The sequence below is a fragment of the Equus przewalskii genome, chromosome 11 (genome assembly GCF_037783145.1).
Source record: "Equus przewalskii isolate Varuska chromosome 11, EquPr2, whole genome shotgun sequence".
NCBI classification, from domain to species: domain Eukaryota; kingdom Metazoa; phylum Chordata; class Mammalia; order Perissodactyla; family Equidae; genus Equus; species Equus przewalskii.
In genome coordinates this window covers 3,057,251-3,345,608 of record NC_091841.1, presented here as the reverse complement: position 1 = coordinate 3,345,608, position 288,358 = coordinate 3,057,251, and the positions used below count along the sequence as shown (strand labels likewise).

Below are 288,358 nucleotides of genomic sequence, written 5' to 3'. Positions count from 1 at the left end.
TAGATGGGTGTGATGCTGTCAACTAGACTGGGCCACAGACTGCCCAGATATTTGGTCGAACATTATTCCGGGTGCATCTGTGAGGGTGTTTCTGGATGACATTAATATTCAAATCAGTAGACAGCAAAGCAGACTGCCCTCCCTAGTGTGAGCAACGCAATGAGTTGGAGGCCTGAATAGAACAAAAAGGTTGACCCTCGGGTGAGTAAGAGGTAACTGCCTCCTGCCTGACTGCCTTGAGCTGGGACATCATATTTTTTCTGCCTTTGGATTCAGACTGAAGCATCGCTCTTCCTGGATATCAAGTCTGCCAGCACTTGGACTGGAACTACACCACCAGCTTTCCTGGGTCTCCAGCCCGCCAACTACAGATCTTAGAACTTGGCAGCCTCCATAACTGTGTGAGCCAATTCCTTATAATAAATCCCTCTCCATAGGTAGGTAGGTAGATAGGTAGATAGATAGATAGATAGATAGATAGATAGATAGATAGATAGATATAGATAGAAAGATAGATAGATGATAGATATAAATATATAGATAAATATAGATAGATATTTCTATTCTTTTTCTCTAGAGAATCGTAATTAATACATATAGGCATTTAGCACAGGCTAGATGAGACGCAGTAAAAGAATATTAACAAACCAAACTAAAGCACAAGACTAAAACAAATAAATTTTTTAGCAGAACAAAACATAGAGACATGAAATACATGTAAAAGACTTAACATACACGTAGTTAGATTCCTAGAAATATAGGACAGATTAAGACAGAAGCACTATTTGGAAAATTAATGACCAAGAATTTTTGAAATCTGATGAAAGACATTAACTCACAGATGCAGAAGGTTGGTGAAACTGAACCAGTATAAGCACAAAGAAAATCACAACTGTGCATCCAAGAGTCTAACTGTTAAAAACTAAGAAAATAGGGGTGAGCCCACTGGTGCAGTGGTTAAGCACACATTCCACTTTGGCGGCCCGGGGTTCGCCGGTTCAGATCCCGGGTGTGGACATGGCACTGCTCGGCAAGCCATGCTGTGGTAAGCGTCCCACATATAAAGTAGAGGAAGATGGGCATGGATGTTAGCTCAGGGCCAGTCTTCCTCAGCAAAAAGAGGAGGATTGGCAGTAGTTAGCTCAGGGCTAATCTTCCTTAAAAAAAAAAACACTAAGAAAATAAAGAGAAAAACCTTAAAATCAGCCAGGGAAGGGCAAAGAAACGTTTTCTTCAGGGGAACAGCTAAAATGACAGCTGACTTCTAAAAAGAGTGCCAAAAGAAAAAAACACTGCTAAAACTAGAATTCTATACTTGGTAAAATTATTCTTTAAAAATAAAGGCAAAAGAAAGACATTCTCAGACAGACAAAAGGATTGACTCAAATAGATTTTTACTGTAGGAACTATTAAAAGAATTTCCTCAAGCTAAAGGAAAATAATTCCAGATGAAAGCATGGAAGTCCAAGAAAGAATGAACAGCACCAGAAAAGGTAAATATAGAGAAATATAGAAGATTATTGACTGTTCCAGGCAATGATAATGATAATGATATTTTGTGGAATTTATAACTTACGTAGAAGTAAAATATATGACAAAAATAGCAAATAAAAAGTGAGTTATTAAAAATAACTTTAAATCATAATCGCTGTAATTGAGGCCAAGGAAGAAAATTTTTTTCTCCTAAAATGTCACTTCAAAATATTCTTATTTAGGGGCCGGCCCAGTGGCACAGCGGTTAAGTGCGCACATTCCGCTTCGGCAGCCCAGGGTTCACCAGTTCGGATCCCGGGTGCAGACATGGCACGGCTTGGCACACCATGCTGTGGTAGGCGTCCCACGTATAAAGTAGAGGAAGATGGGCACAGATGGTAGCTCAGGGCCAGTCTTCCTCAGCAAAAAGAGGAGAATTGGCAGCAGTTAGCTCAGGGCTAATCTTCCTCAAAAAAAAAAAAATATATATATATATATATGTGTGTATACATATATATATCTCCTTATTTATAAACTCTTGCAGCCAAGCTTTTCTGACTGACCATCAATTTGGTCATTTCTTGTATCTTTGACTTGTTATCATAAAGTCTTTCTAAAATGAGATAAAAATGGATCAAGTAAATTTCTCCTAGGAACAGATATTACCGTCGGAAATCGATGTTTTAGATTGCGGGTTTTTATGCCTTCCTTCCCACATGAAGCCATCATTTCACTGGCCTCCACACTGACGCACGCTGAGAGGAATGGCCCTGTGACGTCTGTATGGAGACTAGCTCACAGCAAACCTCGGCACAGTCTTCCGAAAAGTTGTTGTGCTTTTATTCGACTAACAACGTGAATTATGTATCTTATCACGTTAACTTCATTCCTTTATTCACTAGAAAGCTCAGACCCGAATTTGTGGTTCTTCCCAGACCATGTAGAAAGGTACATACCCTGCAGTTTATGCACTACATTCATCCTTGATTACACCTCAGTTTTTCTCATGTTTAATTTCCCTTCACTAATATTTTTCTCCCCTACTTTTATATGTAACCCTAGTAACTTGGATTTTTTTTTTTAAGATTGGCACCTGAGCTAACATCTGTTGCTAATATTTTTTTTCTTTCTTTTTCTTCTCCCCAAAGCCCCCCAGTACATAGTTGCATATTCTAGTTGTAGGTCCTTCTGGTTGTGGCATGTGGGACGCTACCTCAGCACGCCCTGATGAGCGGTGCCATGTCTGCGCGCAGGATCCAAACCTGCGACACCGTGGGCCACAGAAACAGAGTGTGCAAACTTCACCACTCAGCCATGGGGCCAGCCCTGTAGACTGGATATTTTTGTATGTCACCTCAAATCTTTTTTAGAAGAAGGGAGGAAATAAATACATGTATATGTACATATAGACATACATACACATTTACTCATTCTGGGTTCTTTTCAAACATTTTCTCATCTAATCATCACAAGCAAAGAAGGAAATGCTGATGTCCATTTTACACAGGAGAAAACAGAATCAATGACTAACCTCAAATTATAAAATAGTGAAGCTAGAATTCTCCTCTTTACTCTGAAGCCTGTAATTTTTCTTTTATGCCACACTGTCTCTCATCTGCCTTTTGTACCACTCATTTATTCATTCACTGAATGCATATTTATTGACTACATACTATGTGCCAGACTGTGGATGGAGAAGTGAATGAATCATTCAAAGTGCCACCTCTCATGCCTCTTGCAGGCCCTGTCCTACAGCATTAGGTTTCTTTCAAAGAATGACTGATTTGGTAAATTAGATTCTAAGTGCGTAAGAGACAGGCACTACTGAGTGCGGCTCGGTATCATCCCCGACAGCCATCCCACAGTATCACAGGTCCTCTTAGCGCTGTAGCTACTGGGCTTAGCTACATTCCCCCAGCCAACTTTAGAGTAAATAAATCTACAAAAACAATGAGAATCAGCACGGCATGGCAATTAACAGAAGGTTTTTCTAAGTAATCAAAAAAATTATTAGAATAATAGCAGGATGTTATGAGACAACATTGAGTTTTAGTTTTTTATACATTGAGAGGGAAAGAAAAGACTCAAGGCCTAACTGAATTGTGTCGAATTATATGAACAGAAGGTAATTTTAGAACCAATACTTGTCAAGTATGTCAATCTGCTGTGGCTTTTGGGAACCCAGATTCCCTTCATAACTCAATGTCTTGCAATTACCCCCTCAGAAAGAGTGTGAATGCACCCCGAACAATGGCTGAGTATGGGCTTGAGGGGTTAATGGGATGCTGTCAGCAAAGAGAAATGGTCTCACTTCAGCCCGTTACTCAAACGCTGCATACCAACCCCTTGTTTCCGAATGTAGCGTGTGGCTAAGGGACACAACAATTTACTGAACAAAGAGCCTTCTGAGGTTATATAAGAAGGGAAACTGGAGGTTTTCCTCAGGGATCAGGGAACAATACTCACAACTCACATCTCTGTGTTTTACCCTGAAGAATCCAAAGCCAGTGGAGATGCGCCATTCAACACACGAGCCCTCACACTCATTGTCCTCTGTAGGACCCTTTTCATCACTCTTCAAGATGTAAGAACTAATCATTTCCGGGGAGAGACGGTGAGTTCTTCGAGCCTTCCAGGAAGTCTCTTTTCTGAACGGAAAGGGATAATTTTCTAGTACTCACAGACATTAAGGATGCACTGTCCTACTTTCAGAATTCACCTTTTGACCCCTCAAAACATAGGGAGAGCTGGTTTCATTAAAAGATCAAGTGCTTTTGTGTCAGACGCCTTGGCTTGAGCCTTCCCAGCTTTCATTTTCATATCTGCGATATAGAGATGTTAGCAAACCCTTCCTCACAGGGTCATTGTGAGGATCCAGTAAGATCTCCTTTGTAGGCTGTCTGCCAATAATAGGTGTTCAAAACGATTTGTTCCGAGTTCTTTCTCTTCTTATTAAAATCCCTATTAATAAGCAAATAAGGAAACAGGAAACTATGTGACATAAGATAGGTCTCACTGGGGTAGATCAAACTCTGAGATAACCAAGAAAGAAACAAAACATGTTTATGTTCCTACCTTAAAGGACAAGTCTGAGGATAAAATGATATGTTATATGATAAAGCATATGATTAAACTGTAGTCCTATGTAAATGGAAATAGTGAAGCTATCTTAGCTACTGGCATAACCCACCAAGACGCGGTTTTGCAGATTTTCTTTTTTGAAAGATTATTAGGTGTCAGTAACTGTTTACATTCTTCCTCCGTTATCTCACCTTTGTTCTTCTCAATGATCCCAAAAGTGAACATTATCCCATTCACATAATAGACAAAACTGCAGTCTGATGCAATGTGATGTGCCAGTGTCCCCACAGCCACTAAACAGCAGCGCCTGAATTCTATCCCAAGCTTCTGTAAGTTTCTACCATCTCCACATGTCCCCACACAGCCACCCAGATACAGAGATGACAAGGAATGGGAGAGTAGCAGGGAAATTTTTGGAGAGTTTCAAATAAAGTCTTGAGCCAAAGCAGGCTTCCTGTACAAACCTCATCACTCAGGAGCTCAAAGACATCTAAGCCCCATGAGGAAAAGGAGATGTGTGCCTCCCACAGTGAGAGGGAGAGGTTCTGACGAATGCTGCAGTTATCGGTGGAGTTCTGATTTGGGAGGTAACTGGCTGCCACTTGCTCATTGTTGATGCAGAAGGTCACTCTTCTCACTCTTCAGAAACTCAGGGAGACAAGGAGATTCAGAGCCCTAACCTCTCCCCAGTCGTCTCCTCTCACAGAGCCACCCGCAAAGCCCCCCAGGCTTCTCTAATTACCGCAGAGTATCTACAGCAGTGAGAAAATTTCATCGAAGAGGAGAGAGAACTTATGCATCGGAGGGAAACCCTGGAGGCCCACTGGCCACAAAACACACGATAAGCAGAAAGGAGTGTCTGGGGTCCCCAGCAATTTAATTATTTTTCTCCTGCGTTAAGTGACTATTGAAAGAATTTGGCTCTTCATGAAACTTCCCAGGGAAACAAAACCAAAAGCATTCTTAGAATATTGTTGGTTTTGCTAGTCCAAGTTAACCGGGCTAATTTCAGTCTTTCCTTTCAATTTCCCTTTCTCCCTGCTCCCATTTCATTCTGCAAAGGGCAAGAAATGTCTCTCAGGACACAGCCTCAAGTCTGCAATATGACTACGCCTTCGCTCCTCAGTGCTGCTGTCAGAGTGACATTGTGAATACAAGATGGAGAGAAAAAAAATCGCCATTGCTTTGCACAAAACAAGCCAGTGCTTAATCTAATGCAAACATAATTACTTTTACTTAAACAAAAGGGGAAAACAAATAAAACGAAAAAAACTCAATGTTTACCACATAGGCTGTCTACTCAGAAGTGAAAAATTATGTGGGCATCAGATAGGCAGCATGCTCCTGCTCTCAGCTGCTGCTCTTTAGAAATATCTGAAACACATTTCAAGAGATGGTTAAAAACAGGATTTCTGATTCCAGCTATTCACTTCTTATCTTCAACAGTTACTGTTTTAGGTTCCCAGCATTGCTCATTTCTTTCATTTGAACATTAATAGAAGGTTGGTACTCTGGGAAAAGGCATTAAAGTTGGGTGTCAGGAAGAGGAACATTTAAAAATTTTTTCCATTGACCTTTGCCAGGGATTGATCCCTTTGATATTCCCAAACAGAGAATGAAACAGAAGGAATATTCATTTGTTCATTCAAGAAATATTTACAGCAAATCTGCTCTGTGACAGATGCTGTACTGGGTGAGCAATGCAGAAATGAGGACTGTCCTGCTGGAATAGACAGTCTAGTGGAAAGAAAAAACATGCAACAACTAATGATGCAAATAAGTACAGAACTGTACAAGCTGCTACGAGAGGACACAACAAGGAAGCCTGGCTGTTAGCAGGAGGTGAAGGAGAGAGGTCAGAAACAGCCTTTCTAAGGAACTTTCATCTACTGAGCCCTTAAAGACAAGAAGGAGTTAGCCAGGCAAATGGATAGAGTTACTGAGAGAACTATAAGGAGAGACACGCAATTCTGAAACAGGGAGAAGCCCAGAGGAAGGAAGACTTCCCACACTCGTGAGAAATGAAAGGTCAGTGTGTTAGTTTCCTAGGGCTGTTAGAACAAGTTACCACAATGTTAGTGGCTTAAAACAATGGAAATTCTCTTACAGCTCTGGAAGCCAGAAGTCCTGGACCAGAGTGTTGGCAGGGCTATGCTCCCTTGGGAGGCTGGAGGGGAGAATCCTTCCTTGCCTGTCACTGTTTCTAGAGGCTCCAGACGTTCCTTGGCTCAGGACTGTGTAACTCCAGTCTTGTTCCCATCTTCACGTGGTTGCCTCTTCTGTCTCTTATAAGGACACTTGTCATTGGATGGGGGCCCACCTGGTTAAAGCAGTAGGATCTCATCTTGAGAGCATTAATTACATCTGTAAAGAACTTTTCTCCAAATAAGGTCACATTCACAGGTACTGGTGACTAGGATGTGGACATATCTTTTGGAGACCACAATTCAACACGCTGCAGTCAGTGCTGCTGGAAAGGAGAAGGGTAGTGTAAGACGGAGCTGGAGAGATGGGCAAAGGCCAGGTTGTGCAAGCCTTGGAGCCTTGCTGAGTATATCAGTTTTCTGTTGCTGCATTAACAAATTACCACAGACTTTAGTGGCTTAAAATAATGCCTACTTATCATCTCAGAGGCCTGTGGGTCAGACGTCTGGACATAGCATAATTCAGCTGGGTCCTCAGCCCAGGACATCACAAGACCGAAAACAAGGTGTCCACTAAGGTGAAGCCCCTAAGGAAGACTTAATTTCCAGGTTCATTCAGGTTTTGGGCAGAATTCAGTTCTTCACAGTATCTTGACACATGGGCCCTTTCAGGTTCAAGGCAACAACAGCATATCAAGTCTTCATATTTCAAAAGTCTGACTTGCCCTTCCACCACCATCCTGAGAAAGAGCGCTGCTTCAAGGTCTCAGGTGATTGCACTTGGCTCACCAGGGTAGTCCAAGATAAATTGCTATTTTAAGGTCAGCTGACTATAATCTTAATTACACTTACAATGTCCTTTGTGCCATGTAACATGATGTACTCATGGGAGTAACACCAGGGGGTAGAGTTCATAGGGACTGAAATTCTGCCTGCCATACGGAGTATTTATAAGGCTATGTAATGAAACCTCTAACACGGCCTCAACCGAACAGGTTTCTGCTGCTATGTCCCAAGGAAAGGGAGGGGAGGCACCAAAGTTTTGCCCTTTTAAGTTGCAATTTCATGATTGCAATTTCCCCCCTCCTTCCCACTCTCTTCCTGGAACCCTGGCTCAGCCACTTTATAGCTGTGTGACTTCGAAAAGATTACCTAAATTTTCTGAGCTTCAGTCTTCCTTTCTGTAAAATGGGGATAAACAGCACAAACTCAAAGAGTTGTTTTGAAGGCTGAGAATTTAAGATAACATCTGGCAGACAATAAAATTTCCACCAATGCACACAGAATTAGAAGTGGTACAGTCAAGAGCCCTGACCCAGAGCTTGCAAATCTAACTATGGCTGCCGCTAGTTGGCAGAACCATCTACGGATCCCCTCTTCCATTCTCTGACTAGAATTCAGCTGGATCCTTGCCCAGCCTTGCTTTCTATTGTTCTGGTTCGTTTACCATTTCACAGGCTGTCTTCCTCTTAGTGTCCATGTTCTAAAGATCCTATTCCCAGTGACTCTTTCATAACTCAACACACCCCTCCACTCCCCACAAACTATTTTCCAGGCTCCAGACTCTGGATTGGAAGTAGACTCTGATCTCGGTCAGCCCATGTTGGATGTGGCCTTGACTCCTCTTCCAGCAGATGCCAACCCTCCCCTCACTGGGTAGGAAATGGTGGAAAAGATTAACAAAGAGAAGTGGAATCTTTCTCTCCAAAGATCATCAAAACCAGTCTAAATTACCAGGGGCAATCCCAGCAGGGAGGTCAGAAGCTGGGAACCTTCAGCAGATTTCAGGAAAATTTATCTAAGCAGCTAAGTTTAGATAAATAACCAATACAAACTAGGAATAATCATTGACCACCCAGGGACAACCACCTGTAAAACATTTTCTCTTGTTAGAGTAATCAAAAGAATGCAAAGTTAGCCTGCATCTGGCTTGTCTGCAATAACATGACCCAATGGAATGCTTTCTTGGCTCAGACCAACCTGTGATTTCTCTCCAGTGGCCTGGGGACTATGAATAGCAACTGCAGTCATCTATTCTCTCTGTGTTAAGATGCAGGCCAGCCTGCAGAGGACTATGCTTAAAACAGCACAGACTGATGAATTGTCACTATATAAACTCAGCCCAGGATTAACCTGGTTGAGTGAAAGTGGATTTGAATATTTCTCTCCAGATGAGTTAGAAGCAAGCTCTCCATCCAACCACATGTATGTCACTAAGAAAAATGCCACTTTCTTTTGTGAAGTCAATAGCTAAAGTCAAGTGAGAAAATAGCCACTTTAGACAGCTTTGGTGTTTTGCAATATAGCCCTGCGCTCAGCCATTTCCAGTTTTGGCCCTCCTGAAGTCAGGATCCAGGACAAGAAATCCTATTGAACTTTGGGCCCATCTTACGCTGACCAATTTCAGTTGAATGACTGAGTACATCAGTAGTGTGTCTGCTTTCAATTTCATGACACTCTTGCTGCATCTCAGAATTCACTGATAACAAAAATATCAAATTCACCTTCTTCTTGCCCTTCCCAAGCCATCAAAGTACTTGGTGAGTTTCTATGGTGAATTGAATTTATCAGTAGGTAGCACTGAACTCTTATGGGACTGGGAGACCCCGATCTCCTGGGACTACTTTATCAATTCATACTGGATACTTCGGTTCAGGGCAGCAAGTCTGTGGAAGCCAGCAGGAAATCCAGAAGATGTAACCACTGTGCTCGACAACCCTCTCTGCTGAGTGCGTCTCCAGTGCTGCAGATTTGGTGCGGGGAGAGGATCCTAGATTCATAACGCATTTCCACATCATTGTTAGCTGAGGTCCGTGCAAAGCAACCAGATTGCATAAGGGGAAAAGGACCTGAAATCCAGTCTGTGTCCATTGCTTTGAAGGTACTGGTCTTTGGTTTTACTTCAGATTTTAATTTGAGCAATGAATAAAGAGATGATAGGGCTTCGACGGAGGTAAAAATTGAGGAGAGTAGGATTCTTTTGTTCTTTAAAAGATGAAGGCTAAAGAGAAAAGACACTGGAATCTTCAAAAATCTTGGAAGTCTCAGATAGAGTGAGGATCTAAAGCATAGGGAGGGACACAGAGTTTTTATATTGTTTTTTGTTAATGTGGCAAAATCTGTTTTATTTATAAATGTTAAATCTAAGTTAAGAATAGTGGTAATGCTCTACAGAACTAAAAGAGGCATTTACCTTATAATAATTCACTTTTTCTTCTTTCCTTTCTCAAATAGATTTAATTCCTTACGAAAACCAGTGTGTCATTTTATTTTTATCTTATGCTCTATTGAACATATTTTTAGTAATAATTCACTATTTAAAATGTATATTTCCGAATGGAAAACAATTCACTGGGTTTGAAAGAAAACCAACTTATTTATAGTGGAAGAAATCTCCCTTTTAATTATGGCAGAAGTTTCCCTATGCAAACCTAAGTGCCCATCAACAGATGAATGGATAAAGAAGATGTGGTATATACATACAATGGAATACTACTCAGCTGCAAAAGAGAACAAAATCATTCCATTTGCAATAACATGGATGGACCTTGAGGGAATTATGTTAAGTGAAATAAGCCAGATAGAGAAGGATAATCTCTGTATGACTCCACTCATATGAGGAATTTAAAAATGTGGGCAAAGAGAACAGATTAGTGGCTACCAGGGGAAAGGTGGGGTGGGGGGTGGGCACAAAGGGTGAAGTGGTGCACCTACAACACGAATGACAAACATTAATGTACAACTGAAACTTCACAAGATTGTAACCTATCATTAACTCAATAAAAAACAAAAGTTTCCCTTTGCAAACATGTTAAACACTTTCCAAAAAGTCCTTGAATCTTTCTTTAATCTAGAACTGTTTTAGGTTTACAGAATTATAGCGAATATAGTGAGAGATTTCTCATATACCCATACCCAGTTTCCCATGTTATTAACATCCTATATCAGTATGGTACATTTATCATAACTAATGAACAAATACTGATAACATCAACTTAAAGTACATATTTTATTCAAATTTCTTCAATTTTTTCCCCTTAATCTCTTTTCTCTGTTCCAGAACCCCATGTATGAAACTACATTACCTTTAATTGTCATGTCCTTGGGTTTCTCTTTGCTATGAGAATTGCTCAGACTTTCCTTGTTTTTGATGACCTTGACAGTTTTGAGGTGTACTAGTCAGGTATTTTATAGAGTGTCTCTCAATGGAGATTCTTCTAAGGTTTTTCTCGTGATCAGAGTGGATTAATACGTTTTGGGAGGAAGTCCATTCACATCACGTCTTATTAAGGGTACATGCTATCCATATGATATTATCTTCTATTACCTGGCTTGAGGTACTGTTTGTCAGGGTCCTCCTTCTTTCCTCCTTTGCACCCTGTACTCTTTGGAAGAAGGGCACTATGCACAGCCCACACACTTCAGGAGGATGCAATTAATGCTCCATTTCCTTAATGGCAGAATACCTATATAAATTATTCGGAATTCTTCTATACAGCTAATTTGTCTATTCTCTCCCCAATTTATTTATTTATTCAACCACTTATTTATAACAGTGTGGACTTTTGGATATTTATTTTATACTTTGAGTTATAATCTGATCCTAGTATGTTTACTTTGTGAATCAAATTGTTCCAGCTTTGGCCATTGGGCGCTCTTTCATCGGCTCCTGTGTCTCATTGACATAATCCATCATGTGGGATTGTTTTTGTCTGTTTCTTTCTTTGAGCACTTCTTTACTTTCTAGCACTACAAGATGGTCCAGGTTGATCCTGTATATTTCCTACTCCAGTCCTAGAATCAGCCATTTCTCCAAGGAGATCTGGTTCTTTTTATTGGAGGAAGGGTCCCCAAAGAAGAATACATGAAAACACAGCTCAAGTCGGTGGAGATTGATATGTAATAAAAATATTTTATAGTTTAAAAATACTTGAGAATTTTCAGGTAGATATGAATTCCTTTGATCCTCACAGCCACCCTAAGAGGCAAACAGGGTGGATGGTATTACCTTACCTTGCTAATGAAGACACTGAGGCCTTGAGACTTCCTGCAATAACCCACAGCCACAGAGTTAGTAAGTGGCAGGCAAATCCATAATCTAGGTTTCTAGCTCATAATACAGTGCTAAGGGGTCATTCCAGGATATACAGGTGAAAAAATATAGGTTCTTAAGGGAGGTGGCCAAACTTCTATTTGGTAAACTGCCAACAAGTTTTTAAGGAACCTGGAAATATTCAGAGAAAATTCCTAACCTCTGATGTCATAGGAAACAGATAAGATTTTCCTTGACATACTCCCTGGTCAACAACAAAATATTGGACTGTCTGTAACCCAGAGCTGAGTTATTGTGTCATTTCAATGGATAGTTTCAGTAGAAGACCTCACTTCTAACAAAGCAATGGAACCCTTTCACACTATAGTGTGAACTAAACATCCAAGTTCTCACCCTCCAACAGCTGAAGAAATTCAGCTTCTATGTAAAAACTTAAAAATCAGTCCATTTTTAGCATGTACTGTTTTTGTTAATTCTAAAACTATCCACATGAAGAAATAGGCAGGAGAATTGACATGGAAGTGAATTTGAAACTTTGATTATATTGATGTTATTAGCCATGTTGAAATTTGTAAAATTGGGCCGGCCCGGTGGCACAGCGGTTAAGTTCGCACGTTCCGCTTCTCGGTGGCCCAGGGTTCGCTGGCTCAGATCCCGGGTGCAGACATGGCACCACTTGCCATGCCATGCTGTGGTAGGCGTACCACATATAAAGTAGAGGAAGATGGGCACAGATGTTAGCTCAGGGCCAGGCTTCCTCAGCAAAAAGAGGAGGACTGGCAGTAGTGAGCTGAGGGCTAATCTTCCTCAAAAAAAAAAGAAGAAATTTGTAAAATCAACTGCCCTGAATCCTGGAAAATGAAGTAGTTTATTTCTATAAAATATCAGTAAAGCCAAGAGCTTATGGAAGGAGAAACACCAAAAGTGTAAGCTCTTCTATGTCTTAGTGAATTCTGTGACATGAAAAAAGTACTAGCAGAAGTGAAGAAAGATGTGAAAACTACCCAAACAAGTCCTGAGGCTCAAAGGGCAATGTCCAACGCTTATTTATTAAACTTCCCCTTTCATATAAAACCCATACAATATCACATAGCCACTCCCTCCTTGATGTTCCTGTTTGTATACCAGCCCCATCCTCAGACTATGAATTCACAGAAAAGTACCATAGTGAACACTCCAAAAACGCCTAGAGGATGAATGACTTCCCATCCCTACCCTGCCGTGGGATCAGAGACTTTCCTAATTAGCCCAAACCAAATTAATGACCTCTCTCTTCAACAATGGCGGTAGTTATGTTGGACATACTCATTTGATATTCATTATGTAGTGCTTTATATTTTTACTCTATCATGCATATGTACTTTATTTCCCCATTGGATTGTAAATCCTTTGAGGGCTAAAATGAGAACCTACAGCTTCCTTACCTATAAAATGAGAAGGATCATATCTATTCTGCATGGCTACCATAAGATAATGCATGTGAAAATACATAGCACAGTAATTAACATGGAGAAAATGGTTATTGGCTTTCATTTACTCTCCATTTTTACTATTCTGTATTCCCCACGGTTCCTATTACAGTGCCTTGCACATAGTAGGTGCTCAAGAAACACCTGCTGATGCACTGTGAGTGCTGCAAGTTCCAGGAAAAGCTAACGTAGGCCAAAAATTAAAGGGCAAGGTTGAAGAATCAGTGGCTAACTTGAGGAAATGAGTTCTATTCTTGACATTGGCTCTGGCAAACGCATTGACTATCACACTATTACCATTGCTCAAAAAATTTTAAGACAAATTGTTAATGCAGAATAGTAATATGGTGCCTTAAACGTCACCAGAAAGATAGCATTTTCAATAACAGATGTTACGAGGAGAAAGCTGGAATTCTGTCCAAATAGAAACGGAAATGCTGCTCCTTCTCAAGGTTAGGGTGGTTGGGGTCATTAAGTAGAGTTTGGATTTTATTTGACAAGCAAGGATGGTAAGAGATAGTCTCAAGACCATCCACTGATCAACGAGCTGCCAAGTGCTGACATTATATTCTACAGCGGGTAACGTAGCTGGAGCTGGCTGTCTTCACTTTCTCTCATGTTGTCTCCCTCAATGGGGAAAACCTTCTTGCTCAGTGGTGTTTGACAGGCGGTCCTACCACTGGAGAAGGTAGTGGGCCTGGATGGGAAATTAGGGTTTCATAACAATAACGAAGGAATGACAATCAAATTTACTCCATCAATATATTGCAATTTTGTATCTTCCCTAAAACTGCTATACATGAGTAAATATACAACTTTGTATTCCTCTCAACCTACTATAAGTGAATAATATGAGAAAGGAATTCTCATAACATATAAATGACAATCCCAGAAAAATCATGCTATTTGTTTCTAAAAGAATCCTTCCTCTTTGAAAAAGTGATTGTTGAGGCTTCAGATAAGAAAGGTTGAGGGCCACTGTTCTAGACAACACCCAGAGAGGAGAAATAATGAAGTGAAGGGTGGTATGAGGGGAGAAAATTTAAAATGAAAGCAAACGCACAAAATCTGTGAGATGTATTTAAATCGCAGAACCAAACTGGCTCTCCAGAGGGAGCTGCTTCTCATCTTCGGAGCTGACACAGGCCTTTTGAAACCTCCGTGGCTTTGACCTTTCATTATTACCAAACACAGTCACCTGCCGTCACCCCTCACCCAAGCCTCTCGGCGGAGGTGCCAGAGACGATGCCCTCGGCCACTCTGCAATAGAGTGAGGCCTTTGCTGCTCTCGCTTCGAAACCAGCCAGATTGTGAGATGTGAGTCTTGCAAGAAAAGGTTTTCCTCTGGGCGCCAGCATTTTCCGTGAGAGATGTAATACATCAAAGCGGAGAGGAGATGCAATCATGCAAGGAACGATTTCAAAAACTTTAATGAACCGTTTAAAATAAACTCATCTGAAGGTAATTTAACAACACCACTTTTACAATTAAAAATACTATTTCAGCATGCAAATGCAGAACATTAGTCCCATGTCGGGATGGAAAATGAACTGAAACTGAGGGGCTTTTGAAACATGAATGTCATCTCAGTAATTTCTCATCACTCCACGGTACTCTTAGACAGCCTAATGAAAGAATGAATTGATTTAAACAACATTTTGTTGGAGCAATGGGGTTTGAGGAATTAAATTAACTCGATGCTGAGTTGTAAGCCAGGCTTGGAATTGGCATTATATTGTTATTAAAATTAATTTCAATCCTCTCCTAAGTTTTATTTGGGTATTTTTTTCTATTTATTCCTGAAATACCAACCAAGGGTTTCAGCAATTAGCAGGATACTTCATCAGTTCTCTTCGATGTCTTAGCATTTGCTTGAAGATGTGTATGTTAAGGCAAAATTATGTTCTCTGGGAAAACAAATTGGATTCCCACTGCTGCCCCCAGGAATTACAGCAGGAGCTGAGTCTTCCTTTGAAGGGTAAAAGGAATAACAAGCTGGCACGTGGACTAAGCCAACACTGCAATTCTCAGTCTTTTCCTTTGGTATGAAACAGCTGACAAAAGACATTCCCATAACACATCTGTGGCTGCACCAGGTTACAGATCTCAGCATTGGTAAGACAAGCTGCAGGTTATGGCAGTTCTCAATGTACCGGCTGCAACATATGAGAAGTTCCTCTCCCACAAAAGAAAGTATATCAGAATGGTAGTAAGTGAAAGTGACATTATTATAGAGATAACCTTACATAAACTCAGATTTTTTTAAAGTAAGTCATTAATTTGGTAACTTAGCTGTTACAAAAAAAATAGGTTAAAAAATACTAAGTATTAACGTGTCAGGTAATATCTTATTGACATGCACATTTTTCTGCTGCAAAGTATGGCTCTTTTTATAAATTTAACTCTAGGTTTTTAACACTAGCTGCAGGAGAGAACACTAAAATCAGATGCTCTTTTAATAAAAACAATATTAAAATTGGTAATAATTTTTCCCATGACTGAGCAGTGTTGAGTAGCATGTTCCAGGCATAGAGTTTGCATTTTCTCTATTAATTCTCACACAAACTTTCCAAGATAATATCCCCCATTTTAAGGAGAAACAAACTAGGATTCAGACTTGCCCAAGATTCTACAGCTGGCAAGTGATAGAACTAGGATGTAGTCAAATGTCTGTGCACCATGACTTGATAGTCAAACGTCACAAATGTCTATGTCCATGATCCTGTGAAAGAAAAAACTTGAGCCAGAAATATAGTGCTTTCATTTTTTTCTCTCGTGCAAGACCTCATGATCCGAACAAGCACGTTCTTTTTCCAAGAGCTCTCCTGCGAGGCCACACACATATTCCCACCAGGATGCGTTTGCTCAACACTTGCCTCTAGAGGAAAGATCTTCAAATTCAATTTACGAGTCACGTGAGAAAATGTTCCATTTCCTGCCAATCTTTCAATGATTATACAAATGTAATTTACAAATGCTATCTCCATCTTGCTCACCCACCAAATCTCTGTAGAAATTTTTCAGCAAGGACTTACAACATGTTTTTAGCAAAGACAGTATCTTTAAAACATGCACATAACATCTGAGGAGACTATTTTGAAGGGCACAACAGATGTTCAAAATTTTAAATTCTAATATATCCTTTTTTTATAGTCTTTGCTTTTAGAGCAGTTTCAGGTTTACAAAATCTCGAGCAGAAGGTACAGAAAATTCCCATAAACCATCTTTCCTCAACGGTTTCCCTGTAATTAACATCTGCATTAGTGTTACACATTTGTTACAGCTGATGAACCAATATTGATACATTATTATCGTTAAATAAAGTGCATAGTTTACATTAGGGTTCATTCTTAACATCGTACAGTTCTGTGAGTTTTGACAAATGTATAATGTCTTCATTAGAGTATGATACAGAATAATTTCACTGCCCTAAAAATCCCATGTGCCCCAATTATTCATCCCTCCCTCCCCGCCCTCAAGCCCCTGGCAACTACGGATCACAAATGTCACAAACGTCTGTGTCCACGATCCTGTGAAAGAAAAAATTCCTGTGATTTGACTGTCTGCATAGTTTTGCGTTTGCCAGAGCGCCATATAATTGGAATCATACGGCATGAAGCCTTTTCAGACTGGCTTCTTTCACTTGGCAATCTTCATTTAAGCTTACTCCATGTCTTTTCATGGCTTTGGTATATCTATTTTTAATTTAGCAACATGCTACAAGAAAACGTACAAAGATATCTATCTTCCATTTTGCATCTACGTTTCAAAAAAAGGCATATGGGGAAAGATTGGAAGAGGGTTGGCTAAAACACATTAAGATGGTGGGATTCTGGCGTGCGGTTGCTTAGGTCTATTTCCAGGTTCAGGTTTTCGAAATTTTATAAAGAGATATCTCTTAAAGTATCATTCAGGAAAGCAAAGAAGAATATCATATCTCTTTATTGTTCTTTTCCACTGATTTGACACTCTAGTTAAATGCTTTTCTCTCCCACTTCATGTTTGGTTTTTTTGAGCTGAGAGTTAAAACTCTGCATCCTTTGACTGGGAGAGAAGGAAAGGAAAGAAGGGGAAGAGAATTAAAAAGGCAAAGGAAAGAAACACATTTTGGACGAGTCGATGATATTCCAGATAAGTCCGTGAGTATTCACAGCCCCCTTGTGGCTTTACAAACACTCTAGCCGAAGAAGGCAAACTTCATGGCATGAATTAAATGCAACTTAGTCCTGCTGTGCAGCGTCTCCTGCTCCATGGAAATCATACTTCTCAGCCAAAACCAGGGAAAGCGTATTCTCGTTACAGCCGCGGTGCACTGAGCCCTTCTCCACATCAGACGCCATGCAAAGCACTTTGTGTACATTATGCAGTCTTCACAGCGGGACTATGAGACAGACATTCACAAATGAGGAAACTCGGGCTTAGAGAGGTTGAACGGGAAAGCTGAATTCAAACCCAGATCTGACTCAAAAGCCTGTTCATATCTACTAAATATTGTCACAGGTTACCATATATAAAACCCATACACATTCTTGTCCCCAGGTTTATTTTCTCCTCCATAGCCAAGAGTTATCATGGAGGGAGCAGGGAGAATGTCTGAGCCAAAGACCAGCATTTAGACCCTGCACAGAGATTTCCCACGCTAATGGGAGAAAGAAGTAAGTAATGCATTTTAAAAGGCATTGAGTGGATACCCTTCAGATCCAAGGTCTCCTACCCGGGGCAGCGTGAAGTGGTCTAAGGACAGTTAAGCCCAGATTTAAATCCCACCTCCACTTCTCCATTTCCATGTGACTGCTCTTATCTGCAGTTGTGGCATCTACAAATTGGGGATCAAGTGAAGGGATTACTGAATCAAGATCCCCTCAACTATTCCTTTAAGGTAAAACTGTGATGAGGCTCTTTATTGGGCAGAGATGGAAATGTGAGGCTCAAAATATCTGTGAGTGGCATTCCTGCCTCTGTTCCTGACTCCACCACTAGGTGGAGTGACCTTGGGCAAGTTTCTTAACCTCTGTCTCTACTGCCTCATGTACAAAATGTGGATAATAATGGTGTCTGGCCCTGGAGGTTGTTATGAGGCTTAAAACGGGTAACTATGTAGTAAGAGTAATAAGTTATTAATCTTCAGGTTGGTTTTAATGAGGCTGTTTCTCCAAGGATTCAGGGAAGGGCGGTTTAATAATCAACATAAGAGATAGTAACTCAGAGGCTGTTTCTATGATGTTAGTGAAGGTCATTCTATTAAAATGCTGCCATAGCTGCAAGGACAGGAGAGTTTCAGGCAATGATCAGGTATTCTAGAGTGAAGGTCAAGGTCAAGGTCGTAGTGAGGAGGAGGGTATGTGACCCACTGTGCATTTATAGTGCATATCCAAAGCTGCATCATTTAGGAGTGGTACTTACTGGAAAGGACACTGGCTTCGGCATAAGATAACACTCAGACCAAATCCTGGTTTCACCAGTAACCTGTGAATTTTTTGAGAAACTTATTGAACTTGTTCTGAGTCTCTGATTCCTCATCTACAGAATAGATATAATAAGACACCCCTGGTGGAGTTGTTTTGAAGATCAAATTAAGAGAACTAACACATGTCAATCACCTAGAAAACGACCAGATGGCCTTAAATGGGCATTTATTAGCTTTTCTGCTTCTTTGAGGGGGCTAGCTCTGCCAAGAGGTGACGATAAAAGACATACAAAGATCTACAAATCATCCCCGCCAGGAAAATTAAATCGCCACACTCTATTCTCTGCTCAGTTCCTCCTTAACAAGCTGGAACATTGCGAGTAACCTCGAGTCATGCATTTAAGAAAGACGCAGCAAGGAACTGGCTAGCCATTTACTTTGATCCAGTGTGGTCTTTCCTGTGCCATCATAACAATCAGTCTTCTCAGCCTTTCTTTTCTGATTGGGATACAGTTCTTCTGAACAAATTTCCCTTATTCTACTTTTCCCGCACATCTGTAGGTCAGTGGCACCCAGAGAACAGGGAAGCACTGAATTTGCTTTTCATATATGGAACCAACACTGGATTGACCCTCCTTTCTGCATCAGGGGAAAACTTCCCCTTGGCTCAGGAAACTCAACTCAGCTCCTAACAAGCTAACATTTTAATTGGACCCAGTTTTTTGACAATTTGAAACTGAAGGTGAAAGCAATCCCAGTGTCTGTGAGAATCACCTGTGGCAGCCTCTCTGCTGAAGCCCAGGCGGGTGACACTGATCCTTTCACAGGTTTCTCAGCACCTTCTTTCAGCACTGAGTCCTGAATTCATCTCCTTAATATTGTATCAAAATCCCTCGATCCAAGACCAGTTTTCCCACAATGCCAAGAACTGCTGCTTGCTGTCGTGTATCATCTTCCTCCCTCAGACTGATACCTTAGAGGGAAAGTCTTCTAACAGACTAACTTGAATTTCTCTCAAACTCCATAAAAGTTAGCTATTCAACCTCACACATCCATTAGGATGGCTACTATCAAAAAGACAAAATGACAAGTGCTAGTGAGGATTCGGAGAAATCCAAACTCTTGTGCATTGGTGGGAATGTAAAATGGTGCAGCCACTACAGTAAATAGTACGGAGATTCTCTAAAAAGTTAAAATTAGAACTACCATATGATCCAGCAATTTCACTTCTGCATATATACCCAAAAGAATTTAAAGTAGGGTCTCAAAAAGATACGTGTGCACTCATGTTCACAGCAGCATTATTGACAATCGCCAAAAGATGGAAGCAATCCAAGTGTTCATCAATGGATGAATGGATGAACAAAATATCATACACATATGCAACGGAATATCATTCAGTCCTAAAAGGAAGGGAAATTCTGACACATGCCACAACATAGATGAACCTTTAGGAATTTGTGATAAGTTAAATAAGCCAGTCACAAAAGGACAAAGACTGTATGGTTCCACTTATATGAGGTACCTAGAGTCGTCAAATTCACAGAGTCAGAAAGTAGAATGGTGGTTTCCAGGAACCGGGGAAGGGGGGAATAGGAGGTTGTTGTTTAATGGTTGCAGATTTTCAGTTTCAATGAAGAGTTCTGGAGATTATCTATACAATAATGTTAATGTACTTAAGGCTACTAAGCTGTACAGTTAAAATGGTTGAAATGGTAAATCTTATGTGTATTTTGCCCTGATTAAAAAGTTTTTAAAAGTAAGCTATTCAACTTGCCAGCTGATCGCTTTTCCCCTGTGCTAATCATAGATATTGCTGTCCCACCCAATGCCCCTTGTCCACAGCTCGCCCTGTGGGCATTCCCACCAGGCTAGGCAGCTGGAACCACAGTGAGTTTGACCCACGGGTCCCTGCAAGAAAAATAAATTGCCACGGAAGATAGAATAAAAATTGTGAAAGAATTCATGCCATTTGTGAGGTTAAAGTATATTTAAAAATGAGAACAGCATCAGAAACTCAAAGAAAAAAAAAAAGAAACATGAACTAGTGCTCACAAAAGGAATTAAGGGAGAATGAAGAAGGGCTTTGCAGACACACTGAGAAAGAGAGAGGCTCAAGAGAAAATGAGCTTCCTAATGAAGGAGGAGGCATGCTCAATTAATTATGCCTTTGAAATATCGACCCCATTCCTTAAAGCTATCGCAGCCCTGAAAAGAAAGAAGAGACATTTGTACAAGTGAGAAGTAATGGAGCCTGCGAGGAATTAGCCGTCCATCAAGACCAATAAAGGGGGTGTTTAGAGAAGCGGAACAAATGCACATCAACAGGTCCCAGTGCCTTACTTACTGGCAATTTATTGCATCAGCACTTGGAATTTCTCTTCTAAAAAGAAATAGAAACACCTTCTGAAAGATCAGGGGAATAGAAATGTAGACTATACAACTCAAAGTAGAAAGGCCCTTGAAACTGCAGACTTCTAAGTATGACGGCTCTTGTAACAGAGACAAAATATATACATATCAGGACCCTTATTAAAATGAACAGTACACTGACCCTCAGGGTTTTCTTTTTAATTCAATTGATAAAATAAGAGCATTCATCGTTGAAACTCTTATTAAATCCCCTCTTTATTACTTATTAACTGAACAACCTGGGTAATTCACTTTCTGAGTTTAATTTTTTGTGTTCAATTTTCTCCTCTTTATTTTTACTTAAAGAGTTTTTCTGAAGATTGAATATATATAAAGTATGGAAGGTGTTGAACAGAGTCCCTGGTGTACTGGAAACCTTAATCACGTTGGTCACTTTTATTATTATTCCATTTGAATTGACAGATTGTCCCCATCTCCTCCTTGAGTCCCCACTTCCTGTTGCTGCGTTTGCTCTTTGAATCTGTTTCTCTGAAAAGTCACCCTACTCACCTGGCACCATGGCTGAGCGTGGGCATATGTTGAGTTGACATCTGAAGGCACTGGTTCAAATCACGGTTTCTTCACCTGCTAACTGTGTGACTTGAGCAAGTCATTTGACTTCTCCGTGTCTGTGTTTCCTCAACTACAAAATGGGAAAAGTGAGAACTATCTTTCAGGGCTATTCTGAGGACTAAATGAGATTATGCGTATAAAGGATTTAGCATAGTGCCTGATCAACTGCAAACACTTATGAAAGGGTAGTTATTGTTGTTCTAATAACAATATTGTCTCTTGATTTTAGAAAAGGGAAGCTCTTCTTTTGTGAAATGAGGCTGGCCTACTACTCAAAGTAAGGGAGTAATTTGAGGGGCCAGCCCGGTGGCACAGTGGTTAAGTTCACACGTTCTGCTTCTCAGCGGCCTGGGGTTCGATGGTTCAGATCCCAGGTGCAGACTTGGCACCACTCATCAAGCCATGCTGTGGTAGGCATTCCACATATAAAGTGTAGGGGATGGGCACGGATGTTAGCTCAGGGCCAGTCTTCCTCATCAAAAAAGAGGAGGACTGGCAATAGTTAGCTCAGGGCTAATCTTCCTCCAAAAAAAAAACGGGAGTAATTTGAAAGAGCAAAACTATATCCTCTGGTCTAATGTCTTTGTTGAAATCTCACCTAGTAATTTATGCCTTCTTTTTGAAACTACAAGTAGAAATAAAAATTGCTTTTAAAAATAGAAAATGTGGGGTGGTGAATCATTCACAACTTAGAATAATATAGTTTAAATTCAAATGTTTTGCTCTTAACAGCTATTAAAATCAGTACAGAGAAAAGGGGGACTTTAAGAAAAGGGAGAGGAAAAAGTCATCATGAAAGATGAGGTGGCTGCTTTGGAAAACAGGCCCAGGTCTGAGATTGTGGTGGAGGATTCCAGAGAGCACAAAGCAGCAAGGGGTCAGAATATGAAAGAAAAGAAACACAGAGGGGAAAAAACAGGGGTACCCCTCACTTATCCATCCATCCATCCAATTATTCAACGAGGTATCTTTTAGCATCTGCTACAAGCAACGTCTAAGTGCCTAGCAAAAGACATAATGAGACACCACTCCTATGCTCAAGGAGTATAGCATAGTGGGATAAATAAGCTTATAATCAGCACAGTGCAGTCCATAAGTGCTGTAATCTCAGGACATATTCATTGTTTTGAGAACACAGAATGACTGGGCGATGATGAGGGGAAAGGTGGAAGGATAGGAATAAAGTCACTAAATGGGTCCTGGAGAAAGTGTCATATGAGCTATCTCCATCAGTTCTCAATAGAGGATCAACTGGAAGGGGCATTTGTCAGGCAGAGGGAATGAGGCATGAAAAAGCATGAACTACTGGAGACCTGCAGGTAATTCTGTATGAATCCGGCATAGGCCAATTAAGAGAGAGAGGGAAAGGAGAAGGAAGCATGCCAAATAAATAGACAGGTACCAAATTGGACTCACGAATGGTTTTTGAGCAAACAAGTGATACAATCGTATTTGCCTTTTAGAAAGAAGATTCTAAATATATTGGATATTACTGGTTAGAAGGGGGTCAAGACTGAAGTAAGAGAGATCAGTATGGAGGCTGTTAAAGTGTATCACGAGATGACAACAATCTGAACCAAGGCAGTGGTAGCGGTAAGGGAGGATCAATCAATGTATTTCAGGAAATAGACTTGATAGGATTTTCTGAACACTTGTTTGCAGGAGTGTAGAATGACACTGAGGGTTCTGGTTTGGGTGATCGACTGAATGACTGTAACGTTAAAGTCAGGAAGACTGAAGGAAGAACATAGTCACAGGGTAAGTCTCACAAATGTGCAAAGAGCCAGCTTCCTAGAGGAAAACAATTGGCCTTAATTCATTTGAGAGAACGCTGGCAATAAAAGGACCATAATAATTGCAAAGGATTATTTTTATTATTTTCACTTGACATAGTAATAATCTGAAAGTCCACATCCTTCAACATTCCAGCTGCTTCCTGTCACTGAAGATGGACAGTGGAGCACAGAAACAGCATCAGTACACAAACAAGAGGGCTATAAACTTTAACGAGCTTTAAAAATTAGCTGAATAAGTGTTAACTCCTCTGAGCAGCTGGAACATTCCCTCCTGGGGTTTGCTAAGCATTAATAATGTATTTCTGCCCAGTAAACCCAAGGAAGTTGAGCTGGGAGAAGACCCTGTCTCAGATTATCCCGGTGAATATTTCGCCCAATAAGGCTGGCCAGAATCTAAAGAGACAAGTCAGGAGGTACTAATGTGCTACCCCAGACCAAGAAATCCTGTATAGTGGGCAACAGAGAACCAAGGATACCATGAAAAGACCTCTAAAATCTCTGGGGATCTACAGGAAGAGACCAGAATACCTACACACCAAAAGGCAGCACTAAACTGGAATTCCAAGGCTGTGGTTTGATAAGCCATCGGGCTGTCTTCCAACCATTCCCCACACATCTATCTGACCACCTGCGATTGTCTGGCAAAAGAATAGAGTAAGAAGCTGCCATTTATTGAGGGTTTACTATATACATAGACCTACGCTAATTGCTAGATATTAGATCTAATCTAATTAGATATTAATCTAATATCTCAATTAATCCTCATAACCACCACCCTGGGACATGAATACCATGATTTCCAGTCCCATTTTAGAGATGAGGAAAGGAAGGCTCAAAGAGAAGCCACGCCCCCAAGGTCTTCCGGCTAGTGGCACAGCCAAGATTCAAGCAGGCATCTCTTTGCTGCCAAAGCCCGTTCTCTTAACCACTAAGTTATAATGTCTTTATACCAATATCATTCCGGGCCCAATTTTTAAGTTTGTCAGGAAAACCCTAAAATATGTGCCAACTTTGTTCAGAAACTGTAATAAATCTCATTCAACTTTTCTTTTGGGTCCAAAGACCTGGCCATTCATGAAGCCCACCCAGAGACGACCTGTCAATAAACACGTAGCCCCCAGTTCAGGCTTAGGCTTTGGTATTTGAACTAGAAAGACAGACGGATAAATATTATTACCTGGAGTCCTACAAGTCCCTGATATTATATCTTTCTCTAATATTTCCTCTGGGCTTCTCTCAGCAGTGATGTGTTTTTTTAGCATTCCTCTACGTTTCACCACTTTAATCTGTTCTGAATAGAACAATATTCTTAGTAGGTCAACAGTGCCAGTTCCTTTTACAGCCAAGGTTTTGAACCATGATACTAAATAATATAAGTGATATTCTATTTGATGGCTGTTTTACACGTTCTGCAGCCTCTGGTGGGATGAGACACTTGGGCTTCCCCTGTAAATTTCACCAGCTCCCCAATCCGCTGCAGCTATCGAATTCTCCCCTGGAAAATTTAAATCTCTGCTTAAAACATTAACTTCTTCTTCATTTAATTTTTTATTGCTAAGGGTTTACAGCTGACTTTACGGGCCCTGGGATGATTAATTTTTAATACCTTTCTTTCTTTCTTCTTTGATCAACTTTCTCCATTTTCCATTTGAATGCAATTGTACCTTTCTAAAAGGCATTTGTCACTTGCTGGTTTGCATATTTCAGGCAACCAGAGGTGGCTGCTGCAGAGTGGAGGCAGGCATTCCTGCAGAGAACAACCGAGAGATAGACAGTAACTCTGTGCCTTTCATGTGACTCCTGTTGATAGCACAGTCTCCAGCATTAGCAAATCTTCCAGCACTCGGTTTTGTCAGGCAATGAATTCCGAGAGGGTTATTGTACTGAATCCTGTCATTGTCACGCACGAGTTATGGACTGAGTCACATCTTTCAAACTTCTGAACCATCGTTAGGGAAAACAAAACACGTTAAAAAATACCTTAAAAACAATTCATACTTCTCCCACCCACCTACCAAAAAGCAAAGCCGAAAGAAACTGAAGATTTGTTTTCCAAGTCAAAAAGTCCCCGGCTTTTTATATTCACACAATACACAGCCATTTAAAGGTTGTAGAACGTTTAATGACGTGCAAAAAATGTTCACTACGTATTTGGTGGGGAAAAGCAGGTTACAAAACAGAGGGTATAGCATAAATATTTTTTTAAATGGTATATTTATGCATAAAAATCCTGGGGAAATTAATAATGGTTCTCTGTAGGGATGATAGAAATAAATGTTTATTTTTGTTCTTTTTGCTTCTCTGTGCTTCTCTCTGCTATGTACGTATATGAAAACTTAGAAATATATATATATATTGCTTTTGTAGTTAAAAAAATTAGATAATTTAAAATAGAAGTTCTTTGCATTTAGGGTAATAATTAAAATTAAATGAACTAGAGACCAAAATTCTTGAAAGTATAAAGGAGAAATGGGAGATGTCAAAATATATTAATAAAAATATTTATCAATGTATTGGGGCACTGATAGAAGCATTATATTCCTAATTCTTTAGGTTGTAAATATTTTATCCACATTTTACAAGGATGAAAACTGGGGCTCAGAAAAATTGCATAAATTACCCAAGTTTGCATAGATTAGGTTCAAGGTAGATAAGCCCCAAATCCTTGTGACTTCAAAATGTGTGCTGCTGTCACTGTGCCACGCTGCCTCGATTGAAGTGCTTTCTACACACATCTAAGCTACCACATAAATTCCGTTTTTTTATAGAGGAGAAATATCTTCTCCCAGCCCCAGTGCTAAATCAAGAGCATATTTCTAAACTCTTTTTCAACCTTGCTTTTTAAAAATATGTTTGCATGTGTAAAATAATATATTAATCCTTTCCGTCACAATTTATGAGCGTGTTACAGCCTATGATGAATTTTCACATCCATTAGTCTCCCTAACTATTTGATTTATTCACTATGTAACTATAATATCATCAAATTATATTTAAAATATTTAACAACCTGTGTAGAAAAATAAATATATAAATCAAACATGAAAACCTCTGTTCTTATTTTGTCTCTAAACAAACTAAACCATATATATTTATAGAACTGGTTACCAAGTGACATAAGTTGTAACAAAAGTTGTTTACCTGATCCACGATGTCTCCCAACATTATAAATTACTAGCGTCACCCTTCATGGGTGAGGCCGTCGCTAGATGACATTCAGCCCCTGTCTGAGCCACAGTCTGACACAAAACCACAAGCAAACTCTTCTAAATTGCTGATCATTAGGTCATTTGCAGTCTAAAGTCCTGAACTTCTCTTACCAGCAAAGTATTGCTTATGGTTCTGAATCCTCTCTCAGTTTTTGCTGAGGTAACAGCAAATACATTCAAATTTTTTACTAGTTCTTATAATGTCTAAATATTTTCTGTATTCAATGGCTCTATAATCAACTAAGTCACAGGAATCATTTGGCGGCCTCTCATAATTCATTAGGTCAAATCTAAGCCTTCTGGCTTCTGTGCTTGAATCTTGACTGTGCTACACTTGTTTTTAATAGCTGGAGTTTTCTCATTTGTAAAATGGGGATTATGATGGTTACTGCAGTACTTCAAGTCACTATACATGATGCCTGGCATAGAAGCCCCATGTAAACATTAGCTCTCGCTTTTATAAAAATGAATACAGTTGGTGACCATGATGCGTGGTACTCCATGGATTTTCAAAAACTGAGCTCACTAAATGGAAATGCAGTCCATCTCTCTTGGTGCCATCCATCCCGAAAGTGTCCCTCTTATCTCTGAGCGCTCCACGCGCAGGGAAGCCTGCAGCGTCTGGCCATTGGTACAAAGTCCACTCTTTCCGTCACATGCACAAAAACACACACATCATTTTTCCTGTCTCTTCAAGGCTATCAGATCCAAAATCCCATAGATGTTGCGGTTCCTATAGGCAAAAACACAAGGGTGACTCCAGAATAGGGCACCCTCTGCTTCAATGGACCACAGCGTCAGCTGGGATCTGGCACAAGGGGGCATTTGCTTGTCAGGGTGTAGGCACATCTGCCAAGGATTCTATCTCCCCTACCAAGGTCTTTCTCCAGGGGACAGGAGCAAGCAGGCTGGCTGGCAGGCACAAGGCACCCTCAGTGGTCTCCACCCTAGAGCTGGGGCTAAGACTGTGGCCCTGGGAGGTGTTTATGGGAGAGCTCCAGAGCCAGGACTTTAGGGTGTGGGGAGTGGCTCAGGTACCAATCAAGGATCACTGGAGCAGGGTTCAGAGATGTCCTTCTGTGCCAGGCATTAACCCTTTAGATGACAGAATGCAGGAATATCCAGGAAATCCCAGGGATGAACAGAAAGATCAGTCTGGGTGGCAGGAGAAACACTTGAGAGAAGCAGCAGTTACTTACCAGCTAATATGAAAGTGCTTCACATTCCACCTGCCGTATGACCACACTGGTGTGTGCTGGCCAAACCCAAGCCAGCTCCCTGAAACCCATACCCTTCAAGTGCAGAACCTTCCAATTGTACCCTTCCGATCACAACTTCAGAGCAATTGCCCACCATGCAGATGTCCCTGCATGTGAACATGAGAAATCCAGTGGTAACACGAAAAACGAGATGCAGATTTTCCACAATAAAGAAGAAATGAAACTGAATCCAATCTGAGTCTTATCAGTCTATTGAAGATGACTTTTAATGAATGCCGTGTTGTTAAGGAGACTTTCCACTATGGTTTTCAGCGGGGAGGGGCTCCAAGAAGGGGACTAAGAATGATTTCCAAACCTCTCTTGACTCTCTCCTGATGGGGGCCAGCTACCTGCTGGGGCACACTTGCCAGTGTCTCCAGAGTCTTCCATCACGCCCTTTGACTCCCCAGTCCACCAAGACAGTGCTCAGCTGCATTCTGCCATTCTTCCATTCATCAGTGCAAACTGGGTGCCTACTATGTGCCTGGCATGGTGGTAGACAAAGGTGTAAGTAATCATAAGAAAAAGAAAAAGAAAATAAATATAAAACAGGAACTTACGCAACATGCCTTGGGAAGGAAGAAGATAGTTTCAGGGAGAATGTCTTTTTGCTAGGACTTTATTTCAGTAGAAAGTTCCATTAGAATAGTTCTTGAGAGCTCAGGCTTCAAATGCAAACAATCCTGGGATGGGAGTATTTACCACCAGGACAGGGTATCTGTGTAATAGAGATAGAGCACTTATTTGAAGGAGGAAACTGGGCTGCAGTTGGACAAGAGAGGATGAGCATGTTTTAAAGTAGAGCTTTTATGTCTCCCTGACTCCACTCTTGCTCCCTTCCAATCCAGTAGAAGTTGCGATCTTTCCAAAGGACATACCCTAGCACGTCACTTCTCTGCTGAAATGCCCCCTCCACTTGCCCAGAGCCCACTGGGAGCCCAGCTTTGGCTTGCAAGGCTCTCTTCTGGTCCTAGACCACATGCACTAAAACCTGCAGCTGGCATCTAGGTTCCTTGCTCTCCCCACCTACATTCCAGCTACCCCAGGGTCCCCCAGAACACTAGGATCATTCGTGCCTTTGCGGAAGTTATTTCCATTGCCTGAGATGATCTTCTCCCGCCCCTTCACTTTTTTCCCATAGGTTGAAAGCATTCAAGTCAAGATCCAGATTAAATATGACCTCTTGGTTGAAGAACCTTCCCCAGGTCCCTCAGGGAGAGCTCACACTGCTTGTTCTGCAGTACCAGCACCCAGGGTACTTAGCTCCATTATAACTTCTGACTTTGTCTCCCCCTTGAGGACGGAAATTGCATGTTTTCATTTCTGAACCCTAATCCCTAACTCAGGGATCCACAAACATTTTCTGTAAAGGGCCAGATAGTAGATATTCTAGGCTTTGCAGATAATATGAGCTCTGTCTCAACTACTCAATTCTGCCATTATGGGGCAAAATGGGTCATAAATAATAGTAAATGAATAGGCATGGCTGTGTTCCAATAAAACTTTATTTAGTTGGCCAACCCATAGGCCCTAACAGAATGTCCAGCACGCAATAGATACAGGTGGGTGCTGGGTGAGGCAGGATTCCTCTGCCCTTTATTTTGAAGGGAGAGCAGTATCCAGCTCTGCTGATGGATAAAGCCTTTATCATCCCCCGTACTAACTGAAATACAAAGCTCGAAGTGTACTGGAGGGGGTGCAAATTTGCCTAAGAGCAAAAAGGCCTTCTGGGAAGTAAAGTATCAAGATCTTTTGAAACTTCTTCAAGGTTCAAAGTTACTGAAACACCAAAACATGTTGGGGGGGAGGGGAATACCACGTGTCCCTGATCAAGACCCATTGTAAAGAAAGTTCTAACAAGCCCCCTGAGATAAAAATCGCCATAAGTGTGAGGGAAGACACTGTTTCTGGATTTGCCAAAAGACTCGTCCCAAACCATGGAGTCCAGCACCACATGCATTTATAACCCTCAAGAGATGCGTTGAACTAATTGAAAAATCTGGCTAGAAAAACTGCTGTTCAACTGAGTCAGTGTGGCATGGGGGACCTATATGTAAGCATTACTCTAGGCAGGCTTTATTTCTAATCCCTTCTAGCCTATGTCACAAGTCAGCTTCCCCTCAATCACTGTGGACTAGACCTTGCAGGAGGCAGCTTTCTAGGATGCACCAGCTATCAGTAAAGAACAGGCCTTTGGAGAAAGAGACAGAACCTGGGCTCACCATCTGGAATCAGTTAGCATCCAGGCCTCTTGTACTCACCGTGAGAAGAGCGTCTCGGAGGGAAAGTCTGTGCTCACTCTGAGCAGATGGAGTCTGAGTATTGCATATTGATGCATCCCTGGCAAATGACATTTACTTGTCCAGCAACTAGGAATGAAGCCTCCATCTAGTTACAAATTTATCAGTGAATTTTTTGTATGAAAGTATGAATGAATAAATGAATGAATGAATGATGGAACGCATGCACTGTACAGAAACCTATGTCTGAAACAGAATTCCACATCTTTGGCTTCAAAAGGCTTTAAACGAATACACCTGAGAGCTTGCCCTGCCTGATTCTGACGCGTGCCTTGTGTGATTTGTGCATCACACTGTGAAGTACACGACAATCAGGTTACATGAGAGTTGACACAGCTAACAGCTCTTAAAAATTTCTTTTTTGCCCTTGATGAGCACAAGTTCACAGCCCACAGGTCCGTGCAATCCAAAAATCACTACAAAAATACTTTTGGCATAGCATCCAGTACTTTCCTCCAAAGCTGTCAGAACCAAAAGCACTGACCGTGTCACACTCCGTTACCGTGCGTCTATCAGGTAGAACCCAATTGTTTGGCTCACTGGCCGCTAAATCTGTCAGTGGGTCTTCACAGGGTCCCCCAGCCACCCCACCTCTTCACTCCTCCAGGCTTCAACACCCGAAAGAACTTGAGCAAGCTCTGTCGAGAGAAATCACATAAATACTAAAAAGACTTGAGGGCTGATCAGAACAGACATTTGATATTATAGGATTTGTAAATCAATTTAGGAACCGTGTGATATACAGTATAGGAATCAAGAGGCAATAACCCTTTTATGGGGGAAGATCATAAGCCCAGCAAACGCTCTACCCCTACTACTCTAGTGCCAAAAAATGATGCTGTCACAGGCCCTGTACAACAAAGTTAATGCATATCCAACTTTACTATTTTACTAATTTTACTCTTAGTGTTGTCTTATTAATAGCTACCCTCCAAAAAAGAATTTCATTTTTCATGACATTTCCAATATGGACATTTACACAGCTGAGTAGAAGTAACTTTCTCTCAGCAGGCCAGCAAAGATTTGAGCTTCAATTTTGACATTCATTCTTCACCCCTAAATTCCTGAAACCAGCATTTCCAGGGGCCTCAGCATGTACTCTTAATCACTGGTCTCTTTATCCCCATCAGATATTTTTGCTGTTTGAACACTCATCTATTTTTCCAGCAAGTCATAGGAAATGCTACTCTGTGACACAGCAGTCCCTGAGTTCACAGGACGAATGTCTCTTTACACGAGGAGTGCTGGCTCGACCGGGGTCTCTGCTGCATGCGGAATCATGCCTCACTGGCAGAGGGCTGCTAGCGTTCAGCAATATTTCCCCTTGCTTCTAGTGTTTTGACAGCTTCAGTATCTATCAGCATAAGTGTATACGTAAGACAGACATTCACAGAAGCTGTTTGACCTTGAGCAAGCCAAGGCAACACTAGGAGGGTCCGTCACAGCAATCAGGACACTGATCCCCGTCAGCCCACCTAACAGGATGTGGGTAGTAACGAATGAGAAAAGGGATCTAAATGCATTTTGTAAACTGTGCAAAGAAAGCAGAATAATATCGTAGATAGGGTGGTGGCTCTGGAGCCCAACAACCCAGGTTAGATTCCCCACTCCCTGTTGTATAACCAGACACTATTTACTTCATCTCTCTGAGCCTCAGTTTCCTCACCTGTACAAGAGGACAATAATAATTATCTTACACGGTTCTTGTAGGCAAGTATGTTGCTTCATGCCTAGTAGGTACATAATACATGAATATATACATATATTTTTTTAAGTGGGGTTTAAGGAGAAAATAGATACAAACATGTGTGCTCAAACCTCCATATTTAACGAAAAGTCTCTTACATTCTTTTCCTAAGCTTGCCTTCATGATTTACTCATTTCTGGCTAGCGAAAATGGGGTGACGTTGCTTCCTCCTTTACTGAGGATATTAAGACCTCCTGGGGCTCCACGGTACCCTGTGATGCCTTTGTGTGAAATTGAAAGGCCGCCTCCTCTGGGCAGACAGAGCCCTGCGGGGGAAGAGCTGGATTTCAGTTCCCACTAGCCACCTCAACCAGGGCCCTTGTGCAAGACACACCAGGGCAATCCTACAAAGCAATTCTGGGGACTATTGTCTTGTATAACGCCCTACGAAATCTCAGGGCAAGAGGCAAGCCAGGACCTTCAAAAAGATTAGAAAAATAAACTGCTTCTTACCGCCACAAAGTAACCCCTGAGTTTGCCTAGTTAATTTATCAAACAGTTAGCAGATGTCCACAGTCTTTTCTGGAAGGCCGGTTCTCATTTCAAGTGAGCTCTCACTTTGGCCATTTCCCAGTGAAGAATTCTGCAGGTCTCGTCTGACATTCTAAAGAGCAGCCAGATGCCCTAGCCAATCTTGTTTGAGTGCCTTAAAATAAATAATGCCTTACTTATTTTTTCTCTTTTTTTTATTTTATTGCAGTAACATTGGATTATAACATTATATAGCTTTCAGATGTACATCATAATATATTTCGAATTCTGTGTACATTACATCATGTTCACCACCCAAAAACTAATTATAGTCCATCACCTCACATTCGAGCCTAATCACCCCTTTTGCCCTCCCCCCGGCCCCCTTCCCCTATGGTAACCACCAATCCAATCTCCATTGCTATGTGTTTGTTTGTTGTTGTTTTTATCTTCTACTTATGAGTGAGATCACATGGTATTTGACTTGCTCCCTCTGACTTATTTCACTTCGCATAATACCCTCAAGGTCCATCCATGTTGTCACAAATGGCCAGATTTCATCATTTCTTATGGCTGAGTAGTATCCCATTCTGTATAAAGACCACATCTTCTTTATCCATTCGCCCCTTGATGGGCACCTAGGTTGCTTCCAAGTCTTGGCTATTGTGAATAATGCTGCAATGAACATAGGGGTGCATGTATCTTTATGCATTTGTGTTTTCAAGGTCTTTGGATAAATACCCAGCAGTGGGATAGCTGGATCATATGGTAGATCTATTCTTAATTTTCTGAGGAAACTCCATACTAATTTCCATAGTGGCTGCACCAGTTTGCACTCCCACCAGCAGTGTACGAGGGTTCCCTTCTCTCCACACCCTCTCCAACACTTGTTGTTTCCTGTCTTGTTAATTACAGCCATTCTGACCAGAGTGAGGTGATATCTCATTGTAGTTTTCATTTGCATTTCCCTGATAGCTAATGATGTTGAGCATCTTTTCATATGCCTGTTGGCCATGTGTATATCTTCTTTGGAGAAATCTCTGTTCAGATCTTTTGCCCACTTTTTAATTGGGTTGTTGGTTCTCTTGTTGCTGAGATGTATGAGTTCTTTGTATATTTTAGATATTAACCGCTTATCTGATATATGGTTTTCAAATATCTTCTCCCAATTGTTAGGTTGTCTTTTTGTTTTGTTGATGGTTTCCTTTGCTGTGCAGAAGCTTTTTAGTTTGATGTAGTCCCATTTGTTCATTTTGTCTTTTGTTTCCCCTGCCCAGTCAGACATGGTACTTGAAAATATGCTGCTAAGGCTGATGTCAAAGAGCGTACTGCCTATGTTTTCTTCTAGAAGTTTCATGGTTTTGGGTCTTACATTCAAGTCTTTAATCCATTTTGAGTTGATTTTTGCACGTGGTGTAAGGGAATGGTCTACTTTCATTCTTTTGCATGTGGCTGTCCAGTTTTCCCAACACCATTTATTGAAGAGACTCTCCTTTCTCCATTGCATGCTCTCTGCTCCCTTGTTGAATATTAGCTGTCCATAAATGTGTGGGTTTATTTCTGGGATCTGAATTCTCTTCTATTGATCTGTGTGTTTCTTTTGGTGCCAGTACCATGCTGATTTGGTTACTACGGCTTTGTAATATATTTTGAAATGAGGGAGTGTGATAACTCCAGTTTGGTTCTTTTTTCTCAGGAATCCTTTAGGTATTCGGGGTCTTTTGTTGTTCCATATAAATTTTAGGATTCTTTGTTCTATTTCTGTGAAAAATGTTGTTGGAACTTTGATATGGATTGCGTTGAATCTATGGATTGCTTTAGGAAGTATGGACATTTTAACTATGCTAATTCTTCCAATCCAAGAGCATGGAATATCTTTCCATTTCTTTGTGTCTTCTTCGATTTCTGTCAACGTTTTATAGTTTTCAGTGTACAGATCTTTCACCTCTTTGCTTAAGTTCATTCCTAGGTATTTTATTCTTTTTGTTGCAATTGTAAATACGACTGTATTCTTGATTTCTCTTTCTGCTACTTCGTTCTTAGTATATAGAAACACAACCGATTTTTGCATGTTGATTTTGTATCCTGTGACTTGACTGTATTCATTTATTATTTCTAAAAGATTTTTAGTGGATTCTTCAGGGTTTTCGATATATAAAACCATGTCATCTGCAAAGAGTGACAGTTGAACTACTTATTTTCCAATATGGATCCCTTTTGTTTATTTTTCTTGCCTGATTGCTCTGGCTAGGACTTCCAATACTATGTTAAATAAGAGTGGTGACAGTGGGCATCCTTGTCTGGTTCCTGTTCTTAGACGGATCGTTTTCAGTTTTTCTCCATTGAGAATGATATTTGCTGTTGGTTTGTCATATATGGCCTTTATTATGTTGAGGTATTTTCCTTCTATGCCCATTTTATTTAGAGTTTTTATCATAAATGGATGCTGCATCCTGTCAAATGCTTTCTCTGCATCTATTGGGATGATGATGTGATTTTTATTATTCATTTTGTTAATGTGGTGGATCACATTGATAGCTTTGGGGATGTTGAACCATCCCTGCATCCCTGGAATGAAACCCACTTGATCATGATGTATGGTCTTTTTAATGTATTGTTGTATTCGATTTGCTAGCATTTTGTTGATGAGTTTTGCATTGATGTTCATCAGTGATATTGGCCTGTATTTTCTTTTTTCGTGTCGTCCTTGTCTGGTTTTGGTATCAGAATAATGTTGGCTTCATAGGATGAGTTAGGAAGCCTCCCCTCCTCTTCAGTTTTTCGGAAGAGTTTGAGAAGGATGGGTATTAAGTCTTCTTTGAGTGTTTGGTAGAATTCACCAGGGAAGCCATCTGGTTCTGTACTTTTATTTTTTGGGAGGTTTTTGATTGCTGTTTCGATCTCCTTACTGGTGATCGGTCTATTCGAATTCTCCACTCCTTCTTGGTCCAGTTTTGGAAGAATTTATCCATTTCTTCTAGATTATCCAATTTGTCGGCATATAGCTTTTCATAGTATTCTATTATCTTTTGCATTTCTGAGGTGTCCATTATAATCTCTCCTTTTTTCATGTCTGATTTTATTTATTTGAGCCTTCTCTCTTTTTTTCTTGGTGAGTCTAACTAAGCGTTTGTCAATTTTGTTTACCTTTTCAGAGAACCAGCTCTTGGTTTCATTAATTTTTTGTATTTTTTTTAGTCTCTATTTCATTTATTTCTGCTCTGATTTTTATTATTCCCTTCCTTCTGCTGATTTTGGGATTTGTTTGTTCTTCTTTTTCTAGTACCTTTAGATGCACTGTTAGAGTCTTTATTTGAGATTTTTCTTCTTTGTTGAGGTAGGCGTGAATTGCTATAACCTTTCCTTTTAGAACCACTTTTGCTGTATCCCACAGATTTTGGCATGTTGTATTTTCATTTTCATTTGTCTCCAGGAATTTTTTCATTTCTCCTTTGATTTCTTCATTGACTCAATCGTTGTTCCGTAGCATTTTCTTTAATTTTCTTTAGTGCGGCTGAGTGGGGCTGGCCCTAGTCATGGAGCACTCAATTGTTTCAGGCTTTGGAAGTTAGAGCTGATCCTTTTTATGGTTATTTGTGAAGCACAGGTCTTCTGCACTGATAAGCCTCACCCCACGCAGGACCACACACACCGTCAACACAGTTCCGGTCTGTGCACACTTCTCAACCCCTGGAGCATAACCCGACGCCACATTGCAGAGGCCCCCACCTCTCCACCAATGCACCCCACAGTTCACCTGGTCCTCACACAGGCCCTGCCCCACAGAGGTGGACACACTTGCCTACCTGTAGAGGATCAAGGCACCCAGCCAATGCAGGCGGACAAGTAGCCTGAGGACTTGCTGTTGGGTGGGGCTGGTCCCTAGGGTGGGTTGCCTGCCCTGGCTGAACTGGATTAAATCTGCACTCTAGTGGGTGTGGCAGACCCCTGGGCTAACAGGCCAGAGGAAGAACCTCAATGGTGTCTCCTGAGGTCTGTGTCAGCACACCTGGACCAGGTCAGAACAATGGCCCCCACCAACATCTCGGTTTCTGGAGAGGTCCCTCCTCTCACCGAGATGCCCCCAGAGCCAACCAAGTGAGTCTCTTTTCACCAAAGGACTGTCAGCCTTCTCTCTGGTGATTTTAGTTTGCTTAGACGGGTGAGTTTGTGCACGGGCCCTTTAACACCCTAGTCTTTTCGGCTTTCATCTGATAGCTTTTCTAGGGGTATTCCCTGCTGCAGTTAATAGCCAGCAAAGCCAGATAGTAAGACCCTCGTCTCAGTTGGGCTAAGTCTGAAGGATGCTTATAGCAGTATCAGCCTCCACTCCAGACCTCACTCCTCCAGGGAGGGCTGCGTAGCTTAGGGTGGCTCCTGCCTGGCTGACTGAGAAACTCTGCTGCTCCCAAAGGTGGCTTTTTTCCTCTCCAACAGGAATTTCTGCCTCTTCTGCCTTAGTCAGGACTGTCCCTTGTTGTGGAGGTTCTTTTTATCCAGTTTTCAGTTTTCAATCCAGGGTAATTTTTCCAAAAATAGTTGTAACCTGGTTGTGTTCATGGGAGGAGATGACTTCAGAGTCTGCTTACGCCGCCATCTTGACGAGATCTGTAATGCCTTATTTTTTTAGAGGTATTAGTTCATTGCTTCCCTGGTGGAGGGTAAAACATAAGCCATATTGAGGACCAAAAGGAGAGAAAGGATAAAGAGGGTCTAGATATCAAGGCCCTCAACATACTGAGACAACTCACTTTTCTTGCTTAGCTCAAAAAGACTATGCCACCACCTCAAGCACTTGGTCACAAATGTGGTCCTAGGCTCTTAAGATGTAAATAATAAATGTATATTCAACTATTAATAGTAATAAGAAGAATAAATGCCACTTGTTTCTACATACGCAATGGCAGTTACCAGTATTTTCATAACCATTTCTCATATAATTCTCCCAATAACCCTATGAAAAGGAAGAGCAGCAATATTATCCCCCATGCTGTTAAAAGACTAAGGCTGAGAGAGGAAGAATGACTTGCTCACCACGACACATCTATCATTAGCAGATTTAGCTAAAGACTTCTGACTCTAAATCCTGTGCTTTTGGGCTATACTGTGATAGTCCAGTCATATTTTAGATTCGTTAAAGTGTGCTAGCGAGTCTCCGAAAATGCCCTTTTACATTTGTTTAATAAACAGTAAGAGAGCCTGGAGCTCACACCCAGAACCTACTCATTACTCTTCTCTGCTTGTGGATAGTTGCCCCAGCCCTTCTCGTCATACATCCACTGAAAAGAAGTAAAGTCCAAACCAGTGATCAAACAAAGGCTTTGCACATCTCCTTTCAGGCATGACACCTGTGTATCAAAGCATTCTCCCAGGGCAATGTATCCACCGCTGAGCTGAGAGGGTGCTGCACCAAGAGGAGCAGTGTTGAACCACATGCTTTCTTTTGAAGAGGGCCAGGGCATTAATCATACCAGGCCAATGGACAGACAGGGCAGGGTTTACCACTTCCTTTGAAGACGTCAGAAAGATCTGAAGTGCTGCAAACAGCATCACTTAAGGGCTCTTCAAAGCCTCCCAAATGCTAGCCATCTTACACCACCATTTGAAACGGGAAACATCTCATTAGGGGACCCTACTGTCAACTTGATGAAGCAGAACATGTAATTCATCTTTGGAGCCAATCATGCTGACCGCCATCTTGATTTAGCTTCTTTTTGAATCAGTTTCCCTATCACATTCATAATGAATTACACTAAATAGCTCATAGTGTCCTGGCAAAGCCAGTGTCCATGAGACGGTACTTACTCAGCAGCCGGGATCTGCACATGCTGGAAGGCCACTTCAGTGTCACTCTGAGGAAGGCTACTGTGATTGCCCCCATTTTGCAGATGGACAGTTTGACAGCAAGCAATTAGTTATGATTACCTAACTAGTTTGAATATCCATTCTAGCTAACTTTGTCCAAGATCTAGCCAAGTGACCTTGGTCAGTCACCTAATCTCTCTGAAACTATTTATTCATCGATTATATTAAGAGATTGGGTTTGATAATCTCTAAAGTAATTTCCAAAAACATTATTTTTGATGTTCTGACTCTTCTCAACTCACAACTTGGAAAAGTGCTGGATACAAATCCAAGTGGCGAAAACCACGGAAACGCAATCTTGACCAGCATGAGCCAACGGAAACTTTCTACAACGATGACATGTTCCATGACTCATGAGCCAGTACGGTGGCTACTAGCCGCCCATTGCTAGTGAGTTCTGGAAATGTGGTTCATGAGACTAATAGAACCTGAACTGTTTAATTTGATTTGATTTTTACTAACTCAAATTAAAAATTAAATAGCCACATGCTGCCATTGTCTACAAAATTGGATAGCACAGGTCTAGACAAAGACATGCATTTCCATGGTAAGTGAAATTTTGAGAGGCCTGGCAATGAGGAGGAAGAGGAAACAGGAATTCTTGAAATATAAAGAACTACTTTTTTTTATATTTTTGATATCATTCAAAAATTTCCATCATAGAAACCCTGGGCCAGGTGGCAGATTCCCACTTCATCTCTTTCATATAAGGCTATCTTTTAATCCCCCACAAGGAAGCTACACATAATAGTTTCCTGGGTGGGATATCATACAAACAGAATCACCATATAATACGTCATCCAAATTGTGACACTTTTGACAGTGGAAGGTGTCACTATGAATAATGATGAGAGAAAAACAGGTATTTACCAGGACTATCCAAGGCAAACCTGGACATAGTCACCTAAATTCAGGAGGTCCTGCAATCGCAGATTCTCTGGCAGCAAGGGCCCTAGCAGTCAAAGTTAGGGCTTATATCAGGATACATGCTGCAAAACATTTTACAAAATGCAGCATGCAACGCCTGGGATGCTTCCTAAAAATACAGACTCATCAGTCCCAGCTTAGACTTAATAATCAACATCTCTAGAGGTGGAATTACTAAATTACTGAGCAATTCTGAATTACTGAGTAATCTGAATTACTGCAAATTGAGTTTCAGTAAAATCTGAATGACTTGGTAATTCTTACATACGAACCAAAATCTAGAGAAAGATGGTGTCTAGATATTCTAGCCAATGAAGCAAAATTTAACGCCACCAAGAGATGGGGGATGGGCACTATCGTTTCCAGTTTGTATTAATGGCACCAGTTGTATACTGTCTTTGACAAGTATTGTTTTTGAACTCTGTGTTGGAGTGCGTATGCTCAAAAACGTTCTAAGGAAGGGAGGTCAACACACTGTGTCCTCTCTGATCCTTGATGTCTCCAGATCCTTCTAACTTCAGCCTTCCTGAGACTGACCCCCTCAGGGATGCTGAAAAAACAAACATGATCTATTCTACCCTATCTTTCTAGCATTGGAGTAGACAGAGAGACTAAAACAAGCAAACCAATGAACAATCCAGACTGAGGTAAGTGCTATGAAGAAAATTCAACAGCCGGATGAGACGCTAGAATGTAAGACACATGAAGGCAGGGATTGCGATTTCTCCTGTTCGCTACTTTGTTTCCAATGCCTAGGACAGCACCTGAAATATAGCAGACACTCAATAAATAGTTGTTCTATGAACAGATATAATGGAGGGGCAGGAAAGAACCACTTTAGGTAAAGTAAATGGGCCTCTCTGAGGAAGTAACCTTTCAACTAAGATTTTTATACGAAAAGGAGGCAGGCTGGGAAGACCATCACAAAGAACTTTCTTGGCAGAGTAAACAGCAAGTACAAAGGCCCTGAGGTTACAGCAAGCTTGTCCTGTTCAATAAATAGAACAAAGTCCTGTGGCTCAGCATAGTACTAGGTGACCATGGTACTAGGTGAGGTCAGTGGGATAGCCTGGGACCAGGCCATATAGGGCCTTGTGGGAAGCCAATGGTTTCAAAGCAGGGAAGTCATATGATCTGGTTTATGATTTGCAAGTTTATTTAACTACTCTGTAGAGAATGACCTGTGGGAGCACAAGAGTGGAACTAGGTACACCACTTGTCAAGCGGTTGTAAGACCGCAGATGCGAGATTGTGGAGACATCAACTAGGGCATCAAGCAGAGGAGATGGACAAAAGTGGGCAGGTAATGGATATATTTTGGAGGCAGAGCTAGCAGGAGTGGCTGATGGCTTGGATATGGCTGATAAGGCAAAGACAGAAGTACAGATTGGTGAGGTCTGAGGTTCTGGCTGGACAGTGAGTGTTTTCCAAACCACGTTTCAATGAGATCCGATCTTTCACATGTTCATGTGCTCTAGAGACCTGAATCCACACACACCTGGGTTAAAGGTGCCCCCTCCCCTCAACCCCACCTCCAGGAAAAGATTGAACCTTCATCTTGAGTACAGAAGGGTCCATACTGTCAAAACCATAGGGGCACTTGCCTGGTTTGAAAATCTGTAGGCTCAGCTGAAAAGCCATTCATCTCCCTTAAAATGAGTTATGGCAACAAAGTCTAACAGGCCTCCCCCATGGGGATATTCTCGCCCCTTAGCCAACTTGGGGAAATGGAGTTTTAGTCATTAAAGTACCAGAAAGTAGCAAACGGGGAGCTGGTCAGAATCCCCAAGACAGAGGTATCGGACGGTCTAGATGGGCTCCAGGAAACAGCACTGAGATCAAACAGAGAGGTGCCCAAAGCCACGGTCAAGACTGGGAACCAAGAATCTGTAACTAAAGAAACGGTCAAAGTGAAAGGTTTCTGAGATATGAGGAGTAATCACAGGGGATCCAGTGGACTTTACCAGATGGCATAAATTCTTCCTGGGACCTCCTGGCTTTAGGCCATGCCTCAAAGGCACACAGAACACCTGGTGACCGTCACCTTAGCAACAAACAGCGTCGGGGAAGATGAAAGTGTTTGCTATAAATACCAAATTAATTACAGAAAAATGACTCTGTTTTTGCATTGCTCATTTCATCACATAATAGTGTTTAAGGCAACACTTCTTCCAACAAAAACAAATAAAATTAGATACTGCCAATATGTCACCTTTGTGTATGAAAAAGACTCAGCTGAATCTTGAAGGACGTTCCCACTGATTGCCTATTGTCGTAGCTGAGATTGGAGGCACAGAAAGCATGGCTTCTGATTGTTACAGCCATGACAAGAAAGGCCTCCAGTCACATCTTATTAATTTACTGTGGAACAGAATGTCACATTGACATTTCAAATTACCCTGTTGCTTTGTTCACAGGATTATTTTGAGCTTAAACTCATTGAGCTTCTAGCCTGGCTCTTTATACGAACTAAGGACTCTAATCTCCTGATGTCTCGACCTGCACACAAGACTAGATTTTACTATTTATAAAAATGATTAACAGCCCAATCTTCAGGGTCAAACAGGCGTGGGTCTCCTTGGGCAAAAGATTTATCCTCTCTGTGACTTAGTTGCCTCATTTGTGGTAAGGAAAAGAATCATACCTGCCTTATATGCTTCTTATGAAGATTGAATACAATAACATACGAAAGACATTTACACTCTCCCAACAAAAGGCAAAGCATAGTAAAATATTAACGACAACAGTAGCAGCTAACGTTTTTATCACTGCCTGATCGTCAGGCCTTTATCTACATAATTTAAATATATTTATTGACTTAATTCTCATGGCAAGTCCCTAAATTAGACCCTATAATTATTATCCCCACCATGCAGCTGAGGAAGCTGGGCACCTGAAGCGTAGATCATTTGTCAGGAGCCCAGCTCAGGCACGCTGCTTTGTGTCTATCTAGATTTCTTGACACACCCACCTGTCCAAGTTGAGATCTCCAGCCCAAACTGCACCCTGAAATCCAAGCTCACATAAGCAATATCCAACTGCTCCCTCATCTCCCCCTCGGTGGCTAACAGTCTCTCAAATTTAATAGGTTCAAACTCAACACGGTGTTCCACGAGCTCCTCATCCTCTCCCTGAAACCTGCTCTGGCCACCATATTCCCCACGTCAGTTTATGGCTGCTCCCTGCTTCCAGAAGCTAGCAGTCACTGTGTGTGCCTCTCTTTCTCTCAAGCCACACGTCTACTCCAATTACTGGCTCTACTTAAAGTATATCCAGAAGTCAACTGCTTCGCACCTCCTCCTCTGGACCACCCCGGCCCGAGCCAGCATCATCTCTTGCCAGGATCGCTGTAGCCTCCTGACACGTCATTCCAAATCTTGTGCCCTCATGACCCTTCATTAAATACTCAACCCAGCAGCCAGAGACATCTCAATACCTTCCAATGGGGAGTCATCCAGTGACTCCCCATCCCACTGAGGGTAAAAGTCTAAATTTTTTACAAGGCCCTACATAATGTGATCCCTGCTATCCTCTCTGACCTTGCCCTCTACTCTTTTCTCTCTCTCCCTTACTCTGTTCCAGCCACACGGCACCTGCTGTTTCTGGAACACACCAGGAACACTGCTACCTCAGGGCCTTTGCACTTACTATTCCTTCTTCCTTGAATGCTGTTCTACCAGATATTGACATGGTGCCTTCTTTTACTTCCTGGTCTCTACTTACTGAGACCTTTCCCTCCATCTTCCTGGGATCCTATCCTCCTCCCTTGCTTTATTTTTCTCCATCTTTTTTGTCATCGTCTAACATACTATGTATTTTGCTTATTTGTTTTGTTTATTGTCTGTCTTCCCCAGTAGAATGTAACTTCAATGAGGGCAGGGACTTTTGTCTGTTTTGCTCATTGCTGTATTCCTCATGCCTAGACCATGCCTGGCACACAGAGGATGCTCAATATATATCTGATAAGTAAATGATTGAGTAAGCACCCCTTCCGTTAGGAGCCAAAACCATGCAGCGACATGCTGTATAAAACGATGAACTCCAGAATGGCTTCCTTGTCCATAGTCTCTCCCGAAGTTTTGTGCCTTTCTTCATGTCCAATCTTGGAGACTCATTTCTGCAAACTGTCTTATTAATCTACAAATACTCATAAGAAGGAGGATAGTAATAAGCTATTATCAGTCAATAGTCCCTTAATTAAAATTTGTCTGTGGAATCTTCCTGCCTTGTGAATTACCTGAGAACACGTTCATATAGAAGTGAAGCAGAAGATGACTAGGGAGACGGACGTGCCAAGGGAATGACCGACGTCGATAACCTGATGTTGGGCGTGTGGGATGCGGCAGAGGAGGGGTCAGGAGGACCGACATGGGAAGGAGGACACCACAAGGAGAGAGGAATTTCTCTTCCTACGGATTTGCCTCCAGCTGCTCCAGAATCTTCAGGAAGAGAACTTAAGCCACTGGGACCACCTCTCGGGCTCAAATGAGCACCTTGGCCTTTTATTTTTTCCTTCCTCTTTACTCCTTTGCTTGACTGCAAGATCCAAGAGTTAGTATTCTCTCCTTTTCTCTGCCAGCCTACCAACACCTACCTCAGTTCTCAGGTTTCTCTATCACCCACAACCGGAAACGGAACAAAAGCAATGTCTCCAGCTCCCCGTAATGCAGCCTTCTGTAGCTTGAGTCCTTTGGCAGCCTGGCTCAGGCAGGACAGATGCTCTCAGCTGACTCTTATCAGAGTCACTTAGAGAGTTAGAAAAAATAGCGACTAGCTTTTTACTTGTTCTGTGGTGGGGCCAAAGAATTGGAGAATTGCCCAGGTGATTTGAAGGTACAGCCAGGGTTGAAAGTTTCAAGGGTGGAGTCTGCAGGGCCTACATAGAGAAGGCCTGGGTTCAAGGCCCTGGCCCAGCTCTCACCAGGTGGCAAAGTCACGTCATCTTTCTGAATTGGATCCCAGATCATAAAAATAACCACTCATTTTTTGGGATCATTGTAGAGATTAAATAAAATATTATGTGAAAGTGTTTATGAAGGGCTGCACTACTATTGGATAGTTATTCAGTGGGCCAGAGGGAGAAATTAGAGAACACTTGAATCAAGAAAACGCAGAGGGATCCAGGGGATTCCACACCAGACATCTGTTTCCCTACCTACCGGCTATGACGACACAGGGAGAGAATGTCCACAAAAGGGCAGGAAATGCAGATCCCTGCCAGTGGGCTGTTCCACCGCAGGTTTCAACAGAATTGATCTTTCAGTCAACAAAGCAATCTAAACCACTATACAAAACATAGACAATGCTGATATTCTTGTTTTTTATTTTTTATTGCAGTAATATTGGATTATAACATTATATAACTTTCAGGTGTACATCGCAATATATTTCAAATTCTGTGTAGATTACATCATGGTCACCAGCCAAAGACTAATTGCAATCCATAACCACATGCACGTGCCTAATTCTTAACAAAAAAATAAAAATTATTCATAATCCAACCACCCATTGATCACCATTATTACCAACTTGATATTATTCCAAACTTTAATGCATAAAGACGCACAAATATGCAAGGAAAAGAGCATATCATATAGATTGTTCTGTAACATCCTTTGTTCACTTAATATGACATACATATCTTTTAACATCAATGAATACAGCTCTTTGCATCATTGTCTAAAGGCCTCATAGTAATCAGTCTCTGAGGATTTAGCACTTAAACTATTGCAAATTTTCCATCTCTTATAGACAATTCTGCAGTATATCCTTGTACATATTTCACTATTCAGTTGTCCAGTTATTTTCGTAAATTCCAAGTAGAAAAATTGCCAAACACAAAGTGAGAAAAATAAGTAAAAATTTTAATAGGGTTTTTTATTACAAGAAAAATACAGGACTTTTAGAAATTCAAGCAACATATGGTAGCTGCTCAGGAAAATCTATGTCCTCTTATTCTACCTGGGCTTGCAGCCAGACAAAATTTCCCAGCCTCTCTTGAAGCTGGGTGTGACCACAGGACTAAGTTTTAGCCAATAGAATGTGTGCTCAGTGGTAGATGCCACATGCCAGCCTGGCCCATTAAAACTTCTCATGAAATTCTCCTTTGTCTCTTATCCCCTTTGCTGGTGGACTTTGCTTTGGAAGCTAAGTGTTGAAGGTGGCAGAGCCTCCATCAGCCTGGAGCCCTAAATGACCATGACAAACATAGCCCACCCCCTGCTAAACTGGAACAAGATTAGACTATTTACTTAAGCAAGAAAAACCTTCTATTGTGTTAGGACCATTATACACCTTGGGATCTATTTGTAACAGAAATTAGACCTCCTTAATGAATACACACATGCATACGTTAAAGTGGCATCTGCCATATCAAAACTGTAACGTGTGTGGCATTGGCTTCTCTGCCAAGACCATACGGTAGAGAAACTTTCAACAGAGGCTCAAAAGATGAAGATCCAGGATATATAGTGGTGAGACATTTGGTAAAACCTCTCTCTTGTAAGGCAGGCCCAGCACCTTCCATGCTTGTATTTGCGGGGGAAGTGGTTTGAAAACAAATATTAGAATATGTTGACTATTACTTGTTGCATTTAGGGAGGATTTACAAGAAACAGATGAACTCAAGAAAGAATTGGTTGATTTGCAAGCAGAAATGAAAGAGAATGGAGAAATCTAGAAAATCAGATTTCACAGAAGTGCTTCTGAACCACAAACAATGGGAAATAGGACTAAATATAGGCGTTGAAGGATCCATTAATTTGTATTGTTAAACAGAGTTATTTGACACTGTTGCAAACATTATACTAAGTATGTTTCCATTCCACCTAAGTTCTTAGTTTCCAACGGCCGCCAGAGAGCCCCCAGTAAGTCAAAGGAGAGAAGAGCTGGGTTAGGGAAGTGAGATGAGGCATGAGAATTACATCTTGGGAAAGAATTCGGGGTATGGTTACTCTCACATGGAAGTGACTGGAAGCAAATAGATCAGAAACCTGACAAATTTTTGAGGAAGTGATGCTACCAAAGAAACTTGTGCATAAACTAAAAAAGCTTTGACTATTCAAGCCCTGAAAGCAGTCTCAGACCCCCACATTGACTCAGGCAGAGAGCAAACTGAGAAAGGCCCACCCTTAACACCAACTTCACATATGGCCATGGGGGATAACAGACAAGGAAGATGCACCCAGAACCAGGAACCAGGGTCATTCAGTATAACGGAGTTCCTCCAAGGGGGCAGAATCAAGATTTATGTAAGGAACTTTCCGTACTGCCAGTGAAGGGGGCTTTCACAATGCCAGCCCAGCAGGGTTTCATTATTGCCTTGAATCAGTTATTGCCACATGACTCCCACACTTCTCCTTCCTGATGGGAGTCATTACTGTAGTTACCCCATCCCAGCTTCAATATCAGATCATGTGTGTGTGTGTGTTTGTTGTCACCAAAGGGAGGAGAAGATAATTTGTCTTCTGTTTTTTTAATTGCAGTAACATTGGTTTGTAACATTATATAAATTTCAGGTGTACATCATTATATTTCGATTTCTGTGTAGATGACATCATGTTCACCACCCAAAGACTAATTACCATCCATTACCACACACATGTGCCTAATCATCCCTATTGTCCTCTAGAGGGGGGGGGGGGGTAACCCTCTAGTAACCACCAATCCAAACGCTGTCTCTATGTTTGTTCTTGTTTTTATCTTCCATTTACAAGGGAAATCATATAGTTTGTCTCCCTCTGACTTATTTCACTTAGCATAATGCCCTCAAGGTCCATCTGTGTTATCACAAATGGCAAGATTTTATCCTTTTTATGGCTGAGTAGTATTCCATTGTGTATATATACCACATCTTCTTTATCCATCCGTTCCTTAATGGGCACCTAGATTGCTTCCAAGTCTTGGCTATTGTGAATAATGCTGCGATGAACAGATGGGTGCATGCATCTTTATGCATTTGTGTTTTCATGTTCTTTGGATAAATACCCAGCAGTGGAATAGCTGGATCACATGGTACTTCTATTCTTAATTTTTTGAGGAACCTCCATACCGTTTTCCATAGTGGTTGTACCAGTTTGCACTGGCACCAGCAGTGTATGAGGGTTCCCTTCCCTCCACATCCTCTCCAACACTTATTGTTTCCTGTCTTAATTACAGCCATTCTGACAGGCATAAGGTGACATCTCACTGTAGTTTTGAGTTGTATTTCCCTGATAGTGATGTTGAGCATCTTTTCATATGCCTGTTGGCCATCTGTATATCTTCTTTGGGGAAATGTCTGTTCAGATCTTTTGCCCAGTTTTTATTTGGGTTGTTAGATTTTGGGGGTTGAAATGCATGAGTTCTTTACATATTTTGGATATTAACACCTGATCAGATATACGGTTTGCAAATATCTTCTCCCAGTTGTTAGGTTGTCTTTTCATTTTGTTGATGGTTTCCTTTGCTGTGCAGAAGTTTCTTAGTTTGATGTAGTCCCATAAACAAAAATTAACTCAAAATGGAGTAAAGAGTTGAATATAAGACCTGAAACCATGAAAATTCTAGAATTTGTCTTCTTCAGACATAGGTCACCAGACCGTTAGCAACCACATCGGGATATGATTCAGAAGACAGTACATCACCCTGGGACCCTGCCTTTGAATCTCAGACAGCATTTGGGTGGAACATTGAGTTATCTCCCATAGGGAAGAGGGTAAGTATGTTCTCTATGTGGACAGAAGGGAGAACCTAGATATTTGGTGACCAGAAAGCCTGACGATGGTAGAAACTGCTAGCTGTTCACCAAAACCTTTGTCCTGCCCTTCTTCCTGGGAACACAGCCAGACTCTTTTTCCCAGCCTTCCTTGCAATTAGATGCAGCCACATAACTCAGTTTTAGCAAACTGAATGTGAGCAGAAGTGCCATTTCCAGGCGTAGCTCATTAAACACACACATACACACACTCACACACACACTCCCACCACCACTCCCACCACCACACCTCCAGTGAATAATCTTCTATGCTCATTTCCCTTCTGCCACTTGGCTATCAATGCCCAGAGGATTGGATGCGACATCAGTACCAGGAAAGTCTTGTAAGCTACATGTTGCAAACTGATTCCTGAATGATCGTGTGAAGCTGAGCTCCTTATCCTCCCCATTGTCCGGAGCTGCTCAGTTTGGTTACACAAAGGAAAATTAAATTTCTATGTTATTTGATCCATCAACTGTATTTGGTCTATTTGTTAGAGCAGATAGCCTACCCTGACTAATATAATTCAAAGCATACAAATTATGAAAATGGTAGCCCATCTACTCTGCCTAATCACAGTTCTTGGGGTGATCGACTGCACCTCTGTGCACCCTTCTGAAACTTTTTCTGTGATTGTATGTGTACATACATACATTAAAATATTTGTGTATGCATACATTATGTTACAAAAATGGGATCACACTGTGCACATTGTTCTAAGATACTTTTAAAGAGTTTGAGTATCAATTTTAACAGGGCATACATTAATGTGGCTGGACAGCACTCTATGCCTTTACTAAAATAACAATTATCCATTTTTGACCTTCAAAAGCTACAACCTATAAAACTGTGTATTCGTTTCAAAAATGCTTTGTGTGACAGCCAGCAAATGAGGTATCCAGAAAAGAGAGTATTTAACACTGCCCAGAAAAGTGTAGAAATAGCAACTTCTACCCCAGTGGTTGAAAGTGAAATCAACAGTAAAACTCCACATGTGATTAAAGAAAATAGAAAATCCTCCATCTGGTCGTCTAGGCTTTTTCTTCTGAGGGTATTTTTTTCCCGGTAAGCGCAGGAGCTCAGTATAGACAACAGCACTAAGACTCTGCATTTAATAGCATCTTAGAAGTGCAGGTGCTGGTGAGCAATTGATCTGTCGCCCAGCGTTTTTCCGAACTGTTCATCCTTCTTATTTATACATATTCTCAGACATTTCTTACAAAAACACTGAACACAGAGCTAATACACGGTAACTATTTCGATTTCCAGAAGGTGCTTGCCCTGGAATTCTTAGAGTAATGTCGTATTACCGATGACATCTCTGATGGAGCTCAAGAACATTACCACCCTCCAGTTTGCAAAGGTCGAATCTATTTTTGCTCAATCACTATAGGACATTTTCCTCTAAGTTCAGCACAGCTCATTGCCCTTCAGAGACCTCTTCACTGACCAGTCCGCCTCACCTCCTGTATACTGACCAGTCCGCCTCACCTCCTGTGTACTGGTCAGTCCCTCTCACCCTCATGTGTACTGGTCAGCCCCTCTCATCCCCCTGTGCACTGGTCAGTCCCTCTCACGCTCCTGTGTACTGGTCAGCCCCTCTCACCCCCCTGTGCACTGGTCAGTCCCTCTCACGCTCCTGTGTACTGGTCAGTCCCTCTCATCCCCCTGTGCACTGGTCAGTCCCTCTCATCCCCCTGTGCACTGGTCAGCCCCTCTCATCCCCCTGTGCACCGGTCAGCCCCTCTCATCCCCCTGTGCACTGGTCAGTCCCTCTCACACTCCTGTGTACTGGTCAGTCCCTCTCACCCCCCTGTGCACTGGTCAGTCTCTTTCTGACTAGCCACCCCCTCTCGCCCTGCTGCGCATTGGTCTGAGTGGAATGCCCCTCTTCTGTGTTCCCACAGCATTTTGCACGTGCCACTATCCAATAAGTCAAATTCATTATTGTCATCATCATCATCATGTTTATGGCGAGCCTATGAGTCAGACACTGTATAAAGTACTTTATATACATTGTCTCATTCACATCTAATATTGTATTTTATAATGAGGCAACTGAGACAGTTTAGTAAACAGCTAATGTCAGAGCCAAGAATTAAAGCCAAGCAGCCTAACCCAGGAGACCGTATTCTAAAGAGTCAGTCATAACAGTGGGATTTCTTGACTCTTCTTGCTTTTTCAACAAACGTTTATTGATCACCTATTACGGACCAGGCTCACTTTCACAGTACATTATGAGCACCTTGTAGTAAGGGACTATGTTTTTTTATCTTAGAATTTCCAGTCGTTGGTACCATTCCTGAAAGACAGTTGCTGCTCAATAAATTTGTGATGCATCACCCAATGTAAAGACATATAAGCATATTCTCTGCCTTGCCCCTATAGTCTAACAGGAAGACAAGAAAAACCCCTCTGAGACAAAAGGAAGGGGCTGACGTTTCCCTGCCACTAGACATATATTAAACAGAGGCTGGACCCCTGCAAGTTAATAGTCTTGATCCTTTTAAAATAGAACTAGAAGTACAATTACAAAGTCTATAACTCAGTATGTTCTAGAGTCTTCTGCATTCTAATGGTTTGGTCCTTTCTAATCCTATACTCTATGTTTTTCAAGTCCTTTAAAGATCCAGAGAAAATAGATATCATTCCAGGTTCAAATTGAGGCAGAAAAATTCATGGAGCAGGTGGGGGTTCAGATGGATTTTTGGAGAATGAGTAGGATTTGAATCCAAGTTTAAAATTGGGCACTTTCCAGGCTAAGGAAACAACGATGGGTCCATGGAAACAGGAACAGTTATGGTGTCATAGAATTTAGTGTGGAGACTAGCCCAACTAAAATAAAGAATAGAAATCTATAATACTGGAAACTCGATGAGATGGTATATAGAAAGATAGATAGATAGACAGACAGACAGGTAGACAGACAAAGTGGGTTCTGATCCATAAAGGGACTTACCAAGAGTAAAGTTGGAATTAAGGAGTTATTTTAGGTTTATGAAGAAAATGAGATTATAAAAGTATATATTAAGCCTACTGGCTTGGTAACTGTTTGAAGTTCCAAGGAAAGCTCCCTTCTTAACCTTTTCTATGCCGATTGTCTTTCTTGGGCTGGAGATAGGCAACCTCAAGATGATTGTAATTCAGTGAAAAGCCAGTGGAGAAACTGGCCACATAAGTTAGGTTGCAACCACAAGAACACTCCTCATATGACTGGGTCTTTAGATTTTTCTTTCTTGGCAAAGAACCAAAGTCATCCATGGAGGTTTCTCTTTACCTTAGGAAGACGCTCCATAGTGAGTAAACCACCTTGCTGGCTTTCTTTTGCCAGTCACTGCTATCCCCACTCCTTGGTCTGAAAGAGCATTTCCTAGAAACTTAATCCAGAATTGCCCCCCACAATAGAGCACTCCACCTCTTGTTCCTCAGTGAATATCTTGAACAGCTCTGCACACACTCACTCATGCCCACGCACATCCCAAAAACCACAATGGCTGCCTACAAGGCTAGTGGCTTTCTCCAGTGGTTCACACCTGCCTACAGAAGGAAGCAAAAATCCTCCATTTAGCTTTCAGGAACTTGTTAAAGTTGCCCATTACTCTCTGGCTCAGTCTTACCTCACAATCAGGACTCTGCCCCGTAGGCTTTCTTCACCCGCCAAGCTAATCAGCCTACTGTAGCCCTATATCCGCCCTTTACCTCTTCTGTCTTCCCCCTGCTCTGAATTTAATCCTCACGTCCTGACCTCTACTGTCTTACCATTCTTCACAGCCAGTTTTCTTCAGCTTCCTAAACCCACAGCAATCTCTACTTCCTTTGAACTCTTTAAAGAAACTATTGTTTCTACCAATTTCTTGGACAGTTAATTTTAAACTCTTATGTCATTCCTTAACTGTTCTTGTGAGCATGTCCTTTCCTATCAGCTGCAGTCCATGAGGTAAAGACCTTGCTGAAAGCTTTTGTATCCTTCACAGTCCCAAGCACCTATAGGTGCTCAATAAATACTTGCCAAGGTGAAGTTATGATTACTAATTATTCATCTGGACATTTGATGAAATGGCAGTAGAGGAACAGATCTGAAACGGGTAATTCATCATTTCTTCCATTGTGTCACATTGCAGAATTTTAATTCGAGTGACTCTCAGCATCACATATGGCTCAGAAAATCAGGACGCAGCTTTAGCTCAAGGTTTGATTTGCCTGAGCCTGAATGTAGATGGCTATATTATTCTAAAGTAACCATGCACTGCACCTCAAAATAACTTCGTTTTTGCACTCTGCTCATTAATGCTTACATAGTAGCTGGGAAGACACATCAGACCAGCACCAATCTGACAGTCCATTTCTCACTGCCATTTCCATCATCTATTGCAAAACAGACAATAATTTGCTAAACTGAATTTTCTCTCTCACTGAAATAAGCCCAGTATGGCAGAGTTTCTCTAAAAACGCCTGTGCTTCCTTAAACCCAACAGAATATAGCACATCCATACTCATTACTGGGAAAGGCAAAATGAAGATAGGTGCCATTTTTTTAAGAAAACTGAAATGCAGTAAACTACCTAAACCATAAAAATAAAAAAAATCAGGAATTGCCTCTTAAAATTACAAAAGAATTGCTTGCTTTACAAAAGAATATGCTACAGGGTCCTATAAATACATCAAGTTCCTGGCATTCGTGAACTTAACAATCCTTGTTTCAATCGCTATGCTCACAATCACACAATGACAGGCGGTGATCTGTCCTATTGTAGAGGCACAAGAGTGAGTCACACATGCTCAAATGATTCTTCTCTGCGACATGGTTTCACTCAATGTCAGAAACAACTCTGTCAGGTAAGTATTACAACACCCCCACAAAACAGATGAGAACAACATGCAAAATACTTTCATGGCATTCACAAATGTGGGCATTCTTGTTTCGTGCCAGTCTAATTCTGAGGAGTGAAGTATCTTGGACACAACTTTCTTTAAGGATCTTTTTCTTCTGTTGGGCTTTGAATCTGTGATGATTTTTCAAGTTTCCTGCTCCTCTATCCAAGATGAGATTGATACCAACACAGCAGGGGTCTCATTTTCTTTTGTTCATGAACAAAGTTCATTCATCTCTGTAAAGCTGCCATCTGATTCTCTAAGATTCACAAGCAAAATCTGCGTGTAATGGTGGGGAGAGAGTGTCAGTGAAGTCAACGGAAGAATGCAAAGGGAGATGAGCACCTCATTTCCGGATCAGTCCTGTCCTGACCCCTGACAAAGGTCAAAGCTTACCATCCCAAAGCCAAAGACCTACCAGCGGCCCTCAGATCTGTCTGAGAAATGCAACAGGGATACATTCCTTCCATTGGCCAAAGCCTGAGCAAATAATCTAAATTGGGCATTAACCGAAATGAAAAAAAGAAAAATGAAGCAAGAGGACAGAAAGAAGGAAGAAAGAAAGTGTTAAAGTTAAGGTCAAGTAATTCATCTTTCTAACTTCCCAAAAGTCTTTCCAAAGTCTTTTTATTTCTTCATATTTTTGAGAAGGACACTGTAGTATGTCGGGAGTATCTTAGTGGCATCCCTCTTCCTAACCCCACCCACCCATCCAGGATCTAGAGTCTGAGAAATACAATGGAAGAGTAAAGATGGAGTTTGACACATCCCTTTCAGTAGTGGTGCAGATACATCAAAGAATGCAACTTGGTGTGAGAGCCAAACGGTCCTGGTAACTCCCCACTCAGGTCCGTGTTCAGACTTGAGACAGCACACACAGAAGAGTATGAGTGTGCAAGGCCCACCTACCTGCCCTAGACATTGCTTCCTGTTGAGAAGGAGCACAGGGCTCACACTCCAGACGTTGCCTAAATTCTCTCCAATGAAGAAAACTGCTGCCTTCCAGCCAGGCCCCTCGCTCCACCTCTGCAGGAGGGAATGGGGCGGGGGAGGCAAGTGACCACAGCATGTGCTTTGGGAAAATCGCTTTCACGGCAATCGAGAGCAGAGAAGGGCATTCTCTTCCAACAGATGGGACCTGTCACCCATCAGCACACTCACCAGCCCAAAGAGCAGCCCTCTCAGCCCCTCGACAGCTGCTCTCCTCCTACAGAAAGAGCATGTAGAACCCGACCCCATGACTTCACAAGCAGTACCTCCACTTGAGGCCATGTAAGCCACACTCACTTACACACCCAGTAGCTTCTGGGAAAGGAGAAAAATAGAGGAGCTGTGAAAATCAGAAAAAATGAGGACCTCAGAATCTACTTCTACTTAAAGGGACTATTAAACTTTCCACATTGGACTGAATAAATTCCCTTTATCTCATGCAAAATGTGAGCCTCATATGGGATATTATTAGTCAGTAAAGTCACAAAAGAAATGCATTTTTTCTGCACTTCTAAGTGTGGAGAGGAGAAATTTGCAACTACCAGCTACAGCTTACAAAACCAACCACGTTATGAAACAAGGCAATAAAAATGAAAGAAGACCAATGAAATTAAAATGAATAAAGAAGCAGATATAACTAGCCTCCTGAGATAGTTAATACTGAAATTGATCACCAAACCTTGCTTCTAGTTTCCCAGAAACTGAGTCAAAGGATTCTTAGCATCTGAAAAAAACTTCACACATATGCAGTTTGGTCAGCCGATTCATGGTTGACGACTCCTCCGTCTATTAATTTGCAGTTGCACTTTGAAAGCTGTGATTTCTTAATCTAGACATTTAAAGGAAATAAAATTTGTAGACCTAGGTTTCATAGGGTAAAATCTACTTCTTGACATTAAATCAGAAATCTCTGGAAGCTGAATTAACACTCAGACTAGGGTGCAATTGAGGAAATTATCGCTTCGCAGGGTCAAATGGCGCACCAATGGAACAAGAGATGACACTGACCTCTGCTTTACTGAGCCGCCCCTTGGAGTCCTGTACCACTGAATAGCACCTTCCCGGTACTGGAATGCGCCTGTTTGTTGTTGTGCTCTGTAGAACCAAAGAAATTACCTATTAGCATGAGCTTAGAAACCAAATCGTTTAACCAATCCTGAGGGAGGAAAAGAAAGGTTAATTCTATTTGAATGAACACAAATATTGCTTCCCTAGTTTGGTCCCTATCATGCAATATTTAATGAAGCTAAGCAAAATAGAATAATTTTTAAAAGTGAGTTAACATTTCATATAAATAAAAATAATTCGTAAACTCAGATGGATTCTGTTTTGTGTTTCAGATGACTCAAGTGATGATACCAATTTACTTCCTGAATCCAGGGCGTCCTTAAAATAACCCTTGAACCTGTACGTGAACTCTGAGAATTTTTCACAAAGTACTATAGAGCTTCACTCTTCAATACAGCAGGCACTGGCCACATATGGCCATTCAAATTTAAATTAATTAAAATTAAATAAGATTACAAATTAAGTTCCTTGGTTGATCTAGCCACTCCAAGTGCTCAAGAGCCACACGTGGCTAGTGGCTACCACACTGGACAACATAGATGTTTCCATCGTTGCACAAATTCTATTGAGAGACAGTACTGCTAAAGTCTACCAGATACCTTTAAAGTACATGCTGTAATATTTATTTAATAATGAAGTAAAAGTGAATTGTATCTATTTATTATTGGTTAAAAACAGAAGAAATCATATATCGCTTGTTGTTGTTTTAATGTGAACATTATGTTCTATGTTTTATGCTTACACACACTCCTTCCGATATTCAGCAAAAATATGTCCTGGAATCCTGCCACATTGCTGGCTCTGTGTTAGGCACTGCAGATACACATGAGTTCAATCTAGTGGAGGAGAAACTCCCATAACAAATGATTACAATCCAATGAAACGGGAGCTATGACAAAGGTACAGAAATGAGAACCTCTAGGAGATGAAAATTGTGGGGAAAGGAGTGACATGTTAGCTGGACCTCAAGTAGGATTAGGGTTTCGCAAACCTTGTGAGGAAAAGGTGGAAGGTGTTCGGATGGAGGAAATAGTTCATGCAAGGGCATGGAGATATGAAAGAGTAAGATGTGTTTGAGGACAGCAAGAGGCTAGATCCTGGCGTGAAATTAGTGGGGGAAGCCTAAATGGAAGGTGATGAGACTAGAATTCTGAGTTAGAGCCAACTGGAAGCGTGCCATGCTGCTGAGGCAGCGCTTACTGTGAGGGGCTATGGAATTAATGAAGGTTTTGGCATATAGAATATTTATGCTTTGAAAAAAACGAAACTAGTCTGTTGTGAAGGACGGACTAGAGAAAATAAGAGTAATTAAATGCATATGGGATAATTTAAAGAAAAGTTGGAAATTTATACCACATGGCAACTTGCTACCAGATGCTAAATAGAAATAAAGTTCCCATATATATTCACATTTATATAGGCATAGAAACATACTTATAGTTACAAAAATTGCACAATGCTAACAAGACTAAGTAAACGTATGAGTGTGTAACCTAGACACCAATTTATTTCCAAATTCTTTGTTATGAGGGAGCCCACAGACACAGACACATACACACACACACACCATTTACTAAGTTCTTCTTCTATGTCAAGGCCTGTGTTAACTGCTATTCCTACATTATCTCATTTTACCCCTTAGCAAGTATCCCAGGGGATAGGAACTATTTTCCCCATTTTAAAGTTATGGCCCAGGCAGGTTATGTATCTCACCTAAAACCAGACAACTAGGAAGAGGCAGAATCAGACACTGAAGTCATGCATATATAATTTTTTTAAGCCTGTGCTTTTAACTTCTGCTCAATATTGCCTTCCAGGATGATATAACATTCTTGATTCATGGTTTGGGTCCAGCATTCTTGAAACAGACAATAAAATGACATAAAGTACAAAGAAAACACTCAACATAAAAAGTTTGATAAACGTTCTCCACGAGCTCCAACAAACTCATCATACCTCAATGATGGCTGAGTTTTAAAGGCGTGTGCACTTGACAAGATACTTAAACTCATGTAAACAAAGATGCTTCATTGGGAAAAAAAAGAAGAATGGGCTCCAATGACCTGAATCCAAAGTTCCCTTCTAATCTCACAGTAATATAAGAAATATCATGCAGATTCTTCTTCACACACGTTTACTTGCATCCTGTCTCGCCAAGAGGGTGAAGATGCCTTTAAAGTGACTGTCCTAGCTGCTTCCATTACCCTACCTTCGGGGACTGACTGCAAGAGCAGAAGTTCCAGCTGGAACTCTAAAGATGAAACCAGAGGTAAATCAACTGTGTAGCCAGCCCATGACGGGGAGAACAAGAGGAAGGGAGCCAGCCGCCCCATGAAAAATATTAATATCAAATGGAGGGTGCGCTGGTGGTGGAACAGGAGGTAGAGGGACATAAAGGAGTTTATGAGCAGGCTGGGCAGGGATAAGAAACTGAAATGATCTCTGTCATTTTGTTTCTCAGCTTGAAGAACTATGACAATCAACCATTTTTTCCTTCTATTGCAAAACAACTACACTGACAAATATCTTCAAAGCGTCACTGAATTATTGGCAGCACACTGATAATTATCTTGATAAGCAGTTCTTTTTCTTCAACAGCTCATCAATATGGAGGAAGAGGCTGCCCCTCTTGAGAATTCCCACTGGTTGGAGTTAATTATACTGAACAGCGGCCTGGCATCCTGGATGACATCGAGGTCATCTCTGGTGTGGATGGATTTTATGACCTCTAAGAAGTCACCAAGCCCTGCCTGCTTCTGTGTCCAGGCAACAGCCCTGACATCACATAGACCCAAAGCGCAGTCCTTCCAGTTCATTGCATTTTAGCTCCACTGTGCCGTGGGGCATGAAGATCAAGAACTCGGGTCCATGTACAGATGCAGCTTAGGAACACAAAAATTGGAGATTTCTGTTAAAGACTCTGTTAAAGATTCTGCTATAAACTCATCTGTCTTGATCACACAGCATGGCCCCTCCTTCCCTAGGTTGCAATAATCCTACGTCTCCATGAAGCTCGATGCAATTCATCAACATCAATCAATTTTAACAGAAATCTTGGGTAGAAAGGCAAACTACATCATAGAGTTGCCGTAACTGAACCCAATGCAGCCAGAGAAGACAAGCATCTTTGCCAGAGAAACGCAGTAAGGAGCAGACGGAAAATCAGCTCTGGTTTAAACCAAAAGAAGGTCATTATTGCTATTATCTGTCATAGGCTTTCCTATGTGTGTATACACACAGATACATATACATTTTTTAAATAAAACATCTTTTTTTTTAAAGATTGGCACCTGAGCTAACATCTGTTGCCAATCTTCTTTTTTCATCTTCTTCTCCTCCCCAAAGCCCCCCAGTACATAGTTGTATATTCTAGTTGTAGGTTCTTCTGGTTGTGCTATGTGGGATGCCACCTCAGCATGGCCTGATGAGTGGTGACATGTCTGTGCCCAGGATCCGAACCTGTGAAACCCTGGGCCGCCTAAACAGAGCACACAAACTTAACCACTCAGCCATGGGGCTGGCCCCTATTTTTATCTTTTAATTCTAAACATCATACATGCAACACGTACATACACCCAAACACACACCAATTTTCCTTGAAATACCAAATTCTGTTTCAGAAATGACTTGGGATTGGATTAACATCTTAGACCTAAAAGGTGTCTCCAAGATCATCGGGCTCAGCCATGTTTACTAGGATAGTAAGTTACTTTTTATACTATTTTGCAAAGTTAACCATATTGATAGAGGTCCTACTGTGTGCCACACAACAAAACAAGGCAACTGAGGACTTGGTTTAAAGGGAACATCTTAAGGTAAGTTTCCAAGGGGAAAAAAGAAAGCAGGAAAAAGAAGCCTAAGAAACAGTTTTCTGGCTTCCTGCTATAGCATTCTCTCCACTATCTCATGCCATCCTGGTCAGTTAGGAAGCAATTACTTGTAAGAAACAGAAAACCCTACCACTATAGCTCCTAACATGCTTAACCAAGTCATTTCATTTAACAAAAATTCTGGGAGTAGGTGTTAGTCCACCAGCTTAACACTGCCAAGACTGGAGTGACACTTCTTGGCCTTTTCATCATGCCTGTTGTCTCTTGCTCACAATGTGGCTGCTGCATCTCCAGGCATTATAACCCCTTTCCAATGGGAAGAAAGAGGAAGGGGAGAGGCTTTTCTGCCTGTACCTCACTGGTCAGAACTTTACCACACAGCCACCCAACCCGGTGAGACTGTGAAATGGTGTGTCTTAAACTACTCACATTGCTGCCTCAAACAAAATTAGGAATGTGAACACGAAGAACAAGGAGAGAGTTAATGCTGAGTAGGCAGTTTACACTCTTGTGACACACACTGACTGTCCAAGGAACCGCTTCCTCCTTTTGAGAGCAGACACAAGACTTCAGCTAAAAATCCAGTTGCTTATTGACCGTTAGCTAGGGTGCTGGGAAGAAGAAAAAGTAGGTGTCAGTGTCCATGCAGGCTGCGCGGCCCCCCACTCACCTCACTCAAAACCTCCCACTTCTCTCACCCCGTGGCTGTGGGTGCAGGCTACAGTCTGAGACTCCTCTGTGCCCTCCCCTCCCCCATTGCCCCCAGGGCAACAGACAAATGAGCGGCAGTTAATTGGCCTCCGGAATGAAAGGTTCTTAGCCTTTGAGTCAGTTGAGAAGCATCAATAGTAGGGGTAAGAAATGAGGAAATTTCAAAGAAAATAGTATACTATTGTATATTATTTGTTCTCTCACACACACACACACACATACACATGCACACACACAATTAAAATAGTATTTTTACCAACAAAAGTAAAAAAGTCTTGGTATAAGTTTAGGAGATTTAAACACCAGTTTGGCAGGAGAGTGACTTATTTGTCAAGTAATCATGATCTTTTTTTTTTTCTGCTTTATCTCCCCAAACCCCCCTGTACCCAGTTGTACTTCTTAGTTGCATGTCCTTCCAGTTGTGGGATGTGGGACGCCACTTCAACGTGGCCTGACGAGCGGTGCCATGTCCGCGCCCAGGATCCAAACCCTGGGCCCCCGCAGCAGAGCGCGTGAACTTAACCACTCGGCCACGGAGCTGGCCCCCAATCATGATCTTAAAAAACAAATATTGTCAACTGTTAGAATAAAACTCCTAAGGTCGTCCATCTTTTTTTAAGCTTAAAATAAAATAGGAAATAGCACAAGAAAAACGCTACTTTACTTATACGTAATTAGTCATTTGGCTCCTTTAGTCAGAGTTTATCTGTTTATAGAATGAGAAGATGGCGGCCAGTTGGCCTGGAAGGCCCATTAGAGCTTGACCCACCTGTGCAGAAATCACTCTTCACCAAGGCAGGGAGCTGGCCATCCAGTCTCTGTTTCCTGCCTCTATAATACGGTGTCATCACCTAATAAAGGAGCCAACCTGTTTCCAGGGTGACCAGTTGTCCAAGTTAACCTAGCACAGAGAGATCTTCCAGGATTCAAGATGGTCAGTGCTAAAACTGGGACAGTCCCAGGCAAAGCAAGATGAGCTGACCACCCCCTGCACCACTCCACTTACAGCATGTACCCCCTGTCCAGACCCCATTCCTACCTTGCTAGTCTTGTGTAGAGGGGACAGAACTAGGGTAGAGACCTGCAGTGTAATCAGACTCAACAACTAAAATGAATTTCTGCTTATTCAAAATGTCCTTCCACACGTTCAAAGTTTTCATTACTGTTAATTACGTGACATCTGTTTCTAAGGGGAAAATTTAGGAAAATAGCTCATAAGATGCACTTTGCTTGAAATTTTCGTTAGATTTTACCACCTGCTACAAAGCAGCAAGCCTCATTTAGACAGGCTCGATCCCCCTTTCCACGCTTGTATCCAGTAGCCGCAAGACAGATGTGTTCAATGCATTTGATTTGTTTTGGCATTTTGGGCACAAACTTAATTATGATAAACCAGTCTAGCCCTTTCTCACCTACCCTCCTCTTCAGAGTGGATCACACTGATAAAGTGTGATTTAAGTATATTTTTCAGTAATTCTAAATAATTGACCCAGGGAAATTAAAATAATATTTTCCTGTTCTACTTGTCATAACCTGTCGAGATATCTTTCAAAATGTGCTACTGCAGGGAAAAAAGAAATTTTATACACATATTATTGCTGAAATTTCCTGGCTCTTTGCCTCGCTGAAGAGCAATGCATGAAATATTTATTCAAAAATGGAAATATTAAGAATTAAATGAATTTAAACCATCCTAATTACTTTATGAGCATTTCTCCACTGCTTAAGGAAACTCCAAATTATCTTCTGTTCTGCATAGGCTGTGTTGGCCAGAACATCTTGTTGTAAAAATGAAAAACCCCTCTCAAATAACTAACTCGAATGATCTAATTCTATTTAAATAACCGTGCTCAGGATGAAGTAACTGGCTTAGCATTTCAGGAACAAAGTCAGAAGAGTTAAAGAACTTTCAGCTACATGGGACCTGGAAGATCATTCATTCTCTCACTGGACAAACATTTATTTATGGAGCCTAGAGTTTCTACCCTCATGGAACTTACATTCCAGAAGGATAGATAGACAGCCATCCCTGTGATGGTGATGATAAGTAATAGGAAGAAAACCAGCAGGGTGAAAATGACAAACATTGTTTTATCTTAAAGGAGGAGCATCTCTCAGAAAGTGACATCTGCATTGTGACCTAAAGTAACCTGAGGGAGGAGAGAGGATGCTCCCCACCATCATCATCTTTACACGTCTGCAGCAGTGCTTGTCATGGCACCCGGACCAGCCGCATCAGAATCACCTGAGAATTTGCTAAAAATGCACATTCTTAGGCCCTACGCCAGATCTACTGAATAGAAGACTCTGGCGGTGGGACCCAGCAACCTGTGTTTTAATAAGTTTTCCAAGTGATTCTGACGCATGCTCGCATTTGAGACCAACTGCTCTAACAATCTCACCCATTAAGGTCCCATTCGAAAGCTTTCTAGAGCTTCACGATTGAGAGTGGTCTTTCCCCTCCTCTAAAATCCTGCAACACCTTACAGATAACCATCCTGAGGCACTTTGACTCTCCTCTTTGTATTATGGCTGCTCATGTGCCTGAAGAATCTCCATTTGTCACCAGCCGGCTCCTTTAAAGCAGAGACTACGTGATGATTAATTTTATGTGTCAACTTGACTCGGCCATGGGGTACCCAGATACTTCGCTAAACATTATTTCTGGGTATGTCTGTGAGACTGTATCTAAACGAGATCACCATTTGAATTGGAGGACTCAGTAAGGCGGGTCGTCCTCCACAATGTGGGTGGACATTATCTAATCTGTTGAGAGCCAGAATAGAACAAAAAGGTGGAGGAAGGGGGAAGTCACTCTCTCTGCCTGACTGATGGAGCTGGCACACTGGTCTTCTCCTGCCCTTGGACTTGGACCAGGACCAATGCCATCAGTTCCCCTGGTTCTTGGCCTTTGGACTTGGAATGGGATTACAACACCTGCTTCCCTGGGTCCCCAGCTGGCAGATGGCAGATGGTGGGATTTCTCAGTCTCCATAATCACATGGGCCAATTTCTTCTAAAATGTATATTTACATTTTCTATATTAGGTTCTGTGTCTCTAATACAAACTGTTAACTATTCCGTTTTAGTATTCCTCACAGTTTGGCAAGGTCCCTGGCACAAAGGAAGGCTATAAAAATACATGAAGAGGATGATGTAGTAGACAGAATAATGGTCCCCAAAAATATCAGGTCCTCATGCTTGAAACCTATAGATGTCATCTGATAGGGAACTACGGTCTTTGCAGATGTGATTAAGTTAAGGGTCTTGAGATGGGAAGATTATCCTGTATTATTTTGGTGGACCCTAAATGTAATCACAAGTGTCTTTATAAGAGAGAAACAGAGGAAAATGTGATGCACACGGAGGAGGAGAAAGCAAACGTGACCATGGAGGCAGAAACTGGACTGACGTGGCCGCAAGCTAAGGAATGCTGGCTGTCACCAAAAGCTGGAAGACGTAAGGAACACATTCTCCCCTCGAGTTCCCAGAGGGAGCACAGTCCTCTTGACACCTTGATGTCAGCCCAGTGTCTGATTTCTGGCCTCCAGAACTGTGAAAGAATAAATTTCTGTTGTTTTAAGCCACTGAATATTTGGTAATTTGTCACAGCAGACACAGAAAACTAATACAGATAATAACAGCTAACAGTTATGATGGCTTTTTAATATGTCACCTTGGCTAAGCTACAGTCCTCAGCTATTCAGTAAAACATTAATCTAGGAACTGCTGTGAACGGCTTTTGCAGGTGTAATTAACATTCCTAATCAGTTGACAGTAAGTAAGAGAGATTATCCTGAGTGAGCCTGGCTGTATTGTTGGAAGGATTTAAAAGCTAGGCAGAGGCATTCCGCAGAGAGAGAAGAAATTCTGCCTGTAGGCAGCAGCTTCAGACCACACCCGTGTAGTGTCAGTCTGCTGAGATCTTCTCTCCCTGATAACCGTGGATGGCATCCTTGGCCCATGGCCTTGGGGTCAAGCCTGCCCATGATCTCTGCCTGCCCTGGCTAAACCCTGACTGATGTCGACAGTGAGCATGTACTCTGCAGCAGGCATTGTACACACATCATATTGCCTAATCTTCACAACAATCCTAAGAGGTAGGTATGATTATTATCCCACTTTATAGATAAGATCGTTGACACTTATAGGGGCGAACTGAATTACCCAAGGTCACATAGCTAATAGGAAGCAGAGCTGTCCTTCAAATGCAGGCAGTCTGATTCCAGAGCCTCCATCACTATACAGAATTGTCTCCCACCAAACCATGAATAAGTGCAAGATACAGTAGAAGACGCATTGCAAGGAAATTTCTAGTGCTCTTAAATGTTTCAGGCTTAATAAAGGGGAATCAGCAAACAAAAGAATTTGCTTTAGAATGAGTCCTGTTAATTTGGAACAATCAAGGCAGACTGGAGTGTATGGAAGACAGTTGTTTTCTAAGTAATTTTGAGAACCCCGGCCCACCTGGGCTCAAAGCCTCCTTCAACCGTCCCCGCTGAGTGGGGTCAGTTGACCCACCTTCCTGCCGTACTTTCTCTCTGAGACAACAACTGGAACTGGACAGACGCTTCAGACAGCAGGGGATAGACAGCCTTGGTGATAAAAGTGAGAAATTTAGGAGGCTTCCGCAGGGTTCCTATGTACTGCCCCATATTCATGAGAAATGAAAAACTTTATCAGCCTTTGCCCCAGGGTGCTAATTAAATATTCTAAGAATAAGATTTTCATATCTGGCATCTTGTAGCTGAAAATAAATTTGCTCACCACAAAAAAGAATACTCAGCCCAGTTGAGAACGCATGAAGTCGTTCTAACATTCTTCATCATAGATAATTCAGCATAGGATGGTTCTAAGTCAGTGGGAGGTGAGGATGGAAACCTCCCAAAGAACCTGAAGGACCTTATAATAAGAGAGTTGTTTCTCTATGCCAGTCCTGCCTGCGTGGTCATGATAAGTCTGGGCTTGGGAATTCATCAGAGGCGGGTTCCAGACTCAGTTCATTCAACAGATGACTTTGGTAAATTACTTACTTTCCCACGAGGAAAATAGGCTTATTGGGTTTATTAATATTATTATAATTATTATTATTATATAATGCACAATCATTTAATAAATTCAAATAATACATAGAACAAAGCAAAACAGTAAAGTTCACTTGAAATCTCACTACCCAAGGATAACTGACATTGACATTTTCTTGGGCACTAGCTAATCTCTTTCTGCCCAGCTACTCGCATCGATAAAGTGGAAACAAATGCAAATAGAGTCTGCCTCAGAGGTGGTAGGGGAGACGCATGAAATGAATCAGGTAAAACGCTTAGCACAGGGCGTAGCTAATAAGACTCGCCTGGGCTAATGTCATCAATGGTCCTGGTTTGCCACGGTCTCTCTTGGTTTTAGCACTGAAAGCCCACATCCCGGGGCACGCCTCAGTCTCTGGCAAAGCAAGATGGTTGCTCACAAAGCATATGACAAAACCTAAAGGAAGGATAACAATGAAGTACCATATTTACTGGAGTCCAGACAGTGCACGAGAGCTATTTTAACAACGAGTCATCACACGGTTTTCTTTAGATTAATTTTCGCTATCTAACATGGGGCCAGCTTGGACCAAATGAGGAAATCTCAAAGCCAGTTGTCCAACTTCAGAAAGGCATTGTCCTAGTACAGAACTGTCATTTGTCCAGAGGCAGTTTTGGGTTTCCAGCAAATTGCATTTCCTTTCTGCCTGCCTATACCTTCAAGTAGAAGGAATGAGCAGGAGAAATCTTCTGGACTCCACTGAGCTACAAGCCACTCTTGACAAGAAGAAGGGAAGCTGAGTACTTAGCAGAGGTCCCCTGTGGACCGCTGGTCCCCAGCAGTCTCAGCTGGCCAAAGAATGTTGATCTCCTGGCTTCATTACACTCCTGTCTTTGAACTGCTCATGTTTGGATGGCACTGGCTCAGCAGGACACATGTCTCATCATCACAGTGTCAGTTAGCCTTCCAAAGCTCTGCCTTGTTCTAACTCCATCAGGATTAGAAGCAGCAGAAACTAAAATGGTGTTTTCTTAGCCAGGCCTTCAGCCTACTGATCTCTGCTCACCCCTGGGAGAATGCTCATTCCTAACAAGTTATTGGGCTCTTTTTCTGTGCCCCCAGTTTAATAGATCAGTTAGTTTGGATATCCTGACAAATGTGAAGAAGATATTTCCTTTGGCTACGACTCATCCCATCCTTTCTAGTTATCAACTCGGCCCTTCTATCATCCAAACAAGGACCAGCCAACTTGCTGTGAGTTATGGCCCTTCGTTTCCCTTTCTCCTTCCATTATTTTTCACTTGGCTTCTCTCGATTACTCTTCTCTGTGTTCGCCTGGAGATCCTTAATTATCTTGCCTCTAGTGCATTCAAACCTTTGGACTAACAAGTGCTCGGAGCTGTTTTCTTCCTCCTGAGAAACCAACTGGAAAGTCACTCAGACGTGCTGCCCCAGCTATATTTCAAATAAGCACCAGAGAAGCTGAGCAAGAGCCTCCAATTTTCAAGGATCTCTGGAGTCCCAACTGAGTATCCTTGAGTTTGAGAAATACACACAGACACACTTCCAAGTGACATTACATTAACAGTTATAATAAAAATTTCTGTGTCTTTGTCCCCATCTCATCATGTAGAAACTCAGACTCTGACAAAGACCCCCAAACCCCATGAACATTTCTGGGGGGTCATTTATATGTACAAATGCAAATACCTTCAGTATTTATGGGGCTTTTTCTGGCTACACAGCCACCCAATTGCTGCTTCTGTCCCCTCTCAGCACTGCAATCTCCCAGCTGACATCATTGCCCACAACTGGAACAGCGGTATGGTAGAGTGGGACGATCAGCACTGCCAGGAGCCTCCAATTAAGTGTAACATAAAGTGGAGAGAGTATTAATGAAATGGCTTGCATATTTTCCTGTCTCTCCCTCCAGATCAGCTACAAGTCCATGGGACTGAGCTACACATAAATCAGAGGGACCAGCACCACATTCTACTCATAATCACATATCTTCCCATGACCAAGACCATATAAATGGGTCAAGCTCATTATGCACAGGAATTTGTCCCCTTAAAACAAGGTCTCAGCCCTGGTGCTCCGCATACAAACAGACCTCCATCAGCTGCCCTCATGTTCCACGCCCTTACCCTCGCTTCATCACCCCAGGTCCCAGATTCCCAAGCATGCCTAAACCCCTAAATAAGCAGAGCATCGGTGCCACTGCATCTCCACATGTGCATATTATTTTTAAATGATTCATTTCAAATCCTGAGCATAGGCCTAGACACTGGAGATTCAAGAATGAAAGAGATTCAGCACTACCCTTAAAAGGATGTGTAGTCCTGGATTGTTTTCCATCATCTCAGATTTGTGAATCCCCAAAGTGCAGCCCAGGTTACGTAAAGACATAACAAGCCCAGGAGCTGGAGGGTTGTGTTACACTGGCCAGCATGGTTGCTTCTGTGAGTTTCCCTGGAACAAAAGCCCATGTCCTGTCATAAGACCCAAGGAACCTATTAGAAGAAATTGATCCTAATGATATGCAGAATTAACACAAAAAGGAAAATGGCTGAAACAAATGGATCTTGACACCACATTAATGGCTTTTTCATAGGAGAAAATGAATTCAAGAGCAAATAATGGAAATTAATGAAGGTACCCTAGGCAAAGTCCTCCCCCTCCTCCTAAATAAGGGTTTTAGTAGAGTCTGTCCTCCCTTCAAGATGACCAAGGGTCCTACGGAGAATCCTGAGAGATGATGGACAATCTGAATGAGGAGTAGCCTCAGAAAACTCCACTGGAGCTTAGAGCTGAGTCACCTCTCAGGGGAGGTGGTAAATTTCCACAGCCTTTATAGATCAGTTGGCTGATATTTCAATACCAACCGTCGATGTCTTTAAAGGGTATTTATAGCTTTAATGGCATTAGGGTGACTGAACTCCCGAGACTCCTGAACTTTTATCTGTTAGTGAAAAGTATAAATCACTTTGACCTATGGAAGTGTTTTCCCTAGAAATTAATGCCTCCTCTTCCGTTATCTCCTCAGCCCCAGCAAGGCAGGATCAGCCCAAGCAGAAGTGAACGCCTTTCGAGGGAACAGCAAAGGTCATGCAGGGGGATGCAGGGAAGATATGATAAGAATGATTTTTATCCTTTCCTGAGCTGGAATGTGCCTGAAGCAGAAGCTGGGTCACTTCCCTGAGAGTTCATCTAAGACTTGCATACACCTAATGTTACAAAATTAAAACACCAAATTCTCCCAGAACTCTCATCTCCTACCACACTTCATTCACTTCCATAGCACACACCACTATCTAGTCTATGTGAGTGTACATTGTCCACGTTCCCCCATTAGAATGAGCTCCATGATACAGAGGTTTGTATCTGTTTTGTCCACCAATGTATCCCCAGCACCTAGTATAGTGCCTGGAACATTGTAGATTGTCAATAAATATTTATTGAATGAATGAATGATGAATGAATGAATGAATGACAAGAATCATAGAATCTCAAGATTGAAAGGGAATCCTTTCAATCAAAGCCATCTGATGACCAACATCCTTTCCTTCAGTTACTGGCTCTGATAATGACAATGGACAAGGAAGGTCACATAGGAAATAATGCAGAGATCCAACTGGGAATGTACTTGAGAAAATTGGATCGTCATGCCCCAAGGGGAATGGTAGAGGAGCACTGTTGGAACATAAGAACAGAGACACTCTGCCCCATATCTTGGTCTTCCTGATGGGTCCAGCTGGAGAGGAAGCAGAAAGAACCACAAACTCCTCAGTTGCTCAGTCAGATATTTATTGGCCACCCACCATATCCTCATAGACATTACTGATCACTTTCTGTATGTCGGGGACCTTTTTAGGTCCCTTTTTAGCATAAATAGCGAACAGGACAGAGCCAACACCTGCGCTCACGGAGCTTGAAGTCCTTTAGAGAAAACAGCCATTCAATAGTTACAATTATGTAAGTGCTATCAAGAGGAAATGTCAGGTGCCACAGGAACACAGAAAAGGGCCACCTAAGCTACCTGCAGATTCAGGGAAAGCCACCTGAAGAAGCAACACATAAACTCCTCCCTACCCTTTAATGCTTAAAATGCAAAAGCAAGTCTGAAGATAAGACTCAGGAAAGACGGAAGAGTCTGGACCAGGAGGCTGCGGAACTGGATTTTGGACCCTCAGTTTACTCTATGACCTTGAGCAAGTCACTCCACTTCTCAGAGTTTCAATTTCTCCATCGTGTTGGTACTTTTAAATTCTGATATTTTACCATCCCTAGAAGAAGTAAGATCCAGCTAGCCAGTGTCCAGAGTAGACATTAGATCAGAGGCTTGACTCTTAGCATAGGAAATATACGTGTTGGGGATGAATTACTTTGGAAGTTAATGAGAAAAGGAAACTGGAACAATATGAGAAGGGGCTTAGGAGTGGGAAGGAGGAGTGAGGGAGGTGGGGTGGGATGGAGGGTTTTGACTGAAATGACCCTGGGAAGGAATTAAAAGGCAACCAAAGCAAACCATTCTAATAATAAATATCTGTTGCGTTTAGAACTTTGATGCCTGCACTATCTCATTTAATACTCAAAAAAACCTGTGAATTATGATTGCATCTATTTTGCAATTAGGAAACTGAGATTCAAAAGCACAGAATCGGAATTTGGCAAAGCAGAATGTATATTCAGTCCTCCTGGCTCCCGAGTCCCATTAGAGGACACAGCAGGGATGCGGAGAAGCTGCTCTCTGGAGATAGCTCTGGGCAGTTCCCCATCTCAGATGGAGCAGAGGGCATCTGAGAAGGAAAAAGTCACTGCCAGAGCCTTAGCCAAAACGAGCTAATAATAGAAAGCTGCCAAAGATGGGCGGGGGAGCAGTCACCGCACAGTAGGCCACTGCTCTCTCTTCCATGCCCCTCAGTAAGATACACCCTCATAAATGCAGGAAGCTCTCCTTCACTCAGCATGACTGGGCTAGGACTGGGGGGAGCAATTCTAGCATTTGTTCATTCATTCAATGAACATTCATTGACAGTCCACTGGGTGCCAGCCCTAGTACATCAGGAAAGAGAGCCCCTCCCCTCAAGGCATGCAGAGGCTGGGTTAGCATAATGTCAGGCACACGCTGCCCCCAGGTGAGTCCTGTCTCCACTATTAGCCAATTTTGTGACTTCGAGTAGGGTTTCTTAAACTCTCTGTGCCTCTGTGTTCTCACCAGTAAAATGGAAATGATGGTAGTCTCTACTCTGCGAATGCCTGGGGATAAAGTGGATAACACACAAAAAGCCCTTTGCACAGTCCCAGCACTTTAGAAGAGCTCAATGAATGGAAACGATCATTATTGTGACATAAGATGTATCTTGAATGAAAGACAGAAGTTTGTCAAGGACACAGGTAAGGGTAAGTCCAAAAATCGTATTTATAAAGCCTCAGGGTATGAGAATGTTTGGAACATTCAAGGAACCACAAACTGAAGTTCAGGGTGCAAGTTTGGCAGCAATGGGAGATGGAGCTGAGACAGTGAGCAAGGGCCAGCTCATAAAGGACCTTAAACCCCGATAGAGAGTTTAGACTTGCTTACGCAAGAAAATAACATGATCCAATTTTCATTTCATAAATATATTATTGTCTTCTGTCACAGGTCGGGTTTCCCAGGAAGGGACTCTAAGTTGGAGATTAGTTTGTAAATGTTTTTTAAGGCGTGTCTGTGGGATCAACACCTGTGAAAAAGGGAGGATGGAAGCAGAATTGGGCACAGAGAGAAGTCAGGCTGCAATGCATTCCCACCCCTTGGGGTAATCAGGAGCCAGAATGCCCTTCAGAGTTGTCCCAAGTTGAGGTAAGAAAGCCAGGACATCATACCCTGCGTGAAACATTCATTAGCTGGGTGGGGCCCGCCTGGGTAAGGGGACTGACCTTGGGTGAGGGGATTGGCCTTAGGCACCCTCTGCAGCTAAGGCACCAAAATGCTGACAGCTGAAGGATGTTGAAAATCACACTCACAAAGCTGGGTCAATAAGTCCTTCACTGGAAGGGGATTTGAACAGAACATCTCCACATCCACCATACCTTTCCTATGAAAGCAGAAGATTAACAATAACCCACCAGGGAACCAAGCTGGAGGCCTGAGATGCCCTGTCAGGAGTGTACAGCCAGGCAAAGCAGCTTGCACATGAGTGTACGTACCACACACACACACACACACACACACACACACACACACGCCAGTGTCTAAAAATAAAGAATTCCTAGGAGAGATTCTCATCCTTTTATTCTAACTAGGTATCCCCAGCAGTTTTTCCTTTCTCCAGAGGCCTTTAGAGCCTTTCCAGCAGAGACAATTTTATTTATGGTGCTGAATGATACCTGAAAAGAAAAAGCGGCCAGCCAGGGAAAACCAGAAGCTCAGCTAGGGATCTTCAAGGCTTCTCAACATATTTCTTACTCTTTTTCCAGGCAGAAATTTCCATTTACAAACTTCTTACAGCTCAATTTGTCTTATGTTAGCTTTTCAGTATTCCCATTTTTTTTTAAGCACACACAGACTCATGACAAATCATCATTTTCTCTGATTCATGTGTTCAATTAGTGTAGATATTAACTTGAGCTGCCTGACTCGTGGCAGTGAGTAAATGGGCACCTCCAGTTCTGAAGTTCCCTCAAATTTCCAGTATTAAATTAGCCTTTCACAGGCATCAAATGGCTGGGATGGGAGCTGACTTCTTAATGTTTCTATCTGTGTGATATAGAAGCCCAGGAGTTTTTGGTTCCTTTGAGCTTGTAAACTTGCTGGAATGAACTAAATCACAAGTGACAGTTCAGGAGAGTAAGATGCGACATCAACATCAGATCTGAAATGCCGAAGACAGGAGTGAAACAAGACAAAGGGCCTACGGAATCTGCAATGGACGCTTAAGAGCTAGAAGGCATTTGGGACAATATATCCTCTTCCCTCATTTTTCAAAAGAGAAAAAACAAAACGGAGAAATGTCGAATGAATTGCCAGATGGCTCAGTCCGTCCGTTAGCGGTGGAGCTGAGACACAAATTTCTTGGCACCCAGTATGGGGACCTTTCTCTATTCCACCTCCAGAAGAGTAATGGAGCATCAGGACATTGTTGGAATTGGAAATATTTCAAGGCACATCTGGGCAGGAAGTTATCCGAAGTATATTATAATCATAGCTTCTCATTTTCATTTTATGACTCACCAATGAAATGCTGGGTTGTTTTAAAGCCATAATGGGAAGCTCCATGAAGGTTTATGTGAGGGTGGGAGAAATCAGTCACCCGCATCAAAGAGGCGATGGGGAAGCCTGCTTCCATCGCGGTCTTTGCAGACCACATCCTCACATCCTACGAAACTAGAATCAATTCTATCATCCTCTGTCACTTCACCCAGTTCATTGCTTTTCACTCTTCACAGCTTGTTGTCATTTGTTTATTAGTGTTTTTCCTTATTTATTTCCTATTTCCCTGCCCCCAGATTAAGAAGTGCAAGAGGGTGGGAAACATGTTTGTTTTTTTCATCCCTCCATCCCCAGTACATACTAAGCATAGAAACAATCATTGCTGAATGTAAGCGTGAATGAACAAATGAGTGAGCAAAGTGGACAAACTGATGATCATTAGCTACTTGATACTGTGTTTCCTCAGGTAATCATCAAGCATTTTTCCCTTCCCACCCCCTCTCCTCACTCCCTTCCCATTACCCTGTTCCATCCTTCATGTATTAGAGAGACTGAGATAGAGAATGGTCATGTTTCTATCCATGATTACACAGCTGATTAGAGACAGAACTAGAATAAAATCCTAAATTTTCTGGACTTCCATCTCTTTCCACTGGGCCATATTGCCTTTCGAGTTATTTTGAGGTCTCCTCCCTCTTACACATACATATGTGTTTAGATAGTATTTCTAAATACAAACATATTTATTTCCACCAACTAGAAAGAAGATTTCTGAAAAAAAAAGTTGTTTGCTCTGTGGGCCACTAAGTCTAATAAGCTTCTCTAAGAACAACAATAAGCCATTGGTAAGTTTGAGAAATGCTACCTACTTTATACCTATTGTGAATATTCACAAAGTACTTTAGAACCCTAAGGACTGTGTCATGAAACTAATTTACTTATATTAGATCCAAGTTCCTCAAATTTATTTGACCAAGGCAACCGTATTTTGAGTCTAGCACCCATTCACATCTCTTATAACTAACATTCCAAGGCATAGTTTGGGAAAAGCTAAGGTAGAAGCACATAGAAACGATGTTGAATGCCTGGCGGAGGTGTGACTCTCTCATAAATACTGAAGTTGTGCTAACGAGGAGCCTTGACCTTGTGAATAAACCTACCTGTCCTTTTTAAGGTGAGCTAAGCTCCAACCTGAGTGTCTTTCGAAAAGTGACAGAACAAGGGAAGAATGTCACTATGCAGCAAAGAGAAGGCAATGAAGGGTGCTGTAACTGCCATTGCTTCCTGTCTTCACCATATTCATCCTGAGCTGAATTTGAGGTTTGCCTGGATGTCTGGACATTTCCCTCTTTCCTCTCTCTTGAGGAGCACTAAACCTTTACTCATCAATCTGATTTCAAAAACAAATCATGAAAATCCCATAACCAAGTGAACTCCCATGCAGAAGTTCAACTTGTAGCATCTTGCATCTTAGAACAGGCGCATTTTTTGAAATAATATCTCCCCATCTCCAAACCTCTGGGTCCCATACCTAGAAATGCAACACAACTAATTGTTCTGCTTCATAACATACACATATTTTTGTAGCATCTCGGTCTCCTCCACCTACTAATTCTATAAGTGACCTTGGGCAAGTTAAATAACCACTCTGTGCCTCCTTTTCCTCATCTGTAACACACGTTGTGCAAAGACTAAATTAGTTATTACATGTAAAAAAGTTCTTAAGGTATTGGACACATTTATTTCTCCATAAAACAGTTATTATTTTTATAGTCGTCATCCTCATCATTATTACGCTGAGTTTTTCTGGATGATTAGTTTCTACTTTATCATTTCAGCATTCTGTTAGCCATCTGAGTGGAAATGGAGTTATTATCATTATCACCTTAAAGACTAGATCCAAGAAACCAAGGCAAAATGAAAGAAATGTGGAATCCATATATACATGATTATTTGTTAATAAGCATCAAGACACTAATTAGTAAGAGCAAAGCAAACCATTGTTTGAAACAACTATAGAAATCTGATGATCCTAATTAATAAGTTAATTTACTTACTGTTCTTTTAGATTGCCAACTTTAACCAACAAGTAAACATTTATCCTCATTATTGGCATAGAAAGTTTAAAAGAGAATGGCAGCAAGATGACTGACCATAAATTTTGTTTAAACTAATCAGAGATCACCTGTCAGCAACTCTTCAAACACAGCAGAGATCAACAAAATCCAAGAGTCTACTATGTACCATCCAATAGCAATTATACCCACCAAGAGCACTCCTAGGAGTACAAATCCTCTAAGAACACACTCATGCACATTTTGCATTTATACTGACCACCCACTGTGAACCAGCACCAAGCTAGGCATGCAGGAGAACCATGAACCAGACAGACACTGCATTGCTCTCATGAAGTTCGGAGTCTAGCGGGGGGAAAGCCAATTGGAACATGATATTTCAACAAGTGTAACGAGTTCCATGGGGCCATAGCAGCCATACTGAAATGTACTTTTTTCTGACCATTCAGTTAATAATTGTTTTGTCTCCAAGGACCATAGGAAACAAATACAAAATGCTTTTGAGAGAGGCAGAATTGTGTTTGCATGTCCTCAGAATGGTGTATCACTGTTAGCTCAGCTTCTTCCTCTCAACCAGTCCTCACTGGGGTACATAGAGGGATTGATTGGCTCCATGGGATTGACATCCATGTTCTATCTTCTCCTTCAATAAAGACTCTATAGGGTGTGATGATGCCCTTAAACAAGTATCCTAAGGTAGCATAACAATAATAAATTCTAACACATATCTTATTCCATATAACATGGTGCTTCACCAACGATGAAGGCTGCGTGGGAGGTACTTGCTCAAGGAGAAGTAATGACAAATTTCAAGACCTAAAAGGATAGTAGAATAAGGCTATGGTGACCTCATTTTCCAAACCAAAAACTCAGGACACAAAGTCTAACAAAAGATTTTTTTCACTTCTAGGAATTAGACAGTCTGAGAGATGTAGTTTAAATGCCAAAATATTGGCATTTCTAGGACACTGATAGTATATGGAAACAACAGAACAGAATGCTTGAAATCAAGACAGCCCTGGAAAAACTCAAGAAATATCAACCTAAAAGAATTTGCATAAATGACAGAGCCTTGAGATCTGTGGAGACTAAAAACAATGGAGAGGTGGGAGATGGAGAAGTTTATAAGAGTTCAAGGAGAGGACAAATGAATCCTGAATACCCTTAGCTACAGAGAGAGAGAGAAAAACCAGACTCTTTTCACTTTATAAATACCATTAACCCAAATCAATTGATTCCTCTTACCCCTCTGGTAAAAAAAAAAAAAAGTGTCAAAATATTTCAAGGTAAAGAAACAAATATACCCCTTTGATCAACTATTTAAATGGAAAACAAATCCACGTATATGTTTTCTGTTAGGCTCTTTTAGTTACAAGCAACAAAGACCCACTGAGGTTGCCTTAAAAATGGAAGGTGTTCATTTATTAGAAGATGAATATATATGGATTGTTACAACTCTCCTTCCACTTCAGCCTCAATCCTGACAGAAATCGACTTAAACTAGCAAGGTTTCCAAGTTTCAAGTTTCAGTTCTCAGGAGAGTATCTTGATCATCTCTCTTGCTTTTTCACAATGGATGGCTGCACTAACTGTGGGTTTTTGCATAACCCTGGTCTTATAAATCACGTCTTAAGCAGGACTCAGGGCTTGCCGGGCCGGCTAAGAGGGGGCTATGGGCAGACCAGCAATGTAAAAGTATCCTGCACTGCTCTTAAGAGAAAATTATGAATGCCTAACCTTCCAGGAGAATTTTGCAGCTCTTGCTCCATTCTGAGTCCACCCAGCTGTTCCAGATCACTCAACTGTTCTAGAAGTACCCACAAGTGTCTGCAGACAGCATCATCCATTCGGAATGTCATTCAGAAGATAGTAGCTGGTTATACTTCCCTTCATGCTCTGTACCTGCAATGGATAGGCTGGTGCACCTCCTCTTATATTTCCTCTCAGATCAACAGAACTCCCATAGAGGCCATGGGTCTGTCCATCCTCCTTCAGAGAGGATGACACCTGTACCAGAAGCTTTGGGTGCCCTGCTCGTTTTATCTCAACCCATTCCAGATGCCACCTGTGCTCAATTCCCATCCCATCATTTCTTGCCAATGGCATCCTGTGACTCGCTGCCAGATGGCATATCCTGGAAGTGGGATCATGCTCAGCCCTACATGGCAAGGTAGGACAGAAGCCCCAAGGAGATAATGCCTGCCGGATTGGTCCCCACCAATGAGAGAGAGAAATTGGTGGGACAATTCTGGGGTGTGTTCTACACAGTGTCAAAGGGTCCACAGTGGGATTGAGCCCCAGTTGCACACAGTGGTAATATGCTCATGAATACATCCTTTATTAGTTTTTTCCCCTCCCTGCATAATTTCCTCACTTCTTTCCCAGGCTTCCCGAAATCATCTCTCAAAGAAACTATCTGCACCCAGATCCTTGTCTCAGGGTCGGTTTTGTAAAGATAAAACAAAGGTAATAGTCAAGAGAACATTTTACCCACTATTCCCAATTTGCTAACACCAGCCCTTGACTCCAGCAGCAATACTCTCGCTGTTACATCTTGCTTTGAATGATTCTGAACATGATAATGCTCCCAAACTCACACCAACTCTATGGCTTCATGGTTTTCCCTCAACCAGTCCCTCTCCTCAAATCCTGCAGTCTCTAACTTGGATTACCTTGGCAGCAACTTTTTTCATTTAGCCTTAAAATTTCTAAGCCTCTCCCTCAAAGGATACGATATGCCTGCACGTTCTACTCCAAGAAGCTCACCGGTTTCCCCTGCCAGGTGCTTCTTCTCATGAGCCCATGTGTCATGATGTCAGCAGTACTAATTTATGTCAACTCCTCGCTAAGAACACATGGAAGACACCATCATTTAGCTATCTAATAGCCACTGCCAGCACCCTTACCCCTTGCCTTTCACCTATCATAGAAACCGAAAAGGGCGGGTACTTGCATTTACAGATCCCCTTGCAGGTAAGCGTTCCATGGAGCCCATTCTTGCCATAGACATAAGGATATTTCTGAGATAGCTTTTTTTCTCCCTAATGAAAGAAAGGAGAATGACCTTTATGCTTGCTTGCTCTCACATGCAGTTACTCTCCTTCCTTGTCCTCTGGACAGAGTTACATAAGGGCTGCAGAAGAAATCTTATAAGCATGAGAAATACGATAAGCCAAGAGAATTGTGAGATGCCAATTCAACACCTCGACATCATAGAACTAAGGAATGAACACTAGGACTGCCTCCCTCCTGGCTTCCTCTTTGGTAAACAAGTGTCCTTGGGTTGATCCACCACTGGTGGAGTTACACTTTTAGCCAAAATTATCCCAATTAACATGGGGCAAAACAAGGCAGAAGATGTGTAGGATTCTCTCTCAAGCAACAACTATTAACTACCTACTCTTTGCAAAGCGTGGTAGGAATACAGAACACATCTAAAGCCAAGTCCCTTCACAGGATTACAGGAAAGTGGGAAATTGTGATAGAGAGGCTGCCAAGCAGTGGGGTCAGCTGAATGTGCTGACCCGAGCTGCTGCAGGAGCTCCCAGGAGGGGGAGGCTGCTGTGGACCACAGTGGGAAAAGAGGCTTCCTAAGGCAAACGTAGAGGTACATAGGATCTAAGGAGATGGAGAAATTGGGGAGATAAATCCAAGCAAAGGAAGCCACTTAAGCAATGATGCTTGACATAATTTTGTAAAACAAGTTGGGAAAAGCAAGTCAACCAACGTGGCTGCAAAAAGGGGTTGTGTCCTGCGTGTCATTGAGCCTCAGGCACTATTCTTGTGAATGCCAAGCCCACAATTGTTAATATGTGCTAGCAGGGAAAGGGGGAGCTCATCTCAGAAGGCAGAGAACAGAGGCATGACCAGACTAAGGAAGTAATGATAATAAAATAATCATTTATCGAACTTTGAAAGTAGCCACTATAGTAAACATTTTGTGCAAATTATCTCATGTAATGCTCAACACAATCTTACAGATAAGAATTACATCTCTAGTTATTGTGGGTAAGAAAACTAGGGTTCAAAAATGTTTTTAAAACTCAAACTGCCAGTAAGGGACAGAATTCAATTTCAAGCTCGGGTTTCTCTAATCATGGTGCTTAGTTAGACCTGGGCTGGATGTCCTGCTTATGTGCTCCCCAGTCCTCTGTGCTTCCCTCTGTCACAGCACCTGGCACTTATTTTCTGACCTATCTCATCCACCAGACTCTACACAATGCAAAGACAGGGATGGTGGCTCCTTCACCCTGTGACCCCACCCCCTCTCCAGTACCTAGCAGAGTTCATAGACCATAGCCACATGTTTGCTGAATGAATGAAAGTCTTCGGTTTTAAGTGCTAGCTTGACATAAATAGAAATATCTCTTTAGATTTAAGGCATAACATCCTGGCAGGGTGAACGTAAAACTAAGGGATGAGTGGCTGCCTTTGGCCAGCTCAGCTGAGAAGACTCATTCATCACCACACAGCCTCTCTCCCCTCAACACGTATTCAGTGCAAGATTGAAGATGAGTGAGGACAGGAAGCCTTTGTACAGAGAGCGGACTGTAAGGCTGGTGAGCACTGTCAGGACTCATCCCAGAGCACTGTGTGCGGCTTCAAAATCCACAAGGAAGCAACCAAGAGGATGAAAAGGGCAAAAGTGGGCCAAAGAGAGTCAGTGGGGAGATGGATGTTATCAAAGGTCTGCTCTTCATCACCAGAGGCCAGCCTGATAGACAGTCAAACTGCAGCCAGGTGGATCGAGTCAAAGGAAAGGAAAGACAGTTTAGCCACAGTACTCTCCCAGAAATTCATATCATCCAAGTTGATATTGAGCACTTTCATGTCCCAAGACAATGATGACATGAAGTCTGAGAAGGCATGTTCCCTGCCCTCCTTGTGGCCCAATTCCATCAGGCGTTGGTCTCACCAAACCAACAACTACGATGCAGGGCGGATGGTGTTTTTACTAGAAGTGTGCTAAGGGAGTGCCAAAGAACGGCATCTCACCGAGCTTTCTTGAGCTCTTCCTCTGTGCCAAGCACTGGGCTAGACACAGGAGTACAAAGAAAAAGGAGTCATAGACCCACCCTCTAAGACCTCTTAACGGAGGAGTCTGATAACATAAACTATAGCTTCCACATTATGTGGCGTGTGGGCAGTGAACACCGTAGGAACAGAAAGAAGGCTCACTGAACCCAGCACTGCCCAACAGAAAACAGACAACCACAGAGGTAATTTTAAATATCCGAGTAGCCACGTTAAGGAAAGTAAACGGAGATGGGTGAAATTAATTTTATTAATATTTGTTCTAGTCCAATATCTAAAATATTATCATTTCAACATGGAATCAATATTTTTAAAAATTTGCGGTGCTTTAGTTTTTAAAATTAAGTGCAATTGAAAATTCGCTTCCTCCATCCCACAAGCCACATTTCAAGTGCTCAATAGTCACGTGTGACTAGTGGATACCAGGTAAGACAAGGTGGAGCTAGAAGAAATGACACCTGAGTTGAGTTGTGATGAATGGCCAAGAGTTATCAACACAAAGGGAGGAATGGCATTCCAGGCAGAAGGATCAGCATGTGGGAAGACAGATTTATAGCAATTAGAGCAGTGAATGTGGCAGAAGAGAAAGTCAGCGATAGCGGCAAGGGTAAGATCAACTAAATAGTGCTCTAAATGCTGAGCTAAGGAGGTAGAATTTGTTCCATGGTAGTGATGGGGGAGATATATTAGTTTCCTAGGCTTGCTATAACAAATATTCCAAAATTTCGTGGCTTAAAACAGCAGACATTTATTCTCTCACAGGTCTTGTGTGGAGGAGTGACGTGATATGATTTATGTTGAACAGGTTAAGGATGGAAACAGGGAAAACAAAGTCTATCATAGTAATCCAGTGAGAGAGAATGGTGGCTAGGACCAAGGAGGAGGCAGTCGAGATGGCGGAAAACAATCCAATTCTGAGTATATTTTCAGAGTATAACAACCATATTTCTTGAAAGATTGGAAAGCAAATGAGAGAGAAAGAGAGGAGTTAAGGATCCCTGTAAGTTTTCTGACTGAACGACAGGAGGGATGGAGTTACGACTCATGGAGACCTGGTACACAAATAAAAGAATTTGTTTTAGAAAGGAATATGAATATTTGATCAATAGTGATAGTGTTAGAGCAGAGTATATGGAAAGACGCTCATAAGGATAAAATGGGGTTGCGATTATCTCTGTTTCAATTTCCTCATTGTAAAATGGCAGTATTAGTAGGGCTGTGGGGAGGCTTAAATGAAATAATGTTGTAACATGCCTAGAATAAGTCATGTAGTAGGTGTTCAATAAATGAGTGTGAGTATGTGTGAATCAGTCAAGGCTTGGTCAGGAAAGCAGAGGCCCCCTCACTCTGTGAGAGGACATACATATGGGAGTTAGAGGTTTACCCAATCACTGGAAGAGCTTGGGGAGTGAAGGGCGGGGCAGTACCACTGATGAGCTCCGCCTGGGCACTCAAAGAGGAAAGCTGCTTCAAACATTACAGGTGGCTGCAACTGCCTCAGAAGAACACTAGCCTCTCTTCTTCTACCTCCCAAATCTCACATGAGGTGCCACTCACTGGCAGAACCACACAGGCAGAGGAGCCTGAAAGGCCATTCTTGGATTCTCTACAATCCGGTAAAGACTGTGGAAGGAGGTAGTGGTGATGCTGAGTTGGCATCAGACAACGCAGCACGATATTTACAGCCCCGTGTGCAATGAGCACACCATTTGAAGGTCCGGTCCATCCAGGGCAAGGAGAAGATGTCTTATATCTTCTCAAACGTGAAGCATGCCCCCAACTTCTAACTTGGAGCTGATATACATTTAAACGTTTTTAACTGCTCAGCTATAAACATTTGTCAGTTTAGCCCTCTTAAGTAACGGATAAGCCCAAGTGTTACTTGCAGAATGTGACACTTTGGCAATAGCTCAGACATGGCAAGTATTTTCACTTCTAGTCCAGTGTTAAAACAAGTATACGGACCAAAGCTAGCAACAGTTATTAATTATCATGAGCCCTATACCCACTTTGCATTCATCTTATCTTTACAAAGATTCAAGGAGGAAAAGAATTACACTTTTTGTATCTATGAAGTCTTCACCATTGTTTTAAATAAACACTTTTCCTATATTCCCCTCAACCACTGTCTCACCTGTAGGAGAATTTTCTGGTTTTGATGGTTCCCTCGTGTTGTGGACTTTTGACTGACGGTTATTAGGTGGCATGTACTGCCTTATGCACTTTATATGCATTTTCTAATCTGAACTTCTCAGCCACCTTAAGGAATAGGTAATGCTGTACCCATTTTTCAGATGAAGACACTGAGACTTGGAGAGTTGAAATCATTAACCAGGGATCCAACTAAGTGAGAGAGCTAGAAAACCGCTCAAAACCACTTCCGTATCCAAAGCCCTCAATTTTCACCACCACACCATACTATCTCGATCTCGGTGCCAAGAAAAGTCTGCCTGCATGCCTTTGTCATAGAGAGAGATATCTTCCCCTTTTTGACTTCACAGTCAGAAAGCTCATGCACAATTTAGTGCACAATGTCATTAATTCCAGCTTTTCCTGGTTTCTAACTTCTTTTTTTATTTCTATGATCTCTCCCATGTATAAATGTATATATTTCTGCTGACAATTATTATATATCATTACACAATGCAATAGAAGTATCTATACATGTCTTTATTTCTGTAATCACTGATTATTTCAAATCGTCATCATTTAGAACAAGAAGAGAGCATCAAAAGTGATAAGAAGGGAAAAGAGTTTCTTTTCATTTCAAGTACCATTTAACATTTAATTTATAAATTATTAATTTTGCAATTACTGTGCATATTATCCTATGCATACCTAGAGTGTTGCCTTTTAAAAAGTATTTCAGGGCCGGCCTGGTGGTACAGTGATTAAGTTCGTGCGCTCCACTTCAGCGGCCCAGGGTTCACTGGTTCGGATTCCAGGCACGGACCTGCGCACCCCTTATCAAGCCATGCTGTGGCAGGTGTCCCACATATAGAATAGAGGAAGATGAGCACAGATGTTAGCTCAGGGCCAGTCTTCCTCAGCAAAAAGAGGAGGATTGGCAGTGGATATTAGCTCAGGGTTAATCTTCCTCAAAACAATCAAACAAACAAAAAAAGTATTTCAAGAAAAAAAATACGTACACAGGCAATTCTGTGATAAATAATGCACATTGATCCGAAGTACCCATTCTGAAAACCCGTTAGATATATTGACCTGATTTTGAAAGAGAATCTGCTGTTAATGGAGCAAAGCGATTCACTAATTGCAAGAAAAACGAAAAGAGATTCAAACTAAATGAGTCTCCAGACATCCCAAGGACCAACAAAAATGATGAAAGAGTGAATGGTATGGTAAGAATCAGATTATAGTTGCTTATACTGCTGAGCTGGGGTTCTAAGAACCACTGCATGAGCCATTGTGATGGAATCGACTGGTTGGTAGGACAGCCTGCTGCCGTCGCTAGCAAGTATATCTACGGAAACTTTGCTTAGAGGGTGCCTGAGTGTGTAAGAAACAGACTCCCGATGAACTTGGGAGTGATTATATCTCCACCATCCAACCAGTTTGTTTTCTGTCTGGATTCCAGCCTTGCATTCTGGTGTGGTGTCCCTATTTTTAAAACATGCATGGTTCTCCAAGACTTCTTCCAAAACTGGGACCCTTATTTTCACTTGCTTGTCTTCTCTAATATACTGACGTCTGTCTGTGAGGCCTTGCCCTGTGACATGGGCCCTGAACAGCCTGTTTGATGCAACTCCCTTTCTTGACTTCCAAGTAATACTCAACCTTCAATTCCCCATCTCTGGGGTCCATCCTCCTGTTAACGCCTCGTTAAATTTCCTTGGACCCCCTGTTATCTCTTCCTGCTGATGCTCACTGTTTGCCTAGACTACAAACTATTATACTGTGCTCCCTCTGGACATGGCACTGTGCCCCCAACTGGAACTTCTACTGTTAGCATCTGAAACTGATCCAGGTCCTGAGGCCCTGATTCAGCCTGAGAATCAGCTCTGATAACAGACCACGTCTTTCCCTGTTTCCTTTGGTCAGCAATGACCACAGATTCCTTAAATGTGACTCTTAGAAGTTTTATAACTGATACTCGCATTTCATTTTAGGTATGCCCATGATGCATTTCTTCATCTATTTTATGCAATTTGTATCATGATCAGTTTCTAGATGAACATTTAAATTTTTTAACTGCTACACAGTTCTCTTGTGAGTCTTTTCACTATACGTGGGGAAGTGTCTTTCCTACTGACTGAAACATCCATCTGTGCCCTGGCCGGACAGGCCACATTAGCCACAGTGCATAGATTTGAACTGACTCATCAAACCCTCCAGGGGTAGGAGAGCATCTCTCCATCTGGGAGTGGAGGGAACAGTCAAATTTGCTTGGGTCCTGTATGCTTGGAGTTTGACTGTCTTCTTTTCCCTTCACAAACCTCCGTTGTAAATATTTCCCTTGAACCTGATCCCAGTCAGATCCAGTTACCCATTTCAAAACAAACATTTTATATATCCTTTCAAAAATGTGAATGTTTCCGAGTCTCTGTGTGTACATTTTACCAAAAATTTAAATGAGGCAACATACCAATTTCCAGCAAAATTGGAAAGGAAAAAAAGCCCTATGTGCTTTTGAGATGTTGCACTGATCCCTCCTTTTTATTTGAATGACTTAATCTAGAATCGTAGTCATATATTTCCTTCCTCTCCCAGGGGGTGTCAGACTCCAGCGTAACGGGCAGAGCTCAGTCGTCACTCACTAGGTAAGGCTATTTGCACCTGGCTTTTAATGCTGTAGAGTTTACTTTGTGCTGTCAATTTCTTCACTCATTTCACTCTTAGACCAACCCAGAGGGACTCTATCCTGTTAGGGGGTCCATAGAAGAATTCCCTTTTGAGGTACGGGCTCCCCAGAAAATACCACTGTAAGTAAGACTTTGCCACAGTAAACCCCATGCTGTCTCCTTACTTAGTTGCAGCTATAGGGTTTAAATTTTAAAACTGGATGACATAGCTTGATTATGACGCCAGAGCTTGAATTTCGGCACAGGTGCCATGTTGGAAACATCAGAGTATGATTAGCTTCTAGCCAGAGGAGAAAGCATTATTGAGTTACTTGCACATGAACAGAACCTGTCCTGAAAGCCTGGACAATCTTCATAAAAGCCATGACGGCAATCAAGTTAGTGCCATTAAAAGAAGTGCCCATAGCTCGTACTCTAAAGCATGCACTCTGGGCAATGCCATTGCTGTCACAACTCCTGCAACCAGCTGGGGAAACTGAAGTGTGTCCACTGATGGGGCAAAGTCAACCCAATGCCTTGGACATCTCCAAGCTACCGAGACATTGCAATTTTTTAAGGTAGATTTTGCTAAAGGAGCTACATTTTCTCTTAATTCTAACAGTATATGCCAAACGTAACTCTCCTAAAGCGGTGTTAAAATAGAGTGAAAGCCTTAATGAGTCACACAAGGCCATGAGACAGCAGCACTACCATCTTGTGCCTCATTCTGGTGGACATTTCTGCCTAAGGAGCTCTAAGCATACATTAACACTACAAAATCTGGCACAAACTCAAGGACTCACTGTGATGGGTACAAAATGGAGCTCGACTGCCTGTGTGCTTGTTAATTTGAATACATAATTTCATAATGACTATTCTAAATCAAATTGGTCTTTGGAATGGCAATTCTTCAGTGGGAACCTGCTACGGCATGAATGTTTGAGTCCCTCCAAAATTCATGTGTTGACATCCTTCCTAATGCTGAAAGCGACGGCATTGGGAGGTGGGGCCTTTAGGAGGTGCTTTGGTCATGAGGGTAGAGCCCTCATGAATGGGATTAGTGCTCTTGTAAAAAGAGGCCTCCGCAGAGTTCCCTAGCACCTTCCACCATGTGAGGACACAGTGAGACTATGAACCACATCGATGAACCAGGAGGCCCTCACCAAACACCCAATCTGCCAATGCTGTGATCCTGGACTTTCCAACCTCCAGAACTCTTAGAAATAAATGTTTGCTGTTTATAAGATACCCAGTGTGTGCATTTTGTTATAACGGACTGAAAAGACTAAGACAGAACATTAACACTATAAAATCTGGCAAAAACTCACAAATTTACTCTGTAGGGAAAAAAATAGAGCGTTATTGCTAATACACTGTTTAATTGGAATATATAATTCTATAATAAGAATTCCAAGTCAAATTGGTCTTATAATAGTGGTTCTTCACTGGGAACTTAGCCACTATGAAACTAAAGCATAGCTCTCCTTTATCTGGAAAAATGTTCCCCTCTGATAGAGAATGTGGCTTTAACGGAACACGCGTGAAACAGTAAGATAGGAAAGTGGACTGTCTATAACCAATCTGGTCATCCAAACAAATCCTGAAGATTAAAATGGAGACCTTTGCGAAAATCATATCACCCTAAACCCAGGGTCCTAATGAATCAACTTTTCAAGTGCTATTGTTCATCTCAACAAACACTTAATGAGCATTCCAAATGGCACAGCAGTCAGTGGAAAGGTTTATAAAAAAAATAACTCTTGATTCCAAATGTTGCAGGTAAGATTTCTCTGGACACAGACTGCTAGATGGAGATTTTCATGCAGGAAGTTTGCTGGAATACATTAATGGAATCAACACCTGGGAGGGAGTGAAGAAAGCAGAACTGTGCAGGGGAGAAGTTATCCTGTATGCAGTCACAACAAAGGCTACAGCTGATACCACAGGGAGCTAAGGAGCTGGGATGACCCCTTAACGTTGTCTTGAGTTGAGGCAAGGCAGCCAGGCCTTTATAAACCATACTGAACAGTCATTGGGTATGGAGGAGGTAGCAATTCCCAGAGAGGCAATTTCCAGAGGGGAAGCCATTGAAAGCTGTCAATCACCAACACTTCAACAGCTGGGGAAATAGGTACCTCCATCCTGAAAGAGGGGAGAGAGGTCTGGGTGGCACAGCACAGCATCCACTACACCAAACAACAATACAGACCAGTTTTTGTTTCTGGCATAAATGAAGGGCCAAGTTACTTTGAACCCACCCAATCCAATCCCTGAACATGAAAGCAGCTACGAGATCCTAAAATGAGTCGATTCACTTACAACTGGACAATGAAAAGTTTGCTGCAATGGTGACTAATTCTTCTTTCCTGGAGGACAAATTTCTCAAAATCATCCTCTAAAGAGGATGGAAATTAGTCCTCCAGATTCAGGACATTAGTGAAGTTTACCAAGTGTGCCATCAATGGTGCCATAGGGTAGAGTTAACCATTTCTCCTCCTCACGTTCAGGTTGCCTTTAGAAGGTGTACTCCTCCATATGGAGAGCAAATGCTTTTCTACAGCATCCTGAAATCACAGCACCTGCTCTCCATCCTGCTGGAGACCAAATGCCCAGGACAATTAACCACTAACATTTGGCCAGCATTTGTTATGTGCCTGGTATTGTTAGGAGCACTTTGCGTGCATTATCACCCAAATCATCAAACAACTATGTGAGATGGATGCCGTTATTATTACTATAATACAGAAGAGGAGGCTAATTTACAGAAAAGTTAAGTAATCTCCTAAGACCATACATACTACGTGTAGCAGAGCCCAAATTCCAAGTTATCAGACCCAAGGAAAATCCATTAAAATAGTTGTTATGGATATTCTCCATTTGCCCCTATAGACCCTGTATCTACCCTGCTCTGTGTCCCAGGAGACTGACCTCTGCGCACTCCATCAGCTAAGCTCTTTTGCCTTCTGGTTTTCAGTTGAGTTGACAAAAAGGAGTTACCAGCAAGAGATCAGAGAGTAGGAGGAGACCAAGATTAAGGCATGTAATTCCTGGTTTCCTCCCTGCTGGGCCACAGGTTGGCAGTGATTCCTTCTCCACCAAAGCTTCTTCCTACAGCTGGAGACATCACTGGGTTCCAATAAGCATACCCTCCTTTCCCCCTTCAGATCACTGTTGCTGTCTTCAAGCCACTTCTCCATCCCTTGTTCATTTCCTTTAACCCTGCCCCCAGCTTTGTAAACAGGTCCTTTATTAACCTTGCCTCATATGGCATTTGAGAATGCCATGTTTTCTGTTGGGACCCTGGTAGATTCAGGAAGGTAACTGGGTTTCCTATGCAGTGACATGCTTTCCATCAAAGAGGACATGGATCTCATGCACAGTGTCTTAAGATACAGAAGACATTGATAATTGCCCAAATCATATCTCCTCCTTTCTTCCAAGTATCCCTGGCTTCTTCTCCTTTCCAACAAGCTTCAATCTAGACAGGGTTTCTCAACTTTGGCACTACTGCTATTTTGGGTCAGAAAATCTTTCATCGTGGGAAGTCGGGGGTGTCCTACGTATTGCAGCATCCCTGGTCGCTCCCCGCTAGATGCCAATAGCAATCTCCCCAGTAGTGATGACAGAAAGTGTCTTCAGATGTTGCCAGTTTGTCCTAGGAGCAAAACTATCCCCAGTGGAAAACCATGACCTAGAATTAATGGGAAAAGAGCTTCAGGGGGTAAATACAAGAGCAACAAAAGGAAGGAGGGAGATAGGGAGGGAGAGTGGGAGGGAAGGAGGAAAAATAAATCAAGAGATATTTCAAAAAATATTATTCTGCTACATTTCTGCCACTGGTGATTAATATCCCCCACTAAAGGTAGTTCCTTTGGTTATTTGTTATTCCCTTTCAAGAAGCTAGGAGCTCTGTTCTCATGGAGAATCTGCTTCTCTATCAATTTCCCCCTTCCTCACAACCATACCCTTCCTAGACAAGTCACTTCTATTTCCTAAGCCACATTGCAGACTCAAATCAAGGGGGTTAGACAAGATCAGCTCTAAGCTTTCTCCAAGCTCTGCTAATCTACAGCTCCAAAGCAACACTTTCTCAGTTCAAAAATGATACCCCAGATGGTCATCTTTCCTCTTGTGTCTGTGGGAGCTAAAAAAATCAACCACATAAGATTAAAGTGAGTTTCTTATATACACAACCATTATCATCTCATTTTATTTCCACACTCTCTCCATCACTTTTTTTTTCAGTCTTTCCTCAAAGATTCCAGGACTTATATCTAGAACAAATACATCTTTGTCATCCTGAAAAAATGGAGGCCTGACTTGAGTTGAAGTGTAAAGCAATACCAAGAAATCTCAACAGTTTGTGCCTGACAATGACTATTTGGACCACATTCAAAGGACCATCGCAGAAATCCTTCATTAGCACCATGACATTTCCATTATTGCTGGTGTCAGGAAGGAAAGTATTGCAAGTAATTGGGAGCTGAAGTTTCAACATTTGTCAAATGCAATTACCCAGACTTTTTAGCTCCAAAGTTGATTGGAATGCTATCTTCCACTTCTCATTCACCCAACAAGTAGAAAAGGAAGCCAACGGGTAGTTCATAAAAATAGATGCAGTAATAACAATATCGTGTTTAAATTAGAGTGACATGAATGAGTCTGTAATAGTTTGAAACGATACAACCCTGAGAGAGCTAAAAGGTCTATTGAGCTAATGAGGCCAGTAGACGCGGCATTCCGACGAGAAGGAAGGAGGCGATGTACATATGAATCACAAAACAGAAGGCAATTCAAATTCCGTTTTCAAACCACGAATAAAATGTTGGCTCAAAGCACTGAGTCTGTCTGGATGAAACGCAGAGAACAGTGTTAGGTAGGGAATCTCACTCAAAGGACTACAGCTAACTTGCTCTTGAAGGCAAGGATGAAACAGATGAGAGTTTCCCCTGAGCACCATGCTAGACACTGCCGCTCTGAAAACTGGCCAACAGACTCCTAATAATCACTCTTTCAGATGCAACTTTCAGGCACATCACTTGCAAGAGAACCCCCATTTCTGCTGTATCCTAGGACTAGAAATGTTAGTGAGGTTTCCAGCTTTGTGGGTGTTTTAAAAGTTGCAAGTCAGGAACTATTTAGGACATTAAAATACAATTAGAACACATGGGTTTCCTGGGAGCCCAGTTTCTGTGACACAAGGACAAGGATTTGCCCGAGAAAAGTGCTGCTGCTATTGGCCAACAACACTGGAGATGATTCTTTTCTTCTTACCTGGGATTATGATTGGCTTCACCATAAGGAAAATCAATGCGAGCTAACATGTTAGAAACTCCAGAGCATTACAGACTCATGGGTCATGTTACTAAGACGGCAAAATACAGAGGAGGAAAATGCAAGCTTAGACAAAAGACCAGCAAGGAATGATACAAATGCAGTCAAATATTTTTTTTAAAGAACTCCATTAAATTTGAGTGTGAAAAGTCACACACTGGTAGCCCCGTAAGGCAAATTCAGAGAGCAGATGCAACCAAGTTAGCTTTGGAAAAGAGAATGTTTGGAAAAGTACATTTAAATGCCTGTATTGCAGGGGCACGCACTTTCCTCCTCCCCTCCACCTCACTGTTCCCTGACGCGCAGAGACCCACATCAGTCATTTTTGGTATTTTATTAACCCCTAAGGCATGGATGCTTACAATCCTGTGTTGGTCAGTTTTCTTAGTTGCACAAAATAAAATCTGTTCTGCTAGGTTTAAGTAGAAAGAAGTGCCTTTGTTAAAGGGTAATAGGGAGCTCAAAGAATCACTGAGATGGTGAGAGACAAGACGAAGGAGCTACTCAAGTAGGAATAGTGCAAACCACAGAATGGGCTTTCTCTACTAAAAACACCACTTGGACCCCACTTAGCAGCAGAGTCCGCAGCACTGTACACAGGAGGCTCCACCATGCTTTCCTCCAGAAATACCACTCCTGCAGCAGCTCTGTGGACAAGCCTGACTCCCCGCTACCGCCACCACCTCACTTTGCTCCCTTCCAACTCCAATGCTTCTTGGCAGAACCAGGATCCCATGCTTTCGGCCCAGCTGCAATATTTTATTCAACAACATGGATGGAAACAAATAAGGTGTATACCTACCCATTAAATTATACATTCATCAAAGGAAAATCTTTCAATCTCCTGTGACTATGTTTTTACTACGCAACTGGAAGAAAATGAAATAAATATTCCTTGTTTAATTTAATAATACCTTTTCTCAAACATTTAAGAATTAGCGTTTCACCACCCAGTTCCAAAATGTCATAGTTTAAAATATAAAGACATAACAATAATAAAACCACAAAAAATGATTAAAAGAAAATTAATCAAACAAGTACCAAGTAATAAAATCTGAAACCAAAGAGAAATATAGCAGCAAACATAGGCTAAGATAGCTGCTATAATTGATCATAAAATAGCTGTGTTCCTCAGCAGGCAAAGCAATGTTACACGTTTCTTATTGTTTATTAAAAGGACGCACATCCAGTTCACCAGAGAAATACACTAATTTCCTAGCTTTGAACTGAAAAGAATTTATCCTCACGGAAGAACACTGAACAACAACAAACTGAAGGAGTCGTTGATAATGATTTTACAAAAGCTTATAGATATACTTCTATTCATGACCATTCCTTATTTCAAAATTCAGAGAATAATTTTAAGTTGTAGTTTGTCAAGGGATTTCTACAGAGAAACAGTAATAAATTCCCGTAGGCGGCTAACTCACAGTGTGTTTTGATATCACAATAAAGCCTAGAGAATCTGGTAAAATAAGTGGTTTAACTGTCTCCAGTATTGGAACACCAGGACTTTTGTCCAGCTGTGTGTAACAGTCCAGTTCATACTGAGGTCCTTCCATGCAAGTGCCCCATGCTGCTAACTGAAAGGAGACACTTAACTTCCCAAATGTAGACAGCATCACTAGTATTTCACTAAGGAAATTAAAAATCTTAAGTTGTTATCTGACTCAGATACAGGCAATACGTTGCAAGGGTAGAAAGGGCAATATTTGTTTGGGTTTTTTGTAATAATGGGATAAAGAAGCAAACCTGCATCTAGGACTAAGAAGACCAAGTTTTAATCTTAGTTCTTTTTTCTTTTTTTTTTTTTTGAAGATTGGCACCTGAGCTGACATATGCTGCCAATCTTCTTATTTTTTTTCTTCTTCTTCTCCCCAAAGTCCCCCGAGTACATAGCTGTATATTCTAGTTGTAGGTCCTTCTGGTTGTGCTGTGTGGGACACCGCCTCAGCATGGCCTGAGGAGCAGTACCATGTCCACACCCAGAATCTGAACCAGCAAAACCCTGGGCGGCTGAAGCGGAGTGTGTGAACTTAACCGCTCAGCCATGGGGCCAGCCCCTTAATCTTAGTTCTTAACAAAGTTGTGCAACCTTGGTGACTTGTCCACCCTCCAAGCATAAAAAAAAATGGAGCAAGGCTGTGGTTGAAACTGATCTTTTAGATAGGATACTGTATTAGTTGTCTGTTGGTAACAAATTACTCCAAAACTTAGTGGCTTAGAACAGCATATTTTAATCTGATAGTTTCTATAGTTTAGGAATTTGGCACAGTTCAGGTGGCTCCTCTGGTTCTGGGTTTCTACACAGCTGCAGCCATCTCAAGGCTTAACTGAGGAAGAGTCCATTTCAATGCTCACTCATTTTGTTGTTGGCAGGATTCAGCTCCTTGGGGCCTGTTGAACTGAGGACCTCTGTTTCTCATGAGTCCTTGGCCTCCCCATAAGGTAGCTCACAACATAGGCGCTGACTTCATCAGGTGAGCAAGTGAGAGGGAAAAAATTGCTGGCAAGATGGAAGTAACAGTCATTGGTAACCTAATCTCAGAAGTGGCATTTATCACCTTTGCTGCACTATTCTATTTGTTAAAAGCAAGTAACTAGGTCCAGTTCACACCCAAGAGGGAGAGGAATACATAAGACTGTGAATACCAGCAGGCAGGGATTATTGAAAGCTGTTTCCAAAGCTGCCAACCACAGACACAGGCACAGACACAGATATAGTAGTCTGGGAGCTGAACCAAAAGGAAGTCAGTTACTGAGATACAAGTTAGAGTCATGTATTTCAAGCAAAATTAATGGGCGAAGTCTTTTCAAACAAAATACTAAAAACAGAGTGACATCAGCAACATGGCAGAGTGAGCTGTTCCCATTGTCTCTCCGCCTTTTAAACTACAACTAAATGGACATTCACTGATGAACGGAGGAAGCCCACACAGCACAACAGGGTGCCTGAGAGACACACGTAGCTATACATCTGAGGGTGGATTGATTGGCCCTCCGGGAAGTGGTGGAGATAGGTGAGTACTCCCTGCCCTCTCCTGGCAGCCCTGTGCACACACACGAACACTTTCCAGCCTGGCACAAGTGCCCCAAAAGTGGGAATGTGCTCCAGGGTGACTGTAGGAAGAGGCAGCAGCAGCCCTTAGCCTACTCACGATCACTTTCCTGGCAGGTGAGGAGCCCACTGTGCCCCTGCAGCCCCAAGAGTGGCCCTAGCTTGGTCTGGCAAGGAAGCCCCACCCACCAAGCACAGCAGCTGGCAGGACCACAAGCAGAGACTGCAGCAGATCTACACACCAATGCAAGCACACTCCAGCCCCACATGAGTGCCTATAGTACTGCTGAGCCCCTAAAGAGGGACCATGCCCCAGGGCAACTGTAGAAAGAGCCAATGGCAGCCCTTAGCCCACTTGTGGTTACTTTCCCAGTGGAAGGGGAGCCCACTGTGCCCCTGTGGCCCCAAGGAGCAACTCTGGCTCAGTCCCCACAAGGAAGCCCCACTCACTAAGTACAGTCCACACAAGCACTCGAATGCTCTCCAGGCTGGTGCAAGTGCCCATAGTACCCCCATAGCTTCCAGGAGACAGGGTAGGACCAGAAACTCTGCTCCCGCTTCCTCCTAGCAGTAACAGGTGGAATCTGCAACCTAATACCACTACAAATGCCCTGACAAAAGATTAGTTCATCAAACACCATGAGAAACGGCAGCAAAAATTCAGACAAGAAGGAAAACTACAATTCTCCAGAAACTAACCCTGAAGGCATAGAAATTTACAACCTAAATGACAGAGAATTCAAAATAGCTGTCATAAAAAAACTCAACGAGTTACAAGAGAACACAAAAAGACAGCTCAATGAGCTCTGGAATAAAATGAATCTCTTCACCAAAGAGATTGAAACTACAAAAAAAAATCAAGCAGAAATTCTAGATATGAAAATCACAATTAATGAAATAAAAAATAACCTAGAATCCTTAAGAAATAGAACTGATGTTATGTAGGAAAGAACTCGTGATTTAGAGGATGAAAATTCTACAGGTGGAGGAGGAGACAGAACTCAGATTTTTTTTTTAATAGAAGGAATTCTTTGAGAAATATCCCACTTAATTAGGAAAAGCAACATAAAGATAACAGGTATTCCAGAAGGAGAAAGGAGCAGAGTTTCTTCAAAGAAATAATAGCTGAGAACTTCCTAAACCTGGGGAAAGAACCAGATTTGCAAATAAATGAAGCTAATAAAATGCCTAGTTACATCAATGCTAAAAGGCCTTCTCCAGTAAAACTGGCAAAAGTCGACAACAAAAAAAAAATATTAAGAGCAGCAAGGAAGACGAGAATAACCTACAAAGGAGCCCCAATCAGGCTTTCAGTGGATTTCTCAGCAGAAATCCTTCAGGCTAGGAGAGAATGGAATGATATATTCAAAATACTGAAGGACAAAACTTTCAGTCCAAAATACTCTATCCAGCAAAACTATCCTTCAGATATGATGGAGAAATAAGAACTTTCCCAGATAAACAAAAGCTGAGGAAGTTCACCACCACTAGACCTCCCCTACAAGAAATAATTAAAGATGCCCTCACCAGAATCATAAAGGCAAAGGTCTACAAAGCTTTGAAAAAGGTGATAAAAAGACAGACAAAATCAGAAAACTGCAGCCCTCTGTCAGAAGAGGGAGGCAAATACTCAATTGTAAATTAAAGATAAAGGGAAAGAAAGCATCAAAAGTAACTATAAACACATCAACCTAGTCAAAAACTTACAACATTAAAAACAGAATAGTTTGTAATGACAATAACTCAAAAGGGGAAAACAAAAGGGATGGAATCTTCTTAGGATAATGGAGATAAGAGGCTATGTGAAAATGGACTATTTCATCTGTGAGATCTTTTATACAAACCTCATGGTAAGCACTAAACAAAAAATCAGAGCAGAGCCAAAATTCACAAAAAGTGAGAAAACCTGCTCGGAAAACCACCAAAATGAAATGGCAGTCAGAACTACCAAGGAAAAGAAACAATGGAAACAGAAAACAACAGATAAAATAGCAGTATCAAGCCCTGATATATCAATAATCTCTCTAAATGTAAATACATTGAATTCTCCAATAAAAAAGACAAAAGAGTAGCTGAATGGATTAAAAAACGAGACCCAACAATGGGCTGCCTCCAGGAGACACATCTCAGCTCTAAAGACAAACATAGGCTCAGAGTGAAGGAATGGAAGGTGATACTCCAAGCTAATAGCAAAAAAAAGAAAGCAGGTCTTTCCATACTTATACCAGACAAAGTAGACTTCAAGATAAAAAAAGGCAATGAGAGACAAAGAAGAGCAGTATATAATGATAAAAGGGACATTCCGACAAGAGGACATAACACTTATTAATATATACACATCTAACACAGGGGCACCAAAGTACAAAAAGCAACTATTAACAGACCTAAACTGAAAAATTAACAGCAACACAATAATAACAGGAGACCTCAACACCCCACTTACGTCAATGGACAGATCATACAAACAAAAAGTCAAGAAGGAAATAGTAGATTTAAATGAAACACTTGATCAGACGAACTTAACAGATATATAGAGAGCACTCCAACAGAAAAACAGCAGAATACACATTCTTCTCAAGTCCACACGGATCATTCTCAAAGATAGACCGTATGTTTGGAAACAAAGCAAACATCAATAAATTTAATAAGACTAAAATCTCATCAAGCATCGTTTCCAATCACAATACTGTGAAACTAGAAATCAACTACATGAAAAATACGGGGAAAGTCAGAATTATGTGAAGACTAAATAACATGCTACTGAACAACAATAGGATCAATGTAAATATCAAAGGAGAAATTTAAAAATACCTGGAGACAAATGAAAATGACAATACAACATACCACCTCTTATGGGATACAGCAAAAGCAGTCATGAGGGAAATTCATAGCAATACAGCCCCACCTCATCAAACAAGAAAAATCTCAAATAAGTAACTTTAAACTGCACCAAACAGAACCAGAAAAAGAAGAACAAACAAAGCCCAAAGTCAGCAGAAGCAGGAAATAATAAAAATCACAGAAGAAATACATGAAATAGAGACTAAAATACACTAGAAAGGATTAATGAAACTAAGAGCTGATTCTTTGAGAAGATAATAAAAATTGACAAACTGTTAGCCAGACTCACCAAGAAAGAAAACAGAGAAGGCTCAAACAAATAAAATTAGAAATGAAACAGGAGAAATTGCAATAGATACTGCAGAAATATAAAGGATTATAAGAGAATACTATGAAAAGCTATATGGCCACAAATTGGATAACCTAGAAGAAATGGAAAAATCCTTGGACATACTACTTCCCAAAACTGAATCAAACAGAAATAGAGAATCTGAATAGACCAATCACAAGTAAAGAGATTGAAGCAGTAATCAAAAACTTCCCCCAGAAAAAAGTCCAGGACCAGAGGGCTTCTCTGGAGAAGTCTACCAAACGTTCAAAGAAGATTTAATACCTATCCTCCTCAAACTATTCCAAAAAACTGAAGAAGAAGGAGCACTTCCTAAAGCATTCTATGAGGCCAACATTACCCTGATAACAAAACCAGACAAGGACAATAGAAAGAATGAAAATCACAGGCCAATATCACTGATGAACATAGATGCAAAAATCCTCAAAAAAATGTTGGCAAACCAAATGCAGGAATACATTAAATGGATCATACACCATGATCAAGTAGGATTTATTCCAGGGATACAGGGATGGTTCAATATCCACAGATCAATCAATGTGATACACCACAATAACAAAATGAGGAATAAGAATCACATGATCATTTAGATAGATTCAGAGAAAGCGTTTGACAAAATCCAACATCCATTTATGATAAAAACTCTCAATAAAATGGGTATAGAAGGAAAGGACCTCAATATAATAAAGGCCATATATGACAAAGCCTCAGCCAACATCATACTTAATGGTGAAAAACTGAAAGCCATCCCTCTGAGAACAGGAACCAGACAAGGGTGCCCATTCTCACCACTCTTATTCAACATAGTAATGGAGGTTTTGACCAGAGCAATCAGGAAAGAGAAAGAAATAAAGGAAATCCAAATTGGAAAGGAAGAAGTGAAACTCTCTCTGTTTGCAGATGACACAATCTTATACATAGAAAACCTTGCATAATCCATCAGAAGGTTATTAGAAATAATCAAAAACTACAGCAAATTTTGCAGGGTAAATAATCAACTTACAAAATCAGTTGCATTTCTATATGCTAACAATGAACTAATAGAAAGAGAAACCAAGAATATAATCCCATGTACAATCACAACAAAAAGAATAAAATATCTAGGAATAAACTTAACCAAAGAGGTGAAAGACATGTACACTGAAAACTATAAGACATTATTGAAAGAAATTGAAGAAGACATGAAGAAATGGAAAGATGTTCCAAGCTCATGGGTTGGAAGAATAAGCATAGTTAAAATGTCCGTACTACAATCTACAATCTACAGATTCAAGGCAATCCCAATCAGAATGACATTCTTCACAGAAATAGAGCAAAGAATTCTAAAATTTATATGGAACAACAAAGGACCCCCAATAGCCAAATCAATCCTGAGAAAAAAGAATAAAGCTGGAGGCATCACAATTCCTGAATTCAAAATATACTGAAAGCTATAATAAAACAGTGCCATACTGGCACAAAAACAGATGCACAGATCAGTGAAACAGAATCTAAAGCCCAGAAATAAAATGACACATCTATGGACAGTTAATCTTTGACAAAGGAGCCAAGAACATACAATAGAGAAAGGAAATGTTCTTCGATAAATGCTGCTGGCAAAACTGGACAGCCACATGCAAAAGAATGAAAGTAGACCATTATTTTGCACCATACACAAAAATTAACTCAACATGGATTAAAGGCTTGAATATAAGACCTGAAACCATTAAACTCCTAGAAGAAAATATAGGAAGTATACTATTTGACATTGGTCTTAGCAGCATCTTGTCAAATACCATATCTACGCAGGCAAGGGAAACAAAAGAAAAAAGTTAACAAATGGGACTACATCAGACTAAAAACTTCTGCAAAGCAAAGGAAACTATGGACAAAATGAAAAGACAACTCATCAACTGGGAGAAAATATTTGCAAATCATTTCTCCAACAAGGGGTTGATCTCCAACATATAAGTAACAATACAAATCAACAACACAAAAACAAACAACCCGATCAAAACATGGGCAGAGGATATGAATAGACATTTTTCCAATGAAGATATACAGACAGCCAATAGGCATATGAAACAATGTTCAACATCAATAATTATTACGGAATTGCAAATCAAAACTACAATGAGATATCACCTTACAATGGTCAGAATAGCTATAATTACGAAGAACAAAACCAACACAGGGTGGATGTGTTCTAGTTTACATGACATCTCTGTTCACATTTTTAAAGACTTAATTACCCAAAATCATTCTTCTGATGCTTGATGCAACTCTTCTTCCACAATCTTCCATCTTCTTCCATCATCCAACTGAAAAGAGAAGCTATCTCCTCACACAGCCTGTGACTATCTAGAAAAAGAACTCCATACGTTACAGCTACCAGACATTGACTGATAAAGAGAAGGACTGATAAAGAGAACACGCAATCCCTAAAAACACAGGGATTTGTACTCCAGAGTACGCACTGTTGATTCATTTAAGTTTCCTGTGCTTTTTTTGTCTTTTGATGATGAGCATCTTAGATAGCAAACTCATATTTTCTTTTGACAAGATTAGTGCCAACTCAATATCTCTGCTTCATTCAAACACAATACTGAAACTGATGACTTGAAAAATGTAGATTCTCTGTCTGTGTGAACAAGATATGCCTATGAAATGATAACTTCCTTCCTTTCTAAAGATTCCCCAACTACTTCCCTTACAACTGGCAAGAAAACATGCTGGGCTTCCCTTTCAGGAGCAACAAACCCAAAAGACAACAGCAGATGGCACATATCCTCTTGACTTCTAAAATCCATGTGCACTTTTGAATTTCTTGGCTTAGAGGCAACATTGAGAAGTGATGTTTCCATCAACAAGAGAAACAAGATAACAGAGAATGCTAGGATTAAGAGGTTGACGCTCTTGAGAGACAGTAATAGTGGCTAATTTAGCCTGAGGAAACAAAGACCAGCTTTTAGGAGCAGTCTCATCACAATCCTGTAAATAAGAATTTGGCAATTTAAAATCTAAGCAGAAAGCAGAGGCTCTCCCAACAATACACTTTTTCATGTTAACAATAATTTAGCTTGAAAGAATCCATATATTTGGAAATTCTGTCAAATAGCTCTAGAGCAGAAACTGGGTTTGGTTAGGCAATGTCTGACAGATACTAGGGAACAAATACTAGGGAAAGCAATAGGTACAATTCTTGATTCTACCTTGACTTTAAGGAAATTGATGAGAGGGATAAACCTATTTAAAATTTGTCAGATTGAGCAGATAACATGGCCCTTGGATTGATTTACCCAACATTTTTAGGTGTCCAGCATATGCTAGGTTCTGAGTTTAGGTACTAGAAGTACTAAAATGAAAAATAATAATAGCTAACTGTTTTGAGTACTCACCATATGACGCATACTGGACTAAGGGCTTATTATGTACTACATTATTTATTCTTCTAACAATCCTTGGAAATATGTGCTATTATGTCCACTTAACAGATGAGAAAACTAAGACTTAAAGAATTTTCTGGGGTCACAAAATCAGCAAGCGACAGAGCCTGAATTAGGGCTCAAATAATGTTAAGCCAAAGAGTGGCTGGATCATCTCTATTAAATCTTGCTACCAAGACAAGTTCTCGCACTCCAAGAACTTACTATTTACTGAGTGAAGGATAAATAGGATTTGCCTAGGTAGAGAGAACCACGGAAGAGAATATTAGGCAAGGATAATAATAAATGTTTCAAAATGACATTTCCAACTTTATTATGCCAATGTTTTTCACTAGGACATGGATCGAGCCCATGCTAGAACTGTGTGAACAATAAGCACATCGAAGAGCTCAGTGAAAAACACATCGATTACATGTTTTAAAGAGGCTGGTTCAATTTCTGGGCACCTAACTATTCTCCTTCCCATCAGGTATTGTGGGATGGAGTGGGCACCACCCTAGAAGTTGCTTCATCCAATATTTTTCTTCTAGAGTTTCTTACTAGAGAAACTTCCATTTGGGAAACGACAAGTTAGAATGGAAATAGCAAATAGCTGGGGGCCAAGAAGCTAAAGCCATATGTTTGAGACCTAAGTGTGGTGCCATTGGCATAGTTGATAACACTGGGAGGTCACTTGGCTTCCACAAACAGAGGCTTCCTTACCTCTAAAAGGAGAATCAGACACTCTTTCAACAAACATGTATTATGGATCTGTTAGAAGGCCCTAAAGACACACGAGTAATTAAGACGCCAACCCCTAGCAAGAAGCACTAACAGTATCTACCTCAGAGGGTTGTTATGAGGATCAAATGAGGTCAAGGGGGCGTTGTCCAGGCATTCACTGGAGATTTACTGAGCCAGGTGAGCCAGATTCACTGGAGGCAAATACTGGAGATTTACTGAGCCAGGTGACACAATAGTGAATAACAAGGAGAAGGTCCCTACGTGGATGAAGCTCACATTGTAGTCTGCAAATAGATTAATATGGGGCAACTTTACAAGGTGATGAATACTAAGATGAGAATAAAACAAAAACTGGGTAATAGTTTAAGAGTGACCCAGGGAATGGGCTGCTTTAAATGGATGGGTCAGGGAAGTTCTCCTTGAGGAAGCAGTATTTGAGCTGAGACCTGAGTGATAGAAAAGAACTGGCCATGGAAAGATCCAGAAGCATCCAGTCTAGGCAAAGCAAGCGGCAAGTGCAATGTCCCCAGGGCAGAAATGAGACTCCCAGAAACAGAAATAAAGCCAGTGGGGCTGAAGCCAAGTGAACGGGTGGAGCGGGCCAGGGAGAGGGCACAGCAGCGGGAGACATGGAACTCATCCTGCACAGCCTTGTTGCCAGGGAAAGGAGGTAGGTGTTGCACCCCATGTAATGGACGCCAGTGGAGGGCTTTCCCCAGTGGTGTGACAGGATCTGATATACACTTAAAAATTCACTCTAGGGGCTGGCCTGGTGGCTTAGCGTTTCAGTTCCTGTGTTCTGCTTAGGTGGCCCGGGGTTCCTCAGTTTGGATCCCGGCCAATGGACCTATGCACCGCTTATCAAGCCATGCTGTGGCAGGCGTCCCACATAAAATAGAGGAAGATAGGCATGGATGTTGGCTCAGGGCTGATCTTCCTCAGCAAAAAGAGGAGGATTGGCAGCGAATGTTAGCTCAGGGCTAATCTTCCCAAAGAGAAAAAAAATTCACTCTGGCTGCTGGGGAACTGGGAGGGAGTGAGTAGCCAAAAGCGCAAGCCAGGAAATAGTCCAGGATAGAAATAAGGGGCCTCAGACCAGGATGGCAGCAATGAAGATGGAGAGACATGGACAGATCCTGCTCATATTTTGTAGAGAAAGCTAAGAGAATTGCTGAGGATTTGGAAATGGGGTAGGGTGAAGGGAAAAAGGAAACAATCAAAAATAACATCTGATTTGAGGCTTTGGTAACTGGGTAGTGTGGTGCCACTTCCTGAAGTGAGGAACAGAGTTCCGCTCGTGCCATGTCAAGTTCAAGATATTCTTAAACACCTTAGAGATGTTGAAGTGGAATTGGCCACTCTTGGGCTCGGGAGAGAGGTGATGGCTGATGGTACAAATGCAGGAGCTCTATACAAAAAAGCAGGTCATGCAACTATCTTCCTATATAATTCTAATGACAAAGAGAAAAACTGAGAAGAAATGTAGAAAAAAGAGAGCATCAATTTTAGTGAGGTTCTTAGATTATGAATTCAATCAAATATATCCTAGTCACGTATCATTATTGTAATTGCTCTATAATTTAGTGCTTTTATATGTTTTTATTTATTTATACTTCTCTTAGTCCCCCCAAAAATGAATTTAAGCCTACTTTGATAAAAATGTATCATATGCTAAGAATTTTCTACATATTATAATAGCATTTCACCTATTTTATATCTCATCCATACAACAAAGTAATAATTAGCCACTTACTACTGGTTACGTATTTGTGGTTTGATCTTAAGCTTAGTCAAATAACTATTGAGGAATTAATCAATTTAAATTGAATTTATCAATTTAATTTAGAAAATTAACTTTGTGAACGATGATGCCTAACTCTTTACTTTTCAAACTGAGGTATGACTACCCCTGGGGATGTGTAGTGATGTGTTCCAGAGACACCAGAAGTCTAGGATCAATGTCTTCTGGAAGTTTTATTTTTCTTGACAATTTAGGCAGGAAAAAAAATTCCTAGTAAACACAAGTATCTTACTGAGTAGAAGGTAAAGTTCGCATCAATTAAGATAAAATATAATGCTTCCAAAAACTATAGAACTGGTAGCAGGCCACTTTGGACTATGCTCCCAGGCCCTTGGCACAAATTCTCCGTAATTTGGGGCTGAGGGGCCTCCTGCAGAAATGTCCTGCGCCCTTTCGTGGGTAGTTTCTCTCAACATTGCAGAGAGATAGGAGAAATTCATTCATATTTCTCCACATCAGATCTGCAGAAGAAAGCTTTGCAAGTTGGAAAATTCCAAGTCAAAATATCGGAAAGGACTCAAAACTCTCAGGTTATCTCACAAGTACGTCTTTACTGTCATTAGAAGAGATGAGGGGAAATGAGAGAAAAGAGCCTCTGAGTTCTGGCCCTCTCCTGTAGGCCCACCCTTGCACTTTATGATATACAAGTTTGCTCCTTGGTATAATTCAACCATTATACCATTATATTCAAAGCATTAAAACCATGATGTTCAAAGCAGCCATTGGACTTGAAAGTCAACAAAGGCCAGGCCTTTGGTGGGAGGAGAAGCCCAGACACAGGCTTCAAACATGTCGTGCTGCTCTCAGGCAGCTCATGGGCTGAGCTGTGCTTCTTCTCTTAGCCATCCTTGCTCTGGACTCCTCCCCTCTTTACACACCAGAGTAAGGGAACCAACAGCAGAGATGAAAGAGCAGTGAGTGGTAGAAGAAAGAATCCGCTTGCCTTTTTTCCATGTATTTGAAGGATGAGCCCTCAGAATCTGTTGCCTTTTTTCTACTCTGGGCTTCAGCAGGACTGGAGGGAGTGGAAATGTGCCCGGATTTTATTTCCTTTAGACAAAGTCCTACAAAGGCTATCTCATAGCCTTCCGCCATGGACTCAAAGGCAAATAGCAATGTCTTGGCCAGAAATCACAGAGTGAAAAAGGCTACAGAGATGTTACCAAAAAAAACATTTCAGGACTTTTAAATAACAGTTTCCCGCTCCCAAGTCACATTGTGGTTTTTGCTGAGTACACACTGCATGCTGAAGTCTATTTCCTGCAAAACAATGGCTCTATGAGACCATTCTTTTTGAAAGTATTACTGTTTCTTCCTTTGGACCTCAGGTGCATAGGCCTGGGCTGCTCATAATTCAATATTGTCACTGGGCAATGCGTGGTCTTCTTTTAGTTTTATTTATTCATTTGTTTCTTACTTAGAAATGAATATGTAAATGTCTATATGTATAGAGAGTTTTATCATATACATTTATATTCTTAAATAGTATATTATTTAGTTTGGTTTTTAAATACTATAGGAAGCATGCCATACTATACATGACTTCTGGAATTTGTGGTTTTACTCATCATTACATGACCAATATTCATTTAAATTATTGCATATAGCTATAGTCCATTCATTTTTACTGCTATGTAATATCGTGTTGTATAAATAAATTGTAATTTGTTTTTTCATTTTTAAATCAATGGTCATTAGGTTGTTTACAGTTTTTTTGTGATTATTAACAGAGCTGCTATAAACACTCTCTTAATAGATACTTTTTGCAGGACCATGAGTTGAAGTTCTTTAGAACAAAGTGAGACCGCTATAAGGCATCAGGTTGCTCTTTATTCCATCCCATCTTTGAATTCACCATAGCAGAGGATGCCAAATCAGCAGAGCAGAGGGTTTACTCAACCCATCTCACACTCTTCCCAAAAAAATACCTTCAGAGAGTAATTAGTCTACATGGTTCACGTTTCAAACCTGCCACACAGAGACAAATGAAAATTCAGTCTGCTTTAAGACTCAACTTACTGAAAAAAGAGGAAACGGCATCCCCAGACATGCCCCCGTAATATACGTCATGAGGTGCATTCCACAAGGTCACACACAAATTCAAAATGGATCATTGATACACACAACTCAGCAACTTGAGAGTGATGAAATGAGAGTCAATTCCTACTTAGTTCAGGGACAAATCGATGGCTCTTATTGAACAGTTTTACACAAATGATAAACACACAATGGATTTAAACACCTACATAACCCACATCCTCATAAACAAACCAGCCCCGTGAAGTAGTACCCGTATGGCCTCCACTTACAGATTAGGACACTGAGGCACAGAAGGTTGATCACATTCCCCATGGTTGCACAGCTACTACAGAGGTGAGATCCCAGCTCAGAAAATCTGACTCCAAAGCGTGTGCTGCTTACTACTCAGATACCACACGAGCAGTGTCGTCCATTGTCCTCTGCGGGTCCTAATCTCCACACCAGACTAGACTATGCCTGTGGCCATGGACAAGTCACGTACCCTCTGTAGGTCTTAGTTTTCTCATCTACAAAACAATAGAGATGGCCTGGATGGTCTTTACTATTCCTTCAAGCTGTGTTATTCTGCACATTTAAGTGGCACCAGGGGGTACGACTTCTCTCTGATCATCCATTCTTTCATTTGGACCTAACAAAATTAACCCTTGAATATTAATAATCATATCAAAACAAGGTTGTGTAATTGAATGTTGTCTTAGTCTGTTCAGGCTGCCCTAACAAGATACCACAGACTGTGTGGCTTATAAACAACAGAAACTTATTCCTCACAGTTCTGGAGGCTAGAAGTTCGAGATCAGGTAGCCAGCATGGTCAGGTGAGGGCCTTCTTCCTGGTTGCAGACTTCTTGCTGCATCCTCATGTGAGGGAAGGAGCTAGGGAGCTCTATGGGGTCTCTTTCCTAAGAACACTAATCTCATTCATGAGACTCCACTCTCACGACCTAAGCACCTCCCAAAGGCCCCACCTCCTGATGCCACCACATTGGGCTTAGGATTTCAACACTGACTTTGGGGGGGACACAGACATTTAGACCACAGAAATTTCCACGAGCACACTACAGTCACTGTTATCGCCACTCCTAATACCTAACAAACTTGACAGGAGATACCTATCACCTATGAAAGGACACCTATCAAAGGACAATACACAGTCGGGAACCAGGAGAAAAGAGCTTGGGGTGAAAACTTAATTGGGTAGCCCCTTCCTCAGTGGTGGGGGAGCAGGGTGGAAGAGTGGTTTAAGCGCCATAGCTTCCCAAGAGACCAAGAAAACTAGCCCCAGAGTTGCAACGTGTGTCTGGAGAAGCCCTTTTTTTTTTTTTTTTTAAAGATTTTATTTTTTCCTTTTTCTCCCCAAAGCCCCCCAGTACATAGTTGTATATTCTTCGTTGTGGGTCCTTCTAGTTGTGGCATATGGGACGCTGCCTCAGCGTGGTTTCATGAGCAGTGCCATGTCCGCGCCCAGGATTCGAACCAACGAAACACTGGGCTGCCTGCAGCGGAGCGCGCGAACTTAACCACTCGGCCACGGGGCCAGCCCCCTGGAGAAGCCCTTTTAACCCATCCATAGATCCTAGAAGCCATACGAATCTTGTGTTATACGGTCAGTACTTAGAACTCAATGCCATAGGCATATTAACACGGCATGGCTATTGAAAGCTCCCAGTTATGGAATCCAGAAGCAGCAAGCTGTATTTACGTGCAGGGCTGCTAATCTCTGGTCCCAGCCCTGCTCAAGTCTGTAGAAACACTTTGTCTCTGTAGACAAGTCCTTGTAAATCTCTCCTTGTCGAAGGATTTAGTTCACTGATTGTCAGCCATGAGCTACTTCATAAAACAACCCACAAAGGAATAGAGCCTTTGGCGGGGAGCTTGTTACACTAGATAACCTTTTAATGACCATATTACGTTTTAACCCGGCTCCAGAGACGGAAACTGAAAAGAAAGAAAAGATCCTTCCTTAATGCTATGCTTTGCTCATACTGTCCCTACTGAAGAAAATTAGAAAAGATGGATAGAGGTTGCTTTTGCCTCTAGAATCCCAGGGCCTTACAACATAAAATGGGCCAGTTGTTCATTGAAGTGGTGACATTTCAGGGCTAAAGAAACCATTGAAATATGCAAAGACAAAGTTTCTAAACTGAAAGTGACAGCAAATCCACATCAATGCTATTTTTAACACCTGTATCTGGCTGAGATGCTAGTTTTTAATTCTCTGTTACACTTTGCAATGATTGCCCTCATTTTAATCAATTCAAATTAATATTCAAGGGAAAGAATATTGGTTTAAAAGGGCAAATAATATGACTGAGCATATTTTTTTAATATTTTTAAGGAGATTTCACGTCTACTCTCTGCTGAAATAAGAGATTACATGGGGAAAATTCTCTCTGAGGAAAGCACAGAGAACAACTACAATTATTGACTAAATTCTTCACAGAGTTGGGTAAAGTATTTCACTTTGATATTGGTTGGAAGACAGAGTCCTTACAAAAGTCAAATCAAAGTTCTGAGAACTCTAGCAAGAATGTCTCTTAAGCTAGAGATTCGAGATTCTGTAACATGAAAGAGTTCCCCACACTAATAAGGCTGAAAATTCAGTTTTCTAGATGCAGGTCACCTTGCATGACGGATACCGACATGACATCTACAAAAGCATGGTTCTAATTATAATATAAAAATTTGTGTTCAATTTGGACCAAGTCTTATACGCAGCAGAAACCCACATCACGGACCTCCACTTGACCAACCAGCTTGTTTTGTTAAGTGGACCTCTCCATTCATCCCTAAAACACATGGCCAGATGACCTGGCTGTCTGTAACTGAAGGCTAGTGGCTCCCCTCCAGGACAGCGCTCACTGCTGCCCCCACCGGTAGAGATGGATACTCACCAGGAGTCAGCTGTGCTCATCTCCAAACTGAATTCTTTTCCTTCTAAAAGTTTCATTTTGTTTTTTTATTTCAGCTTTATTAAGGTATAATTGACACATAAAATTGTAAGCTATTTAAAGTGTACATCGTGGTGGTTTGTTAGTCATATTCATCTCCAAACCGATTTATGGCAATTTGCACCTGTTAGCATCATTGTGTAATTTAATTAAGGACAGTGTAAGTTGATGAAATGGATTAAATAAGAAAGAGCTGTTCCTATGAAAAATAAATTGAATGTTTGGAAAGATTTGATAAAGTGAAGTCACCAAAAACTTATCAATAGGTAAGATGAAGTACACTAGAAAGTAGCCTACTGGCCCCTAATGGACACCCCCGCCCCATACACACACACCAAGAAAATAACTGGGAGAGGAATCTACCAGGTTTCTGTACTCGATTTGCTTCTCAAGTATCTTGAGCAGGGGTCAGCAAACTTTTCCTCTAAAGAGTCAGTAAATATTTCAGGCTTCCCAGGCCATGGGATCTCTGTCACAACTATTCAACTCTGTTACTGTAGTGTAAAAACAGTCATAGATAATGCCTAAATGACAGATCATGGCTATGGTCCAACCAAAGTTTCCTTATGAACACTGAAATTTGAATTTCGCATCACTTTTACGTGTCACAAAATATTATTCTTTTAATTTTTTCAACCATTTAAGAAATGTAAAAGTTAGTCCTAGCTCAGGGCTGAATGAAAAGAGATGGCAAACCAGATTTGGCTCTGGCCATAGTTTGCCAACCCCTGATCTTGAGTCCTCACTCCATTTAAGAGAAGCAAAAATTGAAATTATAGGAGATGCATTTGGGGTATGATTCATGTAAGAAAGACGATGCAGAACTTCATTCCGCCAACCCTATGCAAAGGAAAGATCTCGGCCTTACATCAAAATATTGGCGGACAATTGTATACTCGAGGCTAAAATAAAATGGTTATGGTGCCTGGGTACCGCTTTTAAGATTCTCTGTTTTATCTCATTTTAATTTATTAGTTATATAATTATTAATGTCTGTTTAAGATCAGGAAGGGAGGGACCATGTCCGTCTGTCTCACTGCTGAGTTCTCAAGCACCATCAAGTGTTTTCATCATAGTTTCTATATAAGAATTTCATTCAATAAATATGTATCTAGTAGTTACTGAGAAACTCCAAGCTAGGCCCCCTTCCCCGCTCTGTGGATTCAATAGTGAATGAGACAGACATTGTCCTTGCATTCATGAACTTATAAGAGACAGATAACACACAAACAAAATTTCTTCAATCAATAAACACTCAATCACTATACGAGCCAATATTTTAAAAATCAACAGCTCATTGAGATACCTCCTCCAAAAATATCAACCAGTTACTTAACAGGAATTCTCCTTTCTCTGCCTATTGTACCATCTTAATATACCCTAAATATTAAAGCATTCAGTTGTCCTTTTTCTGATGGAGACAGTCAATACCTCAAAAGAAAGAGAAATTACTACTATACCACTACCATTTCTGAGAAGAAAGGATAGACCAAATGAAGCACAGATGTGGCTCAGGCTCCATGAGCCATTGATAATGCCCCCAAACACCCCAAGATATCCGTGCCCTGATCCCTGGAACCTGTGCAGATGTCACCTTATGTAGCAAAAGAGACTTTACAAACGTGGTTATGGTTAAAGAACTTGAAAAGGGAGGTTATCCTGGACTTTCTAGGTGGGCCCAGTCAAACCACAGGAGCCCTTAAAATTGGAGAATTTTTCTCAGCTGAAGTCAGAGATGCTGCAGAAGAAAAGGGAGAAGAGATTCAAAGCATGAGGACTCAACCTGCCTTTGGTAGTGTGAAGACGGAGGGGCCATCAACCAAGGCTTGTGAGCAGCCTCTGAAAGCCGGGGATGGCCTTCAGCTGACAGCCAGGGAGGAAGCAGGAGCTCAGTCCTCCCACAGAAAGGAACAGAATTCTGGGGGCAACCTGCAACGCAAGCGATTATCTCCTGGCGCCTCCAGAAAGGAATGCAGCCCTGTCAACACCTTGATTTTGAACTTTTGGGTCTCTAAACAAAGACCCAGTCAATCTGCCAGACTTCTGTCCTGTGAGATAACACATTTGTGAGAAACTGTGAGATAACAAATTTATGTTGTTTTAAGCCTCTAAAGTTGTGGTAATGTCCTACAGTAGTGATTTCAAACTAATACAGGCTCTAGAACGCCCTTAACATCACTGCACCTTCTGTGGAGAAAGGTATTTACGCCGAGAAAATCTATTCCCCAGTGCCAGGTAATTCATTTAGCAATCTCTCTAATGATAGTATTTTTAAATGAAACTTGTAATGCTAATTACCACCTAATTATTTCAAACAGGGTGTATTCACAGGCAGTATTTCTAGAACATGCAATACAATTAAAGTTATGAAGTCACTCGGATTATGTGAGCAAAGCGATTGGATGATAAATACCGTCTTGCTGAATCAAGATTCTCACTTAGACTAATAACGGATTAATCTGTATATAAATCACATAGCCCAATTCAACCTGTGTTTGACATTCTGTCTGCTTTCACACGGAAAATAGCGTACTTTCCCGACAGTAAGAATTGTCCATCTTATGCAATTGAAGAACCACTCATTATAATTCCCCACGCTTCCGATTATGTCTGGTCCTGTGCATGACTCTCCATTTATTGTTGAGCCTGCTTGTTTGCTTTAATATTATTTCAAGAAGATGTCCAAAAGAGGAGCAATTGTGTTCAGTGGAAGAAATAAGGGGTTTTTGTTTACTTCTCACCTGAGGATTCTTTTTGAGGAAGGCTGCAAGTCTTCATCTCTGTGAGACCTCTTGGTTTTTGTTTTTTTGTTTTACCACCATGGATAGACTCAGGGAGAACTGACACAGTCATTACTCAGAGTGCCAAGAGTTTGTAGGAGCTGTGGGGGCAGAGATGAACAGCAAACCTGGATCCGGTAGATGGAAGACATGTAGGACGCTCTGTGCAAAAGGAAACGGAAAAACAGGGAGGGCCACTCTGAAATCTAAAGCCATCTCTAAAACTCTGGAGGGGACACAGAAGCCAGCTTTAGGAAAGGACCGGTTTTCTTGTTTGTCTGTTCATTTGTGGGTGTTGGTAGGGAGAAAGGATGACCTCAATGGATTATTTCATTATATAAAGAAAACGCTCAAAGCCTGGTCCCGAAGGGAGGGGTTGAGCTGAATAGGTGCCGAAGCACGCCACATAACAATGGAAGTGGCGGGGTTCTTGCACAGCCAGGTCCCTCTGCCTGGACTATTTAGCCAGTGGTGTGCTGGAGTCAGCTCTGGCAGGCTCCCCCAAACCAAATGTTAGCATCTCTCCCCAACTCTGATCAGCACAGCCACAGCAGTAGTTTGAAATTGGCCATGGTGGGCGTACCTACATCGTGGAGATCTGCAACACCTACAAGTCAGTGCTCTTGTTCTCGGAGAGCCTGTGGTTAACCTGAACTCCACTGTCACCCCAGAAATCTTGCTTTGTCCTGTCCCTGCTTTATCTAGGCGTCATCTCAGAAAAGCTTCCTAACCACCCGACCTAAAGTAGCACATACACCATCCTTTATTCTAGTCCTTCTCAAACGCGGCTGCACGATAGAAACACCTGGGAGTTTAAACTCTAAAGCCTCCCTCCAGGCCAATCAGGCCAGGAGCTGCGGGCGGTGCCAGGCGTGGGGATTCTTCAAAGCTCCTCCATTGATCCTAATGTGATGCCGAGGTTGAGAATCATCGCTCTATCCCCTTCTCCAGCTTGATCTTTGTCATGATTACCACTATCGGCAATGATATGTTTATGTGTCGCTTGCCTCCTAGAAGAATGTAGGTTGCATGGGGACAAGGATATTGTCTCATCGTTCAACACTGAATCCCTTGAATCTAGAATCACTCCTGACACATAGGCGTCAATGGATCAATATTTGAGGAAGAAAGAGCGGGCGAGGGGAGGCAGGGAGGTACAAGAAGGGAGCTAGTCTGGTTGAGCTAGCAGCCCTGGAAGGGCCTTGGGTTGTTAACCAATCCATTTCTTCTTCAGGAAATTAGAGGAAAGGGAGATTCTGACCCAAAGGAGAAACTGGGCTTAGCAACATAGGAGCAGGCTGGGGGCCTGGGGAAAAACACGGCAGTCAGAGACACCACCCAAAGAGAAAAACTAACGATCTTTGTGTGAAATGATACCTGACAACCAATTTTAAGTTCTCGTGTCCTGTTATTGCACAACCAGCTTTGTGTTGGGATGCTTTGGGATAAAGCCACGCAGGGAGAACCGAGAGGCCGTGTTGTTCAACTGGGGCGGATGCCATTCAGCTCACAGTTGACGTGAAAAGCGCCCCTAGGAGTCATGAAGTGCTTCACTGCGTGGGTCCACCAGCAGCCGGGGGAGAAGAGAACCGCCTGGAAGGCGTACTGTGGAATGGACAGAGTGATCAGAGAGGGGCTCAGAGGAAAAGTCCAGGGTAAGAGGCTACAAACAGCAAGCATACGTGAGCGCCTCCCAGGAATCTTCAGAAACGGTTGTGAAGGAGCTTAGACTTCTTGCAGTCAAAGGAAACAGAGTGCTTTTACTTGGATGATAAGGGCAAGGGTGTCTCCAAAAGGATGAAGTCCTTGGGTCCCACCTGCTTGTTGTGAGCAAAGCTGGGTACACACACAAACACAAGGTGAGCAAGGCTGCACGTAGGTGTGCACTGGGTGTGTTTGCAGCCAACTCATGTGAAGAGAGAAGGTGCCCCAGCAACCGGAGGGGTCCAGTATAGAATGGTAAGATCTTAAAGGACTGGAGGTAGGCCAGCTGGAAGCAATGAAGATGAGATCTTTGAATGGAAAAAATGAAATTTAAATTGCGTCATCACCAACCTAGAAAGGAAAGGCTCCTGTTGCTATGCCAGGAAGAAACTACCAAATTCTATATGGTGCTGATGGTTCCCAGGTTGTCAATAAATCTGTTCACATGTCCTGAGAGCCAGAGACCCACCCAGGCCAGTGTCTGTAGGGACCTGGTCAGTATCAGGTGGCAACTTGGTATAAAGAGCTTAGAACCACAAGTGAAGACTTGTTGTCAGAGTGGGAGCACATCACTGGACATTTGGGCCTCATTTTTCCCATGTCTACCATTTCACACGGTTGTTGTGAGACATCAAGTGAACCTCACTTGTGAACAGGAGATGCCCATTGGGAGCACACCGCGTGGCCACTAGGGGGAAGTGAAGGAAGCTGGAGCCTTCAGGGCACGCTGCACTAGCTGCCTGCGGACCAAAGGCAGGAAGCGAGAACAGGCCTGGCCACAGCCCGAGGGAGCAAGAAAACTTCCATGAGTCATGACAAATAAAGCAGAATCGTGGGAGTGTGGATTTTCTGAGCCCTGATCTTGTTTGCACACCTGCCTCCTTCTGAACAGAACCCCATTTTGGCCCTTTCCCCAGACAACCCTGGAAGGAAGAGCAATTTTATCACACACTTGAACTGACGATCCAGTAAATAGATAGTGGCTTGAAGGTGCTCCGTGGAGCGGGAAGCAGAGGGCGGGTGCCTGAGAAAGCTAAGCAGGCCGCAGTGATGGAGTGCGCGATAGGACTGGCTGACATGACCAGATGGGACCACACAGACAGAATGCCAGCTCGAGGGTGCCATGGGTGTTGTCCCATAGTGCTACCTGAAGGGCAGAGGGACCCCAGCAGAAAGCCGGAGGTGAATGCTAGATTTCTAGGGACTGCAGAAGGACGCACCAGTGGAGGAGGGAATGTGTGCTCCCCAGTCAAAAGAACTATGGAGCAAAGTCTCCAGGATGAGACTCCCTGAAACAAACTTCACTATTGCCCTAGAGAGAAAAAATCAGCTGTAAGTAGCCGCCATACCAGTGAGTGAGAAACCAGCTTAAGACAGATCTTTCCTCTCCCTTCGCACTCTTCTCTCTCACCACTCTGAACTTGGGAAGAGTCGGCAGCCTGCTGGCAAGCTGGGAAGAAAGGAGAAGTGGAATGTAGAAACACAGAAAAGAAGCCCCCTATACTCCGGCCCCTGCCAGCTGCCAGCCAGAGGCAAGCCCCAAATGAAGAAAGGGAGAGAACTTGACATTAAATCTTCATTATTTAACATCTTAGAGTTGACGTTCTAATTTCTGTGTTCGAGCATTAGTTGCAACTTAAGCAACCTGAGAACTTTCTAGTTCCTAAGAGGGATCAGAAAAGTCACAGGCACAAGGAGGCAGGGGAAGTCTCCCCTACTGAATAACTTCAAAGGGATTCTGGGAGACCAAAAAGTTATAAAAAGTAAGGTCGTACCTGTGTTACATCATCATTTGTCTTGTTCAAAAGACCAGGTACATAAAATTTGGGGAAGCCTGTGCCCTCCCCCACAATTTTTTTCTGCAAAACAGGAAAGGGAATGAAATATATTGAAGGGAATTATATTCTCCCTACTGACAAAAAGAATTGTGGCTTTGGGAAGAGATTATAACTATGTCTTAGTGCAAAGTGGCAAGGCTAGGAGTGATCCAAAAGTGATCTTGGAAAGCTGAATATTTCAAATCCTTTGCCAGCACTATAGAATCAGAGGCACATTCCTAATGATCCTGAATTTACTTACCAAAAGAAGAATGTGGCTCTTCAGAATCGCTAAGATTTATGTGCAAGAAAAAAGTAGTAACATGTCAAGTGAAAAAGACCCCCCTGCCCAGATCACACTAAGGAAATAGCCAGAATTAATTGCTCAAGAGCTGGAGAATTTGGCATAAATGTATAGACAATGAGAAAATTCTCCCAGTTGGATTTGGAAGAAATTTTCAAATGTGATTAAAACCAGTGATCAAAACTGGAGTGGGAAGGCCTCCTCCTCTTTCAAGGGATAGAGAACAGCAGGACATGTTTTTCACAATAATATAGAGAAAGCTCTCAAGGGAAGACTAAAGCCAGAGGCTTCAAAGAGAAAAATCTATATCCCCTGCTGCAATGTACCTAGTGAAGTGAAGAACCAGGAGAGACAAAAATGGCAAAATTGGAGCTGGAATAGTGAAAATCAAAGAGCAAGTGAGCGGTTTGTGTAGACAGAGTGATAAAAAGAAGGAAGGCTCACAAACCTAAGTCACCACCCACAGGGTCTTAAAATCAGCAAGATGGAAGGACGAGAGGGAGGGTGGGAGCGGGTGAGGAAAACAGTCACAGGTGGGGATGGAACTCAAAGGGAAGACAGGCAAGCTTTGAGACGAGAAATGTAACCTGCGAGGAACTCAAGAGGACAGAGATCAATGAGGCAGCTTCCTGCCATCAAGATGCTTTTAATCTGGAGGTGCAGATCTATATACAATTACCTTTCAGAAAAGGCAGGACCTGATAGTTAAGACAGGAACACAAAGTAAGAAAACATGAATTGAAAAGTAGCCTTTGAAATTAACCTTAAGATATATATGGTTTGGGTTGGAGCAGAATTTAAACAGGAACACTTTGGTGAAAGTTTTCTGGAGGTGGGAGCAAAAGAACAGTGAGAGCTCTAACATAGCTTAAGCTAATTCCAAACACAAGAGAAAAAACGTTTCTTCAGCCAGTTAGTAATTAACGAGTAGATGATAAAGTAGAGTAATCCCATTTTTTAATAGGAACTGAGTTCCTGGGTTAAGTGGACTAGTTTCTGAAATCTAACAGTGCTTTGAAATCATCCGCCAAGATCATTAAAAATAGAAATTCCTGCAGCCCATCCAAAGAGATTCTAACTCAATAATTTGGGGGTAGGTCCTGATGCAAACAATTAATGAGCCTGAGTGTGTGGGAACTATGGCAGATTTTTGAGGGAAGCTGGGTAAATTTTTGACTGTACTTCTGAATGGGTAAAAGGGAAAATGACAAATGCAACAAAACAAGAATATATTACTGTGGTAAATTAGATCATTGTTCTCAATTCTTCATAGCCTCTTGTAATAAGACCTCACAGTGCCCAAGAGTGGGCAGAGTATATTTCCCCACTCTGATGATGTTGGGTCTGGCCAAAGGAATCAGATGAACTGGTTGAACTGGATGAAATGACATTGCCCAGTTCCAAATCAAGGCCTTAAGAGGTTGTTCTGTACTCTCTCTTCAGCACCTGCCACTGATCATGAGAAGAATATGGCAGCTGCTTCATTCAGGAAGACTGTAGAGACACGTGGAGCAAACCTAAACCCAAGCTGGAGCCAACCAGCGGCCTGAGCAGAAGTGTCCCAGCTGACCTGCCGGGCCATGAATGAGAAAAATTAGTGCTTATTGTCATAAGTCACTAAGTTTTGGAATGGTTTGTCACTCAGCATTGTTGCAGCAATAGCTGACTAATATATTAATCAAATTAAATTAAATCCGAGCCTGTGCCGTCTCCTGAGCTAAATTCCCATCCCAAGTTATGCAGTTACTCTATTCACTATAGCTCCCCGATATCCTGGAGAATCAAAAGGCAGTCTAAAGACAACCCTTCGATAGCAACAATATCAACAAACAAAAGTTCAGATACTACCACTGCCCATTATCAAATCTACAGGAAGAGAGTTAAATTCAAAACTTAAATTCTTCATTTAAGTTTCAAATTTAACCATAAGAACTTCTGAAGGTGAATTTACTCAATCTCAAATTTTCATGAGTCCAAATTACATTCCTACATTAAATAGAACACAACTCAATCCCAGGCCCAAGAACAGCTGCAAAATGACAATGACGTACCCAAACCAGTGTGTGGAGCACTCTGACCCCATGCTGCTGTTAACAAGGACCAGAACAGTCTTGGGGTGTCTAAGGGCAGGAGAGAAGACGGGGTCATGTCTTGGTTTCAACTTTATCAGGATACCAGGTAGTCTACCATAGTCTTTAGATTTCTACATTTGACCCTACACTCAAGTATGAGAAAACTTTCATTAAGACGTTAATCATAAGATGTTGATTATAACCCTATAGTCACCACACATGGGGGCAGGGTTGTCTTCTCAGACAATAACATTTCAGATATTCATGTCTTCTTGCAAAATTTAAGAATTTTCAATGATGTCGGCCCCAATCACCGTATTTTCCAGTAGAGATGCTTTACTAACTGACTCCGCAGGTAGAAGTCCTCTTGTTTCTGGTCCTCTCTGAGCCCTGTGTCTGGAGCACCTCAATGCTAAATGGAGAGTGAGCTCTGTCAGGTGAGTTAGCCTTAAGGATAGACACTTTTAGCCCTGTGCCAGAGGCTTTGGAATCGTTTGAGCCAATGAAACTTGCCTCCTCATCCCCACTTTATTTTTCTGCTGGAGAATCACCTTCAACAGGTTCCTGAAATAAAGCTGTTAGAGATGGTTCTAGAAGCCTGTGTCCCTACAGTTCAGTGAGAACCAAATCTCTGCCATCATTCCTTTCAAAAGCCTAGCCTTTGCTTGGCTTGTTATTGTTGAGGACTTGAGCACCATTTCAAAGGCAGCAGAACTATTTTCATCTGTCACATCTTTTCTTGCAGCAGTGGCATATGCCTCTGGAATATTTCCTCTTTTATTTCCCTATTCCTCTGAGAAAATTGAGCTGTGTTTTTAATAGCTTGTCTTGCTTCTTAAGTTGCTTGCTTTCCTTCTTTGTTGAGCGTGGGACAACCATTCTCCCCAAAGAGAAACATCTTCCAAGTCTAAGGTACTGTACTCTTACCCAGTTCTTTTCCACTGGTTTAGGGGGTTTGGGACTTTTCTGCACTTATTATTACCTGCTTCACTTGCATTTAAAGCGTTAAGATACTTAATTCATTTGGGGTACTAGATAATGTATACTTCATTAGTAAACAGCAACCAAGGGGTCGAGTCCCACAGAAAGGAGCAGAAAATGGAAAAGGCAGAAGTGATGAAAACTTAAGAATTTGGAGATATTGATATGCTATATGTGTGGAAGTGTTTTTGGCTTTGAGGGTGAGAATAGAATATTTAACAACTGTATATATTTTAAAAACATTTGAGAATCCAATACGATAATATATGTAACAGTGCTTTGGAAAGTATAAAGTTTCATGTCAGAATAAGAGGCTCTCATTAGTAAGCTTCACCATTTTATAAGATGCCACTAATGAATGTTTTTAAGGAAAGAGGTGGGCGGAAGTGCGACACTGTGGAAACTTTCTGGGTGAGAGAGGTTGTCGTTCCCCTTAAGGCTGCTGAGAGTAAAGTAGTGTTCATTTTAATGTCTATGGCTTTGGCGAACACAGGTACTTTGTCAAAGACAACACAAGGTTTTTCCACTCCGAAAGGGAAATGTCACCTGGTTCCTAAATTCTGGCCTGAATTTAGACAACAAAGAGCTGCCTCCTGGGTCCAGGATAGAGAAGAATAATGGTAGAGATCAGGGCTGTCAGAGCTCCAGGCCAAGTGAGATCCACCAGGGGCATCAAAATAAGGAGCCTCCTGGTCACTGCCAAGAATAAATCAGACCGTCTGACTCCAAGGCTCCCAGGACACATGTGGTAGGGGTAGCAGTGGAAGTGATACGGGAGACATTCATCATCCTCCTCTTGGGTACCATCAGATTTGGGTTTAGATCATCCTCGCTAATCTGCACAGCCAAAGCACAGTGTGAACCCCGGCAAAGACTAACACAGACCCTGTTAGAGCAAATCCTCGGGCGGCTCTGCTGTCCCTGCTTTTTTTGATGGATGAAGTGACTACTTGCCAAGGGATGAGATGTCCAGAATGAACACCGGCAGGCCCTGGAGTGCTTGGAGATGATCCAGGGAGAACAAGTGCCTATCTCCAGAACTGCAAAGCCAGGGTCTGGTAGAAAAGCATGGTTAGCCTCCAGCCATCTTGGTGGAAGGAAATCACAAAGTGTGTCACAAAACGGCAAAGAGGCTGCCTGGGGGCAGCAAATCCTTCGGTCAGAACTACTGTCCAGGGATCAGAAGCTCTGGTATTAAGAACCTTAATTCTCCTTGTGATTGGGGAAAGGTGACTGAGCTGTGTCCAGACCCCACTACGCCTAAGCTGCCTGGCTGGAGAGCCCGTGTTCCCCGACAAGAGCACCGCAGAACAATGGGACATCTGCCTTGGGAAAATCACCATCAGGACTCCTTTATGAGATAGCTCTACCTCTCCATTTCTCTTTCCTGGGGCTGTATACCTCTCATCCAGGGCCCAGCCACCCGGCAAAGACTGGATAAGCTTCACAGAATTCTGACCTGGAAGTGGACACAGAAGCTCTCAAATGCATCTGAGAAACTGAAGAAGAGGGATTTTTTTAGTATTCACCAAAAAACTCATTCCAGGGGCTTTTTCCAAGCTCTTCCCTTGTGCTATAGGACATGATAAATGAAGAGAAAAGGCATTTTTCTAGCAACGCAAAAGCAACATAATGCAGTAGATTAGAAAAACCGGGATTCTAGTCCTGGCTCCAACATTTAGTAGGTGAGTACCCTTAGCTAAATGTCTTAACTCTCTGAGCCCCTGGAAAACAAGGATAGTAACATTTACCCTGCCCTTTTCCTACCTCGACAGTCTGCTGTAAAAACATGGAAATCTTATTTAAATGGAAAACTCTATGGGCAAGAAGTTTGGTTTTCTTTAATTTGAAACACACAAAAGCATTAATGTTAGTATGACTATATGTCTTCGTACACCACAGCAAATTAGAACAACTCCAATGAGTATAAAATGTGAGAACTGGATTGGACAAGAGCCTGCCTCAAAACTCACGGCTCTGAAGGTAGTTGCTGTCACTACATAGTGGCATAAGTGCTCACGGAATCACTGACATTTATTGCAGAAATGGAGCTGAGAAGTTCTTTAGTAGAAACAGTATAACGTAGTAGAGGAGAGAGTGGATTTTGGAGTCAGACGGCCCAGGTTCAGGTCTTGGCTCTGCCGCTTACCACCTTGAGCAAATGACTTAGTCTTGCTAAATCTCAGCTCCTTGACTCTAAACTTTCAATGGATGATTGGACCTAGCTCATGAGGTTATTTTGGAGATGAACCAAGTTAATGTGTTTAAAGTTCTTAGAATGCTGTGCTTACACTTAATAAATGCTCGATAAATGATAGTTATCGTTGTTTTATGGAAGCCAATTCTGAGGTTCAGGGAAACCAAGTGGTTTGTGTAAACAAGAACTTGAACCCAGATCTGGTTCTTTCTCCAGGAGGCCAGAACCAGGCCAAAAAAGGTGAACGAGGAAGTCTTGTATCTAATCCCTTTAGTGAGTCTGGCTTCTCCTCTTCTCCACCCTCCAAGAAACACTCCTCTGCTCAGAAGAGAGGTTTCTCTCTTCCCGTTATCCTCCAGCAACCCTGTAAGTCTAGAGCCAATCCTCTCTCACTGGGTTTTAAAGCATCAAGACGCTGGGAATCCAATAGTTCTGACTTGGATGCTAACCAAGGGCTCCAATTTATTGCTACAACACTGTTTCCCTTATGAGGTGTCCTTTGGCATGGATACCCAAAGAAGGGCATACTCCTATTAAAATCCCCCCACAGGGATATTTCTCTCTAATGAACCGTTGCACCTAGAGTCGGCATAACGTGTGTGGCAACATCACTGTTTCCTAGTACATCCTTTATATTGTTATCTCACCCTATTGTTTAGGTTTTTGGAATTTGTCTTGTGCTTGTCTCACTGCACCAGCCAAATCTCAAATTCCTTGAAGCAAAATGTGTCATATTGTTATCCGCGTCAAGGGTCTTGGTGGTGGTGTTCAGCCAAAGCATCTAGCATTTCTTTACCTTTATCAGTCACTCAACTAAAATCACACACACACGCACAAGAACAAAGTAAAGCACCTGACACTGCCTACATACAGTCTTTGCCCTCATGAGCTTCCCACACTGTAGAAGAGATTTGCATGAAAAAGAATTATATCAGAGTCATAAGTAGGTTTCTATTACCAGTACTGACACCCAGTAGCTATAACACCTTCGAGTCCCAGAGGGTAACAGTGAATGGTTAACTCAAAAAAGTTAGGAAATTATGTTAACCACAAAATACTCACTCCACAGGAAGAGATGCGTAATGCCCAAACCTACTGCAAAAAGGAACTTTCCTAAAACTTTTCTCTCTTCTCCAGTCTTCTCCCACCGCTAATTCCCATCACCTGGACAACCCTCATAACAAAGGGACAACAGAGACGTTTCCTATGACTGTACTACCCACAGGTCTCTTCCCACCATGAGGTATTCAATTATTTACAACATCCCAAAATCGTCCTTGGTCAGACTCCTCAGCGACCAATCTGCTTTGAAGATGTCAATTTGCCTAAATTTTATATTTTCAGCAGGCTCGTGGAAACACATAAGGAAAGATGCAGCAAATGTAAACGCTATCGTAAAACAATTACTTAGGATATCCGAAGAAAGAAAAAGAAAGATATTATGCACATATATGATTGTTCACAGCTATTCTCTCTTGAGAGCGATGATATTGGATCCCTCTTTGAGAATGTGGCTTGAATGGGAAATTTTTACACAGTTCACACTCTGAGGCCTCCAGCCTACAAATGCACTTCAGCATTTCAGACCCTGTCTCTACTTGATCCTTTGCTGGTTGCTGCCTAGAATGCTGAACCGAGGATTCTCGTAACAAGATCAGGTTCAGCAGGAGAGTGCTGTGATAGATTAGCATTGTCTGCCGTGGACAAAGAAGATGGCAGTGTCAGCGTGGATGCCAGGGCTCTGCTCTGGAATAGATGTTCCAAACTAGAAATATCAACAAAGTGCCACAGAGAGTCTGAGGGGGGTCATTAAAAAATATTTCCAAAGGTGATTATATTTGAGCTAGTCCTTAAAGAGGGATTGGATTTCAGTGTGTGGTAAGAGGGGCAATCTGGGCAGCTGGAATGGACTAGCGTGAGTGAAAACATGGAGGCAGAGAAATCAGGGACTTTTGCACCTTTAAGAAACAATGCTGGTCTATTGCAGGTGATGGGGCCAAGAGATGCTGCTGGCTCAGGGTCCAGGCCACTGATGTCCAGTAGAAACATAATGTGAGCCACATGTGGAATTGAAACTTTTCTAGTTGCCACATTTTTTGACAAGTAAAACTTTTTAAATTAATTGATTTTCTTTCAAAAGTATTCCATTGTGGACAAATCATTAGAGAATTCATAGCAAATTCAAAAAGCTTTAAATGACTGAAAGTGACGTAGCAGCTGAATTATGCCAGCTTGCATGGCAGATACAAGAGGAACCATAAGCTATGTGATAACAACAGTATCATAAAATGAAAAGAAATAAAAAGATATCCCCAGTGCTCTGGCTCCAGCTGGACTTGCCGATAACAGGAGAGGAGATAAGAAGGAAAGGGGAGGGTGTTGATGCTGTGAGCTTGCTCATAGGGAATGCCAACAATTGCCTGCCTGGCCCTGCTTATATGCAGGAGAAATATGGGATTCATTTCTTCTGAGAGAATCTGAGTTGTTCCTTGCAAGATAACAACATCAAAGAAATTTGTAGTTGTCTAGCTGGATTACATCTGTGTTATCTTTATTTAGGGTTTAGTATTTTTTTTAAGTAGATCTCTTTACATTACTACAGGACCTTTACAATGAGAATTATTATGACTTCCTTGTCCCTTCTCCTCATTACCGTCTCTTGTACAAAAATGCACCAGACTTGAAACCTCATGAGGAAGTCAGCCAAACTTTAGTTTGGAGATTATCAGGGAGTTAAAATGCCACAAACAGGCAGCATGACGCTGTGGAAAGACCACAAGCTTCAGAGTTCGTCCAAGTTGAGCCTGCGCCCTGGTTCTGCCATTTGTTAGCTGTGAAAACCTGCGCAGTTTCTTGGGCCTCACTCAGTTCCAGCTTCCTGATTTCCAAAGTGGGTCGGCTAATGCCCGTCTTTGGGAGTTCTTGTGAGGATTAAGTGAGATAATATATGCAAAGCCCCTACACAGGAGAACGCCAAAGGCTCTCAATAATGAGTAGTTCATTCTCGCAATTAATGAATATTTATTAGGCATTTACTACCTGCTAAGCATGCTCTGGGTGCTGCTGAAACAGCCATGAAAAACATACAGACTAGCAAATATTCTTGTTTTACCATCAACAATAATGATTTCCATTAGTATAAACTCTCAATATGCCGAAAAGATAATGTGAGAGTTACCACATCTGACCTAAAATTGATATAGAATCTTTGAAGCTAGATGTTTTCCTTAGAGGTTATCCAGTTTTGCTTTTTTATTTTGCCTATGAGAAAACTTAGCTCCAAAAATAAAATTGCACTGAAGTCTGGAAATACGGAGGTGAGTAAGTGCTGTCCTCACCTAGCTGACAATTTTAGTGGAGGATAGAGACACATAAAGACACCAGCAGGTGTTTAACAGAGTAATATCAGACTTTCACTAAAGGCAGCCGTTGGTTATGATTAAATATGAAAATACACGTGGAGTCCTCAGACCAGAGATGGTGGGAGTGGTGGTCATGGGAGTGGTGACCATAACGTAAAAGAAGAGCATGTAACAGGAGTGGAAGTGGTAGCACCAGTATAGATCACTTGAAATGGGATCCAAGTCTATGACGATTATTATCTACTTTGGCTGGAAACGTTCCAGCAAACGTGGGTCTCTGCAGCTGGGTGTGAAGTAGAAAATATGGAATCCTGGACAATCCTGAAACCACCTTGGGATAGCAATGGGAGCCAGCCTCAGGATGAAATGACCCTCAGAAGTCAGAGTAGCAAGACCTACTGAAACCAAGTCCTTGGTGACAATCAGTGAATTACTGGATCTAACCCCCACCACCACACTGTGTGTATTTTTGGTAAATCCTAGTACCTACTTCCCAATGCCCAGGTCTGGATCTTTCCTTGGCCAGAATAAGGGTCATTACCTAAACCCAGACAATCAGACACTCTCTCCTGGGACTCTGAATCTTGAAACAGTGTTGCAATGGCGAAAGGAATGCTTACAGTGCATTAATTACAGTAGTAACTATATATCACCTAGTCAATTCTAAGTATAAGCTTCCTGCTTCTTGCCCTCCAGATATCCTTTAGTTCTTGCTCATCCCAAATTCAACCCTCAAGTCCATCATCAATGTTGAGTACTCCCATGCCCTTCCAGTAAGTTCTCTCTTGTTTCAATCATCCGGAATTTGTTTCTGTTGCTTGTAGCCAAGAGCTCTACTTGGAGAAGGCCTTCTCATTGTGTGACCTTGGTCGATCCTCAGAATTACCCTTAGAAGTAGACTTTATTGTCTCACTTTCACCAATGAAGAAACTGAAAATTAAATGGATTAAGTAATTTTCCCTGGAGGAGTTAGAATTTAAACCCATAGTTTTTTATTCCAAAGATTCATACCATTTCCACTACACCTCTGGAAAAGGAATGTCCAGCAGTGGCGGGCAGGAGGGCAGAAGCAATAGATTTCCCTTACGGCTCCATGAATCTGTGATATTGAAGTATTTTTCTCTAACTATTTGTTGAGAAAGAGTTTCACGTCATCCAAAATCCTCTGATTCTATATCAAGGCTTCTACCTTGCATCCATCTTATGAGAACTGAGAAAGCCGTAGTAGACAAACAGGAGAAAGGTCATGTAAAGATTCAAATTCAGTGATAAAGCCTCTGAGGATGAAGGAGTAAACCTCAGAGGTCCAAGCATATTCATCTTTAGAAAATAAATAAACACACTCTCGTCAGTAGACATGCTCAGGAATGGAGGGGGATGGTGGGCATGAAGAGTCCAATGTATTTGGACCTTCTGGTCAAGTGACTGTCAAGGAAAATTATTTTTTATTCCAATCCTTAATGATTTTTTCCTTCAAGAGTTTTTCTTTCTTTTTCTTATTTTGCAGAAATAGTTTTGAATTTTTCTCCATTTTGAATCCTATAATACCACACCAGCATCACAACAAATATTAATTCTTCTTTCCTACTATTGTGGATCTATTCATTCATTCATGGAGCATCCAGTAAAGGCCACTGTGGAGCTGTGGAGCCCACACACACGGATTTGTTACAGTGCTTGCACTCACAAAGTTTATGGCAAAAAGGAACAATCACAATACAGCAGGACACACACTATGACAAGGGAAGTGGAGGGCTCGTGGGAACACATAGGAACAGTGCCTAACCCAGGAGTTAGGGAGCAGGGAAAGTTTCCACGGAGAAGTGATATCCAAACAGAGGCTTGAGAATAAGAACGCTCAATGCAGAAGGAATAGCATATGTAGAGAAATATGAGGTTGAAAAAGAACATGGAATTTTTGAAGAACTAAGCTCAATTTGTTTGGAGTGTCACGTGCAAGTAGACAAGTGGAAAGAAATGAGTCCCGAAAAATAAGCAGAGGAAAGATCATGAAGGACTTTGTAAGCCATTAGGGAGTTTGAATTTGATCCTAACAAGACTTGAAAGACGTGGGAGGAAATGATGATGATGGTGATGATGATGATAACAGTGGGCTGTCGTGACAGTCATTTGTCATTGTACAACAAACAGGTCATGGTAGATGTGGCTGCAGAATAGAGTGAGCATTTATTGAGCATCTATAATCAGCCAGACTCTGTGATAGGCAATCCCCTAGTTAATACTCATAATCTCACGATAGTAAGTGTAAAACCTCACTCCAGCTGCTGTATCAAGAGGAAGACAAAACTGGAAGCAGGAAAACCAATTCAGAGGCGGCTGTAGAGTTCAAGTGCAAGATCATGGTGGTTAGAACTAGATTCAGTAGAGTAACAGTGCGGGGTGGGGGGGGACTTTAAAAGAATTTATGTCTAGGATTCAGGACCCTGTAGTACGCTGTGGTTATTATGGTAAATATCAATTCTTACTGTCATGATGTGATCTAGAAAACGTAGGCGATTGTGCTGCATCTTTTTCAAACCCAGATCTCACACTTTTTATACGTCTTTGTGGAACAAATCTTTATAAGGAATATTACAAATTGTTTCCTTCTTATAACAGCAAAATTCGGAAATAAAAAGTATTCTATCTTTTCAGAGCTCTAGTTTGCAGGATTATAATTATTATCTATTTTACCACCAACAGAGAGTGAATAGAAAGAACTAGAAAGTCCCATAGAGACACACGGACTGAGATGAGACTAACCTAAATCCCTCTTGTTAAGAATTCCAGGAAACATTTGGCCTCCAGAGCAGTGCTGTAAAGAGGAATATTGAATTTACCGATGTCATCCCTGTACTGAATGGGCTACATGGAACAGGGTGCAACCAAAAAGAGACTTCCGTGGGGCTGGTCCCGTGGCCGAGTGGTTAAGTTCGCGCGCTCCGCTGCAGGCGACCCCGTGTTTCGTTGGTTCGAATCCTGGGCGCGGACATGGCACTGCTCATCAAAACCACGCTGAGGCAGCGTCCCACATACCACAACTAGAAGAACCCACAACAAAGAATATACAACTATGTACTGGGGGCTTTGGGGAGAAAAAAGAAAATAAAATAAAATCTTTAAAAAAAAAAGAAAAAAGAAAGAAAAAGAGACTTTCGTCTTTCTCCTGTGCCCAGTAAATTCACTCTGAGTCCCTCCATCCCCAGCCTGGGATAGCAGCCAGGTAGCCCCATGGCTTCCCAGTCCCTTCAAGTCAAGAATATTTTCACTTCAGTCATTAAAACAGCTTCTCCAGAGTAATCACAGAAACTCAAAGCTTTCTCCAATATGGCATTTCCCCCTCTCTGTGCCCTGGCTTCAGGCCAGGAGCCTGTGTGCAGCAGGAGCAGGGCCAGGGTGCACTTTCCACTCCTCCCCACATGTGCGTCTCTAGAAAGGGTTTCTCAGCTCTCTAAGTGTGGGCTCAGATGGAGAGAGGGGGAGGGGGAAATGGCAGAGCAGGTATGGTCTTTGTGGCAGGGACCATTGTAATTTGGTCGTGGTCCCCCAGAGCACAGAGCTGGTTCTTCAATGGGGTAGTTGGGTAGTTTTTCAGAGTTCCTCCTCCTGGGAAACTTGGCACTGTTTTGAGGAGGGAGATGTCTCTTCTCCTTCTGTCCATTCCACACGGACTCCCTCCAATAGGGTCTTTTTGTCCCTCCAAGCAGTCATTTTGAGAGGAAGCCCTCAAAACACACACACAAACACACAGAGCCTGGCTCCTCACTTCAGGCCCCAGGATGACAGGCACCTATGCACCATGATGCTCACCTGCAATGCAGCCAAGCTGGCAGCACCAGCCAGAGAATTTCCCCTCTGATCTTCACCCATGGCATATTCAATATGAGTCTTATGCTGTCTACATTCCAGAGACCACGTGTCAAGCTTTCCAAGGGTCCCCTGGAAGCCCCCCTCCTTGGGCCTAACATGAAGGGAAGCAACACCCTGGCCTCCCCAGTGTGGGGGAAATGCACAGTGCCGACAACTCTTCCCAAGCCTCTTATATGGACTTGAGGTGGATTGATGGTCACCAGTGCTGGAAAAACCCATTTCATAATCTCATTGGCATGGCCTGCATGGACAGCCTAGAACTCCATTTTACGACGGCATTTTATTTGGAAACTAATTGTGTTTTTCTCACCCTATAGGGCCCCTGCCCAAATTCTAAGACGATAGGAAGAGAGCCACATAAGATCTGTTATTTTAAGAAAGACCAGGGACAATTACTTGGAATTCTGATATAACTGTGTTCTTTCTGATCCTGCACCCTGAATGGCAACCTGAATGATGCACACGCTGTGTGAATGACCCAAAAGGTGATCCAGAAACCTGGGGCCTTTGGCCAGGTTTTCAGCAATGACCCACAACCTTCCCCACTGCATTCCCAAAACAATTCTGTGCAACTTTCTATGTCCTGACTCTTGATTCTGTCTCCCTTTTTTAGCCCTACTCATTCCCTGTGCGCTTGTTGACTGATGTTGAATTCCCCGACTTGTTCTTTCAGCATACACCAAGCAGAGGTCTCATCAACATGGCGGTGTAAGCAGACTCTGAACTCATCTCCTCCCACCAACACAACCAGGTTACAACTATTTTTGGGAAAATTACCCTGGATAGAAAAGTAAACACTAGATAAAAAGAACCCCCACAACAAGGGACAGTCCTGACTAAGGCTAAAGAGGCAGAAATTCCTGCTGGAGAGGAAAAAAGCCACCTTCAGGAGCAGCAGAGTTTCTCAGCTGGCCAGGCGGGAGCCACCCTAAGGTACGCAGCCCTCCCTGGAGGAGTGAGGTCCAGAGCAGGGGCAATACTGCTGTAAGAATCCTTCAGACTCAGCACAACTGAGACGAGGGTCTTACTACCTGGCTTCGCTGGCTATTGACTGCAGCAAGGACACCCCTAGAAAAGCTATCAGACGAAAGCCGAAAAGACCTCAGTCTTAAAGGGCCCACACACAAACTCACCCATCTCAGCAACCTAAAATCACCAGAGAGAAGGCTGACATCCTTTATTGAAAAGAGACTCACCTGGTGGGCTCTGGGGGCATCTCGGTGAGAGGGACCTCTCCAGAGAAGGAGACGTTGGAGGGGGCCATTGTTCTGACCAGGTCCAGAAGTGCTGACACAGATCCCAGAGGACACCATTGAGGTTCTGCCCTTGGCCCGTTAGCCCAGGGGTCTGCCACACCCACCAGAGCACAGATTTAATCCAGTTCAGTCAGGGCAGGCAGTGCACCCTAGGGACCACCCCTGACCAACAGCAAGCCCTCAGGCTACTTGTCGGCCTGCACTGACTGGGTGCCTTGATCCTTTACAGGCAGGCAAGTGTGTCCGCCTCTGTGGGGCAGGGCCTGTGTGAGGACCAGGTGAACTGTCTGGGGCATTGGTGGAGAGGTGGGGGCCTCTGCAGTGTGGCATCAGGGTATGCTCCATGGGGTTGGGAAGAGTGCACAGACCGGAACTGTGTTGACAGTGTGTGTGGTCCTGTGAGGGGTGAGGCTAATCAGTGCAGAACACCTGTGCTTCACAAATAGCCATAAAAAGGATCAGCTCTAACTTCCAAAGCCTGAAACAATTGAGTGCTCCTGTGCCTGGGGCCAGCCCCACTCAGCTGCACTCCTAAGAGAACTGACAACAGCCTTGTAGGCCTGAGGCCTACAGTACCTGTAAGCCCCTGAGCCTACTAACCAGCTATGCTCAGTAACTACCCAATTAGCAGGAAAACTGCAAGAGGACTGTGCTATAGACTTCGTAGCCAATGGTGCTGAGGCTCCCCAAACCAGGTTTACAAACAGTTGGCCAGGGAAGGAAAGACTAGACTCCCTGCGTACCTGCATCAAGAGCAACCCTGCCACAGAAGAAAGACGCAAGTAGCCCACAAAGGGGCATTCCTGGATCATTTGGACTGATGAGAAAAGGGACGCACACTGCTGGGCTTTGTAAGGCATCTCTTACATAAGGCCACTTCTCCAAGATCAGGACATATAGCTGACTCACTTAATACATAGAAATAAGCACAGAGAAAGAAGCATAATGAGGAGACAAAGAAACACATTCCAAGCAAGGAAACATGACAAAACCCCAGAAAAAGGACTAAATGAAACAGAAGTAAGTGACCTACCTGATGAAGAGTTCAAACAAATCGCATAAGGATGCTCACAGATATTGGGAGAAGACTGGATGAACACAGTGAGCTCATCAACAAAGAACTGAACGATATAAAAAAGAACCAATCAGAAAGGAAGAATATAATACTGGAAATGAAAAATTCACTAGAGGGACTCAATAGCAGAGTATAGGATACAGAAGAATGGATCAGTGAGCTAGATGAAAGATTAGAGGAAATCACCCAAGCTGAACAGGAAAAAGAAAAAAGAATTAGACAGAATGAGAACAGTTCAAGGGAACTCTGGGACAATATCAAGTGCGCTAACATTCATATTATAGGTGTCCCAGAAGGAGAAGAGAGAGACAAAGGGGCAGAAAATTTATTTGAAGAAATAATAGATGAAAATTTTCATAACCTAAGGAAGGAAACAGACATCCAAGTACAGGATGCACAGAAAGCTCCAAACAAGATAAGCCCAAAGAGGCCCACACCAAGACACATTATAATTATAATGTCCAGAATTAAAGATAAAGAGAGAATCCCAAAAGTGGCAAGAGAAAGGCAACAAGTGACATACAAAGGAAAGCCCATAAGGCTATCAGCAGACTTCTCAGCCAAAACCCTACAGGTGAGAAGAGAATGGCATGACATATTTAAAGTGCTAAAAGGAAAAAACCTACAGCCAAGAATACTCTATCCATCAAGGTTGTCATTCAGAATGGAAGGAGAGATAAAGAGCTTCCCAGACAAGCAAAAATTAAAGGAGTTTATCACCAAGAAACCAGTTCTACAAGAAATGCTGAAGAGATTTATTTAAGTGGGAAAGTGATGACCACAAATAGGGATAAAAAATTATAAAAAAAAAAAAAAACAACAGGCAATAAAATCACATGTAAAGGTAAAAATACAGTAAAGGTAGCAGATCAACTACCTGTGAAGATAATATGAAGGTTAAAAGACAAATGCACTAAAATTACCTATTTCAATGATAAGAAGGTAATAGATAGACACTCACTAAACAAGGGACTATATATGATTTCAAAAACATAAAATGTGGGAGGAGGGAAATGAACAAGTAGAGCTTTTAGAAAGAAGTCAAGCTAAAGACTCCATCAACTTGATATAGACTGTTATATACATAAAATATTTTATAAGATCTTCATAGTAATCACAAATCAGAAAGCTATAATAAGTAAGACAAAAGAAATTAAATGTATTACTAAAGAAAGCCATCAAACCACAAGGGAAGAGAGCAAGAGAAAAAGAAAGGAACTGAGAAGAACTACTAAAACACCCAGAAAAAAAAAGTAACACAATGGCAATAAATACATATTTATCAATAGCTACTTTAAATGTCAATGGATTAAATGCTCCAATCAAATGCCATAGGGTGGCCAACCGGATAAAAAAACAAGACCCATGTATATGCTGTATACAAGAGACACACTTCAGATCTAAAAAGACTCACAAACTGAAAGTGAAAGGATGGAAAAAGATATTCCATGAAAATGGCAAAGAAAAGAAAGCAGGGGTAGCAATACTTAGACCAGACAACATAGGCTTTAAAACAAAAACTGTAACAAGAGACAAAGATGGGTACTACCTAAAGATAAAGGGAACAATCCAACAAGAAGATATAACACTTGTAAATATCTATGTACCCAACATAGGAGCACCTAAATATATAAAGCAATTATTAACAGACATAAAAGGAGAAATAGACAGTAAAACAATAATGGTAGGGGACTATAACACTCCACTTACACCAATGGATAGATCATCCAAACAGAAGATCAATAAGGAAACACTGGCCTTAAATAACACATTAGACCAGATGGACTCAGTAGAAATATAGACCATTCCATCCAAAACCCACAGAATATACATTTTTTTCAAATGCCTATGAATCATTCTCCAGGATGGATCATATATTAGGCCACAAACCAAGTCTCAATAAATTTAAGAAGATCAAAATAATACCATGCATCTTTTATGACCAGAAAGGTATGAAACTAGAAATCAACTACAGGAAGAAAACCAGAAAAGCCACAAAAAGGGGAAGATTAAAGAAAATGCTACTGAACAACCATTGAGTCAATGAAGAAATCAAAGGAGAAATCAAAAAATACCTGGAGACAAATGAAAATGAAAATACAACATGCCAAAATCTGTGGGATACAGCAAAAGTGATTCTAAGAAGGAAGTTTATAGCAATTCAGGCCTACCTGAACAAACAAGAAAAATCTCAAATAAACAATCTAAAAACGCATCTAAAGGTACTGGAAAAAGAAGAAAAAATAAACCCCAAAATCAGCAGAAGGAAGGAAATAATAAAAATCAGAGCAGAAATAAATGAAATAGGGAATTTTAAAGAAATAGAAAAAATTAATGAAACCAGGTGCTTGTTCTTTGAAAAGATAAACAAAATTGACAAATCCTTAGCTAGACTCACCAAGAAAAAAAGAGAGAAGACTCAAATACATAAAATCAGAAACGAAAGAGGAGAAATTACAATGGACACCTCAGAAATACAAAAGATAATAAGAGAATACTATGAAAAGCTATACGCCAACAAATTGAATAATCTAGAAGAAATGGATAAATTCTTAGAAACATACAACCTCCCAAAACTTGACCAAGAAGAAGTAGAGTATTTGAATAGACAAATCACCAGTACGGAGATCTAAACAGCAATCAAAAACCTCCCAAAAAATAAAATTCCAGGACGAGATGGCTTCCTTGATGAATTCTACCAAACATTCAAAGGAGACTTAATACCTATCCTTCTCAAATTCTTCCAAAAAAGTCAAGAGGAGGGAAGGCTTCCTAACTCATTCTACGAAGCCAAAATTATCCTGATACCAAAATCAGACAAGGACAACACAAAAAAATAAAATTAAGGCCAATATCACTGATGAACATTGATGCAAAAATTCTCAACAAAATACTAGCAAATCAAATACAACAATACATTAAAAACATCATACATCATGATCAAGTGGGTTTCATTCCAGGGATGCAGGGATGGTTCAACATCCGCAAATCTATCAACGTGATACACCACATTAACAAAATGAAGAATTAAAATCACATGAACATCTCAATAGATGCAGAGAAAGCATTTGACAGGATACAGCATCCACTTATGATGAAAACTCTAAATAAAATGGGTATAGTAGGAAAATACCTCAACATAGCAAAGGCTGTGTATGACAATTGCACAGCAAATATCATTCTCAACAGAGAAAAACTGAAAGCTATTCCTCTAAGAACAAGAACCAGACAAGGATGCCCACTGTCACCTCTCTTATTTAACATAGTATTGGAACTCCTAGCCAGAGCAATCAGGCAAGAAAAATAAATAAAAGGGATCCATATTGGAAAAGAAATAGTTAAACTGTCACTCTTTGCAGATGACATGATTTTATATATCGGACACCCAAAAGAATCCACTAAAAAACTTTTAGAAACAACAAATGAATACAGTCAAGTTGCAGAATACCAAGTCAACATACAAATATCGGTTTCATTTCTATACACTAACAACAAACTAGCAGAAAGAGAAATTAAGAATACAATCCCACTTACAATTGCAACAAAAAGAATAAAATACCTAGGAATAAACTTAACCAAAGAGGTGAAACATCTGTACACTGAAAACTATAAAACATTGTTGAAAGAAATTGAAGAAGACCCAAACAAATGGAAAGATATTCCATGCTCTTGGATTGGAAGAATTAACATCGTTAAAATGACCATACTTCCTAAAGCAATCTATAGATTCAGCGCAATCCATATCAAAGTTCCAACAACATTTTTCACAGAAATAGAACAAAGAATCCTAAAATTTGTATGGAACAACAAAAGACACCAAATACCTAAAGGATTCCCGAGAAAAAAAAGAACAAAGCTGGAGGTATCACACTCCCTCATTTCAAAATATATTACAAAGCTATAGTGACCAAAACAGCATGGTACTGGCACAAAAACAGACACACAGATCAATGGAACAGAATTGAGAGCCCAGAAGTAAACCAACACATTTATGGACAGCTAATATTTGACAAGGGAGCCAAGAGCATACGACGGAGAAAGGAGAGTCTCTTCACTAAATGGTGTTGGGGAAACTGGACAGCCACATGCAAAAGAATGAAAGTAGACCATTCCCTTACACCATGCACAAAAATCAACTCAAAATGGATTAAAGACTCGAATGTAAGACCCGAAACCATGAAACTTCTAGAAGAAAACATAGGCAGTACGCTCTTTGATATTGGTCTTAGCAGCATATTTTCAAGTACCATGTCTGACTGGGCAAGGGAAACAAAAGACAAAATGAACAAATGGGACTACATCAAACTAAAAAGCTTCTGCACAGCAAAGGAAACCATCAACAAAACAAAAAGACAACCTAACAACTGGGTGAAGATATTTGCAAACCAGATATCAGATAAAGGGTTAATATCCAAAATATACAAAGAACTCATACATCTCAACAACAAAAAAACCAACACCACAATTAAAAAATGGGCAAAAGATCTGAACAGAGATTTCTCCAAAGAAGATATAGAGATGGCCAACAGGCATATGAAAAGATGCTCAATGTCGTTAGCTATCAGGGAAATGCAACTCAAAAGTGCAATGAAGTATCACCTCACTCCAGTCAGAATGGCTATTATTAACAAAACAGGAAACAACAAGTGTTGGAGAGGATGTGGAGGGAATAAACCCTTGTACACTGCTGGTGGGAGTGCAAACTGGTGCAACCACTATGGAAATTAGCATGGAGTATCCTCAGAAAATTAAGAATAGATCTACCATATGATCCAGCAATCCCACTGCTGGGTATTTATCCAAAGAACTTGAAAACAGAAACACATAAAGATACATGCACCCTTATGTTCATTGCAGCATTATTCACAATAACCAAGACATGGAAGCAACCTAGGTGCCCATCAAGGAGCAAATGGATAAAGAAGATGTGGTCTATATACACAATGGAATACTACTCAGCCATAAGAAATAAGGAAATCCGGCCATTTGTGACGACATGGATGGACCTTGAGGGTATTACATGAAGTGAAATAAGTCAGAGGGAGCAAGTCAAATACCCTGTGATCTCACTCATAAGTAGAAGATAAAAACAGGGACAAACAAACACATAGCAATGGAGATTGCATTGGTGGTTACCAGAGGGGAAGGGGGGGAGGGCAAAAGGGGTGATTAGGCTCACACGTGAGGGGATGGACTATAATTAGTTTTTGGGTGGTGAACATGATGTAATCTACACAGAATTCAAAATACATTACGATGTACCTCTGAAAGCTATATAATGTTATAATCCAATGTTACTGTAATTAAATAAATAAATCATAAATCATAAATATATATACACCAAGCAATTTAGTGCAGACTCACATTTGTCTGGAAAGAAATAATAGAATAATTGCTCTACGTTCTGGGCACACTTTACCCAAAGAGACTGTAAGAGATTATTTGTGTAGTGTGACAAGTGAGACCTTCTGAAAACATCTCCTTCACCCTGTAGCTAAAAGTCTTGTATTAAAGATTCATTTTATAAATGTGTGTTAATCATCACCTTGTTTTAAGAGTATTTCTAAATTTAGGTAATCCTGATGTGCACTTAGCCATTCAGGCACAAGCTGAAGGGAAATAAGATTTACCCATTTTAGTCCATAGTTTCATTTTCAGAATTGTATGCATAGATTTAAAAATACTTCAGCCATTGATTTAGCTGCAGAATTCTTAACTTTTTATAAACAATAAATAATTTTTAGTATAAGTATATGCCATGTAGTATAAGTATTGCATGGAAGACATTTGTATTAAAAAATATTTACCTGAAATGCAAATTGTGCTGGGGATTCTGTATTCTAATTGATAAATCTGGCAAGCCTATTCCCTGGTGTTTCCAGTCTGACTGCCCTCTAGCAGTTCTCAGATAAAATGAGGACCTTCTAAAATGTATTGACAAGGTTTTAAGTGGCAATAATAGATTGGCATAGTAATATGCCAATGATTGATCCCTTCTCAATTAGGAATCCAAGGGATTACTAACATCTTCATTCTGGTCCTTCTAAGAAAGGAAAAGAAGTCTGACTCCAGATTAGCAAACATGGAAAACAGTACTCCAACACATAGCTCTTGCTGTAATTCCACCTTGAGTGTTCGCAGGAAAGCTCTAAAAATATGTGGGGTGATTGAGAACATCTTTGGCTGCAAGCAACAGAAAATGTAGGTTCGACCGGCTTAAATAATAAGAAACGTAATGACACCATAAACACCCAGGTCCTCTGCACTGCTCTTCTCTGCTCTGCTCAGCATCAGCTTCCTCCAAGGGCTGCTTTCCCTCTTCGTGGCAACGTGGCTTCCATGACTTTTGGAGCTACACACATCCCTGTCTACATCAAGCAGGACAGGAAGAAAAGCCTCTGCCTCTGATTGGGCCAGCTCAGAGCATCCCTCCACCCCTGGACTGGTAACTGTCATCATGGGAAAGCCATGTGTTTATCAGCTTAAATATCAGGGTGCCTCCTGGAGCTGGGGATCCGATGGAGATATAGACAAAAATGGGATTCCACAGGAGTTGGGGGGAAGGAATGCTGAGTAGGTAATCAACAAGGCCCACCAAAGATCATCTGTGATTCTTTAATTTTTTATTCAAATAGGCCATTAATTTGATGAAAAAAGCTGCCCTCAGGATATCTATAAGATTGTAAACCCACTCTGGTTGGTTTGCCTAATCCCAGTGAAGCAAAACCAGATGAATTAAGTCTGCCATTGGAAAAAATATACTAATAGCTAGATAAGAAATATAAGTAAACATTTCAAGAATCTAGCGTAAACAAATTTTCCTTTTTAACTGAAACATGAGCATGTCTAAAGTCATGCTTGATCCTTCCTTTTATGAAGGCTAATAATAATGACACACTAAATTTGAATAGATCCTTGCTAGAAATATTTCTACATTAATCTCATTTGAGTCTTACAATAACCTAGAGACAGGACGGGTATTATTAGCCCAATTTTTTTGACAAGGAAACTGAGCCCCACCTTGATTAAGGGACCTGTCCAAAGTCATGTTGGTTACATTGGAAACTGGAACAAGAGTGTAGTTCTTTTTGTCATGCCTTCTTGCTGCACGCAGTGGAGACTGTTGCTTCTTTTTACACAGACACAAAAGCTCTAGCCGATATGTAACTTCTGGCCTCAGCATGGTGATGGAGAATGGGGAAGCTGGGGGGGGAGGGGGGCCTTTAGAAATGCTGCTACATTTGAATTCAAAATCATTATGTTATATTTTCAGCAACGTTAACATAGCAGAATAATATGGGCAAGAATCAAGTAAAGGAAACCTACACAAAGTTTTCATAGCTAAGCCTCCTTTTTTCATCCACTGCCACCATATCAGTTAGAAATATTTTTATTACACATACAGATACACATACACACACACACACACAGAGATATACACAAATCACAAAATAAACCCTGAACTGGTTTAAGCAGAAAAGGAAATGCAGTGGCTCACAAAACAGCCTCCATCTCCTGGCTCTGCTCTCGACACGTTGGCTTCATTCTCAGGGCTCCACTTGGTGAAAGCAGCCGCCGTCTTTTCCAGAACAAAACCTCTGAGTATCGAATTCAACACAAAGGAAAGTGTGCTTCTCTACCAACATTCCCAGAAATGACTCCTCATGTCCCATTGGCTCTGACAGGGCAACACAAATCTCTGGTCAGCCAGGCTGGAGTTAAATGCTACCTGTGCGGTCAACTCCACCCAAAGCAAATAGATTAATAGTGAAGGAGAAGTGGTTACCTATAAGAAAAACAGAGTCCTGTTTAAGAAGAGTGGGTATTAGATGCTGGAAGACAAAAATGAATGTATCTACTACACTCATGAGCAAAAACAAGAACTTATTCAACATCATGAGACACTATCTATGGTATCCGCCTGAGTAGTGTCTTTTCTCAAGTCTTTTAAGAAACTGCATTATCCATCTTGATTATTCTCTGTTGGGCAACATTTGCCCAGGAACAATAAGGCACAAACCCTGAAGTTTGAGGTTATATTTGCATTCAGAGAAATAGATTACTATATGCTGCCATTCTTTATCTGATGGCTTAAGGATAATTAACTGGCTGGAAGAGACAAGGAGAGGAAAGGACGCAGCCTCCCTGAGTCTCAAAGGTCATCAGTGTGAAGCAGAGAAGGCCTGGTTTACGCTGAGGGTCAAAAGCATTTGTCTCTGAAGCTGAAATGATCTCACTGACTGTTATAAAATCTGATCATGAGGAGTTTAGAGAAGAACCCAAACAGAAAGGAAAATCAAAGCAATAAAAATCAAGCCCAAAAAAAGGAAAAAACTTTCAGAGCTGGTCCTCACTTAAGAGGTTGTTCTGAGAAGCTGCGTTTTCCTCTTCACAAAACTAAGCAGCCCCATAGGAGAGTGCATGGTCGCAATGTCATAGGCACCCATCAAGCCTGGAGCTTTGCAAGTGGCCGTCTTCCTGGAGATGTTTCAAGTGCTCCTACGTGAGCCTGCATCATTTTGTTCCATTTTCCAAATGACTCTAGATTTTATCCTGCTTGGGCTAAATTGCTTGTTGTCTCTCCCTCTCTTTCACCTGACTTTCTGCCACAATATAAGAAAAGGAAGGATGCATCCCCAGCCTCTGAGGTTTCAGGCTCTGGACTAAAGACTGAACCAATGGGAAGAAATGAAATTCTCAAATAGACACTATTTATAGTAACATAAAAAGAATCAAATGCCAAAGACTATATCTAACAAAAGGCATGCAAGACTTCTACACAGAAAACTACCAAATATTATTAAGAGAAATTTAATAAATCCCTAAATAAATGGAAGGATATTCCAGGCTCATGGATTGCGTGACTCAATATTATAATTCTCCACAAACTGATCTGTAAATGTAATGCAATATACGTCAAAATCTAAATCTCAGCAGCTTTTTTTTAGGAAATTTGCAATCTAGTTTTTAAATTTATATAGAAAACAAAGGGCCACGAATAGCCAAGATAATGATGAGAAGGAAGAAAAAAATTGGAAGACTGATACTACCAGAACATTCTAAGGCTACAGTAATTAACAGTGCAGTATAGGTGCAAGCGTAGAAAAATAGAATAATGGAACAGAACATAGAAGCAGACCCTATGTCTACAATCACTCAATTTACGTCAAGGAGGATATCACAATGCAATAGAGAAAGAATGGTCTGTTCAATAAATGATGAAGGTCAATTGGGTATCCATAAAGAAAAAAAGTGAAGCTAGAATCATAACTCATACCAAACACAAGGTCAATTGCAGACAGACTGCACATGTAAATGTGAAAGATAAAATAATACATCTTTAAAGAAGAAAGAAAGGGCGGTATCTTCATGACCCTAAAGTAAGCAAAATGTCTCAAAACAGGACACTGTTAAAGATGCACTGAACATAAGGAAGGAAACAATAAACTGAATACTATCTAAAATAAGAAATTCTGCTCATCAAAAGACACTATTAAGACTGTGAAAAGGCAGGTGATAGTGTGGGAAGAAACATTTGAAATATATATATATCCTACAAAGAACTCACATTCAGAATAAATAAGGAATATTTGCAAGAAAGTGACAGGTAACCCAATAGAAAAATGGGCAACGTAAGTGAACAGGGGCTTCACAAAAGAGGGGAGCCAAATGGCCAGGACACATAGAAAGAGATGCTCAACTTCACTAGTCTCAAAAAATGCAAATTGAAAGCACAGTGTGGCTCAAATGAAAAGCACAGAAAATGCCAAGTGTTGATGAGGGTGTGGAGTATCCAGAACTCCCGTACACTGCTGATGAGATAATATGTGGATACAACCCGTTTAAAAAAACCTCACGGTATCCACTAAATCTGCATATGTGAATGCCCTGTGATCCAGCAATTCTGCCCCTAGGCAGACAGCCAACAAAAATGAATACATATATTCATCGAAAGACATAAACGAAAACAATCAGAAGAACGTGATTCATAACTGCCAAAACCTAGAAAATCCCCAAACACCCGTCAACGACAGAATTCATACAATGGAAAACTGTGTTACAGTGTTAATTGTTAGGATAGCTATTATGTTTGTGGGGATAGTAATGACTGAGAGGGAGCACAAGGGAAGTTTCTGGAATGCTAATAAAAAATGTACTTTTGATGTGTGCTGATTACGCTTATATGTTCACGAGGCAAAAATTCGTCGAGCTATTCATTTACGATCTATGTATTTTTCCACGTGTGTGTTACATTTCATAAGGAAGTTTTAAATTTGGGGTAAAAGAGGGAAAGAATGTAAAGGGAAAAGTGCTTGCAAATGCTCAGAAAATAAATGAATTGAAACAAGTCCAAAGTTGGTCACTATTTTCTGCCAATTGGACACGACTCCATGTGACATGCCAAGCAGCCCCGTCCTGAGACCATTCAAACATCAGCGCCAAACAATGGTGATGCCCACAGATGCAAAATTCTATCATTTTCCCTCAGTGTTTGAGGAAGACACAAGAAAATGTTTTCCCAGTCTGGTAAAGATGGCCATTCTGCTGACATGTTGTTCTTTGTTTAGCAGGGCCTGTCTATGCACATGTCCTCTATGACCTCATCCAGTCTCATGGTTTCAGATGACATCTAAATGCTGATGACTCTGAGATGCATAACCCAACTCAGAGATCTCCACTGAACTTCAGAATTATATAGCTTAAATCAAACAAAACTGCCATTTTTATAGGTCAAAAATGGGTGATTTCATGTAACTCAACTTATAAATCAACTGCCTAATTTGTATTTCTAATAAGCATCTCTAATATAACTTATCTAAAACCAGATCTTACCCTCCTCTATCTTCCCATCTCAATACTGGGCAATCCTATCCTTCCTCCACTCTGGCCAAAAACCTGAGAGTGATCATTGACTCCTCTCCAACTCTAAGACCGTTATCCCATCCATCAACACACCAACCTGGTCAGGCCTACTTTCAAAATATACCCAAAACCAGACAACTCTCACCATCTTCACAGTATTGCCCTGGTCTAAGCCAACATCACTGATTGCACGACTTTTTGCAATAATTCTCTCCACGTGCTCCCTCCTCCCTCAACACCCAATTTAGTTCATCCCAGCGGCCAGAGTCATCCTTTAAAATGTTGTCAGACATTAAAATTAAAAGTCTCTCTACAACAAAAGTACCATAAATAGAGGAAAGACAACCACAGACTAGAAGACGCTTATCTGGGGTGTATTCAGGGGACTGTGTATGTGTGTGTGTTTACATCTGAAAGGATTAGCATTCAAGATTCCTAACGTATCTTACAAAATGGGTAAAACTTTAAATGGATGCATGTACTGACTCCTATGCTTAGTTTAGTTTTCAAATGAAGGCATTGGCTCAGGACGGAGAATATCTGACTTAGGAGCAATTCTTAGGTAAAGGACCACAAGCTTAATTGAAAGGCAACAATGTGGTCCAGCCTACAAAAGAGAAGCAGATGCAAACTTCAGTCACAGTAAGAGAAGAATACTGCTGAAAACTCCGTACCGTTCAGATTATACCCAGAGTATTGAATTTTTCATAATTAGCAAATATTCATGTAATTTTTTCAAATAAAAAAAGGAAAATGTCTGATGAATCCTGAAATCTGTGTGATAAGGTGTCAAGTCTGCTAAAATAGATACTTATTGTTCAATTTTCACCAAAAAAAAGTTGTCAGATTGTGTCACTCTTCTGCTTAAAATTAACCTCGAGTGGTTTTCCATCTCACTTAGTAAAAATCAAGGCCTACCATTGCCCACAGCCCTACAGCACTGGGCCCCACCACCACTCCCACTCAGACCCCTCCTTCTCCTCCCTGTATTCACTCCACTCCAGCGACCCCAGCCTCCTTGCTGTTCCTCCCACGTGCCAAGCACACTCCCACCACACGGCTTTGCATTTGCTGTTGCTTCCGCCTGGAAACCCCGCCAGATATCCACACTGTCTACTCCGTCCTCCCCTTCACTTCTCTGCTTGTCCTTGAGAACTTTCCTAATCACCCTATTTAACATTCAAAACATCCCTTAGCAGGCATTCCTTAGCCACTTCCCTATTCTATTGTCCTTCATAGTGCTTACCACCATCTAACATACTATGTATTTTACTTATCTGCTGTTTTGTTATAAACAAATTAAACTGTTTCAAATTGACATGAATTTTGTTTTGTTTTCTACTGTATTTCCAGTATCTGGAGCAGTGCCTGGAACATTGTAGACTTGAAATAAATGTTTGGTAAATAAATGAATAATGAAAGAAGGAAGGAATACATCAGGGACCCAGGCTCCTTCCAGCTTCCCACTCCGCTATCCTCAGGATATGACCCTTGTCCTCGTGGCCCAAGATGGCCCCTCAGTCTTAAGACTTCACATTCACATTCTAAGCAGCACGACTAAGGAAGGAGGAAGAAAGGCAATGCCCTCCTCATTTTAATGAGACTTCCCAGAAGTTCCACACGTTATTTCTGTTTTTGTCCCATTGCCCATAACTTAAGCCATGGTTTCCCAACCTCGGCATTTTTGACATTTTGGGCCAGATAATTCTTTGGTACGGGGGGGGGTGTCCTGTGCATTGTAGGATGTTTAGCAGCATCTCTGCTCGCATTCCACCAGATTCCAGAAGAAAACACCCCTCTCTCGGCCCCTGAGTTGTAACAACTTAAATATCTCCACATGTTGCTAAATCTCCAACCTGCTAGAAGGTGACATTTCCTGGACTCCTTTCCCGTGGGAGGAGGGGCACCCCTGGTGGAGAGCCACTGACTGGAGCTGAGAGAAGGTGGTTAACACCAGGCGGTAAAGTCAGGATTCTGTGTTTTGAGATCCAACAGGAGAATGGATGTCAGCTAAGAAGCTAGCAGTCTTTGTCGAAAAAAAAAAAAATACTCCTTCTCCCCAGAGGTAAGCACTGTTGCCAGTTTTGGGAGATAATTTCAGAGATAATCAATGCACCAAAAGATTCTTTTATTTACATAAAGTGTGGCCTCTGTCAAACTAATCTATGCCTTGCTTTTTTTCACAACATGGCCCTTTTTCCTGGGATATGACCTGACTTTTCTACCGATAGATTCAAGTTTCCTTTTGTTTCAGAAAAGTTTTCTTAAATTACATCTTTAAATATTAGTTCCATTTCCTTATTCAGGTTGCCTTTGTCACAAACACCAAGTAGGGGTATGATTTCTGGTGTCTGACTTCTATATCTGTTATCTTTGTCTTAATCTTTTTAAAAAGGCTCATGTTAATTTACATTTCACTTTGCTGTGCCTTATTTTCACCAGTGTCCACCCTGGTCAGGGCTGTATTTATTCCTTTTTAAACTTATTTTTCTTCCCCATGCCTTCCCTGAGCTCTGGCGCCTCACTCAGCCTCTTTTCCTGGTATCTCGCCTTTCTGATCCTTGTTTTCCAGAGGCAATTACTTCATTAAGTTGTTTTTTTATTAATGGTTATATGTTTGATATGTCTTCATGCACATGTTTATATGTCTTCACTAAATTAACTATTTGCAGAAAATATCTAGAGGACTCCCCAAGGACTCTGTGCCAGACCAGGAAGCATCTCTGTTACGTGAAGTTGTGCGTGGAATTAAATTGCTTAGACTTTTCTTTCCCCGAGTCAACAGTGAACAGTGGCCATCGGGTCTTTTGGAGCCCCTCTCTCCCACCCTGCCTCATCCACGGTTTGTTTCCAGTCCATGTGCCTTGTCTGTGTAAGTTCTCACTCAGTCCCGCCTGCCGTCGTCTTTACCATCAAGGCCTCAAAAAGTTTCTGCAGCTAGTCCTCACATACTCCCCCTGTTCTAAACAAGAATGAGATTGGGACCACGAGTTGCTACTAACATTCATTCTCTTTTCCTCCTGTATCAGAACTGCTGTATTATTGGAGGAATCAGTATCAACCACTAAAAGATGACTTTTCCTGGACTCCTTTGCAGCTAGATGTGACCATAGAATCAGGTTCTAGCGGCTATCACTGGGAGGGGATTCAGAAAGTGTCAGGGTGGAAAACTTTTCCCTTCTTCCCTTCTTTGGCTGGTCTAATAATTAAATTCACATGAGACAGATTAACCAGAGAAAAAGAAATTTCATATGTATGGGAGCCCCATAAAAAACATGAGACTCCCTGGGCCAGCCCTGATGGCCTAGCAGTTAAGTTTGGGATGCTCCACTTCGGCGGCTTGGGTGTGGTTCCTGCATGCAGAACAACACCACTCGTCTGTCAGTGGCCATGCTGTGGTGGTGGCTCACATACAAAAAGGGGAAGATTGGCAACAGATGTTAGCACTCAGGGAAGATCTTCCTCAGGAAAAAAAAAAAAAATGAGACTCCCCAGAAGTCAAGTAATTGAGGCTTATACACCATCTTGAGTTAAGGAAACAGGGAGTAGGGATCTGGGTCATCTGCCATGTAGATGAGCCTTTGTGATGAAAAGTGATCTCTGCTGACAGCTCTCTTCCTGGGACAGGCCCCCTATCTGAAGTCTTTTGTGTAGTGATGGGGGAGGTAAAAAAAACTCTTCTTGAGGCTACTGAGTCCCTGATCGTCTTTAGCTTGAAATAATCCACATGCCAAAGTGGTGCACTCTGGGGTGGTGTATTCTACCCCCCTCAAAATTGTTAAATAAAAGTTCAACCCAGTAAATTTTAAAGATCTAATTGGCTTTATTAAATGATTTGTGAATCAGGCAGACTCCCATCTAGCAAGCAGAAAAGAGCTTCATCAAGCTGCAGTAAGTTTTTAAAGGCAGAGAAGAAACAGGGAAAAAGGATATTATTAGCAAAGAATGCATTGTTTTAAGCAAAGTCACCCTCCTACGGGGACCAGAAGGGTCTATCAGCTGATTGCCTCCTGGTGCTGACCAGGAGATTCCAGGTTGGCAGGTTAAAGGCCACGTGCCTGGTAATTAGGTTAGGTATTAATTCTTGGTTTGCTGGGCCTAACACAAAGGACTCCATTTCGGGCCTGTTGTCTCCTTTTTAACAAAAGTCTCTATAAAAAGAATACAGAAACCTGGAGAAAGCTTTGTTAATTCCCCTGCTACTGCCTGGAATAAAGACGCAATCGCTGATGCTCCAGCAAACTCTTGGATCGAGAGGTCACCATAAAGATGGAAGCCACACACAGGATGGTGGGGCCAGAAAGGAGAAAATCCAATTTCAGATGCAACACCGGCTCTGAACAGCAAGCCTCCAGACTACTCTGATGTGAGAAGGAAATAAACTTCTATCTTCTACTTTGGACATTCTCTTAGACTCGCTTGAACTTAATCTTAAGTAAAACAACAAAGCTTTGTCCTGAAGGGTGTGTCACTGACTGCAGAACTGCTCTGCAAGCCCTGACTGAGCTCAACTGCCAAAGACATCCTCTCTTGATGGAAGGACCACACTGTGACTTTTACCACTTTTGACATCTCTTCCTCAAATATTATCGTTCAGAGTTACAAATATCTCCTAGTGTTCTTTAAGATGGAATGTAAGTTTTCTGTTTCTTATTCTCCTTTTTCTTAAATGCAAGCACAGAAGAAATGCTTCCCTATTCCACTATTTTAAAACTAGAAGGAGGAGATTTTTTTTAAGATAGAGAAGAAATAGTTTGGAGTCAGCAGAAGGAAATATGAAGGGCACATTCTCGACTTCCAGGCTGTGATTTATGAGAGATGTAAGCTTCACACAAGAAGTCTGCAGAGCAAGCGATATCATCAGGGGACAGCTTGTTTCTTTTAGGGTAAAAATACAGCACTCAGAGAAGATGCTGAGGACACAGAGGCATTAGATAATGATAACCTGAGAGTTCTGAAGGCATAACAAAAGGGAGGCAGCAAAGAGGCAGGGAAGTGCATAGGGTAGGGCAGAAGAATATGGTCATTAAGGGTCAAGGTGACAATGGGTAACCTGGGAGATTGGGCTCTCGTGGTGGCTGAGGAAAACTACCAAGTATCCTGACAGCCTCCAGAGGGAGGCAGGTTCATCCTTTCACACTACATTTGAGATTATGTATATATATATAGCTTGGATCCAACGTCTCACGTGCACAAAGGGCTATTGTCTTCTGAGATCTTACCGTCTCTTTTAGAGCCGTGATGTTAAAGACCTCCAGTCTTTCATCCCCTAAAGTTTACAGAAATCTTCCCTCCACTACCTTCCATTGTATCCAAAGACACAACATAATTGCATCAATTAGATGAGACCTGCGGAGAGGGGTTCAAGATGGTGGCATGGGTGAGGAAAACAAAAGTCTGGAAGAAAAGTGCATCGTAGGCAGCTTCTGCTTTCCACCTTGACACAACCTCTCCTAAGGTAAAGAAACTTAGCACCCACTTGGGAAAAGGGGCGGGGGTAAAGAAGGGGGAAATACAGAGAGAAACACAAATTATTGTGTCAAATAGTATCCTAAATCAGTCCCTTCTCTTCGATTCTTCACACAAGGTCACTGCTCCTTTCTCTGCTGTGACTACAGCCAAACCCTGCTTTTCATGTCAGTAAAGTAGCGATGCCTTCTTGGAACAATGTAGGGGCCTCAGAACTTCCTGTCCAGACATCTCCCCCTGTTCTTGTTCCTCATAGACCCCTTTTGACCCTCATTGCTTGAGAGCAAGGTTTTTTCAAACGCTTTTCTATGGAAATCTTACCCACAACTTTGAACTATGAAACAAATAAAAGTGTTGCTATTCTGACTGAAGTGGAGGCAGGACCAGAGCTCCGAGTGTTCAGCCTCCACTCGGTGTGGCCATCCTGGCCTGATCCTCACATCTCCCAAAAACCCTAGCTTAGGTGCCCAACTCTTCCCAGTTTGCCCAGACATTCTGGGTTTTAGCCCTGAAAGTCCCACATCCTGGGAACCGGCTCAGTTCCATGCAAACCAGGATGGTTGGCCACCCAACCCTAAATACACCTCCATGATGGTTTGAAAATCACTGATTTAGAAAACGCATTGCCCTTGTCAAAAACATAAACATTTCTAATACAGGTCACACTCTAAGCCACCATTGGCCATTGCCAACTTAGTATGAATTAGTTCATCAGCTACTTTCCAAATGGCAGCCAAGTGGAGAACGAGATTTGATGAAGAAAAGGATGAGCATGGCCACCTCGTAAGATGGTGCTCTTGTCAGAGTCAAATTTATTCACAAGTTTCTACCACCCAGTTTCCTACAGGGACACACTAGCAGAGCACCTCCATAATTCAAATGACCCATGGAGCCACGCCTGCCTCAACAGGAAGAAAAGAGATAGGTGGTTGGGACGTGAGTACTTGCCCGAAGCCTGCGCTCACTCCATGCCCAAGCAGTGTGCTCTCTTCCCATGTAAGGAAGCATGTAGTCATATTTCCGCATAATCTGCAGAACAGATTAAAACTAAGGGCCCACATGGGGATCAAGCCTTGACTTCATCAGAACAGCTCTCTCACCGAACTAACCAGCCATAGAGGAGCCTGAATAATTGACTTGGAAAAGCTTTCAGGCACAGGAGTCTTCACAGCAGCTGCAACCAGGGCTCAAACCAGAGAATGAGCGCCCAGCAGAGAAAGCGACATCCAAAGATATTCAGATGATCTCCTTTGTTGGCAAAGTTGTCCAGATGCTCATGCAGCTTTAACTAAGGCCCCTTCTAATTAATCTGTGAGCTTCTTCAAACCAACTGTTTCCCAGTGCCTCTGACGCCTCTCCAAATTCAGATGCCCTTTCCCACCGGTAGAATTCGAAGGTCTGTTTTTCTTATTAATTTTAATTGAAAGATGACTGAACCATGGTTTTTCAGAAACACGGAATTCCCCACCAATAGAACTTGTAGAACAGAGGGGTGGTGAAGAGGCAGCAGAGACGGGATACAGCTTCTGCAGTCTGAACACTGAGGAAAGGCAGGGTCCAGCATGGACCACGTCACAGACAGCCCATCAGACCTCAGACACGCGACGTATAGAAAGCAGCACGTGGTGTTTAGGACAGATGCCCTGGATGTGGCAATGCTAAGACTATGGAGAGGTGGACTGATCCATGAAGGTATGCAAGAGAGGAGCAGTACACACAAGGGAGCAGCCATCAAAGGGTTAAAATCTATCCCGTGCCCTCTAAACTAGGGTTCCCAACCCCAGGGTCAAGCACATGGCCTGCAACAAATGACGTATAGGGGCTTTCAGATGTTGAACTCCTCCACACTGTTTGGGACCTGGGGGAGCTGGAGACCACGGGCCAGTTGCCTTTGGCTGTGGGCAGTCTTCCTCATTTCCCCCCACGTGCTGTAGGAATATACTCATCGTTACGTGTGCTATGGTACCTGATGCCGAAACGGTGTTAGAAATGTTGGGAGCACTGATATAAACCCGTTCATCACCCCCGTCTGACCTTGAAACTGCATCTGTGTTTCTTTTCTACCAGAAGAAATACGCCCACCAACCATGACTAAGCGACATGGTATAGAAAATGCCGGCTGCCCTTTGCCACAGCATGCCTATAAAATACTGTATCATCCAGGATATATTAGGGTGACTTGAACGCTCTTGGGTGGATTTGAGTACGTCACTCTCCCCCAAGCTTCTAATTAAAGCATGTCTGTAGCTTCCTATTGTTTTTAGGGTGAAGATCAACATCCTCAGCAGGACTCGCAGGACCTTCCAGAGTCTGGCTTCTTAGGGCAGTCAGGAGACAGTTGCTCACGACAGAACCCACACTAACTGGACTGGGGAGAAAATGAATGTATCGGAGGATATTCAGTAACTCAACCTACGGGAGAGACTGAAGACTCCACAGCCAGGAACAACAGCCACCCTAGCCCAGACGCTTCCAGGAAGCCCTCCAGGCAGCACCCCTCTATTGCTGAGCACCGGCCACCAGAACCTCCGCCGCTGCTGCTCCTGAAAGCCACTGCCGCTGCCACCACCCTCACCCTGCAGGGCGCCCACTGCCTCGCCTCCCTCTCTTAGGACAAGAACTCACCTCCACGTGTGGCCTCTCGTTATTGGAGCTTAGAACGCAGCTGTGTCCTAGCTGTGAGGAAGGCTGGGGATGAGTATTCTGGTGTCTACTTTAGGAGGGTGGAGTGCAAAGTGTGGAAACTCCCCAAATGCAGGAAAGATGACCACAGACGGCGGACAGTCATAAACTTGACAAATGCCCGTTTGCTCCACTGCATAACACTCCAGCTTCCCCTGCCCTGGTCCTTGTCACTCCAGCCACATGGGCTTCTCTCAGTTACTCAAAGCATCACCAGACCTCCTTATAGGAGAATACTCCATCGCCCCAGGAGGTCCACACCCTGAGCCCTGAAATCTGTGTACATGGTGCCTTACCTGCCGAAAGGAACTTTGTAGGTGTAATTAAGTTAAGGACCTTGAGATGGAGAGATTGTCCTGAATTATCCAGGTGGGTCCACGTAGTCACGAGGGAAGCAGGAGGATCAGAATCAGAGGAGACGTGACAACAGAAGCCAAGACTGGAGGGACGCAAGGATGGGGCCATGAGCTAAGACGTGCAGGCAGCCTCTGGGAGCTGGAAGAGCCAAGCATCAGATGGTCCCCCAGAGCCCCCAGAAGGAACACAGCCCTGCCGACACTCTGACTGGAGCCCTGTGGGACCCCCTGCAGATGTCCAACCTCCAGGACTATAAGGCAATAGAGCTGTGTTGTTGTAAGCCATCAAGAAACTAATACACTCCCGCCTTGGCACATGCTGTTCCCTCTGCCTGGAGCCCCACCCTGAGCCCCTCCTATTCCTTCATATCTCAACTCATTTATCCCTTTCTCCTAGAAACTGCCTCCAACGTCCCAGACTAGGTCAATTCCCCCAGCATCCTTTCTTACAGCCCCATGAACCTGCACTTCATGGCACTTACCACAGTATAATTTTACATTGGAGTCACTGTTTGATTCTACTCTCACCACACTGTAAGCTACCTAAGGATAGGGGCACGTCTAGTTTCGCCCACCATTGTATCCCCATCAGCCGGCACAAGACCTGGCACACAACAGGTGCTCAAGTAGGAGATGTTGAAAGGATGAGGGATCTCACACACGTACTGTCAACCCAGCAGCAAAGCCCTTTACTTGGCTTAAGGAACTGCTTGTTCAGAAAAAAATCTAGACCCAGCTTCTAAAAGCAACACGGCAAAGAGCAAGCACTCAGTAAACAGTGGAGGATGGATGGATGGATGGATGGATGGACAGATACATGGGTGCATGGATGCAGGGATAAGGGATAGTTATATGGATGGACAAAAGAATGGATGGAATGCCCTAATAACCATGAGCATATTTAAGAATCTTGCAGGACTATTTATTTTGTAAGAATAATATTTTGATCAATAATTGCCCACATTACAAAATAAATAAGCCCTGGGATGTACATGCATGGTGACTATAGTTACTCACACTGTGTGGCATATTTGAAAGCAGCTAGGAGAACTTGAAAGTTCTCATCACAAGAAAAAAATTTTGCAACTATGTATGACGACAGACTGGACTTATTGTTAACTGGACTTATTGTGGTGATCATTTCCCAATGCATACAAATATTGAATTGCTACATTGTACACCTGAAACTAACATAATGTTGTCAAATATACCTCAATTTAAAAAAATAGATGCTACCCTTAAACATGACCCTTGAACCCTAAATGATGCTGCACTCCTTAATCATCCCCAGCTTGTCACTTGTTCGCTGCCTTCAGAAAACCTTTACTGAACTCCTACTATGCAGCAAGCATTTCAGAGGCACCAAAAGAAGGAGACAAGGTCAAGGATCTCCTGTCTGGTGAGACGCCAACAACACACTCTTCTAGGGCGTCTCATCCTTCACTTCACTTCATTTCATCCTCACACCCTGTGAAAGAGATCATTTCCTTCCTGTTCCACCAGGTTGACAGGCAGCCCAGCCCGTGTGGGCGCCCTGCTCGGGGCTCCAATCAATGGAAGGAGGGGGCCATACGGGATGCTCTCGGTTGGCATTTTCCAACAATCCTGACAGGGATATAAAATCGTGACCCTCTTTATAAAGAAGCATTGCCCTTTCCTGACAAAAGGATGGTTTTGCCATATAGTCCTTCAGCGTCTGTCTCACAGGATCCTTAGCCCTTTCTGGGGCTTTCCTCTAACTCTTGGCAGCCACCTCTCTACAAAATTGAGATGTACATCCTGTCTTCTGTGCCCTTCTCTCGCCTCTCTGCCCCTCCTGATGCCTGTCTGTGCTTCCCCGTCCCGGACGCCTCATCTACCTCCCACGCCCGAGGACGTGGGCGCTCAGGGAGTTCTCGAAAGAGTTCTGATGGACAGTCCCTCAGGTGTTCCTCCTCTGAGGATTATTTATATTTTGCAAGATTTCCCCAAACATTAAAGCTCTTCAACGTTAAAAGAAATACATGGCTAAGGATGAACATTTGGGCATGATGGCTGAGGGAGAGAAAAAAAACTTTTTAAGGCAGAATATCTTGATCAGAGCCTCAAATTATCTCCCAAAGGTGGGCCACTGGACTTCCTGCCCAGGGGGTACTGCCCGCTCCACCAGGAGGCTCACGGCTGAGCTTAGCTGTCGGCAAAGAGGAGAGAGAGGCAAACGGCAGGCACATGCCAGGAGCTCAGTTAGTAAACGGTGACATACTAGGGACAGAGATGTGCGCAAGCGAAAGATGAGAGCAAAGAGAAGGCAGGGTGAGCACTTGAGAACGACTGCCCGGAGCCGCGTCTGGCACCGCTGGATTCTGAGAGCAGCCGCGGCCTCGTGCTTTGCTGGCTCGGCTGGCGTAGGGTGCCGGGGAGAGAGGAAAGCCTGGCTCCCGAGGCGTCCTCCAAGCGGCTGGGATGTTTTGTTTCTTTATGATTTTTATATTTAGATATTGAAGATATAGTATGAAAATGAGACCCCATCATTTGAACAAGGCCCTTTTAAATGCAGAAAGAACAGCCCCATCGATCCAGAAATTATTCTCATTAGTCACTTTCTAGCCTGGCGCCTCAGGATCACCCCGGGGCTGCCAGCGGAGAGGGAAGGCCACAGTTAATGAAATCTCGGCACAGATACACGCTGCACCCACAGCAGGCACAGGCACAGCCAAGATTCACACCCAAGCCTGTACACCCTCCCCTTCGCGTCTCCGGGCTGCTGTCTCAGGAACCCTCCACTTCTCAAAAGCCGAAGGAGACTTTAAGCCCACTACTAGTTGGGATGTGTATGAAGCCATTTTAGTGGCCCTTTCCTAAAAGAGACCCAGAAGACACCAGCTGAACATGATAAACCAGAAACAGCACAACGTGAAAAGAGCTTGGGCTCTGAACTCAGCCTGAAGTGGGCTTCTCCATTTACTAGCTGTGTGACCCCGGGTAAACTGCTTAGCATCTCTGGGCTCTGGTTTTCTAATCACTGGGTGGAGGATAATAATATTTATTCTGCATAACTGTTGTGAAGGTTAGAGAAAATGTGTTTAAAACACGTGTCCCAGTGCCTGTTACTTAATAAGTGATGGCAGCTATTATTGGTAACAATGAGTATTGGTAATGAATGAGCATAATATGCCCGCTTTTCTGCCCCCCGTCACTCTCTCTCTCTCTCCCCCTCCCCCTGAAGTTGTGCCTGCCACAGTCCTGCTGCAGTTTTTCCCTCCAGATGCCTGCATGACCAGTCTTTCAAAAAAGAACTTATCAGCCCAGACCAGGTGCTGAGCAATAAGCTAGGTCATGTTCGAGACACGTTATTCCTGTTGTCAGCAATCACTGATCTCAGCTTCCGGACGTAAATTTGGCTCTTCTGTGTCCTGCTGCCGTCAGGGAGCAATCTTACCATGAGGACCCTTCCCTCCCTAATGGAAACATCCAGGGGAAGTGGGAGGGAACCCCTATAAAGCGGGCCTAGGCGAGAACAGCTGGACGCGGGCTCCCTAATTGGCAGCTTCCCATATTACGACAAGCTTGAGGCAGATTATGACAGCAGAAAGGGCACACACGGGGACACGGTGGCAGACAGCACGTCCTCGGATGGAAGCTTCCGCAGGCTGCCAGATGCAGCTGCTCTCTTTAACCTGTGTGATCATAGCGGCTCCAAAGTACCCTTCCCGGGGGCTCCAGGGCCGCATGTCAGCGTCAGCCTGGCGGCCGAGGCCAGCGCTACAGAGGCACCTGGGAAAGCGCGGCAGCTGATGACAGCCGGGCTGGGGGCCAAGGGGCTGGGGGCCAAGGGGCTGGGGGCCGGCTCCCGGCCTGTCCCTACAGGAACCCCTGGCTGGTCCTCATCCCCCTAAGGGTCGCAGTCTCCTGTCAGCAAAAAGGCCCCCCTGGGCCCGTCTCCTCCCTGTAGGAGGAGCACAACCGTGGGGGTGCGCTCTGCTGGTCCACACTGTGTGCCTTCTCTACGCTATACATACCACGGGGGACGGGGGCATATATATATCATTTCTGAGGTTTCTTCTGATTGTACTGCTCAGGTCTGTCCACCCCTGGCCAATCAGCAACCATTATATAAATATACTTGAGAGATGGGAGAATAATAACTAAAACACTAAGCTACTATTAATTGGGCACTTCCTACGTGCCAAGCACTGTGTTCAACGCTTTACGTTCATGATCACATTTGATCCTGCTGACAATGCTGAGAAAGACTTGATGGGACACACCTGCTGTCAGCTGCCCGGCATTCGTTTCCCTCTGCCTCCTGATAACAGCGCTCTGAATTTCCCATGAGGAACCACACCTCCTCGCCATCTTCCCTCATGTGGTCTTGTGGCATTGGCCTCAGCCCTAGCTCTCAAGATGGATCTTGACTGGCTTCATCCGTTGGTATATGCCCCCGCCCCTTGCCACAGGGATTGGTTCAGGGGCAGACAAGCCCTGAGCAGTACGGTCAGAAGAAACCTGAGGAATTTACCAGGCATGTGGAGATCCAGTCTTCTTCCCTGCAGGGCTTGAATGCGAGCATGTGGCCCCATTATGTGCTAGCAGACATTTTGAACCCGTAAGAGGATATACTTCCAGGATGAGAGCCAATGCTGAGGAAGCAGAGCTGAGAAAGAGTGAGAAAATTAAGGATTTTAGATGCTAGATCAAGCCTTGCCTGAAGCTAACATTACTCCTGAGATTTATTGCTTAAATAATTTGATTTGAATTTTTTGGTCTCATACAACCAAAAGCATCCTTACCAACGTAGGCAGGTATTATTATTATCACATTTTATACATGAGGAAATGGAGGCTCAGCGAAGCTAACCAACTTGCCCTAGGTCACACAGCAAGTACATAACAGAAATATCATCTGAACCTAGGTCCATCTGGGTTAGAAAGTCCAAGCTTTTTATCCACTACACTTTGCTACCGTGAGGTGGTAGGAAATGAAAATACCTTCAAAGTGAAAATGTTCAAAAAATGCAACTTTTTAAATCTCAGGAGTAGATTTAGAATCATCACCACAAACCCCAACTGGAATGGGCTTTGTCAGCACTTTCATAACAAGAAACCTGCCCCTTACTTTAATCTCATTGGGCTGTTCAACAGTGATCAACAAACACTGGGCAGCTCCCACTCTGGTGTGCTGGTAACTGTTCCAAACAGCTGACATCCTGTCCAACCTGAACCCTCCCTCTTACCTTCTTACTCACTGAGACACTGAAGACACCAGATATTAGGTCCTTGAGTTTCCCCTTAAAATCCATCAATAGCTTTCCCTCGACTGTTGCGTAAAGTTGAAGCTCTTGGTCTTACCAACCTTCATTCTCAGCTTGCAACTGATGGAAATGTAAAGCTCCCATTTTTAAGCAAAAACAAGGTTTGGGCTCATATGACTGGGAAGTCCAAAAAAGGAATCTTCTGGCATGGCTGCATCCAGGAACTCCACCAACATTACCAGGATTCTGTCTGTCTCCCTCCATCCCACAGGTCTACCTGTCTTCACCTCACAGGCAGGTTCTCTCCAAAGGGACCCAGCTAGCACCTGCAGACCCGCCACCTCCCCAGCTCATCTGCGGCAGGGGAAGGAAAATGTCTCTTACCCAGGGAACATCTGCCAACCTCAGAGCAGACTTCACCGGGCCTGTCCCTGCCATGTGCCCCTCCCTGAACCAGTCACAGGGGTAGAGGGAGACAGGACATCATTACTGACAGAGCCCCAGGGGCCTCAGGAGTGGGAGAAAGATGCACCAAGAGCCAGAAAATGGGAAACAGGATTCGAGAGGGATTAAACGAAAAACTGCTAGTACCTCAATCCTCTACACTAGCCCAACAATCTCATCTCTACCCATAAGATGTGCATTCCAGAAACACCAAACTCCACATAGTCGCCCCTAAATTATGTTATTTCTCACGCATCTCTGCTTTTGCGTGTATGTCCACCGCCAGGAATGCCTCCTGCACCTGGCAAATGCCCAGATCAGGTGTTCTTCCTCCAAGACGCCTTCTCTGACTCCCAATAAAAAGTAATGTTTCCTTCTTCGGGGATCTCTCTGTACCTTGCACGTGCTTCCGTTGCTGCATTTATCACACCATAGTTAATATTTTGCTTACATGACTGTTTCCCCACAGACACTAATCTCTTTCAAGACACAGACTATGATCTTCATCTTATTCCCAAAACTGAGCAAAATCACCTGCACAAAAGAGGCACTTAATATTGTTTACTGAAGGAATGACAAGTGAACGAATTAATTAATTACCAACGAAGCACTCCCCTCAAGGAAACAATTAGCATGGGTGAAAATAAGCAACCCTGAGCTGAGAACTGGGCAGCTAATTTCTAACCTCGTTCTTCACTAATTATGAGACCTTGAAAAAGTCATTTACTATTTCTGAACTTCCTACTCCACATTTTTAACATGGAATAATGGGATGAAATCATCTTTATAGGATCTAAGGATCAGGATGCCAGTTGGGAAAATTACAACTCCAGAAAACTTTCATGGACTATTAGCGACATACAGAGCGTCCCTCAGGGGCGTGAACAGACTCCTCCAAAAACTAAAGTAGCCTCTGGTGGTAGTATTAAATGCGTATTTGTTTTTGTCTTCTTAATTACCTCTATTTTCTAAACCTTCTACACTGACTGTACATTACTTTTGCAGGAACATAATTTCCCAGCGAGTGGGGTAATCAGTGAAAAATGACACTCCTGGCAAAATAGAATTACCATGAGACCTTCAGCCAAAAAGGAAACTCTTCTAGTCAAGGCACGTTAATTTGTGGTAGGCTGAATAATGACACCCCCAAATATGCTCACATCCTAACCCTGGGAACTTGTGAATGTTGCCTTAAAAGGCAAAAGGAATCTTGCTGATGTGATTAAGAATCTGGAAAGGAAGAGATTTTCCTGGATCATCTGGACGGGCCCAAAATAGTCATAAGAGTCCTTATAAGAGGGACACGGGAGGAGTCGAAGTTAGAGACAAAGATGGCGCAGTGATGGGAGCAGAGAGGGGGGCGACGCGCTCTGAAGATGGAAGGAAGAAAGGCCACAAGTCAAGGAATGCGAGCGGCTGCCAGGAGCTGAGAAAGACGGGGAGCACCATCTGCTTCTCAGAGGCCCCAGACGGAAACCCCGGACTCTAGCTCCCTGAACTGGATTTTGGACTTCTGACCTCCAGAACAGTAAGAGAGTAAATTTTATATTAAAATAAACATTCGTTTTTGAACAAATGTTATCTAAGCCACTAAGTGTGGTAATTTCTTGTGGCATCTATGGAAAACTAGTACATCTCTCTAGAAGAGACGACTAACCAAAAAGAAGCATTCTTATTTTCCAAATTCAGTAAAGGAGAGAAAGCTGAGACCTTCAACTGTGTAAAGGATGAAAAGGGGATGAAGATTGGCAGTTTCCCTCTCTCAGCAATGTGGCGTGAGGAGGAATTAAGCCAAAACGAATCCAGAGAAACCTTGATTAACGAGGAACTTGCTGCCAGTCAAAGTTGGTAAGAACTGGGAAGCATTTCCAAGGTGATGGGGCAGAAACCCCTCCATGAGCACCCTAAAGGAGAGCCCCGGCAACAGTGAGACAGGCGTTTAATCAGATTTGCCGAGAAGCACACTGGCGCCCTTGGCCACTCTGTGCAGTCAGAAGAGGCTACAAGCAGTGCATGTCGGTTCAGGGGGGCTCGCTTTCCTTCCTGCTCTGAGCTTCTGTGACTGTTGAGTGGACACACTGATCCCTTCACAGGAGTAGGTCATCGTTTGTGTCACAGCCTCGTGGGAGCAGGGAAGTGAGACACCAAAAGCAACAACAACCAGTGTAGACACTTAGAATCTGATGAAATGGTCCTTTTGACTACTAGCACCAAAGTGGTTTTGAACGTTCACTGAAGCATCTAGTTATTACAGAGACCAGGCTGAACTGATGGAGGTTTATATGTCACAACCCCATTTCACTTATTATCTTTATGATCTCTCGTTTTGCAGCTCCAAACCCAGCCTTCATCCACTATTTCTCACTCTTCCCAAATATACACACACACACACACACGAACACACATGTTCATTCAGAGGGGCCTCAGCAATGAGATAGGTAGAATGGGTGTGCACGCGAACAGCTGGTGGCTACGAGATGTGATGGGAAACAGCCACGATATAGCGGAGTCAGTCAGGCGGTCCGGTGGTTAAGATTCAGCGCTCTCACGGCTGCGGCCGGGTTTCACTTCCTCCACACCACCCGTCTGTCGGCTGTCACACTGTGGTGGCTGCGTGTGACTGTGATGCTGAAAGCTCTGCCACCAGTATTTCAAATTCCAGCAGGGTCCCCCACAGTGGACAGGCTTCAGCAGAGCTTCCAGACTGAGACAGACTAGGAAGAAGGGCCTGGCCGCTCACTCCCAAAAAAATTGGCCATGAAAACCCTGTGAAGGGCAGTGGAGCCTTGTCTGAGAGAGTGCTGGAAGGTGAGAGGAGGGCGCAGAAAGATCGGGCAACGTTCCACTCTGCTGCACACAGGGGCGCTGGAGTCCAAACAAACTCAACGGCAGTGACAACAAATAGTGGAGTCAGTTTCCAGGCTCATCTCTTCCACCAACTCACTATGTGGCTTTCAGAACCAATGTGCTCATCTGAAAAACAGGAATAATACAACTCCTACCACATTAACTTCACTGCTTATCTCAAGTAGTTACTTCCTGACTCCAATATGATAATGTTACAGATCACGACTTCCAAGAGCCCTGAGGATCTCAGGCACCAGGTGGCAGTACGTCAGCTCCCACCTCCTCGCTAAGCCAGAGGGCCCAGATGCACTTCAACAGTCAAGGTCCGGGGGCCACCAGCGCCTTCCCCAGCCCAGAACCCGAAAGGGTCTGTTTGCCTTATGGCCTCAGAGGGCAAGGACTGGCCCAGACAAAATGTGTTTTAACGCTCTCTCAATCTCCCAACCGGGAAGACTATTAACCATAGAAAACTAAAGAAGCAACACGGTCACTGAACAGCAGGTCACAGCGGGTGAATTTGTGACCCATTCCACTTGGTACTGAACCCAGATCTCAAGCTCAGACCCTCTGACACCCCGGTGCGAGCTCCAGCTCCACGTTAGGACAGGATTCTGTGTGAGAGAGGAGGATGCACCCACTCCCATTAGCCCATAAGGAGTCTGCCCAGGGACGGAGGTCTCCTGACTCTCACTCCAGGTCCAGACAAGCAGACCCGCCGTTTGACTTTGTTCCTCCATCTTAACTCCTCCATCTCAGGCTTAACATGAAGCTGTTTTTCTGGTTAAGCCAAAAGGCAAAATAGAGTAACATAAAAATACAATGATCACCACTTCTGGGTATATATCTGAAGAAAAGGAAATCACTAACTTGAAAAGACATCTGCACCCCAATGTTCATTGCAGCATTATTCAAACAGCCAAGACATGGAAACAACCTAAGTGCCGATCGAGGGGGGAACGGGGAAAGAATATGTGGTATGTGTATACAATGGAGTACTATTCAGGCATAAAAAAGAAGGGAACCTCACCATTTGCAAAAACATGGATGGACCTTGGGGGCATTATGCTAGGTGAAATAAGTCAGACAGAGAAAGACAAACACTGTATGATATCACTTTACGTGGAATCTAAAAAACAGAACTCACAGACACGGAGAACAGACTAGTGATTGCTGGAGGTGGGAGCAGAGGGCAGAACGGGTGAAGGTGGGTTCAAAGGTACAAACTTCAGTGATAAAAGAAGTCAGACCTGGGAAGGTAACATACAGCGTGCTGACTAAAGTTAACAATACTGTATTGTATATTTGAAAGTTACTAAGAGAGTAAATCTTAAAAGTTCTCATCACAAGAAAAAAATTTGTAGTTATTATGGTGATGAATGTTAATTAAGTTTACTGTGGTGATCATTTCACAATATATATATCAAATCATTATGTTGTACACCTAAAACTAACACAATATGTCAATCACATCTCAATATATATAAAATATATAGTGGCCTCTAGCCATGAGTGGCTATTTAAATTTAAATTAATTTAGGGGCCGGCCCAGGGGGATAGCAGTTAAGTTCCTGCACTCCACTTCGGCAGCCCAGGGTTTGCATGTTCGGATCCCAGGCACAGACCTACACACGTCTCGTCAAACCATGCTGTGGAGGTGTCCCACATACAAAATCGATGAAGCTTGGCACAGATTTAGCTCAGGGACAATCTTCCTCAAGAAAAATAGGAAGATTGGCAACAGATGTTAGCTTAGGGCCAATCTTCCCCTCTAAAACAAAATTTAAGTTAATTTAAATTGAATAAAACTAAATATTTCCTCTCTCAGATGTCCTACTTCAATAGCCACACATGGTTAATCATTGGACAGCACAGACAGAGAACATTTACGTGTTGTATTGGACGGCACTGGTCTAGCCCATTCAGGAGTGGTGAAGGTACAACATGCATTCGATTGCTTTATGATGAGCTATATTATGTTCTTATTTTTGAAAATCAGTGGAAAATAAGAAAGGCACTTTTATGGCGAAGCAAAAAGATTATATAAAGGGAAGTAAAAATTTAGGAGAAATATTTACAAACTAGAAGAAAATGGTTAATATGCTTCACACATTAATCTAAGTGGTGGACAAAGCGTAACAATAGCTAATTCAGGGCAAAGAAATTAAAATGACAACAAAATGTGTGGAATGATTCTCAACACCCCAATAATTTAAGAAATGAAAATAAAAGCAACGAGATAAGTTAAATGAAACCAGATCTTGGTTTCATTTCACCAGGTGAAGACACTTTTGCAAAACAATATATATTTATATGTGATCATGCATATGAAATGTGAGATAGACTTAGAAATGGGAATTGTTTTCAAAAACAGAGCTTTAAAGTGTTATACAAATTTTCTCATATTCTTATTATTAATTGAGATCATGCTTTCAAGCGGTGGCCATGCTTTATTTTTCTCTATTTTCCATCAATATTATTTCTGTATTAAACCTCTTCTCTGCAGCCAACAAAATCAAAATGAACAAGTTTGCCCCAAGTGAGAAGCGTCTTAAAAAGAAGGTGGGAGAGTTAACACATATGAATGTTCTGCTGAGTTGGGCTTTTTTCTTTTTCTCTGGATGTCCACATCCCACCCAAGTTGGATGTATCAACTCGTCTATGAGAACATATTATTAACTAGCGCTTGAACTTGCTTGAGAAAAGTAGTAAATTTATCAACTCATGGAGGTGATGAGTCCCAAAATGGGTATCACTTCAGCCTCAGTTGGATCCAGGGGCTCGAACTAGTCATTTGGTCTCTCTCTCTCAATGTTTCATTTCTGTTTCCTGTATGTTGGCATCATTTTCTCCAACAGCAGTCGTCCCGCACACAGTCAAGAGGATGACCAGCAGAGTGTCATTTCCCAGCATCCCTGTTTGGCAATCCCAGTGGAAAGAGAAATTCTTCTCTCCTAACTTCCATAGATTAATTCTGGGAATAGAGTCTGATTGGTCCTGCTGTCTCATGCCCATCCCTCGGTCCACTCAATTTCCAGGACAGGACTGTCTATGTCAGTGGTCGCATTTGGAGTTGCTAGAGCTGTGCTGCATGGGGGCCCTATTCCCAAGGATAGGATATTATGGGTGGACAGCCCTGTGTCCTTGTGTCCAGGAAGGTAGGGTCTGTTTCCAGAAGAAAGCGCATGAAGGGAAAACACTCTAGAGAGCCAAAATAAACCCATAATCCACCTCAATGTATCACCCAGAGTGAGAGGAAATGAAAAGAAACTTCCACACCAGCCTACCCTATGCCTTCCCTGTGTATAGGGGTGGAGTGGGGAGCGACACACAGCACTCTAAACCTTGGGAGAAATCGATATGTGACTGCAAGTGTTACAGGGAGGAGGGTCGTCTTTCCTTTAAGGAAACAAGACCAACACACACACACACACACACACACACACACGTATGTGCACGCAGCAAGAAGACCTTCTGCTGGTTTGCTATACAAATGGCAAATTCCAGCCTACCTCTTAAAATACAGCTAGCTTCTGCTTCAAAACCCACTTACAGGCATGAGAACATTTATTAAAGAGCCAAGACTCTGGAAATAAGGCACAAGGACTTGCCTGTGTTTGCAGCATCTCATCTTTTCTAATTCTCATCTCCGGCAGGCTCCTGGGTTTGGGGATGTGCCCGGAGAACCTGTGAATGAACCCACGCCACCAGCTCAGGGGGCTGCATCGACAGGCCACCTGGGAGGCAGCTGGGCGAGCAGGGGCCACCTCAATGCATGCAACTCCCTCTGACCTAAACAAACAGCCTCACACGCCCTCCAGTTCACCCCACAGAGCTGCCAGAAGAGCGCCAGCAGCTGGGCCAGAGCCAGGCCCTTCGTTGGTTCTCAGCAGCAGCAGCTGACCTCTTTGTAATTAAATAGCGTCTTTTCTCTGCTCCTTTTGGCATGTTGTGCGAAGAAACACCTGAGGCACTTTTTAAAAATACAGATTCTCGGCTCTCCTCTCAGACTTCAGCAAACAAATACCTGGGGACAGAGGCCTGGAAATCTGTGTTTATTTTAGTCCCCTAAATTGATTTTGATGTCAAGGTTGAGAACCGCTATAATCACACTCTCGTTTGGCCCACTTCAGACTCGGGCATTATAAACAGAGAAGAAAAGCTCAGAGCAACTCTAAACCAAGCCTCCCTCCACGGACTCTGCTGATTTGTCTTACTATTTTCTGCTCAGAACCATTCACGCTCTTAAAGATTACTGAGGACAACAAAGAGCCTTTGTTTATGTGGGTTATATCCATTGACGTTTAACATATTAGCAATTAAAATGAAGAAACCTTAAAATTTTTAATAAACCCTTTACATGTTAACATAAATAGTACAGTTGTATAAAAAATAGCTTCCATAATCAAAAGAATTGGTGAGAAGAATGGCATTGCTGGACATTTTTATCAACCTCTTTAATGTGCGGTTTAACGGAAGACAGCTGCGTGCTTGTATTTGCGTCTGCTCTTAACCTATTGCTGTATCTCACACCAGGCTGTCTCTGGAAAACTCCACTGTGCACTCAGGAGACAGTGAGAACAGGAAAAGCAAAGAATGCCTTAGCATTATTAGGAAACTTATTTTGACTTTATGGAGACCCCCTTAAAAGTGTCTTCAGGCTCCCCCAGTAATCTCCAGGCCACACTTTGAAGACCCCTTCTGGTCCCCCCCTCAGACCTCATTCCCTCCTTCATACACATGCTCATTTCTCTAATTTTGGTGTTTATGTTTTAAATTTATTGGGATATAATTGACATATAACATTACCTTAGTCGCAGGTGTACAACATATTGATTCAATATACGCATATATTGCAAAATGATCACCACAATTTTGATGCCCTTTTTATTTTTACAAATGTCCGACATGTTTGCCTAATCGTGTGTGTACGAAAATCATTAGCTTTAAGAAACAGAAATCCACTCAAGCTAGGTTAAACCAAGGGAGATTTATGGTAAAAATACAAGAGAGTCTCACAAAACCCCACGTGGGGGTCCAGCTAGGCCCCCGCTGTGTTTCCTCCCAGACTTCACGGCTCTGCACGGGGGTCAGCTCTCCACACGGCATCCTGGAGCCTGCAAGGCCCCCGCTCTCCCAAGGAAGGCTTGTTTCCGTGAGTCTATCTCTGGCGCACCTCAGAGTTCCACATCCAACAGCTTCGTGCTAGCAAGTCTTGATTCCAAAATCCGAGGTGAGAGAATTCAGTTGGCCCAGCTTGAAGGACTTTCTAGGAGGAATGGTGGAACATTTCTGATATTTTCTTTATATCCATAGAGACAGGACCCACATCAGGGATCCCGCAAGTACCAAATACTATAACATTGGTCCTCAGCGCTGATGTCCATCCCTCGTCTAATCAGACGGGATTACAGCGCTGGGGTGATTGGCGCCCTGGACTGTCTCATTCAGGCTGTGTGGTCTCACATGGACCAGGACGTGGGTGGTGAGGAGGTGGTGGGTGCTCCTAACAGACTGCCAGTGCTGTTCGGTAGAAATATAATGTGGACCAAGTGTATAGTTTAGAAATTTCCAATAGTCATTTTTAAAAAGTAAAAACAAACTAGTGAAATTAGTTTTAGTGTATTTTAACCCAATATATCCAAAATATTATTTCAACATGTAATCAGGATAAAAAAGCAATAAGGAGATATTTTATATCCTTTTGTAATAAAGTCTTCAGACTTTAATACAGACTTTATAATGTGTATAAAATACATCTTAACTGATACATTAAAGTTTCATCAGAAATACTTGATCTGTATTTAGAGTTCATAAAAATTTATAGCTGAAAAAGCAAATCCATGTACCCACGTTGTTTCCAAACAGACTTAGAAATTTTCCGGTAGCTGAATCAAGTTTCACTTTTTAAATTTTAATTAATTATAATTAAATTAAGTTAAACTAAATTAAAAATTCAGTTCTTCAGCTGCATTAGCCACGTTTCAAGCGCTCAATAGCTACCTAGGACTAGGGCTACGCTTCAGACGCAGCAGGTCTGGACTGAGAGCCAGGATCTGGTGTCTTCTACCCTCTGGGAGCCCCTGCATGCCAGCAGAGAAGCCTGCTAGGAACGCCCAGGGAGCTCCGCTGACGGACACTCTCCAGGTTAGGACCACTCAAAGCTGCTTGCAGGAGGACCCTTGGAAATTGCATGTAAATGTTTTTCTTTAAGAACTAGCATCACTCTAAATGCATTAACGAACCTTGTTAGTTAAAGGAATCCCATCATGATTTGATTCATTCATCAAATAAATCACCTTTCAGTCATTTGTATTAAAAAAAAAAAAAGAAAAAAAAGATTTTTCTCGCGGCTGGCCCTGTGGCGGAGTGGTTAAGTTTGCGCGCTCCGCTGCAGGCGGCCCAGTGTTTCGTTGGTTCGAGTCCTGGGCACGGACACGGCACGCTGAGGCAGCGTCCCACATGCCACAACTAGAAGGACCCACAACGAAGAACATACAACTATGTACCGGGGGGCTTTGGGGAGAAAAAGGAGAAAAATAAAATCTTTAAAAAAAAAAAAGATTTTCTTATATCAGGTTTATTTTACGGGAGGCACCGACATACAGAAAACCAATGGAAAGCCGTTTGACATATGCATTATGAGAACCCCTCGAGTCACATCCTCCACCCTCAGGAAGCTGAAGTGAGTTTTGCAGAAGTCTTTGACAACCTAAACAAAAAAGCACATTTCTGGTTCTGTTTGGCTGATGCTGGCTGCATGTAAGTCTGCTGGCCCTGGCCCACTATGAGCTGTGATGGAATCGTGAACCGAGGCCAGTGGGTGAGCGAACAGCCTGGAGCTCTTCCCAGCAGACAGCACTGTAATCGAAGGGTCCACTCCATGTCTCCACAAGTCAGGTTTGCACAACCATTTCTGAACCCTGATGCCCTTACCTCTGCCTGTTATATCTAAAGCTGCCCTGTACATACATAGTCCATTTTGACTGAATCGCATTATTTAAAACCTTCCTTTGTTCAGTCAATTAAGCACTTGAATGTCTAGTGTTACCCAAACTCTTCATGTGTTCATTCATTCATTCATCAAACCCACGTTGAGAGCTCTCAAGTATCAGGTGCCACGCCAGGGAGCTGGAAACACAAGGAAACAGAAGAATAGGTCCGTGCTACAGAGCTCAGAGCCAGTCAGAAAGTCAGACACACACTCATACATACCTTGGACATTACGCAGACCTAAATTACTGCAAAACAGTGAGGTTCAGCACTACGAAGAAAGATACAAGTCTGAGTCGGGAGGAGAGAGAAGAGAACTGAGGACGTTTTTGCACCGAGACACCCTTGAGATTGGTGTGGGGAGCTCGATAGTGGTCACCAGACAAAGATGAAGTGGGGTGGGGAATGGATACCGAAATGGCAGCGAGAGGCACACAAGGGCCTCCTGCGTCAGCTCCTTGCTCCCCCTCGGGCCCCACGCCAGGCTGTTGGGCGTGATCCTACTAAAATGTCAGATTCCATCTCTCCCTGGTCTCGAATTTCCAGTAGCTCTGCATCACACCTGGAATAAAACCCCAAGCACTCGCTGTGGCTAAGGACACACGTGACAGATCCGTGCTGTATCAGAGACTTCCTCCCTTTCACCTTCCCCGGGTTCACCATTTCAGCCACACTGACCTCCTCCATGTTCTTCAAAGATTCCAGGCAAGCTCCCACCTCAGGGCCTTTGCACAGCACCTTCTCTGACAATCCTACAAACAACGGAACCCTCCGGCCCCTCGCGCTGCCTTGTTTCTCCACACAGCACTCAGGACTATGACTGCACGTTACACATTTAGCTATTCGCCTGTGTATTATCTGACAGCTCCACTAGGATCCAAGCACCATGAGGGCGGGGGCTTGATCTGTTTTGTTCACAGCTTCATCGCCAGTCCTAGACCAGGCCTGGCACAAGGTGGGTTCCCCCAGAGGATTTGTAGAATGAACAAAGAATTGAATGAAGCCAGGGGAAAACATGCCTATTTCAAGAGGTTGCAGGCATTCGGCATGGCCAGTGCATGGGGGGGGCGAGGGGCAGGTAGGAGCAGCTAGAAATGACCGGATGCTCAATGACCAGGTCAGGAAGGGCCCTGTACTCCTGGCTAAGGGTGTGGATTGTATTCTGAGGACATCGGGGAGCCAGTGAAGGTTGTTAAGGAAGGGAAGGACACAATCAGATCCGCATTTTTTTCCTTTTTCTCCCAAAGCCCCTGGGTACATAGTTGTGTATTTTTAGTTGTGGGTCCTTCTAGTTGTGGCATGTGGGACACTGCCTCAGCATGGCTTGATGAGCGGTGCCATGTCCGCACCCAGGATTCGAACCGGTGAAACCCCGGGCTGCCGAAGAGGAGTGCACGAACTTAACCACTTGGCCACGGGGCCGGCCCCAGATCTGCATTTTTAAAAGGAGTCAGGCTGCCTTCTGGTGAATAGAGACTGTGGCTGGAAAGGGACTGCAGGCAAGAAGATCCTTTTGCAATCATCTCAGTTTCCTCATCTGTAAAACGGAGATAGCAACATCATCTTAGTCGTAGGCTGCAGTGATGACCAAGAGAGTTAATGCCCACAAAACACTTAGCACAGGCCCTGAAAACAGGAAGCTGTCAGTCAACAGTATCCATTGCCGTCAATATTAGGGAAGCTTGGAGGATGAGGTCCACGCTTCTCTCAAGGGACTGGCTGCACAGAGAGTGGTGCCTTTGATCCTCAGAGGATCTATGGCAGGAAGAACTCATTTCTGGGGACAGAGAATTTATTCTATTTTGGGTAAGTGGAGTTTGACACAGCTGTGGGATATCCAGGTGAGATCGATGGCAGGCAGTCTGATATACGGGCCTAAAGCTCAGAGGGGAAGTCTAAACCAAAGATAAAGATTCAGAAGAATCTCTTACTTCACAAGCAATTGCCCTGGTCCCTTGTAAGCAAACCCTGAATCCAAAATACTCAAAGTAAACTGACCAAAGGAAAAAGCCTCACAAAAAATCATTTTATTGAGCTGAAAGGCAGAATGTCATAACAGGCATTGACGCTAATCCTGAGCCTCTCAGTAGCTCCCACAGATGTTCACACGGTCCCCTTTCGCATTTCCTCCGGGCACGGAGAAAAGAGCTTCACACACGCAGGGCTTTTTCCACGTCCTTCTCCAAAGCCTTCTCCAATTTCCTCTTTTCCGGTGCGCCCTGCAAGAGAAGGCTGCATAGGCTCCAGAAGTCTAAACATCACAGCTGAGAGACCTCCTGGCTTTGAAGGCTGTTTTTTCTGAGCTGAGTATGTTTTAAAACTCACAATGCTCCACTCCTGCTCCTGCTTCAAGAATCGGAGAACACGTGTGTGAAGTACGGTGCAAGGTGCTGGGGGATGTGGTGCTATCGAGCTCCCTGGGGCTGGAGGGTAAGAGACCAGGAAGGGCAGACCTGGAGGGGGCTCTGCAGCTTTGCAGAAAAACACCTTGAGGTTCACACACAATCAGCTTTAGTGCCACTGAAAGAGCAGTGGAACTGGGCTCACACATGCATGCACGCAGGCACTCATTCATTCCACACACAGCTGCGGGATAACCTAAAACAGGCACCAGGGACTGTGTCACCCACAGAGCAATCAACAGCGAACAAGACAGACGTGGTCCTTCATGGGGTTTCATGTCTTGTTTCCTGTTTCCCAGAACCCTTGAGGATATCTAAAATATAGGGCAAACCCTCTTAATTTTCATTCACTCATTCAACACAGATTTACTGAGGGTGCTGTGCTGGCCTCTGGGGTTACAATGTGACTAAGACTGGGTAGCTACAATTCAGATTAAATGTCATGGTGAAGCAGGCAGTCTGCCAGTAGATGCTGTAGGAAGGGCCCTGTGATGGAACAAGGCTGTCTACAAATTCTTTGACATTGCCCCCACACACTGACAAGAGATGTCTACGTCCCCTCCACTTGAATCTGGCCTGGTTCTGGGACTGTGTTGACCAGTAGAATATGGCAGAAGTAACACTTTACCAAGGCTTTAAAGAAGTAGCAGCATCCTCTCCTCGAATGGTCCTCTAGGGGAAACCAGCTGCCATGTCCTGAGTCTGGCTGTTCCGACACTGCCATGCTGTGAGCAAGGTCAAGCCAGCTGTGTGGGGAGGCTGTGGGGAGAGAGAGGCCCAGGGAGCTCTGGTTATTCAGCCATTCCAGCCAGGTGACAACACTTGAGTAAAGAAGCCATCTTGGATATTTCATGTTGGATGATGCTTTGGTCTGAATGTTTGGGTCTCCCCAAAATGCATATGTTGAAATAATGCCCAATGTGATGGCCTTTGGGAGATGCTTAGGTGATGAGGGTAGAGCCCTGTGCATAGGATCACTGTTCTTATAAAAGAGACCTCGCAGAGACCTCTCACCCCTTCCACCAAGTCAGGACACAGCAAGAAGTCACCAGCTATGAAGCAGGATGAGGACCCTCTCTCAACCATGCTGACACCCTGATCTTGCACTTCCAGCCTCTAGAACTGTGAGAAATAAATTTCTGTTTATAAGCCAACCAGTCTGTGATATTTTGTTATAGTGGCCCAAATGGACAAAGGCAGATGGAGAAGGCCTCTCTGAAGAGGTGGCATTTAGTTTGAGACCAAAAGGATGAGAAGGATTTTGACAAACAAGGATCAAGCGTAAGAGTATTCCAGGCAATGGAAAGGGATGTTCAAAAATCTAGGGTTAGAGAGGTTCTTGGGGGTGTTCAAGGAACTGAGACTCAACCAGTGTCACAGAAGCATGAGGGACAAGGGGGAGAGCTGAAGATGAGGTAGGCGAGAAAGCCAGGGACGAATCAGGAAGGCCTTGTGGGCCATGGCAAGATATTTGAATTGTGCTCTAAATACAATGGGAAGCCCACACACAATTTTAAACACAAAAGCTACACGATCTACGTTAACTCAGGAGGATCTCTGTGGCTGCTATGCCAGCTCTATGAGAACCAGCTCCGAGAGTTTGATCTCTGCTGTAATTCAGCACTGAGAACAGCACCTGGCAGGTAGAAGGTGTTCCAAGAGTAAATGTTAAATGAGTGACTCAGAAGAATGGATGGAGAAGGATGAGAGTAAATGGAGGGAGACCAGTAAGGACGCTACTTAACAATGCCGGTGAAAGACAGCGGGCACGGCTGGAGGTGGAAAGAAGAGAAAAGCGTTGAGAAGTAGTCAGAAGTAGAAGAGATTGGACTCAAGTCCTGGCTCTGAGATGTATCAGTTGTACAACCCTGAATAAACCAAACTCCCCCAGCTTCTAATTCTTCCCCTGTAACATCTTCTCAACATGAAAATCTCTAATTCACACTGGTGGTATAAGACTCTTAAGGGAAAATACAAGGACAGCACTTTGTCAAACTCTGTGTTTCTAACTCGCATGAGGAGGCATTACTGTTACTACCACATTCCCTCCCTACAGCCTGATGGGTTAGCCAGAAACAGAGTCACTGGTTTTTATGGCACCTCCTAGCTTTCAACCCTCTGGTCTCTGAGGCTGTCACCATGATTTCACGAGCTTTCTACCTCCCGAAGCTCCTCACCAAGGTCATGAGAAGCCAGACATCTCCTTCCGCACCGGAAGCCTCTTACCCCTTAGAGCAGCAGTTCTCAAACTTGAGCAGCCCTCAGAAGCCCCTGGAAGGTCTGTTCAAATGCAGACTGCTGAGCCCCAGCCCAGAGCTTCTGATGCAGTCGACCTGGAAAGAGACATGGAGAGAATGTGCGTGTCTAACCAGTGCCCAGGCGAGGCTCGTGCTGCTAATCTGGGGTCGGCTTGGAGAACTGCCATAGATGGGCGTGCACTCCATTTCCTTTTTGATTGCAGGGTCTCCTATGCTTCTCAGATGAGATTCCCAGGGAAATTCAAGGACCAGAAAGAATTTCTTCCAGGTTCTTAATATGAGATTTAGTTGTTCTTGTTTTAAACAATCAGTAGATTTTTAAAGCATGGAACCAAGGTGCCTGGTTTCAACTCTTGGTCGGCCTGCTTTCAAAACTGTGAACCGGCTGCCTGAGCTGGGCCAATGCCTACCCCCTATGACCGCTGCGAGGACTGAGTTAACACACGCAAGGCGCTGAGAGCCGCCACTGGCACCAATAAGCACTTGATAAACGCTGGCTGTTGACATCATGATTCCAAAGTGTGACTCATGTAATTGGTTATTTTATGGTTTTCACGTAAAAACTAGTCGCAAGTTCAGCTTCAAATTTGTGACCCACCTCTGGAAAATGTATAGGACTGCACAGCAAGCATTTCGGGAGCAAACCTCACTCCCACTTCATCCAGCTTTTTCATCTACCTTCTTCTTAAGACTCAATTTCCTCCCTTTATTTTATCCCACTGAGCTATTACAAGATTCTCTGGATGTGCTTTAAATTCTTTCTTAAACAAGGTGGGTCCTACGTAAAAATAAATAGTTTCCCAATCATTTATGCAGCCTCTTCGAGAACAATCAAGGGGTTAAAGGTCCAAGACCCCTACACCCAACTTCTTCAGGAACTTGGTCATTACAGCCTCACGTTTTCAGGCACCTTAAGCACACGGTCATAACAGTGAACCATGCACGGGAACCCACAGAGAATCCGGTTGTTTCACACTCACCCTCCCAATCAGTGTTCTGTCCTTTCGATTCTTAGAAGGACGTGGAGTACGTTCTACAGAATCAAGCTGCCGTCCACCGTCCGCTGCCTCTCTCTTATGAGGATATTGTTGGCCTTCCACTGACAGAACACAGTCTTCCGATCGTCTTTGTGGCTTTCGCCCACTCAAGAAGCAGTTGTTGAGCGCCTAACCTATGTCACACTTTGTGCAGGGCGTTAGGGAGGCGACAGTGCTCAAGATGCTATCTGTCCTCAAGGAATTGAGAATCGAGTGAGCAGACCCATAAATAGGCACGTTATTACCATACTGCAAGATGCGTGTTATTAATAATAAAGGTCAACAGCATTTATTGGGGACTTGCTCCAGGCCAGACACTGTTCTGTGCATCTTACATGAATGCTCTCTTTTATCCTCACACCAACACTATGAGGCGGGCACTGCCGTTTCCCTCACTTTGTAGTTGAGAATAATGGCAGCACAGAGACTGCAAGGTCATTCCGTAAGAGGCGGAATCAGGCTTCAGACTCAGGCAGTCTAACTCCAGGGCCAGCGCCTGAATCTCTCTGTCATGCTGCTTTTCTGCAACGTAGCATGACGGCGAGTTGGAGGAATGAAGGTTTGAGGGCTCTTTGGACCCAGTAAAGAAAAAAAGGAGCTCTGGATAGAGAAAAATAATTAGCGAGAGAGGGAAGGGCAGGACCTCTAGCGAAGCAGGTTAGGTAGCAGAATTAGGTAGCATTCCGCGGCACGGAAGCACGCGTGGAGGAAAGGCTGAACAAGCAGCCCGCAGGAATGACCCGCAGAGCAGCTGGAGGTGGCCACTGTAGCAAACTGCAGCACCAGCCCCCAGGAGACCTGCGGGCCCCACACAGGTAGCAGTTTATATAAGAAACTAAATCAGCGCTTTCCACAGAGTTCATCAACAGAGCAAGGACCGTAAGACCTGAGGCCTAAAGAGGCACTCACCTCGAGCCTTCACACTGAAAGAAAGAGACTGGATTTTGCAGGCAGGCATCCTCTGAAGATTCTGTGTCTGTGGGTGTTCTGCACTTTAATGTTGGATTTCTGATATATAGGATTTCTTAATTATCTTCCAAGTCTAGATTAGGGTCCTGCTCCAGTTACCTATTGCTATGTAACATATCACCCGGAAACTAAGTAGTAATATAGCCACTATTTTATGAAGCTTACAATTTTGCAAGTGAAGACTTTGCGCACACCAGAGCTGCAATGACTATGAGATGGCTGAATGACTGGAGGTGGCTGGGACAACTTGATGGGGCCACATGTCTGAGGCCTTGGTTCTGGATTCCCGTTGAATTCCTAGTTCTTCTCTACACTGTGAAGCTGGGGTTGCAATATCTAAGATGGCTCCTTCACTCTGATGTTGGCATCCCCTGGGATGGCTGAATGACCTGAGCTCATGCGGCCTCTGTCTTCCCACAGCCTCTCCACACAGCTGGCTTGAGCTTGCTCACAGCATGGCAGTGTCGGAACAGCCAGACCCAGGACACGGCAGCTGTTTCCCCTAGAGCTAGCACTCCTGGGTGAGGCATCACGTCTGCCACCTTCTACTGGTCAACTCAGTCTCAGCACCAGGCCAGACTCGAGGGGAGAGGACACGGACATTTCCTGCTCAATGGGTGGGAAAGTTAAAGAGTTTGCAGACAAGCTTATTCCAGGGCAAGACCCTTCCTCCAGCCTCCTCTGGGACATTGTACTTGCTTCACCATGACCTTTAACTGAATTGTACCTGCCCAGTGTTGATCAACATCGTAGCCTAGAGGCCAGCACAGTACTCTCAATAAATTTTTGATGAATCAATGACAATTTAGAGGGTTTGCCATACATTTTAGATATCTCCAAGGATTCTCAGAAACTGAAGACAAACCACCCAGAAATACTACCTGAATGAAATCACTAAAATTTTACCAAGGAAGGTGACACAGAAATGTGCACATATTTATAGATGTATAATAGACGCGTCACGTACATACAAATGCGGTGGTTTGTAGCTGTATGAGAGAACAGAAATGATTGTGCTATAATTGAATAACTCACTGTTTATATAGCGTTTACTATGTGCCCAACACAGCCCTGAGCCCTTCACAAGAACTACCTCAGCACAAGAAGATGAGCTCTGTTAGGGGCTGAACTGTGTGCCCTTCGAGTTCGTATGTTGAAGTCCTAACCCCCAGGACCCCAGAATGTGACTGTGTCTGGAAATAAGCCTTTAAAGAGGTAATTGAGTTAGAAAGAGGTCATTAGAGTGGGACCTAATCCCACATGACTAGTGAAAAGGGAAATTAAGACAGAGACAGATCCAGAGGGAAGACCATGTGAAGACACCGTGAGAAGATGGCCATCCACAAGCAAGGAGAGAGGTCTCAGGAGAAACCAGCCCTGCCCGCACCTTGATCTGAGACTTGTGGCCTCCAGACCTGTTGTTTGCACTAACCAGCGTGTGGTACTTTGCTACAGCAGCCTAAGCAAACTAACCCAAAATCCCAGGGTCTATGGGCAGTAAAGCCACCAAACAGGATGCAGCCTCAGCTCGTGCTCTGTCAAATGCCTTGGGAATGAAGAGCAGGTCGTGGCTGCTCTGCTCTGGGCTCAGGAGTCTGGCCGTCCCCCTGCACCGCCAGCCCTACCATTGCAGCAAGAAGGGAGTTCCATTCAAAGGGGCCGGGCACGGGAAGCTGAGGATGGAAAAGAGATGTTATATCAGTTTCCTGTGCCTGTTGTGACAAATTACCACAAACTTGGTGGTTTAGAACAATAAAAAATGTGTTCTCTCATGGTACTGGAGGCCAGAAGTTCAAAGTGAGTATCACTGGCTGAAGAGAAAGGACCAGCAGGGCCACGCTCCCTTTGGTGGCTCTAGGGGAGCATGGGTCCCTCGGCTCGTCCAGCTCCTGGTGCCTGCTCCATTCCTTGACTTCTGGCCACATCACTCCAGTCTCTGCCTCCGTGCTCACGTTGCCTCCTCCCCTTCTCTGTCAATTCTCCCTCTGCCTCTCTCTCACCAACACCCATGATGGCATTTGGAGGCACCCAGTAAGCCAAGATAATCTCCCCATCTCCAGATCCGCAACTTTATCACATCTGCAAAGATCGTTTTTCCATCTGTAACATATTTTACAAATATAAAAAATTACAAAATTTTATAACATATTCCATCTGTGACCCTAAGGTAACATTTACACGTTCCAAGGATTAGGATCTGGTATGCTAAGGGCTATTACTCAGCCCACTAGAGGCATCCTTCACCTTCGCTGGGCAAACAGGCTTCCCCCAGCCCTGGAGCTGTCCACTCACAAAGACCACCTCTGAGGCGGTGCGGGATGCCCGTCGTGAGAGACACCTAACATACGAGTTTCCCTGTTTGCAAATATGCCTGTCTGAATGCTAAAATGCTAACTTTCCTGATGATATGACTCTAAACATCTTCCACTCGTGTCACACCTACATCTGTCGTCTTTAAATTACTTATCACCAGCAGGCTGGCTCAAGGATGCAGCTCAGTGTGCATATGCTTCCAACAAGCCCAATTTACTCAGGTTTGCAAAGAGTGGCAAGTTCTCCCTAATAAAGACGTTGGAATTCTCTCCACGGTGCTCTTGAAATACACAGAAACTCGAGAGAAGGCGTGAACCCCCAGCACTCAGAGGCCTGAAGCAGCAGGATGGAAAGGGAGCCATATGCTTCATTTTTAGGGCATCCTAATGAGGTGTCGCAGTGTGCTATGTTCATGTGACTAAAGATGGAAACTATGTTCTCCAGAAGATTCTTCCCTGTACAGATCTGGGTTAGAGGGGACAAAAAGAGGAACTTGTGGGAGAAATGAAGAAGTCACTATTCTCGGATCACAGTGGGCAGGCGTGGTGACAGACAGACGCAGATGTGAGTGGCGGGCTCCTCTTTCTGACGCTGGCCCCACCAACAAGAACAGCCCCAGGCTGACTTCCAGAGGCAGCAGCTCCCCAGATTTCTCTGTCAGTAAGTCCACAAGCAGATCTCCCCTGCAGGGCCACTTCAGCAGCCGGCCCCACCCAGGCTGTGGGACTTCCGGCCGTTCATGACCTTCTCACCACCAGTGCTTCAGGCTGTCATGTGCAATGACACAGGTCTCCACCCCTTGCCAGACTCACTCCCTCAGCTCCTCCCACCCGTGTAAGTTCCAATTGCTAGAGTCACTTCTTGTTCTCACTACTCTTCGCAGCTCTGTTGTCCCCGCTGAACCACAGCAGACACAGAGGGGATGGCTTTTCCCATGCGTGGTTCAGAGTGTGAGAGAACTCAGCAGTAATTCTCAAAGTTTAGTCCAAGTCCCTCCTATATCCGAAATACCTGGGGAACTCTTGAAATATACACATTCCTGGCTCCACTTCCGGCCAATGAACCAAAATCTCTAGTGATGGGGCCCAGGATTCTGCATCTTAACAAGTATCTCAGGTAACCGCTGTGCACAGACAAGTCAAAATAATTAAATTATTGCTAAGATTAAAAATGTTTGAGATCATTAAAAACAGTAGTTCAGGGGCTGGCCCAGTGGTGTAGTGGTTAAGTTCACGTGCTCTGCTTTGGCAGCCCAGGGTTCACGGGTGCAGACCTCAGGTGCAGACCTACACACCACTCATCAGGCCATGCTGCGGCACCACCACACATACAAAATAGAGGAGGAGTGGCACAGATGTTAGCTCAGTGACACTCTTCCTCAAGCAAAAAGAAGAAGATTGGCAACAGATGTTAGCTCAGGGACCATCTTCCTCACCAAAACAAAACAAAACAAAAGAGTAGTTCAGTGTTTACGTACCAGTAGTATATGCTAAGAAATATCATGGTGTACTAAAATTTTAGGTTGCACTTGCACAACTTTAAGATATTTTAGAATGCATGTTATTGTCACTGAAGAGAGATCCCCAAATCTCCACCTTTTAGCAGAGAGCTAAGGGACAGGTGTGGCCTGAGGTCGTCCAAGAAGTTCAATATTTCCTTTTCCATTGCACAGTCACTGGCTACATGATATGTGCTACAGAATGTGTGATGACCAGGAGATAATAAGTGTATCTCTTGTCCTCATGGAGTGTAGGCTCCAGTACGGGAGACGTGAATGTGATAATAGCTCTCATTTATTGGATGGTTACTATGTGGCCATGGACATGCATCGTCTTATTAACAATCCTATAACAGACACATCTTATTAAACTCATTCTCCAGACAAGAAAGTTGAGACTTCAAGAGCGTAAGTCCAAATGTCACAGACCCAGGACTCCTAATCTCTGTGCCACCCTGCTGCCTGCAGAATAATGTAACTTCATCATGATCTACGAGCGCCTCAGCTGTGAGGAGTAAATCAGAATGACAGAAACCACAAAGTGAGTAGGAACAAATCATACAGCGATTTCGGAACAATCTTGAAATCTTACCCATATCCCTTCCACTGCTTGGGATTTGGTAGTTAATGAGGCAGAAGTATTTCATTGCCCTACGAATCCACAGATAAACGCTTGCTTGCTTCTGTTAGGACAGACAGCTCTGTTAAGACATCCTGACAACCCCTCATGTTCCCCTATGGTTTGTAAAAGTTAGTCAATTAGATACTCAGAAGCCCAGTGCAGGTCTTGACTGTAGAAGGCCCGAGGCAGTAGGAATCTGGACATACTATTTGCCTTGAGTGTCATAAGTTTTGACATCAGAAGTCTTCCCTCCTATTGGAGAAAAGGGGTTTCTCCTGAGAAGAGACTTCTGTGATCATTGTAAACCTGGGTGCACAGCTCTCTGCCCTGGAGGCTCTTGACATCCTGATGACCATAAGATTGCCAGTTCTTATGAAATGGCTTTTTCTTTGTCTTTTTGTAGGTTACTCTGCAAACTCCAGCATGCCATGACCATAAGGAAAAAGGCCCTTAGGACTATAGGAATAACCCGAGGAGTTAAGTGAGGTTTCCAATCCCGGGGTCCAGTGAGCCAGCCATAGCTGCTAGGCTCCCACAGCGACGGATTCCCAGGAGTGTCCTCGTAACCCATGGCACACAGCACCCCTGGGCCTTCCTAGCTGAGCTTCTCCTCTGATTTCCCGTTACCAAACCAAGTACCCGGGAACAAGTGTTTGGTACAAGAGACCCAGATTCTCTGTTTCCCTGCCCAACACCTTAGTAAAAGGGGGGTTCCACAGTCCTGAACCCCCTGGTCCCAACCTCTGAGGGCTGGATCTTGCCCCTCCTCGTAGATCTCAGTGCTGATGGCCCCCTGGTCTTGTTTATTTCCTTGTTTGTTAATTGATGGGATCCTGGGCTATCACTATTCTAGACTTGTCTTTCCAATATCAAACGCTGTCTGAAACATGCCAAAGATGGCCACAGCCTTCACATCCTGAGCCTTGCCCTCATTCACTGTGACCTGGGTGGAGAGTCCTGTAAGACCCAAGCATCCCACTGGGCAGATATGCTGGACAGAACCTCTGTTTCTCCCCTGGGTTCCTGATCAGCTTCATCTGTCTTTCTTCCCCATTTCATTCTCAAATCCCTTCTTCTAGAAATACTTATATTAGTCCCTACTTTATGGATGTTTGATGTTTACACTGATGCAATTCGAAGTCGGGTCTTTGCTATGGACTGAATTGTATCCCCGACAAAGTTCATATTATGTTGAAGCCCTAACTCCCCAACATGACTGCATCTGGAGACGCGGCTTTTAGGAAGCACTTCAGGTTAAGAGAGGTCATAAGGGTGGGGTCCTGATCCAACCGGATCAGCGGCCTCATAAAAGGAAGAGAGATATTTCTTTCTCTCTCTCTCCATGCACACACACACACACACACACACGCAGAGGACAGGCCATGTGAGCATACAGAGAGAAGGCGGCCATCTGCAAGCCAGGAAGAGAGTTCTCACTGGAACCAACCCTGCTGGCACCCTGATCCCAGACTTCCAGCGTCCAGAACTGTGAGAAATAAATTTTTGTTGTTTAAGCCCCCCAGTCTATGATATTTTGCTATGGCAGCCTGAGCGGTCTGAGACGGTCTTATGCTAAACGATAATAAAGTGGGCCATCAAAATGCACCACGATGGGTGCCATGATGAAGCTAGACATCGGGCAGTGTTGGACTAACCCGGCCTTAAGGGTAAGAAGACTTCCCAGAAGAAATGATGTCTAAAGCTGAATCCTAAAGGATGAAAGGGGTGGAAAGTATCTTCAAAGGAAAAGTGGCCACGTGCAAAACTCAGGAGATCAGAGAGACCACGGCTCCACTGGGCACTGCAAGTATTCCAATATGGCAGAGGAGTAGAGTAGAAAGAGATGAGTGGCCATAGGTGGGACTGGCGATATTAGGGGACATAGCTTGAGGAAGGTTTGCAGGCCATTGAAAGGAGCCTGAAATTTATTTTGAAAGCAAAGAGAAACCGCCTGAGGAGTTTTAAATAAGGGACTGACAAAACAGGAGGCATATTTTAGAAAGGTCATGGGAATGAGCAGTATATCCATGTCAGAAGTGCCATCAACAATATTAATTCAACTAATATTTATTAAGGACTTATTATGGGCCAGGAACTGTTCTAGGTCCCGGGGATAAAGAAGTGAACAAAATAGACAAAACCCCTGCTCTCATAGCATCTATATTCTAGTGTGGAGATACAGTCCATAAAGAAAGAAATATATAATGTGTCAGATGGCAACTAGAGTCCAGGATGAGTGTGGGTGGGAAAGGAAAGATGGGAGGTTATACAGAGCAATAAGGAAAGGACTTCCTAATAAATTTTGAGCAGAGACCTCAAGGAAGTGAGGAATGAGCTGATAGAATCTGAAGTCAGACCATCCCAAGCAGAGGGAATAGCAGGTGCAAATGTCCTGAGGTGGGAGCAAACCTGTCCCAGAAATATCTAGGAGACCAGTATAGTTGGAGCAGTGGGAGAGGAGAAGGGAAGAGCTGAGGCCAGCTCATGTGCCTTCTTGGGATGTACTCAAAACCCTCAATTGCTGGCTGCCAGATCATTGCCAAAATACATACAGAATATTAACTCTTCCTCAGCTCTATGCCACACTCTGTCACCTGGACCCCAAAGCTTCTCTTGAATAATTCTGTCAGCTACTGATCACACACCCTCAATCAGATTTCTCACAAGAATCAGGTCAGTTTCACTCCCACGCCTCTAACCAGAGGAATTTAAACCCAATCCAAGAAGTCCAAAGGAAACTGGCACCAAATCATGATTTCCTCTTCCACCCTCCGCCTTGCTCCTGCCCGCAGCCACGAGCCTTCCTTCCTCTCCCGCTCCCACAGTTCTGCGAACATCTGAGCATAGAAACAAACGCTTGGAGGAGAGGGCAGAGAAATGTGCACCAGTGCTTACCACACACCGCCCCATGCACCGTGCCCGCAGGTAAGATTTCACCAAATGCCCAACGAAGTAAGAAAAAAAGGAGGAAAATGTACTGGGTTTCATGAAATTAAATTTAATCAATTTAAATTTATTTGGAGAAACTGTTTTGATTAGCTGCTGTAATAATACAATACAATACAATACAATACAATAAAAGTATACTTCTTACTGTGCTGGTAATTAAGCTATTGTCACTCTTCTCAAAAACCTACCTTTTTACATCCAGCTTTATGGGGCTGGAACTGGAATTCTGCAAACCACATTCAGCTTTGACAACTGTTTCCTGAAAGTTCTGCCAGTTGGAGGTGCTAGAAGGAGACCGCAAGGCTGGAGAGGGGATAAGAGACATGCTCCTTTGTGGTCTTGTTTTGGGGTTTTGTTCATTTGCTCATGTTTTTGGGGTTGTTTTGTTTTGCTAAGCCTATCAATGTCACCTGAGCACCACTTCCTTACCTGGGGAACAAAAGAGAGGAGGATTGTGGGAGGCTTTTGTGGGCCAGGACAGCAAGAGGTGAGCCTCACTTCCGCCACATCCCCACGGTCCATCCAACTGCAAGGCTGGGAACTGGAGTCCAGCGGTGGCTTTTGTTGAATGCGTGGCTATCACCCACAAAGTCCTTCCCACGCTTGCGTGTTAAAACATCCTTTCCTAAATTAGAGTAAAAGCAAACGCTAGCTTTTGTGTTGGCAAAATAAAAGGTTACCTGCCTGCAAAACCCCAGCACTCAGTAGGTCAGTGAGATCCAAAAGGGTGGAACCCCCGGTCCATGCTAAGGCAGCTGGCTTCACACGCCTTCTTCATGCTCACGTACAGCGACGTCCTAGATCTGTTTATGCTCATTTCTAAGCTACACTCTCTTTCCCCCTCAACACAGCAATGCATAAAACTTCTCTCCCACTATTGTATGGAAAACCTATAACCGTACATCATCCTTGATTCCTAACATCAGGGCTGGTAATGTTCTCTAGTGAACCAGCACGTTACAGGCTCCAGATGAGAGCTGAAACTGGAACAGTATTGGACAAATTCTCTGAGCTCCCTAGAAGAAATTTCTATTCTTTTTTTAAAAAAGAACAGTACAGACTTCAGAATAGTCTCTAAGTTAGCTTTGATATTATACTCATCTCTACCTTTGGTTAAACTCGCTTTCCAGAGAGTTGGTTAAGTTAATGCATTTGCACTTGCTTCTTTCATTAATCTTTGTGAACTGTGCAATGTTCTGCATAAACCCCTTCTACCCATGGAGCCCTGTTGCATCCACATTAGGTAAGGTCACTGTAAGGTAAACATCATCTGACCTTTAGAAGGTGATCATGAGACCCTCGTAGGATATCATCCTCTTGCCTGAAAAACAAAAACAAGATTAGCCTTCAGTGCAATTTCTATTTTTAAAAAAATAAGAAGTGAACCAGAAGTTTTCAGAGTGAATAGATAGAACCCTTGTAATTAGTGCAGGATGAATTTTTAAAACTCAAGTTAGGACTGTGGGAGATAAAGAGGGAATTAATAGTCTCTCTCTCTTCATATTCATAACAAAAACATTTAAAAGGAGAAACATTATGCCAGCATGGTTTTTTAAAAACAACTACTATTTTCTCCTTTTTCTGTAACTCTTGCAAATCCAGGATGAGCTGGAGTGTGACTGACTGTTGCTGGAATATCTTTAAGTTCCAACTGCTTCATGAACATCAAACCGATGCCTGGAGAGAAGCCTACTCCTCTTCCGTTTCTCCTCTCTGATCCAAACACACATCGACGGCCACCAAGTCCCTGGAGCTAGAAAACTTCGAAGCATTCTTGGAGGCCTCTTGTGTACTATTTCTGCACACATGTGTATCATTGCATGCATGACATTGCATGTATTTATCAGTATACTTGCCTGTCCTTCCAGCTACTTAAATACAGGAACCATTCTTTAACTGTTTTTGTATCTTGAGTGCTTAGCACAGAGTTACAGCACAGGAAGCTGTAAGTACAGGCTCGTGTCACTTAATGACGGGGATACATTCTGAGAAATGCATCGTTAGGCAATTTCATCATTGTGTGCACTTACACAAGCCTGGATGGTATAGCCTGCTACACACCTATGTGGTATAGCCTGTTGCTCCTAGGCTACAAACCTGTATGGCATGTTACTGTGCTGAATACTGTAGGCAATTGTAGCACAATGGTAAGCAGCTGTGTATCTAAACATATCTAGACATCACTAACAATATGGGATAAAAGATTGAAAAATGGTGCATCTGGATTGAACAAAGAAGATATGATAAACACACACACACACACACACACACACACACACACACACACACACAATGGAATACTACTCAGCCATAAAAAAGGATAAAATCGGGCCATTCACAACATCATGGACGGACCTTGAGGGTATTATAAGTGAAATAGGCCAGATAGAGAAAGACAATCTCTGTATGACCCCACTCATAGGTGGAAATTAAACACATGGACAAAGAGAACAGATTAGTGATTCAGGGGGAAGGGGCGTGGGGGGTGGGCACAAGGGGCAAAGTGCTGTACCTACAATATGACTGATAAATAATAATGTACAACTGAAATTTCACAAGGTTGTAAACTATCATAATCTCACTAAAAAGTAAAAAAAAAAAAAAAAATGGCACCTCTGTATAGAGTGCTTCCCACAAATGGAGCTTGCAGGACTGGACGTCGCTCCGGGGGAGTCGGTGAGAGAGCGGTGAGTGAATGTGAGGGCCGGGACATCACTGGACACCGCTCTGGACTTTATCAACACTGTGCACTTAGGCTACACTAAATTTATTAAAAATATTTTTCTTTCTTCAATAATAAATTAACCTTAGCTTCCTGTAACTTTTTTACTTTATAAACTTTTTAATTTTTTTAACTTTTTGACTCTTTTGTAATAAAACTGCTTAAAACAGAAACATATTGTACAGCTGTGCAAAAATATCCTCTTTCTTTAGATCCTTATTCTATAAGCTTTTTTCTATTTTTAAAATTTCGTGTTTTATTTTTTACTTCTTAAGGTTTTTTTGTTAAAAACTAAGACCCAGGAGCCGGCCCCGTGGCGTAGTGACTAAATGCAGCACACTCCACTTCAGCGCCCAGGTTCACAGGTTCAGATCCTGGGCGTGGACCTACACTGCTCGTCAAGACATGGTGTGCTGGTGACCCACATACAAAATCGAGGAAGACTGGCACAGATGTTAGCTGAGGGTAAATACTCCTCAAGCAAAAAGAAAAAAAATGAGGAAGATTGGCAACAGATGTTACTTCAGAGCTAATCTTCCTCACTAAAAAAAAAAGGAAAAAAGAAATCTAAGGCACAAACACACACATTAGCCTAGGCCTACACAGGGTCAGGATCATCAATATCACTGTCTTCCACTCCACATCTTGTCCCACTGGAAGGTCTTCGGGGCCATAACATGCATAGAGCTGTCACCTCCTGTGATAACACTGCCTTCTTCTGGGACACCTCCTGAAGAACCTGCCTGAAGTTCTTTTAAAGGAGGGGTCATTCTTTTCAGAAATGTCCATGGTGGTTTGCTTGATTTGTTTCTTTTCTTCATCATAGATTTGCTTGTAAGCAGATAATGCACCATGAACATTCCTCTCTATTAACTGAAAGCTTTCAGGGGCAGCCCATTAGTGTAGTGGTTAACTGCACATGCTCTGCTTCAGAAGCCCAGGGTTCACAGGTTCAGATCCCAAGCGTGGACCTACACACTGTTCATCAAGCCATGCTGTGGCGGCGTCCCACATGCAAAAAGAGGAAGATTGGCAACAGATGTTGGCTCAGGGATAATCTTCCTCAAGCAAAAAGAGGAAGATTGGCAACATATGTTAGCTCAGGGCCAGTCTTCCTCAAAAAAAAAAAAAAAAAAAACCTTTCAATATTGGGGTCCATGTTTTCAAGCTTATTTTTTTTCTTAAAGATTGGCACCTGAGCTAACAACTGTTGCGAATCTTTTTTTTTTTTCTGCTTTATCTCCCCAAATCCCCACAGCACATAGTTGTACATCTTAGTTGCAGGTCCTTCTAGTTGTGGCATGTGGGACACCGCCTCAATGTAGTCTGATGAGCGGTGCCATGTCTGTGCCCAGGATCCAAATCAGTGAAACCCTGGGCCATCGCAGCAGAGCACACAAACTTAACCACTCGACAAGTGGCCAGCCCCAGTGTTTCCAAGCTTTTTAAGGAGCTTGTTGAGGTCTGCAAAAGATTCTGCTAAACCCTTCACTGTGAATTTTCTTGGGGATTCATCTTCTTTTTCTCCTTCAGTTTCCTTTTCTCTTGCCTCTTCTTCAGCTGTGTATTCCTGTTCCAGTTCCAACAACTCCTTATCAGTCCACTCCTCGGGGACCACCTGTAGGAGCCCCTCAGTGTCATTCTCATCCTCACCCAGGTTCAAGTTGTTTGCCATCTCAACAACAGCCTTGTTGATTTTTGCAGCCTCCTCATACTTGTCCAATCCTTTGAAGCCATGGACGAACCTCTTGAGTGTCTTGTTCCAGATGGCATTCACACATTCCTTGGTGACATCACCCTAAGCCCGAGCAAGGTTCTTGATGTCGTCACAGATGCTGGAATCCTTCCAGAATTGCATCAGTGTCTTCTCAGTGTCTTCCTCAGTTGCAGCAGTTGGGCAAAGGTCCTCCTCGGGTATCAGGCCTTAACAGCTGCTATAATTCCTTAATCCGTTGGTTGGATCAAAGAGATGGTGTTTGGAGGGAGAGACACTGCTTTGATATTGAGAGGAAGATCACCAATAAAAGGAGGATGACCAAGAGCATTATCAATCATAAGCGAAATCTTTAAAAGTCTGTTACTCTCCAAACAGTACTTCTCCATTTCTCTGGCATAGCAATTCAGGAGGGTAAGTCGGGAGAAGAGCTGGGTCCTCCCTGACTTCTCACTGCTCCTGTGGTGCGCTGGCCGTGTGTGCTTGTCGATGTGCTTGAAGGCCCGGGGGCTCTCACTGTGCCAGGTCACAGAGTTTCAATTTGCAGCCTGCAACATTGCCCCCCAAGCAAGACTGTTATCCTGGCCTTATAAGCCTTGAAACCTGGCACTGATATGGCCTCCTTATGCATGAAAGTCCTTTCAGGCTTCTATTCCCAAAATAGGAAGATTTCATCTATATCAAATATTTGCTCTGGCAAGTAATTTCCCTCCACAGTCAGCTTATCTAGAGTTTCTGAAAATTTTTTGGCTTCCTCCACATCAGTGCTCGCAGACTCACCACTTACTTTCACATTACGTGATGAATAATGATTCTTGAATCATTTAACCACCCAGAGCGAGTGGCAAATTCAACATGGTATTCGGGTCCAGCCTTTTCTTTCAACATTGCAAATAAAATTTTTGCTTTGGCCGTGATCCTCATGGTGCTAAGAAGGATGTGCTTCGGTGTCTGGTCATCAATCCAGGTCACTAGAAGTTTCTCCATGTCTGATACAGGCCCTTCTCGAATTTTCGTTGGTCTTATTGCCTTCCATGAAGCAGATCCTTTAACAGCTTCCATCACTTTGTTCTTGTTCTTCAAGATCGTAGCTATGGTGGATGGGACATGCCTGACTGGCGAGCAATAACCATCACTGATTTTCCACCTTCATAGTCCTTAGTCACTTTTAATTTTGTTTCCAGGTCAATCACTCAAAATGGCCTCTTACTGGCAACATTAGCAGTGGATTTTGTACACTTAGGGGCCACGATGAACAAAACAACACAAGACCAAATCAAGCACAAGAGAAAGTGCTGCACTCAAGAGACGCAGTAAACACGAGATGTATGAGGCTGCTGTTGGAGTAACATGAAATACTGGTTTACAGTAAACTTTGTTTATATAAGTAGAAAGAGTATACTCTAAAATAATGATAAGAAGCTTAGTGTAGTAAAGGCATAAACCAGTAACATAGTCATTTATTATCATTATCAAGTATTACATACTGTACATAATTATATGTGCTATATTTTCACACGACTGGCAGCACAGTAGGTTTGTTTACACCAGCATCACCAGAAACATGTGACTAATGCATTGTGCTACGATGTTACGACAGCTATAATGTCACTAGGCAGCAGGAATTGTTCAGCTCCATTATAATCTTATGGGACCACCGATCTGTATGTGGTTCACCATTGGCTGAAATCTCATTATGCAACACATGGAAACGGATTTGACTGTAAATGCATTTGAACTCCTCTTCCCTAGCTCTTTATTTTTGGTCACCACGTTCTGCCCATTTTTCCTCTGAAATGATTTATATTTTTTTTTAAGGATTGGCACCTAAGCTAACAACTGTTGCCAATCTTTTTTTTTTTTTTTCTGCTTTATCTCCCCAAACCGCCCCCCACCCCCTGCCCCCGGCCCCGCACACAGCTGTATATCATAGTTTCATGTCCTTCTAGTTGTGGGATGTGGGACACCGTCTCAACGTGGCCTGACGAGCAGTGCCATGTCCATGCCCAGGATCCGAACCCCGGGCCGCCGCAGTGGAGAGCACAAACTTAACCACTCGGCCACGGAGCCGGCCCCTGAAATGATTCTTTTTTTTTTTTTTTAAAGATTTTATTTTTTTCCTTTTTCTCCCCAAAGCCCCCCCGTACATGGTTGTATATTCTTCATTGCGGGTCCTTCTAGTTGTGGCACGTGGGACGCTGCCTCAGCGTGGTTTGATGAGCAGTGCCATGTCCGCGCCCAGGATTTGAACCAACGAAACACTGGGCCGCCTGCGGCGGAGCGCGCGAACTTAACCACTCGGCCACGGGGCCAGCCCCCTGAAATGATTCTTAAATCCAGTCTCTCCCTCAACATTCAGGCCCTTGTCATTCTCACGTGGACTATGCAAAATCTTTCATTAACTGTTGTTGCTGACTTCGGGCCCACCCCTCCTCCAGCTGCCCTCCATACAAGTGCCAAGTTACCTTTCTAAAACACAAGGCTGATCGAGTCATCCCTTTGACTAATACCTTCAGTAGTCCCTAGCATCTGGAAGAGGGTCCAGATTTCTTAGCGTGATTCTCAGTGCAGCCTGCCTGTCCAAGTTCATCTCCAGAAACTTGTCCCTGTGTGCCCTGAACTCGAGCCTTCCAAACAACTGATAATCTAATCAAAAAATACTTCTCCAGGCCTCTGTGGTTTGTTCTTTCTCCTTCTTCCATAGAATGCCTTTTCCACACTCCTTGGAAAACTCACTCATCCATCAACACCTGGATTAAGTGTCCCTTCCATGAAGCCGAATTCTCCAAACATTTGCTTATAGATCCTGTTTTCCAATAAATGTTGTGCCCCTTAAGGGTAGGGACTGTGTTTATATTATTTCGTATGCCTGGTGCCCAATTCAGTGTCTAAAATCATCAGCATCAAAAAATCTTTGTTCAAAATAATTGCCAACCAGTACCTAGGATTCTCTGAAATCCTAATTGCTATCCTCGCTTCTACAAAGGCCAGATCCCTGCTCTTCAGGACGACTCAGAAAATGTGTTATTTTAGCACAAATTGGAAACCCTCGAGCACCTCTGCTCAAAGTCACAGACAAGATAACATCCCTTTTTAAGTAGCCAAAAAAGTGAATTCACTTCTTTGAAAAAAAAAATGGCAGTGTTATAAATCCGAGACAAAGTTAGCACATAGTCCTTTTTTGTTAGTGATGATTATGATAATCTCACCAGGACTAAATAATTTTTAAACCACTTCCATATACATTATCATGCTTGGTAACATATTGACATCACTGGAAATAGCCAAACGCATTAGCAAGGCATCGCTGGGATTTTGGCATCAGAATGAAATTGGTTCCAGCCCAAGCTCCTCCATTTGCTAACTATCTGGCCCTGGGAACGTTACTTAACCTCCTCAAAGCTCCTTAAATGCATCTCCTCACCAATAAAAACAGGGATAATGATAGTAAGAATAACTATTGAGTGTTTCTTACATGCAAACACTATTCTAAGTGGATTCCATGTAACTCACTTAATCCTTTAAGTAGTGAAGTAAACACCACGAACTGCCTTTAATTAAGAAATTGAAGCGCAACTGATAAATGGTGGGGCCAGGGTGGGGCTCTGTGTTCTTAACCACTACGGAGACCATCTCAGAGATTTTCTGAAGTGCTGAAAGAGATCAACCATCTACAGCCCTTAGCACAAAGCCTGGAACCGAGAAAACACTTAATAAACATTGGCTGTTACTATTCTCCTTACTAATCTCAGGAAGACCAGAGCAATCATTCAGCTGCACTACAACGTAATCTAATCACCTGCCTGCACCAATCACCAAAATAGAATTGCCCCCTTTTCTACAGCCTCAGAAGGAAAACAAAAGGGGAAAAACGGCAACAAAATGAGAGTGTAGATGTGAAAGCAACTTACAAGTAAAAAGTACTTCAGGAAATGAATGGAGGTGCTGTGACAGAGGCAGGAATTTTTGGAAGGTGCCACATGCTACACATTTAGTTGTCGTATTCCCAGTAGGATGACTGTTCCTTTTCCTCCTTAACCGTCAGCCCAATCCTATGGCAAAGTGAAAAGAGCCCTGCACTGAGTTTTCCTGTGGACACAAATCACATGATGATCCTGTGTGTGTCCACATGGGAGCCAGCATGTTAGAGGGGTAAAAAACCACCCAAACCCCCCTCCCCCTATCCCCCTAGGACCTTTAGAGGGAGCTCCCTCTCCAAATTCAGTGGCCCTCCACGTTTTCCCTTTGACCTGCTTCTTCCTCTCCAGAACAAGTGACCACGGATTCACTTTCCATGACAGCAAAATGACAGCAACTGTCACTTAAAATAAGAGGAGACTGATTCTTTTTAATTGAAAGAAAACGTGTTGCTGTAGGTGTACCACATTGTCCAGCGAGGACTCCCTCTGTGGGAAACCCCAGAGCATGCTGTCCCGGAGAACTTTCTGCAACGATACCCTGTGAGTTCGCTGTCCAATATGGCAGCTGCTGGCCACATGTGTGTATTGGGCTTTGAAATGTGCCTACTGCAACTGTGAACTAAATTTTTTATTCCATTTAATTTTAATAAATTTAAATAGCCACATACAGCGAGTGACTACCCTATTGGACAGAGCACCTCACAGACTGTCATCCACTTTTCCTAACCAGCGCGGAATGGCTCCTCCGGGTTCAGGATCTGACCTCCCAAGACAAGCAAAAAAGTCAACTCGGAGGAAGCCGGACCTCTGAAGCTGAGATGACCAAAACAAGACGTGTCTAAAATTTGCTTCCAGAAGGACTGGAAAGCTGACTCTCAAATTGGCCCCAGGCTACTTGATCACTATTCAGTTCAAGCACGTGAAACAATTACTCGTCCAGCAGCTGGAAGTGAAGATGAGCTGCTGACATTTAAGCAGCAGGAAACGTCTGGAATTGACTGCAGCCGTCGCAGCAAGTACTGAAAGAAGAAGCTAAAAATCAACGCTACCCAAAGAGAAGCAGAATGACTTGTGTCCATTTTTCATCCCTTAGAGAAGCGTGTACCCAGTCACGCCGTGGGCGGGGAGCTGGAGTGACTTGCTTTCCTACGAAGATTGATTTTCTAAGGAAGAGGAAGGGGAAGACGACAAGCCATGTAAGGAGCAAATGCCGAGCCTTTGAGGATGCAAGTGTGTGCAGAGGAAAGCAGGCTTGCATCCTGAGAACGACAGGAGGCTGTTGGACTGTTTGAAGCAGGAGACGTGATGGATTCGCTTTTGTAAAGCTGGCTGTGGCCGCCGTGTGAAGGGAAATTTGGAGCGTGGTGAGAGGGTGTGAGAGACGAGTTTAGGAGAACTTCCCATGGTTTTGGCAAAAAGCGATGGAAGCGAGGACTCTGAGAGCAGTAGAGCCAAAGAGAAGGGGTCAGAGTCAACAGATGTTTACGGGGAAAATTACTAGGGCTTCATAATGATTGGACAAGAGACGGCGAGGAGGCAGGTAACGAGCAAGAGGTCCCCGGTTTTCATAGCTGAAGGAAGGGAGGTGCTACTCCCTGAGATAGACACCAGAAAGGACCGGATTTGGGAGGGAAGTATGTCTCGTTTTGGACACTCAGGTTTGAAGTACCTTTGACACAGTGAGGATGGCAAGTTGACAGCTGGATGCGCGGCTCTGGGGTTCAGAGGAGCGGGATCATCTGTACTGCTGACTCCATTAAAAATTTCTAAAAAGATAAACTGGTAGTTTGATGAAATGTCTCATTCCCAACCCATAAAAGGTGATGCCCAGAAGTAGCGCAGTAGACCATTAGGAAGACTTCAGGGTTCAGCTTTCGCCAGTCATAGCTCCATCCTTGCAGAACCTCAGGCTGCCCACCCCTCCCGAAAAGACCACATTCACCGCTTATCTGGAAATGCTGTGGTGCATGGTCTTGGTCTCACACACCGTCTGAGCGACCTACCGCCTTTGCCACACTCGCCTGCCCTCTTCTCTGCCTCTTAGGCCGGAACGGTCTTGAAGTTTCAGTCCTTTCTGACTTGCGACGTCATCTGCTGACCACTTCCTCAGTCTGCAGCCACACGATCCCTGAGTCCAGAGAAGGCCATAAGTAGCCTGGGCTCACACGCTCTGACGTCCCCGGGGGGCCAGGCTTGAACTGAGCCATGCCCAGCTCCATCCTGTCGTCATGTGGGATAAGCAGTATTGCTGAGGTTTACGATTTTTTAAGAGAAGTTGAAAATGTGATTTTAAAAAAATTTAAATCTGTCCACTTTTAAAGGTCTAGCTCAGATTTTTTTATTTTAGGAAACCACCTGGGCCGAACAAAACCTGTCACAGGCCCCATTGTCCCTCAGGCCATCAGTTTGTGACTTTTGATGTCCTGAGTGGCACACGTGCACAGCATTCAGGTATTGATTCATCATCCCTGATTGACACCCTCTCCCACCAAATCAGAAAGCACCCTCAGAATCGATCTCAACACGGCCCCGTAGGGAGATAATGTTCCAAATATTCAGGGCTGCGTATGAGTTGAAACTTATTTGCCATGTCTATTCCAGTAGTACCCAATGCTACCCCACAGAAACACAAGGACATCACAAAATGCCCTGAAGTCCCACCTCTCTCTCCCCTCCCTTCCAGAGAAACCGCCTCGGGGCACACATACAAAGGCCAGGATTCTTTCAGTGCCTGTTTCTAGTAGCACACGCTGTGTTTCTGAGCCTACAAGCTATTCCCGTGTCCTCTGCACCTTGTCTCTGCTCAGGGACCTTTCAAACGCCACTGTAGTTCAGCTAAATCAACACCTTTTTGCTTCTTCTATCCACCCTTGACCTTCCCCTCTCCACTCATTTATTTTTTTTTGAAATCTCAACAGCATTTTCCTAAAGACTTTGTCCTGATTAAGACCAAGACCTGAATAGTTTTCTCTACGTAATTCTCTAATGTGATGATAATTGCTGGAAAAGCCTTTTCGTACACTGACCTCAGAACTCAAGGGCAATGGGAAGAATCTGCAGGCCCTGGGACCTGCTGCAAAGTGGCTGGCCTTGTTCTCACCAAGGTTTAAACAAATTGAAGAAAGAGTCCCTCTTCATTCCAATTAGAAAAAACAATCATTTTCCCATGTAAAATTAAAGCTTAGCAGGTATCTCTCCTTGGGAAGACATGAAGCTGAACACTTTCAATTTAAGCCAAACAAGAGCGTTAAGGAGATGTATTTCTCGAGAGCTGTACTCCTTTAGGGTTCTTGAATGCCAGTTATTGGCTTACTATCTAACCAAGGTGAAAGATCTTTTTGTTGTTGTCTTTAAGGATCACCATTAAGAAAAGAACCCACAGTTCCTCTACGACTGCGTTTGCTTTGTCAGGGGCAGAGGTAGGGCGAGTTAGAGCTCGCATCTCGCAGAGCGGTTGTGTGGTTTGCTAGGACCACTGTAACAAAGCACCACAGACTGGGTGATGCCAACAACAGAAGCTTATTTTCTCACAGTTCTGGAGGCTGCAAGTTCAAGGTCAAAGTATCAGAAAGTTCAGTTTCTCCTGAAGGCCTCCTCTTTGGCTTGTAGATGGCTAGCCTTCTCCCTGGGTCCTCACGTGGTCTTCCCTCTGTGTGTGTCTGTGTCCTCATCTCCTCCTCTTATAAGGACACCAGTCACACTGGATTAGGGCCCACCCTAATGACCTCATTTTAAACAAATTGCCTGTTTAAAGACCTTGTCTCCAACTACAGTCACATTCTGAGGTCCTGGGGTTAGGACTTCAACGTATGAACAAGCACACACACACACACACACCCCTCAGCCCATAACAATTTTAGAGCAGAGTATAAGTTTTTAGTGACAAGTAACACAAAGTAATTCATGCCACTGAGGGCTAATAATAGCAACAATCGTCATCAAAAGAAAGAAAGAAAAAACTAAGGCAGGAGTGCAATCATGCCTCAATAAGCGCCAAGAACTGCAAACCTCTCAAGATCTTCTCCCCTCCTCTCTGCTCCCTCTGCAAGTAGGCTTACTCTCCCTCCACACACCTGCTTTCTGTTCTACAGGATAGAAAACAGGCCCTAGGCTTCCATGCCTACATAGCACAGGGCCTGCCATTTATCCAGACAGACTGGCTGGGAAACTTCAGCCCAATTTGCAGGCGAGAGAATCTGGCTGTCCAAGCTTGAGTCAGGTGTTCACCATGGTCCAAATAGTTACAACCATGGCAATGTGGTCACCTATTTCAAACATGGCTGTGCCAGGCTCACCCCTGTGAACTGGGCTGATGCCCATACAAAGGGGAGGTGGAGATGCACGATCACCAGCTTGTGAATAGGGTAGATACTCTAAAACTTGATGCCGTGTGGATAAAGATTTTTCTGCATGTCCTACTCTTGTTTGTCAGACCTCAGCACCTATTTCTCTCCTGCTAACAGGCCTGGTTAGATATTTCTCCTCTTGAAGCCTAGACAAGAGGTAACTATAGCAACCGGTGGTACAGGTAATTTCTATAAAACATTGCCCAGGGGTTAGAAAGGCACGGAGACACTGATCCCTATCTCAACTGGGGCATTAGTTCACAGCTAAGGTGAGTTTCTTGTCTCCAGAACAATCAATGTTTTACCTTTAAAAATAAAGTGTGTGCCCACAACTCTGGCTGAAAGCTCAGGCCCTGAAGCGGGCCCGGGAGACGCAGTTTCAAACAAGACTCACCTTTTCACCTTCCAGGTCCAGGACTTAGGTCTCAGTTGCCTCTAATCTTCCCCTTTGTCATCTTGGCTCCAGCTGCCCACCATTTCCAGGAGTGGGCTGATGAGGAAAGACCCAGATCCAATAGCATCGCCTTCAGATCTAATAAGACAGCATTCCCTCAAATGCGGGTCAGTTCGTCCTCCCAAGTCCAGCCAGCATGTCAGCCATCCCAGAACCCTTCAGCCCCTGGGGCTCTCCCTCCTCCCTCATTCCTTCTCACCTGGAATTCACAGGCACCAAGACAATATCCTTCCCTCGCCTTCTCTATCTTAAACCAAACATAGAGATGGAACAGATTAGAATTGCTGGGACAAAGAAACACATAATCCAGGGTTTATGGATGCACGTCCTCTCTTACCAACAGTTTGGGAGACAGCTCAGTGCTAAGCACATGGATCCTGGAGCCAGCTTCCTAGGTGCAAAGCCTTCTCTACTCCTTACTCGGTCTACCTTAGACAGTAATTAACATCTCTGAGCTTCAGTTTCTTCACAGAGTTATGATCATTAAACCAGCTAATATACCTAAAGTGTTTAGAGCTATGCAATGTATTGCTATTATTACTACTGTTATAATATAAAATCTGGCCTGAAGGGCCACATAGGGTTGCTCTGTGACAAATGTGAGGACATTCCTCTCCACGCCCCATCTGGGTATTCTGTTCTCCTGCCTCCTTTCATTGTATCCTCCCCAGCTCCCAAGCATCCGGGAGCCTCATGGAAACTTCCCCCATCAATTCCCACCCAGAACTCACTCCCAAGGGAGCAGCACCCTCTGGATCTTGTCTCTCGTCCTTCCCTCAGCCCCGTTCCTTTTCTCTCTTCTCACAGCAGGGCCACTGTCCAGCCCTTATTGTCAAAGCTCTGGTTACCAGTAGCAATGAGAAGAAAACAGAAGTCCTCAGGACCTCAAAATGACCAAAGGGAAAGTTGAGGTGTAATAATGGGATTGTTGCTAAGGCAATGCTAGGACTTGGCAAGACTTCTAGGACTCAGAAGGCACAGCTCCTGTCCGCAGTGCCAGAGGGGCAGCCTTGCAGCTCCAACTCGGCTGTCTTTCCCACTGAGCATTTACCTTCTCACTGGTTTTCCAACTAGACAGGCCTCACTCCAATTCACCCTGCAGCCTGCTGTGATCTTTCTAAAACCCAAATCTAAGCGTACCATTCCTCTACCCCAGACCCATAATGCAATGTCCTGAACGCACCCTCCCATGCTTTGTCGAGGCTCTGTCTTTTTACACACGCCTGGTGACAGCACACCACATTCTGTTTCACTTATTTGTTTATCTATTTGTCTCCCCTAATAGATTGTGAGCTCCTTGAGAACAAGGACCCTGCCTTGTCCATCTTTGTATTCTCACTGTCCAGGCCAGTGGAAAGTAGAATTCAATGCTCAGTTGCATGGTTCCAAATCAAAGTGTTGTAGAAATTCAGAGATGGGGAAACAATCTAGAATACTTCATACAAACCCTTTATTTCACAAGTTCCTCTCTCTTTGAGAAAAATATCCTCTACAAATTCTGTTTCCTTTTTTGAGTCTCTTTCTACTTTTTCTCCCATGATATGCGCCCATCTATAGCCAATTGGGTTACTCGATTGTACTAAGTATCTCCTAACACTGTCCCCTGCCCTCCATACTCACTGCAAGTACCTGAGTTTGGATCCCCTCATCTCTCACCTGGACCATGACGTCAGCCTCCCTACTTGGTCATGCTACCAATTCTGTCTCCAACCTGCTGTCCATAGTGCTGGCATAAGGCTCTTTCTAAAAATTTAATTTGATCACAAATTAAACATTTTTCCAGATAAAAAATATTTGAAGGATCCCTATTGCCTAAAAGATATATTCCAAAGTTCTTTGCATGGCCCAGAAGGCCCCTACCTTCCTCTTCAGTCTAATCTCCTACCACTCCACTTTCCCCATCACCCTACTCTCTAGCCACAGAAAACCATGAGCCGTTGCCATTCTGCTCCCAGTATTTCTGTATATGGTGGTGTTTCTTCCAGCTGGAGTGTCCTAGTCTTCCACCCATCCACCTGGCTAACTCCTACCCATTTTTCAAGATCCAACTCAACAGACATCTCCTCTAAAAGCCTTCTAAGGTTCCCCCCAGAATTAGTCCTCTATGTTCACTTGATAAAACAAACATGACAAAGTACTCTAAATACTAGTTTTCTAGACACTGCTCAACTTTTTTAAAACTACTTTATTGAGGATGATTGACATGTAAAACCTATAAGGAAGTCCTACAACTCAACAGCCAAAAACCAAATAGCCCTGTTTAAAAATGGGCAAAGGAACTGAATAGACATCTCTCCAAAGAAGACACAAAGGTACATAAAAAGGTGCTCCACATCACTGATCATCAGGGAAACCCAAATCAGAGTCACAATGAGTCACTGCCTCATACTTGTTAGGATGGCTATTATGAAAAAAAGAAAAACAAACAAGAGATAACAGGGGTTGAAAAGGATGTGGAGCAAAGGGAACCCTTGTGCACTGCTTGTGAGAATGTAAATTGGGGCAGCCACTATAGAAAACAGTAGAGAGGTGTTTTCCCCCATTGTAAGCTCTTTGAGGTCAGAAATCTGTTTCATCAACCTCAGTACTTCCCTCAGCACCAAGCCCAGAGAACAGACTGAGTTACAGTAAATCTTTGGTGAGTGAGTGAATGAGGGAGGAAGGTGCTGCTCTTTATACACGGGATGACAGCACTACAACCCTACAATAGACTTTACCTTTGGATTGCTTCCCGACATTGGGATGGACTATATAGATAGACCCATATTCTCTCCTCCTTGTCACCCTGGGACCAGTGATTACGGTACGACTGAGGGAGAGCATTCAGCTTCTCTGACTGGGGACAATGCCCTCTGGCTCCACCCCCACAGGAATCTGATCTTGGCCTCTTCGTTAACATCACCCTCCCCAGCGGAGTCCAGGCCTTCACATGAGGTCAGCTCGCAGCACGGCCTGGCAATGAGATTGAGAAATGTGAGGACAGATCTTCTCCAACCATCAGTGAAACTGGAAAGGCACAGGTGCTGCTTGTCAACGGATGGAACTCTCCCTTCTTTCCTTCCTCCCTTCCTGCCTTCCTTCCATCCTTACAGAAGAGCAAATTTGGTACTGGGGAAACTCGAACCTAACGACTTCGGTGGTGGGTTAAACCCTTCAGCTTCACTCCCCTGCTAATCAACTACAAAAGCCTTCTATACGCACACCAACCTCAGAGAGGTTTTATCACTTGATTACTATAAAACAACCCCACAGATTAATGCATTCTTGATCTCAAAGGAGTGGCAGTAACCATTATGTTATTTATATCAATTGCACAGTTAGAAACAAGCACAGAGAATTCAGGCCTAGAAATACGACACAAAGTCTGATTTAATGGGGTATGCTTTCTTGGGACCCAAGAAGCATGTTCCTTTCCCCCACTACCACTGCCCAAAACTTGATCTACCATTTTGCTATGGTCTGAAATTCTTGAACCAGAAACGTATTCCTCTGGTACTTTCTTTTAGAATGCAAATACCATATAGGATAGGTCACATATCAAACCATGGTCAATCATTTACACCTTAGATAAGTCTAAATAAGTGTAGCCATTTTTCTAGGGCACTGGTGTTTATAGAGAAGTGAGAGAGTACCTGGAAGCAATGACCTCAGGAGCTGGAGCAGGTCTACCATCAAGGGTGGAAAACAAAGCCAAACAGGAGTAAGGATCCAAGACAGAAAGCCTCACCTGTTTTCTGTCTGTACTTTCTGCTAGGCATAGATAAAACTGTGGGTAATTGTGTGGAAATAAGAGGTTGAGGAGTCTGACTGTAGTTAGCATCTTATTCTGCAGGATGGAGTTACTGAAATTTTCTGCCTCCGATTTTGCATCACTAGCATCCCAAGAAAGAGGCAGCATGAATTCCAACTCAGGGTTCCACTTTATACAGTGTATATGTTTCTGACAAGCTCTGGGTAAATAATTTCTCCTAAGTCAAATCATAATATAGGTATTCCAGAAGAGAAATTGGTGAGATCGTCTTGAACAGTGAAAGTGTCTTGACTATTTTGTGTAAATGCATGCTTTTCTACATCTAAGAGGTACACTTACAGCGTGCATTGCATCTCTCTCTGCAAGGCAGAATATTTAGAACTCCATGAAAACTGATGATTTAATTTACAAAATGCGTGCTCAGGTGGGCAAATTTCTGCAGGAGCGTCCTGATGATCTCAACATGCCTATATGCAATGCATAGGGTAAATATGATTATCCCCAAACGGGTAAGAGATTTGCTCCTCTGACTAGTTAGTAGAGGAATGAGTAGTCTCCTTTCTTGGGAAATAGAGAGGATGCTAAGTACGAGAAAAGACACTTCTTATAGCTACAGGCTCTTATAATGAGAACAACTGATAATAAGTGTATTTAACAAAAGCCTCAGTTTCATTGAAATAGTTAACAGAAACTCAAGAATAATGACGTGTATTGTTGTGATAGATGAGGTTAGATACTCAAGTTGCTTCTACCGGGGGTCAACAATCCAAAGGGGGTTGTGAATAGAAAAGCATGCCTGTATCTCTTAACTGGGTTTGCACAGGATGATCCTTGAGAATATTTTCAGTAACAAAAATAATTGGCATTTTTATGCAGTACCTGAGGGCAAAGTGAATCTTGCCCCCAAAGGACTTGGAAACAAACATGCCCACTAATAGGCAAACCAAATAATCAACACTGAGTAGGAGCAAGCAGAAAGTCCACCAGCTTCTTTCAGAAACATAGTCAACGATGTTGGCACATTGGGACCTCACCCAGACCCAAAAGAAATATTCCTCCAAACTATCTGCATCCTTTTGCATTGAATCCTTACTCAACAACCTACTGATTAATAATGCAGCTCAATGCCTAGGAAAGGGGCACAGGCAGGAGTTCTCCCTTGTAAATAATCACATCGGCATTCCAGTGTATCCGTCAGTCTCATGTGCATTGACTTAGTGAGTATCCATCACTTTAAATCTGATCAGTTCTAAGTATACTGATAAAGCCCAGTTGCTGCAGCCCATGGACAGTGGTACATTTACAAAGCTGCTGCTGCCTGTTGCCAGGAAGCCTTTCCATGGCTTTACCCTTTTCTTTGCCATTGATCTTTTTCCACTCTTTCACAGTTGCTTAAGAAGGTTACTTTCCTTTAATGGTATCACTCATCAGCAGTATCTATACCATACCAAAAGAGCAGGTTGATCTCTTTCACTCGTTCAGTGAAAAACCCTCTGGAAATGGTTAGTTAGCAGCACAGGCAGAGTTGCGAGGCTAGACTTGAGTATGATTTTCAATAACACCTGAGGTTACACTTTTTAGCGCCACAGACCCCTTTAAGAATCTGATCAAAGCCATGGGGTCCTCTCTCCATTAAAACGCACAAACACAAGATCTGGAGTTTTCGGTGATCCAGGAATCCCGTCTACAGACTGCCACTGAAGAAGTCAGATCTCATGCAAACCCCTCATTTTGTGGATAGGGAAACTGAGGCTCAGCAAAGGGAAGAAACCCAAGGTTGTACATGTAGTTACTGGCAGAAAGAGAACTAAGGCTTCAACATCTTCAAATCAACATTTATATGATCAATTACTTTTTAACTTTATAACAAGTTGTATTGACATCAAGTAGACACAGCCATAAATGTGGAAATCAGTCAGTCCATTCTGCTTGGGCACCAGCCTCTTCTGGGATCTGGAAAGGTCTCCTCACCCAGCTGACCCCCATTCTCTAAGCCAACCTGCATTTAGTCAGCCAATTCTGTAGTCTTTCTTCACATTTTTAAAAATGGGAGGTAAAGGAAGAAAGCAGAGCTGACCAACCCAATCTGGAGAAGATTCCAGAAGTTATCAGTACTTCCTCCTGCAACCTGGCCTACATTATGAAAACTTTCGCTTTGTCCAGTGATTTCTATCAAACAAATGTGAGATTATGGAAACAGCCCATTTGTCTGAACATGACTAGGCTGGTCAAGGAAAAGAGACCATCTAAGGGACCCAAGAAAGTTTCTCCTAAAGCAATTTCTTGTAAAATATTAACTAACATTTCTACGATGTTTTATATTTTATAAAATGCTTTCAGGTACATATATCAATTGAGGAAGAAAATATAAGAGAGAGGGAGGGAGCAAAAAGTCCTTATATTAAATGTATTACTTCCAAAACAACTTTGAGATAAAGACCTCTCTTTTTTTAAAAAGATTTTATTTTTTCCTTTTTCTCCCCAAAGCCCCCCAGTACATAGCCCCCGGTACATAGTTGTATATTCTTCGTTGTGGGTCCTTCCAGTTGTGGCATGTGGGACGCTGCCTCAGCGTGGTCTGATGAGTAGTGCTATGTCCGCGCCCAGGATTCGAACCAACGAAACACTGGGCCGCCTGCAGCGGAGCGCGCGAACTTAACCACTCGGCCACGAGGCCAGCCCCTAAAGACCTCTCTTTTTAACCCCTGAGAAATCAGACCTGGAGGGACTAAGTACTTTGCACAAGGTCATATTGTAGTTAGCAGAACCAGGCTTCAAATCCTGATATCTGGGTAAAGTTCGGTTTTCTAGGTGACAAATTAAGGTTCTAGGAGGTTAAGTCACTGCTTTCTTCCATCCAGCTCCTAAGCTACAGGGCCTGTATTTAAGTTCACATCTTTAGATCCCAGGGCAAGCCTTCCACTCCATTGAGTCAGTGTTCCTCAACATTCTGTGAAAAGCACCTGAGTGAGAACGACCCAGTTGCCCGTTCTTTGAGAAAAATAGGTTTGGGGTAGGGGTTCTCAAAGTGTTGTCCTGGGACCAACAGCATTCATATCACCAGGGAACTTGTTAGAAATGCAAGTTCTCAGGCCCCACCCCAGACCCACGGAATCAGAAACTGGGGGTGGAGCCCAGCACTCTGGTTTAACACGTCCTCCAGGGGATGCTGATGCTGGCCAAAATTCAAGAACCACTAATCTGGCAGCATCCTTTCCGTTAACCCCCTCTGTAAAAGCAACTCATTAACACCTGAAGCTTTTCTCGCTAGAACAGTTCTAACACCTGTAACCTCACTTTGAAAATCATCAAAAGCTACTCAGTAACTAAGTCCATCACACTTTGCAAGGCTCCAAACCCTGTGGCATTTGATCACACTGCATAATTTCATTTAGTCTCTTCTCTTTAAAAACGTTCAGAAATCAGAGGACTCAAGAAGGTGCTGAAAGAACTCAACGCTGTACATGTCCTCAGAGATTGTTTCCTAATGAAGAGGAAAAAGTTTCCCAACAATATCATTTGCTTAGGAGCATTTCGAGACTCCAAACACAAATTTTTTATGGAGATGCTTATATCAGAAAATGGTTTCTTCCAAGAGAACCCACCAGGGTAGGTTGTAAGGCTTGTTTCAGAGCTGAGCTTGGCACCATGATGTTGGAGTGTCGGCCTTTCATAGTTTCCTTATTTCTTGGTAGGTGGTTTGTTTTATGACACTAAGTGTTCTTCTCAAGCAGGTGTTGGCTGGATGGAATAAACCTAATTAGTTTGATCTTGGTGAAAACTGAGCCTATAAGACTGAAATTCAGACTGGGTCCACAATTGTTATTTGCTTGAATTACACGAGTGTTCCAACAAGGGGTGAAAATGTATTACTTTTCCTGAAATATGCTATATTTTATCATGAAAAACACAATCAGTGGTACCAAACACAAGTACAACATTCACTGGTTAAACCAACACCATCTTGCATGTCCCAATTTATTGCTCAGCAATTGAGTTTACCAGGAGTGCAGCTGCGGGTTCAGCTTTCATGAGGAGTGATGCAACGCTGCCACCATGTGGTTCTGGCTGAAAATGGCTAAGGCAGAAATAATATCCACCCCGTTAAAATAGACGCACTGCTGCCCAGGCCTCCCTGCATGCTTGACCTTGGCGCTTTCAGCTTAGACGTCAGCGGGAAGAGGAGAGACGAGTCTTATGTCCAAATGGACGCAAGGCCTTAGTCAGCGCAACAGTAAGTGGGTAATTGCATTACCCTTAGGAACTCCCATTTTCACCTCTCACTCAACTCATGATGTCTTCTCCCCACCCTGTTCTTTCTTGTTAGGAGCTATTATGTGACTCCAGCGCAATCAGTTTCCATGCCATTCCTGAATCTCAGCTGCTGGCTGTTTAAGAGTGCCCCCGAGCTCAAATCCTAGGTCCCACTCTCGTTCTGATCCTCCAGGTTTCACAAAGCCCACATCCAACCATTAGAAACCAAATCTTATCCTGGTCTGCAGAGGAGAAAAAAGAAAGAGAGGAAAAAGTGGGAAATTTAGAAAATTCTAACAGTGATGGCTCCAGCAGGTAACTTGCCTGTTCGTTGACATTTGCTTTTTTTTTAAAGATTGACACCTGAGCTAACAACTGTTGCCAATCTTTTTTTTTTCTTTCTGCTTTTTCTCCCCAAATCCCCCCAGTATATAGTTGTATATTTTAGTTGTGGGTCCTTCTGGTTGTAGTATGTGGGACACCACCTCAATGTGGCCTGATGACTGCTGCCATGTCCTTGCCCAGGATCCAAACCAGCGACACCCTGGGCCGCCCTAGCAGAGTGCGCGAACTTAACCACTCGGACACGGGGCCAGCCCTCTCGTCAACAGTTCTTACCTCTTCATTGGTCATGTAGAAGTTTTTAGTTAATATTAATATCAAAGAATCTCACAAACCATCTGTAACTTTAGGGAAAAAAGTAGTTTTCTAAATGCATCAAAGACATTATCAGTAAGCTTATTTATCTGCAAAGAACAATCCCGAAAACTTGCATTAGTGGACTTTCAGGGCTCCAGAATCTATGATTACTTACAATCAGCCAGTGAAAACCTCGAGCGAGTACTGTGTGCCAGGCCTGTGTCACGTGTCATTGATAATAAAACAGGCATGGCCCCAGCTCCTGTGTGGCTCACCATGCAGGAGGGAGAATGGGTTTAATTTTTAAAATTATAGACCGATGTGTTCTACAAGGAGGAGGAGGAAATGCCGCAGCTGGATCGCTCTGGGAGACGCTCTCGTCTCTCCCAAAAGGAGGCAGGCTGGTGCGGCAGGAAGAGCGTGGGTCTGTGATCAGATCTTGGTTTCAAGTCCAAACCTTCTCGCCATCACCTGGGCAGATCACTTCAACTCTTGGAGCCTCAGTTTTCTTAGCAATGGAATCAATACATAAACATGCACCTCCTGGAGATGTTAAGAGGCTTACACATGATACTGCACGAAAAGATGTGCCAGCCACCCCCTCACCTACTGATGACAAGAGCCACTTGATGGCCCTCCTCACACACTTCCCCTGGTAGCTGGTGTGTCCTCAAAGACCGAAGGCTGGATTTAATATCTGCCCGAGAAAAATCCAGCCACCCCGTGTTTTACCAGTTGCCCCCATATTTTTAACGGCCCTTCTGCATGCCAGGGCCTGGCTAGGCCTCCACGTCCATGCTATTTCTAATTGTCAGAACACTTGGCTTTCTGTTAAATACTGCTTTCAAAGCTAAATACACAACTGGTATCTGGGAAGCTCACTATTTGCAGCGGGAAATGGAGAATGCCTTTTCTCCCACAGTATGGCTGACGCTTCAGTGTTTCCTACTTAAAATAATAGTTAAATTCAGAGTGACCTTTATCCTCATTCCTGGAGATGAGTTGGCATTTCACGTAAAAGGAGACATCCAGGCTGGCCACGTGAAGGCAGGGGAGGGGATTTTTCTAGGAGAATAAGCACGCTGGTTTGTTTGCTCGAATCTACTCGCTAGCAGCTTCGGTCAAACCTCACGCTAGTTCCCCCATGCTCAAGCTCAGCCCATCTGAAGCTTCGCCCACGTTCCCTCCACCTCGGGAGGCACTGGACGGCCTTATAAACAGAGGTCTAACGCTGGAGGTTACAGAGTAGGCTGGGAAATGTTCATTCCTAAGGAATTTTAAGAAACATAAAACACACACACGCACTGTAGCAGGGTCAATATTCATTACACTATACTCAGACGTACAAAACTAAATAGGCTTTTTATTCCTCTGTAATTGATCTGGTTTCCCTCACAGGCCTTCATCCAGCTGATGGCAGAAGGAAACATGAAACGTGTGTCCAGCCTAGTAATTTCATCTTCGTTGGTATCACGTCTGTGCGGACATGTCTCGGGTAAATGCTCAGCGTTCCCAAGTCTGGTTCCCCTTGCCCTGCTCCTCCTAAGATGGCATCTGAGAGGATGGGAGTAAGGATGTGGCTCCTGTGACCTCACGGAGGCAGAGGGGAGATGGCCAGGGCCCTCGAGATTCAGCTGGCATCTGCTACAGAGAGCCCAGGCTGGGCTGAGCCTTGAACTAGAGACTGCTGAGGCCTGACCACATGCCCTGGACATGCTGCTGGCGCCTCTGGACTGCGTGGCCGGCCTCACTCAGGGTCGTCAGACTAGCCCAACCTCAGTTCTTGTAGGCACAGTGAACACCCTCTACAGCCTGGCCAAGAGCCCCTGCCGGCCGTCCTCAGCACACTGGCTCCTCTCCCACTGAAGCACCCCTTTCTGCGGGCTGCCCGGCCAGGCTCCGCAAAGCTCAGTGATCATCGTGGGAGCATGAGGAACTCCTAGATCACTTGAGAAGTAAAGCTCGTTCAGCAAAGCTAACCCAGGCCCTCCTTGGCCTAACCAGGCCATGCTGACCAGCGTCCTTTGACGAAGCTGCCTACAGCTTGCTGCAAAGGCAGCCTGTGAAACAAATCTACACCCAGAATCCCAGACTTGCTGGCGTCACCCACGCAAGCACACTCCTCCCATCTCCAGGACTCAGGACCCAAAGAAAGGAGATCAACCCTGTGTCTCTTGCCTCCTTCATGTCCTCTCCCCATCCCCCCGTGCCAGGACAAGGAGACTGGATTCTCCATTTCCTCTACATAGCATCCTCCTTCTGGCTGGCACATCTTGTGCCCTTGCTCTCCTGGGGCAGAGGAGGAGCCTCTACGCTTGGCAAATCTTTACGCTTCCATCCAGTGAGGCCTCCTCTCCATATGTCCAGGGTCGGGGGGTAGGCGGTAAAAGGAGTTCAGCATTTCTTACAGATCAAAAAATCTTGCAGAATCAAAAAATACTACTTTAAATATCAAACCTGGAATATTAACTCTTTCTGCCCATCCCTTTTTTAACCGTGCTAAGAAGCAGGAGGATGGCTCCAACAAACTAGGGAGAATGTGTACAGAGAAATGCAAAATAAAAACGTTCCAGGGTATCACCCCATCGTGTACCACAGCTCTTCAGCGACCTTCTCCAGATCCTTCCTGAGTACCTGCTGCCTCCCCAACAGGAGAGAAAGAGCTGCGGGAAGTACGGGAGAGAAGACATGGGCACAAGCTCCAGGAATCTTCAGGCACTAGAATAGTAACAAAAGGCAAGGCCTGGCTTGCGCGAATGAGTGGGGAAGGCGGCCACGGCTCTGGCTGGCAGTTCAGAAGGCACTTCGCGACCTGCAATTTCCTTTCCTCCTCTGCATTGTCAGGTTCTTTATTTTTTTAACCTCTCTGCTGCTTGAAAGAAAAGCACTGAGGCAAAGAAAAAGCAGGCAGGCGCTGCACACTCCTGTCTGCGGAGGACCTACTGTCAGGGCAGCGATTCCCAGGGTGTGAGCAGCGTGGATGAGGACGCCCACCGCGGTTCCATTTTGCATATGCAATTTGTGCCCACAATTATTTTGATTACTTCATGGGTCACATAAAGCTTTACCAAGCAAACCGCCACTATTTGTTGTGCAAACTGTCTCATTCCTGTGCGGTCTTCTATACATGAAATAGGGTCTCCTGAAAAATAAGTCTTCCGTCGAGTGATTTTTACCTGTCTGTTTTAATTTCACTAAGACTCCTTAAGAGAACGGTAGGTGATTTTTTTTAAGTCAACTTTCGTAGAGAGAAGACTGACAGGACGTAACTGCGTATTGCCAGCAGTTACTCTGAATTGCACGTGTATGTCTTTTTTCTTTGTGCCTTAAGATTAGCATCAACGTTTTAAGGTTAGCATCAACAAGCCAAATAGAGCGTGAAAAAGCAACATTCAAAAGTCAAAGTATCTCATAATTTTCTATAGCTCTTTTTTTGAGGATAACTTAGATTTCTACCAAAAGAGCAAACAAGAGAAGAAAGTACAGGAGAAGTTTATTACAGACAGGGTCACACTGACAGAGGGACAGAGAGCAGGAGGGAGGGAAGGTCGTGGGTCAGTGACTTCCACAGTGTCTTCCACCTCTGAAGTCGGGTCATCACAGCTTCTCCTAGTTTCCTTTAGGGTTCTGCTGGATGACCTTCTCCAGTAAATGGGTCCTGTTATGGACTGTTTGCATGCCCCTCAAAATTCATATGTTGAAACCCTACTCAACACAGAGGTGGCATTAGGAGGTGGGGCATTGGGGAGGTTATTAGGGTTAGATGAGGTCGTGAGGGTGGGGCCTTCAGGAATGGAGTTAGTGCCTTATAAGAGTCACAAGAACGTCCTCCCCCTGTTCTCTCTCTCTGCCACGTGAGGCTACAGTGAGAAGTGGGCATTCTGCAGCTGAGAAGAGGGCCTCCCCAGCACCCAGCCCTGCTGCCACCCTGACCTCGGACGTCCAGCCTCCAGAGCTGTGAGCAGTAGATTCCTGTTGTCCATAAGCCTCCCAGTCTGCGGTCCTTGGTTCTAAGAGCCTGTGCTGAGACAGGGCCACATCTGCCCCTCTCAGGCTTGCCTGGAAGGCCAGCACCTCCCCGTGGGCCTTCCTCCCGACCTGGGCCATCCATCGCTGCGTGCTGGATTGAGTTTCTCTTCTGTGCAGGCCTCAGCACTTGTTACCTCTGGCCTTTTTGAGTCTTAATGTGTAACCCCCAACACAGTACTTTAGCAACTCTTCATTCTCAGGAGAGCCTTCGGTCACCTCCTTGTTTCTAAAATTCCTTGAAAAGATCAGATTTATCCGTGGAGTTTTAGTAAATTGATCTTTTTCAGAAACTTCTGGATTTTGACTGTATCCAGCTCCTTCAGTTTTTGAGCTTCCTCCATCCCCTGGGATGCGATCCCTTGAAACCCATCCATGATTTTCCCATTGCAGGCATTTCCCCTGGAGCTGCTCAGCCTTTTCCATTCCAGGTTCTCCCTTGGCGGGACCTTACCCACAGCATCCAGGTCCTTCTGATAGTAGGCAGAGCACCCTCCTGAGGGGGCCAAAGGGCAGAGTCAAAACCTGGCCTCAGGACACGGGAGGGTTTGCCACAGGAACAATTAGAGCTCCTAAGAAATCAAATTCCACCAGCTTCTCTCGAGAAGAACTTCCAAAGGGAGACTGGTTCACATCCTGAACGCCGCTCATCTCAGTGGCCACAGGAACCGATTGATTAGGGCTGTCTTTCAGGAATAGATCAAATTTGATGTATCAAAACTGTTTTCTCAGGGCAGTCTCCTTAAATGGGAAAGTTCCAAACTGCTCCAAATAACTCACCTTGTCCCCCATGCTTAGAGCTTCCACGAGGTCTCTGAAGCCCGCCTGTCAAGGGCCATCCACGGCAGACTCCGGGCCCGCTGAGAAGGGTGCGCTCTGGAGCTGTGCCCAGGCTGCTCACGTAACTCACGCACCCGTGAATTCACCATCCCCACCTCGCCCCGCCGCCCTCGGACCCTCTACCACTATTTTGGCTGTAAATGTATCTTCAGGTGATTTCATCTTGCATCCAAAACTGAGAAGCGCTGATAAAGAATAGATTCAGTCCCAGTAGAAAGCCAGGTGGACTTAAGAAGGGGGGCACGTGAGAAAGTTGCACAATTGTCTCATTTCTCTTGCCTTTTTTTATGGCTTTACTTAATTGGGGTACTTTGTGATTTGTCAGAAAATCAGGCAACTCATCATATATTAAATTAGAGAATGTGCTCTAGAAACAAGTGAACATAAGTGTGGGTGGGTTTTTTTAATTTATATAATGCTTTGGCTTTAGTTTCCTTCTATTATTCAAGTCATTAAGATTGGCTCTCTTGGCTAGAGTGCACCTAATATCTTCACGTCAGATATGGTCATTTCTTGCCAAGCGGTTGAGCCTATGCGCTAGCAGCGCAGGTGACTGCCATCCTAATGCAAACTGCAGATAACCATTAATCCAAGTGAAGGAAAGTCCTTTGCCTTGGCCAGGCCCTTTCCCACGGCCTGATGGCAGTCCTCTACCAAGATTCTCGAGCCTCAGGGAGTTTACTAAAGCGCAGGCTGCTGAGCCCATCCCCAGAGACTCGGGCTCAGCAGGTCTGAGCTGGGAGCCAAGAATCTGCATCTCTAAGTTCCTGGGTGATGCTGGTGCTTTGGTGTGAGGGTAAACAAAACTAGAAATAAGCGGAAAAAATGGAATTCTCCCTGAGGCAAAGAAAATGGAAAGGGACCTTCCCCCACTCCCTTTTTCTTTGAGCATTTACCTTAGAAAATTGTAAGCTCCTTCTCTGCCTCTTTGAAATGTACGTAAATCTTTTTAAAAACTAGGTAAGCCTCTTGCCAACTTCAGAATCCAGGAATGTTTCCTCAAGGACCAGGGAGCCATCTCTTTGAAATGTAATCATCCAGAAAGACAGGGCTCCTCTCTCTCAGTGTGCTGGGAGGAGGGAAGCAACCCTACCTCCTGCCATAAAGACAGGAGAAATTTACTTTTCCTTTGGATAAAGGAAACTAGCAAACACAGATGGTCATCCCGGTTACCAGGTGAATTTAGGATGAACTACGTGTGGCACGTAGCACTGTCAAGGCCTCTTACCTGAGGACTGGTTGTCCTTTTCTTGAGAGCACGTACGTACCAGCTCATATCTGCTTGGCTCTATAAAAAGGTGACTTTTCTTTCTGTGTCTGTAATCTCTCAGCGGATTGCCGGTGATGCGATCACAGTCTGGTTTAATGCCTGTTCCTTAATGAAGCTGTTTTCTTTCTCTCCTCTCTTTGTGGAGAGATTTTTTGGGTTGGCAGGATGTTTTTGTTTTTCCCTTGTGGTTTTTTTATGCTCAAAATTGTTTGTATTGAATACTTACTACATCTGTGATATTATGCCATGGAATTAATATAAGAATTAAATCCATCTGAATGCTATTTTGTTGCCTTGGATTTAAAAAAAAAACAAATTGGAATGAAATATCAGGAAGGGGTAATTCTGGAGTATTCTGGATAGTCTTTAACACACTTGATTAAGTAATGTGGGCCTTGGTTTCTCCATCTGAAAAATAACGATTATGTAACTCATGTATTAATCCATTACAGGTTTTGGAAGATGTTTAAACATCCTTTCAATATGTCCCAAAGTACAGTAAACATCTGACTTAACCACACAGCTGTGTCTCCAGGCCCTCGTGTCGCTGATAAAGCTTTTCTCAGATATAGTGACTACTTCTTTTGAAACTACGGCTCTTCTGTCAAGAAGGGGAAAAAGGAAAACACACAAGTTCAGGACTTTTCCAGTGATTTCCAAGTAGTCAGGAGACAAAGAAATGGGTCCTTTGATGACATTGGTCTAAAGCCACCACCCTACCTCATCCACACTATCTATTATATTTCTACCAGCAACATATGCAGAGATTTGCTCATTGGGACTATTCAGTTTATTTTTTTTAACTACACAATGTAATTTAAATCCTAGAAATAAACACTTCCTATACTTTCACTTACATTTAAAGAATGCCATAACAATGAATAATGGCCTCAGAACACAGATCAACAGTACTTTTTATTGTGTTAAATCTTTGTCAACCCCAAATTCAAATTGGGTCATGCTAAGATAACCACGAGCAAGAGGAACGAGAGAGAGGCTGCCTGGTACCTCGACCCCGGCGTTAACACGCACGGGTAGACCTATTAGAATAGACATCGTACAGACCTTACTACGCATATTTTGTCATTTACACCACTAAAACTGAGACTAATTTTAGCAATTTAGTGTTTACCACTAAGCACACAAGAAACCCTCAAATTCCTAAGATCCTAAGCCCTGAACAATTGAAAGTATAGATTCGGAATCAAACAGATGTGGCTTTAAAACCAGGCTAGACCGTTAATGAACAGTGTGACCTCGCTCAGGTTGTGCGCACCACAGCAGTTTCCTCAGCTGAACACGAGCGACGGTTAAATGAGATAATACCCTCAGGAGAGAGGAGCTGTTGGATACTGTTACATCCTTCTATCCAGCGCCGTCATTCAAAGCTATCAGAGTTCTTTGCTTTGTCGTTGCCAGTATCTCAGTTTATGACCTCGGTAATTCGTTGTTGTTGTCTTAAAAAAGAAAGAAAACAGGAGAAGTTGGCAAAACGCTCTCACAAATTATTGTGCAACCAAAAGCCAGTAAAACCGCCCGACTTCCAACTAAGGAACAGGTTCTCCAGCTGGTCCCTTTAAGAAAGCAGAGCTGAGCCCGCCACGCAGCCAAAAATAAAATAAGAACCCAACTGCAGCTCATTCCTATCAGAGACTTATTGCTTTCAAGCCAATTTATCATTCTGTGTACAAATCAGCAGTGCGACAGCATGTTTCAAATTAATTAAAAGACGTTCCTTTGCGTCCAAGGTGTAATCAAGACGATTTACTTCCAGACGTAATCAAGAAACTATGTAAAGGAAGATTAACCATATGAGGAACGTTTTCATGTGTGAAGTTAATTGATTTTCATATCTGTTTTTATGTTTCAAATGAGGATTCTAAAAGACTGGGTTTTCCAAAATATCTCAACGAGCAGAGTTTTGAAATTCTTCTTCAAAGGAGATCACACTTTCTACCAAATAGAGCTCCCAGGCTATCGGGGAAGGTGCTATGAGCCTGCAGCAGCTACATTTAGAGTCCCTGGAAGTCTTGGCCAGAATTCCTACTGATACTCAGACAACGGCAAAGAGAATCACAGAAACACGTTCGTTCTTTCTCCCAGTAAAGCTTGGAGCTGTGTGTTTTAGCAGTCCAGGTGAGCACGAGATCATTAGCAGCTCTTAGAAAGGGAGCACAGTGGGGAGGAAACACTGCTGGCCATGTTTGTTCATCTCCAAGTCTCTAGAAAAAAACCATTCACCTGCAATATTGCCTTCCATAAAGAGGATTGGTGCCTCTGCTGACAGCCAAGCAAGAGCCTTATTTAGACAGTAGACACAGTTGCTTCCGCTGCAAACGGGGATTCTGAAGGTTTCCCTGGGCCCAGATCTCTGTGCTAGCATTTCCACAGCCCCTTAAATTCACTCCTGAGTCACTCCAGTTTCATGAAGCCCCCTCTGAGGTGGAAATAATGCAGGAGGGTGACATTATGGTGCCATGAGCGGTCGTCACCCCGATTACCCAATATCTTCACCATTACAGATCCGTTCATCATATACTGCCCTACACTGCCGTGGAGTCCACGTATTGAAAGATCTTGCCAAGCAAACTAATAGCATTTATTAACAATCCTTTCCCCCTCCCCCTTTTTTTTTAATTAATGAAGAATGTAGGAAATGACAATTTAAGCTCTGGTCAGCACAGGGCTACCAGCATCACTGCAGTAAGTTGATATAATCCCAACCAAAAGTCAGAGTGGTTCAGAGCCCAGACTCTGCAGCCAGAGTACCTGCCACTTACCAGCTGTATGACTTTGGGTAAGTTACATGACCTCTCTGTGCGTCCATTTTCTCATTTGTAATATGCTAGTAATAATAGTACCTACCCATATGCTTGTTGGAGAGCCTAAATGAGTTAACATATTTAAAGACTACGACAGGGTCTGAAGTATAATAAATGCTCATTTATGCTAGCTCTATTTTTTTTAACAGCTTTATTTCTAGAAATAACTCCAGGAAATATTTCTAGAAACTTCTGTCCATGGATGTCGGGACTTAAGTGAAAGACTTTACGTGAAGGCCTTTTAAAATTTCATCTTGTTTTCACGTGGCCCACAATTCAGGTCTCACCACCGTAGCTCATCGTAGCTTTAATACCAGCCTTCTGTACCAGGTGAAGTGAAAATAAAAGTATCTGTAATAGCCTTCATGTGTCAGTAACACTCATGTTAATCATTGAAACCCTAGATCTTTTAAAATTACTGTTTCTTCTTTCATAAAGTGTCGCCAGGAAGTGCCTATTGTTTCCATTTCCTCCATTTTATTTGGAAACTCAAGGTATGAGCCTTTGTCTGATTGAAGCCAAGCTCTTTGCGGAGCAGGAGGTAATGGAGGGGCAGGAGAAGTCAACGGGATCTATCAGATTTCTGGGGGGAATAGGTCAAAAAGCCCGAATTGCCAACCGTATTGCTAGGCCCCGATGAAATGAAGAACGCAGTAGTCTCCGCATAAGAAAGCCACTCTGAAAATGGCAGTGGCCCAATCTTTCCGGTGCTGAAAGGGATACCTACCCAGGGGCTGGAGTGCTGGACTGTGCCATCCCCAGGCCACCAGCGCTAGGACACTGTTCCCAAGTGCCGACCCCGTAGACAGACACCCCCTCCCCCCACCACTTTCCAACACTGGCTCCGTGTTAGGCAGTTACTCTGCGGCTTGAGGTCCTCATTTGTAAAGTAGAGAGAACGCCTGTACCTACCTTACAGGCTGTATAAGGATTAAATGAGTGACTGTCTGGGAAGCTCCTGGAACAGCGCCTGCCACAGACCACGTGTTACATAAACCTAAACTATCAGCTTGATTTCAAAAATGCAGGTTGCTAAGCTTCCTCCCCTCCTAGTGAATCTCAGATCTTCCCAGGAGACTGACGTGCAGCAGCTTGGGCACCACAGACGGACTCCTTGAGATCATCACGTGGAGGTCTCACTAACCTATCTCCAAATGGCCCAGGAACAGAAATTTGAGATAGTCTGATGGATCCAGACCAGCAGGTCTCAGCTGGGCACACTTGTCAATTTCTGGAGGCACCTTTGTTCGTCACAGTTGGCGGAGGTGGGCTACTGGCACCTAGTGAGGAGCCAGAGATGCTGCTAGACATCCTACAATGCACAGGACAGTCCCCACAACAAAGAATTATCGGGCCCAAAATGTCACTGGAGCTAAGATTTGAGAAACTCTGATCTGGACCGGTGCTTCTCACACCTTCACGTGCAGACACATCCTGGGCGATCGTGTTAGTGTGCGTGCTGACTCAGCACATCGAGGGGGAGGCCCGAGTGCCTGCTTTTCCGACAAGAAGGAGCTTGTTAGCATAACATCAGGCTCCACCCCAGATCTGGTCGATCAGAATCTGCATTTTAACAAGTTCTCTAGGGGATTTCATGCACATTCAATTTTGAGAAAATTGCTCTAGAAAATCCAGTAAGGTTCATGCTAATCCACAGAAGAAACAGCTATTTTTCAGAAGTACTGATGGAGAGGAAGACGGGACATTATTCTCGAGGCAATTTTTCTTCATTTAAATGTGATGGAGAGCTGTAGAGATTTCATTAGATGAGTCCCCGTGTTAGATTATTCAGACATTCAGAGCAGACCTTAGTGTTCCTGGGTCAAACCCAGCAAAATCTTAGGGGTGTTCTGGGAAACAGGACAGGAAGGGGAAAGGAGGAGAGGGAAGGAGAGAGGAAGGGAAGAAGGGGAGAAGGGAGGAAGGAAAAAGAAAGAGAGAAAAAAGGGATGGAGGGGAGGCAGGAAGGACAAAGAAAAGAAAAAGAGACAGTAAAGTTTGGGAAATGTTCCACACAAGGTTAAGCGAACGGATCTTTCTTTACTACAGGACTTCTCAGAGACTTTAATGTTCTAACATGCAATTTGAAATTCCAGAAGGAGATACTTCCAACATTTGACCATGGGATCTTTTTATGATAGAGCGTCTCAAGGCCTTAATATTCTAAGGGAGTCACCTTTGGAAACGCCAGTCTAAGTAAACCGTTCTCTTTACCGGCGCTGTGAAAGGACTGTCATGCTTACATCTTTCCCGACTACTCAACCTCTAGGCACTTAGTATTTCCTAGGAACCAGAAAAGGCATTCATAAATAAAAAGAGCGGCTACCTAGCAGCTGGCCCGTTGCCGAGTGGTTAAGTTCGTGTGCTCCGCTGCGGCGGCCCAGGGTTTACTGGTTTGAATCCTGGGCACGGACACGGCACCACTCATCAGGCCATGCTGAGGCGGCGTCCCACATAGCAGAGCCAGAAGGACCTACAACTAGAATATACAACTATCTACTGGGGGGCTTTGGGGAGAAGAAAAACAAAGAGCAGCTACCATTTTTACCAGTCACGGTGCTAGATACTTGATATGCATTTTCTCTGGTCCTCACAACAACCCTGCAAGGCAGGAATTAATCCAGTTAATGCCTTAGAAAAATAAGACACGGAGAAGCTGAGAAATTGGCCCAAACTCCCCCTCTTGGTGAGCCTGATGCTCTCACCCAGCTCCGTTGGATGGAATGTTGTATTCATGGCGCAGGACTAAGAAACCAAGAGCCTCCCACCAGACTCAAACCCTGGCTACGGACATCCATCCTCCCTGAAGACCCGCCTTCCTCCGCTAGCACATGGCTTGGCCTCTGTCTTGATTTCTAACCTGCGTCTCCATCACCCTCATTTGCTTGCCTTTAACATTTCTGCTTTGCATAATCACAACATCGCGACTCTAGTTAATAACACCACATCGCATATTTGAAAGTTGCTAAGAGAGTAGATCCAAAAAGTTCTCATCACAAGAAAAACAAATTTTGCAACTATGTATGGTGATGAACGTTGTCTAGACTTGTGGTGATCATTTAGCAATACATACAAATATTGAGTCATTATGCTGTACACCTGAAACTAATATAATGTATGTCAATTATACCCCAATAAAAAAATACAGTGAGATGGGATAAAATAAAATTTTTAAAAAAAGTTTCCACTTTGCTCAGTGTGCTCTGCTGTGAGGAAATTTCTCAGACACGCCTACCTCCCTCTTCCCACAGATGAGGCCCTGGGATGGAGACCTCGGAGCTCAGGTCACCCTCAGATTTCCCGGATGTGTTACGTCACCACTTCTAGTTCCCTGCGTGGGAGGAGGTCCACCCAGCAGATAAAGGCGTTGGCGGACCAACAGCTCCTGCCTCAGGTGTCCCCTGGCCCCATTCGGTATCTAGCAAACTCTGGAGATTCGGCCTCTGTGGTCACGTTGGAGTAACAGGTGGTCCTCACACTGGACTTGAATGGGCAGCCTACCCTGTCTCTTGCTCCACTGCATTCATTACCCCCTCCCCTCATCAGATAGACATGCTCCTACAACCACCCACTATTGAGTAATCATTTTGTGCCGGGCACCGTGCTCAGTGCTTACACATATCATCCCTTTTGACCCCCGCAACACCGTGAAGTAAGTAATATTACCCCATTTGAAGGCGAGTAAATTAAGCCCATAGAGGGTACAATCGTTACACAGTCACTCAACTAATATGTGCTGAACTCAAACCCTGCTCTTCCTGACCCCGAAACTCATTCTCCTCCCCGCTAAGCCCTGAAGACCCTCAGTAAAACAGATGCTCATAAAATCCTGCTGGAGGTGGCTGAAGAGGAGGTGTAGACCAATTATGCGTGTTGCTTGGTTTCCTCCTGAGAGGCACCTAGTGAAGGGCTCTTGGCAAATATTTCCAGTGACAAACGTGCCAACTTAGGAAAGCTGCCAGAGCGCGCAAGTGGCTTTTTCCAGCCCAAGTTTACAACTAAGCAGAACTTTGGTTTATGTCAAAACAAGAGGCTACAAATGGGCGCACAAGCTCCAGTTTCACAGAGGTGTGGGTCTGTGAAGAAAGTTGATCCAAATGACAACACTGAAAAATGAGCATTGTGAAAAACCGTCCACCACGTCGGCTCGGTTTGTGGTGGGAAAGATCAGCAAGTGCCCTTTATCCTCGGCTCCGGGACCCTCTGGGAACTGTCCCCTCCAAAGGCATCTTCAGGGTACCGGTTAATTCACCGGCCCAATGAGGGAATGGCACTAAAAATCCCGGAAGTGCCTTCCCGCTCCAAACTTCATGGCTTTCTGAAATGGCACAGCCAGTGTCAAATCACCCATTGGGAGTGGCTTCCAGAACATTCCGTGGAAGGAGACACAGATAAAAGTGGTCGTCTCCACACATAGGTTTTCAGTCGCCTATTCAAGCTGAGTTTCATGGTTCCCCACTAGGTAGACTCCTGGAACTCCTCCACCTGCTTCTTGTTTCCGCTTTTCAGATACCCAAGGAGTCACACCCGCCAGGAGAGCCTTGGACGCCCCACGACCGACCTGTGACTGGAACAAGCCAAGGAAGCAAAGAGCAAGAACCAGCTCTGTTTCCCACCAGTGCCTTTGGCCTGTCATGTGATGTCACCACGTGCATTCTTCTCATTTGGAAAAGCAGTAGCATCGCCTACTGTCCTCAACCAGGGCTTCTCAAACTATTGGGAGTGAAAAACTAGTTTTGTTTGTTTGCTTAATTCTCAGTCTATCTCTGATGGATATTTTATAAAATAATATAAGCAAATTACTAGAAAAAGGAAATGCTTCTTGGATGTCACAGCAATTTCAAAGTGCGATCAAAGTTTCTAAATGTTTACTCTTCATTTCCAAAGGTACGTTTCTGTGGACCTGTAACAACAGTTCGTAACAAACAGTTGGCAGAACCACACAGGACTGCAGGCCACACTGAGTGGTATTGCCCTAAATGCCTTCTCAATTCAATTCCAGACATTTATTAGGCAATTTCTATGTCTACGCTAGGTGCTGTGGGCACCAACGATATTTAGATGACTGGCTTAAAACCTCTTTCAGATGCTGAGATGAATGAGGCTGGGCTATTGCAAACTCATTATTAAATAATGCATAGGTTTTCATTTGAAAAGAGGGAAGAAAGCATGTGGCCTTAGAAATATCATATCTAAGTCAGAAATGACGTTTAATAGAGAATGAAATCTCCTATAATATCATACAATGTTATGTTTGGAAGTTCCAGGCAAATCCCCCCCTTCAACACATTTTTTCTTTATCTTGGCTTTAACCCTTGGAGGTAGGAAGGGAAGCCTGTGAAGCAGAGACTGAGGATTCGGCCCCAACTCCTCACCTGCCTCGTCCTCCCATGTCTCAGCCCTCGTTGAGTCGCATCTGCTCTATCACCAAAACAGGTCTGAATCCCTCACGCCTCTCTGCCTCCACTGCTGACACCCAAGCCACGCCACCATCACCTCCCACCTGGATTACTGCAACACTAGCCACTTAACTAGTCTCCCCGCTTCTTCTCTTGACCCCAACTCAACCCCATCAAGCAGTTATCTCTTAAAATATAAAGCACATCAAAGGCTTAAAAAATAACCCAATGGCTTCCCATGGCACTGGGACTGGAATCCAACTCTCTACGGTGGCCTCCAGTGTCACACAGTCTCCAGATCCCCCCGCCTGCCTGACCTCATCCCCACCAACGTTTGCCTTCCCTCATTACATTCCAGCCACACGGACTTCCTTATGTTCCTCTGTCACCAAGCTTGTTCCCACCTTAGGGTCTTAAACCTAGCTATTGGCTCACCCAGGAACATTCTTTCTCCAGGTCATTGCAAGCCTGGCTCCATCTTGCCATTCCAGCGTCAGCTTACCTGTCACCTCATTGGTAAGTGTTTCCTATAGCACCTAACTGCTCTCTTTCACTTTCCCCACTCGTGTTCATTGCAGCATTTATCAGTAATACGTGATTTGGCCTGTTCTGCTATAACTCCGTGTGCTGGTGCCGTGTGCACCATAAGCACCCAATACGTACTCATTGTCTGAGGAAAACTTCCAGCACCTTCCAGGAGTTTGTGCTTAGTTACTACTTAGTATGAAAAATAAGTAATTCACTTTAAAAAAAAAAAAAGTGCAATAAAAGAAGCTGAGGGATTTGTTTGCTGACTTACTTGGGATTTAATTACATGGAGGATTTTGATGAAAAGAAGGAGAAATATTGTAGTACATTATGGCACTAATGTGTGGGAGTTTTCATTGTTTACCCCTGTCTCCCTCCTAGGGTTTTATTAACGAGCCCGCTATCTTGTACGTGACACTGTGTTACAATGAGTCCCATTTGGTTGTGGGTCAAGAGAAAATAGCACAGTGTAATTTAAAGGAAATGATGTTTGCTTGGTGAATGGCAGCCTCATTTAACACTTGCTTCTCTTCTCAGGCACTGTAGCTGTGCGCACCCCAAGATGAGCAGACCCAGCCTCCCTCCCCTCTAGCTTATGCGAGGAGGGAGACGAGCCAGCAGTCTAATGAGACCCCTGAAAAAGCAAGAATCAAGGTGGCCCCTCAAACCGGCGCACGTCGCAAAACTCCCCACCCTGCCTGGCAGCCTTTGAACAATTGAGGGTCTTTTGACAGCCACCTCTGATTTTCTGAAAAGCTGGGCAGGTATTCACCACCTGGTTACTTCTCAGAAGCAGCTCCATGGGCCAAAGCAGGGCACCGGATCCCAGAGAGGTGACATCTCCTTCAACAGCCAGCCTTCAAAAGGTGGGCAGCACCTTACGCCCACCTGTGTTAACTGTCAGCTGCCCACAACAGAGAGCACAGCGGTGGGAATGCCCCTGTCATCTCCGGCTTTCATCGCTGTGGTGGAGACAAGCTGCTCTTGTGGGCTGAGAGGAATGGATTTCAAGGGTTTCTTCGCCTTTGATGTCAACCCCTCCCCACCGCAAGATGAACATGTGCCATCTGTGGTGCAGCAAAGTGTCTAACACGACAGTGGGACAGGCCAGGGAAATAGATGCATACACAGGCATTTGCCATTGGTGCTACATAATTGGCATGAGCCATCTCCCTAAAAGAGCCTTGAGCTCAGCTTCTAGAAAGTCTATTTGCTTCTCCTCTTAGCTGTAGAAAGTCGATACTTTATTTGAAGTCATAGGTCTAGCCAGTATATTTCTATTTCACCACTGGGGTCCCTAGGATTTTGCATTGACTTCTCTTCCCTGTGTCAAAATTTGCCTCTCTGCCATGTTATCGAATATTTATTCATTTTTTTCCTTCTCTTACATCTCAATAAGATGGTGCTGAATATGTGGCTGACACTGAATTGATACTTGGTATTTTCTTAATACTTTCTTTTTTGATCAATTATTGTTTAAAATATAACAACTATCAGTTTCGGGGAAAATGACCATGTGAGCACACTTTTTGCAAAATGTATTTTCTCGTTCTAAACTATTGTGATAGGATTGGAGTGGTTATTTATTTGATATATAGCATAGTAGAGCTTAATTTCAGTACAGTGAGAAGTGGTCACTTTGGGTACCATCTGTGTAAACCTCTTTGTGATCCTTGCAAATTGAGGACAATCACTAAATAAGATAGAATAGACTCGTCAGGCTGACAAACACAGACACTATTATGTAAGTGAAGAAATTTTCCAGAAATACTATGACCAAGCTTTTACAGTCCCTGACGTGGAAGGGACTCACACGTTCTTATTGTTTTTGAACACAGAAGCATCTCAAGTCCGACACCCAAGCCCTCATCTGCAGCTTGCGTGTATTCTTCTTCTCGTTTGTCTTGAATTGAAATCCCTTCTTCCGAGTTCTGTGCACCTGCACGTGAGCAGCCAGGTGTGCAGCTGTTTGAACAGCAAACAACAACTGGCACGTCTCTCTCTGTCACACCCAGCCTGGGTGGATCAGAGGAGCGGGGACAGATGCTACAGACAAAGCCCCCAGGCCAGAGTGATAAAAAGGAATCAAGCTGAATAAAGACAAAGGCCGTGTGTTTTGTCCCTGAGAAACGTTAGTGAACTCAACTTCAGCAGCACAGACTAACGAATCTGTGGAACTTAGTCACATTTGAAAATAAGCCGGATTCAATGCAAAATTATCTAAATGCATAGACACATGAATTAGATATCATATGTATGGAGAGAGAGAGTCATCAGAGATCATTAGAGTCAATGCATCAGTTACAGGATGACACTATAACCAAAACATTTAAAGAAAGGCATCAAGTATTCTTCAGGAACTAAAGTCTTGTCAGGAACCAGTTGACCTTTATTTTCCAAAGCTAAGGCCTCTGCGAATCCAAGACATTAACCTTCTTAAACCTGAAGGATTTAGGAAATCATTTTTGCAAAAACATCTGATCCCGTGGTTTAAAAAAAAAAAGTCCCAATCTGTGTATGATTCAAATACTTTCCAGGTTTTCCCATCTTTGTGAGGATTAAAAAAAAAAAGATGAGAATAATTAGTGGGTTTTTCTGCCTGGTTGTTAAACACCCTAATTACTTCAAGCGCCATTACCGCCACTTGCGCATAAGCCATCCTTTGAAAATACTTTTCAATCTAAACGAAAATTGATGCTAATTTCTTCTGAGAATATAGCCAATATTAACACAATTTGGAGAGTTATTGGATTTCCTTTTTTAATCTTAACAGGGATGTCAATATTCTAAGTGCACGCAATGGAGATAATCTACTACCATCTGAAGTGGAACCAGCACCAACAAAAAAACTCTTCAGAAAGACTGCGCAATTTTATAGACATGAAAAGTACTACAATTATGTATCATGTGCCATAACCTTTATTACTGACTTTCCATTATTTTGATACTAAAATGTCTTCCTTTATTCCTTCATGCAAAATTTACTTACATTAGAATTATATTATTGGGTCTGTTTTCCTTCCAACTTTTGTACTGCATAGAATTACTTTTTCTGATTGTTATCTCAATACATCAACATTGTGGCGTAGTTTGTGCAGACAATCTGCATTAGTTTCTTCACCATAAATTCAATGGGTTAATAAATCAGGACATTAATTATTTGTTTCTATAACAAAATGTAACAGAGAAACCAGACACTAGGTAAATATTAGTTGAATGAATAAATCATAATGTGGTCCATTTTTGTGGCACTCAGTCTGGATTTTGTAAGTAAATGAAGCCAGTGATGAGAACCATGACGTGCCAGTGCCAGTGTGTACTAAAGCTGCAAGAATGAGTGAGATTTGGTGCTTGCCCTTGGAGTTGGGGGCAAAACAAGGACACAAATAATACACGGCAGAACAGGATAAGGACCAACAGTGTTCAAAATGATATCAAGGTTCTGGGGAAGATGAAATTATACCTGGTTGGGAGAATCAGAAAGGCTTCATGAAGGAGGTAACCCCTGGGGCACATCTTAAAGGATGAGTAGAAATTCAGTGGGCAGAAATAAAGGGTGACCATCCAGAAAGAAAGAACAATAAAAGAAAAGCGTGAAGGTGGAAGGCAACGCCCGGGAGCCTCGGAGTCAGTTTCATCTGTATCTGGGGGTGCATGGGAATAGGTACGGGAGAATGCCAAATTGAGAAGTTTTTAATAATTCAGTAGACAATGAGCAGCTAGTGGTAGCTTTGAAACAAGACAGCAACATGAAGATTAATTTGAAGCAATGTGTAAAGCAAGCTAGAATTGAGAGAATAGAGGCGTTTAGAGACGAACTGGGAGGTAAGAAGGCATCCAGAAGGAGATAAGTAAAAATGAAGGCCTAAATGATGGCAAGAGGGATACAGACGAGAGATTGGAGCCAAAAGGTAGTGCAGAGGCCAAAGTAACAGACGCTGGCAACCAATGTGGTGCCAAAAACAGACAGAGGAACATGAGGAAGAGAAAAAGAAGCTGCTTTAGAGGATGAGGTGCCTAATGCTTTCATGTACACACCAAAGGCAACCCAGCCAGAGACCCACACCCTGATGCATCTCTCCCCTCTCCCAGTGTCAGGAACCACTTCCCTAGCCACCACCCGGCCACACCTGAGGCTTTCTACAACACGATAGGAAGACTCAAGACGCTCTTGATGTCTCGCTCCATTTCCTGTTGCTCACGCATTCAACAGAGTAAACACAAGGGCTTACCATCAAGAGGAACTGTGCTCATCAGCATCAAAGATAAGACACTATCTCCATCCTCACAGTCCTAATAATCTTGACCCGATGCAACTCTGGCAGAGCAGGATGTGTCTTCTAGGTGTTTGTCTTTTTGTTGTTGTTTTTCATGGAAATGGCTTTACTCTTTGGTGAATCTAAAAATATATAAAATTCAAAAAGAAAATAATACATTGCAATAAAAAATGGGGAAGAGAAAGTTGAGAAAAATCTCAGAAAATACAGCAAAAAGAGAGAAAATAGCAAAGCAGAGAGGACAGAAACATTAGAGTGGCAAGCTAAGAGGTTCAACATCTGAAAAGTGGACATTCTATGAAGAAAGAAAAGAGGAAATGGAAGGAAGATAATCATCAAAAAATAATTCGACAATATCCCAGAACTAAGGACGTAGGTTTCCAGACTAAAAGGCTACTGAGTGCCCAGTACAAAGGATGCAAATAGACCTGCGCCAACGCATATCATCATAAATCTTCAGAATACTGGGGATAATGAGATTGTGTAAACTTCCAGAGAAAACAGTGGAAAGGCCCTCCCGGATCCAGCCCTGCTCCCCCTCCAGGCCCCTCTCCCCAGCACAGTACAGCCCAGCTCCCTGCAAATGTGAGTCAGACTATGTCCCTCCTCTGCTTAAACCCTCTTGCAGCTTACACCGCACTCAGCATAAATAAATATCTAAAGAAAACAGGGGAATCAGGCTTTAAGACCACCTCTAAGGTCTGATGACTCATGATCATTAACATTTTTGAATTAATAACAAAAGATTCTGCTTTACAGGCAGCTTTGTTGTTAGCCCATGGACTTGATAGCTTTCAGCATGAAAGCAGCAGGCAGCTGCTGACAGGCAGCTGGTGTGGTTCCCTGACCAGGAAACAAACCCAGGCCATGGCGTGACAGCGCCGAATCTTAACCACTAGACCCCTGGGGCTGGCTGACAGACAGCTACCAAAGTGGAATTGTTCTGCTTCCTACCTCACTCTTCAGGTCTTCTTTTCTTTTCCCTTGCCAGTTTTCCTTTAATCACAAGTCCACACTTTTTAGTGCAGAATGTTGGAAATATCAGTATGGTATCCCGCGCATTGCTCCTGAATAGGATTTTTAACGTAACGAGTCATAACAGGGTTTCCAAAGAGTGTTGAGAAGTGGGTAAAGTTCCCACGTGAAGCAAGATTCTCTCAATTCTCCAGGGGGCTATGGTGCGGAGGAGGAACGTGAACACGGAACAGCTCTGTCCAATCAGGCCAGGCTTCCCCAGTTTGCAACGGCCATTGGATTATCCTGCGTCTAGGAAGTGAGAACTTACACATGCCTTGAACATAAAAGGTGCTCGACTTATGTCTGACCAAACCGAGCTTCAGGTTCTTCAAACTAATCAGCTTATACTTTTAGGTTAGATTCAGTCAGTATTTATTGAACACCTACTTTCTGCTACGCCCATTGCAGGTGTTGGAGATGCAGCCAGGAAAGGACAGGTGAGGTCCACTCCCTCTTGCAGCCCACGTTCCAATGGGAGAGTCAGATATAAACCAGACAAGGTAGGGCAATGGGATGCACAGCAATGGATGGAGGCTCTGAGAAGGGATTACTGTACGTAAGGGGTCAGACAGAGACGGGAAGATACACTTCACCTGAGCGAATCATGAGAGGGAGCCAGCCACATGAAGGCCAGGGAAGACCAGGCAGAAAGAACAAGAGTAAAGGCCCAGAGGCGGAAAGAGGTGGAGTGTTTGAAAAATGAAAAAAAGTGTGAACTGGTCAGAACATAATAAAAAATGAGGAAGAAGGTACAAGATGGGAGAGGTGAGTAGGGGTCATATTACGTAAGGGCTGGGTCGGCCGTGTGAAGAGTTTGGATTTCTCTTCCTACATATGGAGAAATATATTTCTAGAAAATTCTCGGCCAGATTGTCTGTTTTGTATCATTTCCCATGCTATTGTATTCACTTACCAACACCTTCCAAGAAACAAGCAAATGAAATGAGAATTTATTCTTTAAACAAAATTTTTTCGTCTTTCATATTTTAATTCAACTGTTCAGTCACCTAGCACATAAGGAAAATTTTTTTTTTTTTTTTTAATGAGGATACAGTTCTATCTCATTCACGGGAGAAGAAAAGAGAATTCTTGATGAAGGAATGGAGGAAATTCACTCTGCGGCCTGACTCCTTTTTCTCCGTCTGGGCCACCCCACGTAAGAGGGATCCTGAAGGAAGACGATTGCTCAGCGCGTGTCAGGCTGGACCAGCTGGGACCGTGTTGCAGACTCGGAGGGAAGTTTTCTCCACTCAAGCTGGTTTGTGTTGCAACGGCCACCGTATTTCAAGATACTTTTAACATTTTCATTTTGGGGTATACGTGCAGGTGTTTCTCCTTTTCTTCTGCTCTTCATGAATCTCACCTCTGACGCCACTTCCTCATCCGGGTAAGCATTCTCCACCCATAGAAGCGCAGGCTTCTTCTAAAGGCACTTGATTAGGGTTTGCTAGCCAACGTAAACAAAGTATGTCCAGCAATTCAAGGGATCCAGAAAGCTGGTCCTGGGGGGGTATTTGCCAGGTAGGGCAAGGCTAACAGTACAAGTGAGATGAAACCATTTCATTCAACGGCTTTAAGGGACCCATTTCCCAGAGTCAATTTTGCTGTAAGGCACAACTGCCTCGAATAAGGCAGGAATCAAAAATTGCCAAAGGACAGAAGCCAAAACAGAGTGCACCAACTCTACAGATAGAATGCTCTCCAGTAACACTCACCTGCCGTCTACCCTGCCCTGTTAATGAAATACTCCATGACAACGTAATTATTTTTAAACACAAAAAAAGATTGTTTTGTTTCTTCTATTATAAAATGATTTTAGTCCATAAAAAGGAGATATCTCAAAAATGGTGAAGTCTTTTATTTAAAATACCAAAATGCCGTATACATATTGAGTCAAAAGAGAGGCGAGAGAGTGTCTGGTCCTGTGAACAATTACATCACGATGTGGTTGTCTCCTCAACAGACTGCAGCTCACATCTCGCCTTCCCCTCACAACTGCTCTGTTCCCACATAGCATCAATCCATGGTCCTTGCGAGTTCCACCCGCAAATCCCGAATCAAATCCCCGCCCTCCGCTCCCACCTACTGCCTTCACTCAGGCTCTTCTCATCTCCACAGACTATTCTAACAGCCTCCCATCAAAACCTCCCACCGACTCTTCCTGACCAAGCTCAAATGTCACCTCCTCCAGGAAGACTCCCCCGCTCTCCATGCCATGATTAACTCCAAGTTGCTTTGCCACAGTAGCTCTTAGGACACACCTCTTACAACAGATTGCCCTCTACTGCAGTGCTGTCAAAGAGAAATATGAAAGCCACGTGTGTAATTTTAAATGTTCTAGTAGCCTCATTCAAAAGGTAAAAAGAAATTAAGTGAATTTTAATGTTTTATTTAACCAGATATATCCAAAATATTATCATTTCAACATGTAATCAATACAAAAACTATAACAAGGCATTCTACATTTTTTTCATATTCTTCAAAATGCAATGTGTATTTACATTTAAAGCATATTTTAAATTTAGACACTAAGATGTCATAAAAAATAATTGATCTGTATTGATGCCATAAACTTTACAGTTGAAAAAGTAGATTCATATACCCAAGTTGTTCCAAATGTACTTGAAAGTTTTATAACTGCATCAAATGTCAAGTTTTTGCTTTAAATTAAAATAAAATTAAGTAACATTTAAAAATCAGTTCCTCAGTCACATTAGCAACATTTCAAGTGCTCAAGAGCCACGCGCAGCTAGTGGCTGTTACATGGCATGGTGCGGCTCTACCGTAAATATTCGTATATACATCTGTCTTCCCCGATAAATCAGGCCGTGTCTAATTCACTTGTATCCTCCCCATCGCCAGGAATAAGGCTGGGCACATAAATGTGGGCCGAGGGGTTTTATGAAAGTCTGTTGACTAGATAAAGAAAAACAGATGTGACAATCACTTTACTCTATCACATCTTTAAATCAAGAGCATTCTTTTGTAAGGAATATAAATGGAAGTTTTTACACATACGCGCGCACACACACACACACACACTCACGTACACACAGGCCTGTATGAAAACTAATTCAGACTAAGTGATTGGATTTGTTGCTGGTTCCTTCAATAATAAAATGACTTCATAGACACCATTCCCCCTTCTGTGCCTGACCCTGTCTTCTCCTTCCCTTAACGCATTATGGGTATTCTACACAATTAACACTTCACAATGTGTTCTTACACTCTCGAGTTGTCTTCTCTATGTCTTGCCTTCTTAAAGTACATTTAAGCTTCTGGAGATAGAGAGCTTTCCTTGCGCCTGGTAACTATCATCACACGTGGCTTAATGGCAACAACAAAGTACAAGAATTTAATATGTAACACACAATCAACTCTCAGATGCCTTCTTTTTCAGCGAAGCCTTCCCCAATCCATCCCGGAAGCCCAGCTCTCAGCACTCACGTTCACCCGCTGTCTCTGGGTAGCTGGGACCAGCGCCCCACCCACAACATCGCCTCTCTATGTGCTACAGCGTGTTTTGCACGGGCGATTGTCCTGCACCCTCAAGGAGGCAGGATGCCGTTTGGAATCTCTGTTACAACACCCCCTCATTACCTGGTTGCAGTACCCTCAGCAAAACGGACCCTCCTGCAGGTGAGGCTTTCTGCCCCCACTTCCCACCTCATCTGCCCCTACCTACCAGCCAGGGGACGCAGCACAACGGGACAGAGAGAATTCTGTGAGGGCAGAGATTTCTGGTGTTCTTAGTCGCATCTCCTACTTCCAAATAACTGATAAATCAACACAAACATAAACTTCCACAAAGGGGGCTACAGGAGGTTTATCTTTTATTTTAACGTTGCTCGAATAAGGACAAAATAAAAATAAGCACGAAGCTGTCTTGGTGAGTCAGTCCCGGGGTCCCTCTGCGTCTGTGCTGGAGTTCTCTCCCTTCCGCGCGGACAGCTCCTTGATGGCATCCATCTCTGCAGGGGTGAACTTGGGGGTGAGCGTCACAGCATCATAATCGAATTCTTCATTAAGTGAGAAGGGCTGGACTTCGTCCCCGAGCATCTATTAAAGATAACAAAGGAGGAAAATCATATACAATCTTTGTAAATGAAGATAAGGTTGAAAACATAAATTCTCTGTTAATATTTAATTAACTTTTCTTAGACTTCAGAACTCTCAGCTGATTAAGCTGTTTTTAAGTAAAGGAATAAATTCAATTATTCAATTTGACCTAATTTAAGCCTGTTAATATGCCCATTTGCACCATCTTGCATCTGAAAGAACATCATTAGCTAATTCCGCCCACGGCAAGAATCAGGAAGTCTCTTTTGCACACATTCATGACATTTTTACCACTTGTAGTGTTAGGGCTGGAGGCATATGAAAAAACTTAGAGCTATATTAAAATGCGAGAAAGTATACCTTAATATTTTGATCAGCCTTAAATACATTTTCACCATCTACAAAAAAAGACTTGTATCAAGGGCCAGCCCGGTGGCACAGTGGTTGAGTCAGCGCACTCTGCTTCAGCAGCCTGGGGTTCACAGGTTTGGATCCCAGGCATGGACCTACACACCACTCATCAAGCACAGTGTGGCGGCATCCCATTTACAAAACAGAAGAAGAGTGGCACAGATGTTAGCTCAGGGACAATCTTCCTCACCAAAAAAAAAAAGACTTGTATCAATAAAACATAAGTTTCAAAGATAAAAATACCCTATACTTAATATCCTTACTTCTTGAAATAACACATATAATTCCTGGGCCACAAACAGTAGGAATTAAACACATAGTCTCAGCTTAAATTAAAAAGTCCAGGATTCCTTTTTCCCCACCAAGAATTTTAAAAATATTACAGAGTTTATCATAAGTCTGAGTAGCTGTAAAGAAATGTAATGATTTTGTATTTATTTATTCACAATCTGTGAGTTTTAAAGTCTTCCTCAAGGAAGGTAGATTAAAAACCCTATTTTCCAATAAACCAGAGGAGAATGCCTTACTTGCACTGTATCACCCTACGAGGTCTCCCCAAAAGCAAAGGTGTGAGAGGAGGAAACCCCTCAGCCCCGCTCTGTAGCTCTGTCATACGGATGGTGATGCTGAAATAACTGAAAACTATGGTTTAGACAAAAATGAAAAAAATGCCCTGAATTAATAATCAGCTTTTAATATTCTGGCATGAAAAATGATCCCATTGAGTGGCTTTTGCAATGTTCTTGAAAATGGAGCTTATAGCTCAGAAACTATGTGCTGTTATTGAAGGTGAAAAAAACAAGCCATGAAAAGCAGGTATCTCCTATCTGTTGGGCAAGCTGCACCTTGCGGTTCGATGCGCAGGGCTAACGGCACACACCCAGCCATCTATCATCCTTTCCTAGTAAAGCCAGCAAGGGAACAACTTTCAGAGACTTGTTCATCTCCTCTATTAGAAAGCGTATGCTTCCCTGGCAAAGACAACAATTGGAGATGCCCCAAGTGAGTTCCCACCAGGTGCCAGCCCCAGTACTCAGAACCACATGGGGATTAGCAGTAATCTTGAAACAACACTACCTGGAGGCATTGTTACCCCCATTTTAGGAAGCTCTGAAGGCTTAAGTACTTGCCCCAGGCTACAGTCCGTAAGGGGGAGAAGCAAGATTTGAATCCAGGGCAATGTGCTTCATGGAAAGCTTCACCCTCTCAACAAAGACAGCAGTAAAGATCCACCTTGAAGTTTTCATTAAGCTGAGTCACAGCTCTTTGGGAGAAAAGACCTTTTCTGAATAAGCTAAACAATTCCCATCACCTATCATAACAAACGTACTCGAAATGTGTGGATTACTTCTGACTGAGCAACTGCTTCCATAACAGAATATCTTCAAGCAACAAGACTAGGACCTGAATGATTAAATAACCAAGAAACACCTTGGGGGTTTATTAGGCAGCAACAATACAGAGCCCTTAGCAACTCCTTGTGCCTGATCCCCTTTGAGAGTGAAAAGGATGATAAAGGTCACTACCTGGCACCCCCAGCAGCCTCGGCTGGTGCACGTGGTTATGTATATGCAGAAGAGCTGCAGATGATGGCAAAGACGACTTTCAAGTTGTGCATTTGGAAGAGCAAACGTGGTGGAGAGCCCGTTCTCCCCTGTGTGTCAAGCACATGGCCCGATGACATTGCCCAGCCTCGCTGCTGGCAGAGAGGAACATGTGATTGAGCGGTCACCAATGGAATGCGAGTAGAAATGGAGAGTCCAGAATCCTGAGTCTTGGGGGACACGCTGTCCCCATGCCCTCAGCCGCTGCCCCTCCAGGTAGGACGGTGACCTGACTTAGATGTGCACGTGAGGACAACGTCCTAAGGCAGAGTGGAGATCCAGAGAGAAGGAGCCTGGACCCCTGCTGACCGCAGGGAACAGAGCCACCTGCTCACTTTCAAGGCTCCGCAGACTGTTAGAGGAGAGAAATTCACTTCTATCTCCTCCAGCCACTGAATTACCCTCGGGATGCTCTACTATAACAGCCTGCCTTACCTTAACTAATGCAAGACGTTTATGGGACCTCGGAAACAATAATAAAGAGAAAAATGGCCAGTTCAGACTCAAAGAGATAAGAAAACTGTCCGTCCTTTCTAGTGCGTAGTCCGCAGTGGCACTGTCCGGCAGCACAGCGTACATCATGAAACAAATACAGTTTCCACATAAAGACATAATTGCTCTCTGTGTTAAAAAAGATATACACACATTTGAGATAGATGGCAGTGAGAGGGACCCAATTAAGCAAGCTGAATTCTAAATTTTCCCATGAGAAAAATACAGAAGCATGTATGTAAAGCAGCATTTCTCTGAAAGGACAGGTTACAAAATCAAGGAAATTCTGAGACAGACGGAATTCCCTGTGGAGTACCTCTTCCCTCTGCTTGTCTGCTCCTTTCCTGGCGGGCGTGGGCTTTCCTCCAGGGGGAAGAGGCTGGGCCACGGAAGGGACGTGAGAGGGAGCACTGGCGCTCGCATCCGGCTCCACTTCTCCCGGAAGCAGCAGCAAGTCTGTTGGATACAAAATACTTCACTGATCCTTTCACCACGCTCACGACTGACCTCACCCACCTAAAGCCTCTAATAGGCAAAAGAACGAAGCAAAGACGCTCAAGTCAGGTGGCCCAGCTCACGCTGCCTGTCCTCGTTTAGGAACCTGACCGGAGGGATTCCCCTTTCTATAAAAGAGCAGCCACTGGTGCATTTATTTATATCTTATTGTTGCAAAGTTACATCCCATCCAAAAGTCTGGAGAAACATTGTTTTGGGAGTAACTTGGTCTTGCCTTTCACCCCCAAGCCAATTCCTGCTTCTAGAGGAAAATAAGGCGAGAAGATGCTACTTTTGCCTCCTTTTCCCATCTTCTCCTGAGGGTGGAGAGAAAGGAAGTGGAGTGCTGATTTCATCCTGTAACGAGACAGCAATACTTCAAAAATATATTTAAAAACAATGATGCCAGGGGGAAAGAATTTTAACTTTCAGCAGAAAAATGAAATACTCTGTCATATTCAGAATACATGGTCTAGTTTTCTTCGCTTGCAGACAACAACAATGTGTTTCCAGCTTGTTTAGCACAATCACAAGGATTCGATAACCAATCTTGGTCTTCTGATCGATCCGTTACAAGTGGACATGTTCCCTGATTTTTGCGTGGGTGGCAGAACAGGGGTGCCTCGCAGACAACTGATGATCCCCCACAGACTTCTTCAAGGAGGACAGAAACACACAGCGGCACGGCAGGTCTCCTGCTCGGTCTGGGTTTTCAGAGGACCAGAACGGCTGCGGGAGCTGGCCAAGAACTTGCAGCTGGCGTGCGGTGCTGCTGCCTGCTACTCAATGATGATCCTAATGAAGACACTAATTAAGTTCTCAGTGGAAGTGATTAATTAACAACAGGCATGCCTTGGCTGTTGCCAGTGGCAGCATATATAGGGAGATAATTGAGCGGGTATTGATATTGAAAAACTGAAATTTATTTGAAATACCTCTCTCACCACTGCAGACAATCACCATCATAAAAAACATGATCATGAAGTTCTTAAGACTCTAGCAACAGAGACCACACTCAGACAACCTAGAAACTGAGAACGTGGGTAGAGGGATGGGGAAGAAGGTAGTTCTACTACAACTAATTATTGAAATCTTAGAATATGATCTAATTAATTAGCAGAAATGAAAACAATAATAATAGTCAAACACTTATAAGGTGACATTGTGTATGCATTAACTCAGCTAAGCCTCCCAACAGCTCGCTTCTTTCCTGCTCTACAGGCAATGGGCTCTAGGCACTGAGGGGAGCTCACTGGAGGGGCCATGGCTGGAAAGAGGCAGAGCGGACAGCCCACCTGCAGAGCGCGTGCTCTCAGCCCTCCATGTCACAGGAGCCTCTTCTAACTAAGTATTTTCCTTACCTATGTTATTGAAATCTATCAGATTATACATCCAAACTCAGGACCAACAAATGCCACTGCTATGGCACGTTAGCGTGGTGAGCAGTGTTAAGTGTCGTTATATTTAACACCCAGAGAAGCGATATTTTAAAATCAATAAGGTTGGTGGAAAGACTGCCTTTCTAGTGCACCTGTTTATGAGTTTGCAGTCAAACTCCCTGGCTGAGCTCCCTGGCGTAACTGCCGAGGACTGGCACAAGCCTCGTCAGGGGCCGGCCAGCAACAAAGGCCAGAAGGGAGAGGTTCCCACCTCTTAATGGGAAAACCAGTATCCACCAGACCCGCTGGCTGCCAGTGTAAACGCCAGTTCAAAGGTGAAATCGAAATCAATCCTGCTTTCAGGGCTCTTTAAAATCTGATTGACAGCACTGTGCACCGAGGAGAATGACTGCCATTCCTTTGCTGAAACTGTTCGCCTGCCTAATGTTTGCAAAGAAGGTAGGGTTTTCGACAAAACGGCTTCTTTCACAAAAATTCTACTGCCACGGGAACAATTCCTTCAAAACAACTAGTCAGGATCCTCCACACTTTAAATCCTTGTCATTTGTTTCTCCAGGGTGAAAGCAAGATGCACAAATGCAGAGCTACTGGTGCCTAACATTGCCCCTTATATACAGTAAATTCTCAACAAATCCCTGCAGACAGAAAATTAACTTCCTGCTTATCAACTTTCAAACTGAACAGCAAGTAGCAAGAGTCCACCTACCAACAGGACATTGTGGATGATGTAAAATAGGCATAGTCCTTACCCTCAAAAACTAAATTTTGTTACAGGGATAAGATTTTCCCACATAAAATCAGAGAATAATCAAGAACAAAATTGAACAGCTTTAACTCTGAAGAGGGCAGTTTTATAAAAGAGTGAACCCAGTATGGATGGGAATAGTCTGGTAAGACATAGGTTATGAAGAAAGCTACCTTATCTTTCAGCCATTTTACAATCATGGGTATGTTATTCACAAACTCATATTCTCTGGGGGAGAAAATGATTACACTCATTGATGGTGGGGAATGGAGTTTCTGAAGTTCTCTGCAAAACTTTCTGAAACTGAAATGCTTTAAGAAACTTAATCTGGGGGCCGGCCCCGTGGGCAAGTGGGTTAAGTTTGTGCGTTCTACTTTGGCAGCCCCAAGTTCACTGGTTCGGATCCTGGGCACGGACCTACACACCACTCATCGGGCCATGCGGTGGCAGCGTCCCACATAGAAGAACTAGAAAGACTTACAACTAGGATATACAACTATGCACTGGGGCTTTAGGGAGGAAAAAAAACTACAAAAGAGGAAGATTGGCAATAGATGTTAGCTCAGGGCCAATCTTCCTCACCAAAAAGAAAAAAGAAAAAGAACAAAAGAAACTTAATCTGATCTTATTAATTGTTGTTTCTAAGACAACAAAAGGCCTTGTTTTCATCTTAACTAAATACCACCATCATGGCTAATGTGCATTGTAGAGTCAAGGCCACTCTCAACAATGAATCTTGATGTTGGATGGCAAGAGTGGTTGAAAACACTTCAATCTCTTCTTTCTCAACTACATGATAAGAATTCCCAATATTTATACATTATGTGTTCATGCCATTTGTCTTTCTGTATTTAGTCAATGATTAGCAAGTCAGAAGCTATAATCACCTAAATTTAATTCAACATTAAAAAGTAAGCAATCTACTTAACAGCTGATAATTTAGACAATAATAATATTTAATAAATAATATATAAATATGCCTGGCATATTTATAAAATTAGCCAATCTGTTTCTTTGTTACCATGTAGAGAAGGCCAAAATTTTCTGAAATTTTGAGTTCTCTAAGACCAAAAGGATATAGATAAGAAATACGTTAGTAATCCAGGCCTCTTCTGCACACAGCTTCCAGTTATGAGGGTCCATCTCAATGTTCTTGTTCTCACAATTTTTTGAAGAATCTAAAGAGCTTCTGTTTACGTGGTTTATATCTATCACTATTCACCACATTAGAAATTAAAACTGACAAACTTTCAGATATTTGTTGAATCATTAAAAATAATGCCATTATATACTAAAATAAATATTTTAATGCAAAATCTATCTTCCAAAAACAAATAGTAAGAAGAAAAGCACTGTTTTACATTTTTTGATCTTTTTAAATATCTGCCCTAAGAGAAGAAAGATGAATTCTACATTTGCTTCTGCATTCAATTTTTGAAATATGTATGTCAACTGAAGTAAATGAAGGAAATATAGTCTCTCACAGATATGTAGTTGGAAAAAAGGAGGAGTACTGTAATAGTCTTTTTATATAATTGTAGACATTCCTCTTTAATACCATACCAGACTTAACAAACTACAAAGTTTCTAAAAATAGTTTCAATGTGCAATCTGAAAACGCCTCAATGAGTTTTTCATTCTGTTACATTAAAATTCACTGGTCTATCTTACACGTTGAACGGATCTTTCTCCTATGCATGATTCTGTAACATCATCAATTGGTCATCTGGAAAATACTGGTTCACTGTTTTATGTAGATCTTCCAAATGTTGACATATTTCATTATACAGTATAAAAATCACATTAGTTAACATCACCAATTTTATCAGAAACACCTTTAAATATTGGGAAGCTGTCAAGCTCACACTACTAGATACAAGTTTTCCTAATTTTTACTTGACCCATTGCCAGCTTTATCACTGGCAAGGAATACTCTCAGCTGTTTGTCTTGAAGAGGCAGGCTCGCTCCATTCATTTCTGAGAACTATAATTTGTCTCAGTCAATCTCTCAAGTAAAAATATTGGTCCACGAAAGAAAGAAAAAAAACTAGTTCAGCACACCACTCAATCACACAAGTTTCTCCACGAGATAACTGTTATATTTCAGGATGCAGCAGAAGTGCTTTCTGCACACAGTCACCTCTTGATATCTGTCGGGGATTGGTTCCAGGAACCTCCGCAAAGACCAAAATCTAGGATGCTCAAGTTCTGGATATAAAATGGCATAGTATTTGCATACAACCTACCCACATCCTCCCGTCCACTTTAAATCATCGCTAGTTTACTTACAATATCTAATACAGTGTAAATGCCATGTCAGAAGTTGTTATACTGCATCGTTTAGGGAACAATGACAAGAAAAAGTCAGAACGTGCTCACTGCAGATGCAGCCATCCTAGGCCTTCTGATCTTTGTTTGTTTGAATCCGTGAATGCAGAACCCACAGATATGGAGGCAAGGACTGTACTTACTATGTCAGCACAACAACATTAAAAAAGGTGTACTCAAAGATTAAGATTTAATAAAATAAATAATTTTTACCACTTTATCAAGGGCATTTTCAATAGAAACTGGCATTTGTTTTAACTGCAATTTCCTAATAGTGAGGATTATAATGACTACTAGCATAGTTTGGTGCCATGACCTTGATTCACACTGAATTACACCACCTTTACTCCTCATTGCTTTTGTTACATCAATGCAAACATCAACACATTTGACCTTCAGACCTTGGGGTTTCCCAAGGAGTTCCTAGACCACATCCCTGGGGTCCACTGGTTTAGCTAGTGTCAGTCCAACCTTCCCACCAACACTAGAAAAGCTGGATAAAATACCAAAATCAACTACTTACAGGCATTGAACAGCTACTAGGGCAGCAAGAACTTGAGGGGCCAAGATCCCAGACAGAAGGAAAGCTCTGAGAAGTGAGTCCAAGAGTCTAAGCTGCTTTTCAACTCATGCCATCTACGGATTTACAAGCAGAGATTGAGAAGCAAAGAAAAAAGAGGCTAAGAGGCTGAGAAGCTTGGAAGAACTAGCAACAGGTTCACAGTGCTAAGAAGGTAAAAATTACAGTTCAGGGCCTCCAAGAGAGAGAGGCCGTGATTACCTCGAAGGGCTACACCCTAGAAGTAAGCAAGAACTAGAGCAGAGCAGCCCTCACAAACCCTCCAAACCCAGCCCTAAAGAGCTCCATCCCAGACTGGAGCAAGGTGATCTATGACCACTCTAACTGCTGGCAAAATGCTGAAGAAAAGCTTCTCTAGAAGAAGATAATGTCATCCAGAGCCTACATATTATTTTATACACAATGTTCAGCATTCAAACAAAAATTACCAGGTAGACAAAGACACCAGCTCAAAAGGGAAAATCAGTCATATGAATGGATCCACAGGAGATCTCAGGTATTGGAATTATAAGACATGAACTTTAAAATGTTCCAAAAAACACATTACAAAAACGGAAAATTTCAGCAGAGAATTGAAATCTGTAAAAATAGATACTCCAAATCTCTTTTAAATACTAAAATAACTGAAATATTAATGGCTTTAACAGAAGATTAGATATAATTCAAGAAAGGATTAGTGAACTAGAATATAGATAGTAGAAAATATGCTAACTGAAGCAAGAAAGGAAATATAAAAGAATGGAAAATGCAAAAAAAGAGTGTAAGAGATCCATGAGTGAGGTGAAAAGGGTCCAGGCACAGGCAATATTTGAAAAGACAACAGCTGAGACTCTCCCAACACTCACGAGAATCTCTACAAACCCCAACCAAAATAAAGCCCAGTCAAACACCAGCAAGGCACAGTCAGATCCCTGAAAACCAAGTCACAAATGCAGCCAACTGAGGGAAACACACTACACCTTCAAAGGAATGACAATCAGATTTCTGTCTGGTTTTCAACAATTAACACCAGAAAAGAATAGAATAACATCTTTAAAATATTGAAAGAAAATAACTATAAACCTAGAATTTTCAACCCAGCAAAAATAGGGGGCAATGAAATAATAACACAATACTTGATTAGTCTAAAACAGGCAAGAAATGAGAGAAAAAACAGGTAACTGGTAGGACAAGTAGAAAACAAAATAGTAAGATAATAGATTTAAAGCCAAATATCTCAGCAACTACATTAAATGTAAATGGACTAAATCCCCAATTGAAAGTCAAAATTTTAGGATATATATGTATGTGTAAACCATATGCTGCTTTCAAAAGACACATTAACTAAAACACACTTTGAAGAAAAAAACTGCAGAATAAATAAAAGTGGAGTGCAAAAGAGAAAGATTACTGCCCATCCAAGGAGAACGTGGGGAAGATCAGAGAGGAATCATTTCATGAGTGCGACTGACATCTGACAGTGATAATAAATGATATCCCCCATCTCTAAGCACAGAAATAAAAGAGAAATATATACAGGAGTCAGAAAGATGCAGATCAAACTGAGCTTTATAACTAATAAAACTGAATTTGAAAATGGAGCACGTCCTGCAGGCACAATTGACTTCTTATTTATCAAGCTTTCCTACCTCGGGCTCTCCCACCTGAGAGAAGCCCGCACAGCTGACAGGCATCCAGCCAGGTGTGGGCGAGCTGCTTCACCTGCCTCGGAGCCCTGAGAGAAGGGCCTCCGAGAGCAATGCCTCCAGACGTCTGCCTAGAGATGGCTCTCGGCCTCCACTTGCATCAGAATCACCTGGGAGCTGTAGAGACCGCCGATGCCCACGACACGCCCCAGACCACTGAAAAGGAATCTCCAAAGGCAGGATCCAAGGATCCGAGGTATTCTTTTTAAAGCCCCTCAAGTGACTCCGACGCCTTTCTAAGGTTGAAAGCCACTGCATAAGGCAGGCCTGGGCCCTGTCTAAAGTGTGTGTACTATAAGAAAAGTGGCACAGGCACAGAGAAGAGGACAGATCCCTTCCAAACAGCACAAAGCCCAAAGAAGAAACGAAGGGGCTGATCCTTATACACACAGTGTCTTTTCCCAGTGTCTCCAATTAAGGAAAGCCTTCCTTTTCCCTTGGGGAGAAACAGGTGGATTAACTGTTGAAAAGGCAGAATTATCTTCGCAAGGCTGTTCTCTTCTCAGGAGTGGAGTGGAAGTTTCCTCACGCAGTCATGAGGACTGGGCAGCAGGTCTGCCCTTGCAGTTGACATGGCTTTCAAGACGGACCTTAACAGATGGATAAGTTTGAACATACAAAAATTGGAGGAATGGGAATAGAGGAACATCTTGAAGCAAGCATTTTTGCCTCTCAATGTTTTTAGTGATCTTCCAAGCAATGAAAGAATGATTTTTAACAGTCTTAAGTGCAAAATAAATGAAATGCCTAAATGATAAGTTAGCTGAAATAGGACCTTTACACATGCTGTTCCTCATGCTGTTCCTATACTCTCCTAGCCACCCCTCACTCTCACTCCACTCCCCTCGCCTAGTTAATGGTTACCCATCCTTGAGATCTCAGGGACTCAGAGAACTTTCTCTGATCCCACAGACAAATTTAAGTTTCCCTGCCATAGGGTCTCATGAGATCAGAACAATTTGTGATCACATATTTGTGATTATCTGCTTAATGTCTAATTATTCCAATAAACTATGAATTCCATGAGAATAGGAACTGAATCTGTTTCATTTTTCATTATATGCCAGGCTCCAGTCACAGCTGTTGAAGAAGAAGCCTAGGTCATTCATAGTTTGCATAAACCTGTGTCAAGTGGACAATAAGAAAAGAATTTTTTTAAAAAAAGAGGTGACTGCTGTCTTCCTTAGCATTGGGAGCACTGGAGAGCTGGAAAATGGAAGTCAGATGAGGCTGCCCATCTTCAAACAGGAATCACTTGCCCATTGTCATCCAACTCAATCACCCACCACATAAACACACCCTCTGGGCAAGAGACTTGTCTAAGACAGTATAATTGTGAGAACTAGACCTCAAAAAAGCCTCGTCAGCCAGTGGCACTCGGCCAGAGAACAGGCTGGGCGAAGCGAAGAGGAACAATAAAGATGACCAGACAATCGCCCTACTCCCATGGCCTCGGCAGAATAATACCTATTCTGAATGACGATCTTCTGGATAGCAGTCTGGGGTGTGACAGCAATAACCAGCAGGTTAACCACATTCTCTCAAACTCAAAGGAGGAGAAGTGGTTAACTTGATGTCAGATAAACACAGGGCACCAAACTTTGTGGCCAGTGTCACCCTCTGACACCTGCTCAGTGCCGCTGCGCTGAGGCAGCCCCCCTGAAAGACTGTCTCCACCGGGCTGCCAAAGTGACAAGCCAAATCCTGGGAAAGAATCATGCTCCTGCCTCTCGGAGACTATTCATGCACGCAAATAAGGTGAACCAATAAAGTCGGTGGTAGAAAAACAATATGAAACTCACTTCCTTGTCGCCCCAGGCAAATCTGCTGCTTAAACAACAACGGAATCTAATCAGGAAACCGCTCGGCTGCCAAAATTATACAAGCAACTTGCCTATTTAAAATGTCACATTTCCCATCTGATATAAATATTTGCCTTCTGCTCACATTCCTAAAGTGTAACACAAATTAGGCTCAAACTAAAATTCACCTTGGCACAAACTATTTAATTTCTTTTTCCTTTCAAATGACCCAGATTGTGCATTCTGAAAACTGCGGAGCCCTGGCGGTCTTCTGGGTAATTGGACTAGATCACTGAAGCCCAGTTGCTTCTCAGCCAAGCTTGTCATGTTATTTGAGGGTTATTTGTGGGAACGTCCTGACTGGCTCATTCCGGTCCACTGAGACGTGGCTCAGCCTCAGTAACCTTCTAGACGCAAATTCAAGACCGCCTGTTATCTGATTTCTGGAAAAACCATACTACTGAGATGTTTTCATGCCATCTTTTAAACTGAAGAAATACGTCTGGTAATAAAAGAACATGACTTGAAAAAACATTTAAAGAAAATGTGAGAATAACGGAAAAGGTAAAAAAGTTAATTCAAAAGATTGATATAACCGAAATCCAATTCATTGGCTATGCCAGTTGATGTCAGTATACAGACCTCCTCGTTATGGCAGAAAGCAAGAAATTTAAACCATTGCAAAAATGCCCAATCCATACACTTTTGTGCCTGCCTACAAAATTCATTTTATATTGCAAATATACGACACGCAGACTAGAACCATGTCTCCCAGTGTCACAGAGACGACCTGTGTCAGAACGCCCCGGGGCAGCGGGTAAAGACACGGATCACTAGGCGCCACAAGACCTTCTGAATTAGACTCTTTCTGGGGAACAGGACCAGGAACCTGCATTTTTAACAAGCCCCCTCTCCCTGAATCACCCAAAACAGTGCACCTGCTCACCAAACTCGGCTTCCTCATAAACCCCTACCTGTCCCTCCTAACCCAACGGGAGCCCCTGGGCTGCTCTTACATAGCAACTCACAGCTGCCGAGGACGCTACTGTAAAGAGAACCCCTCCCTGGAAATGTGATTCCTTTAGATCTCTGATCTCATCTGAACCAAGCAAGTACCGAAAAATCTGCAAAGTCTACCGGGCAATGGAGTGCTTGAAAAATCATCCTCTCAGTGGAGTTGTGTGATGCTCCGAAGAGGAATAAAAATGTTAATTGCTTCCAAGTACCAAAGCCTCTCAAATTCAGTCAACTGGAGAAGCCAGAGCAGGGGCTTATACGGCAATTCACAGAGAGTCGCCGTCCCCGGAACTCTACACCCAGGGATCTAACTCCTGTCTGATTATAAATAAGCCTCCCTCCCCCAACCACAAGGCCCAGACTCCACTTTATGACCACGTGAAGGCTGTAACCCACACGAACGCCAGCCACCAAACCCCCATGGAAACGGCCCCTGCCCCCAGTCAACACTGACTGTGAGATATCCTTGCATATTAAATCAGGAACCAGAGTTTTCAAAATAACCCTAATTTTGAACATATTTCAAAGGGCCTTTGAACAACAAAGGACACCTATGCTTGCACAGAAATGTCACCCAGGAAAGGAGAAGGCCTCACCTGTATAAACAGCAGTGGACTAGCCTTAAGCGCCCCCCCCAGCCCACTCCTTGTGGGAAAATTGCCCAGAAGAATCATTTATAACATCTTTAGTATTAAATGTTTGGTTCACATAGTTGATAAACATTTATTAAAGTAAAAATTTGGATCTTATTTTCTTTTTGTTTATTTTATGATCAATTCTGCTATTTTTCTGATTTTTATAATCAATTGATATTTCTGTATCACTCAAAAGTCATCTCAATATACAATATGGTGTTTCTAAGAAATAAAGATTTTACTTACATGGCTCTACTTGAGACAATTATCCAAAAATCAATCACCTGGCAAACTGTGGCGACGGGGAGCACCTTTACTTCATTTAAGACCAAAGACCTTACAATCTTCAACAGGCTTTGACCTTTCAGCTGAAATCTTCGTTATGAAAGAAGAAACTGCATGACTCTAGTTTTCCTTATCTCAGGGAAGGTGGTGGCAGGGATTGCCAAAAAAAGGAAAAGCTGTCTAAAGTCTTATTTGTAGTTTCTACAAAGAGGTCAAGCAGTACAGAAAGGAAACAGCAAGCATACCTGTGGGCATCTGGGGCCTAATCTCTTCATCCGTGTCCAAATCTTCCAAATCTAGGAAATTGTCTACCTAGAAAAGGATTAACATCATTTTTATGCATTTTAGACCTAAAGAAAAAACTTCAAGAATCAATGAATCCACTTGCACAACATTTAAGTGAGCAACTGAATCCACTTTTCTCATTAACTTTGAGTCCCAGGTCAAGGTCTTTGTGCTCACCGTGCTCTCCCAGGGACGTCTGAAAGACCCAATAAATTTGGAAGTTGGCCTGGATTTTGTAGCCACCATAGTAAGATCTCTACACTGAAAAAACAGTCTGGGCAGCTTTTGAAAAGGGACTTTGTTGCAGATTCGATCCCAGAATCCTATCACCACCAAGACAGTGCAGAACAGTGTCTCTTTCCCTGTTTTTGTTTTAGTTTTGCTTTTCAACCAAATGATGGTGGTGGGCATGGCTACTGTCATAACAGCGAGCTTTTCACTCTGAAGAGTCAGAGAGGAAACTAAAGAAAGCCAGAGAGAAAGGTTCGTTCAAAACAAAACCATCCTGCCCCAGGTAAATCACAAAAGAGGTGAGTGGGGCAAAAAGTCAAGTGTTCTCTCTCAAGCAAATAAAACTGAAAATGACTTCAAAGGTAAAATCCAGAGCAAATGGCCTCTACAAACACAATAGCAGCATTTCAATGAAAAACTGTTCCACGTGGCATCCTGCTTTCCACGGACAATGAGACATTTTAGATTAACAAAATGGTAACATTTCACACCCGAACTAATTTATCTCAGGTGAATATCAAAGAGGGTAAACAAGAAAATGATTTCACCACCAGTGGGAAGGAGTCCTAGCAGAGTAAGTCAAGGTATAATGTTGAAGTGCCTTTTATGCTCATGACCTAAAACATGTACACAAGAAGTATCATAAAATTACAAATTTAGATCCCATAATTGGAATTCACAACATAGCCTGGGTCTTTCTTCCCCCAGCTCCACTTGCCAGGCCATGGCTCTTACACAGGAATTAAAAATGGTAGCTTCCATCGCTTTTAAGTATATAACTGCCCTTATTTCTTGGCATCCAAGTGACAGCAAAAATTTATCCTTCCATATGATGGTTTCGGTACTAGAACCTGAGGCTCTGTAACACTGTCATTTCTCTCAATGGTGCATGTTCAGGAGGAGTGGAGTCAGGTTTCTCTATGGAAGCACCCCTTCCATTGGTTAAGCTTTGAGGAAAAAAGATCCAGAACCCAAGCAACCAAGGACAGTTTCAGATACTCGAACACCAATTTAAAAAAAAGTACAAGGACAAAATCTGCTGACTTCTCCAACCGTGTGTGAGAGACAGCAAATGAGTCCTGTGGGCTTCTTTGCCGCGGAAGAAAATTGCGTCATGCCTTACCTTCACCTTTCCTGCCCGACTCAGATCACCTTGAAAGGAACTGCCAACTTTTTGGCCTTCATCCATCACTATCTGAAAAAAACAGTGAGGACATATTGACAGGAAATGAAGCAACCGACAAAAAAGGAGCTCATCTTATAGCCCTTCAAGTGATAAAACTCCCCTTGCAGTTTGCGTTAATTAGCTATGCATGAAGGACCGGATTCACTAAGTCATAGCAGTGGTCAAGGAATAGGTTTCAGGAGGTCTGACTTCTACTTCTGTCCTCTAGACTCAGCAACGGTGTAACCCAGAGTAAATTACCTGACCTCAGTTTTCTCAAGTGTAAAATAGGAACACTCCCCACCTCATTACCCATCTCCCATCCCATCCCGATGAACCTCTGGAGGACAAATCAGAGAATGCTAACACACATTTTCACGTTACCAAGAAACAATACCATCGAACAATTCTTTGCCTCTCACATGCTGGTTAATGACTCAATAGAAAATATAATTCCAGTTACCGGAGGGGAAGGGGGAGAGAGAGTGAAAGGGGTAAAAGGACACATGTGCATGGTGATGGATGGCAATTAGACTTTGGTGGTGAACATGATGTAGTGTACACAGAAATTGAAATAGAATGATGCACACCTGCAATTTATATAATGTTATACACCAACGTTACCTTAATAAAAAATTAATTTTAAAAATCCACATTAAAAAAAGAAAATATAAGTCCAATTGCCAATAATTACCAATAAAAGTGAATCCTCTAGGGAAAAAGAAAAGTTCTTGTCCCATAATCATCTCACTGGAAGCAAGTACTGGAATTAAAGAATTGTGGGCCTCTGCTGCATATAAACAAATTTCTAACACAGAGATTTTTGTTCCCTTCTATAAAACCATAATCTCATATACAATTCTGTCCACAATATCACAGGGAAGACAGGATGCAGTGGAAAGTAGAAACTCAAATGGCTTAAAAAGAAGAAGAGCTTCCACTAGGATTCCTTGATACTTAAAAACCATAGTCAAGGTGAACCTGAATACACTCTATTAGGTCTTGAAGATTAGGAAAAGAGTGTCCAACATTTATGAATCAAATCTTGGAAAAACGAAGACAACAGACTCTACTTTAAGTCTAAAAGAGATGAATCCAGGAGAGGGAAAATAAACTCCCATTTCACACAGAATTATAAAAAAGAACTTTTTCGGTATCAAATAGAGGACAAGCTCAAATAGAGGACAAGCTCAAATACATAAATAATTTCAAGAAGAGTCTATAGATGGCAGATCCTTAAGAAGTTTTTTAACAAAAATTAGGGATAACCACGTTACCATGATAAACGCTGTCTGTTAAAATCATAAAATATGATGATGATTTTCCATAAAGTATCCCAATGGCACTCCTTCTAGAATTAGGAGTCTGAGTTACTGATGCAGTAACTGTCCAGTGTTGCTCGTGTTCTTACGGTCTCTTTTTTTTAATTCATGAAGAATGCTTTTCTTTCTCGGACTGTCTCTACAAATGTACCATGGTATTACCTGTTCCTCTTCTGAACATTGTGGTAAGGTACGAAGAAAGATGGCTTTATTTCTAAGATGGTGATCATTTGGTTCATTTTCATGAGGAAATTTTATTGAAGTAAGTATGTTTTCTGAAGAATCAGTTCCAAATGCTTCTCTTTTGGTCACATTATCCTCTGAAATGGCAAGTTACATAACATTAGAAAACATCCACCACCCATTCTACTTTATTTTGTGTTTATTGAGAATCTTTCTTCCAAACAAAAAAATTACTTTTCAAAGAAATCTAAAAATTGAATGCTTGAGTCATTAAACACTCAACTTTACAAAGTTATTTCTAAAAATGCATGAAAGATAACACTATTTCATTCACTATTCAACAAATACTTATTTAAGCGCTTACTATGTACCCAGTACTTTTCTCAGCCAGTTAAAAGGTCAATAAAAGTACAGTACTTGCAAGACTCTTAGATATTACCTATCTCATGTTTTTCTAAATTTGAGAGAGTTTTTTCCTTATAGGAAAGCAATGTATGGATGATTTTAGAAAATTTTTAAGAGAGAAAAATTAAAATAAGAAAATCACTCATAATCCTACAAGACAGAGAAGCTGTGACAAAATTTTTTCAGTAGCTATTTTTCTCATCTTTTACCTATGCATCCATATACTTCTAAGAATCAAATGGAATTATACTGTATGTACTGTATTATAACTCAACTTGACACCAATATTTCTTTCCATATTATTGAATATTCTTCTCTCTAATGGTTATAGAGGATTTCGTTGTATAAATGTAAATGTCGCTTATTTAACCAATCCCTTATTCTCAGCTATTTAAAACTATAAACAATGAATACCTTTGTACTAAATCTGTACACATTCATGATTATCTCCTTAAGAAAAGTAAAGAGTCTAAGAGTAATCCTAAATTAAGAGACTGAGAAAACTGTGACGTCATGATGCCACTTACAGAAATGTGGGGGATAAATTCAGATGAGAGGTAATGAGTTAAGCTTTGGCCAGGTGCATCTGAGGTGCCAGGGAAACTGAGGGAAATGTCCCAGGGCCAGCGGCAAATCAAGGCTAATGTGTAGAGAGTATCACAGCTGCAGGTAAATATCTGGTAGTCAATTACACTGGGGGAATGGTTTAAGCCATAAAATTACTACTATTAGTAGCATTATTAGTAGTAATATTAAAATTAATAATAAAGGTTAACATTTATTGAGTGTCAGACACTCTTTAATGAGCACCTCATAAATCTCATGTAAGCCTCACAACCACCCTAGGGGTAGGTACTGTTAGTAGCCCTATTTAACAGATGAGGAAACCAAGGCTCACAGAGAAATTAAGTAATTTGTTCAAGGTTACACAGCTGGTAAGTAGCAGAGTAGGGATTTGAACCCAGACCTCCTGACTAAGAACCCATGCACCTAAGCACTGTGCCATGCCACTTAGAGTAACAAAGCAAATGAAGGGAAAGGGTCCCTAGAGAATAGAAGAATGAAACGGAAAAAAGAAAAAAAAAATCCCAGGAAGGAGACAAAGGAAAAAAGTTTACAACAGTACAAGAAGAACCAAGGACGCAGGGTACATTCGAAAACTTGATTTGCTTGCTGCCAATGACAACAGCAAATACAGGCATCTACGTCAGTGAGCAAGAGTGATAAAGAAGTTCAAAAGAGGCCAAGTTGCAGAAATCAAAGTATTGCCAGGTTGGAGAACCCTGTTCCACCCCCTTAGGATATTCCACCATGAACGGGTTCCTGAGACACGGGGACTGTTTATCTGTGAGCTCCTTAGGCGGTGTTTAAGGGGTCACGAGACAGCCTCACCCAGCAAAGTGGCCATGCTTGTTTTTCTTGAGCTGTTGGTTGCATGGCATCAAAATCGATGAAATTCTTGTTGTTCTAAGGATCACAGCCGGTGCAAGCCCAGCTGGAATCCTTTGTTTGCTTCTGAATACCCCACCATTGGCGGAATGAAGACTTGCAGGGATATCCATAGACATTAACATTAGCACAGAAGCACTGTTGGGGAGCAGAGGTAAGGTAACCTACTCTATAACACACTATTAACTCAATAAGCCAGAGGAGGAAAACACAAATACTGACTGCCTCACTTTCTCTTTAAAAGGGCTATGTTAGTAGTAACACAAGCTCAGGCCAGCTCTCTCTGCTGCCTCCTGCACCAGTACCCGTAACTCCTAACTAGCTACTACCGGGAGAGGTGACTTGCCTCGGGCTTCAACAAATCTCTAGGAACTCTAATGTGCAGTCACTAGCCTGGCCGCTAGGGTGTAGGGGCTGGGGGCCGAGCAAGGTGACATGACGGGCTGTCGCTAAGAATACTGCTGGAGTAGCCAGACCATCAGATAAGTGAGGAAGAAATGGTCTTAGGACGTATCCTCCCCAACTTCTTCCTCTTACAGCCACAGAGATGTCCGAAATCAGTCCTAGGGCAAGGACAGCAGCGGTGGCAGGGTAGAGCAAGATAGGCATGGAAATGCTTGGAAACAGGAGGAGTTTTCTGAGGAATGAAAGTGTTCCTCAAACTTCATCAAAGTTAGAGGCAAGAAGACTTCCTGTGGCTCCCTGCGAGTCCTCAGCGCACTGTTCTAATAAGAGGTGGGCTGGAAGAATTCATTCTCCCTGCCTAGCCTCTAGGTCTGCAGAACCTAGGCCCAGTACTGCCTAAGACAATGCTGCGTGGCCAGGACAACAGTGCCGTAATAGTCCACTGACTGAAATACTTGAAAAGCACCGTGATGTCTGGGAAGAACAGATGTTCTGCAAGGACAAGGTCTGTTTGTTCTCATAATCATTCGATGTACTCCTCTGCCATTTCCAATAAGACGTTCAGGTTATCTGACAGATAACCAGATGAAACTCCTTCGAAAGAAAGAGGAAAATAGGATGAAGTCTCAGCTTCTGATGCTGGTGTTGAACTAGTGTTGGAGTCTCAGAGCTAACAAAATTTCTTGTTCACTCTTAAGACTTCTTCCTTCTATAAACCTCAAGCTTTCATTCTTTAAATACCAGAAGATCCAGAAAAGAACTTGTCGTCTCTCTGACTGAACCTACAGTTGCAGCCTGCTCCTCAGCCCTTGAAAGCAGTTTCACAAGGCTCCATGCCACATCACTCCAGAGGCCCAGACGGGCTTCCTATAAAGGCTTTTATCATTTTTTTTAAAACAGCAAATAATAAATCTCTTGGCAGAATGAGATAGGAAAGAAGTTCTTTTTCAATATGATAATGTCAAAATGGCAGATGTTGGCACAGCCCAGAATCCGAAGTGGCCTAGAGCCTGATTAGAGCCGGACGCTGCTTCCCAGAGCTATCCTGGGGGCGGCCCACGCCTGCCACCCAAGCGTCTCGTCTCTTCTGCTTCTGTTTCTGTTTTTCATCAGAGTCCTTCTCTATCTTTCATCTGATCCCTAATGTTTCTTGCTTTGAAATACGTGTCAGACATAATACACTTTAGAAGTCTAACGGCAATATTTCAAGAACAAGTAGGTTACTGGGACCTGAAAGAGCATTTCTTTGGGCATTTCTGAGTCAAAACTTCAATACAGATGAAACAAGGGTTTTTTCTAAAGGTTTCATCATTCCGAAGCAATGGAATTTCAATTTTCTTTTGATACCAAACAGATGAGCTTCCAACGGATCTCCCTCACAAGGCCACCAACTAGACCTACAGTGTCTAATCTCAGGCCAAAGGAGAAGTTACACTCCTTGGAAATCTTGAAACTACTGATGCCTTGATCTAATCTAATCTTGACTAATCCTGTATTGATTATATATCTTCCAGATAAAAGTGATCACTTTCAGAAAACTCGATTTTGAAAGAAACTTTTTAAAAATTCAAATTCATCCACACGAAAGCCAGACTACATGATAAGGAGCACCACCACATCTGCGGGAGAGTTTCCACAGATCAGCACAACCAACGTCAGAGCCCAGGACCAAGTCCCTCCAGCCTCCCCTGAGGGTCTGTTCTACACCATGGTCAACAACAACGTAATTCAAGAGCTCGTTCGCAGTCGCCAAGAGATACTGAACATGTTGCTAGAAGGAAACAAAAATTCATGGGGGACAATTTGTGCCACCCCGGGTAGTTGCAAAAAGCCTTCTGCAAAGAGAATAGGGGATAAGCAATCACGCTTACAACAAGGCTGGGTACTTTCAAAGTCAGGGGTGACTGTCACATTACACCCCTAGCCTAGAGCAATGACTCTCTGGACAATAACATTTCCTCCTGATTTGTCCAGCCAAACTAGTTCACTTCACTGTTTCTTGATCACATGCTCCTTGGTATCTGGCCTCCCCTGGAGCGATAGTCATTAGGATTAAATAAGCAATTTAAAAACCAATCAATCATAAATCAGAATAAATCCAAAGAAGCTAAATTCAGCAGACAAATGTTTTGTCTAAATTCCCTTTGCAGTGCTCTGAATTCCAACCGTTTTATGTCCTTCATTTGAGAGGGCACAGGGAGAGGAGGATTACCTCAGCCTGGCCAGTCGAGAATAACTGTGCTTTCCCCGAGGCTGGATGATAATTGACTCATTATTCACAGTCGTAGCTCTCAAGCTGCCAACACACAAATGCGCAATCCTGGCTCAGAAAAATACATGTTTCAAAAGCCCAAGTTGAGGGACACAATCGCAGAGAGATGAAATTTTTGAAATGGCTGGTGTTAGGCACTTACGGAGGAGAAAATGTGAAGAGTGTAAAGTTGCTGAAAGTTTATTTTCAGGAACAAAATCTGAGTGGTAGCTGAGTTATGCAACTCATCAATCCGCAAGTTATATTCTGGGCACCAACTACGTGCAAGGTGACAACGACGGGTAAGACCCAGTCCCTGGCCTTACAGAGTTCACAGACTAAGCGGTTAAGCCAAGCGTGCAAACCACCAATTTAGAACACAACTAAGGCAGATGACACACAGGAGCGCAGTCAGAGATGGGAAAGTCACCATCGGTTTGGGAGAATCACAAAGGCTTCACGTAGGCATGGGGCATGTGAGCTGGGCTTTGAAAGAAAGCCAGTGACAATTTCAACCAGTGAACCTTGTCAGGAGCTGTCCCACAAAGGGAACCTCGCACAAGCAAAGCCCCAAGGCGGAAAGCACAGGGCCTGAGGGAGAATCACCAAGTATTCCAGGAAGATGGGAGTACACATTTAGGGACACAGATGGGTGATGTTTGGAGGGCCTGACAAAAGCTCTGTAGTTTACCTGGGCCCTTGGGAGTCACACTCAGAGCTGTGCTCTAAGAAGATGAAATGCACAGAATGGAGCAGGTGGTTCAGACCCTGGGGTCAAAGCACAAAGCCATTCTAGCAATCCAGGTGAGACGTAAAGGGAGCCTCAGCATGGATTTAAGAACGGAAAAAAGAGCTCACAAAGTGAGTTCTTTCTGTGTTTCTAGAACAGAAATGAAGACACTATCTCCAAGTGGTTGTTTTCTCTCTCGATATCTCAGGATATTCGCCTTATCTTTCCCTTGCAATCTGTACTATTCTTTTACTTTCATTTGGCACGCCCTAAGTAACTTTTTTTTTTTAACAATCTCTGTGATAGTGAAAGCAGGTAATACAGCACGCTTGCAGCCTGTCAGATGGATTATGCTGTGGTGCAGAGGCCACTGCATCTCACCCCGTAAATAAGCTCAGCTTCCCAATGGATCTAGTCCAGGCCACAGAAAGGGTGGCCCTGAGCCAGAGCAGATGCAGGACAGTTGAACACAGCTTCCCTTCCCTCCGAGGGTCCCCGACAGGGTGACAGCTGCTGGTGACACTGTCTACACAACATTGGATCTTGTTGCATGCAGGAAGTTCTTTTCTTTTTGTATCACAGTCCTTATGTACTTAAAACTTTCAAGTCTATGTGCAAGTGATTTATTTTTTAATAGGAAATATTCACAGACAAACAGGACTCTCCTGGTTCTTGAGACAAATCCAGAGTCACAAGGCCATGTGCTTATCCAGTGAAGAACTCCAAGTAAGGATCTAAGCAGCCACGAAGAGTAGCTCCGCCTCGCCACAGCTTTATTGAGGGGTAATTTACAAAACTCACTCATTTTCAGTCTACATTTCAGTGATTTTTGGTCAATACAGAGAGTTGTGCAACCATCACAAGTAAATTTTTGGATCATTTCCATCACCCCAAAAAGGTCCCTGGTGCTCATTTGTAGAAACTCCCTGTTCCTACCTCCAACCACTAATCTACTTTTTACAGCTATCGATTTGCCCCTTCCGGACATTCCATATAAAAGGAATCATAATGGGGCCGGCCCCGTGGCCAAGTGGTTAAGTTTGCGTGCTTCACTGCGGCAGCCCAGGGTTTTGCTGGTTCGGATCCTGGGCGTGGACATGGCACCACTCATCAGGCCACGTTGAGGTGGCGTCCCACATGCCACAACTAGAAGGACCTGCAACTAAGATATACAACTATGTACCAGGGGGATTTGGGGAGATAAAGCAGAAAAAAAAAAAGATTGGCAACAGTTGTTACCTCAGGTGCTAATCTTTAAAAAACAACAAAAAAAACCAGAATCATAAGATATGTGGTCTTTTGTGCCTAACTTCTTTACTTAGCGTAACATCTTTGAGTTTCATCCACATCGTAGCATGCATTATACTTCACTCATTTTTTATGGTCAACTACTACTACACACCTATGGATAGACCACATTTTGTTTTTCCATTCACCAGTTAACGAACTTTCAAATGGCTTCCACATTTTGTACCTCCTTGATTCTGATATTGAGTTGTCGATGGACCACTATTGCTAAACCTATTCCAGCAGTGCCATGACACACTGACATCAAAACAAAGGACGATACAGAGTTCCAGCTTCCCTCCCTACCCAGACAAGAGGAGGAATGCATATACTCTTTAAAGCTACAACTCTGATCATCTTATCACCTCAGTATGGTCACAGCCTTAGAATTAGGTCACTTTCTATTACATGGTCCTGTTGTCTTCAGATTTATGTGAAATCATCTGAAATCACCTTGCTTAATTGGTCATTGTCTATCTCTTCCCACTAAAATGTAAGCCTAAGGAGAGCAGTGACCTATCCATCAGGAACCTACTCACAGTTCCCGAAAAGGAAAATGTTCATTCTCCACTCCAAAGGACATGTAACAATTAAGACTGGAACGCAGATTGATACTCACCCCTTCAACCAGTGAACTCACTGTGCACTTGACACTACGCCAAACTCACTGTGCACTTGACACTACGCCAGCCTGGAGGACTAGAGGTGGGGAAGAAAGTTACAAGATGTGGCCTCTGCCCATGAGAAACACATAATCTATTCCCTTAAAACTTGTACTCACTCAACTGCAGGTTTTGCGTGTCTTTCAGCCAGCATTTCCATGTCTAAGATCTACCCAAAAGAAATAATTAAGTATATGGGCAAAGATTTCACTACAAAGCCAGGAATGTCTAATCTATTCCCTTGAAAATTTTTACTTAACAAAGCCCTTAAATTTTTGCATATCTTTGAACCGGCATTGCTGTGTGTAAAATTTATCCAAAGGCCATAAATAAGGAGAGCGCAAACATGTAGCCACTGAAAAAAATAAATAAATAATGCTGAAGTCATTGCAAGGAATTTCAGGCTATCCATGCCCTGTCTGCCCCACCTCCACCCCCTCTGACCTCAGCTCCACTCCTGCACCCTTGCTCAGGCCGCTGGGGCCACACCGGCCTCCTCACTGTTCCCAACCAGCCCAGGTGCCGCTGTCACCACAACCCTTCACTCCTTGTTCCTTTGGCCTCAAATGCAGTTCCAACCAGTAGCCTCAGGCTTAACCCCCTCACTTCCTTTCAATCCTCATTCAATTTTACCTTCCCAAGGAGGCCTAACCAGATCACCCTACATAAAAATGCAACCCTATACCCCACCAGTAAACATGATCCCCCATATCCTGTTCTGTATTCTTTCCCTTTTCCAGAGTAATTACTATCTTCTAACACACACTTTTCTCACTCACTGTGTTTATTGTTTGTAGTCCATCTCTCCTTCCAGGATGCAAATTCCCTGAAGGTGACAATCTTTGTCTCTTTTGTTCACTTATGTGAGCAGTGCTTGGCACACAGCAGGTGTTCAATAAACACTGAATGAATGAACATGTGCAAAGCTGCATCATTTATAATAGCCAAAAATCGGAAATAAGTGTCCAACAAAAAAGAGGATGGCTAAATTAACTATGGCATATCTGCACAACTGAATACTATGTAGTCATTAAAAGTACTGTTAATCATATTTATTGATTGGGAAGATGCTTATAATATAATTTAAGGTGAAAAAGCAAATTATAAAAAGTATGTGTAGTATGATCTCACTTTTATAAAATAATTATAATAAATTTGCTGAATATATAAATGAATGAAAATATTAGGTTGTGCCCTTACTATAATTCAGGTACTGTCAATACAAATAAACAAACATATATGTATATGTGTGCATTTTTTATATATATAATTACTTTATCCTAATAACAAGTCTATGTGGTAGAGGTTATTATACCCATTTTACAGATGATAAAACTGAAGCTCAGAGATCTTAAGTAACTTCCCCAAGACTACCTAGTTAGGAAGTAGCAGAGCTTAGATTCAAATCCTGATGGTTTCCAAGTCTCATGTTCTAACTAATAATTGTATCCATATATACATATCAATAAACAGCAAACTTGAGGAAGGATATATACAAGTGTGGTTTATCTCTAAGACACAGGATGATGGTTTTATTAATTAGTTAATTGGATATAGGTGTGCCTACACAAAAGAGACACCTAAAGTAACAACAGCTTAAACAAGATGGAAATTGTTTTCTGTCTCATGCAACAGTAGACATGCAGATAACCCAGAGCTAATATGGTTGTTCTGCTCCACAAAGTCATCCTAGAACCCAGGCTCCTTCTATCTTTCTGCTCCACCACCCTTCTCCCCGTGGTCCAGGATGGTGCACCACCACACTCGTGCTCCAAGCAAGAGGATGAAGAAAGAAAAGAAGAAAGTATGTACGTCTGTTCCCCTCTGTTATTAGTGAAGGCATGGTTTAAGCTACTGTTATCAGGGAGGCACCAAAACAGAGCAGCTGAAACAAGAATTGTACTTCTGTCTCAGTTACCAGTGTAGGGCTGGTGGGCAGGCTCCACCTCATGAGAAGACCCAGAGATCCCAGGTGGTGGAGTGTCCCGCCAGCCTCAGCAAGTGGCTTCCATCTTTGGGTCTAGGAGTTGCTCCAATAATTGCCTATTTCCAGCCAGGGGAGCAAGGATACAGAGTCCGGGCACACTTCTTAAGGACATGACCAGAAGTTACACACATCAGTTCCCCTCACTTCTTATTGGCACAGAACTAGTCAAATGGCTATATCCAGATGCAAGGAGACCAGGAAATGTAATTTTTATTCTGAGTGACCACAGAGTAGCTAAAAATTCTATTGCTATAGAAAAAGTATGTTTTTTGTTTTGCTCTGTGTGTTGGTGCCCCTCTGCATTTTCTAACTTTTCTACCATCAACAAGAAAATAAGCTTTTATTTGTAGAGGTGAAAAGCATTTTCTCCAACCAAGACTCCCCTAGCCCTCAGTCTAGGGAGAATGCCTCTACGCATCTCCCTCCTTTTTAAAAAGTCCCTCCTGGAAATACGCAAGAAGAAAAATACATATAGAATATTTTACATTTACATTTTTTATATTGTAGACTCAAGATTCCCTTAATATTTAACTTTGATGTCCCTCTTTTAAATCATAGTTACCCTAATCATAAAATTCTACACGAAGTCTTTAAAAGTATGTTCATTTACGAAATATACAGCAGAATAGACACCAAAGGCAACAAAATGATTGGAGGGGCATTTCCTAGGACATGCGACAAGCTGCCTCCGGAGCCGACGTGCTGTCCCGAGTCTCTTGCATGTGCACTTGCTAATGGCGAAGATTCACAAAGGACGCAGTTCTTCTGCCACAGCAGAAGGAGCCAGACTTCCCTGTGATGGAGTAACTTGGGCCTAAGGACACATGCACCATAATCCTTCAGACTTGCAACAGAAGGTATGCTGAACCAAAGCCCACCCTAAGTTCTGACAGCATCATATCCTAGCCTCCACATCACAGACCAGCAGGACCACCGTAAAATTATTCCTGTAACCCATCACATTTTTTTACTGTCAAAGTGCCTTTTAATTAATATAAAACGGTGACATTAAACAAAAAGTTATAAAGTAAAATAACTGTTCTTACCCTTTGGGTCGGGGGTGTAGACAATTTCACAAAAGCTATGGACCTTATGCCCAGAAAAAATGCAACATATGCAAAAGCACAGAATTTTGAGGAATTCAGACACTTCCCTGTACCCCGCCTTGATCTCACTCAGGGCATGTTTCTCAATGCTGGTCTAAAGTCAGTAGAATTACTGAATCAGAATTTGGGAACTGATCCCCAAGAATCTGCACGTTAACAAGCATCTCCCAGGTGATCTTTACATACGCTCGAGTTAAGAGTCCCAAGGAAAGATCCTATGGAGTAGAATCTAAAAATTGAGAATTAAAAAGAAGTATCTGAGACCTTACCTCTGTCAAAGCATATAAACATCTTTGCCTGAAGCTGACGTGTAGACATACTATTTAGTCCATCCACCAGAGGCCAGTGTAGGATTATTCCCTGAGTTGCATAGTCTTACACTATACAATAGACGCTGCAGAGAGACACTCTACAGTAATATACTATGGTTGGTTTTAACTTCTTCAAGGAACAGAGTGTGGACAACTTACGCTGTAGACAGTATTTTACATTTTTTATATTGTTGAGTTAAGATTTCTTTAATATTTAACTTTGATATACTTCTTTTAAATCATAAATAATCCCTGTAATCATAAAACTTTACACTTTAGTAAATCTTTAAAACTTACCAAGTACCTTCTTGTATATTTCATCTGATGCTCACCACAACCCTATGAGCCAAGCCGAGCAGGCAGAACTATCCCTGATTTACAGGGTCAGAGGGAGTGAGCGAAGGCCTGGAATCTCAAAGAATTCATAAATGCCTGGACCAGGTTTTCTGAATCCTACGCTAGAACAGTACCCTTTCCCTTCCACTGGCCCCGCTCACGACAGAATGAGAAATATAAGGGCAGTGCACTAAACTCTCCGTGACACTAAATCCCAGCCAACTAAACAATGTCCTTCGCCCTCACACCACGGGCCTGCTGCACGAAGACGCACCCCTTCACCTCACACCATGGAGCCTGCCTGCACAGAGACGCATCGACGCAAGACAACCTCGTGTACTCACAGAGGCTGGAGTCCCCTTTACAAATAAATGCTTCTTAGGAGTTTTCAAACTTTAGGAGGTAGAATAAACTCTTATGCACAAATCTGGCATAATCTAAGACTCTCACACTGGCATACAGCATTAGGGCAAGGCAAGAGCAGACCTTTCACATTCCCTCATTTTTTCAGGACACTTCAAGACATCAAAAAAAAGCTTGAAGTAGAAGAAGAACAAAAAACAGTCTGAAAATCCACTATTCTAACCATTCTTATTGCTCTTTTCTTAACTCATACAGCATGTTTATTCAATCTAAAACTGAAAACCCCACACCAAAGGCGATACTCTGGGTAGTGTTTTATCAGCACTATGTAAAGAGCAGTTAGTATTGCCTTACGAATCAACTTCTAACTATACGGTCTATAAGCATATAGATGGCTACTGTGCCTTCCCACAGCCAGAGCATTCAGAACACACAGAACACAGAAATAAATAAGAACCAAATATCAGAGCGGGGACCCATCTTGTATTCCCAGATTCTAGCTCAATGCCTAAAATATAGCAGGAACACGGTCAACATCAAAATGACCTCAACATTAGCAAGAACTGGATTGACTCTTTAATTAGGGACTAAACCCAATACCCACAAATTAGATGACGGCTACAAGTCATACAAAGGATAATCTATGGAGAAAGGGAAGAAGAAAACACGGTACTTGATTCACAGTCCCTTTTTCCTAATCAGCAATATTCCTACACTATAAAACCTAACGCAAAGGTAGGCTAAGTCCGGAAAACACACGAAAATGGTGTCAAGACCCCTCCCCATGCTAACAGAGCACTGGGCTGCAAGGAGGGGTGCTAACTGGCGTCACCTGAGTCCATCTCATCTGGAATGAATCCAAGTAGAAAAAAAAAGACACAAAAAATCTCATGCTAGACAGATTGCGGTTTGATTTTCACATAAGGAAGAATTAAGAGTTTGGTTAAGATAAAGTTTCCTGTTTGTATCCCTTTGGGTTTAGCTGACCATTTCAAAGAAAATATTATTGTTTTATAGCTGAAAGAGCATTTTGCTAAAACCATCCAGATTTGAATACATGCCCACTCAATTGAATCAAAGGATGCAGTCTAATGACCATGTCAGTTTCGGTCAAGTAATTTACCCTTTTCCTTCAGGTACAACAATACATTCAACAACAATGAGTAAAAGTAACGTCTCCAGTTAAAGAGAAATACTTACAAAACAAACGTGCACCCGCTTAACACTGCTTAAATCGACCACCCAAAGGCTGACAGCGACCACCTGAAACGCTCATGCGACTGCCAGCAGTTCTCCACTCGTGTTTCAGAAAAGGTCCAGATTCCATCTGCCTCAGAGAGTTCACCTAATTTATGTGTGCACACGAAATATACCATGTATATGTTCCAAAGATATAAACAGAGAACCTCAGAAAATTATTCTTTTATTTGTACACAAACCAAACCAAATTTAAAAGCTTCTTATAATATCTTACCTCACTGAGAAAACATACTAGAAAAAATATTTATTATAACAAAATGCTATGCATTAAAAACACGGCCAAAACTAAATTTAATGATTATAATTCAAAATGTTGTAAATACTTAAATACATTTTCTTTCCTTATCTAATTACACCTAAACTACAGCAAACACAGAAAACAAATGATTATCTATGGACCAAATCATTCATGTGTAGAACGAACATGAATTGCAACAACCACAGCTGAAGATTTATGCTGATAGATCTCAAACAAAATGGCTCAATCAGCTCAAAATCCATCATAATTTGAGGGGAGAAATTTCCTTCTGCAAATGAACCAACAGTTTTGTGTGTTTCATAATTGGTCAGTTTGTTTCCTAAGCGTAGTGATTTAGTGGTGACAAAAGAAAGCGAAAAACAAATGAAAATTGCTTAATTATAGTTTGCAGCTGTTCCCCCAAAGAAAAAGGAGAGGTTAATGCTGCTGCTGCCGCTTCTTCCACAGGGCTCCGCGACAACTTAGGTCACTTCAGTCCGCTGCTTTTCTCCTCCTCCAGTGTACTATGTGATATCTGACATTATGTTGTGATAAAGAAGCCACATACAGATAGCTACCGAATTTATGATCAATATAAACCATGAACTATTTTTCTTCTCCTTTTATTATTTTCAGCAATAAAGAAAACCCCAACACATCAATAAAAAGCTTCAAAATAACACTGCTTCCTTATTCTCTCCCTTGGGACGTCAGATTAATTAGGTGAGTTTTTTAAATTGCCTAGTCACCTTTATAAGCAAGACTTCATATGATGCCTTCCACAAATTTCTCTTGAGGTTAACACCCCAATGGCCTATGTCTTAAGTTAAAGTAAGTTTATTGCCATTTGCTGTGTTATTTTCCATTGTGCTCTTTACTGTGAAACTCACATTTGCTAACGTGCTTCCCAAGCTGCCTTTTTTTCTTCATGTGGCTAACGTAAAAAAGGAAACAGAAAGACACTGCAAATGGCCTGTGAACTAAAAACACCACTCAATATTCAGTAGGGAATTAATGGACTGATAACAACAGCGCAGAAAATGTGGCTGAAGTGCCACCTGGAAGCCTAAAGCTGGTCAGTCCGTTTCCAACTTCCTCCGGCAGGCAATCTGCCGGTTACAAAGGTACCAAAACAATGTCAAGCCCGCTGGCCTCTAGTACACGACCGAAAACCACTGCAAAAGGCTACACAGCAAGGACTATTTTTTGTTGTGTTTTCTTTTATGCGAGAAAGCTGTTTTCATGCTCTACTGAAATTCCTTTCCTGCTCTGAAATTGGTAAGAGGCCCAGCTGCTTTCTATATTTTTCTCTGTGGTATTTTTCTCCAGCAGATTTTGAATTCATTCTTCAGACTGGGAAAAGACTCTTTGTACCCCTATGGAAGTTTAAAGGCACATTTCTAAAGCTCAAATTCAAAATAGCTTTGGGGACCAAAATGATATGTCAGCTTTGGAAATGTGTGGTTTTATGTGCTGTCACCTGTTTCATTTTTAATTGCATTTTTTTAGAAGTTGTCAAGTGTGAGTGTGATATTCCTTTGACTGAAACGACAAGTCAAAATTTATCAGTCCAGGACTGTAAACCAAATCCCAGCCCAGGATCTTAAGCTCCTGACAGAACACGGGCTCAATAAGGAAGAAAAATGAAAGACTACTGCAGTGAGGGCCGTGGGACCGAACAAGTCACTCAGCCTCTGCAGGCCTCAGTGTCTCTCAGGCCGGATACTTGTGCCTCATCTCTGACTCTTTTTCTCCTTAATCCTGTCAGTCACCCGTTACCAGGGCTGGCGTGCACCCTGCATCCTTTCGCTTCCCAGTTGCTCCCTCGCTGCCCTAGTCCACACCGCCACACACGTATTTCTGCGTCGCCTCCGAGCCAGTCTCCCTGACTCCAGCTGTTTCTCTCCTTCTGTGCCTCTGCCTTTCAAAATCACTTGCCATGTCTACGCGGTGTGTGTTTAAACGCACTGTGCCTCCCAGTTAGCTGGTGCATCAGATCCAAACGTGGGGCACCACGACGTCACCTCTGTGGGCTCTGCCTCCCGTCCTAGCCACTAAATGTGGATGCTCTTTAGGGTTCGGTCTGAGGCCCCGTCTGTCTTCCTGTCATTCCGTATTCTCTTCTATTTTCTTTTTATTTCACTTATTCAACACCTACTTACTCTGCATCAGGGCTGCTTTAGCTCTCAAGTAACAACGGGGAGCAAAGCCGCCCCCCGGCACCTTGCGCTCCAGAGGAGACAGAGATGCCACCGGGGGCAGCGCCTCTGCTCCTGCGACTCCAGACCTTGGGACGAACGCCGTCAGGGCAGCTGTCAGGGCAGCAGCAAAGCAAAGTGTTCAGAGGACTGGCTTTGGTGCCACACTGACTAGGCCCATCAGCCAGTTCCAGCACCAACCAGTCCCACGGCCCTGGACAAGCCCAGGGCTGCCGCAACAAAATAGCACAGCTGGCCGGCTTCACCGACACAAATTCGCCTCCTCCCAGCTCTGGAGGCTGGAAGTCTGTCCGAGATCAAGGTGTCAGCAGGTTTGGTTTCTCCTGAGGCCTCCCTCCCTCGTGTGCAAACGGACGCCTTCTCACTGTGTCTTCCCGAAGCCTTTTCTCTGTGTGCACAACCTCCCCGGTGTGTCTCTCTTTTCTATAAGGATGCCATTCATATTGGGTTAGGACCCCACCCTTATGACCTCATCTAACCTTAATCTCCTCTTTAAAGGCCCTGTGTCCAAGACGGTCACACTAGTGGTTAGGGCTCCAGGGTGCACACTTTGAGGGAAAATTATTCAGCCCACAATAGCAACTTACTTAAGCTTAAGCCTTGGTTTCCTCATCTAAGTTGGGAATAATGAAAATAACGAAATTCACAATGTAAAGAACATTCACCAGGTTACCGTAAGGATTAATTGAGATGACCCAGGTGAAGCACTAGGCATAACATCCAGGACTTCACATGGGTGAGCGGCTTATCAGCACCAGCACCAGCCTGGTTCGCCCACGATCTCAGGGTCCCAGAGGCTTCTGTGGGAGTGGGCTGGTGGTGGAAGGAGGGTCAGACGTCAGGAGCGTGAACCCTCGACTGGACCTCAGGCAAGCTGCTACGCTACAATGACATGACGGTCAGTTCTGAGCCGTGAAAAGGAACAGCAAGAGCTATTTCTTTGCATCATTGTGACAAATAAGTTACTCCAGACAAATGCTTAGTGAATACAGCAGTGACTCAATCTAAAACAAAGAGCACCGGACTGTCTCTTCCAACGCCACAATTTAAACAGAAACAAACTTTGATCAATTATCTGGTATCTTAAAGAAGCACAGACAGCCCTGCTTTTAAAGGACTGTACTATCCGAATCTGTATCTACACCAGCGGCTCTCAGAACTGACAGTACAGCAGTCACCTAGAGAGCCTTGTGACAGAAAACTCCCACACCCATCGCTACACAGCCTCTCCTTCAGTCAGCCAGGAGGGTGTCTGCAAATCTGTATTTTTATAAAAGTTGGCTATTATACTGGGGCCGCCCCCAAGGCATAGTGGTTAAGTTCGGCGCACTCTGCTTCAGTGGCCCTGGTCCACGGGTTCAGATCCCTGGGCACAGACCTACACTACTTGTCAGCCATGCTGTGGTGGCAACCCACATACAAAACAGAGGAAGACCGGCAAAGATGTTAGCTCAGGGCTAGTCTTCCTCAACCAAAAAGAGCAGGATTGGAAACAGACATTAGCTCAGGGCCAATCTTTCTCACCATAAAAAAAAAAAAAAGTTGACTATTATAAAATTCTTTCTAATATTCAGCCAAGTTTGAGAACTACTGGGCTATAGCAGCGCTGCTCAATAGAAATATAACATAAGCCACATATGTGATTTTAAATTTTCAAGCAACCACATTTTAAAAAGATTTTTAAAAAGCAAAGTTAATTTTAATAAACTATTTTATTTAAGCCAATTTTCTAAAGTATTGTCATTTCAAATGTAGTCCAGATAAAAATATTGTTGAGATATTTTACATTCAATTTTTTTTTTTTTTTTTTTAGATTTTTACTTTTTCCTTTTTCTCCCCAAAGCCCACCAGCACACAGTTGTATATTCTTCGTTGTGGGTCCTTCTAGTTGTGGCATGTGGTACACTGCCTCAGTGTGGTTTGATGAGCAGTGCCATGTCCGCACCCAGGATCCGAACCAACGAAACACTGGGCCACCTGCAGCAGAGCGCACAAACTTAACCACTCGGCCACGGGGCCAGCCCCCTTTACATTCAAGTTTTACACTAAGTCTTCAAAATCTCATGCATATTATGCACTTAGAGTGTATCTCAATTCCAAAATGAAGTTTTCATCAGAAATATTTGATCTATGTTTATATTTCAGAAAATTTACATTTGAAAAAATTGATTCACATACCCAAGTTGTCTCAAACACATTTAAAGTTGTCCCATAACTGAATTGAGTATCAGTATTTTTATTTAAATTAATTAAAATTAAATGCCATTTAAAACTCAGTTCCTGGGTAGCACTAGCCATTTCAAGTGCTCAGCTACCACACGTGGCCCTGTACTGGACAGTGCAGCCCTGCTGACCACAAACCATATGCTAACTGTACATTCTAGAAATGTGTAATGGTGGCATAGCCCTTAAAGAACTAAATGAGAACAAAATAAAAAATATAGATTAAATTCTCTTACAATTATATAGGATTATTAAAATCTAAGAAAAATTGAAACATACTTTAGAATAGAAACCTACTTTGAAACCAAGAGCTCAGAACAATCAAAAACTAGACCACCACCAGGTTATAAAGCCACAGACACGGCCATCTGTCCTGAACATTGTGACGCACAATGTTCACCTAAGGGGGAATTTAATTCAAATATTAACAAGCATGAAGGGAGAAAAGGAGATTGAGTTGACAGGAATTTTTTTTCAAAGATATGTCAAAAGAACTACAGAATGCTCAAAGCACAGTGTATTGCAAGTGAAATGAGAATAGCATAAGGAAAACTAGAAACGTAATTATACCTCAAAATCAGAAACAAAGTCTTTGACCTAGACATAGGAAAACAGTTTAAAGTAGATAAATGTGGCAGTGACTAGAAAGCCGTCACTATGTGGTAACACAGAAACCAGTGGAATCACTGGGGAAATGGACCCTGGGTATTTTAAGAAGGAAATGAGACAATGCAAAACAAAGACTTATTTAAGAGTTAATCATAAAATTAGAGTAGATTCATTTCAATTTCCAAACTATTTTAAGCTGAATAGTTGGTAAAATGGGCACTCTTAACGGAAATTCATCATTTAGCCTGAAGCACAAAATTAGAACAATAACAGGTGTGTGTGTAAGAGAGGGAGAGAATGAGAAAGAGGGAGATATACGAATTGAATCGAACTACTGTAACCCCTAAGATTACTATATTAACAAAATGGAGTTGACAAGATTGACTTCTTAGTTTCCAAGCCACTGGCTTCCTAAATATACAATTTCTTGCGACAGCAACATGAGCAGCTAACTACCACTCTGAAAGGTGGGAGCAAACTCTTCCAAATCAGACCACGTGGCATCCCGGTGCAGAAGGAATTCAAAGGTCCCGCCTTTTTCTTTCAGCAGCTGAGAACTAACTCTAAACCTTACTAAAGCAAGGCCACGTCTCCATCTCAAAACTTGTTACTTAAAGAATATATAAATATATCCTTTCATATATATAGTCTATATATTCTATCATAAATAAACACTAAAACAAATGGAACTGTGACCCAAAAGGACCATCACCAATGAAGGCATTTTAACATCTTTCAAATTCAGCTTTTATCTGTCAAAACTTCCTGCACTCTGTTCAGGACCCAAAGCAAGTTTTGGTTCTCTGGTTACCCCAGACTCCCGTCGGGCATCCTCTCCAATGGGTAGACTTTATTGCCCTCCCCCCACGTACGAGCTGGATGGCCTCCTATGACTCTCATAGAACTCTGTGCTTCTCTCCACTGCGGTGCTCGTCACACATTAGTATAATTTCTTGTCTGCTTATTTATCTCTCTCACTGGACGATGAGTGCTCAAGAACACAAACTTTATCTTAATTATTTTTAATCCTCAGCATCTAAAATAACACCTAGACCATAACAAGACACTCAGAATTAATGAACGAATAAATGAATGAATGCAAGAACAGAAAATCAAATATTAGTATTCATATCTGTATTTTTAGAACCTAAAAAAAGTGATAGAAATATGACAGACAAGGAAGAAGCATTTTTTCCTTTAGACGATATTCTAGAAAGGACTATAAATTAATCATATTTACAAAGAAACTGAAATACCAGATTGAAACTTAGCTTCATATCTTTATCTACAATAATGTCAGAAATATAATAATGTCTTCACCAACAATGAATAAAACCAAAATCTGCATTAGATTTTCTAATACAAATCTTAAAACTTGGTCTTAGTCTCTTGAAGAGAAGACATTATTGAGAATTCAATTATAACTGCTTGTTTAAACCTAATAATTAACATATTTCCTTAAACATTTTGATTTATTATTAAATATGTACCATGGCTTAAAAATACCAGAGCTACTTTAAAAAAAAAATCTGTAAACATGATCAGCATAAATGTGCTGTAGTGAGAATTATGCCACAATATTAACAGTTTCCAACTGTTTTCCAAGAGTCTGAAGCAGTAATGTAAATTTCTTTCAATGAGGCTACAGTTTAATTTTTTCCAGGAAAATATTTTTAATAGGATTACTGACCCTTTTAACACTCTTTGAAAGAAAATGAATCCCATAAGCATTCTGGCATGTAACTATTATAAAAATAAATAGAACAGTCAATCAGTGGAAATGGTTATGGACTTGAGAAAGGAAACTTACTGAAGAAAGGTACATAAGTATGAATGGTGATAACCACTTTAACAGAGAAACGATTCCACCACACATCAGCAAAACAACCAACAACTAAGACAAAGGAAGGGCTAGGAAGAAATGGCTTTCATGTCTCCCTTAAAACAGAACTAACCACATTCACTTTGATCAATTCTGCAGGCTATCACTCAGCCTGTCCCTAATTCCTGTTTCCTTTTTCAGAAGGTATTTGAATGTTTTGGGGGAAAAAAGGATGCTTACTGATTTAAGACACATTTTTGCACTCAACGTTGTGTGCTTTAAGAGGAATTTTTTCAGGTCATTAGTTTATAATGTGAACTGGCACCTATGGATATTTTGAAAGGAAAACAAAAACTAGTGTGCTTGGAGAGCAGTTTATGTGACTTGCGTCATCATTTATTTCAGTTCAATTTGGGGCCCAAATTGAACTCAAAATGCAGTCACCACATCTGCAACAGTTTCTTTCTCAGCATGTAATGATCACACAGAAATCTGAAATAGAATAGACCCTTTATCCCAAAAACAAAAACATCATAAGCTCCTTAAAATATCAAAGTCCTTGTAAGAAGTTTTTACTTTTCCAGAGTACAAAAATAAAGTTAGCCTTACAAATAATTCCCCAAATAATCTGAATAACCAAAATGCCACAGGCATACCAAAATGCATTAATTCTGCCAGTTTTACTCTGGTTTCCACACCCCGCCCCGGCCATTCATACTGCCACGTCTGGGTCCAGAAAACAAGAGACTAAATCATTAGGCTCAGGGAAAGCAAGCATCCTCCTAACCCCAGATTCATAGACCAAAAGATGATGTGGCCGTAATCAGGATTAATTTGATCCACATATCATGTCAAAATAGATCATTCACAGCCCCACAGTTCACTAGATATTTCCTAAATTCTCCATTTCCCTTAAGTGTAAACAAAACCACAGTCCACGATGCGTAAGTGTAAACAAAACAGACACCAATATTCTAACCACCTCCACAATAAAAGAAACGGGTCAGAATCTGCTTCCTTGTCTCCATAACCACTCTTCTTTCACCCTTGTTGAGGACATAGGAATCATTTCTTAGATCATGAAGGCAGAGATCGTGAGAGTGGCATGACTGTGGACATCATGAAACCCCCTGTTCTCAGTCTTGGGTGCACGTTAGAGCCACTAGGGGAATCTTTACAGAATATGAATCCCGGGCCCCGGCTAGGAGCTGGAGGGGCCCTGCTACCAACAAGCTCTAAAAGCTCCTCAGATGAGTCCAACGTGCAGGTACTTGGAGAACCAACGGTCTCACAAATGTGGCTCAACGACGCAGCAAGGACCAAGGCCGAGAGCAAGCCGAGGGCAGTCTGAAGCAGAACCTAGAGCAAAGAATACAAACTCGAGCGCAGACACAAGACACTCAAGTGAATGCAGCAGCAAGATGTACACACATTTTTAGATTATGTGAGTGGCAGAGAGTGTGACGAGCTAGGAAGCTCACCAGGCTCCTGAGCTCTAGCTGATACTGCCATGAGGGAAATTAAAATAGACAACAGATCTTCTCACCTAATCAGAAAAATACACAAATCAAGATTTTTATGTAAAATTTCCCAACTTTTAAATGTTGGCTCAACTTAAAAAACAACAGTAACAATACTGTATGAAGCAAGCAAAACACATCATGAAATACGCAACACAGGTTTGGCCTATGGGCTTCAGTGTATCACTTCCATCTAGCAGGTTGTGTCCATTCCACAGAAACCGTAGCATCATCATCATCACAATAACAACAATAACAATACCCAGCTTTCATTAAGTACTGATGTGTCAGCCACTATGCTAAGGGTTTTACACGGGTTATCTCAATTAACCTTCATCAACCTTTTAGCTTCCCTTTTACTCAATAAACCAAGGGCACATAGCCAGAAAGTGGCGATGCCAAGATCCAAATGTGTACCTATAGTATGCTATATTGCTTAAAAGTTTTAAATATGTTTTTAAAAACCTCCACTCTTTGCGCTTGCATTTCTTCAAAAATAAAGTGAAGGAAATATACTAAATGACTTCTCAGATCATTTTTAGTTCTCAAATTCAACAGTTCTGATTCCATAAGACAATCCTTGGGGTATAAAAATGTTGGTATTTACATGTATCAGTCACGAATGCCCTAATAAGGTTTATCTGATCAAAGAGATGAAACAAAGAATAGTCACTACCCAGTCTTTCTAAAAAGGCAGCAAAGACATAAAATTATAATAAAATTCTTTATCTCTACTGCCATAGAAAGTTCACCACTCCATTTTACCTTTGGAAAGATGAGGAAACGTGCTCAGAAATTCTTCATATGTCTGCTCGTGACAATTAACAAACTTATCCAAGACTTCTTCAATTAATCCATCTTCATCCATGATCTGCAATTCTGATATTTGGGAGGGCATTCCTATTCACAAGGCCACTTTATCTGTGAAACAAAGAAAAGCATGAGCTAGAGAGTCGCACAACTCCAGCTTCTCTGAAAATACTCTAGAAGGGCAGGTGGAAGAATTCCAGGGTTCCAAAAGAATAACAGATCAGGAGAGTTACTACAGCAATCCACTCTAGTTCAAGAGACTGGAGTTGATTCATGTCTTGGCTGCTGAATTGTTAACCATCGCAATTTTATTTTTGCTTCAGTTTCCTCACTTCCATCTTGTTAACTCACAGGAATATCGTCACACAATTACACAATTAGAAATTCAGTCTTTCAAGATGAGATGAACTTCAGAGTGTTTCAACCAACCACCCATCCAATGACAACAACAATAGTAGCCAACATTTATTAGCTACTTATTTAGCACTTACCATACCAGGTGCTGTTCTGAGCACTTTAATGATAACTTCATAACAGTCCTAGCTCAGGTCACAGGGCCAGTAAGTAGAAGTACCAGTTCCAGAAGTCTGGTCCTAGAACGCGCGCCCTTCAACACGTCACTATGCTTCAGTCTACCCACTGTGTGACAGCCCGCCCCCTGTAATATGGCTCTACTGCTGCCAAACAGCTGACTCGTCAGTGCTTTAACACAGCCAGAGATGGGAACTCTGACCATTCCGAAGGCGCCTTTGGACAGCTCTATTAAAGACTCCTCCTGAAAAACTGAGCTTAACTCTGTCCCTCTGTACTATACTCCAACTGATCCCTGACCCCTGGGATTGTACTGAATAATTTCAGCCCTTCTTGTACATAACATCTTTTCAAATATTTGAACAAGGCTATACTGTCCTTTCTCAATCTTCTCAATTCATTCACTTAAACTTCTTTTTCAAAACCCAGCTCAGAATTCAGTTTCTCTCTGAAGGCTTTAGCCCTCCATCTCCCATCACCACAGAAAGAGCTAATCCTACGCCCTCCGGACTGCCTCTGTGCTACGTCTACTGTTACACTAATCACCTTGTATTGGAAATAGTTGTGTACATTTCTGTGTTCTCTATTAGACCTGGGGCCCATGAAAGCCTGGGTCCACATCTTCTCATCTTTGTATCCCGAATGTTTGATAGCTCAGGATGTGGCATAGAACTGGCAGTCAAACAACATCAAGCTAAAATTACTCATTTGAGCAGGTACTATAGCCAAATATTGCTAGAAGCTAGCAAAACACCCAACTCAACTTGCCCAGTTACTCCCCTGTGCCTTACAGGACACAGCTTCAAGTCCTTTCACTCTCCTGATCAAGCTACCTGGGAAAGAGCTCACGCTTCCTGCATCCCTTTAAAATACGCCGTCCAGAAATGGAAACAAGACTCCAGATATGGTCTGCATGCAGTGAAATGCGACTGACCCTCACATTCTAAATATCGTACGCCTGCCATCTGCTGAAAATCGCGATCACATTGCTGGTGGCCCTTCACGTTGTCATTCATTTAACACACTGCCAACTAAACGCCTGGGTGCCAAGACACAATGCCTCAGTCCTTGCACAGTCTGAACTTTGTTTCTACCTGTGGTTTTCACCTTGTTAAATTCCATTCATTCTGTATGAAATATGATTCTTACACAGCTTTGAGAAAATGAACTATCTACAAAAAGCAGAAGAGTAACTCGTGCCTAAGTAGCCAGTGTAATTCGTGGGGGATAATACGGAGGGTTCTGCAATACTGTACAGCAGGAAGAAAAACCACCAAGCTGCTCCTACTTTTCTGAAACAAGAGTAAAACTCTGCTACCTGTTGTTAACTTTATTTGGTATTTACCAAAAAGTTCAGAAAAAAACAAAAATGTTTTCATAAGATGGTACCCAAACTCATTTGGTGGCAAGACTTGATCTGAATTAACATGAAGTATTTATGACTTTTATTTATTCTACTCAGTATGATCATTCCTTTGTGTCCCTGCAGAAATACTACTGGGCTTGCTCTTGAGGCGTTTTCCCAGACCTCACTGGAAATTTTGTGTAATTTGTGGCATTTGCCCTGATTACCTTTCTAAACTCCAAAAACTTCTGAATTCGGAAACACATCTGACCCCAATGGTTTTAAATAAGGAATTGTGAAGCTACACGTGCCTCACAGGATTGCTATGAGGATTAAATGAGGTTACGTGGGACCTCAGGAAATGTTAGCCACAATGATGACAATGATGATAATGGATCGTCTTTGCATTCTGTCCTTTGCCTACACAAAGACCTGTTATAACTGTGACCCCTCTTATTTTGAAGGTACTGACATTACCTAAAGATAAATCAAGATAGTTTGTCACGTGTTACCACCCTAGATAAAACATAGTGTTGTAGAAGACCAAGTAAAAATAAAAAGTGTAGCTGTGCACCAACTCAAAATGAAAGTAACTGTTTCAAGCTATTTGTACCTGAAAATTAGATATAGGAAAGAGCATCAGTTATGGTTTATACAAATTTACCTGTAACACTGGCAGGCTTCAGTAATCCAAAGTTTAATAAATCATGCTTGCAGTTGCTAGCTAATAAATAATGATAAATTCAAAGGTGGCTATTATGTCACTATCAGTAGAACATGTACTTAATTACAAGAATGTCAATGTCAATCTGCTTTTCATGTGGTTATCGCAGTACAGAAGAGGGTATGTTTTTACTGACTTTTTTAAGACTTTTGGAAAATCTAGTTTCACAAACTCATTATTTGAAGAGTTTAACAAATCCACCTTCAAATGCAGAACTTTCCTTATCTATAAAAATACAAACAGCCTAATGATAAAAGTCCCCAGGGACTGACAGAGCAGACAATCATTCACCAGACAGTCAAGTGGTTTATGCAAATCCTAGTGGTTTTCTAGAAGGAAGCAATGCTTTTTCAGTTACCATTCACACCATTCACATACTTTGTGTTTTTATCAGGAAGTTTTTTTGAGGAAGGGGACAGTTGCCTGGCTAACAAGATTCTTTGTTTTGGTTTGGTTTTTATGTTTTAAAGTGTAGAGCTCCACATGAAAGACCCAGAACATATTATGATGATACATAAATGTGTATGAACATCTAGCAGTAAATCATAAGCAACGCTTTCACCATCACAGCCGCCAGCAGTAAACACAGGGAGGAAGTGTTGCTCTGCTAAATTTCTCCTGAAGACCCAGGCTTGGTTAGGAAGAGGGCTCTCTTCTTACTGAGTCACTGAGAATGAGGGAAAATCACAGAATCTTCCCAGAGTCTTATTTTCTATCAAATAATAAAACTAATAACTACCCAAGCCAGTTAGCGTTGGGTGCTCTCGGAAAGGACATTATTCTGAAACGTAGTATCTGGAATTACTACCATCGAATTGATTCAGCACATCTTTGATGTCTTCAGATCCCTGCTTAATGCAACTACTGAAACAAAATGCAACTTTCAGACAAGAGTGGTAAGCCTTCAGAAACAAATCAGCAGCAGCTAGTCTCCTCTCAAAGTGCATAACCTGCTTTTCAACAGCAGAGAATTGTAGGTCTGCAAAAAAAAGTTGTTTTAAAAAACTGGGGAGGAGGATTGGCACAGATGTTAGTTCAGGGCTAATCTTCCTCAGCAAAAAAAAAAAAAAAAACCCTGTGAGGATTGCCACTGATACTTAAAAATGATAAGTAATAACACATTTTTAAAGAGTTGTGCAGGCGCTACCAAAGCCCACTTTCTCAAATTTTCATAGTTCTGCTCAACAAGAATCTCCTGCTGAGCTGAAAGGTAAAATGGTACATTATGGTACAAAAGAATTCACCTAGGGGACGGCCCCTTGGCCGAGTGGTTAAGTTTGCACACTCTGCTTTAGCGGCCCAGTGTTTCGCTGGTTCGTATCCTGGGCATGGACATGGCACTGCTCATCAAGCCACACTAAGGTGGCATCCCACATGCCACAACTAGAAGGACCCACAACTAAGAATATACAACTATGTACCAGGGGGCTTTGGGGAGAAAAAGGGAAAATAAAATCTTTAAAAATAATAAAATAATTCACCTAGCCTAAGGAAATGAAACCATCAACCTTGGGACATGACAAGATGGGTCGCTTTTTATATTTTGGAAAATGGGCAAATCCCAAAAAGACCAAATTACATTATAAGGGTACAGATTTATTTATATGACAGAAGGGACCCGGAGTGAACTGATGTCTTCTGCTTTGACTGAACTACAACTATTCTCCATCCTATATTTTTTACATCTTTTAGATCATATCAAGAAGACAGAACGAAATCCAGTGACAGAAATTGCCACAGAGTCTCAGAGTTGAGAGAAACCTGAAGGTCCTCTGGTCTAATCATAGAGAATAAACGGATGAATCTGGGAAATAAACTTTGGTGAGGTTTTGTCAACTAATGACTCTATTGAGCAGTATTATGTGGTTCTCATATCATAAACAATAATGATGCTCATAATTATGATTTTTAAGGCATACATGAAGTCAGCAGGAAATTAAGCAAAAAGCAGCATCCGTGCCCTGGATGGGTGTATCCATGCCTCCAATTCTGACTACACTCTGACCCCAGCATCATACAAAACACCTTGAAGCAAAATACATATTTATGTACACACACACACATACATATGCAGATATACATATACGCTGCTGTTTTAGGCACCTACCCATCGCAACAAGAAAACAAAGGAAGAGATAAAAGGAACAGAGAGAAGCAGAACTACAAAACTTATCTTACAAGATAGAAACAAATCTAAACTCCTTTACTGTTTTTTATCAGGATGAAATAAAAACATACAATTCTAGCATCAAAGAATACACCGCACTTCAAGTTATAACCTTCTCCCAACAAGCCTTTCCTAACACTTAAAAGGCATAGAATTCTCCATTATCACCAACAAAGTTAACAATACAAACATCTAGACTTCTATATAAATTCCCCTAGGTACAGCCCCTCTGCAGTGAATATTAAAGGGAGCATTCGGCGGGCAGCAGGAAAAGCTTGAGATGCCTGTTGACTACAGAACTTTAGAAGAGAGAGGTTGCACGTCATCTACGCAAAGGTCTTAGAAGCAGGCATGTCTGAGCTTTACTGTTTCCTTGACAAAAATCTCACCTTAAGGAAAAGAGAAAGAGAGGACATCCATACCAAAAAACTGTACCTAACAAAAAATGTGGGTTCAGTTCAAGCTTACCATATACATAGATATCACAAAGGTTGCCTTAACATAAACAGATCTAGTCTGGTCCCTAAAGAGGATTATAATCTACATATTCTATGCAGGACTCCATTTTTGTAACAGGAATGTCTCTGATGATCCATTTCATGATTATTTTAAAATTACAGCAATATGGAATTGAGTGAAAGTATCTAACAATGAAGAACATAACAGGAATAATAACAATAAAAACATCTGAAGGCAAAATAGTGGATTTTATAAAGAAAGCAGGAAAAAATATAGACAATCTTTAGGACATAGGACTAACGACAGCATAAGTAATAAGAGGAAAAATCGGTAAATTAAACCTCATCAAAATTAAAACTTTGCTCTGTGAAACATCCTGTTAAGAAAATGAAAAGAAAAATTATAGACTGGAAGGAAATATTAAATCACCTATCCAACAAAGGACTGGCATATAGAATTATAAAGAACTCTCAGAACTCAACATTAAAGAAAAATCCCATTAAAAAAGGACAAAGACATTCACAGACATTTCACCAAAGAAGATACATAAATGGGAAATAATCACATGAAAAGATATTCAATAGCATTAGCCATTAGAGAAATGCAAATTAAAACCACAAAGAGATACCACTACACACTTATGAGAATGGCTAAAATGAAAAAATTGTGATAATACCAAATGCTGGCAAGGATGCAGGGTAACTAGATAACTCATTTGTTGCTGGTGGCAATACAAAATGATTCAGCCACTCTGAAAAATAGTTTGGCAGTTACTTTCATAACTAAAAATTGAGTTACCAAAGGAATAAACAATTGCACTATTGGGCATTCACCCCAGAGAAATAAAGATCTATCTCCATGCAAGAACTTGTACACAAATGCTTACAGCAGCTTTATTTGTAATAGCGCAAAACTGGAAAATACCTAAATGTCTTTTTATAGGTGAATGGTTAAACAAACTGTGGTACGTCCATACCATGGAATACTACTCAGCAATAAAAAGGAAGAAACTATTGGTTCAGGCAATAACTTGGATGAACCTCAAAGAAATTATGCTAAGTGAAAAAAGCCAATCTCAAAAGACTATATACCGCATGATTCCATTTACTTAACATTCGTGAAATAACGTAATTATAGAAATGAGAACAGGTTAACGGTGCCTGGGGTTACGGAAGGGGAGAATGGATGGGTGTGGATATAAAGGGGTAACATGAGTCCTGTAGTGGTGGTAGAGCTGAGTATCTTGATTGTGGTGGTGGTCATACAAGGCTACACACGTGATATAGTTGAGCTACACACACACACACACACACACACACATATCACATACCAATGAGTGTAGGTACAACTGTGAAATCTGACTATGTTCTGTGGATGGTACCAAGATTCCTTTCCTGGTTTTTATATTATACAGCAGTCACATAAGATGTTCACACTGTGGAAGGCTGGACCAAGGTTGCATGGAATCTCCCTGTGCATTTCTTTGCAACCTCATGTGAGTCTATCCTGTGAATCAGTGGGAATAACACTAATGTATAAAATCACATGTTTAAGCAGAGACTTTCCTCTTGAGAAATGTGCTTCCCTCTCCTGCTCACCCATCAAGCTGCTGTAAGGAGGTTTCCTGAGGCTGTCATTCATTAACCCTTGCTGTTCTTCAGGGAATGGTATAAAATTAATTTTATTTCCCCAAAATATACCCTACCTCCAAGCTGTTTAAGTCAATCCAGAAATGTCTGCATTGACTCACTGAGGCAGGTAGCTGATTAGCAGACTGTTTTCAATTACACAGTTATTAATTCCAGTAAACAACGAAAAATGCAAACAGTTAAGCATTCCAACGTCCTCTCCCCACTCACATTATCTTTTTTTAAAAAAAGCAGATTACCTGTGGACATAGAATCTGAAGGAGATACCCATAAGGCAAATTTCAGAAAAACCATTGTTTTTTAAATCAGGAAGATTATCATTTTACTACCATTTTTGTTTCCTTACTTGCTTTTTTGAGAAATTAAGATCATGTATAATTACAGGTAAATATCCTAACTTCACCCGCTAACAAAACTCCTACAAGCACATTAACTGACCTTAGACTGGTACATTTATCAAGAAAAGTGTCCAATACACATATTTCAACCATATTCAGAACTGACCTCCTACCCTCAGAAATGGTGTCAGCTCTGTCAGTGAGCCGTGGACCACGACCGAGGGTCGCAGAGAACGTTTCCTCAAGGCCCCTATAAAGCTGTGACTCCACAAGGCAGTAGAGTTTCCGAGTCAACTTTACAGCTCTATAATCATGCAATAATATTTCAATATAAAAGATTTACTAGCACAATTGTAATCCCACCTTCACATGGGATGCAACGTCCCATTAATGTTTATTTTTTTATCTGTGTTGCACAACAGCTGTAACCCAAAGGCATCCACTCCATATTGAGGTCATCCCTTCTCTCCAGCCTCCTGAGCCGTCAGCCACCTGCACTGTGCACAGCACTCTGACAAAACCAGAAAGCGAACCCTGCACATAGTTAGGAGGTGCAGACCAACTGAACTAAGTCGCCTCTGCTCGCAGGAATGCGTTTCTAAGTGTTTCAAAATGCCAGATCTTGCAAATAAAATCGACCTTTTCCTCTGACATTCTCTTAAAAGAAAACAAGACTTTAAAGGTATATTTCTTAGCTATTTTTTATTCTAAATTCCCATGACTGCGGAATAATAAACGGGTGTCGGGAGGCAGTCCAGCGCTTCCCCACTTCCAGTCTCTCAGCGTTTCATTGCCATTTTGCCTCGATGTATCCAGCACAACGTACACAAATACGCACACATAAAAAATTTCTTTTTCCACATGGTTTTTACACTCAAAGGTAGAAATTAAGAAATACAAATTCCCTCCTCTCTAAAAATAAAATTAAGTGAATTTTTTTCTAGTGTAACACTGTAAAACACCTCCGAAATTTTTCTCCATTTTATTTTACAGCAAAGAGTCCACCTTAAATGAGAGAATGTGGAAACTTGGGAAAAATACCAGTCTTTCTGGTCAAGTGGCCATATTTAATTAATTGCTTTAAATAAAAAATGACAAGTCACTTGTCACGTTCTTATCGCGACAATCCATCATACTAACTGTAGATTGCTTCCTTCTATATATTTCCTTTTTCTTCCTCTTCTCTCCTCTTTTCTCCTCTTTGCCACTTTCAGTTGTGGCTCCTACTGTGGGATTCATTCAACAAGCCAAACATCTCCCTTTCCTATACTATTTATATTGTTTCCTTAAAAATCAGCCACTTATTAAAAAAGGAAAAATTGCCGATGCCTATCCAAATGCTATGGGAAGTTCCCAGTGACCTTATTTCAATGTAATTTAAGTTGCTTCTCCCTTTATAAAATGGGAATGGAAAAGCGTGAGAAGTACACTGCACTTCTTGAAAACACTGTCAGGAGTTCACAGAAGAGTGTTTCACCCCTGCCCCCACCAACCCACCACATACACACACCCCTGCAGCTGGTTACTCTTGTCAAGTTGTTTCAACTTTTCTGGCCTTAAGTAGTTTGAATGTAAATATAAAGAGACTGGACTGGAGTTTCTCCCATCTCTGACATTCTATTTTCCTCCAATTACGCTTCCTTTTCATTCAATTACTGTATCAGTATACCCCCTTACCAAGTCATTTATCTTCCTTGTGGAATAAAAATTATTTTATTCTGCAGTTACGCTGACTTGTATTTTGTCCACTGCTCTCGCATTTAAGGCAGGAGAAATCAATATATTTCAGTAGGAGCTTGAATGTGATTCTACCTCAAGGTTTAAGAATGGGCTGAGTAACCTATAATTGTGATTTCTCAGTGACCTTTTAAGGGTGAGCATGGGAAGAATGTGGTCATCCGCAATCAAACGTCGCTTCATCTCACCAGCACGTATGCTCCTTAAGGGCAGGACCCGTCTGTCATCTTTTTTCTAATTCTCCGCATGACTCTGTACATACTGGACGCTCCATAAATGTTGCTTACTATTTCACATTTTGTTTCTGCGCCGAGGACTCTGGTAGATCAGGGATGCTAACTGAGATACCGCAAGTCAAACGCTCTCCTGGTGGTGCGGCAAGAGCTCAGGGTTTTCAAATCCATTTCCAAATGTGTTACTGATTTCCAGTTTCTTCAAGAGACAACTAACCCACTCAGCAACTAACCGTTATGCTCCAAACTGCCTCTTTTTCGGTGTTAGTAAAATGCCAAGGAGGGACGGGCCCCGGGGCCAAGTGGTTAGGTTTGCGCACTCCACTGTGGCAGCCCAGGGTTTCTCTGGTTTGGATCCTGGGCGCAGACATGGCACGGCTCATCAGGCCACGCTGAGGCAGCGTCCAAACAGCACAACCAGAGGCACTCACAACTAGGATACACAGCTGTGTACTGGGGGGCTTTGGGGAGAAGAAGAAGAAAAAAGATTGGCAACAGATGTCAGCTCAGGGCCAATCTTTAAAAAACAAAAAAAAATACAGGGGCGGCCCCGTGGCAGAGTGGTTAAGGCCAGTGCTCCACTTCGGGGCCCAGGGTTTCACCGTTCGGATCCCGGGTGCAGACACCGCTCATCAGGTCATGCCGAGGCAGCGTCCCACATGCCACAACTAGAAGGACCCACAACTAAAATATACAACTATGTACTGGGGGGATTGGGGGAGAAAAAAAGCAGGAAAAAAAATGCAAAGGATAAAACACTTGCCTAAATATATCCATGGTTTCTATGTTGTGTTTCTTCTTTTGTATTTACTGTGGAGATATCCAATCCTCCACCTTTATGAGAGGTGTCTCTGTTGCTGGAATTTCAAGTACCATAATCATTACTACATAACACGAAAAGTAAGAAAATCACCCAAAATTTTCTTCACCCAAAAAAACACCCAAAGAGAAAGTCATCATGGAAGTAACTAGAAGAGATGATGACGTTTTTTAAAGGAAGGACCAGCATTTCAATGGTCAGAATCAACCAAGCAACGGAGATACTAATCAGTTTAAAAAAAAAAAAAAGTCGGCCCTGAAAATATATCCCAATATTTTTCAAAAAAATGAAAATAGTCACTTACCCACATATATTTATAGCATCATCATCATCAGACAAGATTTGTTGAGTACACTCTTTATACCAGACATCCTACATCCATTAGTCCTCACAATAAGGCGGGTACTGTCCACGTTTAGAGATGAGGAAACTGAAGCTCACTTTAAAAAGGTCGTTCAGCTAGTAAGCAGCCGAACTGAGACTCAGACCCAGATCTGTCTACCTCTGACCACTGCATTCTGTCGTCTAAGCCACGTGGAAGCTGAATAAATAACCAACAGTAGCAGACGGTCAGATAGATTGTTACCATTACTTAGTGGAATTTTAGGCAACTTACTAAAAAATTATAAAGTGGAAATAAAATAGACATTTCATAGCATCTATGAAGTAATGTTATATTTAAAAGATAAAATTTAAATGCATTCTCCTTATAACTAGGTAAAAATGTGTATCTATTTGGATAAAAATTAGAATAGAGCACAAAGAAACGAAAAATTCTATGGTTAGGTGATGGGCTTACTGGGTGGTATATATTTTTATTAATGAATTGTTTTAAAATTAAGTCAGCTACAGTAATCAAGACAGTGTGGTATTAGTGGAATATACAAATAGATCAACGGAAAAGAATAGAGAGCCCAGAAACAGATCCACATAAATACAGTTAACTGATCTTTGACAAAGGAGCAAAGGCAATACAAGGGAGCATAGACAGTCCTTTCAACAAGGGGCTGGAACAACTGGACACCACATGCAACAAAATGAATCTAGACACAGATCTTACACCCGTCACAAGAATTAACTCAAAATAGATCACAGACCTAAACATAAAACACAAAACTATAAAGCTCCCAGAACACAGAAGGAAACCTAGGTGACAGTGGCTATGGCAATGACAACACTAAAGTACAATCCGTGAAAGAAAATACTGTATGATTTCACTCATACGTGGAAGATGACAAATACATGGATAAAGAGAACAGATTAGTGGTTACCAGAGGGGAAGGGGGGTGGGGAGTGGGCAAAAGGGATAAAGCAGCACATATGTATGGTGACAGATAAAAATTGGACTACGGGGGTGAACATGATGAAGTGTATTCAGGAACTGATAAACAATAATGTACACCTGAAATTACACAATGTTATAAACCACTATAATCCCAATAAAATTACTTGGAAAAAAAAAGAAATAATTGATAGGCTAGACTTTTGCTCTGTGAAAGACACTGACAAGAGAATGAAAAGACAAGCCACAGGCTGGGAGAAAATATTTGTAAAAGATACATCTGATAAAGGACTATTATCCAAAATATACAAAGAACTCTTAAAATTCAACAATAAGAAAACGACTCAATTAAAAAATGGGCCAAAGACCTTAAAAGACACCTCACCAAAGAAGATATACAGACGCCAAATAAGGACATGAAAAGATGTTCCACATGGTATGTCATAAGGGAAATGCAAACTAAAACAACGAGATACCACTACACACCTATTAGAATGGCCAAAATCTAGAACACGGACAACACCACATGCTGGCGAGGTTGTGCAGCAAAAGGAACTCTCATTCATTGCTGATGGGAATGCAAAATCACACAGCAACTCTGGTAGTTTCTTACAAAACTAAACATACTCTTACCATACGATCCATTAATCACGTTCTTGGTATTTACACAAAGGAAGTGAAAACTTCTATCCATACAAAAACCTGCACACGGATGTTTTCAGAAGCTTTGTCCATAAGTGTCAAAACCTGGAAGCAAACAAGATGCCCTTCAACATGAGAATGGATAAATAAACTGCGTACATCCAGACGAGGTAATATATTCAGTGCTAAAGAGAAATGAGCTACCAAGCCATGAAAATACATGGAAGAAACTAAAATGCACGTGACTACGACTATGTGAAAGAAGCCAATCTGAAAAGGCTGCATAGTACATGATTCCAACTACATGACATTCTAGAAAAGGCAAAACTATGGAGACGGTAAAAAGATCAGTGCTTGCCAGGGGTTGCAGGGGAGGGGGAGTGAATAAGGCGGAGCACAGAATACTTTCAGGGCAGTGAAACTACTCTGTATGATATATGTCGTTATATGTTAGTCTAAACCCATAGAATATATAAAACCAAGAGGAACCCTAACATAAACTACGGACTTTATGTAACAATGATGTGTCAGAGTACCTTCACCAATGGTAACAAATGTACCTCTGATGGGGAATGCTGATAATGGGGGGAGGGTGCCTATACATGAGTGGGGCAAGAGGTATTAATGAGAAATCTCTGTACCTTATTTTGTAGTGGACCTAAAACTGCTCTAAAAAGTAAAGTCTATTAAAAAATTAATGGATCCTGGGGCTGGCCCAGTGGCGCAGGGGTGAAGTTCTCACGTTCTGCTTCTTGGCGGCCCAGGGTTCACCGGTTTGGATCCCAGGTGTGGACATGGCACCACTTGGCACACCATGCTGTGGCAGGCATCCCACATATAAAGTAGAGGAAGATGGGCACGGATGTTAGCTCAGGGACAGTCTTCCTCAGCAAAAAGAGGATGATTGGCAGTAGTTAGCTCAGGGCTAATCATCCTCAAAAAAAAAAAGAAAAAGAAAAATTAATGGATCTTTTCTTTATTTTTCCTTCGACTGTGAAACTTTGGGGTGGGAGTGGGGGAGGCTACCAACATAGATTTTGTTATTGACCACTGTGGAATATCTTCCTTGGCTGAGCACTTTAAGACATTATCTCATTTAATCCTTTTTTTTTCTCCCCAAAGCCCCAGTACATTGTTGTACATCCTAATTCTAAATCCTTCTAGTTCTTCTATGTGGGATGCCGCCAGAGCACAGCTTGATGAGCGTGTGTAGGTCTGTGTCCAGGATGTGAACTGGCAAACCCCAGGCCACCGAAGCAGAGCATGTGAACTTAACCACTGTGCCACCAGGCCGGGCCCCTCATTTAATCTTTTTGCAACAATATTTTTGAGGTAAATATTTCTTTGATCCCTATTTCAGAGATGAGGAAACAGATGCTTAAAGATTAAGATGACTCTCCCCGGAAAATGGCCAAGTTGGTAGAGAAAACCAGGTTGGCTTGACCCCAAAGCCCATTTTCTTAATCAGGCCACTGCACAATATTACACAGCAGCTCCCGGATACAAAGTTGATAATAGGCCCCCAATAACTAGAACTCCTTCTGAGCCTCGCATTAAAGAAAACGGGACTGTTAAAGAGCAATTCAAAGTCAAAATAACTGACATCAGTATTAGTAGTCTCTGCTTTAGAAAAAGTAATTCCCCGTTTGATTCAGAATAGTATTTATTAAAATTACAATAATTATAATCACTTTCTCCTGTTCTTCTAAAATGTTTTTAATAAAAATATAAACCAGGTTTCAACCAGATTTTTTTTGTCTTTACAGACAAATAGTGGATTGTATTTCCATTGTTCCCCAGTAAGGAAATAGTTAAATCTTGAGGGTACACCCTGGCAGATATCTCCCTCAACCATCTACAGAAAAAAAAAAAGGTCACAGTCAGTTACTCCCGTTAGAGCAGCGTTCACCGGAACCTCTGTAGGCACATACGCGCTCCAGCGGCAGCCTTCTGCTCGCACGGTCCGGTCCGAGGGGGCAGGCAGTGAATCTTCCCTCAGCGCTGACAGCTAACACCTGGTTTAGCGGCAGAGACTCAGAGAGGGCGAGCAGTCCCTCTGGCCGTCAGGTAGGTCAATACCTTCATTCCTACCAAAGCTGCAGGACAGGAGCCCAGGGGTGTCGGCTTTAAGGGAAGGACAATGGCACCCTAAGGCAGCGTGTTAGTTCCAGGTGGACTGGGGGTCGAGCCGGGAAGGGATGATGAGAATTTGGAAGCAGTGGGGCTTCCTGGTCTCAGGCTCCTGCAAGGATTTAGTCCCTATGGCACCAGTGCCTATGGATTAATCTCAGAGCCTAAACGCTTCTCTGGCCTAAGCGTCAGAAGGAAACCTAACCCTAGTTTTACTGCCAGCGAAAACCAAGTAACAGATGCCTCAAATCTGATGACCCGTGCAAGGCAGTGTTAACTCATGCACTCAATGGCTGTAGAGACACGAGGTTCCCTGAAATTCTGGAGCAATCAGGAAAACACGGGCAACACGATCAGCAAGATTTAAGCCTTCAGAGTCCAGTCCTTTGTTTGGAAGGAAAAACGTCAGTTCAGACACGGGAAACTACAAACCCAGACCTCATACCATTAGTCCTCTTTCGATGCTCAACGATGCCCTCGCTTCACTGTGAATAAATGAAAACCTCCTTGCTGAGGAACGTTAGCGTGGGGTTTGGAAAACTGCATCAATTTATTGGTCCTATCTTTCTGTCTTTTAAAAAGCACCTTTAATGTACTGGCTTTGAAACTTCCTTCAGTTGAAGAATAGTGTCTTCTTTTTCAAAATCTGCCTATTTTTATCTAGCCTATTTAAAGAAAATCACTTCAGTGGATTATTTTAGTTCTAGTATAACCTTTCAAAAATCTTTTAAAAACCAGGCTATGACTAATATTAAAACCGTGGAAAACATATGAGTCTACTCCAGTGAAAACATATTTGTCAGTAAAGCAAAATTGAAAAAGCTAAATAAATAAGGCAAAATAATGTGAAAACATTTTCAATGTTGCTATTTACTCTTTAAATATATAAGTCATCCGGCCATGGTTTAAAATGGGTAATCTAAAAATTAAATACACAAATGCTATGAACTATGAGTTACGCGAGGAGGTAATTCATCTTACCAGTAATAAACTTTATCGCTCTTCTTAGGACCCTAATATTATGAAATAAGCCAACATCAGGGCATCGAAGGGAGAACAGGTCAGAAATCCTTAGGGACCCAAACTAAGCTACAAAATGGGTAGAATTCTTTATGTCTTGTCAAAGGAAAGGTTTCGGTTTAATCTACGATAATTGTATTTTCACTTAGCAGAAGCCGAAATCCCTATGACAACACTAAAATGAAGACAGAGAGCTACAAGGAAAACATTTTTTTTTAAAGCTTGCTGTTTAAAAGCAGGTGTTTGTGGCGTGTGGTCACCCCCTGGGATCTGGAATCCATTACCCCTGTACAGCTTGCTTTATATCCTAATAGTCTTCAAAGGCATTTAAAACAAGCAGGTGTTGGTTTCGGCACTGCCTCCACCCAAACGTGGGCAACGCTGACAATCATCCCACATCATGCTGAGCGCAATCACTTACGGTTTCCATTAAGTGAACTGAGGTCAACATTATCTCCTTTTAGTGCCTCTAAAGGGCACTTCCTCAGTTGCACAGATGCCTTCTCTTCTGTATACTTGGACAGGCCATGAATAAAGGAAACAATCGCCCAGGTTATTTCACAGGCAGGGCAAGCTGCTGACCCTACCAACTACCATGGTCTGAGGAAGAGAGAGGCTCGCTTACCTTAGTAAGAATCCTTCTCATTCACCATGTCCTCGCTTGGCTTACTAACCCAGAAGATGATTATTAAAATGTCACACTTTGAGAAATCTCCCAAATAAACAAAATAATAAGCAGAAGAGAATATTGAGCAATTAATTACATCTGATCTACAGAAGTGCTTCAAGGCAAGACGCCCACCAACATCTCATTAGACTGACTATAGATTCTGAATGGTCCGAGGAACCTTTGCAGGGGGAATAAAAATAAATTAGTGTCAACTAATATGTATTGAATGTTATTATGTGCCAAGCACTGCTATGTTTTTACATGTGTTATCTCATTTATTCTTCAAAACAACCCAGTGAATAGGTACTAATATTACCCCATTTTTCAGAAAAGAAAGAACAGAGAAAAATAACTTGCCCAAGATGGTTACACAGCAACTAAGTTTTAGAAGCCAAATTTGGACCCAGACAATCCAACTTCAGAGTCTGCATATTTAATGACGGGTTAGAGAAAGGGTAACAAGAAGAATTACTTCCTGCTATTTAAATTGAACTCACCACCAGCACCTCAGTTGTATATGCTCATCCAACTCTCATTAGTCTAAAAAAATTATCAATGGACATCCACTGACCAGATTCCCAGAGTTTAAAGCCTTTCTAATCATCTCCAACATTATAAACGTCATCTTCCATGACTGGCAGGCAATTGTGCACTAACAACCTTACTTTTGATAAGTTCAGACATAATCATCATAATTACATGCAAAGCCCTGTTCTAAGTACTTTATATGTATTAATTACTATCATAACTTACATCAACCTGTTAGGCAGGCAAAATTATCTCATTTTACAGACGAGGAAACTGAGGCACAGAAAGGTTAAGTTACTTGCCCAAGTTCATGTAGTTAGTAAGCGACAGAGCAAGGATTTGAGGATTTGAATCCCGCCAGTCAGCCTTCAGAGTCCATACCCTTAGCCACTGTTTTATATTGGTTTTGAAACATATTAACAATTTACTGTTAAAAAACAAGGAATCTGTGCTTTTTTGTTTCCTTTAACCTCCGGCACCCAGGCCTTCACTCTGCTAACAAGGAGTGTATTTCACATGAAAGCTCCTGACATCTCTCCAAGGTAGGTAATAACAAAATAAGACTCTATAGAACTTACTTCATCTAGTAAATACTTTTTTAAAAAAAAATTATAGTACAAATATTAAATTGTGCATAATTCTGGCACTTCTTTACTTAGTGCCTGCTAACTACAGAATGACTAAAGAATTACTTCAAAACTTGGGCTGGAAAGGGAGATCTGACCTAACAGCCACTAACTCTGTTTTCCTATCCAAAAAGAGGGAGGGAGGGAGCGGGAGAGAGAGGCGTTTCGGAACCTTCTCTGCTTCCCTAAAAGGCCCCTACAAACAGGAGCAAGAGCAGCTGAGAAAACAGCGAGCGTGTAAGGCGGCCCTCGCTAAAGTCTGATTTCCGTATTTCCATCACTACATCTAGGAGTGGGGAAAATCACGATCAGGTCATCTCCCCCTGCACTCCAGACATTCAGACACTGATCTGTTGGTTCTGCAAAACAGTCACAGCTTTTCGAACATCAGCTCCCCCCTCCCCCCAACGCTCTACCCCAGCGGCTTGAGGATGCTCAGGGTTGCAGTTCTGAGACGAGCCCCGGAGCATCCAGGCAGGAGTCTGCCACGACGCCTCGGCCGGGCGTCCCCCCGGGCTGCCGTTTCCAGGCAACCTGACCCGGCCAGAAGCAGCGTGCTTCCCGCACGGTCACCTGCTTAAGACGCCCCCGAGAGGCAGCGGCAACACCCGCGCACACGGCTGCCTGCCGCCCCTCTTCGTGCTGCAGCCTCCCCGTAACCCGGATGTGGGGTCTGGGTCCGCCACTCTCACCTCCCATTCCCCAGTTTTCCGCCTTGGCTGCCATGTAGTCATTTCGCACTTCTGGCGCCTTTATTCAGAGAGACATCCTAGGAGTTTCCGCTCCTGGAGCAACAAACTGTCGTGGCCACACAGCCCGGAGGGAACGGGATTCCTGGGAAATGTAGTTTTTTCTGCTGACGAGTGGTGAATCTTTAAGCAAAAGGGACTACAATTCCCAGAAATCTAAGAGAGGCGCGTCCATGGCTAAAACGTGCCCCAGATGCTTGGATTGTGCTAGGCAGGAAGTTTCTGTGCTTACCTAACTGCCTGGATTTTGCTAATTCGGTCCCACTACAAGCTTGTGGGAGAACTTTTTTTCAAACATGCTTTTTACGTATGAGAGTATGTAAAACAATGAGAGTATCTAAACACAATGATTTATATGAAGAGATATAGTAACTCAATTTTTTTGTGTAATTCTTTTAGATAAAAAAATCTACCCACCGTCAGAAAATATGTCGCTACAGATGGTAACAGTTGGTAATAACCTAGCCTTAATTCAACCAGGCTTCTCACTGATGACTTTTGATGGGCAGGTTTTCTTCTTTGGCCAGAAAGGCTGGCCCAAGAGGTCCTGCCCCACTGGAGTTTTCCATTTTGATATAAAGCATAACAACCTCAAACTGAAGCCCACAGCTTTCTCTAAGGATTCCTGCTACCTTCCTCCTCTCCGCTACCCAGCCACTTGCACCTTCAAAGGCAGCTCAGAGTCTGAAAAGCATCAATACATCATCCACGGAGGGAAAACACCAAACAATGAGCTTTCGGATAAGATTTATGTCATGTCTGTTCTTTGCAAGAACAGCAAAAAAGTTACTTTTCGCTGCACGGAGAAAGACTTGGTAGGAGATGTTCCTGAAGCCAGATATGGTCATTCCATTGATGTGGTGTATAGTCGAGGGAGAAGTATAGGTGTTCTCTTTGGAGGACGGTCCTACATCCCTTCCACCCAAAGAACCACAGAAAAATGGAATAGCGTAGCTGACTGCCTGCCCCATGTTTTCTTGGTGGATTTTGAATTTGGGTGCTCTACATCATACATTCTTCCAGAACTTCAGGATGGGCTATCTTTTCACGTCTCCATTGCCAGAAATGATACCATTTATATTTTAGGAGGACATTCACTTGCCAATAACATCCGCCCTGCCAACCTATACAGAATAAGGGTTGATCTCCCCCTGGGTAGTCCAGCAGTGAACTGCACAGTCTTGCCAGGAGGAATCTCTGTCTCCAGTGCAATTCTGACTCAAACAAACAAGGATGAATTTGTTATTGTTGGTGGCTATCAGCTTGAAAATCAAAAAAGAATGGTCTGCAACATTGTCTCTTTTGAGGACAACAAGATAGAAATTCGTGAGATGGAGACCCCAGATTGGACCCCAGATATTAAGCACAGCAAGACATGGTTTGGAAGTAACATGGGAAATGGAGCCATTTTCCTTGGCATACCAGGAGACAATAAGCAGGCTCTTTCAGAAGCATTCTATTTCTATATAGTGAAATGTGCTGAAGACGATTTGAACGAAGACCAGAAAACATTAACAAACAGTCAGACATCAACAGAAGACCCAGGGGACTCCACTCCCTTTGAAGACTCAGAAGAATTTTGTTTCAGTGCAGAAGCAAATAGTTTTGATGGTGATGATGAATTTGACACTTATAATGAAGATGATGAGGAAGATGAGTCTGAGACGGGCTACTGGATTACATGCTGCCCTACTTGTGATGTGGATATCAACACTTGGGTACCATTTTATTCAACTGAGCTCAACAAACCTGCCATGATCTACTGCTCTCATGGAGATGGGCACTGGGTCCATGCCCAGTGCATGGATCTGGCAGAACGCACGCTCATCCATCTGTCAGAAGGAAGCAACAAGTATTACTGCAAGGAGCATGTGGAGATAGCAAGAGCACTGCAAACCCCGAAAAGAGTCTTACCCTTAAAAAAGCCTCCACTGAAATCGCTCCACAAAAAAGGTTCTGGGAAAATTTTGACTCCTGCCAAGAAATCCTTTCTTAGAAGGTTGTTTGATTAGCTTCACAAAGGCCCTTCCAATTCAAGTGCATCGAATTTTTAAATCTATTTTAAAGAATCATGACAATAATAAAAATTATATTCTCATTTTTATTTGTTGGAAATATCTATGTTTTCTTTTAGTTAGATGAATTAAATGCCAGCAAAACGTACTTACAATCTTATGCTAAATACCTGAAAATGTTTTACTCAAATGTATCTAAATGAGAATTTCTGATTTGAATTTGTTCATTCAAGGAATCTTAAATACGGACGCAGTAATAATAATCAAGGTATGCTTATATCGCTGAGATGATTTTGATAAGAAATAAGCTATAGAGAAGTTAAGACAAAATTAGACCAGTAAAGAAACAAACACCTAAAAGAATTAAATGAATTATTTTGTGCAATATAATAATTTGGTGTTTGGCCAAAAATTAAAACTGAGATCACCTGTATCCCACACTAGTGCTCTTCATGTACCTCTAAGCTGGCCCCTTGACTATACCCATGAGCAGACGAAGTTCTTTATAGCTTATGTAAGGACCTAGATACATGGTAGATAGATAGATAGTCTCCATTGACACGAAAGAAGAGAAAAGAAATTTACATCAAGTTTGTTACATTTTATCAAGTTGTCCGCATGCACTTTCTTCAGAGGATCCCCCCATCATATGGTGCACATATACAAATCTGTTTTTCCCCATTTAAAATCTTCTACCTGTTAACTTTAGGAAATTCTTTAAACTTGTATTATTCAGGGAAATAAACAATACTATTCTTCCCATGAGATTGATTTGGCGGTCCTTTCTCAGGGTACGCTCCCTCAGGTTCACTTAGATATGTGCTAGAATGAAAGTTAAAAGGACTGAATTTTGAGGCTTCGAGACATCAACTGATAATTAGATGACCTTAGAAACAAATATCCTCCCTCCTAGAGTACGTTTCTGGAAAGGCATTTCACCTTATCCTAAGAGTTAAGCCACAGCATCTTATTCATCAGTCTCCACTGAGCATCCACAGCGCGTGGGGTAATATTGCCAAATTCAAGGGAAACATGAACCATCCAGGGGACGAAACTCTGGAATGCAAATTCTTCTGCGAACAGTTCCATGTCTCAGGTACTAAAATTAGCCTGACTAAATTAAATCACGTTCACTTTGTTTCAGTAATGTTGCTTGATGAATATTCCTTTCGAACAATTTGCTGTACCATAGTTTTGATTTTTTGTTGTTTCTATCACCTACATAAAACTAATAAAATATTAAAATGCCTTCTGTTTATATAGATTTACTCCAATTATTAACATTCGTAGTTAACCAATTAAGGGCAAAATTATACTATTGAATTTTCTGAGAGTCACTCTGATTTCTTTTTTATCTGTTAGTAGAAAGTGGCATAAGTGAGAGCTGAAATATCCTTCCCAGAGTTCGAAAGAGTTATTCCCTCAAGAGGTAGATACATTCCCTTATCTTGATTTGTCTACAGTGCCTGAGTGGCTAAAGAATTATTCCCATATCTGTGTTGTAGTCAATGAGATCAAGATGTGATAAGATAACTAATTGAATTCTGAACTCACTGGCTTCTGCGCTTCAACTCCAGTCTCCCCAGCATGGCTGCTTTTGGGGCGTGTGTGTGTGTGTGTGTGTGTGTGTGTGGTGTGGTGTGTGGCGTGTGTTTCAAGAGCAAGTACTTTGGTTTTACTTACCATATAGTTGAGTAAAAATAGGTCTGTTTAAGTCTTCTCACAAAGAGTCCGTCAGATGTGACTTTAAGATAAGGAGGCTTTTTTTGTAATAAGCTTACACAAACATTCAAATAAACCACATTAGAAGAATATCACTTATTCCAATGATATGCTGCTTTTGCCTGAAACATTTCTATCAGCTTCAGCATCCATGGTTCATTCCTTTGAAAATCCTTAACAGTCACCCCTCTTCCTCCATTAGAAGTGGAGTTGGTTTCTAGAAACAGACCAATGTCACCAAAGCCTGGTAGGGTGTAACTCAATATTATATTATGACTTTAGTCAAAAAGGAAGTCTGAGGACAAGCTAACGAAATGGGTTTTCTGATGTGGCTCATATATAGGGTCTAAAGGTAAGTCCCAAAACTGTTTACACAGAATAATATCAATAAAAAGTATACGGCTTTCCAAAGTGACCATCATAAGGGACTATACTCACCTACAAGTACTAGTCAGTTAGATGTGTTAGGAGAAGGGAAAGATAATAAAAAGGAATAGTTAGTCTAAAGGCCGTGGGGTGAGACGAAGCTTGTCACGTTCGAGGAACTGAAAGGAGGTCAGTCTTGTGAACAGAGTAAACAAGGGGAGCGTGGAGTGGCGTGGGCCTGGCGAGACGAGCAGGGCCAGGGCCCCCCATCTTCATCAGTGAAATACATGCAACTTCATTCGTATCATTTTGTCCTGTCCCCTCTCTTACCTCTCCGTTCCACTGCTCCCTTCACGCTTTGTGCTCAATCTCCATAAATGCAGAACCGGTAACGTTTCCAGCGAGCACCCCTAGTTGTTTCAGTCCTCAGGGCTGTGGAGCGACCCCTTCCTCCGGCAGGGCCTGCCCTCCCCCTCCACTCTGTCACTCCTGCTCATACCCTAGGCCTCTGGCCCATTCCTGTCCCCTCTTTACCTCCCAGTTCAGACGCCTGCTCCTCCAGGAAGCCTTCTCTGAACCCCATCACCTCCTGACAGTTGTAGTGCTTACACCTCTCTGCCTCAGAAACAAAACTGTCCTATGCATCCCTTTTACCATGTGTTGGAAATTTAATTTCAATAAGTTTAGGGTTCTCCCTCTTTGCTTAACTTTTTATCCAAGTTCCAGGGAGAAAAGTAATGCTGAATTGTCGGGAGTAGGAGTGAGAAGGGGGTGAAGCGTCTGGTCCTCAGGGACGTCATCTCTCCTCACTAGCTTCTGCTACCACAGCCACACTCCCACGTGGCCTGAGGGTACCAGCTTTAAAGGTGATGCCCGAGTTGCACCTCAGCCTTAACCGCAAGGCCTCATTAGTTTGAGCTCTCTCTCAGCTGTTTGCAGGTTCGCAGTGGGCTCACAGGATGAGAAGGAGGTCATTCTGCCCCTTCCTCCCCCAGAGTGGCCCCCGTGCTCCTGCAGGACCGCCTAGGACTTGTCTGTTTCTGTACCCCTCTGGGACACATCTTGCTGCTCCTGCACCTTACTGGTCACAGAACCTCTTCATGACTGTCTCTGCCTAAACACACTTCACTGCCATTACCCCTCTGGATGCCACTGGCTTCCTGGACTCTATCAGGAAAGTAAGATGTACATTCTTTCTGTTCCTGACTCCTTCAAACTCATCTGGGGTTTCTATTGTTCTGCCCAACTCCACAGCTCAACCCAGGATATAGGATACAAGGAAGAACCTTTTTTCTCTGGGATCCACAGTGTCTGCCCACTCTAGCTTTTTCTCTTACTCTCGCCTGAGAAATCTTTACCTACCGTGGAAACAGTTCCTGGTGATGTAAGCACTAAATAAATATTTATGGAATGAATGAATGACGGCATGATAGACTAGCTCTTACTCCTCAGGTGTCCTTCAAAACCTAATGCTAATATTTTCAGTTTTTTCCATTTCCCCGTGAAGCATAGAGTTTTGAATTGTGAAGTCAGGATAAAAGGAAGAACTAGGAGGAAAACAAATCACCAAAAATGTTATTATAAAATTTGACAACCTGCTTTATCTACCAGACCTAGTTCCGCAGCGTTTCAGACTATTTCCAAAAATCTCCCAAAATTAATTCCCCCCAAACAAACAAAAATTTGCAACAACATTTTGAGAAAAAGTCTACCCTTCTCTGATTTGTAGGTTGAATGACCAAAACTCTGGTGCAGGGACGTGTCTTTTTACTCTTGACTATAAAGAAATAAGAAGCGTTTTTACATTTAAAACTCGAAAGTTGCTAAGAGAGTAGATATTATATGTTCTCACCGCTCCCCCCCCAAAAAAGTTACTATGTGAGGTGATGGATGTGTTAACTAACCATATTGTAGTAATCATTTCACAATGTATATGTATAGCAAATCATCACGTTGTACACCTTAAACTTACACAATTATATGTCCATTATATCCCAATAAAGTTGGAAAAAATACATTATCAGGATTAAGAAAAAATAAAGTTGTCATTAATCCTTTAGCGCTTCAGAGAGGAATCAAAACTTAAAACACATGCGCAGCAATCGAGTGTTAATAGAAATAGACACCAGCCCCGTACTAAGGGCATTTTTGTTAACTGCCACAGTTTAAATATGAAAACACTAATTTTTATTGATCCAAATTGATGAAATCTTTAAAAAGATTATCTCTAGAGAATATTATTTAAAAAGGCAATGTTGTTTTCAGAGAAATTCAAACTTATTTTGTAGCAGAATTACAGAATAGTATTTTAATTAAATTTGTTTCTCAGAAAAAAAAGAGTACTATCTCAAACTACTGTCACACCACACAGAGCTCATCATCCCTCCCAATGCTGTTCCAGCACCTTCTCATGATCTCTATTGTGACCCCTAACCCAGTTAAATACTGGTGGCTGAGTGTGCTAAGCGTCTGACTTGTCCAACCAACTGTGAGTTCCGTGCGGACTCAAACAATGACTTTGTAATATCTGTATACCAAATACTTAGCATAATGCCTGGGATCCTGTAGGCATTTAAAGTGTTGTTGAACTGAATTGAATTAAATTCTTTGATGAGGGAGCCAGCCCCGTGGCTCAGTGGCTAAGCTCACACAGTCTGCTTCAGTGGCCCAGGGTTTTGCCGGTTCAGATCCCGGAGGCAGACCTAGCGCTGCTCATCAAGCCATGCTGAGGTGGCGTCTCACAGAGCACAGCCAGAAGGACCTCCAACTAGAAATATACAACTATGTACTGGGAGGGTTTGGGGAGAAGAAGAAAAAAAGAAAAAGAAGACTGGCAACAGATGTTAGCTCAGGTGTCAATCTTTAAAAAAAAAAATTTAATAAATAAATAAAAAGAAATGTATTGAACTTCTCCAGGGTTTTCTTCTCTATAAAAATAAAAATAAAAATAAATAATTTGATGAGTTGCATCTGAATTCCAGTATAGGCAGCCAAAGTATCTAACATAACACTGTCTAGCATAAACATATATATGTATATATGTGTGTGTGTATATATATATTTAGAGTGAATAAATTAACTGAATAAGCAAGAGATACAAGATCTGAGTTTACACTTTACACAGTTTACAGTTTACACAGAGGTACCTCTGTGATTACACAGATGAGAATAAGAAAATAAATATTAGTCAGGATAATTAACACAGCTGCTGTAACAAAAAAATCCCAAATACCAGTAACTTGCCACAATTAAAGCTTATTTCTCACTCAGGCAGAGTCCAATGCAGATTATCCTTACTAGGCTCTTCACCTGAGTGGCTCTCCCCCAAGTTGTGTCTCAGGGAATCAGGCTTTTTCTGTTTGGCAATTCTTCCATCTTTATCTTTATCTTGCGTCCTCAAGACTTCACACACAAGGAAAAGAAAAAGCGTGGAAAAGACACACCAACTTGTAAATGTTTCAGGCTGCAAGTGATACATCATTTCTTCTGATATTCCATTGGCAAAAACCAGTCTCATGGCCCACCTAGATGCAAGCAGGCTGGGAAATATAGCTTAGCGTGTGCCCAGAAAAGAGAAATGGATGTAGTGAGCACTGAGCCAATATCTCCTATGATATATATACTTCCTCCACCTGGAAAATCCTTTCCCCTGGTAAATAGCTATCATCCTTCAAGGTTTAGTTTAATCTTGATGTTCTCTGTGAAGCCTTCAGCCTAAACAGAATGGAACACTCACCTTGGTGGCCAAGCTATCTCTCTTTGCCCACTGTCTCTCTTTATAGTCTTTATCAACTTATATGACATTTATATGCCTGCCTTCTCTATTTGATGGTGGGCTCCTTGAAAACAAGAAGAGTTTCTTCTTCAACTTCGTATCCTCAATACCAGGCATGGTTTCTGTTTCACTATATTTGCTCCATAAATGTTCACTGAATTAAATTAAGTTCACTGTATATGGACTGAAGTTACTCACTTCTACAGTTGTTGTCTCCCTTTGTTTCCAATTATTTAATAAATGAAGGATGAGATATGGCAATAAATTCCTTGTGTTCCAAATATCTTGATCAATGAAAATATCTCATCTCACAGAAATTGGAAACCAAAAGTACGGTGAAATTCACAGAAGGAGATGAGATGAGGCCTTGGGTTAAATTTATTCTTTTTTCTAGAGAAAAGAGTTCATGCAGGATTAGGATGGATATCATGGTAAATTTAGATAGAATAGGCAGCCATTCTAATCCACAGGGACAAGAATTCCAAATTCTTTATCTGCCACCAAATTCCACTCTAGCATAGAATCTTGCTTTTTGACTTGGAATTTACCATAGATGATAGGGAAAATATATTTTCCCACGCCTAATTCTGTCAGGAAACATCTAACATGGCACACGTTTCTAAAAGAACTAATACCTCACTCTGTCTCCAGATATCAATCCAGTGTATTGATTTAAATCATAATTTGTGAAAATAGGAAGGACAAGATATCAATACCACTCCTTTTAAAAGGCTGATGTGTATATAGCTTAAGGATAAAACTCCCTTGAATCATGGCTTAGATCCACAGTTTGTAGCCCTCCTCAAGGTATCTATCAGTAAGCATTTATTGAAAATCCAAGGTCCACACTAAATCTTATGAAAAAGAACCACAAACGATGAGACCTATCTTTAGGGAACTCACAGTCTCACTGTAGAATGGGGCAAGAGGGCAGGGCAGGAAAGTTGTAGAAAATAAAGCAATATACTTGAAGCAGTTGGTGACAAATTTGAAATTGTGTAGTGCAAGCTATCCGTAATGCAAAGTGTATAGTGATAACTCAGAAGAGGAGGGGTTTGTGTGTGTGTAAGAGATGGCTCAATCATCCATTTTGAACCATGAAAAGTATGAATGTGGTATCCTGGAGAGATATTTGGTCTTTGTCCCTGGTTCCTGGCATAGAGCTCCTAAAACCCGTGGAATTTCCTGAGTTATAAGGGCGCTAGGAGCATTTTGTTGTTGTTGTTCTAATGAAGTGACTCTTGAAAGGCCCCTAGATAGCTTCAGGATGGGGGCTGGTCCCTAGAAAGACCAAGCCCAGATGGGAAGCTGGGGACTTTCAGCCCTACCCTCACCCCAAGCTCCTGGGAGAGAAAAAGTCTAGAGATAGGGTTCAATCACCAGTGGCCAATGATTTAATCATCCATGCCTACTTAACGAACCCTCCATAAAAACCCTTAAACGAGGAAATGCAAATCAAAACTACGATGAGATATCACCTCACACCTGTCAGAATGGCTATAATTAAGAAAACAAGAAATAAGTGTTGGAGAGGATGTGGAGAAAGGGGACCCTCATACACTGCTGGTGGGAATGCAGTATGGAGATTTCTCAAAAAATTAGAAATAGAAATACCACATGATCCAGCTATTCCACTACTGGGTGTTTATCCAAAGAACATGAAATCAGTAATTCCCGAGATTTATGCACCCCTATGTTCACTGCAGCATTATTCACAATAGCCAAGATGTGGAGGCAACCCAGGTGCCCTTC

At 42.5% G+C, this 288,358-nt stretch overlaps 2 protein-coding genes and 3 long non-coding RNA genes across 12 annotated transcripts; 1 reads left to right on the top strand and 4 right to left on the bottom strand.

Moving 5' to 3' along the window:
- Positions 1-17,144: 17,144 nt before the first annotated feature.
- On the bottom strand, positions 17,145-59,477 carry LOC139074453 (uncharacterized). 2 transcript variants are annotated; one of them, XR_011524073.1, is made up of 5 exons: positions 59,380-59,477; positions 59,111-59,292; positions 54,792-54,878; positions 18,624-18,686; positions 17,145-17,601 (listed from the first exon to the last, which is right to left on the bottom strand). It is a non-coding gene; the product is annotated as an uncharacterized lncRNA (long non-coding RNA). The 2 variants fall into 2 exon arrangements; XR_011524074.1 differs by lacking the exon at positions 59,111-59,292 and having other exon boundaries at positions 59,352-59,457.
- A 104,863-nt stretch (positions 59,478-164,340) lies between these two features.
- On the bottom strand, positions 164,341-190,396 carry LOC139074312 (uncharacterized). 3 transcript variants are annotated; one of them, XR_011523814.1, is made up of 10 exons: positions 190,270-190,396; positions 189,738-189,785; positions 189,479-189,616; positions 186,742-186,866; positions 186,408-186,504; positions 177,658-177,703; positions 176,812-177,007; positions 166,963-167,069; positions 165,365-165,495; positions 164,341-164,553 (listed from the first exon to the last, which is right to left on the bottom strand). It is a non-coding gene; the product is annotated as an uncharacterized lncRNA (long non-coding RNA). The 3 variants fall into 3 exon arrangements; XR_011523815.1 differs by lacking the exon at positions 186,408-186,504; XR_011523813.1 differs by lacking the exons at positions 186,408-186,504; positions 186,742-186,866.
- A 14,699-nt stretch (positions 190,397-205,095) lies between these two features.
- LOC139074451 (uncharacterized) lies at positions 205,096-218,511 on the bottom strand. The gene is made up of 3 exons (XR_011524072.1): positions 218,299-218,511; positions 217,300-217,466; positions 205,096-205,775 (listed from the first exon to the last, which is right to left on the bottom strand). It is a non-coding gene; the product is annotated as an uncharacterized lncRNA (long non-coding RNA).
- Positions 218,512-222,177: 3,666 nt separating this feature from the next.
- IFTAP (intraflagellar transport associated protein) lies at positions 222,178-278,927 on the bottom strand. Of its 5 annotated transcripts, none has more exons than XM_070564843.1 (8): positions 278,672-278,847; positions 272,997-273,110; positions 261,034-261,189; positions 239,065-239,222; positions 237,539-237,610; positions 236,145-236,211; positions 225,244-225,383; positions 222,178-222,420 (listed from the first exon to the last, which is right to left on the bottom strand). In XM_070564843.1, the coding sequence occupies exons 3-8, from the start codon at positions 261,164-261,166 to the stop codon at positions 222,256-222,258; spliced, it is 735 nt and encodes a 244-aa protein (XP_070420944.1). In that variant the 5' UTR covers positions 261,167-261,189; positions 272,997-273,110; positions 278,672-278,847; the 3' UTR covers positions 222,178-222,255. The 5 variants fall into 5 exon arrangements, with proteins under 5 accessions (XP_070420944.1, XP_070420945.1, XP_008532456.2 ...); XM_070564844.1 differs by lacking the exon at positions 278,672-278,847 and adding an exon at positions 273,647-273,939; XM_008534234.2 differs by lacking the exon at positions 278,672-278,847 and adding an exon at positions 273,748-273,939.
- RAG2 (recombination activating 2) lies at positions 274,862-281,997 on the top strand. Its single transcript, XM_070564842.1, has 3 exons — positions 274,862-275,072; positions 277,837-277,895; positions 279,128-281,997. Exon 3 carries the CDS (start codon positions 279,157-279,159, stop codon positions 280,738-280,740), a length of 1,584 nt encoding a protein of 527 aa, XP_070420943.1. The 5' UTR covers positions 274,862-275,072; positions 277,837-277,895; positions 279,128-279,156; the 3' UTR covers positions 280,741-281,997.
- Positions 281,998-288,358: the final 6,361 nt, after the last annotated feature.

Excerpts from the sequence above, each read along its gene's own strand:
- IFTAP (XM_008534233.2), bottom strand. The coding sequence starts at position 261,166 with ATGCCCTCCCAAATATCAGAATTGCAGATCATGGATGAAGATGGATTA. Across the intron at positions 239,223-261,033 it reads GTTTCCTCATCTTTCCAAAG|AGGATAATGTGACCAAAAGA; the intron begins GTAAAATGGAGT and ends TTGCCATTTCAG. Across the intron at positions 237,611-239,064 it reads AATGTTCAGAAGAGGAACAG|ATAGTGATGGATGAAGGCCA; the intron begins GTAATACCATGG and ends TGTTTTTTTCAG.
- RAG2 (XM_070564842.1), top strand. The coding sequence starts at position 279,157 with ATGTCGCTACAGATGGTAACAGTTGGTAATAACCTAGCCTTAATTCAA.